Genomic DNA, 212,903 nt, shown 5'->3' with positions numbered 1-212,903 from the left:
GCAGGCCAAAAATCCTAAAGGACATAACTACTGGCCGACAATGTGCTTTTGTGGGGTGGGTGGTGGGAAAGTAGGAGCCGGAATGAGGCGAGGAGGAGAAAAGAGAGACGCGTGCAGCACAGAGGACGCTGGGAAGCAGCTCGCTCTGAGTGATGGAGGTGATAGGCAGAGCTACGGAAGCCAAGAGGTACCATTTCTGAGTGTAAAACAAGGCGGAGAAAATAAATAAAGGAACGTGGGATGCTTGTATGCTGAGATTCCTATTAAGACTGTTCCCATGCTTCGCATGGGTAACAGTCTTAATAGGCTTTGGCCCTCTCCTGCGGCTCCCTGCTGATCCAATCGCGCAATCTGCCTCTCCGCCCCCAAAATGGCACGAGCCTCGATCTGCTTTGCGATTCGCGTCCATCGCAGGCAACTCAGTGTCGGGAAGAGCTCCAGCCCTTTTCTTGTGCTCATCTCTTGCGGTGCACACAAGCAAAATACCCACCTGGGCCAGGATCAAGGCGGAGGAACGACGACTCTCCTCCCGCTGTTGCCACTGCGCAATGAGGTGAGTAACTGAATACACAGCGCAGGAGACTCCTCAGCGCCAGACTCAGGTCAGCGTGAGCCACGGTCCCCTACATGTTGGCTTAGGAAGGAGGGGAATAGGGAGCAGCAGCTGGTTGGGTGCAGGGAGGGAAGAGCTCCAGTTCTCCTGAGCTGCACAGGGCTCTCCTTGCGCAAAGGAAGGAAGAAGGGAAAGGAGAGGAAAAATAGAGAAAAACAGAAATGAGAGGGAAGGGAGAGAAGAGAGAGAGACCCTATTCCCACAGAAAACACTGAGCCATAAACCTTGGTAGGCATGTCTGGGGCGGGGGGGATGTCATGTAACTGGGTGGGAGTGATGTTGAGTTGGTCACACCCACCCAGGTTTTGTGGCTCCCGGTGTTACATAGTAGCAATGAAAATAATTTTATGGTTGGGAGTCACCATAACAGGAGGAACTGTATTAAAGGGTCGCGGCATTAGGAAGGTTGAGAACCACTGTTCTAGGCAGTTCTGTGTGCATAGAAACGACTATGTATCTACACAGGCAATCATTCAAATAGCACCAATTATAGTTAAGCAATTCGACTTTTTTCCTTTTGAAGAAACAGCAATCTTTCATATGTTCCCAGATCTTGTCCTAGGTTCTAACTCTCTTAACCTCTGACTTACTTTAAAAAGAATTTTAAAACTCCTTAGTTAGAAATATACAAAATAGAGATAAGATACTAATAACATAGAAAAATGCAAAGGCAACAGTAATTATCCAATAATTCACTAAAAAAATTTAAAAAATGAAAAAAGGGAAAAACTGAATTTAGTTTCCATTTAATGTACTTCTCAGCAAAATATTTATTTATTAAATGTATTGTGGCTTATTATGGGACAATATATTAACTTATTTCTAAGATATTAACAAATAGATTAATTTTCAGTATTGAAGTTCACTGAAATATCCATAGCATCAGTGAAAACCTATAAAACCCAATTTTGTATGAGTTTACCTTTTTGACTACATTGTCCAAGTCAGTGATCATACGATGAAGGTTCTCTTCTATGCCCTGTATGTGAGGTTTGACTCCAGGTATACGAGATTTCTTGGCATTATCAATTACACCTTTCATTTTTTCTATTTCTTCTCTGAAACCAGAATCCATCAAATATACCAGCATTCATTGTATGTTCAAGCAAAAAAAAAAAGATGAAAATCAAATCTGTCCTGCTATGTGCATTATCTATAAAGCAGGAGTTGTTAACTTTTTTAGGCAGCTGACACAAGTTCACACAATATCATAGATGCTAAGATGTAAAAATGTTTAATAAAATGAACATTACAATATTTACATATGTATATGCACGTTCCTCTAAAGTGAAGTAAGCCTCATCTCTACCAGTCTCTGGAAAGTTCCTTAAAACGTTTTTCCAGCAATCTTAGGGATCCCAAAAAGTCAGTCTGTGAGATGGTTGCAATCTATAGAATATTGCCAATTTTCCTGAAATCTTGTTTTTTAGTTTTTTATTGTTTTTATAGTTATTTATATTTGTTTTTAACTGAATTTGCTGTATACTGCTCATAGTCACATGAGATTGTGAGGAGAAGCCATATAAATTTGCTTCAATTAATAAATAAATGTTTTTAGGCTGAATAAAAGCCTTATAAATAAAATCTCATATGGGAATAAAGATCTTGTCAAATAAGGTAGCATGAACTTTTAAAAAATTAAATAATAAATTCCTTTTAAATGAGGTTCATTGAGCATTATTGACAGGTAGTTCTCAGACCACTCTTTCAGTGACCATTCGATATTATGGTGGTTCTGAATGCATAAGTTCCATTTACAACTGGTCTTTAAAGGACTAGTTATCCATATACCTACGATCACATGATTATGATCTGGGTGCTTGTGCGGTGACAGCTGCAGCATCCCACAGTTATGTGATTGCCATTTGTGACCCACCTTGGTGGCTTCCTATGAGTAAAGTCAAGGGGGAAGTCAACAGGAAACGTAGTAAGTCACTTCAGTAAATCTCCCAAACCCAGCAGCAGTCACACGTAGCCTAGCAAATGCTTGTGTTACACCTCACCAGCCATTGTGCAGCCTTCCAAGACTAGCAGCAGTCATTCCCAGACTGCTGTGCACTTGCAGCACATTAGCAGTCACTGGTCACACCTGATCCAAGAGCAGCCGTTTACCTACTCATCAACCTATTTGCATTGCCTCAAATTTGCAACATCCTGATGGTGTCCCCATGGAATGTACTTTTTGGAAACCAGCAGGAAGTTGCAAAGAGGTCCTCACCTAGCAATCTGCAATTTTCACTTAATGATGGTAACAGACTACTAACATTGCTGTCACTATGGAATGCAATCAAGTGACATCTTGCTTTATAACTGCATTGTTTAGTGACAGAAATTCCAGTCCCAATAATTGTCTTTAAGAGGTATTGCACTCCTAACCCGTATATAATTAAATAATATAATTTCAATGGAAAAACTTAAATTATTGATTCCAGTCACTGATTAGAGTTTACCTGTAACATCATCCCAGAGTTTGCTTAACCGTATTTTTTGTGGAAGCAACACTGCCTGGAGTTATCCTTTAAGCTATAAATAGTTTAGAAATCAAAACAGCTGGGAATTTAACACTCCAACTCCAATCCAAATAAACTTTCGTTCAGTTCATTGTATAAACTCAGTTACTGACTACTGAAACTAAAATCTAACACAAAAGCTCTACAATTGTTATTTTTATAGTACAAACATTTTAAACATTTTTTAAATATAAAAACTAGAAAACTCACTTAGCCTTTAATAGAATATCTGCAGCTTCATCCACAGCTTTTCTACGATCCTTCAATGCTTCCTCCAAAGTTCGCCACTGAACTGCCTTTTTCTCACTTGTAACCTAGCAAAATATTCAAGATACCCAATCATTTTCATTATTATTATCATTTTCATTTATTCATTAATTATCATTTTTATTATTCAGTATTGGACAAATTCCTTGTGTGTCCAATCATACTTGGCCAATAAAGTATTCTATTCTGGTCTGTTCTAACTCTACTCTACTGTACTCTGCTTTACCACATCAGTGGCACATATTATCTAAAGCTTTGTAGATGTTCTTCCTCCTACCTTTTAGTAGGCATACAAATGAGCTAGCTAACTTTGAAAAAGTGGCTTTTCTTTCAAATCAGACAGCCCCTAATCAACAAATTTGCACTGTCTTGGTTCAAAATATATCTTCAGAGCACAACACTGAAAACGATGCATAAGAGTACTTTGATACTGAGCATTTAGTCATGCTAAATGAAAAAAAGCACATCAGTATGTTGCTTTTCCCAGGCACAATTGGGACCAGAATTGCTAAGCAAGGTGATTGTTAAATGAGTTGTGCTCATTTTTAACCTTTTTTTGTAAGAGCTGTTAAGAGATTCACTGAAGTTGTTAAGTAAAACCAACTTCCCCATAGACTCTGTTTGCCGGAAACCAATTCAGAAGGTTGCAAATGGTGATTACACGACTCGGTGATGCTGCAACAGTCATAAATACATTCTAGTTGCCAAGAACCCAAATTTAGATCATATCACCATAGGGATGTGGCAACTGACATATGTAATGACCAGTCATAATTTACTTTTTTCAGTGCCACTTTCACTTTGAATAGGCACTAAACTAATTAAGTGCAAAACCATCTATTAAGTTTTCATCCCTCTAATAGGAAAACACCCTTTCTAAACCAGAACATTACACTTTCAATTAAATATATACAAAATCAAATATTACAAGAATGGAACATTCTAGAGAATCCTAGAGTATGCTGATCTGATTCTGACAGGTGTAGTCCAATCAGAAGTCTGTGATGTTTTACACAAAAGATTCCCTTTTCCTTAGTTACACTTTGCATTGTTGTGAGCAATTATTGAAGTGCCACTGAATAGATTTTATCTAATTGCCTTTTCCTTTTTTTACAATGTTCCCCTAGTATTGTCGTCTGTTCCAACAAAAAGCTATAACATCAACTCAAGTTTCATAAGTGAATAATATTACAGATATTGCGGGATCGTATTCTGCCCCATACATCCCTGCGACCAATTCGCTCGCACAGAGAGGGCCTCCTCCAGGTGCCGTCCACTAGACAGTGTCGGGGGGCGGCGCCTAGGAGTAGAGCCTTCTCTGTGGCGGGCCCAGCCCTGTGGAATGACCTCCCTCCGGATATTAGGAATACCTCTGACCTCCGCTCCTTTCGTATTAAGCTTAAGACCCACCTATTCCAAGCAGCTGGCCTGGCTCAACTTTGAACTTTGATCTAACCATATCGCTCCTGACGGGTTTTTAACTGGGTATTTTAATTATATTTAATTATCTAGGGGTTTTTAAATACTGTATTTTAATTGTTTTTATTTATCAGCCGACCTTCTCCTTGTGTGTGTCTCGGTATATGTCTCTGTTATATGTTTGTTTTGTCCACATATTTATTTCATATGTTTCATTGTACGCCGCCCCGAGTCCTGCGGGAGAGGGTGCGGCTAAGAAATAAATATTTATTATTATTATTATTAGATAATCTTCATTTAATGTCCATGCATTCAGCCACCATTCAAAGTTACAATGGCGCTGAATGAGGGATACTTAAGAGAGGTCACATCATTCCCGTATCTGTGATCACAATTTGAGTGCCTGGCAATCGGCTAGCAATTATAATGGTTGCAATGTCCAATGATTCTGTGATCACTATTGTGACTTTCACTGCCAGCTTCCAACAAATGAATGGCAAAGTCAGCAGGAAGTCAAGTGATATTGTGTCTTATGACTATATTGTTAGCAGTGGAGTTTCTGGTCCCAATTATTGTTTGTGAGGACTACTGTTCGGTTGAATAACTTACATCACACCTCTGTATTGGTTTTGGTCTCTAAAGATGCGTGACACATTTAGCAACCTTTCCTTAGTGATTAAAAACATTGAACAAAACTTACAAAAATGTAATATATAATAAATATAAAATATGTGCACCTCAGAGTTATCCATAGCTTCTTTCAGTTTTTGAGCATGAAGATTGACTGCCTGGACAGCAGCTTCTTGGAGAGTAACTGCTTGCAAAGTGACACGAGCAGTGTTACTCAAAGCGCTTTGCAAGGATGCTGCAAGGGCTAGAAAGGCAAAGGCAAAAAACATTTTATTGATCATTAACCTTACATAGCTAATTTAATCTTCCGGTTTAGTTAATATGTTTTTTCATGGTCCTCTTAAAATTAAAAAAAAAAAAAGATCTGGCCTTTGATTATAATTTTTCATGAAATGCAAAACTGGCAGTGTGGTTAAATATTTGAAGACAAGTGAAGACCAGAAACCAGATTTAGATATTTAAAATTGGCTGTCTGCCATTCTGACTTAATGTATTTTTCGGCGTATAAGACACACCAAGGTTTTGAAGAGGCAATTTTTTCAAAAAGTAGGTAGGTAGATAGAGGGATAGAGAGAGAGAGAGAAATACAGTAGGTAGGTAGGGAGAGTGAGTAGTTAGGTAGTTTGAGAGAGAGAGAGAGAGAGAGAGAGAGAGAGAGAGAGAGAGAGAAATACAGTAGGTAGCTAGGGAGAGAGAGAGTAGGTAGGTAGGTAGAGGGATAGACAGTGAGAAATAAAGAGAGAGAGAGAAATACAGGAGAGAAATACAGTAGATAGGTAGGGGGAGAGAGAGAGTAGTTAGGTAGGTAAGTATGTAGACAGAGGGAGAGAGAGGAAGAGAGAGAGGGAGAGACATACAGTAGGTAGGTAGGGAAAGTACGTAGGTAGGTAGATAGAGAGGGGGGGAAATACAGTAGGTAGATAGGGAGAGAGAGTAGATAGGTAGGGAGATGTTTCCAGGTGTATTTATCCATATGCTGGAGAAGAATATCGCTGACAATCTGCAGCACCTAAGACTTTGTTTCTGCTGGCATAGCACTTGATCAATGTAATTCTCATCAACCACTCTAACTATACAGCTTTCCAAAAAAGGGGGAGAAAAGGTTTTTGCACTCTGCAAACCTCCCAAAAAACGGCCCGTTTTTCATGAAAACGGGCCCGGTTATTTTTTTTAAAAAAGGCATGAATAGCCTTTAGGGGGCTTACAGAATGCTTCTGGGGGAGGGGGGTCAAAAACGAGCAAAAAATTCCAGTTTTTCTTGAAAACGGGCCCATTTTTTGTGAAACAAATTGCATGCATAGCCTTTAAGGAAGCTTATAGAGTGTTGCTGGAGGCTGGGGGAGGGGCAAAAAAATGGGCCATTTTTCACTCATTTCTGCCCCCCCCCAGCCCCCAGGAGCTCTCTAAAAGTCTCCATAAGGCTACGCACGGTCATTTTGGTGAAGGAGCGGGGCTTTGGGAAGCAAAAATGCTGCATTCAGTGTATAAGATGCACCCAGATTTTCATCCTCCTTTTTGAGGCAAAAAGATGCGTCCTATACTCCGAAAAATATGGTACATTAAAGCACTAAAGTTCCAGATTCACTCATCATGGCTTTGTATTTATGGAGTACTCCTACATACTAGTCAATGGTTCCAAATCATGTTTTGGCACACAACTTGCCACCTCATAAGAAGCAATACAAATTAAACCAAATAAAATGTATATTAAAATAATCCATAAATCTATTTTTAATCAGAATATCTTTAAATGTTATTAAATGAATATGAACTACATAAATTAATTATCTTTTCAGGGGGTAAAAATCAACAATTCCATTAAAATTTATTTTAGAGCTACTGAAATTAAAATCATGTTTTTGAAGTTGTATAAAATCATCCATAATATCTACCCACATACCCTTAATTCTATCTTGTTCTTCTTTTTCTTGTTGTGCTAGACGAGCTGCAACCTCTTCAGGTGGCCTTTCTTTTACAACAGTATCACCATGACGATGTCCTTTACCTAGGTATAGATATTTTTAAGCACAAATACTGAAAGGAAAACCAAGATTAAGCACACTTTATTTTTAAGAAAGTGACTTGTGTGTTAGATTTCTATAATGGCCTGTGTGCTTGAAAAGTATTTTGCAAGTATATTAAATGTCCTCCCAATACTTTGTCTTAAACCAATTAGGAATGAGTGTTTGATGACTGAATTATGCCTTCAGTCATTCAAATAGCATTAACAAATACATTAGACATAAATCTTGAAATTATAGCATGAACAACTGAGATCCACATTGCTTTTTTGATGGATCTTCTAGTTCTAAAATAAAATTCAGGCCTGTGTTTTCATAGCAAGGATTGAAATATCTCAATCAATTGATCAGTTTGATCAGCTAGTCACTAGTGCCAAAATGAAACTGTTTGTACCTTCAACTCCAAAACTGATAACACAGATGCACAATTTGAAAGTGGAGATTATGGCTGCCTGAGGGGAAAGCCTTACAAAATGTAAACGTTATCTAAGAAAACATACTAAAAACAGGTAACAGAAAAAAAGCAAAATCCTGATAACCACATATTTTAGATTAGTATGAAAGTTAGTAGTAGCAGCAGATCACAAAAACCTTTATGAATACTACCATAATCTATCAATGTATTCCTTTTTCGAACCTTGGACTAAAAATTTGGTACGGTCAGAGGAAATCGATGAAGTAACCTCAAGTAAAGATCCTACCTACATACTATCTGCAATTGAACAATTGTTTATCTATATAAAATAGTAAATGGTATTCTTTCTAATTGGTATTGAAGCTGATTTTCTTATTATAGTCTATTTTCATAGAAGACATTCATTAAGTTAAGAAAGTACACATCCAAGATGTAGTGGGAGAAATATATCAAAGTACATCTTAAATCTATTCCGTCATGATATCTAAATACTGTGACACAGATACCCTGAATTTTTACCAAATTACATAGAAGAATTTCTTTTTCAATAAGATTTCACTAAAGAGAGATTTAAAAATAGTTACAAAAGGAGAGAGAGAGAGAGAGAGGGAGAATTTCAAGTCACATTCATGTTAAGTTCTTCTAAAGGAGTAAATAAAAAGGATGAGGCAACCATTATCAAGAAAAATAGTCTATCAGAAATAAAAATAAAAAAAAAACTTTATAAGAGCAATATTTATAGTTTTTATTTTCTCAACTTTGTATTTTATTGCTAATGTTTTCCCCCCAAAAACCCTAGGATATTTTATTGAGGTTTTGTTTTCAACCCTTCAACTGTAAACTGAACAATAAACCCAATAGTGAGCTCCTTTCCAAAATGGCTGCTGACCAGTAGACCAGCTATTCCCTGTAAGAGTAGTCAGGAGGTTACTAGTCTTTCAATCGTCTTTTCCTCTGAGCAGACCATTCTTGTAAGCAAGCCTGGGTTTTAACTTTACTTTTGTTTTGCTTTGGTTTTTATCTTTAAAACTGGCTGGTTGAATGCTGCTTTATTTCAACCCCATGCTAAATTTTAATTTGTTCTTTTTGCTTTTTTTCCCTTGATTTATTCGGCTGTTTTCATTAATTCCTGATTTTTTGTAGAAAAATCACAGGGTGTTCCTGGATACTAAAAGCTTTTTTATTTGATTTACATTTTTATTGGACATTCACTGCAGGGATCTTGTATTTTACCAATTTGCATAACGTTTGGAGCTTATCTTTCTCAATCTTTCTTTTAATTTTGGATCAAAATATCCAGAAAATATATTCCTTGCTCCTCTCTCTATTTCCTTATTCTGCTTTGAAGAACTTTCTTATCTCCTATATAGAGCAACAACAGATTTGAAACAAGGGAGTGACATTGACAGTTGAAAAAGACTGTTTAGTAACATGCAATTCCCAGCTGAAAGCTTTTTTAAAAAGTTTGGTTAATTGATAACAATTATGGAAAACATTTAGAGGTAAGTAAATGTAGATACAGTATTTTTCGGACTATAAAATGCTCCGGATTATAAGACGCACCTAACTTTTGGGGAGAAAAAAAAATCTATCTCTGCCTGTCATGAAAATTAATCCTCTTAAACCAATTGATATCTTAGATGTGGGACAAAGTTATTAATCTTCACTTCACTAAGCATCTCAAGAAAGCAAGCACAATCAGTAACAAAACATTAAAAGAGGTTATACAAAACCTTCAGAATATTAAACAAGTCATATATCAACCGAGGAATTCTTGCTCAAAAAGATGGCAAGAATCTTGATAGTTAAAATCCACATATAATGGGTCTAGTTCTGAATTTCCATAGTTATATTTGTTTCAGAATTTTGCAGATAAACAAAAGATACCTAAGTCAGGAGGTTTTTGCTGAACGTGACTTTTGTTGCATTCCTCCTCCTGCTGCATTCCTGGAGCTGGTACTGACAATGCGTCACCTGTTGCTGAGATTATGTGAGCGACTTCTGAGCCTGCTGTAAATATTGATGATACATAGACTTAAAGGATTGGACGCTGAATGACTGAACTATCTTCTCGGGGATGTGATCCAATAGTTAATAGCCAGATCACTATCTTTACAAAACTTTCTTTTAAATAGAACTGATTTTTATCTTAACTTTGTTTTCTTCTCTCTCTCTCTTTCTCTCTCTCTCTCTCTCTCTCTCTCTCTCTCTCTCTCTCCATCCATCCATCCATCCATATCATTTTATAAGTAACTCAAGGAGGTGAACATACATAACACTCTTGCCTCTTCCTAGTTTCTTGACAAGAAAAATCCTATGAGGTGGGTTGGGCTGAGTCTAACCCTAACTTAACCACTACACCAAACTGGTTCTCAAACTTAATTTTTTATACGCTTTTTGGAGTTGTTGATCTTTCTTTTTCTTCTTTTTCTAATTTCATTTTTTTGTACTCTATATCATATTGTTATGACCTGTGATCACAATGAACTAATTGAATGATTGGTGCTGTAAACATGTACAAAAACTCCACTCCTCTCTTTCTTTCCTGCAAGCTGGACTTTGGAAGCAAAATTTGAGGCAGAAAAGAAGTTCTGTCAGTGCGGAAACCTTGAAACAAATTATGAAATGCAAAGGCAGTCTTTTCCTTAATATTCCAATTGCCATTTAAATAGCATATAAATAGAACAAAGAAAGTGCTTTAAAGACCAAGATTTCGCATTTCAGACTTTTTCCATATGGAAGTAAAAAAAACAGGCAAATCTTTACTTTGCGCATAAAGGATTCAAAAGTAATAATCAGATAGATATAGGTAATACTCTTTTTTCAACAGCAATTAAATTTTATAGAGCTATGGTAATCTAATTTTACTCCATTCTGTGTTTATAAAAATATCATGTCCCATGCTTATCAATTCATTTTAATGTTTTATTTTAACTTAAACTAGAGATTCTTCTAATGACCATTTTGTATGTGAGGCTACTACCTGAGAAATTGATTGCGACTAAATTTTGGAAGCAGATCTCTAGTCCTACTTGTTCTTAGAGAAAAATTCAACTCTTCCTGTAAAAAGCAATAGGAAATTATGGCCTACTAGCCTAATTACCAATGACAACTAGTTTGGAAAAAGCTATTTCTAAAATAAAGCAAAATGTTTTAGACCTTGATTAACAAACTGGTTTATCTAATGTTCCAAACTATCTTAAATAACTTTATCTCAATCCTTTTGTTTTACTAATTATTTTAAGAAGCTTTCTCTATCATGCTGAAAAGTACCATATTCAGATTAGCAAGATTTAATGACCTACTAACAAACATGTGGAAGGCCAGTTTAAAAATATTTCCCAATGAGATCACAACTGCATATGCTCAGAAATAGTTAAATCAGTAATTCATGTTGTCTTGTACTTTCCCTTATTTCAATATTGAAAACTGATTCTAATATGCTCTCCCTTTTTTGTTGAGTATAAGGATTACTGCTAGTTTGAGTGCCAAACTATACACTTCATATTAGCAGGTATCTCTACTGATATTTCTAAATTTTCTTTTATGGCAACTGCTGTAAGAATTGCCTAGATATTTGGGAATCCAAAAAGATTCCCAATACTATTTAGTTTCTTATTCTTTGTATATACATATAAAATACTTTATCTTATTTAATTAAATTTATTCAATCTATTACATATATTCCTTAATTTATTTAATTAGTCTAAACAATTTCTAGGTATTTCCCTTTTAATTTGTTCTTTGACTATCTATTCATAAATAATTTTCTGAACATTTGTAATTCTTATATTTGTTACATAATGCTGTTAACATTTTAATAATTTTATACATAAAATATTTCAAAGCGCATTTCAACAGATGTTATCAGCAAGCACTGAATATAAAAGGACACACAGGTGTTTATACTCTCAAAAGAAAAATAGATTAGAGCTAGTTTAAAACAACAGCTAGTTTCAAACATTGAATTTTTCATAAATAGGACACTGCTGCATAGTGGGATTTTAGGGCAATAGTCTGTTTTTACCTTCTTTTTCTTCAGTAGTAGTTGATGTAGTATCCGTTTTGCTCTTTGAAGATCTCATAACTGCTTGTTTAGATTCTTTCTTTACTTCTGCTACAGAAGATATATTTAGTGGAGCTGACTGTATCTGTGGGAAAAATATTTAGTTCTATTAGTTAGTAGGCTAATTTTAATTTTTTAAATTGTGCTTCATTCCTACTGAGAGAAAAAGAAAATTCTTCTTGCTTTCTCAGTTTTTAGTAACATGACATAACTTCATTATGAATTTCATTTTAGCTATGAAATAAAGTTCACAAAGAAAGAATTTCATTTTCGAGGATAAAAACTGAACGCTAAAATTGAGACAAGCTAAAGCTAACAAAGAACAGTATCAAAACTTCAACAGAACTTCATTAAAGGGGATTCTTAAAATCAAATAATCTTTTTGAGATAACCTTTATACATTCTATAAAAGAAGTTATATCCTAAAGAAGCTTCTTGAATTACACACACACACACACACACACACACACACACACACACACACACACCTTACACGGGAAAAGATCCGAATACAACAAAACCAGCATATATATATAATATATAAAATTACATTCCAAATTCTAAAAATTGGGGAAACAAAGCATATATTACTTCAGAAAAAAAACACTTACTGGTTTCTTTGGTGTTGAAATATTAGAAGGAAGAGGACCCAAAACTATTTCAAACAAATCACTGGAATAAGGGATTGTCTTCTCTACATTTTCTCGGAAGCGTGGATCATAATTTGCATATAAAATAGTTCCACCTATTCCTCCACCAACAAACAAAACACTGGCACCAATTATTTTCCCTGCAGAGACACTGTTAAAACAAGAAAAAAAGCCTTTTAGACACGTATTTTTTTAAAAAAAACAGAACATATCAGATATATGTTAGAGAGCCTTACACTCTTCCTAGGCTAACTTCTTGTTAACCATCAAAAAGCCTTAACTAAAAAGCATGTAAGTATCAGCATCATATATCTTTGCATGCAAATGAGAGAAATTTCAAACTCCTATAAATCATGACATAAATGCTATTCTCAATAACATATAAAATATTATCCAATGTATTATAACATTGTATTATAACTAAGGTTAGATTTGAAGAAAAAAATCTGCTTGGGAACATCTGTCAGAAACTTCTCAAAGCAGCTTCTTCTTCAGGACAGCACAATTGCTCTTTGCAACATTAATCAAATTCAAGGTAAAGTAGGATTTTTCCCTTTCTCAACTTTAAACACATAACAGGCAAGCTGTGAACAGAGTTTTCCCAAACATAATTTATGAGTACAACTGGCCCTTGATTTAATAATGGGTTGGTTAGCAACCATTCAAAGTTATGACAGATCCCCTCCCCCAAAAGTACTTAAAACGCAATTTCAAGGTTACAATGGCAGTATTATCCTGTGGTCATGAGATTGCATTTTGGGTACTGGCAACAAGCTGCCTTTTGATGGCTGTTTACAACATTTTTTAGTTATCTTACCATACTTTTCAATATTTTTTGCTGGTTTTCAATGTTTATTTCTAGTTTACGGGAAAAAGTGCTCAATGGGTATATTGGATTCCCCATGACCACAATGTTTGCTTAACAACCACTGCAAAAATGTCATAAAATTGGGCCTGGTCAGAGTGACCCACTTAATGATAACGACTTACAGCTATAATTCTCTGCTCAATTATGGTTATTAGTTGAGAACTACCTGTATTCCTAAAAAATGATTGACTGTTGTTTCACTGGTTCTTCTAAAGTAAGTTCTTGTAACTTTTCTATCAGAAGTTCCTTTGTATTAAAGTATTCAAAGAGCATCAATATGACACTAAATATAAATACCCTTGTATGGGAACACTCACTAGCACCCACCTCCTTTAAGTGAAAATAATCATTAAATGGAAAAATAAGAATATGGCAGAAAACTTGTTATTACAAAAAACATCCATTAGTTTCTAATTTTATTTCTTCTAAATTATATTTCACAAAATTACCTGAAGGTAAATAAATCTTTACGAAAAAGGTAGTAACAAGAACAGAATTATGCTATGTATTAAAATAAAACACTCATTATCTTGTTATCGTAACTTCAAATGGTTATAAAATGACCAGTTCTTAAGCAAGAACTATGCATATATGAAATGTGAAGATTGGTTTTTCCAGAAGATATATAATAATGTTGGAAGGATGATAATATTTATTTTAGTTAGTTTGTCTTATTATTTGTTTTGTAACTGTGTTTTTATTTTTTGCATTCAATAAAGGAAGATACAGAAAAATGTGTATCCAAAGCATTGCTGTATCAAGAAAAATACCCTAGATCTCCCAGCTAGCATAACAATTGTACAGTATACTTAGAGGAAGAACCCTAACCCTAACCCTCATATCATCTCTATTGAGAATTAATTTTAAAAACCCTTTTACGAATCTACATACCCAGGTTCTCTAGATGAGGCATATCCACGAGACAGCCGTGAAGAACGGAGTGAACTTTTACTACAAAGACAATTCTAAAAAAAATACAATATGCTATGAATAATGATACAATTCAAATTCATTTCATTTATCTCATGTTTTACTAATCTTTAATATTGTTATTACAGCAGTCTTTCAAATAACTATCTATTTATTGACTTCTGCCCACCTTAGTTTAACTTCTGTGAAGATTATATATGATAGTTTGATAGTATGACCTGGAAAATGTTGCTAGGGTAGCTATGAGCCGTGGTGGCGCAGTGGTTAGAATGCAGTACTGTGGGCTATTTCTGCTGACTGTCAGCTGCCTGCAATTTGGCTGTTCGAATCTCACCAGGCTCAAGGTTGACTCAGCCTTCCATCCTTCTGAGGTGAGTAAAATGAGGACACAGATTATTGGAGGCAATATGCTGACTCTGCAAACCGCTTAGAGAGGGCTGTAAAGCACCGTGAAGTGGTATATAAATCTAAGTGCTATTTCTATGAGAGCAAGAACTTAATCTGATTAAGACATCAGATCAAGAACTATAATTTCCATCCCAGATTCAGAAATTTCTTTGACAGCTGGTTGTTATTATCTTTTTAATGCCTTGCTTATATTCATTTAAAGTACTACAACACAATCTGTGTTAGTATATTCTAGTTTTCCCAAGCCTGTCCCAAAATACAGCAACTAGGCTACTATCAATTATTATCATGTTTATAACATCATGATATTAAAAATCAAACTAGTTCTCAAATTTTTAAGATCATTTTAAAGCAGAATGATACAATTTAAATAACTGGGATCATTTTTTAATGTTTAAATTTAAGCTATCTTTTAAAAAATGAAAAAAGTTCATTCACTCTTTTGTCATTTTGTATAACAAAGCAGATTTATGTTAGGAAACTCTAGTCCAAGGGTGTCAAACTGATGGCCTGCAGGTCAGATGTGTCACGTGCAGGCCACGCCCATTCTAGCTCTGCAAAGGGAGAAACCATTGCAATGTCACGTGACCACGTGACACTGCAAGTTTGACACCCATGTGTAGTATGATTAAATGTTCAATCAACATTTTTTATTCTTGAAGAAAATTAAATGCTAGAAAAGACTCTCACATGTATACATTGACAATGGCATTAGAAATCTGATGTGAATATTCATTTCTAGAATTCGAACAAAAATCTACTGATAGTGCTTACAATGCTTTAAGGTGGAAACAGAGAATGTTCAGTTAATGAATATCTTTTTAATGCACTCAGTTGTAACATTTCATGTGACAAGTGCCTGTCTGTTTGGATTCTAAGGTCCCAGAACAATTTAGCTTCTTCGTTTTCTATGATCTTCTCTATTTTATGATTCTATCAGTTCTTGCTTGCAGGCAAATGATATTTCTTGCGGATTTTGAAATATCATTGTTGCTACTTTGTCATGCCATTGCTTGACATAAGTCTGTGTGATCTTTTTGCAACAGCTAACCAGGTGGTCTGCTGTTTCTTCACATTCTTTGAAGAGATGGCACTGCTATTTGTTGCTGTCTTCTCAAATGTGGCTTTGTATTGTCCTTAAGGCTTGATTTTGTGCAACTAGAATTAGCCTGTTTCTTTTTCTTCAACTTTCTTGCTCTTAGGCATTGCCAGGTATTTTTATTATCTATTTTCTATGCTATTTTTTATGTATTGGCTATGTAATGTTTTGTCTTCTCAGTCTCCTTTCTATTCTTCATTTGGTCCTTCCTGTAAGGCATTTTGGTCTCTCCAGTATTCAGTAAGACTTCCTTGTACTAGCTTCAGTGAATCATCTTCACTGTCCTTCAAATATTCTTCCAATGCCATTTCTTCTTCTTCAACTACCTGATGGACTTCCAACATTGCATGGCCTCCCATTTTCCTCAGTAAGTAAAGTCTATCAACATTACTCATGATTCATTGCCTTTATTTTCTGGTCTTCATATCTAGGACCCTTAGTTCTGCTTGAGTCCAGTCCACTATTCCAGAGATGTATTTAATGACTGGAATTGCTCAAATCTTGATTGCTTTGATGGTGTTTCCTCCACTGAGCCCCTTGAGTTTTGACTTTAGGATCTTCTTCACTCTCGATGTATTCACTTCTAATCTTTTTCATGACTTCAGTGTGCTAGATGCTGTCAATATTTAAGGACACTCAGGTATTTACAATGACTGTCTTTATTCAGACTCTTAATGATATTTCCATAGTTCATCTTGATTCCTTTAGTTTTCACTATGTTTCCTCATTTGATGATAAGCATGACACATTAGTCCAGTTTAAACTCCATTGCAATATTTAAGCTATGTGTATGGACAGTATTAAATGATGATTCTATTTCTGATGGTGTTTTTCCTAAATAGCTTCAAATTATCTATGTAAATAGCCTGGCAGATGTTTTTGTTTGCTAGCTATGGCCCAAGTTAGTCAGCACTGTTCACAGAGGAATCAGTGCAATGACAAACAAAAGCGAGTCTCCTTGGAAAATTCCTCTCTTGATATTAACCTCTCCCATTCTATCACCACTGAACAGCAACCGTATCTTCCATTGTGCCATCGATCTTTGCACAAAACTTCTGATGTTTGTACTGTTATTTCTAAGCACTTGATTATCCAATCATGTGGCAAGGAGTCATCTATCTCACAATGGGGCTATTCTAGGGGACTAGAGTGTGTTGCATGTTTCTGCTCTCCAAAGATACAATTGATTAGAATTTTAAGATATTCTAAATTTAAAAAGAAAAACAGTAATACCATAAAGGCTTATTTTGCACTAAACAGAATATTAGAATAAACTAAACTAGTGCATTGGATGTTTTTAGTACTAGAATAAAGTTGTGGAATATGCTAAATCGAATTGTTTCTTCAAAAGTATGGGTGGAATGCACTAAAATCACCTGTACCTGTTTCACACCTTTACATGAAGGAACAGATCCTCCACATTACATAGTCTTTCTCTTCCTAAAAAGCAAATACTGAGAGCAATACGTAATTTTAATAAATTACTTTTCAAGCAAGGTCATGTTTTCTATGTTGTCACAAAGACTGGGCCCACAAAGACTGTGACTAGCATGGATGGCTGGATGTGGTTCAGCTGCCTCACGACAACACACGACAATACAGTAGAGGAGGTCCTTGAAATACCGAAGAGCTTCCAGGAGTTACAAGGCCGTGCTCCGAATTAGAGGTGACCCAAGGAGCCTGCCAACCCCGTAGGCCCTGGCCCACCACCTAGCAGGCAACGAAATTTGTGATCGGGTCCGGTCGGCACTTGAGGCTCTCAACTTTCTTATTAAGGCTGTCACAAAAGCAGTAGTAACCGCAAGCCGAGGGAGCAAGAAATGTCAGAGCCGCCTCCCCTGAAAAAAGGGGCGCCAGCCCGCACTGCCTGATGGGAAGCGGAGACTTCATTTAAGCGAACGCCACGCGAACGAGCCGCGCGCGACCCACCGTATTTTCCTGATCGCCCGATCTCCTGCAACAGGGAGGCGACCAAGGAGTTCCCACATTTTCACGCTTTTTCCTCACGGCCGCGGTTAAGCCGCGCTGGAATCAAGAGGCCTCACCCGTTTCTCCGGCCAATTCGTTAATGAGAAGCGGGCGCCCGTGACAAAAAGGCTGAAAACTGGAATCGGAGGAGCGCCGGAGGCAACAGCTCTCTCTCTCTCTCGCATTGCTCACCTGAGCCGCTGTGGTAGCCACGCGCTGGCAGACCCGCAACATGATGATGCCGAAAAACGACCGCCGAAGCTTTAAAAATAAAAAAGCAGAGTCGCGAGCCACCGCCTGCCTGCCCCCGCAGTGACAAGCGCCCAGGGCACGTTAACGAGGAGGGAGGAGTTTGGGTTTACCAATCAAAATGGGCTAAACGGCGAATATGCAAATATGCCTCCCTCTATCTTACAGAGACTGTCATGGCGGTCAATTGGAATACAAAACGTCATCAGCCACGCGTACTAAGAAGCGCAGAATGAGTCGCCTTGGGCTCGGAGAATGGTTTTGGCGCCATGGCTGGTTTTTTGGGGGTGGGGAGGGGGATATGGAAGAAGATTTCGTGTGTTACGTTCTTTCAAATTAAAAAAAAATTATATAAATAAATCAGTTTTAATTTTTCATGTTTAAATTGTTCGAATGAAAGAATGATCTGTCGATGTCAATAGCCTTGCAAAGTGTGCTGTTAATAAAGGAGGGAAGCAAAAAATAAAACGTGGAACAATGTTGTATTGGAATGATGTTTATTCTAAACATACTGTACCACAACATTTTCATGGAAGTCATGGAAGCCTGTACCGCATCATTTTCATGGAAGTTATAAAAAAAATCAAAAATTTAATTATGTTCAGGCTTAACATAAAACACTAGACTGTCAACCTTTGTTAAAAGATAAAAGTATACCACTCCACGTGTTTCAGATAGGAACATGTTTTGTTCAACTTAGTTGTCTGAACCCCTTAAAATGCTATTGCTTTCCCCTTTGCCTATTCTTTTCATGTATTTTATGTATATTTTAAAAAATAGCAGTATCAGGTGGCACTGCGATAATCTTCCTCTAAACTCCAGTCATTTATTCATGTTGCTCTATATTTGTTGATACAGTGTTGTTAGTGTTTCAACTATCCTGTGGTTTTTAATTATTCATAGAATGCAGGATATAAATTAAATAAGAGTAGGTTTGTTATCTGAAGTTTGTTATTTTCCTGTTGTTTCCTTGATTGATTGAAGTATATTGTCTCTTGGATTTCTCTTTCCAGTATAGCTGATTCCTGGCTATAAATGCTTCCTCAAATAATATAATAAACCTGACCTAAATTAAGAACTTTGTGTTGTACAGTAGATGGCAGGGCATAAGAACTCACTAAACAGAGCCAGTTTGGTCTAGTGGGTAAGGCACCAGACTAGAAAGTGGGAGACCATGAGTTCAAGTCAAGTCTTACCTATGAAAGCCAGTTGAGTAATCCTGTGCCAATCATTGTCCCTCAACCGAATCCTCCTTACAAGGTTGTGGGGAAAATAGTAGCAAAATGTATTTAGATATGTTCGCTGCCTTGTTTACTATTATTTGTAAAAATAATAAAAGCATACAAAATAAATAATAATAGAGACTATCACATAGCACATCATGTTAATTGAATGATTTAATGACACTTAAAAATGCCTGATATTTCATTTCATATTGAGAAAACAGCATACTAAGTGTGCATCAGATCTGGATATCCAATAATTTTGAATGGATGGCCATGTAGAAATAGTTCAACATGGTAAATAATTGCTTATACTATGAACCATGTTTTGCTTAATTGAAATTTAGTGAAGAAGCCAGAATAGTGAATAGCATTTATATAATCATTTATTCAACACACTCAGCCAAAATAAAGTATTAGAGATTAGCATGATAACTGTGGACCAATAAATCAGATAACTAAAACTAACAAGTAATATTCTTGGATTAATTTCCAAAAGAAATTTCCTGACACTTGTAGGAAAAACCCAAATCTTATGACATCTTTGGGATTAACAAATTTATTTTCAGATAGTTTTTTGTGGATCATGTCGAATAGTTCTGTATGAGATTTTATATTTAATAAAATTATAGGAGAATTTTACGAGTTGCTGTAAGAATTGTCAGACAAATATATACGCTAAAGAAAATCTTGAGCTACCTCAAAAGGCAGCAAGTCTTACAATCATGAGTCTTTAGTCCTCAGTAGCTTACACTTTATACACGTTATTACATTTGGTATTATTTTACAATGTAATGTGACAAAAACACGCTGCTGATTTTTTTTACAAGCAATGAATGAAAAGCTGCAGAATGTTGCGTAAATTCATTTTCGCTTTTGCTTAGTATTGACTCCCTACAGTTGCCGTAGTGAGGCAGAGAGTGCAGGGAAGGAAGATGGCTGCGTTTGCTGCGGTGCGGCGATTTTCAGGTCAGTGGACGACAGGAGAATCCAAACGGAAATTTCTTGGGTCTGATGGTTCAGGACGAGTAGAGGAACCAAAAGAGATAGTTTACTGCTGCGAAATCTTTGAGCTCATTATAGATGCCTCTAAATCTGTGTAACTATATTTGTATGCAGGGACGATACTACCTGGGATACTGTACAGGGGTGGAGAACTATGACACAATCTTGAAACATAATGCATTACTTATTAGATTTATTACTTAGGAGTAAAACGTGCAAGGGAAATATGGGGAAATGAAATTATTGAAAATGAAGGGAGGGGAGAGAGAGGAAATCCAAGTCTTCGTATCTAGTCTACTCCTAACAATTAATATGCCAAAGTATGTATAAAGAAGGAAATTTATCAAAATGAAGTATAAATTCACATTGGCTTCACACAATGTTCTAGGATATAATTTGATTTGTTTGCTTTCATTTATGGCAGTTGAACCCAGTCAAAATTAAGAAAATCATTGCTTAATATAACGTGAAATCACAGAGTATAGCTAAAGAAAGCTATAGAATAAAATATTGCTGTTAAACAGCCCAAGAGTTTGGCTTAGTGTTATTGGGTAGTTCCAATTAGTATTTATTCTAAAGTCAAAACTATATTTTGAATTATGATGTGAACCAGCTTGATAATACTGTAGGATTTTTTTTTCTTTCATGCATGGCTTTACTAGCCTTAAATACTGAAATGGCTAATTGCTTAATTTGGCTGTTTAAACAGGAAATAACCATTTCCCCTACTAATCTTGTTTTTTTAAAAATAAAAAACAAAAATAAATCCTGTCCTGAAGATAGAATGTGCAGTATCATTACTATATATATATCTAACTGCTGTCTCTTGACAATCCACTCTTTCTTCAAATCTGCTTCACTGTCATAAATTTTTTTGGCTTCTGAATCCCATTCTGATTCTTAATCAAAATAGAATAATTTCTTCATATCACCTCAAAATTCCTAAATGGACAATAGTTATGAATGATAATCAGGAAGAAGTTTCTGCAACTTGTGCTCAGTTCTTTTACCATGTTGCTCATGTTCTGTTTTCATGTTTTGTTTTGTTTTTGTAGGAGTTTTACGATCTTTTTGCTCTTTGGTCCCTTCAGTCTACAGTGGCTCATGCACTGTAACTCCAATTTATCGACTGTCTTCATTTCATATTTCTCAGAGCCAGATATCCACAAGTTCTATCAAAAAACCTTTTTTATCTTTAGGCAGTACTGCATCTGGACTTTCCTTTTCTATAACAAACAGGTAAGTGTTGTTTAACAGAGTTGAAATTTCATAAATATGGATTTAGTTTCTTCCTTTATGATTATGTCTTTATTTTAAAAGTGTATAAGGTTTCTCATCTTATGAAACACAACTCTGGACAACTAATAGCAATAATAAAAACACAGTGATAAAATAATCCAACAAGCAAAAAGGAAAAATGTAGCACTTCCATCCAACTGCAGAGTCCTCTAGGGTTTAACATTTGAATCCCAGTGCCAGATTTCTGGAAAGCTAAGAGGGTGGAGACCTGCTGATCTTAAGGCAGACAGTGTTTTGTAATGTCAGTATGTAGTAATGCAGTATTACATATTCTACCATCTTTTTCTTTTCACTATTTTCACAGTCCGGTTGGTAAAATATTTTTATCAGGAGATAATGATTTATTTATGGTTTAGCTACAAAATGTCTGTTTTAATTTCAAATGAATAGATTTAATAATGGCTACTCATAATGTCTTTTGTTTGGTTTTAGTTTGTATGTTAAGCAAATCCAGCCAATTGTGGCTTATTCCATAAACCACAATTACATAAAATATGGTTAGTACAATGTTTGAATCAATACATTCTTTATTTAATGAAGCAATTCTTGATCACAAAAACAAAAAGCCCACCCCAATATTCTATGGCAGGACTCTGCAGCTCTCAGGCCATGAACTGGTCCTTGGCCTGTTAAGAACTAGGTTGCATAGCTGGAGGTGAGCTGGAGACAAGTGAGAAAAAACAAACACTCCCCCCCCCCACACACACACGTGTCGATGGAAAAATTGTCTTCCCTGAAATCGGTCCCTAGTGCCAAAAAGATTGGGGACACTGTTCTATTATATATTCCATTATCGATTTGCTCCATACTGTATTTAAGGATTGAAAATAGTTTTATTTGGCAAAATATCAAGAACTCTACTTAGATGGTTAAAATAAATATCCCGATAGAGCAGGAGTTTCAAACTCGCAGCCCACGGGCCCTGCGTCACATGCTGAACCCAGCCCTGCCCGGTTTGGTGAAGGGGGTGGTAAGTCCTGATATGTCATGTGACACCGCCATGATGCCACGAGTTTCACAACCCTGCTATAGAGCAAAACAATCTCTAGGCATAGTAGTAGCCCATTATAGTGATGGAAGGCCTACCTGAAAGTTCTATTTCTAAGTGGTATTGACTCCATTTGTCAGGAAGTATTGCAAAAAGAATTTGAGGTATGAAGTTAGGTTCGATCATAAATATGATTCCATTATGAAGAATTACTGTAAGAATTGGTAAAAGCAAAAATAATTATGACATGCAAATGTTGAGGGATTGTTTTTTTCAGGAATTCAATTGTATGCTTTGTCAACTATAAACTAGATTGTTTTTCAGTATCATCTGTATGACAAAAACAATTTTATAAAGACATTTGAGAACAGAAGGAAATGTTTTGAATAGCCGGTGGAATAGCTGATGTACATTTTCTGTGTTACTCGGGCAGGAATTAATTTTATATTATATAAATAGTGAATTGGTTTTATATTTTCCTGATTTGATATAAATATTAGAGTGGCACCTCTGCTTCAGAATATCCTTCATCAGCAAGTAAGGACAGTCATCAGTTTCAGCTTGCGAAAAGGAAAAAGAAAAACTGTGAAACCAGTGATTAAGAGATTTCTCCGATTGCACTGTGGCCTCTGGCTAAGAAGAAGGGTAAGAATGTTTTCTTCAAATACGGGATTTTTTAATGTGCATGAGTCACCTTTACTCTGTTTATAAAGAAATATAAAACAATCAATATGAAGAATATGCCTCTCTTTATAGAGGTCTCAACAATTTGTGTTTTTACATATAGGCTTCTGTTTTTTGAGATTTAAATCTTTTGTTCTTTGATTGATAGGCTGGCTACAAGAAAAAAGTGTGGAAAAAAAAGGCTAACCGGATGAAACGCTTGCGGGAACATGTATTCTGCAACAAAACACAAAGTAAGATGCTTGATAAAATGACTACTTCCTTCTGGAAAAGAAGAACATGGTACGCCAATGATCCCTATCAGAAATATCATGATCGTACAAACTTTCACTTGTGAATTGTCAACTACAATTAATCATTTTATCCTACTTTTTTAGCAATCATGTAGGAAGCTTCTATTAAATTACTTATGTACAATAACAGATTAAATATTTATTGGTGTGTTTTATTTGCACAAACTGATTGATATAGTTTATATGATTTACCATGTCTCAAGCATCACGCTAAGTTCACTATTTTCTCAATTATTAAATATTTAGAGCTCAGAAATATATACAATAATTATCTCCAAAAATAGGGCTTAGTTTTGAGTGACAGAATAATTGATAGAAGGTCACCAACTGAAGTTCAAATTGAAGAGAAACTTGAATTTAACTTTCTATGGTCCTGATTTGAAACTAATCAGAATGCCACTCTGATTCTCTGAGTATTCTTTAGTATCTCTGAGAATTCTTAAGAAGCCTTTCAATGACATCATAGAAAATATTGAGGAGATAGAACATTAAAAGAAAAAGAGCACTACAAAACCATACAATTAAGCATAATTTTTATTTAGTTTTTATTGTTTTAAATGTGTTTTTTATTCTGTAAGCCACCTTGAGTCACCATGGTCAAATAGGCAGCAATATAAATTCAACAAATAAATAAATAAAATAATATTGAACAGAACAGCCATTTCTTTCAGAAAAAAAAGTTTAAGACTTTATTTCAGTGTTTACCAAGCATAGCAAAACATTGACCTTTGGAATACTGTTGTAGTGTCTGATCACACAGTGTATTCTTTAGTGTGCTATGCAATTTGCTATGACTCAAAAGGGGAAAAACACCTTAATTATCCAGATTAATCTCAGATGTTAGACATTAAAGTAACTTTCCAAATACAGATATGTACCAAATATAAAATGTTAGTGCAAAAAAGAAAAATTACTTATGAAACATTTAGCACATGTACACTTTTGTACATTTAATACATTTATCTTGCAGAGCACAGCTTGAAAGTAGTAGACCATATACACTTGGCTAGGGACCATCCAATATTGTATTCAGGATTTGTTTTGTTTTTCTAAATATCTTATTTAATAAGAATTTTATTTCCTCTTTCCATACCGTGTTTCCCCGAAAATAAGACAGGGTCTTATTTTCTTTTGTCCCCCAAAATAAATGCTTGGCCTTATTTTCGGGTAGGTCTTATTATTTTTAAGGTGCATGAGGGCGATGAGTGTGGTCACCTCATAGCTGCTGCTGTGTTGCAATATTTTCAGGGGAGGGCTTATTTTAGCGCATGCGCTCAAAAGCCCAATTAAGCTTATTATCTGGGGAGGGCTTATTTTCAGGGAAACAAGGTATACATTCTGTTTAATTTTTGTTTGCAGATTTTGTTTTAATATGGAGCAGTTTTTCTGCTTATCATTTATATTTATGTCCCACTTTTATTATTTTTATAAGTAACTCAAGGTGGCTAACCTACCTAATGCTCCTTCCTCCTATTTTCTCCATAACAACAAACCTATGAGGTGGATTGGGCTGAGTAAAGAGTGACTGGTCTAGTCACCTAGCTGGCTTTCATATCAGTCAGATTAGAACTCACAGTCTCTCGGTTTCTAGCATGATGCCTTAACCACTAATTGCATAAGAAATTGCCTTTGAGCAGGCAAAAACTATTTCTCCATTTGCCCCCTTTTAAGTTTTCCTAATTGGCAACAGCAATTCAAGTTCTTTGGTAGCCTTTTGAGCATCTCAATCTTCTAATTGGAGATGACAATATATCAGTGATGTCAATGCATTTAATAGGCAAAAAAACATGCTCTCACTGAACATTGCTTCTTGTGTCTCAAGAGTGAAAGTTCAAAGACTAAGACAAATATACCAACTTTAGGGCCTAAGCAACAGATACTGGTCTGATTATTAATTATCAAAAAACCAAAACTTGATGATCTGTTCAAAGAGATCTAAATATAAATATTCATGGCAAATTAATGGGAATGTTATAGAACAGGTTCAGTCTTTTCAATATTTCCGAACAGTTATTGACAGGCACTTCAAGGCCCAAATTCAGTTTTTAAAAGAAGGTAAAAAGGAGTGAGCAGCTATCTTAAGGCTTTTCTGTACGAAAAGAGGTAATCATATACTAGGTTGACTAAAAGTGTTTTTGATCAAAGCAATAATACAGCTAATTTACAAATATGTGTCTAGAATATAGTGCTATTCAATCAGCTATTTTGGGTTCATGATACACTCCAGGCAGTTGGAAGGGTGTGTGTAATTTCCAAATTATGATAATATTTAGCCAAGATTGAAGATGATAGATTGAAGATCAACCTATTAATTAATCAGGAGGCAAATATGTCATCTAGCATAGCCAGATTCAACATACTGGCTATGACAGAAATAAACAACTGCTTCAAAAAGGGTAAATCCAAATATTCTATATATCATATTTAGTTGATACTGAGATACTTATTTTATGGTCTATGACTATAATAATAAACTAATTACAGATTATGGATTTAAACCATGTACTTATTTCTTCATGAAAAGAATCTGGATTGGATATTTGGTAAATGTGAGGTATTGTAATACTGTGCTACGTTTGCATTTACAAAGGGTGACGGCAGGCAGCAACCTTAGCTATTATGCAGCTAAAAAAGAGAGTCGGCTCTAGTTAGTACTTGGATGGGGATTACTGTGCAATTCTAGGATGGTGGCTAGATTGAAAACTGGAAATACAGTTTGGCATGAAGGCAAAGGTGTTCTACTTAAACTGATATTTAAAAAGCAGTAGGGCGATGGCCATGTAGGTCCCTAGACCCAGGGCAAGGAAACCTTTTTCCTTTATGTATTGCAATCTTCTCTTAGTTTCAGTTCATTTTATAATACTAAAACTGCTATAGCAGGAACGCGTTGCTGATGGAATACATCAGATATTCCTGATACAATCCAATGATGCCTCCACATCTGCAGTTCAATTCAGTCATTTCGGACTGAAAAGTGTGGAAATTGGAGTTGTCTTGGATTCACATTTCACTTTTGATATTGATCCAAAAAATACTGGAAAATTGAAATAACTATTCATTAAATGTGAACAGTAAAGCACATCATTATATGGAATTGTGAAAATATAATAGTCCCAGTATTTTGGTAGAAATTATGTTCCTTGAATTTTCAAATCCCAAAAATTAATGGGTTTTGCTATGTATATCTAACAATTTATTATAGCAGCCAGGACCAGTTTGTTTTCAACAATATTGCAGATTAAAAATTCAGTAGAATGTATTATGTAGCCATTCATGATTCTTATTGAGCTATATAGAGGCATACAGTTCAGCTGCAATTAGTACATTTGCTAGATACAATTAATTTTGCAATGAATTCATATGAGAGATAAGGCAATTTCAACAATTTCACTATTTACAAAACAAAGTCCAGAGCAGTCATATTTTTAATAAACAGCTGATCAAAAAGACATTGATTAGCTTTAATTAAAATAAAGTGTCATAGAATTTGAGAAGAAACATCTTTTTCGCATAAATGAACATACATTTATCAACTTTTTCTTTTAAAAAATCAATTACATATAACACAATGGCAAAACTCTTATGTCTGCTATTGTTTCATACAATAATGAAGTAGGGATATATCAGTGGTGGGTTTCAATTTATTTACTCCCACTACCGCCACTACCAGTTCGCCTGATCCAGGGCGAACCAGCAGAAACCCATCTCTGGTATACAGTCAGGTCCAGAAATATTGGGACATCGACACAATTCTAACATCCCAATATTTCTGGACCTGACTGTATATGAGAGAGACAGACAAAATATACCTATAGAATCTTAACAATTATGCAAACTGACACATCAAACATTTTGAGATACCTGTCCTATGACTTAATATTTCTTAATATTGCCATTTAAGTTCTTGATTTACTGATTGAAATGGCAACAGATCCAGATTTGGTTTAAATGGGAGATAATTTTTTTTAAATATTTTCATATAGTACTATAACAATGGGATTTTTTTTTTTTTTTTTTTGCATTTTAAAAGCGATAGGAAGTTTCAACCTAATACTGAAGCATGCTAGGAAAAATCCTATATATTTACTTCAGATATCCACTTTATACAGTAAGGTTGACATGGAGAGTAAAATACAGTCATTTCAGAATCTCGCCTGAAAGAGATTAGATTAGTGCTGTCAGACACAATCTATTTATCTTCAGTGTCAATATGTTTATGTTCTACAGTACTTTTGTTTTTAATGAGATAGCTACAAAGGCAAACACAAATGTTTATAGTATCATCTTCAAGATTTCATGCTTTACACATATAGGAGACATCAATCCAAAGCTAAAATACATCAATCCGAGTATGCTTTCCTTGTTTCAAACTTTTCTATAATTACAAATGTACCATCTAACTACAGACTTGTAATCTATACCAGAAGCTATATCACTGCTGAAATCTGTGAACTTCTCTAAATTAAATGCTAATGTGTCAGCTGGGAGAATGACAAGACTAAAATAATATGGGTAGAGAACTGATTTGCACCTAAAACTAATTATGATTTGCGCCTTAGCATTCATTACTGCAACTGTAAACATGCCTCAGGCATGTCACACAATTGCCCATTAAAATGGTCAACATGTTAGATAATACTGTACCAATGTGTTTTTATGCAATGAATTTCTTAATAGCACAATTCCAGCTCTATTAGTGTGAATGCAATGTCTACCTGATTTCATAGTTAGTAACGACATCAGTCTTAAGAAAGTTTTGGCATCAAACCAAAGATTCATCAGTGGTATAGTCCTATAAATGTTTCTCATCTCTACATTTCTAAGACTCCAGTGTGTCTGCTTTTATACAGATTTAGTGACAGAATAAACAGTAACTAGCCCCATAAATGAATGCACAAAAAAATAATAACATTTAGATTTGTTTTTACATTTTCACTACTTGTACTGTACAGTCAAAACAATTAATCTTAGTACATCATTCACAGTCTGAAAAATCTGTGGCCCCTATTGGTCCACATTATACTTATTATTAAGCCCCAAAATAAATATAATTTTGAAACAGATAAAAATTCATTTTCTAAGTTCATTAACAGAGCTAAAATCATGTAACTTAATGGTTACAAATACTGAACCCCATCACTAACTGGGGAGAGGGGACACTACTCTGCAAAGAAATAGAAGGGGGAGCAAGAAACATTGCTTCTGCAGTAAAAACTACAGTATAACCCAACACAAGTGGCAGCATAGGAAAAGGAGAGCAAGAAAGTTCATTTCTAAAATGCTACAATATCACAAACATCCCTCTCACCACTGTCCCCTCCCCCCTCACATACAATAGTGTACTGTAGATCTTTTAAGGCAGAAGAGAGGCATTCTGTGGATCTTGGTGCTGGATGGTTCATCACACACTCGTGGTTTCAGTGGTAGAAGATGAGGTACTTTTTTTCCTGAAACGAGGTCTAAGGCTCCTAGGCGGTGCCTGCAAAAAGCATAACACGAAAAATGATAATTCCATGCATATAATTTTAACAAAGCAACTTAATGTAAGTATTTAGCAAGTATGAATAATCATCTCTAAAAAGCAACCTGGATTTTCAGGAAAATAGGCTGAGCAAATGTTACTCTTGGTACAAACATAATCCATTGCTTTGATACAATACAATAGGATTTTAAGGTCTATAAATCATTCCAGGCAATTTATTATTCTAACAAATATGGACATTGGAAATTACAATCCTGCGTAGTTGGCAAAAACTAATTAAAGATGTTATGTTCACATAATGTTGCATTGTTTTAATTTACCATGTATTTGTTGATATGCATTTTTTATCCTGCCTTTTCTCCAGGAGTTCTCCAGAACACAACCCTTTATTCCCACATAGCAAACTCAAATATAATTTTAAGTTGAGGATAGGTGACTGGCCCAAACTTACTCCATTAGTGCCCATGGCTGATTTGAACCTGGTCTCCCCAGGATTATGTTAGTTCCTTATCTACTATTCCACAATATTCTCACCGTAGTGCCAATTTAGGTTTTCAGTGATGGCTTAAAACAGTTTGGGACGAAACACACAGTTCAAACTTAATAGGCTGGCAGTTTATAGCTACACAACGAAACATTTCAGTGGAAATAATGCAGTATGCTTTAGTACCAAACTGGATTTTGCCTCTGCCCAAAAGTTCTTAACAACCTGAATCAACATTCCTACATCTGCTCTGCTAGAGGACACAGTCAATTGTAAGTCACATAATGAATATGCCTGTTGCTATGGTTCTGGTACAGTCAAAGCTGTGGAACATATCTTTAGATCTCCACAACTCTATTACAGAATCTTCTCTCTCCATAACTACATTCCTCTGTGACTCAGAAGCCTATTATGTTTCACTCAATATGTCAGGCTGATTACAGCCCATTAAAGAGAAAAAAAAATAGCCATCACTGCTTTCTAATGTTTAACATATTTTATTCTAACGCTAGCCTACAGTTTAAGGTATTAAAAGAGATTTGGTTGTCAGAGTTAAAAAGATGGTATGTAAGAAAACAAGCTGACAAGTGCAGGACTGTCATAATGTCTGAATAGTATTGCTCATTTTAATTTTAAACAGTATTAATAATTCACATGATTCAATGGGCTAGATTAAATATTTTCTGTTTTATAATGATGGTTTTTTAATCATACAGGTTTCATAAATAATACATATATAAATACACCTATTTTCTAAGCCTTTCTCTTCCCTATTTAACCATGAGGACTTGCTACTTTCATAACCAAAGGCAGACATTCCAGCTGTGGAGAGAATTGTCTGCCACTATCCAAAACTAAGAAACAAATCACAGAAGTCCTACAAAAAGAACATATTATTACAAGCAAGTGTGGCTTTAAAGCCTCTTTCCAATGTGGGAGTACCTCAATGATTGGGTCCTTTGGGGGGGAACTTTTAGGCTTGGATGTGCTATCCAATGAGCCATTCTCTTCATTCTCTGACAACACAATGTCAGTTGGTTTAGAGTTTGCTTCAAGTGGCTTTTCATTCTTTGCCTCACCATCTAGTTGAACCACTTATATAGCATCCATTTAACATCTAAATAATGAAGAGAAACACGACATGGAAGGTCACAGAAGGTGGTCAGCAAACTGACTTTCAGCAGCCATTGTCCACGCCATGCTTTCTCCAGAGATAATATGGAGTCAAATTACATAATGTGATTTATCAATCATTTAAGCTGTCTGCTGTTTAGTGGTTAGTTGGTTTAGTTGTTAAAAGGGTTTAGCTTTCCTAGGTTTTGTGTTTAACTCCCTCACATAATCTCCAGGAAAAATTGTTCACTTATTGAATGGCAGGAATTCCCAACTTTTTTTGCCACTTGTTGCCACAAATGTTAGCATACTTGAAAATCAAATATCATGATGATAACTGCCACAATAAGCATGGCCAACAACAAAATATCAATTTAATAGAAAGCAAGTTGATGAGAATGTTCCCTTCTATCCTCTCTAGCCCTCCGTCCAGGCTATCTTTTCTTTTCTGGAAAAGTGTGAACGTTTTTTTTTAAAAAATGGCTGCAGCACACTGAACCATTTCCAGACAATTTGTAGCAGCATCTTCCTTCCTTGCCTCCCTCCCTCCCTTTTTGAGCCCCTACCATTCTGTCTCAACTATGTTTGTTGAAGCCACAAGGCTGGAGAAGCCTGCACACCAGAGGAGTCATCACTCTTCCCTCACTATTTGTACACTTCCCCAAGAACACACTGGAACACATAATGTCCTCCTCTCTACTAATTAAATGTTGTTTTTCTTGCAACATATGATAAACATGATAAAACAAAGTTATAAAAAATATGAACAACTTACAAAGCATTATAAAGAACTTTTCTTTCTTTATAACTATGTAAAGCAAGCCCAATAAAAGTCTCATGTTTTGTTAGTTAATTAAAGTACAATACATCTTGGCAGATTTGGCACATCTCAGTTAGTCAATAGTACGTATTAGATTTTGTCAATGTTTTAATGCATGCCTTATAGAAACAGCATTATAGACATCCTAATTGGAAGAAAAACTAAAGATGTGTATCTATAGTCATTCTACTGCTAATCAAACAAAGACAACAAAGATTATTTATACCACACTCAATAATTGTATATATGTATGCATACTATATATTACAAGTTAAAAGTAAGCATTTCTTAGTTATATAATGCATTCTTATGCATTCCTGTTTGGAAGTTACTCGTGCAATCAGTAGCACTTACATCAGAGTTCCAAAATAGGTATATAGGGAAGGAAAGAAAAACAATAAAAATAATGAGCAAGAAGAAAGCATTTGCTAGCATATGTAGCCATATTCCTTGGCTCAGAAAGGTTTTTGAGTATAACAATGTTTTAATAGTATTAAATATTTAAACATTATTCAATTTATTGATTTAGTTATAGAAAGTATATAATGTAATAATTATACCAAATAACTTTATTTATAAACATTATATATATGTATATATATATATATATATATATATATATATATATATATATATATATATATATATATATATATATATATATATATATATATATATATATATATATATATATATATATATATATATATATGCTGGTTTTGTTGTATTTGGGTCTTTTCCCGTGTAAGGTTGAGATTGTCTTTGCAACGTTTCGGCAGGATCACACCTGCCATCTTCAAGCTGTGGGCTTAAAATGGGAACGGAGCTGCCGTCTTTCTGTAAGTCTTGGTGGGAGGGGATGGGGTGGTGGCTTTGTTTCAGTAAGTGGAATGATTGGTTGTGTGGTTGTATCATGATTGGTAGATTGGTGCTGATTGGTGCAGGTTTTGTGTGCATTGTTGTTTTGTATTTTAACGGCTTGGGTGGTGGGTGGTGTTCGTTTGTTGGCTAGGGCTGGTTTCCAGATGTTTGGTAGGCGGGAGGTATCATCACGTTTGTTCATGCTGTGGGGGTGTTTCTCTATTTCGATGGCTTCCATGATTATTCTCTTGTGGAGGTGTTCTGTTTTGGAGATTAACTCTCCAAAACAGAGGTTAATCTCCAAAACAGAACACCTCCACAAGAGAATAATCATGGAAGCCATCGAAATAGAGAAACACCCCCACAGCATGAACGAACGTGATGATACCTCCCGCCTACCAAACATCTGGAAACCAGCCCTAGCCAACAAACGAACACCACCCACCACCCAAGCCGTTAAAATACAAAACAACAATGCACACACAACCTGCACCAATCAGCACCAATCTACCAATCATGATACAACCACACAACCAATCATTCCACTTACTGAAACAAAGCCACCACCCCATCCCCTCCCACCAAGACTTACAGAAAGACGGCAGCTCCGTTCCCATTTTAAGCCCACAGCTTGAAGATGGCAGGTGTGATCCTGCCGAAACGTTGCAAAGACAATCTCAACCTTACACGGGAAAAGACCCGAATACAACAAAACCAGCATACCTACACCCGTGAAAATCTACGAATATATATATATATATATTTTCACGGGTGTAGGTATGCTGGCAATTCTAAATTGTAAAACCACCATAAGTATTCTGCTGATATTAAATATAAACAGACACATAGTTGAATTTGTCCTTATCAGGCAACACAAGCAGATGCTGAAATGTTAAAGCAGAAGAAGCCTTAGGATATCAATAGATTCATGTTTGCTTTCCTACACACAATGTTGTAAAATAAAGTTCACAAATATAAAGGTATAAAATACAGATGCAGTACAAATATTAAAGGGAATACATTTGTTACAAATTAACATTTTCCCCTTTTTAGTTGATTACAGCATACAAGTTATCTTTAAAATAGGGATGAGGAATCTGTGGCCCTCCAAATCTTACTGGAAATATCCAAGATACTGAGACTATAATTCAACAACTTTTTGAAGGTTGCAAATCCCCAATTTCTACCCCTAAACCCCACAGCTCATTTTTGGCCCTCTATCTCCCTATATGATAGGACCTGTTGTTTGCATAGGGGATTAAGGATAAAAGTCTCACAAAGACTTACAATTCACTGCACTTTTTACAAAACCTGACCACCCCAAATCGAGCTGAATTTCTCCACCCCAAATCGAGCTGAATTAAAGAGCAAATAAAAAGCTTCTGGCAGTTTGATCATTAAAAGTCCCCTCCCCAATTGCATGTCCCTTACCATACTGGACTAAAATGATACATCCTGCCTATTTTACTGATAATAAATATAGAGCACAAGCCTTTTTTTCCAAAGGAAAATAAATCCATGGCACAAACTTGAAGGAAAGTCATTCAAAGAAGCAAACGAAGAGATATAAGCAACTGAAATTTGAACCCCATGCAAAGCAGACTACTCCATGGAAAGACCTAGCATAATCATTTCATAATAGGCATCATTTCCAAATGAATTATACAGCATAAAAATAGAATAAGTGTATTATTTTGCAATTTTACATGTGCTATGTGTTATATATGTACCGGTGCGCACATACATACACACACATACATAGAAACAAGGTTTCATTTGTTAGAATTGGTGCAGCTCCCTACACCACAAGTTGGCATTGACCCCTGCCTGTTGTTTCCGCCTGCATGTGGAGAAGGGACCAAACGGGAGCTAGCCATATGATGAAATATCAATATCAATGCGAATATTTTATGACCAGAAGGTTTCATCTTTTTCTTCACTAAGTAATTCTTCTAATCTTGAATATCAGCTTTAAAAAGCACATGCTGCCAAACTGTAACTATGGACATTCAGTTTTGCCCAGCGATTAAAAGGAGATACCCTTCCTTCATCAGTGTTTTCAGTGGCGTCCAGAACTGTTTATCTCATTTCCATCATATTCAGTTTGGGGCTGACATCATTCCCCCTATTATTTTCAAGTGGAAAGGGTAAAAAAGGAGTCAACTGATTAAAGTGATAGCTCCCTGGAAATAAAAAAGAGGCCTTGAGAAAGGGATTCATACAATCTTATTTTTGTTCCAATGGCTGTCCTAATTTAGCCTATTAGCTAGTCAAGATTTCCTCATTCCTGTCCAAAATGATATTTCCTTAATATAAGTTCTTCAATATGCTGTTTCAGCAATGGCAGCAGCTGGCCAAGATTGTCTGAGCCGATATACTAAGTGGGGTCGCTTATATCTTGCTTTTGGCAAAATCTCACTCATAGCAAACAGTGAGTTCAACTTTACGGTTGCCACATTCATTTACAGAAAAACTGTAAAACTGGGTTGAACATGTGATGGACCCATTTCACAAGCATTGCAAGTTGCGGCTGTAATAGCCAGGCTCCCTTATGATCATAACTCAAGGACTATCGGTATCAAGAGACAGCCTAGTAAGTCATCTTGAGACCCCCAAACTGTTAGTGATGGGGGATTTTAATCTGCCGTCGATGGGAGAAGCGTCTGAGGGGGTTCGGGAGTTCATGGCTTCCATGACAGCCATGGACCTGACCCAGTTAATTCAGGGCCCTACTCACGAGGGAGGCCACATGCTGGACCTTGTCTTTGTCTCTGGCCAGTGGACGAGTGATCTGGGAATAGGGGATTTAGCCATTATTCCCCTGTCATGGTCGGATCACTCACTTCTCCGGCTTGACTTCCCTGGTGCTACCCCCCACCGCGAGGAGGCGGAACCGGAAGGCATTAGATGGTTCCGCCCCAAGCGCCTGATGGAACCAGATAGGTTCCAGACGGAGCTTGGGCCACCTCCTGTGGATCTGACCCGCCCCCGAGTAGAGGACCTGGTGGACGTATGGAATAGTGCGACTACCGGGGCCCTAGACCGGGTGGCGCCTTTGCGGCCTCTCCTGCGGCGACGAACCACCCTGGCCCCTTGGTTTACTGAGGAGCTAAGGGTGATGAAACGCCACAAGAGACGCCTAGAGAGTCGTTGGAGATCCTCCCGTTCCGAATTTGACCGAGCACAGGCACGAGCCTATTTGAGGACGTACCTTGTGGCATTAAGAGCGGCCAAACGTCAACATTGTGCCGCTCTTATTGCGTCCGCAGATAACCGCCCTGCCACCCTGTTTCGGGTGACTCGCTCCCTCTTGTTTGAGAGACCGCGGGAAGCCCCTTTACAGGGCAGAGCAGAGGAGTTTGGGAAATATCTACAGGACAAAGTCGCTCAAATCCGGATGGGATGGGCCCCTTTCAGTGGTCCAGTAGAGACGCCCGTGGCGAGTCTTGAGGGACCGCTTTGGGAGGAGTTTGACTCGGTTGCCATCGAGGATTTGGACAGGTTGCGTGGACGTCTGCGACCCACCACATGTTTATTGGACCCGTGTCCCTCCTGGCTTGTACTGGCATCCTGGAGGTTACGCGCGACTGGCTCCTGGGCCTAGTGAACGCCTCGTTGGGTGAGGGGTCTCTACCGGCTGCCTTGAAAGAGGCGGTGGTGAGGCCCCTGCTCAAGAAGCCTTCCCTGGACCCAACGGACCTAGTCAATTATCGTCCTGTCTCCAACCTTCCTTTTTTAGCGAAGGTTGTAGAGAGTGTGGTGGTACAGCAGTTCCCACGTCACCTGGAGGAAAATGATTATCTAGACCCGCGCCAGTCCGGCTTCCGACCCGGGCACAGCACGGAGACGGCCTTGGTCGCATTGGTTGATGATCTCTGGAGGGCCAGAGATAGGGGTTGTTCCTCTATCCTGGTCCTATTAGATCTCTCGGCGGCGTTCGATACCATCGACCATGGTATCTTGTTGCACCGGCTAGAGGGGCTGGGAGTCAGGGGCACCGTCTTACGGTGGTTTGGCTCCTACCTCTCTGACCGGACGCAACGTGTGTTGGCAGGGGAGCAGAGTTCGACCCGGAGGTCACTCACATGTGGAGTGCCACAGGGATCGGTGCTCTCGCCTCTCCTGTTCAACACATACATGAAACCGCTGGGCGAGATCATCCGTGGTTTTGGGGTGGGATATCATCTGTATGCTGATGATACTCAGCTATACATTTCCACCCCGAACCACCCCAATGAGGCCGTCGAAATGATGTCCCGGTGTTTGGAGGCCGTACGGGTCTGGATGGATGGCAACCGACTAAAACTCAACCCTTCCAAGACGGAGTGGCTGTGGCTTCCGGCCCCCCGGTTCAACCAGGTGCTTCCATCTCTGGCCATTGGGGGCGTGCAACTAGCCCCCATGGAACAGGTGCGCAATTTGGGCGTCCTCCTAGATGCCCGGCTGTCCATGGATGACCATGTAACAGCCGTGGCAAGGGGGGCGTTCCATCAGGTCCGCCTGATGTGCCAATTGCGCCCCTTATTGGACCGGGATGCCCTACGCACAGTCACCCATGCGCTAGTGACGTCTCGCCTGGACTACTGCAATGCTCTCTACATGGGGCTTCCCTTGAGATGCACTCGGAGACTACAGTTGGTCCAGAACGCGGCCGCGCGGGTGATTATGGGGAGGACTAGATACTCCCCTGTAACACCTCTCCTGCGCGAGCTGCACTGGCTTCCTGTGGTCTACCGAGTGCGTTTCAAGGTTTTGATTATGATCTTTAAAGCGCTTCATGGCACAGGACCTAGTTACATGCAGGATCGCATCCTGCCCTACACATCCCTACGACCAATTCGCTCACACAGAGAGGGACTTCTCCGGGTGCCGTCCGCCAAACAGTGTCGGGGGGCGACACCCAGGAGCAGAGCCTTCTCTGTGATGGGCCCAGCCCTGTGGAATGACCTCCCCCGTGACATCAGGATTATTTCCGATCTCCGCTCCTTCCGTGTACAGTTGAAGACCCACCTCTTTCAATTATCTGGCCTAGCTCAACCGTAATTTTTCATATTCCTCCTGACTGTCTTTTTTTAAATTTTAAATTTTTATTGTATATTGGGTTTTTATTATTGGGGTATGTTAATGGTTTTAATTGTCTAAATGTTGTAATCTATTACCTCCTCCGTGCATGTATGTCTTTGTATATATGTATGTTTATATATGTCCTAGTGTACGCCGCCCCGAGTCCTGCCTGGAAAGGGAGCGGCTAATAAATTCAAATTTATTATTATTATTATTATCTTGATTTAGGATTTCTTTGAAAAACATGCTATCGGAGATTACATTTATTAACCAAAGTTACCTATTCTTATTCAGTGAGAATCACATCAAAGCAAATCCTAAATTTCAATTTTATATGTCTAAAGAACCTAACAGCGTTATTCAAAACTTCTGTGCAAAAAAAGCATTTCTCAGCCAGAATTGCAGACTGGTAGTGTAGCTCATAGGTAGCTATCTAAATCACACCAACAACCATTTAAGAATGAATTGTTAATATTAGGATACAACATTAAAAATATTATAATTCAGATATAAACTGCAAGAATTAATGCTTATAAAAGACATACAGACTGCATAAAAATAATCCATACTCACCTTGCACAATTCGACAAACTGAACAACATGTATATTCTGAAAAAAAGAGCCACATATTTAAAAATGCTTTTTTCCCCCATTTGTGGAGTCCTTGGTTCTTTCTGAGCTTTGTTGTTTACTTGCAGACACTTCATTCTCCAACGGTTATACCATCAGTGCAAGTGAATATGGGGTTTTCTCCTATTTATATGCAGTAATTTGCCCTGCTAATTTTAGTGGGACTATAGTTTTGTTCTTGGTAATTTTTTTTATTAGGGTATTGTTTCCTGCTTGATGTTTGTCTGATGTTGATTCCTACTTATTCAGATATTGACTATTGCAGAAGTTGTCTCCCCCCACCCTTTTAGCTTTTTATTGTCTCTTTTGGTTTGTAAATATATGTAATGATATGTGGGAATGACTTTGAGAGACAAGGCAATGAGATACCACCAACAAAACAGTTAACAGGCAATTTAGCATGCAGCAAAAATGTAGATGGGCAAGAGGTTCAGAAGAGACTCTCCCTAATTTTGAGACTGTAAAGGGGATAGAAGGAGAGTACGTAAGATTTTAGTAACTTTGTGTTTCCTACTACAACTCCCTAGTAAGGCTGACATCAATCTTGTAAGTCTCATAATGTCTTTTAAAGACAGGGTTTTTGGAATAGCTGATCCCCAGGGGACTTCACTATCTACCAAACACCTTGCAGCAGCATTGTTGCAACATCAGCAGCAGGTAGATGCATGGTTGACCAATTTTCAAAATGTCATTTTATAATTAACTCAATAGCTGGGGTAGTATTTATTTCAAGCTGCAACAGCACATGCAGAATGCTGAACTTTCCAACTGAATACACGTAAGTAAATTTGCTAAAGGAAGCAGTGGGCAAATGAGCAACACCATTCATTGTGAGCATTCATCCATCCTTCCATTTCACCGGCATTGGCACCAACTTTTTTTTTACCAAGGATGAAACAATATATGCAGCAGCTACACTGGAGGAAAAGAAAGGAGCCCCCTGCATTCTGCTCATGACCTGAACAAAGTGACAGTTAGAGATCATTATCCATTTAAAGGCATTTTCGATATAATAGACCAGGGGTGGCGAACACGCGGCTCGCGAGCCGCATGCGGCTCGTGGCCAAAATAAATGAGGCTCTTTGCCTCTTACCATTATTTAGTATACTGTGGCTCGGATCGCGCGCTAAACCCGGAAGTACGGTCGATGCGACGACGCTTGCCTGCGCTCCACCAGCTCGGCTTCCGTTTCCAGCCGAGCTGGTGGAGCGCAGGCAAGCGTCGTCGCGGCGACCGTACTTCCGGGTTTAGCGCGCGATCTGAGCCACAGTATACTAAATAATGGTAAGAGGCAAAAAGCCTCATTCATTTTGGCCGCGAGCCGCGTATTAAGTTAAGATGAAGTCTTAAGTTAAGATGAAGTGGAAGATGGGTAATAATTAGGGGAATGGAGACTTTGGGTTGTGGAGTCCACTTTTTTAAAAAAATACAAAAAACCCAGCCCTTAGAACTTGAACTTTGCTAATCAGAATAAAATGCTAAGTAGTCAGAGGAAGGTTGTAGCAGTACTGTCAGTCACCTATTGCACCTCATCATGAATCAAGTATTCTATATTTTAAAAAATACAAACTTATATCTTAGTTACTAGAGATCAAAGTGTCCAAGGAAATAGATTAATTCAAATGCAATGAATTAATCATTATACTGAAGTTAAAAGACAAGCAATTATCAGAATGGTGGCTATGGCAGAGATCTTTCTAAATTTTTAACATTTCATTTAACTTAAAATACTGGAAGTTGGAAAAGATTGGTGATCTGCCAATCATTTGTAGATATACCAAACCCATAGAATCACAGGGTTGGAAGGGACCACAGAGGTGATTGTTCAATTTTATCTTTAAATAAGATTAAGACAATTTGCTTTGTAATCCAGTCTAAGATTAAGAAATGCTGCTCCTCTATATCTTTCTTTTGAGTCTTGTATGATTTTGAATCTTGCTCCCCCACCCCACCACCCAGCTTCCAGTTGGTGCCATTTGGAATAAAACATTTATCTTAGATAATATCTAAGTTTCAAGGAATTGTTCATTTCATTCAATAATTTGTTATAATTGTTTTCAAATGTATTATTATTATATCCTATTAAATAAGAGTTCTAGATATTTCACTATATTTTTCTCATATCCCAATCCCCCTTTTCATGTTTTTTTTCATTGGAAATTGAATGCCTTATTATCTTACTTTTCATTTAATTTTTTATCTCTAAAAGGTAGCCAAAAATCTTTGGATTCTGCCATTAGTATCTTATGGAGCTTTGTGTTTGCATAATCGTTACTACTATATCATTTGCATAGCATTTCATCTTGTATCTCTTTCTACCTGAATCTTTAGCTGAAATATTTGTTTAGCTTTTCAGTTCTGGCCCGCCAGGACCTCCTAACCCAGGGGTGTCCAAACTTGGGAACTTTAAGACTTGTGGACTTCAACTCCCAGAATTCCCCAGCCAAGTTTGGACACCCCTGTCCTAACCAATTATAAATAATAAAAGAGAAAATGCCCATCCTTGCCTTTGACTTTCCATATTAAAAGATTGTAGAGATTATTCCATTTACTGTGAATTTTAACTTGTCAAAAGCTTTGTGTCTAAAAATATTTCCGTTGCCTTCCGTTGCAGCTCTAATGGGTTTATAAAAATTTATAACAAAAAACACCTGACTGAGCATGTTATATTATGTGTTTAATATATTATTGTTAAAATTATATGCTTTTGTGTGAGTGTTTGTCTGTTTTGGCAGGTCACTGCGTGGTGTGGCTCTCTGACTCTCACAGTTTAAAATTTTGGCTCTTTTTGTCGAACTTGTTCGCCACCCCTGTAATAGACCAACTGTAAAAGGTACTCCTCTTTACAAAACTAAAATTTAGAAGTGTTTTGAGCCTAATCAGAATGAAAGATGGACATGAATATTTGTACAGCAGTCAATACAAGATATATTAGATTTGAATACACAGTGATGCCTGTCAGACATGTTAATCATGAATGAAATATTTTCAGATGATTTAGACAAATACATTGCAGTTTATTTAGGTGACACTTTGGTTTATTCTGAAGATCCTTCCTTGCATGTCAATCATGTCAGAAATATATTGCAAAAACTATAAGGAAAAATATTTGCCAAGTTAAAAACAAAAATGCATTTGACCTACCTCAATATGACTATTTCAAATACGTAATTTTAAGTAAAGGGATACAGATGGATCCGGCAAAAACATAGAAACACCCATAATGTAAAAATATGCAACATTTTTGGTCTTTGCTACCTTCTACCAAAAATTCATCCCTAATTTGGTTGATCATGCAGAATTGCTGTTTCAATTGTTAAGAAAGAATCAGCATTCTCCTGGTCAACTCAAGAACAAATAGCATTTTAAGAATTAAAAGTACTGTTTTCTTTTCAGACCTTTCTCTGCTACCCCAGCCCCTCTGTGATACAGACAGATGCTACAGAAGTGGTATTAGAAGAAGTCCTGCTCTAACTGGAAAAAGAAGGAGTGGCAGATCTATTGCTATTTACCTTTTAATCCAATTCTGCCCTGATCAGCAGAAAATGACTATGATACTTTTAAATACCACGTTTCCCCGAAAATAAGACTTCTCTGGATAATAAGCCCAATTAGGCTTTTGAGCACATATGCTAAAACAAGTCCTCCCCCAAAATAAGCCCTCTCCTAAAATATTTAACTGTCTACGCAGCCGGTGCCCACCATTTCCTAGGGGAGGGAAATGCCCCACGCGCCCCACATGCACCTGCCATCCATGCAAATGGCCTCACAGAGGCTGCGCCCGCAAACTCTAGCTACAGGGCCCCTTCTCCGAGTGGCGGCCGCAAAAAGAGCTGCAGGTCCAGTGATGCTAATGCTGGCAAGAGCGTGCCAGAAACAGAGACAGAATTTCCAGCCCTCTCTGGATAGCTGATCTGCCGGCTGACGTTAAAGGGCCTCCTGCACTTCAAAAATAATAAGACCTCTCCGAAAATAAGGCCAAGCGCTTATTTCAGGAGTCAAAAGAAAATAAGACCCTGTCTTAAAACACGGAGGTATTTGCTGATGGTAAAAATTCCCTTTCAGCAATGCAGACACTTGCTGGAAAAATTGCCTATACAAATTCCCACAGATCATATGAATTTGATCAAACCTTGGCAAATCAGGCACACTTTTTCTTCCATTTGATTTTTACATCTTCTACATTACAGGCTCCCAAAATAAATTTCTAAACATCTTCTCAAATAAGCTGGAACATAATGTGCCACAGTCACCTACGAACAATGTCCTGGTCATACAACATTTGGTCAAAAAATAAATGAGGCCCACCTGAAACGGTGAACCAGAAAGAGAGATTGTTGATTTATTAGGGATTGGGATTAGTGCATAGCAATGTTGGATGCTTATGCCAGGACCCCAATGGATGGCCTCCAGGAACCAACAATTGTGTGCCTTTCATAGTAATAGGAGGGCAGCTATTGCACAACGAATATCTATACATTCCTCTTCCCCTAGGGCAGGGGTGTCCAAACTTGGGAACTTTAAGAATTCTGGGAGTTGAAGTCCACAAGTCTTAAAGTTCCCAAGTTTGGACACCCCTGCCCTAGGGGGAGTAGTATGACAGCTGTGCCATAACAACAAAACAACAGGATGCTGCTGGAGGGTCTCTCTCTCTCTCTCTCTCTCTCTCTCTCTCCCTCTCTCCCTCTCTCTCTCTCTCTCTCTCTCTTTATTTATTTACCAAAGTGGGTCATTTTATGTCTTGAAAAGGATCCATTTCTCCTAGATTTTATTCACCAATCTTCCCCCAATGCAAAGATATATAAGCATACTGGTAGTAGTGGATTTATTTACCAAAGTGGGTCATTTTATGTCTTGAAAAGGATCTCCTAATGTCCCAGGAAATGGCTCGGCTTCTTTTGGACCACGTCTGAAATTACATGAATTGAAGATTTGGTCAATCGTGTAATTTCAGACCATGGAAGTGCAAATTTCCAAATTTTGGAAGGCCCCCTTACTAAATATTGTTTTTAAATAATTGAGGGATTCTTGGTGATCTCTTGAGCTTGGTAGTTTCCTTGCAGACATTTCACTACCCAAAGTAGGTAACATCATCAGTGCTACTTCTTTTCTTTTCCTTGTATCATCTGGCTCCAACAGAGAATCTGAAATGGTTAATCATGATATAATATTTCATATCAGTAAGATAACTGAACTGATCTTATAGCTCTTCCTTACAACAATTCAGCACACGCCTCTATTGGTATGTCTTTGTTCCAAGCAACTTTCAGATTCCATTCTCAGGTCTTGCCAACAATCAGGCACAAAAGCACCATCCCTTATGAGTCACATTTTCTGCACAAGAGGCAAGCTGCCTAAAGCCTCTTAAAGAACAACTTGAACTGGTAAAGGGCACGTACAAAAAAAGTAGCAGATGCATATAAACAAAGAGAGGCCTAGAATTGCAGAAGGGAATTTGTCATGCCTTTCTACTTTTCTTTTTAATTCCAAAAGGCCTTCCAAGAAATTGGATAAAAATGTTTTGGCTCTTTCCCAGTGATTAAGCAAATAAACCCAGTTACACTCAAGTTGCAATTGGGAATTTTCATCAATGAAAATTCATCCTGTACCATTACTCTTTATTGGTGAAAGAGGCTCCCCCTGAATTCTGCATTCACAGGTAGCACTGCCCTCTTATACTGGTAAATGAGGAGGAAAAATATAAATTGGAAGCAATTCTAGACACAGAGGAAAGTGGGTAGAATACTCCTGGATTCAGAACTGCTGCACATGGTAACCAAGACTAGAAGGGCTTTTGCCCAAATGCATAATATGCTCCAATTGCATTAATTTCTAGATCAGGAGACACTGCTCATTGTCACTCAGTCACTTCCTGATTGCATTAGTGTATGAAGTACATCGATGCATTTTACACGGGGTGGTTCTTGAAGAGCATTTGGAAGTTTCAGCTTGTCTACAATGCAGTGGCACTTGTAGTAATGTGTGCTTCGTGATGTATTTACACAATACCTCTGCTTACAGGTGCAATACAAATGTTAGTTGTTCTGTTTAAAACCCATATGGCATGTGGCTCAATCTCATGTAAGCAGAACAAATCTGCTCCAGGTCCCATTGGTGAAGCAGTGTCAAGTGCTGGACCTAGGGGGCATCAGTTCTTTGTCATGGTGCCTGTCTTGTGGAACAGCCTCCACCCTGAGATACAGACAGACCCAACCTTCCTGCCCTTCTAGAAGACTGTGAAAATCTGAATGGCTATAGCAATAGCGCTTAGACTTATATACCGCTTCACAGTGCTTTACATCCCTCTCTAAGCGGTTTGCAGAGTCAGCATATTGCCCCCAATTTGGGTCCTCATTTTACTGACCTTGGAAGGACGGAAGGCTGAGTCAACCTTGAGCCTAATGAGATTCAAACTGCCAAATTGCAGGCAGCTGGCAGGCAGCAGAAGTAGCTTGCAGTACTGTACTCTAATCACTGCAACACTGTGGCTCATTGCCACTTTTTGTCTGTTTGCCACCTAGAGATCCTTTAATAGAAGGGCAGATTTATTTGTTTAATAAATCAATTAAAATATATACATAACAATCTTTTTTTCTTTTGTTCATTAATTTATGCTTTTTAGATTTTACACTCCATTCTTAAATTTGAAACCATAGTAGCTTTTGTTGGATCATAACAGAGGTGGTATTCAGCAGGTTTTGGCCAGTTCTGGAGAACCAGTAGTGGACATTTTGAGTAATTTGGAGAACTGGTAAATACCACCTCTGACTGGCCCCACCCTCATCTATTCTCTGCCTCCCGAGTCCCAGCTGATCGGGAGGCAACAGGGATTTTATAGTAACCTTCCTCTGGAGTGGGGAGGGAATGGAGATTTTACACTATCCTTCCCCTGCCACACCCACCAAGCCATACCACGCCCACCAAATCATGCCCACAGAACCAGTAGTAAACAAATTTGAATCCCACAACTGGATCATAACTACCTTTCTATAGTGTATGGAAAAAGTGTTCTCGTCTAGCACTTTTATGAAAGAAAATAAAAATTAGCTTTATTTAGGAAATAATAAGTTACATGAGTCTATCTACAGCAAAGGGCCTGTGGACTGATCTCTTCCAGCCTGAACTATCAGAAAGTAGAGAGAACTGAATTGAGAGAGAAATTTAACAGCCTCGGGAATATCCAACAGATGAAATGTTACATAGAAATATATGAAGTATATTTTGTCTTTTACACAAGGAAGCGAGAAAATAGTGCAGTAATTTCCTATGCTAAATATTTTGGAACTATTTCCTTAACAATCAATAGGTTCAAGGGTGAAGAAATGTAGCCCATGCAAAGTTGAATTCCAGCAGCATTAACATATGTGACATTTTCATGCAGTTTTGTTTAATGTAAATAACATCACTGCTCTAGCTTTTTCCAAAGAAGGAAGAATTAACTTTATTACCATATTATCCTGGGAGGGTGTAAAGGAATTATGCAAAAGATGCTTCACCCTCAGGAAGGGTGCTTGGGGGTGTGCAAGAGCTGCCCTACAGATCAGAAAGGTATCAGAGGTTGTAGCATACTGGAGGTCAGATACAATGAGCAGACCTGTGCAGTTCATTGGCAGGATGCAAGCGCAGAGTGTCTGGAGAGACAGCATGAATGTGAGCAACTTGCAACCTTCCCTACTAACTTCCCTCTTGCTCATGCTCCTTGCAAACCTGAAGCATGGGCAATCATGATTAAGTTTGTGCTTCCTGCCAGCTTCCCCATTGAGTTATGGGATGCTATCAGGGGGCATTAGAAATGACAATCATATCACCCTGGCTGACCAAGCAGCATGGTAGTGCTTAATCTGCAGCATAGCAGTGGCTCTAAAGTGGCCACAAGTTTCCCAAATTTCATTCTTCAGGAGCAATGGGTCTCAGCATTGTGTAAGTTAATCTGTTTGAGGTACCTTGGTTCAAAAAATGCTGCCTTGTGACTCGCAGTTTTGCCCAACTGAAGGTTACAAAATCATTCTAAAAATGTCCTTTTAAAGTATGTTTGAAATTGGAACTATAAGGGCTCTGGGGAGTACAAAATCCAATGTTATTGTGTCATCTTGTGTTCATTTTTAATAATTGATGATAGGAGGAAATTTTACCAATTAAGTCTGCAGGCAACTCCTACTAACCTGAACGTCCAATACCGTCTGATGCAATTTTGGAAGTTTTCGACTGACTCTGCTTGCTACTTGCCCGTGCAGAAACTGATGGGGCATGAGACAGTGGAATTGCAGTGCTGCTGGTCTCTCCTCTAATTGTGGTAAGATCTTGCATGCTAAAACTCCGGAGCCTCTCTGACAGCGCTCCTTGACCCTGTGAAAATCAATTGTGACACATCATAACGTTTTGATTCAGAATAATAGGTATTTGTGAAGAAAAAGAGAGAAAGAAAGCACATATTGAAAATCCATTATTTTGAGTGACATATTTGGACATACTTCATCTCCAGTAAAATGCTTTATTTTTTAAATCATCATGTTTTTATGTATATTAGTAAATATGGACATTTTATTCATCCTCATACTCACATAAAATTATTTCTAAAATCCCTTTGGAGGGGCAACTTGCATTGTAAAATTTTAAGAAATTTATAAATGTGAAAGAATATTCCCAAAAGAACTATTTTCTTAACAGAGAAAAAAGCATTCTCTTCCAAAGCCACCAGGACTATGTTTTTTGAGCAATAATGGCATTTCTGGGATTCATCTTTCCTTGCTAGAATTCTTGAGGACATTATAAGCAGGCTGCATTCTTGCTCCCTTCTGATATATTATCACCCATAAACTAGTTGGGAAAGGAATTTTAAAAAGCTCATTAGATCATGGGTTCATTTTGTTCAGAACCTTCTATATCACATTGATTGATGATTTCAAACAGGAAGCTTTTTCAACCCCTCTGGAGATGCTGGGGAATGATGTACAAATGATGTGCTCCACTATTGAAGAATTGCTTTTTCCACTTAAATGGATATAGAATGGTGGCTGCATTTAGTATAGTGGGTTAATCTTTGTTTCAGATTGTCTTAATGCACACTAGAATGTCCATTTCCAAACCAATATTCTTAATTATGCCTCTGTAAATTTTGTAGAAGTATTTTTCTACATAAGATTGAAACTTTGAATATTTGTTATTCCTCCTTAGACCGATTTAAAAGTGTTTATCTTACATTCTTGAGGTTCCCAGTATCAAGCATCAACTCACAAAAGACTTGGTTATTACTATCATTCTTACCCCATTAAAAAAATGGGTTTAGTTGTAGAGGATCATATTATCCATAGTTGATATTTCTCAAGTAGTATCATATACTACTTGAGAGTCCCTTTGGGGAGAGGGGGCGGTCTAGAAATCAAATAAATTGAAATTGAATTGAATAAATACAATATACATAGTTTTATTTTCATATAAAGATCACTCTCTCTTTTTCTCAAGTGGTCATGATCTGAAAATACATATTACAGCTGTGTCTTTCAGCAATAATTTAACATTTTTTGCTATAGAATGGAGATGTAAAAACAATGGTTTTTTTATATTGTATATAAATGATTCTAGATAATTATGGTGTGTCAGAGATTAATTCTTGAATAAAATTTTATTTAAAAAGAGGGGGAGGGAAACATGCAAAAATTCTTTTAGCAAGAGTTAGAAATACAGAGCTATTCAAGACATTGGCAGGATTTGAAAACAATCTATAATAAAACAACAAATAAAAGATTTGTGTGTGTTAAAAATAGGAAAAAATGAACTTGGGATTTATGGGTTTAATGATAAGACATGGTACAAGATGGAAAGAAGGGACCAATAATGTATCCTTAGAGAGAAAGGATAAAATATAAAATATATATCACTTCTGGTTTCCGAGGAGATCACTTCCGGTTTCCGAAATCACTTCTGGTTTCCGAAAGCGATGGACATTGGTCCGCTGTTCGCTTCCCCGGTGGGCTCCTTTTAGGAGCACAGGGGGTCTTGGAGGGACCACCTGCCGTAGGGCGGCTTGCTGGAACCCCCTGGATAGGCGGCAGCCATGGGGGGGTCTCCATTTTCGCCTTAGGAGCCGGGGAGCGTAGGGGGTGCTTAGCAGCACTTTCACTGAATGGATTCCGGAAGGAAAGAGTTAACTACATGCAGCGGCTGAAGTGCTGGAGGTGAGAAATTCGCTCCAATCTCCTTAATTGCTTTTAACTGACGAGTAGCGGCTTTTTTACAAGTTGTGGATTCAATCTGTTTGAAGTAGGAAGATTGGAGGGGCGTTGTTTTTTCTTCTACCCCTCTCAGGCAAAGCGGCATTTGGACTATCTCTCAATCTCGGAATGGAGATAGAGAGCAAAAAATTGAATTAGCCACTTGAACTAACTATGTGAAAAGATTTATATCATAACTGCAAGAGCTGATTGCTGAGTTGTTTTGAAAGTTTTATGGAAGTTTTTAATGTTCTGCTCCTGATCCCAAGGAGGAGCCAAGATGGCCTTCTTCCTTCTTCTTCTTCGCACTTATAAATGAAGTCTGCCTTTTGAAACTACCTTTGAAGAAAGTCTGGCTTTATATTATCCCCCCTGAAGGACTCTTGGAGCCTCTCCTATTACGTGGTCTTTCTGGATTTGGACTATTTGATTTCCTTTTTTTTTTTTTTTGAGTGACTTCTTGGCTTGGAACTGTGACAGAGGGTTAATTTTCACTTTTGGATTTGCCTGTCTTCTCGGACTCGCTTGGCTGTGCCCTTCACAGACGCTTATTCTTTTGCAAAAGATTTTTACTCTTTCTGAATTTAGACAATAGGGCCCAGAAAACCACCTGGCAAAGCAACCTCGGCACCAACTTCTACTGCATCCAGTCCAACAATTCAACAGACAAAAATTTCATCATTTTTACAAGAAAAGACTGGAGAGAGTTCAAAAGATTTATCTGTTACTCAAATGTTTCAAGCTATTATGCAGGGACAAAATGAGTTGAAAAAGGAGGTAGCAGATTTTAGAGATGAGCTTAAAAGTGTGCAGCAACAAATAACAGAAAATAAACAGAGAATTGGTGTGCTAGAGGAGGGCGCGGCTGGGCTGGGAGAGGAGGTTAAGGCAGTCCAGAAGGGGAATATAGAATTGGAAAATTTTATGGCAAAGATAGAACTTGAAAGAATGTCCTTCTTTCTCAGATTCCAGAACCTACCGGAGACAGAAGATGAAGATCTTAAGGATATTATGAGTACAATTTTAGCAGAATATATTAAAAGAGATAAAGAACAGTTGTGGTGGCATATGGATCTGGTTTACAGGATTAATTCAGCATATACCAGAACACATAATGTTCCAAGGGAAGTACATGTTAAATTTCTTAGGAAGACCACGAGGGATGAGATTCTAGGGGCTCAGAGGGGGGACCACTAAAATATAAAGATAAAGAAATTGGTGTTCTTAAGCAAATTCCAAAAAAAATAAGAGATAAGATGAGGAAGTATTCCTCCTTATCAAAGAAATTATATAATAAGGGAATTTGGTTTAGATGGTTATTGCCAGAAGGAATGCTGATCTTCTGGGAGGGAAACAGAATTAGAATTAACACAATCGTGGAGGCAGAGGCCTTCATTAAAAAACATAGTGCCCTCCTAGAGGACGGAAATATAAGAAGTAGTGAAAAGGGCAACAAAACACAAGGCATGAAGGAGGGAGGGACTGCGGCTCCACCTGGGGACAGGGGGGAGGGAACAATAACGGAAAGACTCAGGTCACAAAAATAAATATATCTGGAATATCATTTTAATTGTTGATATATTAGAAAGTGCAAAAGAGATGATTGAACACATGGTTGATACAATGTACAATAAGATGCTGTTTCTGCTTATCTTTTATCTTTTGATTTTTTTTCTGTAAAAAGTTGTGAGAATTGGAGAGATTCCTACCTCTAATCATTGCTATAAAGATCAGAAACCACTCTTAGATTTTCTTTCTTTTTCTCTCTCTCATTTTATTTATCTTATTTATTTAACTCTTTTCTATAACTTTTTTATTTAAATTTGTAGTGCTTTACTTTGCAAATAACTTATTTAAATAATTTTTTTTTAAAAAATACATACAATACTCTTGAGCAGATAGCAAGAGCACTTAGACTTATATACCATTTCTCAGTGCTTTACGGTCCTCTCTAAGCAGTTTACTGAATCAGCATATTGCTCCCAACAATCTGGGTCCTCATTTTACCAACCTCGGAAGGATGAAAGGCTGAGTCAACCTTGAACCACTCAGAATAGAACTCCTGGAGTGAGCAATGGGTTAGTCTGCAATACTGTATTCTAACCACTGAGCCACCACAGCTCATCACAACACGCTATTGATCTGGTAGTAATAAAGATGTAATTGATGTAAACAGGTGTCAATTTAATAAAATACACACAATGACTGAGATTCAATAAAGACAATAATAATAAAAGACAATACATTTGACTTAAATATAACATACTTCTAGCTAACTGATTTTCCCACAAGGATTTTTTTGTGTGCAATAGGTTTTTATCTGACTCAGTTATCCCTGGGCTTCAGTCCCTGAGGATTCCAGTCAGTTAAATTCAGAGTTAAATTCGGAGGCTGCTTGGGACATGGCAGATATACTGATTTTCTTCTTCTCCATTCCCAATCTCTGCTTTAGTTTTCAAAACAACAAATCATTTTTCTCTAGCAAAAAGGGAGGAGTTTAAGTAATCTGATTTTACAGATAAGCCAAAGCATGTTACTATCTCTTTTACAAGACTAGATTTATTGTCTGTGATGAATTAATGTGGATCGAAACAAATGTGTTTACTGTCAGTGGAACTGACTGACTCATTCACCACATGTATTTCTTTTAAAAGATTATGGGTTTAGCTAAATACTGCTCTGTCTGCTAGGATGACCATGCTAAGAGCTGATTCTCTTAACACAGTGGTTCTCAACCTGTGGGTCGGGACCCCTTTGGGGGTCGAACAACCCTTTCACAGTGGTTGGCTAAGACCATCGGAAAACACATATTTTTGATGGTCTTAGGAACCAAGATACCAATTTTATGGTTGGGGGTCACCACAACACAAGGAACTGTATTGAAAGGTCGTGGCATTGGGAAGGTTGAGAACCACTGTCTTAACACAACATACAGGCAATCCTTTGACTTATGACCATAATGGAACCTGCCCATTACAGTTGTAAGTCATTATGGTTATACAGCGGGTCACCAATATGACCAATTCAATGTTATGACTTTTTTTTTGCAATGGTTGTTAAGGCACTGCTGCTGTCATAAAGCAACCACTGTGATCATAAAGCAACCATTTTTCACTATAAGGCATTTTTGCTGAAAACGGAAGACCAGTCATGAATGCAGCCAGCTGTTGACCATTCCACATGTGGTCATGTGATTGGAAGGCATTGCAACTTCAGAATCAGATCATAAGTACCCTTGGGGGAGTCCATCATAACTTCAAATGGTTGCTAAGCAACCAGTTATAAGTCAGGGACTACCTGAATATAGAACATGCAATTAGTTAAGCATATATAGTTATGTCTGTGTGAAATATTTATTCATCAATGGTAATTTCTAAGCTACTGTTGTCCAAAATAGTTCTGTTGGCAATATCTTAATTTTTTTAGATTCACTTCTTGCGTTGCTGTATAATTATTGATCCCTTGAAATAATTATCTGAACAACACATCTGTCATTCTATCTTAAAGCCATATTTCAGCGGGATAAGACTCCAGGACACTAACTTATTATGGTGGGCTTCTCAGAGCTATTCAATCAATTTTTTGTTCAAATCAACATTTCTACAGAGAACAATATAATTTATCATAGATGCATGCCACAATAGAGCCCACTCTGCTGAGAGGAATGGGATTCTCTCATCAACAGTTTCTTAGGAACACCATTGGATGAAGAGTTTGGTGTTAACAATACTTCAATGCCCCTCTCTGAAGATCTGTGATTAATGTGAACAGCTTTTCAAAGTCTAAAGCTTCTAAGACAATACTACAGCTAAGAGCTGCTTTCAGCTGCTAAAACTCATCCTGGCAGTTCTCAATTTACACCTGCACATCTGTTTCTTTCTTCACTAAATCTAACAAAACAAGCTATATTTTGGCTGCACTTGGAACAACTTCAGGAAGTAATTGGCTGGCGCCGAGAACAACTGCACATATTTTTTATTAGTTGAAAGGTAAGTCTTGATGACATATTCTCATTGGCCATCCAGTATATGAAGTAGGCTAAATTATTCAAGCCAATTGAATAGGGATTCCAGCCTTGCTGATGCATTGAAACACCACCTCAGATATTACAGCTGCTCCTCCCAGATGGTCACATTTTTTATTTAGCCTACCTGACAGGGAATGCTCCCAACATCCATAGGTCCTCATTTCTTCTCCTTATGTAATGTTTTTATGATAGCATGTAGCTTCCATACCAATCCACCCAGTTAATTCCCTTTTTTAAAACTAGCTTTTAAATCCTTGTCTACTGGGGGCAAAAATGCAAATGACCACTTGGTGTCAACCAAATATAGAAAAGCCCTAATTAAGTAACTGTTATATTGAATAGTCAATCAGTGGATCCATTGTTTCATGATTTTTTAAAAAAATCAATAGCTAATAGTAAGGACAAAAAAAAAGATTAAAAAAATAGTTCGTGGAGTAACAAAGCAGTGTGCTTGCTAATTAAAGGATAATTTTATTTTCTTATTTATTTGACTGATCCCAGGGAGATCAAGACAGCATGCAGAACATGACATAGACTGCTAATATGGTGAATGATATTGGATGCGAGTAGAGTTTCAGCTAAGTGAACCACAATCACAGCCCTTGGAATGATGCCCTTAAAACTATACAAATAACAATATATACCTATTTTTACATGATAAAGAGTACGCCATGTGGAGAAGGCAGCAAGTTTTTGCCAGCTCCAAAACAGGAAGGGAACATGGCAGCTCCATGGGTGTGGCCAAAGATAATATCTGTAATTATTCAACAATGAACAGAAATGGACCAATAATGTTGATTAAGAATGTAGACAATGAGCAACTAGCTTTGGTGAAAAGTCTTACAAATGACTTATTTTGCACTAGAGATAGTCCTTGATTTAAGACCACAATTGAGTTCTGAATGTTGGATCTAGGTCACTGCAGTCATAAGTCAAAACAGCATGTGATTAGGCTCCATTTTATAGCTGCTCTTATATCAATCGTTTAGCAAATCATGTGGCCAAATCCAACTTATCAAATGGGCATTTCTTGCCAGAAAATGGCAAATAAGTCACAAAATACAATTCTGAAATTCTGAAATGCTGCAACTGGTCATAAATGTGAGGCAGTTACCAAGCACCTGAAATGCAATCAAATGACTGTGGTAGTGGTGTAGCAGTTATAAATTTGAGGATGGACCATAAGCCACTTCTTTTGAGTCTGTTGTATTTTAGGCAACCAGTCCTAAGTTGAGGATTACCTATAGCTGAAACTTTTGAACTCTCTCCTATCATAGCAGCTGCTGATATAATGCACTCCAGCCACTCAATAGGTTACCAATAGAGGGATAACCATGGATACTAAATATTTCAGTCTCAAAATTATATTTTGCTCTTTACATCTTGAAACAAAGATGTATGTATTTTTGCATCCTGTGTTTCTTATTCACTATAAATCTGTATCAATCAACTATGGAACAAAATACATGCAAATACACAAAAACATTATGGACGGAATTAGTAAATGCTATCATCACTGTGATTATTCATAAGAAAGCAAAATGATGCCAGATATTACTTGAAGTTCTTAGGAGCCTATGTTTATCTGGGTATCATCACGGTTGAATGCTCTAGGTAGAATTTGCATTTCAATAAACATGCATAGGATTGTCATTTAAGTTGTTAAATATTACTTAGGAAAAATATTACTTAAATGAAAAATATTTTCATTTAAACCAAACACCAAACTGTTAGTGTTATATTAGAAATAACTTTCAAGAAAATGTATTTTTCTTTGGTATATATAACTAAAAGTACATATTACATGAAATCAATCTTTTTCTACAAGTATTTCATTAAATAAGCACTTGAAGTATCTCAAAATGTATTTATATTATCAGTCTGTATAAATTTCTTGATATACTTTGGATGCATTTTGTCTTCATTTTTATACATTTTTCATTAATGCCTCCTTTTTAGACAATAAAAATAGCTATATCCCAAGGTTTTTAAAACTTTTTTTAAAGTGAACATATTTTAGAAGCTTTTTTTTAGATTTTTGTTTAAAATAGTAAAATGAATATAAATAAAAACAATATGTAAAATATAAAACTTAGTAACTGAATTCCCTGATTAAGCTTTATTTTTTGATCTTAGTGTTATTTGAATTCAACAATTATATTCAAATAACACTAAGATTAAATAATAAACCTTAATCAAAGCTTAATCTGTGAATTCAGTTATTCACAGATTATTATAGTACCTGGTTTACAGGCTACTAAAAATTCATAGCATAGATATGGGTCCCCCAAACCTCTCTGAAGTTTTTCAAGATTGTACCACCAATGCTTAGAACTGAATAGTAAGTAAATTTTGATGATGTGATTTCTACTCCCCCTTTTTTAGAAATAATATAGAAATAAATGCTTTTAACTTCTATACCTAATGGACATATTTTGCTTTGAGCACTTCCCCAAAACATTAAAACGTTCCCCCAGATGTGTTGAACAATGCAAATAAATAAATAATAAAGTTGGTACATTTTTAATCACAGTCTTTACATAGAAGAAATTGTTTCAGGTGATTTTTTTTTTTTCAGTAGGAATTGATCACTAAGTTACGTGGGCTGTGTAGCACAAGGCAAAAATATATTTTAGAGTAAATGGAGGCATATATATAACAACTTTCTACAGCTTCATAAACCAGATGTAAATTTTCTTGGGAGTGCACAGCAGATGCAGAGGGGGACATGATCCCGGAGGAAAAAAAACTGTAGCTGCTTTAAAGAATTGCAGATATGCTGTATTTGCACCTGCATATGCTTCAGAGCGTCTTAGGTGAAGCTCTGCATGAGCCCTGTGTGTTAAAATCTACAGAAGTGAAATCATGTAGCCACTGAATGACTAAATAATCCTGTCATAACTAAGGTGAAATTGATATAAAAGTAGTAAACTACTCCTATGTTAAATGACACCCCTGCAATTTTTATTATTACTGATAAAGTCATAGTTTAAAGCTGAATGGATCAAAGAAAGCAGAATAACAATATTCCACATTTACTCTTGATAGTGTTCGTTTTAGTAAAAAGAAAAAGCATGCTGGTCTTGCTTGATAATACGTAGATTAGTTTAGAAGTTAATAGAAACCTTCACAAGGTTACCTGCCCATCTTTCAGATCCAAATGCAAGAGAAAATGAAGGAGCTGGGTGATCTAGCAGGTAAAAAAAAAATCCCACTGTGGCAACATATAAAACAAATGTTAAGATTGTTCTACAAGTATGAAGTCATAGAAAAGCTATATATACCATATACTGTACCACCTATTCAAGGCCTTGCTGTTGTCATTGCAGAGTGCTATGTGTATATATTGAATAATGACCTCCACTCTAGTTTTGTAGAACAATTAACAGCTAATTTCTCTATACCATGGGTGTCAAACTCACAGCATCATGTTGCCATCACATGATGTTTTCCCCATCCACAGAGCTGGAGTGGGCGTGGCCTGCATGTGACGCATACGGCCCGCAGCCGCCAGTTGGACACCCCTACTCTATATGAAGAGAAACTATGTAATACAATGTATTGCAAATTTCACCACTTCTTCTAAAGGCCACTCAAACACTAAATGGTATACAGTTTAGATGTGAAATAGTCTTATCTTCATAATAATAGGAAAACAAAAACAGCTTAAAAAACATCCTAAAGACTAACTTAGTTTTATATTTCATATCAATCTTATATATCCTCTAATTCCAATTAATACTTTTTAAATAACTATTTATATAAATAACTTAATTAAGCAATTAAACCTCTTCTCCCTTTGAAACCATAGTCTAGCAAACATATTCATTTTGTCCAATGTTTAATGATCAGGATCATCTGACATTTAATTGTTACAAATTATTAAATCAATGCAATAAATCAACTGAAATAAATAATAATAATATTGCTTTACTTGATTTCTTGATTTATCCTTGATTTATTTATGACCATTCATTCAGCAAGTGACTAGAGTGGCTTTGGGTACATGGAGCCTCAAGGATCCAAGATCATTCTTAGTTCAGAAGGAGTTGCATTACCCTATTCAAACCCATTTCACATCTTAGGAGTTCTCCTGGATTCATGTCTGAGAATCACTCAGGACAATTTTAGCACAGCTCCAGTTTGTGCATCAGTGGTGACATTTCCTGGATCATGGCCTCCTGTGCTCAGTCACTCAAGCCCTAGTCATCTCTCATTGGCTCCTCATACATCACCTCTCAGGTTTCCAAATTTTTCTTAAGAGCTGTAACCATTAGAGGAGAATGCTGTAACTTTCCTTAATTAACCTTCTGGTGACTGATTGCTATGATGCTATGATCAATTCTCTTATGTCTCTTTGTAGTACTTGTGTTTTGGTCTGTGGCTGTAAATAAATTTTACTTACTTACTAGTCGTCGCTCATCTGGATTACTGCAGTGCATTCTACACGGGGATAATCTTGAAATCCATTTGGAAGCTTCAGCTGGTGCAAAGTGTGGCAGTGAGAACAGTCTTTGAGGCCCCTAGGATGGCCCATATTATATCTCTGCTCCGCAAACTTCATTGGCTACTTCCTAGTGCAGTTCAAGTGTTGGTTATCACCTTTAAAAACCTTAATGTCATAGGTCCAGCTACCAGATGAACCATCTTGTTGTCCCACTAGCAGAAGCCCACCTACTCATGCTAGCAGAAGGGGCCTACTGTGGATCCTGTTGGTTAAAGAACTCCGACTATCGGGATTCAGAAGAGCCTTCTTTGCTGCAAAACCCACCCTTTGTAACATCTTGCCCTCCAGGGTAAGATCTGCTCCTACCCTCCTATTCTTCTGCAAGAGCCTGAAGACTTGGTTCTGCTGACTGGGCTGGGTTCCACACTGGAGGTGGCTGCTGGATTGATAGCTGACTCCACCTCCCATCCCTTTCTCTCTGACTTCCACCCATTTACTTTTTTGGTTATCATATTGGTGTATTCTGATTGTTTTCTTTTTCATTATTTATTCTATTGTTCTATTATTTTACTTCAGTTTTGTTTACGTTCTTATAATTTCTTCTTTTTTATTGTTGTAAGCCGCTTAGAGTAGTCCCATGGTGAGATAGGTGGAAAATAAATGTAACAACAATCTTGCTGACTGCGCAACAAACCCAGGGGTGGGTTTCAACCGGTACGGACTGGTATGGCTGTATTGGATGGTGAAATTTAGTAGGCCTTCCCATACCCATTGGTCAGGAGGCCCCATACTGGAACGCTCCCTCCCCTCATATGCTTTTTCACTCGCCCTGTCCATCCTCACCATGTTGCCAAAAAGTTCTCAGAAGAAGAACCAGAAGAAGAAAGAACTGGTGAGTGGCTGGTGGGAGGAGGAGGATGTTGGGGAAAAAGGAAGAGGCAGAGGGGATGGAAGATACTATAGGAGCACACTCTCCCAGCATCTCTGCCTCGTCCCTCTTCCTAGATTCACTCACGTTTTTAAAACTCACAGCCTGTGCACACACACACACTTTCAGCCCCTCTGCCTCTTCCCTTTTCTTGGATTCACTCAGACGTTTTTAAAACTCACAGCCTGTGCACAGCACATCCACTTCCAGCCCTTCTGCCTCTTCCCTCTTCCTGGATTCTCTCAGACATTTTTAAAACTCACAGCCTGTGAACAGCACATCCACTTCCAGCCCCTCTGCCTCTTCCCTCTTCCTGGATTCACTCAGACGTTTTTAAAACTCACAGCCTGTGCACAGCACATCAACTTCCAGCCCCTCTGCCTCTTCCCTCTTCCTGGATTCACTCAGACGTTTTTAAAACTCACAGCCCGTGCACACACACACACTTCCACTCTTTTAAAAATGTCTGAGTGAATCAAGAAGAGGGAAGATGCAGAGGGGCTGGAAGTGTGTGTGCTGTGCACAGGCTCTGGGTATTAAAAATGTCTTGTGTGTGCACAGGCTGTGAGTTTTAAAAATGTCTGAGTGAAGAGGGAAGAGGCAGAGGGGCTGGAGGTGTGTGTGTAAGGTGGTCAGTAATGTTGAAGACCGGCAAGGACAGCCATATTTCCTCTGTAAGTAGCTGTTTTATTATTTTGTGTACTTATTTTATTCTTATTTAAGTAGTAAGTGCACAAAATAATAAATTTCCTTTTTTATATCTTCTTTTTGTAGGTCATTTTTGAGAGCAATAATTCAGTTACATCGACTTGGCCACTCCCACCCAATCACATGACTTCCAAGCTACTCCCACCCAGTCACATAACTTCCAAGCCACTCCCACTCAGTCACATGACTGCCAAGCTACTCCCACCTGGTCATATGATCACCAAGCCACTCCCACCCGGTCACATGCCCACCAAGCCACTCCCACAGAACAGGCCACACCTACAGAATAGGTTCTAAAAATTTTTGAAACCCACCACTGAACAAACCAGAACTCTTCAAAATTACAACAGTACTAAACAAAGGGACATACAACTCCCTCCTGAAGTTCCAACTGTCACAGTCCTCTGCTGTCATATGACAAAATTTGGGGTGCTTGGCAGTGTGCCTGCCCTCATGAACACAGGAGCACTGCAATTTCTCCCCATGAGCTGGGAGGAGCTGGGAGGCCTTGACCTGCTAGGCCCACCAGCACATCAGCCTTTCCATTGCCCCACCACTCCCCAAGGCTTAAATCTTTTTTCTGCCCAGCTGCTCGACTGAACTTATCTTCATTTTCTGTACATTTTTTCATTTTCTGTACGTTTTCTTACAAGTACACCCTGCCAATACAAGGTACAGTGACTGCAGAAAGCTAGCCAACACAATGTTTTCAGAGATAGAGGCTCAGAATATTGCAAAGGCTGGTGTTGGCTAGCTTTCTGCAGTAAATGTGCAGCTCATTGGCTGGGGATGCTTGTCAGCAGCTACCTGAAAAGGGAAGGGAAGTTGACCTACACAACTGGATGTTGAGAAGTCCCTTTCAAAAAAGGGGTGTAATGGAGAAAAGGCGCAAAACTTCTAGAAAAAGTGGGGAAAGGTGGGGTGGGTGGATGGCCCATATGCTGGTGAGACTGCTAACCAAGGCTTCCAATCCATAGTAAACTTCCATGTACTGGAAGGCATAGCTGGGCAAGACCTGGATGTGGCAGAATCCCACATACTGGTGAATCTAGCTGGCTGAGGCCTTCTGATCTGCAGCAGGTTTCTGCATGTGCATGGAGGGTACTGGCCTCCCAGAGCCTTTCTCAGCCCAGAGCACTCTGTGCTGTTGTTTAACAATTGCAATAGGGGAAGCTGGGATTGCGGTTGTTGAATGAGATGGTCACATGGGTGCCTACCTTAACAATTGCAATGTCTTATGACCCAAATTGCAGGCACAATTGTTCTTGTAAGACTATTTGTATCAGTTCATTCTCCATTATCACACAGAGATTGTAAACGTACATACAATTATTCCTACCTCTTTAAACAACCTCATTTTTAGCACAAAATGTTCTGTTCAGTTTTTCATATTGTTTGGGAGTTTGTATAAAATCAATTTAGAGTTTCCTTCCTTTAATTCAATAAAAAAGAAATAGGTTAAGTGAAGATTAAACTTTTTTGAAATAGAAATCCCCGAAAAAGAACATGAAATGATTCCAAAATCTCTTAGGTTTATACCTCAAGCCACTATATTTGTGGGTGCATTTTGTTGTAGCTATAAGTTTTGCTAAGTATAACACTACATTTTTTTGTCAATCACCTTGCAAAGAATGTAATTCTTAGGACCTTGTGTCTATGTGTACTGAGACATTTATGGCCTTTCACTATTAATGGCAAATGGCTTTAGAGCTTCTGATACTAAGCATTGCTCATAAGCCATTGTTTGAACATTCTCACAGCCAAAGAAAATTGTAACATTAAAGTAATTCTCATATCCTGAATTGTCCTACTGATTACCTTGGAAGCTGCCATTACAGCAGCTGTGGCTGCAACATTTAGCCCCCGTTTCCCAAAATGCACCAGGGCATCATAGCTGCGATCTTTTGCTTGGACTAAGCAACCATCTATTTCCTGTCAAAAAGAAAAAAAATCCACAATCAAACTCAAAAGAGTTCAAATAAATTTGTCTTTTTCTTACTTATCAAAAGGAAGATGTTTCCATGCCTGCCCTGAATATAGATCAAAACAGTTAAAACAGGGTATGATTTACCAAATCATCCACCTTCCTCATTGATATAACAATTGTATGAGAGGAGTTGTGATTATTTTATAATAAAAGGAATATGCAAATTTGGAAACTGAAGTGTCTTCCACTCCACTTTCAGATGACCTCTAAGCATAATTTGTTAGGTTTGGGCTTAATATGTTTACACGAACCAAACCACTGTAGCTTGGTGATCATACTTTACTGCTTAAAGGCTAAACCAATTTCGTTGTATACATGATGTACAATGACAATAAAGGCTTTGAACTTAATATATCAATCTACTTGAAGAAATAAAATGAATGCATTCAACTCTCCCTATTCACGTGATCTTTTTAATAGAAAATAGGGATATAAACTTACAATGTAGGTCCTAATTAGAGTTATAATATGAATAAAAAAAACAAAAATTATTTTAAATGCTTAGGGAACACTTGACTCCAATACAAATACTCAGGAGATTGCTTAATACTCATTCTGAGGAAGAATAATCCACAAATTATATCCAAGAAACAAGCACTATACAAAAGTGCTATTAGGTAAATTCAATTCCAAAAGGGTTATATAGATCATGGCAAGTCACCACTTGTTTAACTATTGCCTGATAACTAAATCTAATTAACTGAATTCACACAATACTCTAAGCCAAAACAAAATCAACAATTTATTTACCATCAACTTGCTAACTTTTGCAAAATCTATTTGCTGGTGACAAATGGGGAAAGACTATCATTGGTCTGTCAATGTGCAAATTGCTGAATTAAAAGAAATGAAGGATAATGAAGGGGTACATGAGTGCTTGGTAATCTTTTCTATTTTGGTGTCATAGTGTATTGAATTGTAACTCTCATAATTCTGAATAGGAATTAAGAAAGCTGGTAGTCCAATGTAATATAATTGAAAAATACCAGGTTGGAAAAATTTGCATTAAAATTTATTTCTCATATGAGCTGTTCTTCAAGATTTCTGACTGACTGGTCCAATTGCTTTTGAAACACTTGTAAAAAAAATTTCTATAGAGCCAATAGTTTAAATCATTTATTACATTGAGAATCATCCCAGTGGGGAGCTGCATTTTTTCAGTTCTTATCTGTAAAAATAAGTCAATCAAGAAAAAAGAGTAACACCTACTGAAATGAAACTCTTCTTCCTGAAAGGAATGCAAAAAGTGTAAGTAATATTATACAATCAGTAGTGCTATCCTACAACTGATTCAATAGTTGTCACCCAGTTTGATGAGGCTCACTAATGTTTAATGGCATCACAGCCTAAGGATATTCTTATTCATAAGCTTATCTTATGAGAAATAATGCTACTGACCTTTTCTTTTGAAGATAAAGTTGGGTGTACAAATTTCCTATATAGAAGACTGGAGCCCTTTGTGTATGGAGACAATAACCAAGCTACAAAGGCTATTTTGAGTTCATAATAAAATGGGAACCTATAGAAAAAATAATAATATATTTTGGTGTTCTTTTCAAATCAAGTTCCTTGAGAATTTACTAAGAAAGTAAATGTATGAATGTTTGAATATGTGCATTGATGTTGGCATCCAAAAATATTTTCCTTTGCATTTTGGCTTTTGCTAATGTCTTTAAGTGCATCTTCATGAATAACAAAGTCAGGAGTCCATGTTCAATCCCTCCACCAATACAATGAAGAAGACCATAACAGGTATCTATCCCCCCTTTTATTTGAGAATGCCATGTGAAGTTTCACTGTTCATTCATTCCTAAGTACAATAGAACAATTTCCTATCAATGGTTGTTTCCATCCTATACCCCTTGACAACTTGCACAAATATTCAGACCAGACTAATGCACGCAGCCTGTTTCACGGTACCAATATTCAGTTCCACATTTCTTCTAAGTTCTAGGAGAGCAAAAGTGAACAAAGTATCTCATATATCACGATGTTCAGTTAAGCAAAGGTAATTGTGTAAGAATACAATGAGTGGAATCCTTGGCCCTCAAATGACACCCGAGTACTGATAAATGAGCAAGAAATTATAGGTTTGGTTTATTTGGTAGGCAACTAGATGATACACCTTTCTTACAATTCCACGGGTAAATGTACTGTTGTAGTTCTCATAAAGTTTGTTTGTTTGTTTATAAAGTTTATTGGCTACCCATCTTACCTCAGTGTAACTCTGAGTGGCTTAAATATGCAGATTAAAAAATGGCTTGCAAGATATTCCTGCCTGAGAATTTATTTTGGTTTTTTCTCTAAGATCCCTGTTCTTATCTTTCTTCCTATAACCTCATTCTTGTCTTTATATTCTTCCTGTATTTTCTTTTATGCATCTATTTAGGACTTTCCTTGGCCCAATTTTAATATAGGAAATGAGCAGCCATTTCTAAATTCCTGTGAATTTAGAAACATTCTATGTGCTCTAGTTATGTTTTAATATATCGGCATTCAAAGATATATATCTATGTTCTGTTTATCAGCAGGAAAATTCAGGATTCAGCCATTTCGCAAACCCAAACATGCTTAATTTGAACAATGAGCCCGCATCTACCTTCTTCTTCCTTTGGGTCCTTCTCAACCTTTTTCATCTACCTGTCCTTTTAAATTGTGGAATTATTTTTACTATCTCATATGCTTTTTACTATTGCGTATGCTTTCGTCCTTGAGAAGATGTTTCTTCTTTCTTTGCTTGCCTTTTGTAACACAAATATCATTGTTGTCCAACCCCAAATGGTTTTATTGATATCTTCCCCATCTATATGCCAGAACTGCATCTTCATAACATATATCTCCCAAGACTTGTAATTTTTCTCAATAAATGAACTTTGATTCACAAACTGGTGGTAGTTCTATATAAACCACAAGTTTCTCAAGGATGCTAATGATTGTTATGTTTACAATATTCAAAGTGGGATTCCAAAGAGCAACAATCAATAACACTGACATTCACATTTGGCATTCCTGAAAGAAACTGTCAGGCTTCTAGGACAGGTATTCCACCCACCTAATATCATTGGATGCCTAATCCTATCTATAGTGTATGCCTGTGTGTTTCCATGCTCTAGTCTACTTTTCTTCTGAAGAACACATTTCAAAGGATACCAACCAGCAAAGAAAAATGTCTGTGAATGTCTCTGCTGTTGTAAAGAGTGCAAATATGATCCAGTACATCATCCATTTCACCTGAAAAGAAAGCATAATAAAAATTTTATCTCATACATACACATTATACAGGTGCTAGTTCCTTCCTTCTTAGTACTAAGGCCAGACTTACTAACAGACACTTTGAGATGGTACTACTTCAAATAACAGATTCGTATTCAATAGTAAAAGTAGAACCAAATTTACTTATTTATTAAGTTTTCAACCAACATTTGTGTGGAAGATAAAAATGACTTGGAAATTTTCTATTCAGGAAACAAAGGATCATGAAGCAGAAGTAATTCTGATACAACATAAACGCAGTTGTAAAAGTTATTCTGAATCTACTTTCTAGCACTTCTCACTATTTAAAATTAAAATTTTCATTACAAGCTATCTTATTTCATAAAAAAAAACTATAGGTGTTATATCTTTTTATCCTCCTCTTATTTATGTATCTATCCACTTAATAATTTTAATTGTTTAAATTTTAGAGTTATTTATGATGTATTTTGATATGGACTGTACACCGCCCCGAGTCCCTTTCAGGAGAGGGGGCGGTCTATAAGCGCTAAGAAATAATAATAATAATAATCAGGGTTGGTAAATCCCAAGTTACTTTAGGCTGTTTCTCTGTCTTCATTATGAAAACAAATCTGAGATATTATTACAAAATAGTAATCACTATGGATGGAGATATGTACAGTTTCATATAAAATGAGTGCCCATGCTGTGTTCCAGGTACAGTTCTATCTGCTGTGTATGCTTCAATGGCCCAGCATTGTGTCCTTAAATTAATCATAATTACATAATCATAAATACATAATTTTAATTAGCCAGAATATTTATTTTAGAAAAAGGAAGTATCAACCAGTCTTGTTTCTCCTAATGTTGCAGCTAAAGTGGAAGATAACGTTAAATCATCTAAACGTTAGCTAAAAATGAAATTACCAATTAAAATGGAAGGGGCGGGATATAGTAATGATTTGGCATACTAGGTACACAGAAAAAAAATCACATCTGAAGCATGTTCTCCCTTCTAAAGAGTGAAATAACAATTGTTAAAAGGGATACAGGATACTCCCAGAAAGACTACTTACATATTCTTTAATATCCTTTGATTTTACAGCTTTGTAAGAGTAATAGGCAGGATAAAGAGTGCCAAATATTAGCCTAAAAGAAAAATGAAAAACAAAAGTCACGGGAAATACTATGGGCTGGAACCAGAGTATGATGATTACATTTGATTCTATAAAATCGGTAACATTTATATAAAAACACTTGTTCTCTTGATTTTAATAGGATTTATTTCAAATAACTTCAAGTTATTTCGTCATTATTTGTTTAATGTTTCTTTCTGAAAGAAATTCTCAGTTGCTCACACAGAAAAATATAAATTTAAATAACACATTTAAAATCTGCCTTCCCAGTCAAAATACAGATTTACAACAAAATCATGCCTTCCATCTGCCTGAACCACCAGTGCATCTCATTTTTTTCTCATTTTTAAAATGTTATGTTTACAAATTAAAATTTTATTTTTTAACATTTACCAAAAATTTACAAAAAATGCAAAATAGAAAAACAGGAAAAGAAATATATGAAAAACAATAAAAATACAGTTATGCAATTTAGCAATAGCAACAAAAGAACAACAGATATGGTTGGACAACCAGAATGACTTCTCACAACTAAAAACATAAACTGAGAGCCCCCATACTAAATGAATTGAAATCTGATGCCGTACCCAAATGAATGAGTTGCTTATAGATATAGATATTATATTGATGATTACAATAAAATATTGTAGAAAACTTTGGAGGTCTTCTAATCCAACCCCCTCCTTAAGTAGGAAATCCTATACCATTTTGGATAACTGGCTATCCAGTCTCTTCTTAAAAACCTCCAGTGTTGGAGCGCCCACAAAGGCAAAACATTTCGATCGATTAATTGTTGAGTCAGGAAATTTCTCCTTAGTTCTAGGTTGATTCTCTCCTTGATTAATTTCCATCCATTCCTTCTTATCCTGCCTTCTGATGCTTTTGGAGAATAGGTTGACTCTCCTCCCCACTCTGCTTTTTGGCAGACCCTCAAATATTGGAACATTGGTATCACCTCTAGTCCTTCTTTTGATTAAAATAGACATACTCAATTCCTGCAACCGTACTTCATATATTTTAGCATCCAGTTCCCTAGCAATCATCCTTTACATACAGATCTTTATATGTATATAATACATATGTGAGAAGGGTATTATTTTTGCTTTAATAACTGTTTGCTGTTCGTTTGTTTTACAATTCCTTGGTTGGGATATTGTTTACTTCTTTTCCTCCCACATACATCCCTGCGGCCAATATGCTCACACAGGGAGGGGCTTCTCCTGGTGCTGTCCACTAGGCAATGCTAGCGGGCGACACCGAGGAGTAGGGCCTTCTCTGTGATGGGCCCAACCCTCTGGAATGACCTCCCCCCCGACATTAGAACCACTTCTGACCTCCGCTCCTTCCGGCAAAAACTGAAGACCCACCTGTTCCGATTAGCAGGCCTGGCATAATTCAACTGTCCCTCCTGGCAAATGTATTATATCTGGTTATTTTAGGGGTTTTTAATTTACTGTATTTGTTTTTAGGGGTTTGAATTTATCTTATATCTGCTTTGTACAGTTCTTTTAACTGCATTTTAACCTCCTCCATGTCAACTGTCAACTGCACATATTTAATTTTATTGTATCTTGTTATATTTTGTATGAACTGTACACCGCCCCGAGTCCCTTTCGGGAGAGGGGGCGGTCTAGAAGCATTAAATATTATTATTATTATTATTATTATTATTATTATTATTATTATTAATGGAAGCATGGCCCTTTATGCTGGGCGTTGTTGAACTGAGCCACGTGGGAGGTATTGGAACAATGTTTCTAGTTGAGCAATGTTGTTCATCATAAGGCTTAATGTTTTATACTATTGTGGTATTTAATCCGATTTTATCTCAAGGGCCACCATTTTAATGTGCTTGTTGTATTGTTGTCTGTAGTTGTGATTTTATTTTATTTTAAGGACTGTTTTAATGTGCACACTGTCTAAATGTTTATTGTATTGGTGCGTGTTGCTATTATCTGTAGTTGTTGCTGGATTCTATTTTAAGGACCACTATTTTAAAGTGCTTGCTGTGTCACTGTCTATATATTATTGTTTATATATTTATTGCACTGGTGCTTGTTGTTACCTGTAATTGCTGTTTAATTTGATTTTGTCTTAACAGCCATTATTTTAATTAAAGTCCTTAACTGCCTCTGAGATGTGTTGGAGTGCCTAGGCCAAGCAGGCCAGTCATCTGGGGAAAGGGGTAGAAGGGCTCAATTGCTTATAGCCCCTTCAGGGAAGCACTACATTTGTTATGATATTTTCAAGCTACCCCTATTTTACAATTAATGAGGTACAAGTATGGAAAACAGATGGCAGTATATTATGCTAAGTATTAATAAGACAAAGCACGGGTATTAATAAATGTAACAAAGGATATTTTTTCTTAAAATATTGATTTGTCCATGATAGAGAAGATTTATGGTACGGCAGTAAACAATTCAGACTATTAAATCCCAAAGAAACTGGACAATCTGTTTAAAACGTTTGTTTAAAATAACAGACTTTTATGTCAATTAGAATACAGCTGGAAGGGACCTTGGAGGTCTTCTAGCGCAATCCCCTACTCAAGCAGTAGACCCTATACTTGTGATGGCGAACCTGTGGCATGTATGCCCAAAGTGACACATAGAGCCATGTCGCCTGGCATACGTGGTGTCGCCCGTTCCTCTTCTGGGTTTCTGGTGCTCACGCACACACACTGATCAACTGGCTTTTGTGTGTGCGGCAGTGCTGAAAAATGGAAGAGCTGGTCTTCTGTTTTCCAGCATGAGCACTGGCCAGCTGATTGGCACATGTACATGAACAGCAGTAACCGGAAGACTTGCGGAAACAGAAAGTTCATTTTCAGCATGCGCATGCCCCCTGGGCAGCTCCTCTTCCTGGTCACGGCGCAGTCAAGTGCACATGTGCGTGTGAAGTGCTCCCTTTTTGGCACTCAGTGCCACTGAGGTTCGCCATCACTATGTTATAGTATCTCACAGAAGGGAATGCTGTTTTTAAAGATGTGCAGATAAGATGAAACGTAGCCCAATATTTTTTTTTATTATTTAGATCATCTGAGATCATTACAGCAAATGAGAGCCTCAGACATACTTTGGTGCATAACAGTATCAAGTATGACTGGAGAGAATGAATATATTATATTTTTATGAATATAAATATTATGAATTCAAACTGCATGTTATAATACAAGTAAACAAGGCATAAAAGCTTCAGAGGATTTTAAACTGAGGTTATTTTTTCAGCTTTGTTTGGAACTATCCTGAGAATAAAGTTCTAGTGACCAATTTTAGCCAGCAATCTTTTTCAGAATATTATAAATGAAAATGAGGTTTATTTAACTATTAATGCTGACCCTTTGGAGGGACTGGAAAAAAGAAAATCGAGTAAGTAGTTTAGCATAATTTTCCCAATCTAAAGCATTCTACACGTAACTGATTGTACCATCTATTACTATCAGCCAACATAGTCAGTGCTTGAAGTTCCTCCAGGTCTTCCAGTCACACATGCAAAAATAACCTGAATGACAAATTCTGACCAATTTGAGAGAAAAGAGCAGAAACAGAATACATGACCAGTCCAAACAGGAAACAGGGACCAGAAAACAAAGATAATCAGAGAAAAATAATTCAGGACCATGGACAGATCTCAACAAGACAAATGGAATGGAATCTATTTGATCTAACCACACAATATATTCTCTGTTAAAAAAACCAATTTTGTTCAGGTTTTCCTTTCTTTCTTATTGAGGAAGTAATCTAATGGCTTGTAACTTATATGCACATAAATATAACTTCTTTCACTCCTCTGAAACACACACACACACAGAATTTCAGCAGTATCCAACATTATTTTTCACGGAAGCTTAATAAAAAGAAAGCAAGGCTATTGTAATGCTGACAAAAGAGGGAAAGATGGTTTACAGTAAACTCCAAACCCTATGCCATAATAAGAGGTCCATGTTTTTAATTTAGGCCTACACAGCCATAGTAATTAAAGTATAAATTGATTTATTCATTTGAAATTTAACCTCACTTAATGTTTATCCCAAACCATCTGAGTTTAAGTCCTGTGATTACTGCAAGTTAGGGTTAAAGTTAATTATTTTGTGCTTCTGTGAGTATTTGCACATCTGAGACGTGCAAAATCATACAACTAATGATATTATTAAAAATCTTTTACTGGGGGAAAAAGTTAAGGACATTACAGCAGAATCATTATGGAGAACCATGATTAGAAGTTCTTTTATTAAACAATTAGAAATACTGCTAGAGTTTTATCATTTCAATTTATGTTATCCCACTATATTTCCCATTATTATTCCATATTATTGTGCATTTTCTCTTTCTTTGTATTATTTGTAGTATTATAAATACAACTTGCATTCTGGAAGCATATTGTCACCAAGCAACAATAGCTTATTAAATCCTTATCCAACTCAATCATTTTTATGGTTCTAAATGGGAATTAAAAACAGCCTTTTTCCTGCTTGTGCATAATGTTCCTTGCTGTTGCTAAATCAAAGCCATCTTCTTATCTATCTTTAGTGACTAGTTTGCCATCTGCAACTATTCTGTAATAATTAAATTATAGTTTTCTTGCTATCAGGGAGGTATCACAATAAATTGAATAACTCTACAACAAATGTAGTTTGCAAGATCTACTGGAAAGGCATATGCAAACGAGGAAGTCAAGAAAGTGTATATAGATTTTTAATCATCATTCATCACCATTAATATCAAAACTGCCTAAAAGTCCATTCACAGACAATATGATGGAAGAAAGTATTCCTGCTTAGCTTTCCTTTTAAATTATTTAGCATTTCAATGCTAACTTGTTGAATGTGACATCAAAACATACCAGCACATATTAATCTACACTCTTTAGTTTACTGAATGAACTACATTTGTTCACAAAATTCCTCTACTCAGGGGAGAAGCTGAGGGCGATCTCTTTTTACTACATGCTAAGGTAAACATCTACATCAGCTGCCTCCAACCTTTCCAGCTTTGCAAACCAGGGAGGTGAGGGGCTGGGAAAGGGATTGTTTGACCATTTGTGTGGGCAGTTGCACAAATGGAGCTGCACCAGTGGTGCAATTCAGCTGGTTCTATCTGGTTCAGGCAAACCAATAGCGATGGTGGAGAAAGCTCCGTCCACCCACCCAGAACATCATAATGTCCCATTTTTTATGCTCTGCACATGCGCAGAAGGTCACATTTGTGAACCGGTAGTGAAGGTAAGTTGATTTCATCCCTGAGTGGCACATCTGTATGCTCTCGCCCACCATGGCCTGGCTATGAACATGCCACGGCCTGGCAATGGGTCGTGGCCTGAGGTTTGGGGACCCCGATCCATATTCAAGAGGATTTTGATTTAATTTGATCTGACATTTACTGTAGGGCCATTTGCTATAAAAATGCAAGGTTACGGCATGAACTCAAAAGGAAGGGAGGAGATATGTATTTGCAAAGCCTGCATAACAAAGATAAAGGAAGAGGGCGTGTTGACAGGGCAGACCCTTTTCAATGTAGAAAACAAGAGCTGTCCGTCAGGCATATCATACCAGTCATATTGCTAAGATAAGGAATAGAAAACTTGCTAAAAGTCTTCTAGGATGCCCATTAGTTATTCTTTTAGGAATAGGGTTGAAGCAAAGCTTGTTAGATAACTTTTGAAGTGATTGTTAGTTAAGACTTAGAAAGAGGGATGGTGTGGAGCCAATGGAGGACCCATAAGATAACTTTCAAAAAACCTATTAGACAATGTTTCTTTATCCCATCTTGAAAAGCTGTATGGAAGTTTGTTGAATCCTTTGTTCTGGGTCCTGGTATTTTGGTGGCTGGGATCCCTTTTGCTGAGAAGCTTCAATAAAAGAAAATCAATCTGGCATCTAGTGTGTAGAAGTCCATCAGCTTTGGCACCAGGCTAAGACTCAAATTTGAGGACAACAAAAACAAATTCTGAAAATCTGCAATTTACATAGCATGCAGCAATCAGTCTGTAGTAGTATTAAGGGAGGATGACTTTACAAGAGCATTACTTTCATTTTCATTTTTCATTTGGAAGACATAATGCAAGAGCCACAAAAAAAAAATTAGAATAAAAACTGACCTTTTAAATGTAATGACTACCAGTAGTAAAATATGCATATCTTTCTTTGTTATACACAATATGCCAAGTAATTACTCTTAAAACATGGATTATAGACTAGTAAAAATATAAAATAAACCCTTCTAAAGTTATATATACTGTTACTGTAGTAGTATCATTTTGTTATTGGCTGCATTGTAAAAATGATTCAGTCTTGACCTGTTTATAGTTTTCAAGGTAATATCAATTAAAACATAAGTTGACGACACGCAGCTGTACATTTCCACCCCAAACCACCCCAACGAGGCCGTCGAAATGATGTCCCGGTGTCTGGAAGCCGTGCGGGTCTGGATGGGGGACAACAGGCTCAAGCTCAACCCCTCCAAGACAGAGTGGCTGTGGCTCCCGGCTTCCCGGTTCAACCAGTACATCCCATCTCTGGCGATCGGGGATGAGCAATTAGCCCCGGTGGAACGGGCGCGCAATTTGGGCGTCCTCCTAGATGCCCGGCTGGCTATGGATGACCATGTGGCAGCCGTGGCGAGGGGGGCGTTCCACCAGGTTCGCCTGGTGCGCCAATTGCGACCCCTTTTGGACCGGGAGGCCCTGCGCACAGTCACTCACACGCTGGTGACGTCTCGCCCGGACTACTGCAATGCTCTCTACATGGGGCTCCCCTTGAGGTGCGCCCGGAGACTGCAGTTGGTCCAGAATGCAGCCGCGCGGGTAATTATGGGGAGAACGAGGTTCTCCCATGTAACACCTTTCCTGCGCGAGCTGCACTGGCTTCCTGTGGTCTACCGCGTGCGCTTCAAGGTGTTAGTCACCATCTTTAAAGCGCTCCATGGCACAGGGCCTAGTTACCTGCGGGATTGCGTCCCGCCCCACACATCCCTGCGACCTATTCGCTCGCACAGAGAGGGACTTCTCCGGGTGCCGTCCTCCAGAGAGTGTCAGAGGGCAGTGCCCAGGAGTAGGGCCTTCTCTGTGATGGGCCCTACCCTTTGGAATGACCTCCCCCCAGACATTAGGACAACAACTGACCTCCGCTCCTTCCGTATGAAATTGAAGACCCACCTGTTCCGACTAGCCGGCCTGGCTTAAATTTAGAGCTTCTCCACCTCTTGGGCATTTTTAATTGTTAATTTTAATTTTTAAATTTTAACTGTCATTGGGGTTTTAATTGTTTCAAAGTACTGTAATTTATTTATTTATTTTCTACCTCCTCCATATTATATTGTTATGATTGTTGCGATTGTACGTCGCCCCGAGTCCCTGGGGGGAGAGGGGGCGACTAAGAAGTCAAATTAAATAAAATAAAACTAACCTGAAAATAGATAAGAACAATGCAAATTAACTGATATGTCAAAGCAAATTCTGTGCACGATATTCTTTTTTAATGTATATATTTATCATGTTACATCAATAGGAATAAAATACAAAACAGAAAAACAAAACAGAAAAAAACATATTTGGGTCAAATACCAGTGATGCATCATTTTATTTAAAAAAATACATTTTATTTAAAAAACCCTATAATTCAAAGTAAATTTTAGTCCATACATTCTCCCATTTATCTAGCATTCTACACACACAAAATTGCCTATTTTACCCTGCAGTCTTTTATATAAGCATCTTCCAGGTTCATCTTGAATAATATTTTATATACTTTAGCAATCAAATGATCATTTCCAGAACATAAGCTGATATCCAATTCAGTTTTAACTTTAACAAAGCTTTTTTCATCAGATCTAAGTCTTTTAACAATGCTATGATAATTAAACCAGTTCCAAACAAAACAAAATCTTCACTTAATAATTGTACCCTTGTCTTTTTTGTAAGTCCTTCTTTTTCAAATGTCATGTGTCCTGATAGATCATCTATTCATTTACCTTCCAATAGGATCTCTGTTCTATGTAGTGCTTCATGAGATGATAACTAAAGTGGCACTTTTTCAACCAGTCTTATATTTCCACCATACATGCCCATTTGATTGCCTAACAATGGTTCTTAAATCTAAGGTTAGTTTTTACTTTATCCTATCACAAATGGGCATCCTACCCAGTGACGTGCAGTCAGGTGAGTCAGGTGAGGCAAGTGAGGCACAGCCTCCCCACTCTCATCATGAAAAAAAAAAGTAAAAGGAAAAAGCTGAACTAGTTGCTGCCTCACCGTGGATGACTCTGCTCTCCCTCCCCAAGTGTAGTGACTTCCTCCCCAGGCCCCCATTCATTTCTCTCTCATACACACACAGCTGGATAAAACTATATAAAAATCTAGCCCAGCTTCACTGATTACAAGTTTGAAAAGGCAACGTGGCTCCACCTGCAATCAAACTACACTTGGGGAGGGAGAGCACAAGCGAGCACTGAGGAGACCACAGGAGGAGGCAGGAAGCCAGGCAAAGAGTCATGCTGTAGTACACACACTTCCCCCCAGCCTCTTTCTTTTGGAAGGCTCGGCTCGGCTCCCCTCCGGCTTCTCTGCCTCTCCTCTCACCCCAGCCTGCCAGCAGGAGGTGGTGGGTGGGCTTTATTGTGTTCCAGGCATTTCCCACCCAGACAGCAGGCTGCATTTGCAATGGTGGAGATGTTTGGGAAAGGCAGCAGGGGAATGGGGGGGGGGGATGGCAGAGGAGCTGCTTTCAAGCCACTGGAAAAGATATCCAATCCAACTTTTGTGTGTGTGGGGGGTTTGTTTGAGAGTGAGTGAGAGAGGGAAGGGGTAAGAGAGATAGTCCAATCCAACTTCTGTGTGTGTGTGTGTGTGTGTGTGTGTGTGTGTGTGTGTGTGTGTGTTTGAGAGAGGGGGAGGAAGGGAGAGAGGGAGGAAGGAGGGGAAGGAGAAGAAAAAGAAAAAGAAAGAAGGAGCAAAGGAGAAAAACAAATGCTGTCGCTTTAAATTGGAACTGAGCATGCCTGGCTGTGGAATTCTGGGAGTTGAAGTCCACAAGTCTAAAAATATTTGAAACTCAGCACTGTGTCAGTGCCTCACCAGTCATAAACCTCACCGCACGTCACTGATCCTACCCAAATCTCAAATCAGAACCCGTGCACAATGTTCTGTATGTTTTGATAATGCTACAAATTGTTAAATTGCCTTTCCACTGCCACCACAAAGTGCTGTGATCTGAACATGTTAAAAGCAACCTTCTTGACAGCACAAACCAAAAGGGTTCAAACTGAAGTCTGTTTCTAATTTAAGAAGACCTGACCCAATTAAGTCAAGGTCAAGAAAATACCAGTTATCGGACCTTGTAGAAAATGGAGAACAGGTGAAAGGATTGGCCATTGGGAGGTGATAGATAGTGAAGAGACCTTAGATAACCCTGCCTTCTTGGTACATTTGAGAACTAGGGACTCATCTTAACATTTATCCTGTTTCTTCTTTCTATAATGACCGCAGACTTGAATTACACTTACTACAATTGAACCTAATTAGAACTGAGCTGATGAAGATTTTTTTTTGACATTTTAGACCCAAGTCCTCAGCATTGTATACAAAAACAACCAATATGTTTAAAGACTGTATAAACATAAGTTAAATACTTGAGAAACCTACTATCAAAACAAAATAACAATACATGCAGACTTTCCTTTTTGCTTTTTAAAATGCAGAATGTTTTGCTTTCTAAAATGCAGAATTGAATAAATGGTATAGACTACAATTATATTCATCCATGTATCCTAATGAGAAATTTGGAATAATTATTACTTACATGACATAGTTCATGCTGGACTCACATTCATCCTGTTAGTAGCTAGGATTAGTAGCAGTGAGTATGGAATGTTGAGATGAAATAATTAAGTTCAAATATTTTAACATAACATTCTATTTCTTAAAGTCTTGTTGCAGTAAAAGTCATATATATTGTTTAATCGTTTCAAAAGAGGAAAAATAAATTTAAAAAGTAAGATTATACTATTCTTTTTCTCCTATTTCAATTGCAAATAGTAGATGAAAATAAAAGCTAACATATACAAGAATCTGGAAGGGTGGGAAAATGAATACAATGTCTTGGAAGAACTTTAATATTCCTCCAGATTCTGGCTCTTGATTGGCAGGCGAACTACAATGATCTGGCCTTCAAAGAAATCCAGTTTGACACCCCTGATCTAATCTGTGGCCTTCTCAGAACACTGATTTCATCACTGACATGATAGTCACCCCCCAAAAAACAATGCATTGTTTCGGAGCCACCTTTTGAATGAATATGGTGAGGTTATCAATGTTTTGCTGGCCTAAGCAAATGAACTTAACTTATTTGGGAGAATTATATTTAATATAGTAGAGGGACAGATGCTCTTATTCTCGCTTGGTAGAGCTTCTTAAGAGTCTTCTTGGATTTCTTAATAAATGAAAAAATTATTATAAAGCAGATTGAGGAAAACTCTGGGACAGTAGCCTATTAAATGCCTCTGGAGAGTATTCAAGCCAGGATTAAGATAATACTTCACCTAAGAATCAGTACTGTGCTACATGCAAAGAGGATAAAATGCTATAATGAATGATCTTGTGAAGCAACCTGGTTTAAACATTGTCCAGCTATAAATTGGAGGGGTGTTATTTAATTAAATAGATGGAGTAGTGAAGAGTTGGACAATGAGTAAGAACCCAGTTATAGCTATTTGGTTGAAGAGAGCTGGCCACTGCATGAGGCAATCTAAGCTGTGATTGGTTGCTGTGAGTGGAAAGGGGGAGTTTCCTTGTTTCCCACCTTTGTCCTCTGTGTGATTTACCTCATGATGTTCTTGCTGCGTTGGTATATCTGTTGTTGTTTGCCTGACTATTTAGTTTGCTGTATATATAGTGGTAAAAACGTATTTATTTACATAAATTTACAAGTATGTGTCAGCATCCATTTGGACACCAGCTGTGCAATTCTTTGACAGGTTATAGACCCAAAAGCGTCCTGAAGCACCAGTAATAAGTTTCTCTGAGGTAGAAGTTTCTTCATGAGCCTGAGAGAGGTTGAGACTATTGCCCTGTAAAGACTGCACAATGCTGTTTGCTACAGGAATGGAAGGGGGATTTCCTGTAACTCCTCTTAATAAGTCGAATTATCTTTCATGGAGCTTAAAAATGGGGATGTTTCTGCAGAGGAAGGATTTGTGGAAGTTGTAAGCAATCCTCCAGCAGATCTCAATGAAGAACAGAAAAGACAAAATGAAAAAGCAGTAGCCAGCATAATTTTGTGCTTGGAAGATAAGCAGGTAATGCATGTGCATGGGCTTATATCTGACAACTATTTGGATTGTGCTATTTGCGAAGAGGCCAAATCGAAAGTATACCCTGTCAGCAAAAGAAGTGAAAGAAAATCTGAAATAATTGTTCAGTTAGTGTATACCTCTATCACAATCAATGGGAAGGGCCAAATTTGCTTTGATAATTGTTGATGATTACTTAAGATATGGTTTTTGTTATTTATTAAGAAGCATAACAGAAGTATTTAAACAATTTAAGCAGTGGGTAATGTTTGCAGAGAGGAGGAATAATCCTTTAATAAAGTGTATGTCAACTACAAATTGACAGAGGAACAGAGTTCATGTCTAACATACTTCAGCAGTGGCTGAAAAAGAAAAGCATAAAATATAAAAAAGCAAATCCCTACACTCCAGCAGAGAATTGAGTTACTGAATGCAGAAATGATGTATTTCAAAATATGAAAGATGCGTTACTAGCCGACGCAGGAATGAGTAAGCTATATTGGAGTGAGGCAATTTTAACTGCCAATTATTTGATCAATAGACTATACAGTTTAGCATTTAATCAAACTCCATATTACATGTTGTGTAAAAGACAACCAACTTTGGCACATTTAAGAATTTTTGGTAGCAGTGCATGGGTGCACATTCCCAAAGCAATTAGAAGAAAAGGACAGCCAATGGCAAGGAAAGCAGAATATAGAGGTTTTCAATCAGGATCAAAGGATCAAAGGCATATAGATTTATAGGACACAAAAATGTTATTATTTCATATTCTGCAAATTTTTCAGAACATGAGAATTGGAAAAAGGTACAGGACAATACTGAAATTTTAATGCCTGTTAGTTAGAGGTCTCCAGGATTCATACAGGCACATTGAACAAAAATTCGGGATTAGCTCAGGATCTGAGTAGATCTCAGAGAAATGCTTAGAAAGTGAGATCCCAATAAAACAGGGACAGTTTATTCCAAGGAGGTCTGAAAAAGTAAACAAATGTATTCCTCCAGAAAGATTCACAGTTGATATGGTAAAAGTATATATAACATTTTTATGGGCCTCGGTATTACCAAGAAATATTGAATTTGTAGAGTCTATTTAGGAGTAGAAATAAAGAACTATTTAGGAATAGAAATAAGCTACAAGGATGGAATGTTCTAAGTCAAAAGAAGAAAATATGCAATTGTTGAAGAATTTGGACATTGAAGTGAAAGGACCTATACCAGTGTTTGAAGATAGTATGGCATGTACACAGATGGCAACAGGTGAGAAAGTAAAAAAACCAGAAGCAAGCATGTTGACATAAAATATTGTAATGTCAGTGCAGATGAATTGATTACCTGTCCAAGCAGCAGATGGCAGCAGAAATGCGGGGGGGGGGGGAGGCATGCAATTCGGAGGCGCTGCAAGGGCTGTGGGAAAGCCAAGAGTTGGTGAGCCTGAGCAGGAGGCTCATCATCATGTGATGGCACCGCCAGCAGACAGACGCAGAGGCACGGGGAGGCAGGCAATCTGGACACAACATGTGGGCCACAAGCAAGACAAGAGATAGTGGGACAGAAAGGGGGTAGCCGCCCATGGGAGGCTCATCTTGTCTCTTGGCTTGACTGCAGCCTACGCAAAGCATCAGGCTCGCTTGCCTTCCCCCCGTGCCTCTACATGTTTGCTACTGGTACCATTCTGCAAAGTTGAGCCTCCCACAGCCCCCTGCCCACTCTGGACCATCACCTCTCAGCTTTCCCATAGCCCACATGGCTTGTTTGGATTGCCTGCCTCCCCTTCGCCTCTGCCTGCTGCTTGGACAGGTAATGAACTCACCTACGCTATGCAGGCTGTGACTGCTGCCAGACATTGTCAGCCCCTGCCAACTAAAGTGCTGGCCACACTCACCCCTCCCCCGGGCTGATGATCTTCACTAGGGTTTATTTTTGGGTAGGGTTTATATTAGATGCATATTTATAAATCAGGCTATTGTGGGGGATAGGTCTTATTTTCAAGGAAATATGGTAAGCTGGTTGAAAAGAGCTGGGGCAATCTAGATTGCATGAGGCAATCCAAGCTGTGATTGTTTGCTGTGAGTGTAAAGGGGGAGTTTCCTTGTTTCCCACTTTTTCCCCTCTGTGTGCTGGGTGTACTTTACCTCATGAAGTTCCTGCTGTGTTGATTTATCTGATGGTGATCCTGTTTGCCTGACTATTTAATTTGTTGTATATACAGTTGTGAAAATATATTTATTTACATAAAACTGCAAGTACATGTCAGCATCTCTGACTCCATTTGGACACCAGCTGTGCAATTCTCTGGCATACTTCATCTAAGAGTCAGTACATGCAAAGATAAAATGCTATAAATAATTAATCTATTCATTTATTTACAAGGAGTAGAATCCATATTGAACTAAGCAATTTCAACAGGCACCATTCATACAATTGATAAGAGAATTTGATTTAAGTATTACTTTAAAAAGAGATATGCCTCATTTCTGCCCATTTGAGCACAAGGAGATAATGGGATCAACCATCTTACTCTCAACCATGGCAGACTTTTAAAGAACACTAAATTCATAAATCTCACTTTCTAACAACTTTCAGAAATTGCCTATTAACAATTCTAATGCTATTATAAACCTCTAGAATGACAGGTTTTAAAAGTATTATGTGAGTTCAGTCTTCAACAGAACAAAAGAAAAATTAACTATAAGCTTAAGAGTTTAAAAAAATGTGTAATAAACAGCAAAAATGTGTTTATTAAATATGTTTTACAGTATACATTATTAAATAAGTTTTAACCTAAAAAAGTTATAAAAGCATAAGTGTCCAAGTAAGTTTGGAATATTAATTTTTACCATAGGATTTTGAGATGAACTCTAAACATTAAACAACTCATAGGAAACAGGGTTATTTTGGTTATAATGGCAATTGCAATTCATAACAAAAAACAAATGGGACTCTAGAAGGGAAATAAAAATTATAAGCATAACAAAAGAAATACAAGTCTGATGTCAATTAATAATAAGGCAAAATGATACAAAAATTAGAAATATTGGAGGAAATATTTGAGGAATGGAGCCTGAAGATACCAACAACACTGTCAGCATTATTTACTTCTATGGATAGACTGTATCTAAAAGATATTAATGAAGGAATGACAGATGTCAAACAAATTTTATCTGATAACTAAGAATGTTTTTCTTTTCATTTTTCCTGCACTTTTTATTCTTTCTCGTCCTCTATTTTTCTTAGTTTAGTTCATATTAATTTTAACTATTGTAATTAAAATTCTTTTAAAAAATTACATTTTAAAAAGATGAGAGCATCTGGCAATATTGTTCCTCTTTGCATAAACACAAGGTCTTATGTATTTTAACTACCTCGAATTAATAAAATTGCATATGTTCTTGTCTTAAAGTACATATATTTATTTGAACTGCTTTCTTTCAATTTTCCTAATCGCATAGAAGATTTTCCCTTTCCTTTTTCTATAATGCTCATGGTATCTCAAAGTTGGGAAAAAAATCAGCAAAAATTACTCTGTGGAATACTGTGCTGATCCACGTCTACTTAGAATCACCAAGAATAGAACCCATGAGCTTTTGCATACAAAGCTGAAGCTCTTTTAATGAAGCTAAACGTCTGTGGAAATTCTCAGTCATCCAGATGATAGTTGTCTCAAAGGTGCTTTTTTTCTACAAAAGGCAACTGGACTGTTTTTTCCTTGAGGAAGAGGAAGAAAATGTTTTGCTTCTCATCCAAGTAGTTTCATAAGTTCTGATGGCAGGGAACTGATGAAACCACTTGAACGAGAAGTGAAACGTTTTCATTTTCTTCCTCAATGAAACACAGTCCAGTTGGCTTTTGTAGAAAGAGCATCTTTGATATATGAATGAAGCTATTGTCTTTTCCCCAAATATAAAGTTTCTTTCAGAAAGAAGGTAATTGGCTGGATTGACATATTATCCTCATTTTTCCCACTCGTTTCTGTAGCATAGCTCTGATCAGTAGGAGGTACACTGCACATTCAAATGCTTCAGTCAGATAGTATTTGAAATGCCCAATTTGAAGTTGTAGTATTATTTCAAAACAAATAATACCCCCTTTCCATCCCCTCCCCAAATTTAGAGCTATTGATTGGGAGAAAAAATTCCCCAAGCACTTAGCCTTAATTTTGGGCAGGTCCTATTATTTTTGAAGTGCAGGAGGCGGTCAGCATGGACACCTCATGGCTGCTGCTGTGTTACAATATTTTCGGAGAGGGCTTATTTTCAGGGGAGGGCTTATTTTATAGCATGCACTCAAAAGCCATTTGGGCGTATTATCTGGGGAGGTCTTATTTTCGGGAAAACAGGGCACTAGATTTTGAGTGTAAAAGAAAGTTTCAACTTACTTCTTTCTCTTCCCACTATTTTAACCTCCCATTGATCACTGAATGCTGCTGCAGGCAACTACGACACTAAAATGCATAGCCTGAACACATGCATATCAAGAGGAGATCATTTTTAAAAAGACACACTGAGAAAACATCTTTTAAATGTGAAAATATTAGCTAAGTAGAGAATATTCTCTAAATAAAAATGTTTGCTAAACAGAGAACCAGTTCAAACTAGTAGTTAAGGCACCAGGAGACTGTGAGGGAAAGTCCCACCTTTAGCCAACCAGGTGGGTAATGATGGACCAGTCACTACTTCTCAGCCCAACACACCTCACAGGATTGGAGGAGGAAAATATGATAGTTACATTTACTGCCTTGAAATGTTTGTAAAAATAATAAAAGCAGATTACAAATAAGATTACAAAAAAGATAAATTAATGGATCCATAAACAATATATATACTCATTTCCAAGACTATTGGATGTTTAAATAACATTTGATTGAAGTTTGTATTTTTATATAAGTATATTTGGCAGCAATAAATTAATAATCTATTCTAACAATGAAAGTGATATTGCCTCCAAATTCTCCCTAATTTTTATACATTATGAGATATTGAAAATTCTTATGTAAAGAAAATGCAGCAGGGTTCATCTGATATAATCTATAAAGTGTCAAGGGACTTTCTATGTGCCATCTGACAATGCCAAATAGAATATTCCAGCCCTCAAAGAAGAGGATGGGTTCACTCTAGTCTCAAAATGCTCCAAGAAATACAGCCATTACATTTTGGGAGTTGATATCCACATATCTGTAAGATGCTCAGAAGGAGGAAAGTAAATTTATGCAGACGTACATTTGAGCACATGCTATATGCTCCTCCCTATTTGCAGGAATCTGATGGAAGACCTTTGAAGTAAAAAAGGACTGATCTAGATTCCCCTGCATTGTTCTTATCCATTCAAACTATTTTGCATAATCAAGAGAATGCCTTACATTTTTATTCTTCTAAGTCCTGATGTAACATCTCAAAACAAGGATACATTTTCTTTCAGTCACTTGTATCTAACAAAGAATGATAATGCACATATAATGCTCCTTCCTCCCTACACATACAATTTGCAGAAAAGATCTCATGATAATCTTTCTTTGGTTTGCCTTTGTTTCTCAGAACTCCATTATCAACTCACGTGTCTTCACCCAACCTTCTTATAAGGGGGAAAAACAGCCCACCAATGTACATTTTCCAGCTGTTGTAAAGTGAGCCTGAGTTTTTTTTTTTTAAATTAAACCAGAAAGTAGATTAAACTATGGAAAAAGATGAAGGAATATATTTGTAATGTTAAGCATTGGTACTATGTAAAATTTGGGGCAAAGAAAGGAAACTGGGGAAAAACAGCTTTGCGGCAACAACTTAAATGTCATCATATTATTTAAATCTAAGATAAGCAAAACACTCCTATTGTTTAAAAACAGCTTTATTTTTAACATGGTTCACTCTAATAAAATTCACATTCAACCACAGAAAGTAGTAGCTGCAGACATATCAGTAGAACTTGCCAGCTTCTTTCCTGCAGCCTTTGGAATGCTTTGTCACTAAAATGTATGTCCTGTCATTGAAAGGCTCTTGACTTTTTTCAGAGAGGAAGTAAAAAAAATCAATCTCACCATCTTATTGCCTTTGAAACTGCTGGGCAGTGACTGGGTCTATTGGAGAGAGTTAATTCCACTAATCTTCCCCAGGCCCTTTGGGTGAATCAGACTACAACTCCCATCACCCTAGCTAGCATTTATGGCCCAGATACATTGGAAGAATGTCAGGTTGAGGGATATTCAATCAGTCTAGTTCAAACAAACAAACAAAAACCGAAGGCATTGGACCTCCAATATCAAAGAGTCCTCAAAATTTCAGTAAGTCTTCCATTCAAAAAGAAACATCTACTTGGAAAATTGGCTCTAAATGGGTGGGTGGTTGGATGGGTGTTTTGTTGTTGTTGTTGTTGTTTTTACGTTTTAGGAGCACACATTCTTTTCCTTTGTGGTGGGTCATTTTTCCCCCCTGCTGCCTGTCTCTCCTAAGAAAGCCTTAGTTTTAGAGGGTTTTATGGAAATGGTTTCTATTGTTTGTTTCCCAGAGAGAATGTCCAAAATTCCTGTACCACCATGTCTCCCACCTTCCGGGAAATAGCAGCCCCCCCCCCACCCCAACCAAAAGTCGACGCCCTTCAATTTCTCCTCCTACACTTAGGCGTCCCCGAGATCGGTTCTTTTTTGTTGAGAGGGAAAACCTCACGCATTTTGTAAAGTGAGCACTAATTTACAAGAGAAAAATTCAGACTTTTCCCCCACTCCCATCGCTCAAGGGTCGTTCCAGATAGCGCCCTCTGGCAGGTGAGACAGAAATAGTTAATGCTAATAACAAAGCGGCGGTTTTCTCTGCCCTTTTTCAAGACTCGCTTTTTCCTTCTTTCCCCTCTCCCCGGACCCGGTTGCATTTGCCAAAGGGAATACCGAAAAGCCGCATTCTTCTGTTGCGCCTCTACCTCTTTCTACGCATATGGCTAAATCTAAGGTAAGAACAGTCCGTCCTATTTCAGCCCGTCAACCATTATAGTACACATTTCGCTCGAATAAAAAAACCTGCTTTAAGTCTTATGCTGGTCTCGACTGCTACTCAACATAAGAAAAACAGAGACGGGCGACAGTGCACGAACTACTAAATTTAGATAGCTGGTGTGCCTGAACAGATATTATTAGCCGTCGCATTCGATGAAAGCTACATGCGCACACAAATGGGCAGACCCCAACGGCACCACCAAAGCTGTTTTCACTGTGCAAAGACCGCTCTTTGGAGAAACCCGCAGGGCGAGGCCCACCCAAGTTGGTACTCACACCACTAGTTTAGAGATTATCCAAGAAACCATGGCGCTGCAGGACTCCGGTGACAGCAAGACGAAGGTAGGATTTTCCCCGGGTTCGAGTCGGTCCGCCCGCAGTCGCTAAAATGAGCAGAGCAGGCGTCTTAGCCATTCGGCATCCAGCGCGCAGCCTCACTAGGGAGCGGCCGGAAACAGTAGCAGGCACGCGCTGAGATGTGGGATCCTAACCTCGCCTGGAAGGCTGGGGCAGCTTTAGCACCTGTTCTCGGGATCTCTGTCTGTCCCCCTGCTATGCCTCTTCCTTTGAGAAAAGGCGCATCGCTCAAGTGGTCGGTCCTCAGATTACCACCCTTTGCCCGAATTGGAGATGGGCAACGAAAACAAGCAGCCCCTTTGCTTTCATGAGTGCAGCACATGGCCATTCCGAAGCAATTGATATGCCCGACTGAGACAACCATCATTATACAAAGCCATAAGTTGTTTTAAGCTTGGTTTGTTGAACGAAGTTTACCACTTACCACCTACACATTTTTCAGCTATGCCTGGAAGTTGCTATTACATGCTTCTTAGAGATAACTCTGGTACTACAATCTCTAAGGGCACATGTTGGATTTTTATGCTAGGTCATAGTTTACCAAGCCATTGAAAGTATAAGGGACAAATAGCATGAGTTTTGTTATTTGTTAACTAACATAGTTACCTTGTATTTTAATTTGACTGATGGGCTGGCTGCTAAATTGGTGTGTATGCACATGGCAAGAACAAAGTATCCCTATCAATAGGAAATATGTATGTGTAAAGCTTGTAGCAATTATGGGTAGTTAGAAAGTTGATAAAAGTAACAAGGATTAGACAACTTGCAGATCTCAGCCAAAATTTAGCAATGGAGATGGTCTGCAGCAAATGAAATGTCTATTAGATAACTCCTGGAGCATTCATTAGCCAAGGCTTAGGAATGGGATAGCTATAGACCAATAGAACAAATTGTAGAATTATTGCTAAAATGCTTATTAGAGGATATTTCTTATTATTTCACCTTGACCCACCTTTTCCTTTAGTGAAAATGTACAGGGGAAACTCAAAAAATTAGAATATTGTGCAAAAGTTCATTTATTTCAATAATGCAACTTAAAAGATGAAACTAATATATGAGATAGACTCATTACATGCAAAGCAAGATAGTTCAAGCCATAATATGTCATAATTGTGATGTTTATGGCTTACAGCTCATGAAAACCCCAAACCACCATCTCAGAAAATTAGAATATTACATGCAATCAATAAAACAAGGATTGTATATAGAACAATGTCGGACCTCTGAAAAATATAAGCATGCATATGTACTCAGTACTTGGTTTGGGCCCCTTTTGCAGCAATTACTGCCTCAATGCAGCGTGGAATGGAAGCTATTAGCATGTGGCACTGCTGAGGTGTTATGGAAGACCAGGATGCTTCAATAGCGGCCTTCAGCTCTTCTGCATTATTCTGTCTCATATCTCTCATCTTTCTCTTGGCAATGCCCCATAGATTCTCTATGAGGTTCAGGTCAGGTGAGTTTGCTGGCCAATCAAGCACAGTAATCCCACGGTCATTGAACCAGGTTTTGGTGCTTTAGGCAGTGTGGGCAGGTGCCAAGTCCTGCTGGAAAATGAAGTCAGCATCCCCATAAAGCTTGTCTGCAGAAGGAAGCATGAAGTGCTCCAAAATCTCCTGGTAGACAGTTGCATTGACCCTGGACTTAATGAAGAACAGTGGACCAACACCAGCAGATGACATGGCTCCCCGAATCAACACAGACTGTGGAAACTTCACACTGGATTTCAAGCATCTTGCAGTGTGTGCCTCTCCATTCTTCCTCCATATTCTGGCTCCTTGGTTTCCAAATGAGATGCAAAAGTTGCTCTCATCAGAAAAGAGGACTTTTGACCACTGAGCAACAGACCAGGTCTGTTTTTCTTTAGCCAGGTAAGATGCTTCTGACATTTGTTGTTCAGAAGTGGCTTGACAAGAGGAATACGAGATTTGAAGCCCATGTCCAGGATCCGTCTGTATGTGGTGGCTCTTGATGCACTGACTCCAGCCTCAGTCCACTCCTTGTGAAAGTCCCCAACACTTTTGAATGGCCTTTTCCTGACAATCCTCTCCAGGCTGCGGTCATCCTTGCTGCTTGTGCACCTTTTTCTTCCACACTTTCCCCTTCCACATAACTTTCTATTAATGTGCTTTGATACAGCACTTTGGGAACATCCAACTTCTTTTGCAATTACCTTTTGAGGCTTTCCCTCCTTATGGAGGGTGTCAATGATGGTTTTCTGCACAACTGTCAGATCAGCAGTCTTTCCCATGATTTTGATTCCTACTGAACCAGACTGAGAGACCATTTAAAGGCTCAGGAACCCTTTGCAGGTGTTATGACTTAATTAGCTGATTAGAGTGGGTCACTTTGAGCCTAGAATATTAAAATCTTTTCACAATATTCTAATTTTCTGAGATTGTGGATTTGGGGTTTTCATGAGCTGTAAGACACAATCATCACAATTATGACAAATCATGGCTTGAACTATCTTGCTTTGCATGTAATGAGTCTATCTCATATATTAGTTTCATCTTTTAAGTTGCACTGAAATAAATGAACTTTTACACAATATTCTAATTTTTTGAGTTTCACCTGTATAAAGCTTACTTAATCCTTTGTTCTTGGTTCTTGGCTTTTTGACCAGGAACTCTTTTCCTTGGAGTACTCCAATAAAAGCAGTCAGAAAACCTGCACCTCGTGTCTGGCGTCCATCATTGGCTTCGGCACCAGGCTCAGACCCGAATTGGGGACAACAGACTTATTTTCTCTGTTTTAAAATGGTGTTCAGATTTATTAGCTTTTAACATTCCTAAACCGATAAAACAAGCTGGAGACTACCTCCTGATAAGAAAAGTTTGTTAGTACAACTTGGGGGGTCTGGCTTATCTCTTTCCTGAACTCTAAACAACCTTTTCCCTTACAATTACCCCCTTCTGATGTCAGACCTCATTTTAATGAGCATGAGAGATGTGGGATACAAATAAGTAACATGTTTGACTCAGTGGTGGATTGCTCCCGCTCCTGTTCCCATGTGTGCTTTCACACCCAACGCTTCTGCACATGCACAGAAGCATCCAGGCGGGTGGCCCCGCCACCGCTACTGGTTCGGCTGAACCGGGCCAAACCAGGAGCAACCCACCACTGGTTTAACTACATGTAACTGATTTCCTATGCAAAGGGGAGGTTACTTTTATTCTGCCCAATTTAAAGGTATTTTATCAACAAGATCATAGGAGTATGTGGAATCATGCAAAATGAAGGTGAACACTTAGGGTTCTGGTGAGCTGTGGCTTGCACTCACTATGACTTTGATTTCTCTGGCACCTGTGGCAAAAGGCTGATGTCCAGGTGTCTTATCAGATTCCAGGGCTGGAAACAGCCCAAGTCAGTTATGACATTTATTACTTTTTGAAAGTTTTTTTTTAACAGCTAACCTGTCTCCTGTGTTATCACAGGTCATTCAAGCAGTCCCCTTGGGGAGAGGGCGCGGTTTATAAATCGAATAAATGAAATGAAATGAAGCAATGGAAGCTGCGCATCTCACTTAGCCTATCCAAGTGAACCCCCAATGGAAAAGGTTTGCATAACCCAAGTATGGAAGGAAGAACTGTTTTCTTGCTGGTGGACATGACTGAGAGCTATAGCAACGGAACAATAAATGCTCAATAGCATCAATATGGAACCTGAGTGGAAATATTACTAGATGAGTGTTGAGTGCTAATATAACCCTGGCTTCCTGGAAAGAATGGCTAGAGATTGTGTTTTGATTCAGTAGATTTTGATAGCAACCTGTGCAGAGAAACTACAGCCATATTGGGAAGAGTTCTGCACACTACTGAAAACTGTACAACAATGAACTTGGTTATACTTTTCCTGCTGATCACTATAGATGCTGCACAAATGGAATACCATTTCAGTTTGGTGATGGCAGACTGTGTGTATGCATCAACACAGAATGGTGTAAAAACTCTGTCCTCGTTTCCACCTACTGTTCACTGCTTGTGGAAGTTATGTTTGTGAGATTTAGACTCTTTTATCTACCCAGGGAATTCACCACTACTATCATACTCAGAGTGTATATCCCACCTAGCACTAATGCTAAGGAAGCACTCTGTATACTTCACTGGACCATCAACAAACTGCAGAATACACACCCTGATGGATTGTTTATTGTTGCTGGAGATTTCAATCATGCAAATCTCAGGACTGTGCTCCCTAAATTTCATCAGCATGTGGATTTTGCAACCAGGGGGGAAAACATGCTGGATGTTGTTTATACAAACATCCCGGGTGAATATCGGGTGAAGCCCCACCTCCATCTTGGCTACTCAGACCACATCTCTGTTATGCTAATTCCAGCATAGAGACCACTCATCAGGTGTTCAAGACCAGTTTGGAAGCAGGTGAGGACCTGGCCAGCAGGAGCCATCTCTGCTCTTCAGGATTGCTTTGAATGCACTGACTGGGACATCTTCAGGGAGTCTGCAACCAAAGGTGACTCCATTGACTTGGAGCAGTGCACATCATCAATGATCGGCTACAACAATGTCAATGACCAGCACAACAATGATGAGAACTATCTTGAATGCATTTGGGTCAATATTAAAGGTTGTGGGGGAAATGACATTGCCATAGGTCTATACTACAGGCCACCCAACCAAGCAGAGGAAGTAAATGAACTTTTTGCTAGTCAGCTAACTAAGGTATGTAGGAAGCACACCACAATAGTAATGGGAGATTTTAACTACCCTGACATCAACTGGGAAACAAACTCTGCACCAAGTGGAAGATCCAACAGGCTCCTAACAAACCTAGCAGACAACTTTGTTTTCCAAAACGTAAAGAAGGGAACAAGGGGATCAGCCATATTGGACTTAATTCTCACTAACAGAGAGGAAATGATAGAAGGTGTTGAAGCCATAGGAACCCTGGGGGCAAGTGACCATGCAATATCGGAATTCAACATTATGCAAACACAAGTAGTAGAACAAAGTCAAACTAGAGTCTTGGACTTTAAGAAAGCTAATTTCAATAAACTTAGAGAGAGCTTGGGAAAAATTCCATGGATGAGAATCCTCAAGGGGAAAACAACTCAAGAAGCTTGGGAAATTTTGAAAAATGAGATTACAAAAGCCCAGTCTAGCACAATACCAATGAAGAAGAAAAATAACAGCTCCCAAAAGAAACCAGCATGGCTGCATAAAGAACTATCTGACAAACTGAAAGACAAAAAAGGTAAGCATAAAAAGTGGAAGGAGGGAGACATAACTAAGGCAGAATATCAGCAAATAGCCCGAGCCTGTAAAGATGAAGTGAGGAAAGCTAAGGCTCACAATGAAGACAGGCTTGCCACAAAAGTAAAAATTAACAAAAAAAGCTTCTTCCAACATGTTAAAAACAAGAAAAAAGTTAGGAAACAATTGGTCCATTGCTGGGAGAAAGTGGCAAGAAGGTGACAAGCAACAGAGAGAAAGCAGAACTATTTAACTCATGTTTTGCACCTGTCTATATACAAAAGGATAAAACAGTCCAACCTATCAAAAATAGCACCACAAAAATCAGATTAGGAACCCAAATTGAAATAGGGAAGAAAATGGTAAGTGAGCACCTGTCTACCCTAGACGAGTTCAAATCACCAGGACCGGATGGATTACACCCCAGGGTTCTGAAGGAACTAGCAGACGAGATCTCAGAACCACTGAATTATATCTTTCAGAGATCCTGGAACACCGGGGAACTATCAGAGGACTGGAAAAGAGCTGATGTGGTTCCCATCTTCAAAAAAGGGAAAAAAATAGATACAGGAAACTACAGACCTATCAGCCTGACCTCAATACCAGGAAAGATTCTGGAAAAAATAATCAAGCAACGAATTTGCGAACACCTAGAAGCAAACAAAGTAATAGCCAAAAGCCAACATGGATTTGTCAAAAACAGATCATGCCAGACTAATCTTATTGCATTCTTTGATAATGTGACAAAATTAGTGGACCAGGGGAATGCCATCGATATAGTTTACTTGGACTTTAGTAAGGCTTTTGATAAGGTAGACCATAACCTACTACTAGATAAAGTAGAAGAATGTGGGTTAGACAGCATCACCACCAGATGGATTCGTAACTGGCTGACCAACCGCACTCAACGTGTAGTCCTCAATGGAACTGCATCTACATGGCGGGAGGTATGCAGTGGAGTACCCCAAGGCTCTGTTTTAGGCCCAGTACTCTTCAACATCTTCATCAATGATATGGATGAGGGAATAAATGGATAACTCATCAAATTTGCAGATGACACCAAGCTGGCAGGAATAGCCAACACTCCAGAAGATAGGCTTAAGACACAGAAGGATCTTGACAAACTTGAACATTGGGCACTATTTAATAAAATGAAATTCAATGGTGAAAAGAGTAAGGTTCTACATTTAGGCAACAAAAACGGAATGCAAAGGTACAGTATAGATGATACCTTGCTCAGTAGTAGTAACTATGAAAGGGATCTTGGCGTCCTAGTGGACAACCATTTAAACATGAGTGAGCAGTGTGCAGCAGCTGCCAAAAAAGCCAACACAGTTCTAGGCTGCATAAATAGAGGGATAGAATCAAGATCACGTGAAGTGTTAATAACCATTTTATAATGCCTTGGTAAGACCACACTTGGAATGCTGCATTCAGTTCTGGTCGCCACGGTGTAAAAAAGATGTGGAGACTCTAGAAAGAGTGCAGAGAAGAGCAACAAAGATGATTAGGGGACTGGAGACTAAAACATATGAAGAACGGTTGCAGGAACTGGGTATGTTTAGCTTAAGAGAAAGAAGGACTAGGGGAAACATGATAGCATTGTTCCAATATCTCAGGGGTTGCCACAAAGAAGAGGGAGTCAAACTATTTTCCAAGGCACCTGAGGGTAGAACAAGAAGCAATGGGTGGAAACTAATCAAGGAGAGAAGCAACTTAGAACTGAGGAGACATTTCCTGACAGTTAGAACAATTAATCAGTGGAACAGCTTGCCTCCAGAAATTGTGAATGCCCCAGCACTGGAAGTCTTTAAGAAGATGTTGGATAGCCATCTGTCTGAAACGGTATAGGGTTTCCTGCCTAGGCAGGGGGTTGGACTAGAAGACCTCCAAGGTCCCTTCCAACTCTACTATTGTATTGTATTATACATCAGCAACTACACTGATGATGTCACAGTTTCCAAGAAAATTATCTCACACCCCAACCAGAAGCCATGGATAACTGGAAAGATGGGTGCTCTACTAAAAACCTGAGATTCTGCATTGAGAGCAGGTGATAAAGCAGCCCTAAGAACAGTGAGAGTCAATCTGTCCCGGGCCATCAGAGAAGCAAAGCATGCACATACCTAGAGCATCCACCAACACTTCATGAACAGTGGAGACACAGGCCGTATGTGGCAGAGCATCCAAGCCATCACTAATTACAGAACAACAACACCTGCCTGTGAGAGTGATGGCTCACTTCCAGATGTGTTAAACAGCTTCTATGCCCGTTTCGAAGCACAGAACGATGTGACAGGAAGGAAGACCACACCTTCTTCCAATGACCAAATACTTTATCTCTCCACTACTGACGTGAGGAAAGCTCTAAGCAGAGTCAACCCACGGAAAGCTGCAGGACCAGACAATATTTCTGGCAGAGTGCTCAGAGGATGTGCAGACCAACTGGCAAATGTTTTCACTGACATCTTCAACATCTCTCTGAGCACCACTGTTGTCCCAAAGTGCTTCAAGACAACCACCATCATCCCTGCGCCGAAGAAACCATCAGTGTCCTGCCTCAATGACTACTGTCCCGTTGCACATACTCCCATCATCATGAAGTGCTTTGAGAGGCTCGTCATGATGCACATAAAGACCCTGTTGCCTGTAACATTGGATCTTCTGCAGTTTGCATACCGCTCAAATCACTCCACCGATGACGCCATCTCCACTACACTCCATCTAGCCTACACTCACCTAGAAAATAAAGATTCATACGTACGAATGCTGTTCATAGACTTTAGTTTAACATTCAACACTATCATTCCCCAACACTTGATGGGGAAGCTGACCCTGTTGGGCCTGAACACCTTCCTCTGTAACTGGATCCTGGACTTTTTGACTGGAAGACCTCAGACAGTCTGGATCACGAACAATATTTCTAATACCATCATACTGAGCACTGGAGCCCCTCAGGGCTGTGTGCTCAGTCCTCTGCTGTTCACCCTGCTGACACACAATTGTGTAGCAATGCACAGTTCGAATCACATCATAAAGTTCACTGATGACAAGACCCTGGTGGGTCTTATCAGCAAGAATAACGAGACAGCATACAGAGAGGAGGTGGAGAAGTTAACGAACTGGTGTAAAGCCAACAACCTGTCTCTGAATGTAGACAAAACAAAAGATATGGTTGTTGACTTCAGGAGGACACAACACGACCGCTCCCCACTAAACATCAATGGTTCCTCCATGGAGATCATAGAGAGCACCAAATTCCTTGGTGTTCATCTGGTGAAGAATCTCACCTGGTCCCTCAACACCGGTTCCATAACAAGGAAGGCCCAACAGCGTCTTTACTTCCTTAGGAAACTGAGGAAGGCACAGCTTCCACCACACATCCTCACAACCTTCTACAGAGGGACCATCGAGAGCACCCTGAGCAGCTGCATCACCACCTGGTTTGGGAATTGCACCGTTCCGATCGCAAGACCCTACAGCGAATAGTGAGGACGGCAGAGAAGATCATCGGGGTTGCCCTTCCCTCTGTCATGGACATATACACCACACGCTGCATTCATAAAGCCAGAAACGTTGTGTCTGACCACACACACCCTTCACACACACTCTTTACTCTCCTGCCATTTGGAAAAAGGTACAGAAGCATTTGGGCTCGCACAAACACACTGTGTAACAGTTTTTTTCACAAGCCATCAGACTCCTCAACACAAGAAACTGGAACCATAAATACTTGTACTTAGCTTGTGTATTCTTTTTTTGTGTATTTGGCTTGTGTATTTTTTAGTTTGTGTATTTTTCTCTCTCTAAGTTCTTAGATTTAGAGCTATATGTAGTTCTGTGTCCTGAATTTTATTTTTCATCTGTGTTGTCTGATGTAACACCTTGGTCCTGGAGAAACGTTGTTTCATTTTACTGTGTACTGTACTATATATTGTTGGAATGACAAATAAAACCTACTTGACCTACTTGACCTTGAGTTACAACAAGATTGGCATTGCTGGACTGGCATATGATTGATTGACTTTGTCCTGGGACTGATGCTATATTAGCTTAACAGAACATCGGGATGATGTATTGGTTTGTATGCATGTAATTATTTGTATGCCTTAATTTATTATGTGCATTTCTTGTTTATGTTCCATGTATTTGAAATTTATAGGCTAACTACACCTTAGAGAAATGCATCTGGTGAACCTTAGGGGAACATTTGCAGAAGACTGGGTGTAGCAGTTTGTGAGGATAGTAACACATGGGGATAACTGACCTTGTATTTACATTTTCTTTCTACAAAAGGATTTCTTGCTCCATAGAGCAGAGAGACTGTATAGCATGGAATATGCTAAACAAAATGGCCAATGTTACAACTACAGTAGGTCACCTATTTGAAGGCTATTTTCCTCTCTCTCTCTCTTCAAATGCCCTCAACCTTGCTGTATGTTTAGAGCTAGCAGATTTCTGGGTATGTATACCACCTATGGAGGGCATTCATTTTTGTTGGGAGTTCTTTAACTCTTCATGGACCATTTTTTTTCTAGATGTATCTTATTTCTTTAGGATGATACAGGATGATCTATACTTCCTGCATATATTACACATCTCTGAACAGAATGGTAATTGTTGGGAATATGACATACTGAATTTGGACTTTTAATGTCTCTTCTACGTTAGTACAACTTGGGGTCTGGCTTTCCTGAACTCTAAGCAACCTTTTCCTTTACAATTAGGCTTTTTCTGACATCAGACCTCATTTTAATGAACATGTGTGATATTATGGGATACAAATATTTAACATGTTTGACTACATGCAAATGATTTCCTATGCAAAGAGGGGGTTACTCATGGGGATAACTGACCTTCTGTCCAATCAGCTTTCCTCTTGCAATTTATTTGTTATGTTAACTATAAAAAGAAGGGAAACATGGGGCTCAAGGTGTTCTCTCCCTTTTTAATAGGGAGATCCAAATTTATCAGGGTACCCTAATAAACTGCTTTTTAATGATCTTCCGACTCAGTTGCTTATTGGAAAGGTAAACCGAGGCAGAACCTAGAGCCAGATTTGGCTTTCAAATTGCAAATTATTAAAATTGCATTTATACATCACTTTCAAAGCTGCTTATCCATCCCTAGCTTCAGATAGTCGGATTTTCTCCTAGGATTTTCCCTTTCCTGGTGTGTCCATCTTTCTCATAATCAGTCTGTGCATTTTTCTTATTAAAGTTATTTTCATAGTCATTCATAGTTGCTGCAATAAAATGTGCCTGTTTTCTCTCTGCCTTAGTTCAGCATTATGCTAAAAGCTATTTTAATGGCTGCAACCATTACTTCTGAAGCTCCAGCATGTCTAATCTATCTGTAAAAGAAAGAGACAGCAGGTTCATGGTAGAAGTCTACCACCATTTCAGGAGCAAAAAAAAAAAAAAAAGCCACGCGGTCAGTAGGTAGGAAGTTAATCATGTGAGTGACATGAAGTGTTTTATTAAAAATGAAGATTATATGAAATGAAAAGGAACAAGCTCATCATTTTGCCTTCTAACAGATTGTGACTGCCCATACTTTCACTGGCAGCTGCTTAAAAATTGGAAAACACTCATACAGAAAAACACACCTGCACAAGACCAGGTTAGATAATACTGGTAGTGTTTTTCTGAGAGCATTTATAACGATCTCAAAACTCCAAAAAGGAAATTTGGGGGGAAATGAGATGATCCTTTAATAATCATGATCTCCAAACTGCCAGCTAAGCTTCAGTGTTGTTCCTCCAGGCACTGGACAATCATCTGTCAGATGTGATGTTCCTTTTATTTCAGACTTCCATCCTCAGGTTTTGCTTGTGCAATCCTCAGGAGAGAGCTGCAAAGTCTTAGGGATGAGTCTATCCTGTTGTAAATTTTATTAGAAAAATCAGATGGGAGAGCTGTGGGCTGTAAATACTATATATGATGGTTAAAAGTGTTGTTTTTGTCACGAATGTAATTATAATGTATATGAATTGTGTAGTATTTGTTTAGTGTCTGAGATGTCCATCTGAGTCTCTGAAGCTTCCTTATTCCATTTGGGGATGGATGATATTCCAAGGAGCCTAGCTAGATCTTTCAGCATAGCCTCACCAAACCTACACCCGCATCTCCACAACCAACAATGTTTGTGTTAGGGATGTTCCATTGGTTGATTGTTCTCACTATCAGAAAATTCCTCCTTATTTCTAGGTTGAATCTCGCCTTGTTCTTGACATGATTAGGCATGGGAAGGAGTTTTTAAAATGTTAATACAGAGCAGGAGTTTCTTGTCAGAGTTCTTATGTCTTTTTAAATACATGTTCTACTTAGCAGAATTGGTTTTATTAATTTGGAATAGGGTTCTGTTTTGATCGCATTTTCAGCATTTAAGAATTAGTTTGCAGTATTAGACTGTAAAGATTTTGAATTATCTTGTAACTGTGTTGCTTGTGTGTAATGGAGGCAAGCTATTTTATTGGTTGATTAGTCTCACTCTCACCCTTAGGAAATTTCTCCTTAGTCCTAGGTTGCTTCTCTTTTTGGTTAGTTTCCATCCATTGTTTCTTGTCGTGCCTTTTGGTGCTTTGGAAAATAGATTGACCCCCCTCATTTTTGTAGGAGCCCTTCACATTTCCTGACGGAACAATTAATCAATGGAACAACTTGTCTCCAGAAGTTGTGAATGCTCCAACACTGGAAGTTTTTAAGAAGATGTTGGATTTGTCTGAAGTGGTGTAGGGCTTCCTGCCTAAGCAAGGAGGTTGGACTAGATGACCTTCAAGGTCCTTTCCAACTTTGTTATTCTATTCTATTCTAAATATGGAAACAGTGCTATTTTATTGTGCTATTTTATTGTGAGTTGGACTTAGGAGAAATTTCCTAAGGGTGAGACCAATCAAGTTGGCCAAGGCCCACCCAATCACATGACCACCCAGCCAGTCATTAGGGCAGAGAACTGAATGTTACATTATTTTAATCCCACCACTGCCATATCCCAAGAGATGTTCCTTCCAGTCCAGACCCGGTTTCCATAAAATTTCAGCGAAGCAGCTCTGCCGTGGGACGGCTTCTGTCGCTTCTGCTGACTTTAAGGACTTTTTCCTTCGATGCCAGCGCTACTCTTCTGATCTTTTAAGACACAGCACTTCTCTAATGCTGCCTCAGAGACTGCCGTCTATGTTCTTCTGTGGCCCTTCAGTCGGGCAGCTATAAAGCTCGGGGTCAAGCCATTCCCAGACCTGATCAGGGAGACAGTCACTGAGTCATCCAATTTCTTTTCCAATTCCTGTGCACCTCTGTCTCCTGGTGGTAGCAGTGGCAGTGGCAGTTGGAATCCAAAAACAGAAGCCATTGGGCACCATGCACATTACGAAGAAATGTGTGCCAATGCAGAATTTGAAAAGGTGTTTTCCTGGCCTGTCTTGCCAGTGATGGTTTCTCACCTGTGGCACCCGGGGAGGAACAGTAAAACAAGCGTCTAGATAGCCTTTGTCCTGCCGCTGATATCATGCCAAATCTGTTGGCTGGACAGGGATCAGGACATCTCTAAATCACGGGGCTCCATCGGTTAGAATTATCTTTCAATCTCAGCAACTTTTGGGCATCAAGTTTAAGAATTCCCCAGCCACTGAGGTTGAAAAACACTGGATTATGTAACATAACTGTTGGGCAGTGAACATATGAATTTTGCTGGGCGGGAAACGAGCTGGAAGGGCCTTGGCTGATCTTATTTTCCTGGGTCTAATTCCAATTTATTCCTTTACTTTTACTACTTTTTTATTTAGCATTTACTCTTTTATTATATCAGATATGTAACTATAATATTTTCACATGCTTGGGCTTGCATTCTTTGTGTCCAATGATTTAATTAATTGCTTATGAGTTGCCTTTTTTCTTTAAAAAACTTTTAATAGTCTGGGCAGAGTTTGCAAATTTCATAGGAAATCTGAAAGGTGGGTTCTGATCTGCCAATACAGAGCTCCTCCTATCTGCTTAGACCACTCCTCCTAAAATTCATAAATGACTATAGCCACCAAATTCAGAACTACCTCTAATTATGCTATTTTTGTTAGCCAACTAATCTCCCAACTGCCCAATCAAGATGAAGTATGATGATTTAGGAAAAAGCTACATGGAAATAATAACGTCCAGATATTTGTTTTTCTTCTAGCTGTTGATAACAAAACAAATATATTTGATACAAAAAATGTATTTTATTTTGCAATTGTAAATCATAAACATTTAATCACATATACTGCCTTACTAGGAAAATGGTTGAGTAAAGATCCTCTAAATAGAAAGCAACCTAAACTCTTACACTAAAGAATATGCAAATACAATTGCTCAGGGTTTCCATTGTGAAATCATGCTTTCACAAGAAATCAGTTTTTATTACAGGTAGTTTTTGACTTAATGAAATACAACAGAATCTGGAATTTCTGTCATCAGTCATGACTGTCATAAGTCGAGGCATCCAACATGACCAGCTCAATTTCATAAGCTTTTTTTATGATGGACATAAAATGAACAAGGTGGTCATAAATGATCCATGAAGCATGATCATGGTAGGGTCAGGAATACCTGCTACTAAGTGTGCTTGGGTGTATGAGGCATGAGCTTGATGAGCCTGGGTGTTGTTGTTACTAAGCAGGTGAGTGTACAAGTGAATTACTGGAGCAAATTGTGACTTTCCATGCCAGTTTCTCCATTGACTTGCTTGTGGAAAGCCAACAGGAAAGGTGACAAAAGGTCATGTGATACTGGGAGACTGCAACCTTCATAAATCTGAGCCAGTTTCCTTGCACCCAGTTTGCAATCATGTGATCACAAGGGTGCTCTAATGGCCAGGACTTCAAGGACCACGTATAAATCTCCTTTTTTAGTGCTGTCAGAATTTTGAATGGTTGCTGAACGACAAGAGATCTTATAAAATGTAACTCATCCTCCTCAGAATGAATTTATTAAAAACATAGGGATCAGTTAATTCTCATTTATTAACTGATATCTTGAATATAGTTCAAAACAGAATTGACTCTGCTCTATTGTTATCTTTAGATACTGAAAAAAACCTGTTGATATGATTCAAATTAGTTTCTTAAGCAAGTGATGAGTAGATATGGATTCCTATTTTATTTTATTAAATGGGTGGAAATGTAGTGGAAAGAAACAAGACAACAAATTCCAGCCAGCTTGCCTTAAGAGAGTCAAACATCCAAACAGCAAGATAGTAAGTGGTCAAGGATCCTAATTTTAAAAAAGGATCATCAGCCAGTCCAGGTGCAGAATTAGGCTACAACATACAACCATATGTTGTAAATGAATCAGTGTACCACACAAACCAACTAAAGCCTCCCCCCACAAAGCATTCTCAGTAAATCAAAATTATATCTCTCTGCATTACCAGAAAGATAGAATCAAGATCACATGAAGCATTAATATCACTTTATAATGCCTTGGTAGGACCACGCTTGGAATAATGCATGCACTTTTGGTAGCCACAATGTTAAAAAGATGTTCAGACTCTGGGAAGAGTGCAGAGAAAAGCAACAAAGATGATTAAGGGAATGGAAGCTAAAAACATATGAAGAATGGTTGTAGGGATTGGGGTGATATTCATTTTAATAACATTATTATTTCTCCACAAACTTAATGAGGTTTGTGTCAGAATTTGTAGTGATCCAGCCAGCACATAAGCAAATAATTCAGCAGGATTTGTTTGTAGAAGAAACTTCTTTATATACAAGAATATAAAACATGATGCATGTATACAACACCCATGGAGCTCTTGCAGCATGGTAGAGAGAAGAATAAGTAGCAAGTATAAGGAACAGAAGCCAGAACCAAGAACAATCATGCAAGGACAAACAAACTCTTATATACACAGAACAGTTAAGATAAGCCATGCCCAGGCTCCGAGCCATCTCACATGGCTCACAACAAATCCTGTGTCTCAGTCACTAAACAGTTCTCATTGGCTGACTTGTTGTTATGGCTATTCCAGTTCATAATTTTTTATACACTGACAGTTTGAACAGTTTATAGTATTTAAGGCAAAATTCTCCAAAGTTTTTAACATTTTAAATATTATTTGATTCCACATATTTAGAAATATTCCTGGCAGACATCTGGTCTTTTGCATTCTTTTTAAGTATCTTTGATAAACTTGCAGGTTTATCTGTGTCCTCAGTGTCACCTGAGTAAAGCAAATTGGAGCCTTCTTGGCTGCAGGATGTTTTTTTTTCCTGTCCTGTGTCCCTTCACTGTTAAAGACATGTACAGGTTGTTGGGGATGAGTCTGTGTTGTCTGCACCTCAAACTGAAGTGCAAATGGTTCCTGTAGTCTGCCACGGCTCTCTAAAAGAATGCAAATCATTCCATTCCGCATCATCCAGTCAGAGCTGAAGAAACTTCTTGGATGAAAAGTGAAACATCTTCAAAGAAAAACCAAGAAAGTCCAGTTGTCTTCTGAAAAAGCACCTTTGGGGCAACCATGACTTGGATGATTGAACATCTCCATAGACATTTTAAAAGTTAAAAGAAAATTTGAGCAAGGGGAGATGGGGGCTCTATATTCTTTTAGCATATCACTTTAGAATGTGATATATGTAGAAAACTCACTCCCTTTTCTGTCAGAAAGTTGCAGCCTGTACCCTACGGGTATCAAATGTACTTTTCACACACTCTGTATTTCCCAATGTAGTTCTTTCAGCACTGGTGTACTTGTGGACTGCAATCTGGGATAGTTCATTCAAGATAATGCTTATTTAGCATGGCTTAACATAGCCCCATTTTTTCAGTCTGAAGCTACGATCACATTACCAGCTTTTTGAAAGTACATTTTTTTTCCTTTTTGTGGTAATATAACTATGTTTAACATATGAAACACATAAAATTATATGCAATAATTTTAACAATTAATTGCAATAATATATGTAATACATTTTTCCAATTGCTACTTATGGGTGATAAACTTCGACTCTGAAAAAGGGAGATAGAAGAAATGTGGATGCCTTTAAATTATGATGCTGGAGATGACTATTACGCATCCCACAGACTGCAAAAATCACAAAGAAGTCCTAGACCGAATCTCACAAAAATACCAGTAGGAGATAAGATCGCCAAATGCTAGTATTTAGTTTGGCCATGTCATGCAAACTGTTAATCATCCTAGGAGTGATCATAGGAAAAAGGAGAAGGGGTTGCCTAGTATTCGCTGGCTGGACATTATAAAGGATGACACCGGGACGATCTGGATAGATTTGAAGGAGGTGGTGTGAGACAGAGGGGCATGTAGAGTGCTGAATGCTGATCCATAGAATGATTGAAAGTTGAACACAACTAAATGGCTGATGGCAATGAATCCATGTTATGCCTAATGCACTTACTTTCCACTGCACACTTTGAGAAGCTTTACATCAAAATATATATTATTCTTTGTACTGTTTCCATCTTTCCTTAAAATATTAACAGAATCCACAATTGTCTGAGAATCGATGTCTCCTCTAGATAATTTTCAGTCAAGCTGATACTAAATTAATCAAGTAAAAATAGCAAACGGGAGAAAATCTTTTACTGAAACTTCCTCAAAGCCACAAATAGGTTACCCTAATCCACATAGCAAAACATAAGGTCTGTAAATACAAGTAAGAATTAATTCAAAACTCCCAGCAGAACTGCATGTTTACAAGAATAAACATCATAGTCACACAGTTCCCTATAAAAAGTGTCGCTGTATCCCATTTTTCTGCAGCTGCCTCTAAAGGCAAACTCTTTGTTTTTAGGAATAAATTGTTTTCTTTCCTCACAGCTTCAGGATCTCTTTTTTATTTATTCTTGCACAATCCTGGCTTGAATTGGAACCCCAAATTGTTCTTCTGACAAACACCCTTCCTGGAATCATTCAATATTATACTGCCAGAAATGTGCCTCTTGTACACCAGCAACATTATTACCCCACTGACTACTCTCCTACATATCAAAGGCCATTTTAAAAGTGTAGTTTTTGGATATAAAACAGGTCCCTACTGAGTAAATTTATATAATAAGCGCAGAATATGGCAAAGGCAACGTGTCAACTCAGTTAACAAATCTCTTCCCATTGACCTGCTTCAAGTTTTGGTTACTGGTGGAAATTGGGAACATGATGTTGCCACCTTTGCAAAATGGCTGCCTATTAGTTAAATGGTGCCTCTGCTTGTTTTTGTATAATAAATATTGGAAGGTTGATGAATAATCTGAAACTTTATGAAGGGATTGATGTGCTGGACAGTTTGGGGACTTTTGTCATGCAAGACACTCCCAGGAATCACCCATTTTTGTTTAATAGTAAATATCGTCAATAACCAGGAAAGCCACCATTTTTATTTCTAGGAAACTTAAGGATCCACAGGCGTGTTTTGAGATACAGATAACTAAAGTCTGAATCTTGCACTGTTCTACCCTACATTTAAAAAGTGAAACCAAAACATTGATTCCATTCTAATGGCCCGATATAAAAATATAAAATGTTAATTGGACCAAGAACTTTGCCAGATGCAGAGAAAAGTATCAATGGGCATATTGGTGCTTCTAAGTACCATGTTGGGGACTGTAAGCCTAGGCAGTTTCTTCTTTTTAGTAAGGTAATTTCCCTTTTGAAATGCAACCTTTGCACTGTTTATTTGTAATGAACTATTACCAATTTTATTACTCTCAGCTGAGATTGTAATAAAGCATTAAAAGCTGTTTATTGAAATCCAGTTAGTGCTTTAAAAATCTGTATAATGCTACCGTGATATGTGCAATCCAAAAATGCATTTGAGGAAATCATAGGTAAATCATACATATTTTATTTTGTTTGACAATATACTAGATTCTCTTTATTATGCCAGAGATGTTTTGACCTGACATACATTGATGTGGCAAAAAGGGTTAAAAAAAATATTTCTGAACATAAGCGCACAAAAAATAGAATATATACAGGAAAAACTTCTGTAGGAAGATTTACATTATAAAGGCATGACAGAATTGCCTATGGCGAGATGAATCCAGCTGTGCAACTGCTTTTCTTTTAACTACGAAGTGTAGCTAATCTTGACTGCATAGCTTCAATATCTTCCTCTTCATCATCTACAACAGCTGCTGTGGCCCCTTCAGGCTCCTGCTCTGGAAGGGCATCTGTAACCTTACTTGGTGCTTTGCCCAAGGCTCCTGCAGAAATACATCAAAGCAAGCAACTGAGCAACAAAAAGAAACATTGAAATATACAAGAATCATCTTAAAACCAGTTTGGTTTAAAGGTTAAGCCACCAGGCTACAAATCAGGAGACAGTGACTTCTAGTCCTGCCTTTAGACATGGAAAACTGACTGGATGTATTTGGGGCAGTCATTCACTTTCAGTTCAACCCGCCTCATGTGATTGTTGTGGGAAAAGGAGGAAGGAGTATGAGAGGTATGTCCACTACTTTGAGTTATTTATTAAAACAATAAAGGGGGGATCTGAAAAAACCCTTTCTAGTATAGCTCTTGTTTAATATTGTTCAAAGGGTAACATCAACCTCATTCTATTAATGGACCAGTTTCAATGAAGTGTTGCTCTCCACTGCAGAAGATACATTTGGGAGCTATAAGCAACCCAAAGAAAATAGGGGCCTTAGATGTCCAGGCAAAACAACCTAAGGAACTTTAGGATATATAATAGCGAATATTAAACATGTAAACTTGTAAAAATCTTACTGAACTTAATGTTAACTTCACAACCAACAAACTGGCAGAACTATCTGTTTTATTGGAAGCTGTTACACCCACCCACCCCCAATTAATATAATTTGTTCTGAGTACAACTCAATTTACAAATTTTTACCTTTAGAACTATAGCCTGCCATTATCAACAACTTAAAGCTTTGGAAGTTGAGAATAAATTTCAAATTAATTAATTCATTATATGTGGATAGCATTCAGTGGAAGAAGCTTGCTGCCCAATGTGCTTCATTTGAAAGGAACCAATGATGATGATGATGAATTCATTCTAAAAACACTGCCTATAAGTCTTCAAAATCAAAATTTTAAATGTATCTTGGGATGAATCCAACTATCCAAATAACCAAATGGTGTGAACATGAGTATTTGAGCAAAGAAGCTTGAAGAAAATTAGTAGGAAAAACATGTCCACGGTTCCCTAAATAGGCCTTTTATATCCCAACCTGGAAAGGACTTACTATGTATGAACCAAATATTATCAAGACAAGAACATTATGAAGCATGAAAAGAACATCTGAAAACCAGGACAAATTGAAGAGAATATATGTATGTAGCTCAGGGTAAACTGTGGAGTCATTGGTACTCTTTGAGCTTAGTTGTTTTCTTGGCTGATTGTTGTTCTGATAGTTGATTTCAATAATCCTGATGAGCAGGAATTAACATCAGGAATAGTAATAATAGACTAGCAGTCATACAATAAACAATAGCCTAATCAAAGAACTACTAAGAAGAAAACAGCACTCCCACCAACGCAAACAAAGCAAGCCATTGCATATAAACAGAGAGCAAACCCCATTCCTGTCTACTACTGAAGATGTTACGTTGTTGAGTAAAGAAACATCCACAAGAAAACAACCAAACACACAGAGCAAGGAAAATGCTTCATTAGCAAGAAAAATCTAGAAAAATATCTTGCTTAAAAAAAATATTTAGCAACATTAATATTCCTGCATTCAAGATGAAGTGAAAATGATTTCCTATGTACTGAAGATGTTACGTTGTTGAGTAAAGAAATATCCACAAGAAAACAACCAAACACACAGAGAAACAAGGACTCCACAACCAGGACAGATCTAGACCATGACTGAAAGCTAATAAGAAACGAAGAATTTTCACAAGAAAAATGCTTCATTAGCAAGAAAAAACTAGAAAAATATCTTGCTTAAAAATATTTAGCAACATTAATATTTGTGCATTCAAGATGAAGTGAAAATGATTTTCTATGTATTTTGCTTGTATAGATTATATTAACTTTTATGATTGTTATAAAATACTTCTCATAACACAATGTTTAAAGAAGCTTTCTCAACCATGACTATCTTAAGATATGCAAACTTCAGTTCCCAAAATTTTCCAACCAACACAGGAACTGAAGTCTTTAAAAGAGGACTTGAGAAAAGCTAGGGAATGTATGATTCTTACTGAAATGACTTGATTAATTTAAGCAGTTCGTTTTGCCTATTATTATTTTTTACATGGCTTTAATAAAAATGTCTTGTTTGGAATATATTTCCTACTCCTTGTTTTCTTTTTTTCTTTTGTAAAAAGTTTTATTGGTTTTAAAAACATTTATGGGAAAAGGGTAATAGGGTACATAGAAAATTTTAGTAGCTTCCATGTTGGCAGTAGAAATCCCCCCCCAATCTCACACTTTTACAATTTTAAAAATAACATGTAAAGGATAGCATAAACAGAATTCTTACTTTGTGTCAACAACATGTTCAATCAACTCTTTCTTTGTCACTTTCTAGTATATCAACAATTGCAATAATATTTCAGATGTTTTGTGACCTGAGCCTTTTTGATATTGCCTCCTCCTCTCTGCTCCCGGGTGGGGCCGTGCCCCCCCCTCCATATCTTGTGCATTGCTGCTTGTGCAACTACTCCTTGTTTTCTTACTACTAAATATACTACAGCCTATCAATAAAGGGTGTGAAATTTCTGTAGGGGATAAATTCATATTAGAACATAATATTAGGTCGAAATGGAATTGGATATGGACTTCAAAGGAATGCAGTCTGTTTCTAATTTTAAAATCGCAATGTTATGAATTTCTGACACTCTTACCACATCTATTAGAGAAAACACAGCATGATAACTGATAATTGGAGACAGTGAACAATATTGCCCAACTTTTCCCTCACAAAACAAGTTTCTGACATCCATACAATCATCATGATTGTAAGAAATATAATAAATTAATCTAATAAAATATGCTTGTATAATGTAAATGCTGAATGATTAAAATCAATACAAGCAAGAATACTTTAAATCATATATGTATACTAGTATTTAATTTAAATTTAAATTTAGCTAACAAAACCAAAAATAATTTTTTAAATTAATCAAAGTATTGGCATGGCAAAGAAAAAAGAGCTATATATCCATTAATAAAATGTGATTCATAGTAAAGCTGTATGGACATTTATACCCCGACTCACCAGCAGTAATTTCAAACAAAATTTTGTCAATCTCTAGCTCTGCTTCTTCTTCCATTTCTTCTTGGTCTTCCATACTTTCAAAAGTGTCCTCTAGCATTTCTTCTATGATACCTGCCTAAAGGATATGCAGAAATTAGATCATAATGTTATTTATATGTACATGATAAGAAGAAACCAATCCTCCCAATCACACCTTTAAAAGATCTAACTATACCAAACTAAGTTCACCAATTCAATGGACTGGAATGTATGGCAAGCATTTGCTCTGAGCTGATCTTAAATCTACAAAGGAAAAGGGCAGGTGAGACCATGAAATCAGGAGGCACAAATAGAGAATCCATATTCTAAATCCATTTGCATCTCTCTTATAGTTTGTTACATTTTAAATTTGCAAATGATACACCCATTATACTTAAATAAACTTTTAATCTCACCTTCATCATTTCTTTGGATAGATCTCTCATTGTAGCCTGAATTTCAGGGATTTTTACTAGGTTTTGCATAGCTTTCATGACTTCTGTGCTCTTTTGCAGGGAACCAGCTACTCTCAGGACAGCTGCCAAGAGGAAGCATGGAATGTTTTAAATCAAACTGAGATCAATGGAAGAGCATCTTTGGCATCAAGATTGTTATGGCCATCCAGATAAAGCTTCCTATTTAATTCAGAGGGGAGTGAGGATGCTCAAGATTACAAAATAGTAATATTTTTCCTCATAGCTTAATTTTATAAAGATCCATAAGAATGAATATGTCTCTAAAAGTCCAGCCTTTTTCCAATTGTTCTATAATACTTTAAATTGTACAATCAAGGAAAAATAATATTCCATAAATACAATAACGCAAAACAACTGTAAAGTGCTAAACGTGGTTTATTTTGCCCTTTCAGTAATGTTTTCAACAACTAAAATAATAAATGAGCAATGTTAACATTTTTATTACATCAGTGGATCAGCAAATTCTACTTCTTAAGCAAAAAGTAGAAGTAATTTCTAGAAATATTACATGCTATTTTGCAACCTAGAATTACCTTTTTGACAGAAAATACTACATTTCTGACCCCAATTGAATATGGTTTTTTTACACCAACTTTCCTGAGGATGTTAATTGGGCTGCTTCTGAACCTTCCCCCCCCCCCCCCCCCGCACCCTCCATGGAATGTATTAAAATCTCTGGTACACATTTCAACTAAGCACATTGCAAGGCAAGAATGCAGGTGGAAGAAAATCATGAATCCTTGGTGTTCTCTGAGCTTGGTTATTTTTATGCAGATGTTTCATTAACCAAGCTAACTGACAAGAAATCCCACTCCTTGCTAGCATTGATGATGTTACCTAGTTTGGGTAACAAAATGTCTGTATAAAAACAATCAAGCTCAAAGAGCATCAAGGATTAATTTAATTCTGAGCTACAAATATTCTCCTTTTTCAGAGGAAAATCATCTCAAATCTAATAGAATACCAGTACAAATTCATTATTGAGCCTACTTTATGGAAATAAGAAAATCTTTCTTTTTTCCCCTTTATTGCCACATTCTCTCTGTTTCACTCAAAAGAATTTCTCCAAGTGATTTAGAGTCTTTTAATTTGTGATCAAACTAGAAATGATACCAAACCCTTGATAGCTCACAATAACCAAATTCATCATTACTAAGAGCTGCCTATCAAAGGAGAGCAGACAGTTCCCCTCTTATAAGATTAGGGAGTGGGCCTTTCAGTGATAATCCTCTCCCAAAACTAGAATATTCTCATTAATTATATGTTTGGTACCATCATTACTGTCTTTTCAGTGCTAAAGAAATTTCATTCTCCCACGTGTTTCAGTAGTATGTTCACCCTGTTGTTACTTTTAACTTAAAGGCTTGGTTTAAATTTTGTATATTTACTGATATTTATCTTGCTGATTTTATTTTGCATTTTCCAACTGTGGTATAAAATGTATGTATGAATTTTTTAACTTATTCTCTTGAATTGTAAAGCTGATTTTTAATTTTTTTTAAATGGGAAATTTTAGAAGTACTGTGTTTCTTATTGGTGCTAGTCTAATTTACTTCACTTTCCAAATTGTATAATCTATGATGACAAAATGGACATCTCAATTTAGTATAAAATAAACCCCTTCTGAATTCCAGTATGAAAAACTAACATTAAAACTTTTGGAAAAATATCTTTTAAAAAGAGAACATGGATAACTTGCAAATGGAAAAAATACTCAACTTCCATTTGAATAATTTTTAAAATGCTATTCAACTTCCTTCCTGCCCAACCAAAAGAAAAATCAGTGCTCTGAATTTATTAGTCCCTAGAGTTTAACAAATTTTATGTTTTCACATTGTAATCCATGATCTTTATTCTTTGCTTAATTAAGGTCAAAGTCTTCTTTCAGAAGCATTATCCTGATTATATAGACAAAGAGCTACTACGCCATCACACCACTGTATTCTAGCATAGATAACTTGAAACTAATTAGTACCTCTAAATGTGTATGTCCCTTTTCAAAAATCCAGTTAATAATGTGAAACCAGGATAGCTCAAATTGGATCTTTATATGCTGCCCATCTCTCCAATAAGACAACTCTGATGCAGGACAGCACATGTGCACACAGTTTAGAAGGACTATTTTTTATTCAAAACACTATTATTGGTTTTGTGAGTTGGTGTATTAACCTTATTACATTTTAATTAATGTATTTTATTAATACTTCTATTGATATCTATATATGAGGGCCTGGTTATTGATCTCCAAAATAATCTTACCTAGTTGGTTCTTCATCCCCATCAGGACTGAATTCATGTGGGCCCTGGAAGCATACAATTTACTCACAGCCTTGCGTGAACGGATCATTTCCTTGGCTAGGATAATACACACGTCTTTTTGCCCCTTTTTTGCAGCATCTTTAATTGATCTTTTTACCTTTTCTTCTTCTCTCTGAATATCTGAATTAAAGAAAAATAAAAGTAGGGTTTAAAAGGGTTTATTTCAAAATTTTAAAGAGGAATATTTCCTGACATCACATTAACATGGGAAAAACAAGTGATATTTTTTTTGTCACCAAGCTGTACTCCAGCAACAAGATTTACCATTAATACTGAACATCCTTTCTTATATTCTTTTACCTCATCAAAAATGCTCTTTAATCTTTCTAAGAATATGAAGTGGGATTTAGTAGCTATGTTTTCTAGCTTCTTAAGAGACATATTTCATCTTTTTCCAGGAGTTCAAGGTAGCTTACATGGGGATTTCTCTTTATTTCATTCTCTTAATAATGAATTAGTTAAGTACTTAAATAGAATGACTTTATATTGCTAAAGAAGGCTTGAAATTGGAGCTCTCAAGTCTGAGGCCAATTTAGCTACCATTTCTCATGGTCTCTTGGATCTTAATATCCAACTGTGAAGTCTAATCTGAATTTTTCAAAAAATATTTTCCAAGAATATATTGACACATATATTTATTTTGGAAGAACTTAACAGCCACCAATATCTAATATAAGTCTTGAAGAATTTAACAACGGTCGTGGTCAGGGCTATTTTAACTGGATCACCTGAGTGCATGTTGCGCTTGGTTCCAGTTGCCCTTTAATCAGGGAAGTATATACAAAAAGGCAGCTATGTGAAATAATCTAACCACTCTAGTATAAAATATATGGAAGCTGTACTCACAACAGATAACCTAAAGTTAATTACTCATGGCAGAAATGTGAGCAACAATTACCAAATTAGAAAAAGGTTAACGTTACCACTTAACGTTACCACTTTCAGAGAAAAAGTGTGGGAATACAGACCTCTAATTTGTCTATCAATCACCCTCATTTCTTTCCGCATTTTCAGTGACCACTCATTGACCTGAAGATATAAATATTAGAAATAAGTTTAAGAGATTGAGCTCAAAATTATGAACTTTTGTTATTCAGGGAACTTTTTCCACTCAGGTAACCTTCTCCAAACCTAGTCTTTCCCCATGTTTTTATTATAATTATTTGAGGAATGAGGGAAATTATAGGCTAAATGTCTGGCGAGATATTTTTATAGAAAGCAGCAATACAGTTCTGTGAGGCTACTATGATGAAATCCAACAAGTGTCAGAGTCTGACAACAAGACTCTGAGGACCAATTTTTGACTGAGGTCACAAACACTGAAAGGCTGTTCTTTGAGGCATTATCACATAAATAACAAAGCCACTTTATAATGGAGCTCTCTCTCAGTGTAGCTTACACATTTACATTTGTTTATCAAATCAGAAGGATTATTCTTTAGGCATATCCTCCAAATATATACCTGAGGTAGAATAATCACTTGGGATTTACAAATTTTGACGTCAAGTCAGAATTTGTTGGATTCCATGAATCTCAATACACCAAAAAATAACCATAATAAAGGATTCAGCGTTGCACCAGCCTAGCCAATCGCTTGATTTGCACAAAGTCACTTGTCTGTTCCCTTACCAAACAGAGGATATGAGACGTATCGGGTGTTACTGATCCGAGGAAGCATTACGGAAACGAGAAGGTTTTTTTCCCCAGTAAACAATGCAAGCAATCCTGGTTCCAAATTACCTTTCAACAAACGCACAAGAACTACGCTCGCTGTGTGGGAGGATGTACCTGGGCAGTCGCCCCTTCCTGTCCAACTTCACTAAGGCTCACACGGGGAAATGTGGGGAAATGACTCCGCTGCTCTTAATAGAGAAGTGAATTAAAAACAGGTGACGGGTTGGCCCGCCAGCGGCAATCCCAACTAAACACATTCCTTCTCCAGGTCAGGCTGCCTGCCTTTCAGACCTTCCCGCTGTTCATCCTCCACTTTCGGCCCATCCAGTCCCACCTTTGGTCCCCTAAACTTCTCTCCCACCACCATTACCAGATCTTTGGGCGGCTTTTCTGGCGTCTTCCCAAACAAGCCCATCTCCAACAGTTCCTAACTCGGTTTTTTTTCCGGCTTCCGGTCCCGGCAGCTCTTTCTACGGGACAAACAGGAAGTGGAGTAAACTATAGAGAGAGGGAGAGAGAGAAAAGGGTAGAGCGATGGTCCTCGATAACGAGGCTTCGCGCTTCCAATACATTCAGAAGACGCACGCACACCCCACCTAGGGAGGGAGGCGTATTTTAATGTTGACAAACAGCAGGGAAAAAAACCCTACGCTCCCCCCACCCCGGGAGAAAAGGAGAAGTAAGACAATTTTTTACAGAGGGAAAAACTTGTTTGTATTAGTCTTCCAAACTGCAGGCGGTTGAGGATGTTGTAGTCAACGAGATGAATTAAAACAGCAATTTAGTGTTGAGAAGGGCTCGCCTGGCAGGGTTTTCAGTTCCTATGAAATGCTAATCACAACAGTCGGTAGATGACAGTAAAAAAGTTTCCACAGCTCTGAGGTACAAGATGATGATGATGATGATAATAAATAATTAATAATAACAAGCCTTGGCCACAAACTGCATGAAGGCAAAAATTCAACATGTTACCACCAACAGCAAATGTCACTTCTGTAATGAGAAAGATGAGACAGTTGACCATTTGATCAGCGGGTGTAGCAAAATTTCACAAACTGACTACCTACAACCAGTGACATGCGGTGAGGTTTATGGCTGCTGAGGCACTGACACAGTGGTGGGTTTTAAATGTTTTTAGACTTGTGGACTTCAACTCCCAGAATTCCATAGCCAGGCATGCTCAGTTCCGATTTAAAGTGACAGCATTTGTTTTTCTCCTTTGCGAAAGAAGTTTCCTTCTTTCTTTTTCTTCTCCCTTCCCCTCCTTCCTCCCTCTCTCCCTCCCCCCCCCTCAAACACACACACACACACACACACAAGTTGGATTGGACTATCTCTCCTACCCCTTTCCCTCTCTCTCACCCACTCTCTCTCAAACAAACACACATACAAAGTTGGATTGGAGGGAAGAGCACCAGCGAGGAGACCACAGGAAGCAGGAAGCCAGTCAAAGAGCCATACTGGAGCACACACACTTTCCCCCAGACCCGGAAGGATCCAGCCCAGCTTCACTGATTACAGGTTTGAAAAGGCAACGTGACTCTGCCTGCAATCAAACTACACCCCAGGGAGAGCACAAGCGAGCCAGAGTCCTTCCCTCCAGCCTTTGCCCAAAGCCCTGCACCAGGAGGATGAAGTTTGAATTACTCCCCCTCCCTCCGACCCACACGTACCTTTTCCAGCTGTTTCAGAGAGGATTTCAACTCTGCTCTTGCCTCTGGTCCTCTGAAGAAGCTCTGCCCCCACGAGCGCCCTCTACTATGAGGCAGGAGAACTGTGTGCCTCACCTACGTCGGGAATTTTTAGGCTTTTAACTCTTATTTAACTCTGCTTGAGTGATCATAAAACGCCTAAAGTCAGACTAGATGAGACATGAGACGTGCCTCATAGTAGAGGGCACTTTTTTAGAGGCTTTTTTAAACAGTTAAGCAGAATCATCCACGGTGAGGCAGTAACTAGCTCAGCCTTAACTCAGCTCTCACCTTTTTCCTTTTACATTTTCTTTTCTTTTCATGATGACAGTGGTGAGGCTGTGCTCCCCTGCCTGACCTGACTGCACGTCACTGCCTACAACGCCATGACGGCATTGCTAAGATCATTCACTGGAAATTGTGCCAAAAGTTTGGATTTGAGTACGGAAAAAACCACTGGGCCACAATTGAAAAGGAAAAAGTATGGTTCATTGACATTGCAATACCTGGTGATGCACGAATTGAAGATAAACAGCAAGAAAAAAATCATAAAATACCTGGACTTGCAAATTGAAGTTGAGCGACTGTGAAAAAAGAATGTGTTGTCCCAATTGTAATTGGAGCCCTTGGAGCAATACCTAAAGGGCTACCTCACTATTTGAAAATTCTAAATTTACCTGACTTGAACATTCTGACTCTACAAAAAACTACCCTACTTGGAACAACTTATATTCTCCGACGTTACCTTAACAGTTCCTAGGTCCTTGATTAGGACTCGAGCTGTTAGGCTACCAACCAGCCCCAAAGGCTGTGAATCTCACCAAAGATTAACATAATAATAATAATAATAATAATAATAATAATAATAATAATAATAATAATAATAATAATAATAATAATAATAATAATAATAATAATAATAATAATAAAAAATAGAATTCAGACTGACAGGCACTTGGCCCACAACGCACCTGATATAGCAACAGTTGAAAAGAAAAAAGTTTGGTTCATTGACATTGCAATACCCGGTGATGCGCAAATTGAAGATAAGCAGCAAGAAAAAGTCACAAAATACTGGGACTTGCAAATTGAAGCTGAGCGACTATGGAAAAAGAAATAGTGTGTTCTCCTGATTGTAAATGGAGCCTTTGGAGCAATACCTAAAGGGCTACCTCGCTATTTGGAAACTCTAAATTTATTGGACTTGAACATTCTGATTCTACAAAAACCCACCCTACTTGAAACAGCTTATATCCTCCGACGTTACCTTAACAGTTCCTAGGTCCTTGATTAGGACTCGAGCTGTTAGGCTACCAACCAGCCCCAAAGGCTGTGAATCTCACCAAAGATTAACATTAATAATAATAATAATAATAATAATAATAATAATAATAATAATAATAATAATAATAATAATAATAATAATAATAATAATAATGAAGAAAGAAGAAGAAAGAAGAAAGAAGAAAGAAGAAAGAAGAAAAACATGCACTGGCTGATTATTTAAAAGAAAGTCAAGAACATCTATTAATCGAAGTAAAGAACAAAAATCTACTGAAGGCCCAACAGACGAAACAAGAATACAGAAAAGATGTGATAAAATCAAGAATGGAAAGTTGGCAGAACAAAGCATTGCATGGTCAATTTCTGGAAAAAATAAAAGATAGAGTGGACAGTGAAAAAACTTGGTTATGGTTAACAACAGGTACATTAAAGAAAGAAACAGAGTCACTAATCCTGGCTGCGCAAGAACAAGCTATCCGAACAAATGCCATTAAGGCCAAAATCGAAAAATCATCTGATGATGCCAAATGCAGACTCTGCAAAGAAGTTTATTTATTTATTTATTTATTTGATTTGTTAGCCGCTCCCTCTCCACAAGGGACTCGGGGCGGCGTACAATAAATAAAAGCACATATATATATTACATTATACGGAGGAGGTAACAACCATTACAATACATAAAATAATAATAATGAGATTAGGAATTAAAATACCTCAGTTTAAAATTACTTATTTAAAAAGACTGTCAGGAGGAATAAGATGGAATTATGGTTGAGCCAGGCCAGATAATTGAAAAAGGTGGGTCTTGAGTTTTGAACGGAAGGAGCGGAGGTCGGTGGTAATCCTAATGTCGAGGGGGAGGTCATTTCAAAGGGCTGGGCCCATCACAGAGAAGGCCCTACTCCTGGGTGTCGCCCTCTGGCATTGTTTAGTGGACGGCACCCGGAGAAGTCCCTCTCTGTGAGAGCGGATTGGTCGTAGGGATGTATGGGGCAGGATGCGATCCCGCAGGTAGCTAGGTCCTGTGCCATGGAGCGCTTTGAAGATGGTAATCAAAACCTTGAAACGCACCCGATAGGCCACAGGAAGCCAGTGCAGCTCGCGCAGGAGAGGTGTTACATGGGAGTATCTAGTACTCCCCATAATCACCTGCGCGGCCGCATTCTGGACCAACTGTAGTCTTCGAGTGCATCTCAAGGGAAGCCTCATGTAGAGAGCATTGCAGTAGTCTAGGCGGGACGTCACCAGCGCATGGGTGACTGTGCGTAAGGCATCCCGGTCCAATAGGGGGCGCAATTGGCGCACCAGGCGAACCCGGTGGAATGCCCCCCTTGCCACGGCTGTTACATGGTCATCCATGGACAGCTGGGCATCCAGGAGGACGCCCAAATTGCGCGCCCGCTCCATGGGGGCCAGTTGCTCGCCCCCAATGGCCAGAGATGGAAGCAACTGGTTGAACCGGGGGGCCGGAAGCCACAGCCACTCCATCTTGGAGGGGTTGAGTTTGAGTCTGTTGTCACCCATCCAGGACGATAATTGGCTAGCTCCGTTGGGTCCAGGGAAGGCTTCTTGAGTAAGGGTCTCACAACCGCCTCTTTCAAGGTGTCCGGTAAAGACCCCTCGCCCAACGAAGCGTTCACTAGTCCCAGGAGCCAGTCACGTGTAACCTCCCAGGATGCCAGTACAAGCCAGGAGGGACACGGGTCCAATGAACATGTGGTAGGCCGTAGTCGCCCGCGTAACCCGTCCAAATCCTCGATGGCAACCGAGTCAAACTCCTCCCAGAGTGGTCTCTCAAGACTCGCCTCGGGCGTCCCCCCTAGCCCACTGAAAGGGACCCATTCCCTCCGGATTTGAGCGATTTTATCCTGCAGATATTTCCCAAATTCCTCTGCCCTGCCCTGTAAAGGGGCTTCCCGCGGCCTCTGTGACAGAAGGGAGCGGGTCACCCAGAACAGGGCGGCAGGGCAGTTATCTGCGGACGCGATAAGAGCGGCACAATGTCGACGTTTGGCCGCTCTTAACGCCACAAGGTATGTCCTTAAGTAGGTTCGTACCTGTGCTCGATCAAATTCGGAACGGGAGGATCTCCAACGACTCTCTAGGCGTCTCTTGTGGCGTTTCATCACCCTTAGCTCCTCAGTAAACCAAGGGGCCAGGGTGGTTCATTGCCGCAGGAGAGGCCGCAAAGGCGCCACCCGGTCTAGGGCCCCGGCAGCCGCACTGTTCCATGCGGCTACCAGGTTCTCTATCCGGGGGCGGGTCATGTCTACAGGAGGTGGGCCAAGCTCCATCTGGAACTTACCTGGTTCCATCAGGCGCCTGGGGCGGAACCATCTAGGACCTTCCGGTTCCACCTCCCCGCAGCGGGGGGGTAGCGCCAGGGAAGTCAAGTCGGAGAAGTGAGTGGTCTGACCATGACAGGGGAGTGATAACTAAATCCCCTATTCCCAGATCACTCATCCACTGGCCAGAGACAAAAACAAGGTCCAGCGTGTGGCCTCCTTCGTGTGTGGGGCCCTGAATTAATTGAGTCAGGTCCATGGCTGTCATGGAAGCCATGAACTCCCGAACCACCTCGGATGCTTCTCCCATCGACGGCAGGTTGAAGTCCCCCATCACTAAAAGTTTGGGAGTCTCAACCGCCATCGCTGCGATCAGCTCGAGGAGTTCAGGCAGGGCCGCCGATGTACAGCGAGGAGCCTGGTATACTATCAGCAGGCCCAACTGTCTCCCTGGGCCCCATCTCACGACAAGGGACTCACACCTGGATGTCTGCGGCACAGTGAACTCTCTCGGCTCCAAGTCTTCCTGGATAATCACCGCTACCCCACCGCCCCTTCCCTGGGCCCGTGGCTGGTGGAATGCTCGATAACCTGGTGGGCAGATTTCCACGAGGGGTAGACCTCCCTCATGGCCCAACCAGGTCTCTGTTATTCCTGTGAGGTCCGGCTCCCCCTCCAAGATCAAATCATTGATGAGGGGGGCCTTATTAACAACGGACCTCGCATTGCATAACAACAGCCTCAGGCCCTGGCTCTGTAGATCCTGACCACCTAGCATGCGGGGGTTGGTACAAGCGACCGGGTATGACCAATAGCCACGGTCTCTCAACCGACTACGAGTTCTTGATCTGTCCTCGCACCTACCCCTCCCCACGACCGTTGGTATGACGGAGCCCTGTGTTGGAATGCTATCTTCCCTCTCCTCCCCCACTCCGCTCCCTCCCCTCTCGACCACACCTATTCGCCTGGCTCTACTTTCACTCCTGACCTGATTCACCCCAGCCCTGGAACCCCTTAAAACTATTAAAAAACGATTTATTAAAAAACCCCTTAGTTTCCGCTTCCTCCACAGTTGATGAAACTGTTGACCACATGCTCAGCTGCTGTAAAAAAATCGTGCAGGCTGATTATAAATTGTGGCACAATTCAGTAGCACAAATGATCCATTGGAATTTGTGCAAAAATTATAATATTAAAACAACAACAAACTGGTGGGAACATAAGCATGAAAAAGTCACCGAAAATCAGATGGTCAAGATCCTATGGTATTTTCGTATACAAACAGACAAAATACTGGTGCATAACGCACCAGACATCACACTGGTTGAGAAAAATAAGGTTACAATCATAGACCTCGCAATACCAGGTGATAGCAGGGTCAACGAGAAGGAACATGAAAAAATCGTGAAATACCAGAACCTAAAAATGGAAATTCAACAATTATGGCACAAACCAGCAGTGGTAATCGGCACACTGGGTGCTATTCCAAAAGCACTAGAATTCATTTAAAACAGTTAAAACTTGACAAAATCACCATCAGTCTAATGCAATAAGCTGCACTGCTTGGATCTGCACGTATATTATGAAAATACATTATGACGTCCTAGGCCCCTGGGTGGGGTCTGACTAGTAATCAATGCCAAATCCATCGAAACAACTGGCCACTGTGATACAATTGTATAATAATAATAATTCTTTATTGTCAGTGCACAACATATATACAATGAGATTGATTGAATGCTCTCAGTGCACCCATCCAACATAATACAGCTCAGTGAAGGAAAAAAAATTATCCCTAACCCAAATAAATCATATTAACAAACACCCAGTCCATTACACCAGTGTGAACATGTTACATGTTTTGCCAGCCCGGCAAGTCATCGTACTACTTAGTTATGATGTTATTTCACATTCAGGAGTTTGACAGCCCACAGATAAAACTATTCTTCAGCCTGTTTGTGCGGCTGGCTGGGTTTTTGTATCTCCTTCCCGATGGTAGGAGGGTAAAGAAGTGTTGACCAGCATATGAGTCATCCCTGAGGATTTTCCTCACTCTTCTAAGGCAACGAACCCTAGCGATCTCATCTAGTGATGTCAGAGGGCTGTCCACAATGTTTTGTGCTGTGCTCACCATCATCTGTAATGTTTTTCTATCCGTAGATGTCAAACCAGCATGTCATATTGTGATGCAATAAGTGACAAATGGACGAGTATTGCCTCTGATAAACCTGTATAAAGGCGTGTAAAGAGGAGGCTGTGAGTAATAAAGCACATAGGCAGAGAAAGTTTGTAAGCCTTTTCTGAATAGGTATGAGGCAGCTATGTGCCAAATGAGACATTGTGAGATTTGCGGACCACAGAGAATGGAATTAACAAAGCCTCTCCCCTCTACCTCAGAAGGTAATTAATTTACTTTCTACCTCAAGGCAGTCAAACTGGTCAGTCCTAGAGGACGTCAACCCTGACTGCTTTTTAGAAGGTCAGATCCTGAAGATGAAACTGAAATACTTTGGCCACCTAATGAGAAGGAAGGACTCACTGGAGAAGAGCCTAATGCTGGGAAAGATTTGAGGGCAAAAGAAGGGGACAACAGAGAATGAGGTGGCTGGATGGAGTCACAGAAGCAGTTGGCGTGAGCTTAAATGGACTCCAGAGGATGGTAGAGGACAGCAAGGCCTAGAAGAACGTTGTCCATGGGGTCGTGATGGGTTGGACACGACTTCACAACTAACAACAACCTCTTTTGGGAGAGCAACCCTTTGCTGCTGTGCAACAATAAAGGTGCCCAAGTGAAGGAGATTTCTCCCGTCCAGTGATTTATTTGGTCAGTTATTTATTTATGTGTTTCCAGACTAAGTTCAGATACCATGATATGTTATGAAAAACATCAGCTATATATAACGGTATGTAAGTTCACTCAGTAAAACTCCAGTATTTAGTTCTTTAGCTTTGTGCTTCTATAACTTCTATGGATTTTTTAAAAAATTAAAACCAAATATATTTACAATAAGAGCTGAATGAGCAGTCAGCTGTGTATTGATGAAGAGGCTGGCCCCCACACTCCGAAAGTTGAGAGTTCAATTTTAGATACAGAGGATGTTTCCTGGGACCCAGAGGAAAGCATCTGCTGTGAACTCCTCATATGTGTCAGGAAGGGCATCTGGCCATAAACGTTCAGCTCCATCCAATCATCCTAACTCAACCTAAATTGAGTGATTACAGGATCTTAAAATAGGGGTGAAGGAAGAAATCTGAATGGCCAATGTAAATTTAATGATAAAAAACCCATATGATATCTTTGCTGTATTTAAGAATTGTATTTTTATTCTTTAAGTAATTTTATTAAAGATAATGACAGTAATAAAAACTAATACAAAAAAAAGAATAGAAAAGTCAAAGGTACAAAGGAAAAGAAAAAATAGAAAACAAAGAATAAAAATAAAAGAAAAAAGAAAAATATATAAAGAAGTGACTTCCAGATTTCATCACAAGTATAAACAATTGAGTTTTCAGCTCCTTTTAAATTAAAACAAATGATCTCTTCTTTCTGTATCCCATCTCTTATCTATAAATAAATTTACAAAGCATCATTTCAGTCCTAGTTTAACCATCAGACAAACCAATTTTATATTCATTCCTTTTACTTCTAAAAATCTTATATGTTTAGTATTTTGAAATAATGTCATTTCTTTTTTGTCCCTTCTCATAAGATTCTTTAATGTTTTAATAATATAAAAATTATCTGGGTTTTCTTTTGGTTTATTGTCTGCATATCACTTTTAATTATTAAAATATCAGGCAGTTTCTTTATGATGTCCAGTGTACCATTTTTATTCGTTTTTGTATCCTGTCATTGTTAAATCTACTTTCCAGTCAGTGTCTTTCTTATTCTTCTTCCATAACATCATTTAGACAGACTATCTATAAAGGCAATATCATTGTTGACATTATTGATGTCAATTTCTGATTGTTTTTTCTAAAGTATCCTTCAATATGATCAATGTTAGTATATTTTGTGCCATTATGTAGCTGTTGCGTGTTTTGCTTTAATCAAAACCTTTAGTTTCCTTTAGTGACCAATTTTTACATTTTTATTAATTCAAAACCACAGCATTTTCCATCAGAAAGGATTCTTTATAATTGTAAAAACTTATTTCTTAGTCTTACACTTGCTAAAATTGCAATCTTAATCAACTTTTTTTTCAAGTTCTTAAGCTTGTAGTTAATTTTTTTTCCATTAAGAATTGAAAGCAAACTCACCTGGTGTTTTCAGACTTCTTGTTCCAAAGGTTCCTTAATAGCTGAACAATAGTAATAAGCAATTTTTGAATGTGACTAGAAAAAGAAGTATGTAAACATAGTGCCCTTTAAAGGGTGTTGATCAGAATTTGAGGAAGATGATTATTCCCTCATCTCCCAGTGCTGAAAACCTTCCAGAGACTTCTGTTTTGCAAGGAGCAGCTATCTGGAGCATTTATTGCAGATCTCTAGTGCTCTCCTTTATCTGGAAAGCCAATCAACTCACTGGTTCTTCATTCTTCATTGCAGTCGTCAGCTCTGCCTTTTGCAGAACCTTCTTCAGTTCCATTTCTTCTTCTGGAAATATTTTTTTAAATTCTTTACCACCCAGAAACCACATGGAACAGGGCAAAATGTCTGGATCATCAAATTCCCATCCAATCAAATCAACCACACTCAGCTATATAGTATCAGAAGACATTGATACAAACATCCCAATATGTCTGGTACAATAGATAAATACAGTGGTGAACTTATCTTCAGATGACACAGTAAATCATATAGATCTTGGTTAAAATTCATAATACCATGAAAGTGCAGCTTTTCACCTTAGCTCGTCCTTCAACTGCAGCCAGAATCTGAGTTCTCTTTGATTTCCAACATTTTATATTCAAAATAACAAAACACTTACTTCTAACTGTTGCACTTTGCAGGCTGAAGTTTAGGAATAATAGACTGAATTTGTACTAATTGGAAGATTTAGCAAGAGTCTAACAGCTTTAAATCACTGCAAACTGACAATAGGAACAATATTCATGTCATTTTTCCTGGTTGTTTCTGATACTGTGTTTCTTTTGTTGTCCTTTACCTCTGTGTAACTTCAGGGTAGTTCATTTTTCTACTGGAGGAAAATCTTGCATTACTCTGCCCGTTTCTCTACTCCTTTGATTGTCTATTTTATTCCACAAGACTTTCAAAAGAAAAGGTTACTTGTTAGTTTTGCAGATCCTGCTCATAGCAACAACTAACAATCAGATACATTAAGAACATGGATTTTGAGGCAAAACACTAGCACTTTGTTTTCTCTTTTTCATTATGGAGAAGAAAGAGATACTTTTATTTTACTATATCCGGAATAGTTTAGACTTGCGCATGATCACCAAGAAATGACATTTTTTCACTCTCCTTCAGCAATTCAGGGTCAATGGAAATAAAGGGGTTGAAGAATGGAAAGTGTGGTAGGATGAAAGTTATTTTCATCAAAAACAAAATTAACAATGCATCATTAGGCATGTGAATAGAGCAATCAGAGATTTTTCAGAAATCTGCATTGGACTATCCTCCAATCCTTTAGTAAACAGAAAAGTATGCTGGCATAAACTATGCAATCCCTTTGTCAATCCTTACTCTGCCATAATAAAAAGCTACTGTTCTCATGGATTTGAGGGTTTTGTTTTGTTGTCAATGAAGAAAACTACTATAATTCTCACTGTGGGATAGGTTGGATAACAGTTGGAAAGTTTAAGAAATGGTGGGCTTAGGTACCTAAGTAAATTCAAGACTGAATTTACACATAACTAACTATGCAGGGGGATATGAAGTGAAGCAGGAGACCTGTCCTGATGTTTGTATTAGTAGCCCCTGCTCTGCATCTGTGATTTGTTAGGCAATTCTGAACACCCATTTAACACTTTTTCCAAATGAAAACTAAAATGTTTTCAGAATAGTTTGAAAGATCATTAACATTTGTATAGGACACCCGACATACAAGACACGGGAGGGGCCGGAGCTCTGCTGCCGGGGGGAGAAGGGGCAATACCAAGAAAACTCAGATCACAAAAATGAATAAGGAAATCGGCTTTATATAAATTGATTGAAATTTTTATATGAATTTATATGCTGACAAACTATCAATATGTAATATTGAATTATTTGTTTAAATGAATACTATGAGTACGGGGGGTGGGGATACCCTTCACACATTGTAACTGTCAAAATTTGTAACCTACTCCAATACCCTTTTCCTTATTATTTAAAAAAAAAAAACAATAAAACTTTGTTTAAAAAAAAACATTTGTATAGGGAAGAACCAAATTTGGTAGAGGTTTTTAGAGATCTGGGGCTGCCTGGGTCCAACAGTTTTGAAGACCACCAATATCTGCACAGCTTTACTTTGTATACCTGCACCTTAGCCTACCAAGCCCGCAGAGGTGAGTTTCTACCGGTTCTGCCGGGTTTGTCCGAATAGGTAGTAACTCGGCTGTCCATGCATCCAAACTGGTTCTATCTGTGGCGCCTATGGAGGCGCCATCTTGTTTTTTGCTTCTGCGCATGTGTAGAAGCAATTTTTTATTTATTGTGCTTGCGCATGTAATGCATGAGTGAAGTGTGTCTCTGAACGAACCGGCAGTAAAAGAATCCGGAACCCACCCCTGCAAGCCAGCCTATTGTGATTTATTCAGGGATGCTGATCAAAGATTATAATAAAATATCAATTTATTCAGCAAACCATGCTTAAGATAGTTATACCTTCAAATGGCCTGTGAACTCAGTACTTCTTTGCATGATAAAAGCCTCTTGTGACTAATCTCTATACTTTAAATGTACACCACTTTTAAAGACATGTTTTGCTGATTTTCAGCTATAATGGAGAAGAATACAACCTGCCAGTTATTAACAATAAAATACAAACATACAGATGTCAGCATAGGCATAAAGCTTTTATCTGGCAAATAACATGTTAAATTTGATGCTAGGTGACAATGATGGGGAAGAAAATGCTAGAAATGAGACATTAAAAATAGGTGAATTCTGAATAACAATTTCTATCAATTATGGCAAGAGATTTGCTCATCTGGCTTTCTATTTTTCAGGAGTCAACTTCTGATAAAACATTTAAATAAAAATGGTGGAATAAGCTTTATTAGTATACATGAGATGAACACGACAGTTTAAAGAATAATAAGAGACAGATTGGAAATGTCTGGGAGACTGGGAAGGTTTGTCTGGGAAGTGAGTTTGATTTTTGATTTTTTGCAGAAAGGCTAGCATATAAAGATAGCAATTTAACACAAAAATGTTAAAATAATTAATATTGAAAATTATTGCTCTTTTAAATAATTTATTTTCGTGAATTTGTTTTTAAATGCATACTTACAAATAATACATTATTGAACAGAGGTATGCTGAAAAAAAATCTAAAGAAACATAAATAATTATTTCTCGTTGAAATTTCTATGTTCACCCAAATCTTATGTTAAACATTGCAGAAGTATACTTTTGTTGACAAACATCTGGTTTTTCTGCTTGCAAACAAAAAATAATATTAATTTAAATGTTCAAATGTTGTAAAGGAAAGCTATAACTGTACTAATACATATTCATTATTTCAACATACAAGGCAACCAAATGATTCTCTCATAAACATTAGCATCATGTTTATTTTACTTCACTGCACTAACATTTAAACTAAAACTTCAAACCACACGGTCTGTTTGTGACTAACATTTAAATGGCAAGCAGTAATACATAAGAAGTTACAAAGGAACATTATTAGTATACAGTTAAGACAGGCTGTGATTTGATAAAAGCTGATGATGTACATATGGCTTCTTTTTCTTGTAAGATGCCCATCTACAGACAGGGCAGCAATGTCGCCCCCCTACTAGCCACATCACAATGCAATTCTGGTGAAAGACATGGCCACAAGGTAAACCCATTAATAGACACCCATTTATGAAATTCTCTAGACATACAACACATTCGGTACAGCGTAACATACCAGCCGGCCAAGCTGACCAGTCAGGCTCCAAATCATCTCTAGTACTGTATGATTCATATGACTTGGCTTTGGCACATGAACAGGTCTCAGCATTGCAAAAAACTTCTCCTTCGCAAGGATTTAGAAGGGTTCTTCTCTCATCCTCAAATAACTCTTTATCATTATTTGGAATATCTTTACATTCACTATCTGAGTCATTTTCACTTTGGGAGAGTTCCATCATTTCCTCTTCTGAGTGTCCATCAAAACATTTAAATCGCCACATAGGTAAATTTTTGATATAATCAGTTGGTATCAGAGGATGAAGCCACAAATCAGGGAAAGCTAAGCGATCAAGAAAGAGATCTGGGTCTTCATCCCAATCAGATTCAAAGGGGAAATGCTGAAAAGATGTGATTGGATGGAATAGATAACTGGTGTACCAGTCCCAAAGGCTTGACAGCCATTCTAAGTTATTGGCATTTATTTCATCACTGTTATTATGTCGTCTTTTTTTCTCAAAATAATCAATTAATAAACCATGTCCCAGATATGTGCTGAGGAACAAGGCAGGGTGTGATGAGTAGAACATCCAGTCAGCTCTTACCCATGAAGCGAGGGTCGTTGTATTAGAATAACGGAACAGTTTTAAACTATATTCGTAGAAGCTATCTAAATAAGGTAATTGCAAAAAACCCAGAACTGGTAGCCAGGAAATGATTAAGAGAGAATTATAAGTCCCTAGAGTGCTTATAAGAATAACAAAGCGCTTTATAGTAGCACCTTGGGTGATAAATAAGTCCATCCATGCCATCAAATTAACTAAGACTAAACTTAAAACAAATAAATCATTAACTTCAGGTTGTAAAGATCGCAAGAAGGAATCCATAGCATGAAGGGATATAAATTCACCAGTGTTATTTCCATATCTGTAAATACCTTCAGGAGTTCTAAGAATATAAGATGGTGTCTTATAGATGCCCATTTCTGCAATGTGACTCTTGTTGTCCCAGTTTTCTACATTCACAAAAATAAACTCAACTCTGCCAGTAAATTTCACACTTAGTGCAGAAAAGAAAGCTGGAGGCTGGTCTAATTTAGCAAACAAATATATTTTCACTCTATACTGGTAACTTTTATTCCATTCTTCTTTCAAATGTTCTGATTTGAATATTGTTTTGATTCGAGAAGCAGCATGGGCTGTTATCCATTTGAAAATATGTTCCGTTTCAATTTTACGTCCACTATATTCTTTAAGCATTACTTTCCCTTTGGATGTACTTGTTTGTGGAACTGACATAATTAGCGTAGACCTTACCCAACCTCTTCTTCTGCAGTATCTACAAAGAAAACATTCAGTTAAACTAAATAGTAGTTTAAAAACACTTCTTTTAGATTAATGGTATATTAATCTGTATTAATCTGGAGATTTAACATTTCTAATATATGCGGGTCCCCATTAATAGTCTTTTCAACAGAACTGGAGAAAACCCCACAAAGAAATTGAGCTCAGAATTCCTGAATTTACTTAATTTGAGTAGTGAGTAGTTTTGCTATGAAGTGGGAAGGAGTAGAACTGTTGTACACGACAACTTGGCAAATGCCTATTTTAAAAAACAAATTTACTTTATTAGAGCTGTTTAAAAAGTGGAATATATCATAAGAATAGAGACATGGCAACAAGGATTCAAAACAAGGCATTAAGGAAGTATCAGGGAGCTGACAAAGACAATAGGAGGAGGAGGAGAAGAGAAGAAGAAATGAATGGTGCACAGAAAAAATAGGGAAACTAGAAGAAATGATTACAGTGAAGTGCAGCAAAGTGACTACAGAAATGGAGGAAGGGAAGGCAGCAGCAGGCATCAAAACCAAGATGTCTGAATTAAAAAGAATACTTTGATAGGTAGATTCCTGAAAAGAAACTGAAGATGAATATAATCAACCAAACCCAAACATACTCAGCTATAGAAGGATATGAACAGAGACACTGAAGAAATGATGTGAGTCATAACTGGGATGAGAGCAACATTTTGGAACAGCACAGAAAATACATTATGGGGCCTGAATTGGGTCCAAAACTGTTGTACATTCAAAGTTTTTCAAGGGAAAATGAATTGGAAAAAGGGGATTAACTGATCAAAGAAGGTTGAATGAGGGAACAATGGTCCATGAGCCATGAAGTAATCTTATTTTCTCCTAAGAGTTGATTAATGCTGAACTAAATTAGTGGCATGCTGACAGATGAACATTGCTCTTTTTACAATTCAGAATTGCAATTGATAATATCCCCATAACTGAAAAATAACTCTTCCCCTCTCCAAGACCATTCCAAAATCTGGTAACTCTGCATGTTTCCATCCAAAGCATAAAGAAATAGCAAGGATCTCTTCATCCGTTCTTGCTATTTTGGATTTCTTCCACAATCTCTTAGAAGATCATATCTTTAATCCTGGCACATCTTCATGTCTGGAATAATGATGTAATACACAGATAAAGGACAATATGCCAAATAATCCTTATTGTATTTTGCTTTGGAAAAAATTAGAGTCCTTGTTGAAAGCTACGTTACTTAGTCAATATTTTGAAATGGAATAGTTTCAAAGATAAATGGTAGTTTGCTTGATTCGTAATAAAAATTAATAGTGCAACCTAGAGAAATTTAATTTCCAAAATGTGATACCGGTAAAGTGTAGATGCCTATTACTTCTCACCAAACAATCTCTTCCCCATTAATTTTACTTCTAGTTGGCTACAATATTTCAGAGAACATACCTGGGATCACTGGAACAATTAAAAGTGCCTGTACGTATACCAAACCTTGAAACTTTCTTCACCATTTTCTCCCAGTGAACTTTTCCCATTAAAGGGCTCCTGTCATTTGCTATGACCTGTATTAAAAAAATAAATAAAGCTTAAATATATAACTGATCAAAGATTCTACATATTTTGTAATAGTTTATCTTAAAAATGCCTCTGTCTGCTAATGTTGTTGCATAAAGACGAGCCTCCCGCTGCTGGCTGCCACTCTGGCCCACCGCCGCTTGGCTTTCCTGTGGCCCATCCGGATCGCCTGCCTTCCCCCCCGCGCCTGTGCCTCTGTCTGCTGTTTGCACAGATACTCAACTCACCTGTTGTCAGCGTTCCAAATATCATGCAGAATTAAATCAGAGTCCAAGGCAGAGCTATCCTTAAAGTCCTGCAGTTATATTCCTTTTTAGGATCTTTGGCCTGCGCCTGTGCTGCGTGGGCTGTGGCTTCTGCCAGACACCATCAGCCAGCATGCACTCGCCACCTCCTATGCTTGCCATGCCCACCCCTTTCACTAGGGCTTGCTTTGGGGGGGGGGGGGAGTTTATAGGTGAACACATAAAAAAACCCAGACTGGGGCTTATTTTCAGGGTGAGTGATATTTTTGGGGAAACATGGTAAATTAAAAACTATCGATTCCAATTCAAATATATGGAAAAACTCTTCTTTATTTAAGTAGAATAATCTGGGTGTCAATTTAGGGAAGGATGAATGGAAGAGCAGTAACTATCACTGGAATCTTTTATGAATACCACCCTGGAAATTTTTATGAATACCATACTGCTGTTTTTTTCTAAGTTTAAAACACTTTGATTTTTTCTGAACAGAACCTGGGCTGTTGCAGTATCTTTTACCTCTCCATACTTAGAATTTTCTATTAATCCCTCCTTTAAAATCAAGCTTAAGTCATAGTGATTAGATGAACATGTGAATGTTGCTTTATTAGCAATAATTTATAATTGATTTTTCATTCTTATATAATTCTTTTTTCAACTTCCTAGTCTAACTAAGAGGGTTGGGATTTTCTGGCTTGCCACAGTTTTTTTTTTTTGGTTTAATATCACTAAAGATTTATTAAGTAGTATTATGGAATCTTCAATTGTGTTCATATTCCTCACGAGTTGAATGTTTTTAATACTGTCAATGTTTGTGCAAACTAACATCCTTACAAAAAGTACTTGAGTTAAATGGAATAATGGGAAACATCTCAATACCTTGAATCAATGTCAGTTTATAAAACATTGAGATATAATCCTCCATTTTCAGAGCACTATAAACTTACTCAAAATGAACACATGTAATACCTGTACTAGCCAAATGCCATCTTTTGTGTCTTCTACCAATTCATAAAAGTGCATTTCACCACTGAAGTTTGTACTGGAAACAGATTCAGAGGCTTCCTCTTCCTTGAGAGCAGAATAGAGTTCACCTTCCATAAGGTCTCCTGAAAAATGAAACAAAATATACCAGTAGAGTAACTCTAAAGGTCATATTAGTCAAAAGGGTAATGTCACAAAAAAGTAAATCAAGATTATAAATTATATTTTAAAAGAGCTTGGGAAAAGCTAACAAATATATTTGTTCACATCTTATTTGGTGATTATAGTGGATCTAGTGACCTGCAGATACCTGATGATTCTTAATTATTTTATTACTCCATAAAATTAATGTCTTCCAACATAAGGCAGGGCAATGAGATTCAGGTCGGGAAACAGACTTAAACATGTCTCTCCCTCTAATCTGGGTAGGTTGAATTTATTGATTTAGTAAATTTATATAATTGTCCATAGTAGTATGTACTAGCACACTGTACTTCAAAACTTCTTTGGTTAGTTAATCTGGTTTAGACATGAAATTGGAGTCATTTTACTTAAAAATTTCATCCCGGGGAAAGGGATAGTTCCGTTTCATTCATTCAGATTGCAGATGAAGAGAACATACCTATATTTAAGAACACGGGTCTTAATGTGTCTATGTATTCCTGATAGAACCTTCCCCCCTGAAGCAATTACACCTAGATACCTTGAACCTTAGGTAGAAAGGATGGACATTCCAGGAAGGGATTGAGCAAGTTATGGGTTTGTGAGAAATACCTGAAGGAGAAAATAAATAATGAAACAGCTTGGCCTAACAAAATTGCTTAGAGATGCTTAAATGTTTAGCCAAATGCTTGAAGCTACAAAATTCAAGTAGTTTGCTAAGGGCTGAAACTGCAAACCCCTGGACTAAGTATTACTGGAAGGGAGTACTGGCTCCCTCTGTAGGGAAAGGGGGGAGTACTGGCTCCCTCAATAGTACTGGCTAGGCATCAAGCTTGCTGACAAAATAAACCAAAGACTAAAAATATAAGTTTGCTATGAGTCTGTTGTTAAGGAATACTATCTTTTCCCTGTAAAACAAGATCATTATATAAACTTTGCTTCATCCTTCTCTTAATGGACAGAACTTTGTATTATCTCCCATATGCAGCTGAAAAAACGTGGCTCAAAAAGATTGTATGTCTCCACTGGTCAATTGGGTAGGGGGAGATTACCCATGATACCATGCTACAATATGGAAATTCTAGTGAATGAAATTAGTACCTTTCATGATATAATATATGCTATCTCTTTTTATGTTACCCAGATGATAATTACTTCAAACATCAACAATAATTTATATTATTCTATAAAGTAGAATGTTTGTTTAAAACTTTATGGTAAGTAAGGCTAAAATCAATATTCCAGAAAATATTAATCAATGTTTAGCCGTTCACAGAATCAGAGGCCAATTCTCAGGAATATCACCTTAAATAATACATGGTTTAATTCTTCCTATCCGGTGTCCTTTTCTTTGAACTTTTCCTTGCTGAGCAACACTGGAAATGAAATAGGACATGGTCTGGAGGCAGAGATTTCTGTGGTGAACCCCACTGTTAAAGAGTCTTTCCACAAAGTCTATGGCACCATTCCATATAATTGCTGCCTATATTTTTACAGTATTACATTTTTAAAAGTTTTATTGCATTATGATTCTTCATTCTATTCCGTTGTAAATTGTACCAAGTTATTTAAATTTGGCAATGTGTAAGCTAAATAAATAAATAAATTGTAAATTGTACCATGAAATAATCCAAAATCTTATGTGGTAGCATGGTATAGTAGCAAAATATGAGAATTCCACATTCAAATGTCAATCTAGACTTGAATTTTGTGAGTAGCTTAAGATACCTTCTCTTGGGCTTAATCCCATCCATCTCTAGTACAGTATAAAATTAACTTAAACGAAAATATTTTACTGTTATCTATTAATTTGATTTCAACTTACAGAGATTCAAAATATTTATATATAACAAAAATGCTAAAGCAAGTATTCCAAAGAAAGAAAACACTTAAAACACAAACACTTCAGTAGATTTTTAAAGCTTTCCTAAAGGACAAATAACATAAATGAAGCGCATTAGGCAACAGAACATGTGAATATAAATATTAAATTTCAAGTAAGAAAAAGTCTCACAGCAGCTCTTTGCTCATTAAGAAGATTGTCACGCCTTGTCATTCCACTATTTGTTAAATGAACAAATATAGAGTGAACATGTCAGTTACATGATCACTTGAGCCTATACGTTTTTCCAGATAGAGGGCTTCTAATTTCATCTATCACAATGCATTATGCAGCTATTCCATCTTTCTCTGGATAAGAAGTTTATAAATAGAGGACAGTATCTGGAGAAATGGTTCCCAGTTTGCAGTCTATGGACTACTGGTGATCCATGAGAGTACTGCAGATGGTCCATGGCTTGGTAGCACAAGTAATGTAATATTATCATCTCTACTGGGAAGCCTACAACAGATAAATGTATTGTGATGAGTACAATGCATCTGTGAGTGAGCAGATTACAAATGCAATTTCTACTAATTTGAATAAATTTTAAATGTACATTAAACTTCCTATTAGACAGGCTATATTAAAGGTGGTGGTGGTGGTGGGAACAGGTTGTGAATTATATATCTTGACCCTTTATAATTATTTAGATAAATTTAAAATTAAATAAGGCATGGTAATTTTATAGTAAAGCTCTCATCTAGAAGTAATCTATATCCTCTTAGAGTGTGCAAAGTAATAAAATTGTTAAACAAGCCCAAAATTTTTAACATTCTGCATCATTGATGCATCCCCTAAAATCTGCTTCAGCATTTCTGTTTCATCATGTGAAAAATCCTATATTAGCTTGAACTTTATATTGATGGAAATAAAACAATCTACATGGAATTTCTTGGAAGTAATGCAATTGCTGTAGAGCAGAGGTGTCTGAGGGCAGGATCAGCACTGCAGTTCTCTTCCGCAAGCCGGGGGAGGCAGGATGGATGCCTCCTGCAGCACCCTGCTCGTTTTCGCCCTCCATGGCCTCCTGCAGCACACTGCTGGCTGAAAATAGGCCACACAAGCTGTTTTCAACCTGTTTCCCAGTCTGCTTTTGGCCCGTTTTTGGCTGGCAGAGTGCTGCAGAAGGCCATGGAGGGTGAAAACAAGGCATGCAGGGGACGGGAGGAGGGGCAGGCAGCCCATTTCAGCCGCCAGAAACACTGGCAGGCCAGCCCATTGATATTTCCAGGCCAACCTTGCAGGCTGGATTTAACCATCCCACAGGCTGGAGTTTGACACCCCTGCTGTAGAGCAAAAACAGTTAACTGAGCTTTAACACTATGTATTATTTCATGAACACGAGTGCCTACAAACATACTTTCCTTTCTCATTTAAATATAAATGAGGAATTATCTAATACAGGGGTATCAAACTCAAGGCCTGGGGGCCAGATCCGGCCTGCGGAGTGCTTAGATCTGGCCCGTGGGGCTGCCCTGGAAACAGCAAAGGACAGCCCACGGTGCCTCTACCAGCAAAAATGCAGCTCGGGAGGGCCATGCACAATTATTCCATGCTCCATGCGCAACCCTCACAAGCTCTGTTTTCATTGGGAGAGGGTTTTAGGAGGGCATTTCAGTCAAAAACGGAGCTTGGGAGCCTGTTTTCATGGACAGAGCGCTCAGGCCACCACAGGTGCCCCTGACACAAGTGACATTGAGCTGGCCCTGTCCACCCTAGCCACATCCCACATGTATCTCAAATGATCTCAGGAAATCATTATATTTAAGGCTATTCTGGTGTCAGGGAAAAGTTATACTTTCCTTCTGCATAATTAAAAGGTTGAGCAACATACTTGTATTTTCTACAATGTAAGGCTTTTAAACTTTCTTTATAATAGTAAATAGTAACAAAGGACACTGGAAATCAAAAGTTACTCTGTGAACAAATTCTATCCAGTCTGTGCCATTCCTCCTCTCATGTAAGTGCCTCCACAACCTCTGATAATGCTGAGTGTTCATTAGATTGTTTTGGGATTTTCTATTGTGATTTTTTCCCAATGCTTTGTGGAATTTTGTTCTTCTAATAACTTCTTCGTCTGAGTATATACTCAACAATCATACCCACATTCTTAACATCAGAAAGAGGGGTAGTGTAATTAAGAGTTACAATAGGGAATTCTCCTATTTGTGATATTTCCTTTAATTCATCTTTCCTATGGCTTTCATCCCTTCTTACTAATTGATTCAATATGTATGTGACATCTATTTTGGTGCTTTTAAAAATATATTTTTCTATTTATACAGATCTTGAGATTTCCCAAAGCCTAGAAAAAACTTTGTTGTAGACATTACTTACAGAGACTTGAATTCACTATTATTACATATGGCTATAAATTTCATTGGACAACATACGTTAAAGACAGAACTAAGTATACAACAGAAAATTATTCCACATATTCCTATCTATTCCAGCTATTCTAGACTATTTTTAAGAGTAAATAATACTAGAATATGAATGGCAGTAGCAGAAAAATTGAAAAATTGTCTTATTGCAACAAATGGTTCACTTTTATTTTTGCAGGATAGCAAAGTTCAGACTACATAAAATTATCAAACTAGGATCTAAATTAAATTATGCTTATTAGATTGAGAAAATATCTGCAAGATATCTTAACTTCCAATTTTAGAAAAGGTAATAGCTTGTGAAATATAATTTAAAAAGCTTGGTTGAAATATCTGATCTGGCTATTTCATTATTTTTATTTATTCATTCATAAATCATATTTATAAGGCCATCTGACTCCAGATGAATCTGGGTACAATCAACAATAAAACCTAAATATAAAGACTATTAATCATAGGAAACATAATGATTAACATGGAACAATTCATTCCTAACTTTACATATCCAGATTTTCCTTGAATCATTTATTGTTTAAAGGCCAATCTTAGTGTTAATTGCATATGAGCTACCTTCTAGTCTTATTTGTATATAAGGAAATATATTTCAGGTGCATAGCACATTATGGCAATATTCTTATCTAGTCATAGAACCTATTTGTATCTGCTTTCAAATATTAATGTTAATTCGCTCTCTAGGATATCACTTTTACACCTACAAATTATTTAAAGCATCTATTTTTGAATACTATCCTAACCAATATCTTAACAATTCTAGCAAAGGTGTTTTAATTTTCAAATTATAAACTTGATTCAATTTCCAAATTTCTCTATAAACTTTTATCAGTTTCATGCAGCTGTGCATTGATTTGTATTGCTTTTCATTTTCAAGCAGATACATTACTATCATGCTGCATTCAAAAGTCTCATTAAATTTAACAAATCTTATTTTAAAGTAAAGGTGTTATGAGTTGCAGCCCAACTCTTTGCTAATCTTAAGAGTATCTATATAGTAGGTTAATTCTCTTCAAAGCATTCTGTCTTTGCATGTTCAGAGATCAGAATGGAGAGGATGGTAGCAAGTCACTATTTTGCAGAGAAATACAGACAACAAGGAAGTAGTGAGCTAAAGGAATAAAGATGAGAAATGAGGTTTTCTTTCTTCTTAATTTTTTTCAAACAAACATAACTACAGTCTTAATAGGAACCTTTGACTATTGCTTCTAAGTTAGAAGCTACTAAATTTGAAGTCAGCTTCTACCTAGAATTAATCCAGGTGACCTAACTGTATATCACAGAAATCTGAATGAACAAAGGAAATTGACTTTGTACACCAAGTATGATATGCTACAATCTATTGGAACTTTATTTCACTTCCCAATGGTTCTTCAGTTTGAAGCTATGTATCAGATTATCGACTCTTGAAATAACAGAATATACATGGTAAATAACACAACATTTAGTCTGTAGTCTATACAATTCTTCTTGCTGATTTTGGGTCTGGGTCCTAAATTCTACTGTCCTACAAAGGAGTCAATCTATCTTTGCCAAATTGTTTTTATGTTTTATGTTTTCATGACAACCATCAAAAGCCAATGATATCTAGACTTTCACATTTGATATGATTTTGTGCTGCGTAAGAATATGGTAATAGTGTATAGGTATGCATTTAAGCCAATTTTATTTTCATGTATACGTAAGTATCAGACACAGAAACATAAATTCAGCTTCCCCTTTTAGGAGATTTAGGTGGGAAACTGGACAGAATGAACTGATTAGTGATGTGTATTGGACTGTAAGCCGACCAAATGAATTTCACTATAGCCAAGCTGGAGAAACTGGTACTCAATTGACAGGAAAATGATCTCTGACTTGTGATCACTGGTGCATTATTGCATTTTCAAGTGTTTTTCTTTAGACTTCCATTATACTATTCATGTACCATTACTTAAAATGTCCTTTTATCTGCTTTGCCTGTTTTAGCCCACAAGGTCATAGTCATATAAAATACATTTGACAGTAAGTAGGCTGATTATAAAGCTTTTTGTTCCTTAATAATATACATCTAACCTGAACTCCAATTATATTATATAGCTGAAAAGCATATAATACATGTACATATAATAAATAAAAATATTTCAAGCACATTGTATAAATGTGTTACCATTAAAATACCATTCTGTAACATATATGTTTACTTAGAACTGGTTATGTAGTCCTAACATATTTATGAATACGAACTCTAGAAGTATACGATAAATATAATCAGAATTATTTATATTAATATAATAAATAATTAAGAGCCATGGTGGCGCAGTGGTTAGAATGCAGTATTGCAGGCTAATTCTGACGACTGCCAATTGCCAGCAGTTTGGCAGTTCAAATCTCACCGGCTTAAGGTTGACTCAGCCTTCCATCCGTCCGAGGTTGGTAAAATGAGGACCCAGATTGTTGGGGGCAATATAACTGATTCTGTAAACTGCTTAGAGAGGGCTGTAAAACACTGTGAAGTGGTATAAAAGTCTAAGTGCTATCGCTATTGCTATAACCAGAATTAAAATATAAAACATGGATTGAAAACATATCTCAATAAAGTGACAGAATACATAGAAGAGGGCCAAAGTTCAACCATGCATATTTTCAAGTAAGAATCTGACAGAAATCTTTTCCCTCAGTGTGTTATTATTTCATCACTGACAACTCACTGTGGCTCTTGATTACATGCCAAAATATACATTAATAAAAATATATGCTCCCCAGATATAAATAGTTGCTCAACTCTGAGCTCGATGGGACAATGGCTGTTCCTCATAATTGTGTTCTTGTAAATTATTTTCTTCTAGTTCTAAGGAAATAAATCCTAATCTTATTCTTAGTTAGAGAGTGGTACTGTCCTCATAGTTTTAATGTGAACAAGTTAAAGAAAGCAACTAAAGGATTTCCATGAAGGATTCACGTGCCCTGCTATCAATCATCAGGAGCCCGCAAGAAAAATATGCACATTCTCACATTCTTTAACAAGGAATGAAACTGGAGAGGAAATGGCTTAGTGGCAGATGGCTAAATGCCCATCCGTCAAAGTTTAGTCTGCTTTTGTACAAACATTTTTGCCCAAGTTTATTAACAGAAAATTTTGACTTTTTGTGTATGTTTCCAGCAGCTCAAATAAAAAGGGACATGATTCCAGGCAAGCCTATGGGTGTTGAGAGCTTTTCTGACTATCCTCCTCTGGGTCGTTTTTGCTGTGAGTGACATGAGATAGACCGTGGCTGTTGATGTCATCAAGGCTGTTGATAAAAAAGCAGGTGGTGCTGGCAAGGTCACAAAGTCTGCCCAGAAGGCTCAGAAGGCTAAATGAAAATTCTGTACAACTGCCACCTCAGTCTTAATCAGTGGTGGAAGCGTTGGTGGAAGAGGGAAATGATGTACTTGCTACAGCCTAAATGGTCCGTCAGTGTGTGAACGGGGAAGATGCCATCCCCAACTGTATCATCTCCAGCATCATGAATGAAGTGTTGCACACCATTTATACAACAAGACTTGTGAGAAGGGGAAAAACATTGCTTTAGATCTAGAGCTAAATATAAATTTGGCTGCCTCCAGAAAAGACTGGGTATAAAACCAATGCCTTTAACAATAGTTAGTAACCACTTTGTGCTGCTGTTGGTGGGACATGAAGAGCTTTATTATAAGGAGGAAACTTGTAATATTGTTGAATGAAACACTAAATACCAGGCAGTCAAAATAGTAATCTATGCAACTTGAAGAGAGATATATGTAACTTCTGTGAAAACATCTCATAAGATTTCCTGGTCTATTGAAATGGTGCATAAGGTTATGTTACCCACAAAATATTAACTAATTTATGCTATTATATTTACAGCTGCATAACAAATGTGAAGCTTGAAAGTATGCTTGGAAGGAGAAGATATTTGCTTTGAAGTGTTTACTGGCAGTCCTCAACTTAATGACCACAATTGAGTCCAAAATTTCTGTTGCTAAGTCAGATAGCTATTAAGTGAATTTACCCCATTTATGACCTTTGTTTGTGTGTTAAATGAATAATTGTAGTTGTTACATTAGTCACATGGTTGTTAAGTGAATCTGGCTTACACAATGACTTTGCTTGGCAGAAGGTTGCAAAAGGTGATCACATAACCCTGAGACACTGCAACTGTTGTCAATATGAATCAGTTACTAAGCGTCTGAATTTTAATCATGTGACCATGTGGATGCTGCAATGGTCATAAATCACTTTTTTCAATGCTATTGTAACTTCGAACGGTCATTAAAAGAACTGTTGTTAAGTCGAAGACTACCTGTACATCTTCAACACATTTCTCACTGCTCAAAAGTATTCAAGCAAACTAATGTACACTTTTTAAAGTTTTGCATTTAATAACAGATAGTCCTCAACTTATAACCACGATTGAGCCCAAAATTTCTGTTGTTAATTGTGACATTTGTTAACTGAGTTTTGCCCCATTTTACAACCTTTCTTGTTAAGTAATTGATAAGTTACTAATATGGCTGTTAAGTGAATCTGGTTTCTCCATTTACTTTGCTTGCCAGAAGATTGCAAAATGGGATCACACGACCTTGGGACACTGCAACCATCATAAATATGAATCAGTTGCCAAGCATCTGAATTTTGATCACATGATTATGGGAATCATGTTATGTATGCAAAGGGTACAACTGAAAAACAGTCCTAAGTAACTTTTTTCAGTGTTGCTGTATCTTTGAATGGTCACTGTTGTAACTCAAGAACTACTTGTACTTTACAATAGTTTTTTTTTTTAGAAAAGCCATGTAATTTAATTAATTACAGAACTCAGTAATACATTTAAACACATTTCTGAATATCAGTTAACTTAAATTTGAACAGTTTGTTTGCAGTGAGAACTTGAGCATTTATTTGGAAGGGATTGTAGTAGTATCTATTGAGTATTTTCACCTACATTCAGAAAGCATTTTTGTCCTTTATACTTCTGGCAGTATATGTTTTCCCATCCTGCTTCTCCCTTGCACTCAGAGATACACTTAAATAATTCCTATTGGGTGACAATGCATTTCAAGCCTGAGGTCATTACTAATTTTATTGAATGCCTTCTATTCTCTTAAGGCACTTGTCACATCATAAAAGTCTGCAAATATATTTAATGAAGGAAAAAATGTTTGGGAGTGGGAGAAGAGACAGCAATATTGAAAGATAAACCTTCATGAAGATACTCCTTACCTGATTTCTCAACCAGCTCTCTGACATCTTTTTTTTCCAGAAGCCCTGAGTACCCAAGTCCCCTGCATTCCAAAATGGTCTTCAGTTTTTTAAAACTCAGTGCCACAGGGTCCACCAATTGGGTGGCAAAGAAGCCAGTTTCATACCACACAATGGCTTCAAAAAACCTGGCCAGAATAAACAAGACCAAAAAATAAAGAAGCAAGAAAAACAGTTTCAGCCACATTTTTCTTGTGTGTGGATTTTCGACTCTCGGAAGAGAGTCCCTCAGTCCTACAAGAGAGAGAGAGAGAAAGAGAAACGTCCTGATGATAGGAAGCAAAGGGAGCCAGGCATTCTAAGCACTTTGGGTCTTGTCCCTAATGTCAGGATCTTTCCCTTTTTCTCCCGTTTTGGAACAGAATATGAACCGGTCGGATGGATAGTGAATAGAAGACCTTGTCTGGAGGCACCTAGCAGGAAGCACTGGCACTGGCTTAAGGCAGCCAGGGAGTCATCTCTCCTTTCAGACCAGTTGATGATAAGGCAGAAATACAAACGGGTGGTGGTGCAATAGAACTTTACCGTGAAAAGGTGCTTGAAGAGGAGAAAGGGCTGGAAAGCTTTTCAGGGATGAAAAAGGACGCCCGCTTAAAGGGGGAGGGAATTCTGGACGGCGGCAGCGAAAGGGGTGATTTTGCGTTAGAGGTGTCAACTGGGTTATTGGGGGAGGGGGCCCCTCTAAAGGGAAGAGAAGACCCGAAAGTGGGATGGGGGACACTTCTCGGTGGGGGTAGGGAGCAGAGCCGAGGAGAAGGGCAGCCGGACTGGGCAGCGCTAGGCGCCTCGCTTATTACCCCTTCACGGGCAGACGGCGGTCCTACTTCTGCGGGGACCGCTGGCGGTGACTTGGCTGGGCTTCCGCGTGCCCCGTCGTCGTCGTCGCCTCCCCGCGGCGGAGCAGAGCCCGAGCCGGAGGAGACATAACAAGTGACGTCTACAGCCGCGGACGGCCGCAAAGGGAGGGGGAAGGGGAGGGATGTGGATCCAGAAAGCCGGAAAGGAAGAAGAGATCTAAGCCAGCCGAGCAATTCTTCCTTCCTGGGCGACCAACTACGGCGCTCACCCCCGTGACTAACCTGGGCGTTGCTCCCGCGGGTTTGTTTACCTAGAAAATCTGCCGGTCGGTCAAGTTGAAATGCCTTACCGCTGTGCGTTTAGCGCAGGCCAGGAAGCTGGCCGCTTCCTTTTTAACCTGCCCGCGGCGATTGCTAGAGACAAGCGATTGTCTCTTTTCCACCCACTTTTTGTACTGGTAGAGAAAACAGCGGGAGCAAAAAGGGCCAATGGAGCAGTCGGTCCTCTCTTTCGGTTCTGCAGTCCCTATTCGAAAGTCGGTTTAGTCGTAAATGGTACTTACTAAATCCGCTTCATTCCGAGCTCTAGTTCATTTTCAAACGAAAATCTGCAGGACAATGTCGGGGCTAATGTTAACTAACATTAAAATCATGTTTCCTAAGAAGAAACATAGAACTGTGTAATATACTAATCTTTTCCCCCCTCCCCGGAAATCTAAAAAAATATTCTTGTAAGCCAATCATGCTGTACAACATAGGATTATAGTATAACAGTATTCAGTATTAAAATTATATATCACAATCTCATTGAACTATTTTAAACATAGCATTAATCATGGATTTATTAAATAAACCGTAATTGAATTCACAACTTCCTAAGCCAGTAATCAGATATATATTGCATACATTTTTCAATGACTGCCTTCTAAATAAGCCACAATCACATAAAGCCATACCACATCTTAGCAGTGGTTGACAGAGTCATACTCTGACATTTCCCCACCATGTTTCTATGACATCAAATACAGAAAATTGTAATTTTTAAAACATTAAGAACAATGTATAGTCTTTTTATAATGTGGAGTGAATGCAAGATGAAGACAACACTTGCAGACATAGCAAAAAACAAACAAAACACTGTCAAGGCAGAATTATGCTCTGACCAGTTGTAAATAGGGAAAGGCCTTAATTCTTTGGTGAGTGCTATGTTTAAACTAGTTCAGTGTCTTACTGGGGCATTTGCTCCAGTGCAGATTCAAGATATATAAAATCTGTTACCGTGTTTCCCTGAAAATATGACATGTCCTCAAAATACAGCCTTGCCACATTTTTCTGGTGGCAAAAATATAAGCCCCCCCTCCACATATAAGCCCCCTGGACAACTCCCCACCTCTTGGCTGGCAGAGCGCCGCTTACCAACCTAGGAGTATCCCGAAGGTGCCAAGCCGCGGGAACCTGGGGGGGAGACAGGTGATTGCGTTGCTTAGCACCTTCGGGATACCGCTAGGTTGGTGAGCAGCGCTGTGCCCAGCAGAAGAGGGGGGTTGCCGGGTGGCTGCTCTCTTGTGAGCGGGCTCCCAAAGAGCCAGGCACAGCCTCATGGGTGAATGGCTGTATGGTGCTGTCGCAGCAGCGCAATACAACAGCCATGAAGCTACCATGCTCACAAGCAGCCACCCGGCAAACCCCCTTTGCAGCCAGGCACAGCACCATTCACTGACCTAGGGGTATCGCCAAGCTGCGTGAGCGCCTGTTCGCTGCTGCCCAGCTCCCGCGGCTTGCCGCCTTCCAAATGCCAGTGAATGGCACTCTGCACAGCTGGAGAGGGGGGTTGCGCCAGCGGCTGTTCCACTTTCGCTCACCCACCTCCCAATGCATGGCCCAGCTCTCATTACAGAGCCAGGGCACCTCCGCCGCCACTGCCATCCCAGCCTGGCTTTTTCCGTGGCTTCCAACCCGAGTCTGACGGCAGTGGCCGCTTTGGGCGCACGGTCTATGGTTGTACGCTCTGCAGGCAGCTGGCCCACAACCATAGAGTGTAGGCCCAGAGCAGCCACTGCTGAAAGACTCAGGTTGGAAGCCGCAGAAAAAGCCAGGCTGGGATGGCGGTGGCAGCGGAGTTGCCCTGGCTCCGTAATGAGAGCTGGGCCATGCAACCTGAGACTGGGAGGTGAGTGAGTGCAGCTGTGCAGAGCGTCATTCACTGGCATTTGGAAGGCGCCAAGCCGCGGGAGCTGGGCGGCGGTGAACAGGTGCTCATGTGGCTTGGCGATACCCCTAGGTTAGTGAATGGTGCTGTGCCCGGCTGCAAAGGGGGGTTGCTGGGTGGCTGCTTGTGAGCGTGGTCGCTTCATGGCTGTTGTGTTGTGCTGCTGCGACAGCGCAACACAGCCATTCACCCTTGAGGGCCATGAGGCTGTGCACGGCTCTTTGGGAGCCCACTCGCAAGAGAGCAGCCACCTGGCCACCCCAAAACAATAAATCCTCCCCCCATAATAAAGCCCAAGCCATATTTTGTAGATAAAAAGAAAATAAGACCCTGTCGTATTTTTGGGGAAACACGGTAGGTATTGTCACCTATTACTACAAAGAAAAGCCAGATGATAGGCAACTGAACTGAATTGAAATATCTGTGGTCATGTAACTGTGATTAAAATTTTCTCTGCTAGCTTCCCACAAAGTCAGTGATATGTGAGGTCCTTGTTTAACAACCCACACTGTTAACTAAATATAGACTGCTAAGTAGATATTTGGATAAGATCATACTACAAAGTTGCAATTCTATGGACTACCTTATGCTGAAGTAAACAAAACTTTAGAAAAACAATTGTAGTCCTAAATTAATAGCACTCTAGTAAGACATGAGCTTTATATAAAAAAGGCAGGATACAAATAAATATATCAGCTTGCCTTCAGAAATTGTGGGTGCTTCATTACTGGAGGTTTTTAAAAAACTGGAGTCACTTGTCTGAAATGTTATAGGAGGCTGAACTAGAAGACCTTCAAGGTCCATTCAGCTCTATTCTGGTTGAATAATGAATCATTGCATAATATACGCATTCATTTCAACTTTTCAGCAATGATGTGCTCCCATTCATTTTATCAAATAATATTATATATCTGGGGAGTCCCTTTTCGGTAGTAGTAACTGCCTTCTAAGACCTGGACCTACTATTATTCAGAAGGGCAATGAAAACCTGGCTCTTCACCCAAGGCCACATTGGAATCTGACCCACACTTCCTCGGCTCTGATATGCTTGCCATCTTCTATCCATTATATAGTAATTTGATTGTTGTGGTATTGCTAGCAGTTGAGCAACATACAAATTTAATGAATAGTAATACTGCAGGCCAAGGTCACACATTGCAGTAAAGCACACTGCAATTTGACTAATAGTAGCTACGAACTCAGCCATTAGAGTTTGTAAATGGTAGTTTACTACTCAGCATGTAAACCTGACCAGCTGGGAGTTAAAAACAGGGTTAAAGACAAAATTTTATTTCAATGTGCACTTATGTGGTTTGAGGGTCCCTAGGGAGGACTTTCTTCTCATTTTGTAAAACTGCAGCATATGGCCTGCACTAAAGTATGGTCAAAGATTTTTTTTTTTTTTTTACAAAAGTGAATTAAGTAACAGCCATTACAAACATTAATGCTTGGTGGAAAAGCAAAGATAATGTTACTAAATACAGTTTAAAAAATGCAACAAAGAGGATGAGAAGAACATGATTCCCTGAATCCAGTCTATGAATCGCTTAGATTTTTATTTTTAAAAGGGGGACTCCCTATAGCTCAGTTCGACGTATCCACTATTGAAGGTTTCATATACACAGCTCAGATCAGGAGAAAAACAAACACAGTCCCGCCGTGTAGCCTGAAGCTGACCTAATCCTCTCGCGACGGAAGTTTAAACGAGGGGAGAAAGACCTAAAATAATCGCTTCCGTTTTGTTAGGGGCCTCTCGTAAACGGATCCAACTCCCGTTAAAGAGCCCCATTGAGGGAAAACCCCTTCACAAGCAGCCCGTCAAAACCACGAGATCCTGTAGAAACAGCCGCGTCTCGGAGAGCCCTTCGGGCGCTCTCAAATGCTGCTTGAGTGAGATCAGTCTTAGCTGTTTAAACTGTTGCCTGGCTTGAATGCGGAGCAGCCGCGTGAAAAAATAGAGTCGACATCTTAGATAGACACAAGACCTTCACTTAATTTTAAATTTTAAATTAATTTTAATTTTAAAAAAATCAAACAACATTTTGGGTGGGGAAAAAACCCTGTCATTTTACTTAGGACTGGTATTACTTTGTTGGTAGCTATTATTTATTCAGACCGGCAGCATTTCTTGTAAGATTTTCCAAGTATCTCATGAGCAAGATGCCTTGGGGTTGAGCGTGACACAAGGAGTATCTAAAGGTCCTGCAACGGTCATCTTGCAGCCCCTTCAAGGGTGTTCGAAGAGTTGTTCGGATCATTTTCTATTTTTAGTCGTAAACTCCCAGGTTCCCCTCGAAGGACCTCCAAGCTGTTTACAGCGCTGCCTGTGACGCATCTCCAGTATTTAGCTGGTGGACCTCAGCTGTCCTCCGCGCTGCCTGCAAAAACAACAACTCGCCAACCTGCTTCGCTCCGCTCCTTGGTTCTCTTCCGCGGAGCTCCTCCGTTGAGCGTCCTCTGGCCGAGCCGTACTGCCTTGCTTGGTCGGCGAGGGGACAAGCGGGCGCCGGAGGGAAAGACAATGGACCAATGCGTGACGGTGGAGCGCGAGCTAGAGAAGGTGCTCCAGAAGTTCTCCGGCTACGGGCAGCTGTGCGAGCGGAGTTTAGAGGAGCTGATCCAGTACGTGGCAGGACTGCGTCGCGAGATCCTCCAGAGCGAAAGTATGTGTTGCTCGCCCCCTTTTCTCTTCAGAACCAGCGGTTCCGAAGTGCTCTTTCCTCCCGAGAGTTGTGCGGGTAGAAATTCAGCGGTGAAGCTTGCCTTAAAAAGTCGGCTGTTTCACAAACCGCACCACCAGCGTTATCTACTAGAATTGCCATTGAGCCTGTGCTCAGCAGGGAATTGTAACTAATCCCAGCTTTTTAATGAATGTGTCTATAAAGTGTTCGTAAGATATTGGCGGTGGAGAGGTATACCTTATTAGAAGTACTCTTTGAAAAAGCTCGAAAGAAAGAAAAACCCTTATCCCCAATGTTTCATAATTTTTCCTTTATCGGGACTGCTGTTAAAGAAATAGGATCAGGGTTCATTAGGCAAGATGGCAAATCCCTATACAAGTCCTATTCTGGCTGCTTTAATTGTTTTGTCCCAGTCGTCTTGTGTGTATTATTGTATTTCCTCATCTTCTCAAGGTTTATGAATGTGTCATCTCTTCCTTTAAATTTGCTTTTAGTCATGTGATCTGCTGGGCTTTCAGTGTAACAATTCTGTCCATTTCTTTTTCATTTGGTTTGATCAGATTTATTCTCGGAATATTCTGTAAAAACAAACCCTCTTTTGCTTTAGTTATACTTCCTTATAGTTGGCTTTAATTTTGTATAAGATCCCTCTTTCAAGTCCACTGCAGTCTGCCCCTCCCAATGTTGGTCCTTTACTTTTCCATTAGTTAGAACTATCTGAAATATGTTACAAACATTCAGTACTAAAAGAATACAATTGTATCTTTAATTTCTCCCCATCCCCAAAAAGCAGGAAAAATTCTCAAAATACATATGACTGATTATGTAAAATTATTTGGGCAGGATATGATTCATATATCTTCTGACAAATTCAACATTCCTACACAAATTTTCCTGAAAGGCCATTTTGAGAACGAGGAAGATGGTAGTGGGGTCAGCATTTATTCATTCTTAACATTGTTAATACACAATAAGAGTTTGTTATTCCTTCAAGTGTGTGTGATTGTGTGTGGCCTTCATACTATCAGAGGGTTATTTCATATTTCTCACTAGCAGCATTGGGTCTAGGAGCACCTAATTGCTAATTACCAGGTCTACTCCATAAATCTATTGATTAGGATAAATTTGGAATAGCTTTAAGAAAGCTTTTTCCTTAGGCCACTAGAACACCATTTAAAGAGACAGTATGGAGAAAACAAAAACTCAACTTGTGTATTTGTGGATATGAAGCACTGGCATGCAATGTTGAATACTTTCTGGCAAAACAGGCAAGACGCCTGTTACATATTTGAGGTTATTGAATTAACTGACAACCTAAACCAAAATTGCAAATGGTTAACTCTTAGAAAAAAATATCTGCATTGATTATAAGAACGTATAGAGAAAACTAAAATAACATGGTTTTTGTTCCTTTAGCTGCTGTTCTAATAGAACAAAGATAAATAGTTCTTTTCAGGATTGATCCACAGCAACCCATTCTAGTTGATAATTCTGATTAATAATTTGAAGTGAATTTAGGAAAAGTGAGGTCTGCTTAAACAAGGTTGTTGTTTCTTAAGACTAAGATGTTGAATAGATTCTTAACATAGTTTGTAAATAATTTGTAGTAGTAATGGCTAATATACTTAATATATACCGGTATTAGATACAGTACATTTAATCTCAGATTATAGGTTTGACCCGTTTGCTTCAAAAGCTAACTACAATACTTCTATAGCAATACAATGTCTTTGTATTCATATTCTGTAATCCATTGTTGTGTTGTATAGGTCTTTGAAATTAAGATATAAGTTTGGGGTTTTGAGATGGTTCTCCTAATGCAATTAATTTTTAATTTTTCTCTCTTCTATTTAGATCCAGATGAAGATCTATCAGGTACAATATCACTTGTTATGACTCAATGTTGTAAACGAATAAAGGACACAGTTCAAAAATTGGCTTCGGATCATAAGGATATCCACAGTAGTGTTTCTCGTGTTGGGAAAGCAATTGATAAGGTATTAGTATTAATTTTAAGCATCAATTTTGATTCAATTTTCATTTGAATTTATTGTAGTCCTAAAACCGTACAGATAATAAAATAAAAAATAAGATAGAATTAAAGTATGTATTTAAAACTACCTAACATCTATAAGTGGGATCCAGAATATAACCTATATAAAATTATAATATGAATACTAAAATTATATTAAATATGACCATGTGTAAAATTACAACAAATAAACATATCAAGTTATTAATATCCACAAAGTAATATCTAAACTTTAAATGAATTATAGTTAAAATGCATTTCAAGATATTGTTCCATCAGAATTCAACAGATATTCTGTGTTGCAGCATAAAACCTAGGTATATGTGCTGTAATCAGGGCTACTTTGTCTTTGAGCAACATCTGGGTGTAGGCCAAATCTGGGCCTGGGTTCAGATGTCTCAATAAGAGAAGCAATGAAGGAGAACATAGAATATTTGTAGCTCTAGTTGAACTGTGAGGCCCTTGATGCTCTCTGAGCTTGATTGTTTTATTGCAGATGTTTCATTGCCCAACTAAGTGATATCATCAGTGCTAGTGTGAGCGGGGCTTGCTCTGGGTTTATATCGAAGTGGCTTGCCTGCTAGTGTGTGTGGGAATGTTCTTGGTGGGTCCTGGATTAGACTTTGTTTATTGTTACTGTCTTTATTTGGTAGTTCTTTCATTGCTTGATTGTTGGTCTAGTAGTATTAAGCTTGGGGTTAATCTTTGCTTATCTGAGTATTGACTACTGCCAAGGAGGTGTTATGGTCTTCTAGCTTTTCGATTGTCCCTTTTGAATGGTATGTAGATGTTTATCTCTATATGCCTGTTGATGGCTGATTGGTCTGAATGCCAGGCTTCTAGGAATTTGCTAACATTTTTGAACTTAGCTTGGTCTCGGATGCTGAGTTTTCCAAATGAAACCATAGTGGAGTCTGCTCATGTATTGTGCAATTGAGGAGTTTTCATCATATTTTCTGATTGCTAGTTGATGTTCACGGATGCTAGTCTTCCACTTGTTTGTTCTATATGGTGCTCTTACAGTCCTTCTATATGCTATAAATCAGGGATGTCAAACCTGCGGCCCGGATGCATCACGTACTGGCCATGCCCACGGTTGACTTAACGAAGGGAAAAAAGTCACGATACATTACATGATGACAATGTGATGCCATGAGTTTGACACCACTGTATAAATGATTCTGTTTTTTTTCTTTTCTTTTGGTGCTACTGGGTTTTTTGGTTTACTTAAGATGTTTTAAATTGCTTTAGTTGGTTTGTGTGTTAAGTTGATGCTATGTAGTTATAACTGTTGATTGTTTCTGAAATGTTTTTGATGTATGGCAATGTTATCCTTTCAACAGCTTGCTTTGGTTGTAGTGTAGTGAATTAATGGTCAGGTGCTTTTTGGAAAATTCTGTGGATATCCATTCTCCCTCCAATAATTTAATTGTTATATTTTAGGGTTTGATTGAAATTAATAAGAATATTAAAAATACCATGTCAGCCACGGCTCACATAACCTCTGCCCCCATTCCAAATCTTCAAATGCTTTAGTTTTGTTCCTGTTTTATTTAATATTGCCAGAATGTAACAAATTTTAACCAATTTCAACTGAAAAATTGAAGAGGGGAGATTATACACAGGTCTACTATTATTCATACCCATCATGGTAAATGATTATTTGTCTCTGTGTGATATTTGAATATGAATGCCGTAGCTGGGCTGGTACTCTCCATATTGGTTCACCCGCACAATGGAGCGTAAGCAATACAGTAATATAATACAGTAAGCAATAGCTAACAGCATTTTGCCTCTCTTACTGCCAGTAGCTGTTATCAAGGGCTGTTTGGGAGTGATTTTGTCAAGAGCTCAGTTTACCTTGCATTTCCTATGGTCAACTAGGATTTATTTTGATGAGTTTGCCTACTAAATTTTTGGAAAACTACTCAACTCATCTTGGAAACTATTGGCTCCATAATATGCTGGGGCACACCAATTGAATAGTATAATCTCATTTGTGATCTGACCAAGTCAAAGAAGTGGTAGAAATTCCTTCTACGCAAATTCTATAATCAGATCACAAGACACATGCTGTAAGATAAATAGCAGTAATATATTGTCTTACAAGATTAAGTAAAAAAAGTACAATGATCCAAAAAGCATTTTTATATACGAGAGAATATTTGTAAGCAAGTTCAACTATGTCCTGTGATGAAAACTAGTATCCCCGGTTGCAGTTCGACCTCTTCCACAATGCCTTACATAAATTAAATGTGAATATAGGAATTCTTCAACTCCTATATTTGTGGGGATAGGGAAAATGAGTTTGGAGTCTCTTGTCTTTCTGCAGTTTTAAAATATGGTTTGAATGTAGGAGATACAGTAGTTTGGTAATGGATGAAATAGTTTGAAAGTTGGATAGTTTGAATATTAGCATTTGAATAAAATCAGAAAAAAATGTTTCTTCTAGACTTAATTATCATTTTTTAATTCACAGAATTTTGACTCTGACATTAGCAGTGTTGGAATAGATGGATGTTGGCAGGCTGATAGCCAGAGGATTCTGAATGAAGTTATGGTTGAACACTTTTTCCGGCAAGGAATGTTAGACGTAGCTGAGGAGCTTTGTCAGGTAATTGCACCCAGAATGTGGAGGCATAATAAATTATTTATTTAATAATCATAGATGATATTAATGTGAAAAATACTCTGATAACTAATAGATATGGACTATAACTTTTTTTTTTCAGGAGTCTGGACTTTCTATAGACCAAAGTCAAAAGCAACCATTTGTGGAGCTGAACCGAATATTGGAAGCACTTAAAGTTAGAGTTTTGAGACCTGCATTGGAGTGAGTTATTCAGCTGTTTGAAAACTCTTTAGATAAAATCTAAGAGATCCTGAAATATTTTCCTTTAATAAATTTGTGTATGTTGGGGTTTAGAACTAAATAAATGTGTACAAAATCTTATATATCCTGCCTCAACTGAAAGATAGCTTGGATAATTCTAATAAGTAGCAGGAACTGTCTTTCTTCCATAGAATATGGCATTTTCTGAGTAAGTAATCAGTATCAGCCAAATAGTACAGTACACTCATGCAATATTAAGCTGCAACTGAGAACTGACTAACTAAAGATAAAACGATAGCATGCCCTTCAAGGTTGTGCTCTTTTGGTATTCTGAGTGCCATATATGGTTTTCCCATTGACTTTGCTTGTTGGAAGCCAGCAGGAAATTATGAGGAGGTCCATGCTTAGTGACTCACAATCCTTGCTTAACAACAGCAAGGGGGACTGTCAGGATTGCCAGGTTACTGAGCAAGCAGCCACATGATATATTGCTTAGCAATGAAAATTCTAAGTTCAATTATCATCTTTGGGTAAGGACCACCAGTTACATCTGTTCTTAAATTTTTTTTAAAAGTTGGTCCCCATGGAAGCCTGATATTAGGCTACTCTTTACTGCAGATTATTATTTTTCATATTGTTCCCTAAGTTGTGAATTCCAAATTACTTTTTATATTGTGTGGTATAATAAGCAGATATATACAGAAAGAAAAGAGAAGTGTTTTTGTCTTTTTCTGTTTTTCAAATTTTTCTCTGCTTTGAAAAACGGCCAAGTCACTTTTTTCAGTGCTATGGTAACTGTGAACAGTCACTAAATGAACTGTTGAGGACTACCCTATTTTTCGGAGTATAAGACGGACCGGAGTATAAGACACACCAAGATTTTGAAGAGGCAAATTAAAAAAAAAAGTTTTTGCACTCTGCAAACCTCCCAAAAATATTTTTTTGCGAAAACGGGCCCGTTTTTTTTAAAAAAGGCACACGAATAGCCTTTAGGGGGCTTGCAGAGTGCTAGTGGGGGGGTGCCCCCCCAAAATGAGCAAAAAACGGTCCATTTTTCACGAAAACGGGCCCATTTTTTGTCAAAAAAATTGCATGCATAGCCTTTAGGAGGCCTATAGAGTACTCTGGGGTCTGGGGGGCAAAATTGAGCGAAAAACGGCCTGTTTTTCACTCATTTCTGCCTTCCCCAGCCCCCAGGAGCCATTTTGGTGAAGGGGCGGGGTTTCGGGAGGCAAAAAATGCTGTATTCAGTGTATAAAACGCACCCAGATTTTCAGCCTCTTTTTTGAGGGAAAAGGTGCGTCTTATACTCCGAAAAATACAATACCTATAAATGCCATTACTTCACATATAACTCTATTTTCTAAGAAAACATTCTAACATTCCTTATGATATAGTAATTATTTAGCATCTCCCCTATATTTCATGTGCCTGAGAGAGTAAAAAAAAAAATCACACGTGAGCAAATGTTTAGGAAAACATGAGAATTATCCAGCTTCCTTCTCTCTTTATTTGATATTATTAATATACATTTGGAGCCTTGTAACTTATTTTATGCTACTCTCAGTTTTTTACAAGGCTCCTTACTAACTTTAAGAATTCCAAGGATTTCTTAAGTTCTACTACACTAAATCAACTCTTCTGCTCTGGAATGGCAAGAATTGTGCAAATGTTGCTTAGAAATAAATAAATAAATAAATGGTATGGGCAAAGAAATTCATGTTCCTCTCAGCCTTGGAGAAAGAGTTGCACTAGTTACTCTGCTTCTGAATTGCTAGTACAATTCTTCCATAGGGACAAGATGAAGCAATTCCCTGATCTCCAAACTTGTTTTTTTAATGCATTCTCCAGACTTTCCAAGAGAGAGGGTTTCAATATGCGTGGAAAAGAAACTTTTGTTTTGATATGCTCAGGACTCCTGTGAGAAGATATCCAGTAGAACTTCAGCAACTTTCATTTAAGCTGAGATGTATCAAACCACAACTGATTCTTCTTTTAATTACAGTTTTAGAATTGATGATCAAGGTTGTAATGAGATTAGGACAACAGATAAATAGAAAGGAAGGCCTCTGAAATTGATAATGATTACCTGTCATTATCTGTCTTGGAACCAGTCCTGCAGGACTCCTGCATTTAAGCATTGCTCCAAATAACAGTGTTTTTTGGAAGTCTGCTGTAGAAGCTTAATGTTTACTTATACATTATCTGAGCCAAGATACAAATAGTTTGATAATGCATATTAATAAATGAAAATGATAAAAGATTTTTTAACAACCTTGCAGATAAAACAGCTATTTGTTTAGAAAGTATTTGTCAACTCCTTGCTCATGTGGAGGTCAGCTTGGTACATTATGACCCAGTGGGGGAAATGTCAGCTTCTTGCTGTTAATAAAATACCTCTATACAGTTTCCTAGAGACCATTCATATTTGGCAGAGAACTGTAAGTACGTAGTTTTTTTTTTACAAAACAGAGAAATTTCTCTGGAACTCTGACCTGGCTCTAACTGGATGGCAGCTATCGGGAACTGTTAATCAGTTTCTATGAAATGCTTTTTGAATTGCAAGCTGCATTGCAAAATATTGGACATTAATTTGAAATTTCATTTTGCAGTCTAAATCCAAGATACCTACATTTGTAGAAAGCAGTATTGCTTATTGCCTGCTGGAGGTATACTAGTGATATAAGAAACATAGTAAATAACTTTAGTTTAGTTTTTAGTGACCTCAGGCAAATGTAAATTAGGTAAACCATTATCCTAATTACTAATTTTCCTGTTTTTCTTTTCTTAAAATTAATTATCCCATTATTTCTTAGGTGGGCTGTTTCAAACAGAGAAATGCTTATGACACAGAATAGTTCCTTAGAGTTTAAGCTGCATAGATTATATTTTATTAGTTTATTAATGGGTGGAACTGCAAATCAGAGAGAAGCATTGCAGTATGCAAAAAACTTTCAACCATTTGCTCTCAATCACCAGAAAGGTAAGCAATATGAAATACTATATGTTAGGTACCAAACATTATTTCAAGTTAAAAGCTGCATGTATTGAATTCTCTACAAATATTTTACTGCCCTAAATAATTTTGTTGCTTGTTTACAGTTTTTTTTAAATTTTTTAATTTATTGACAAATGTTAGTGCTTTTGTATAAAACTTTAGAGGCAGAACACATCTAATTCCGAAAACTTTTTTTAGAATGCTTTCTTGCAAGGATATTTTTTTTGTTCCTGAATCTGAGAGCTGGTTTAGCCAAACAAAGGTTCAAATAGTGGTGGTTGAATGGCCCATTCATGTTCTTTTTGGAATAAATCTTTTCTCACTGCCAAATTATAATACTATTTTTTGATTCCCGCCCATTCTTGAAAATATTTTCTTTTCGAGGAAAAAAGAGGGGCTACTCTTGATTAAATAAATGCAAAACTACACTTGTGAATCACTTAGGTTCATTTAAGAATTAAACAACTATTCATATATATCACTAAATAGAACTGCTTGTTTTTAAAGTGACTGTTTTTTATGTAACTAAAAACTTCTGTGCCCGGTGTTTTTGAACAGCCCAGACCCTGTCTTTGAGAAATTTTGTTGCACTTGTTCACTTTCAGATTGTGCATCAGAACTGAAAAATAATAATGCTAAAAAATAATAGAGCTTCTTGAAATGTTCTAATTGTCTGCCCAATGTCTGGTATAGGTAAAAGAGAAAACAGAGTCCAATAACATTTGGGCTACCTAGAGAATTCTAAAGCTACAAATCTTGATTGTAATTATAAAAATTAAGCTACATAAAAGAACACTTCTGTTTTTTTCTTTATAAAGTGCCATGTGGGGGAGATTTAAAAAATAACTTAAGAACTTTGAGGGCAAATTAAAAAGAATACACATCCAAAAATCATTATCAATAATTGAAAGAGTCAAATAATGAGATATTGCTAGTGAATTATCAATTTTTACGTGTTCAATATATATTAAAGTTTTTAGAATAAAGACTATATAATTGTACGTGTCCGCTATAAAATAATTAAATTACATTTTTTAACCTTTTGCAGATATTCAAATTTTGATGGGAAGTCTTGTATACCTGAGGCAAGGAATTGAAAATTCTCCATATGTCCATTTACTAGATGCAAATCAATGGGCAGACATCTGTGACATTTTTACAAGGGATGCTTGTGCATTATTGGGACTCTCAATTGAATCACCTCTTAGCGTTAGGTATGGCTTTTCATGTTACATGCATTTTTAGGTTGAATTACCTGCTTATTTCTCTTTTTAACAAAATTCTATGACATCCAATTCCAAATATATTACCAAAAATAAAATCCAATCCTCTACTACAAATTAGCATAAACCGTATAAAAATCTTAAAGTCCTAACTAAAAAAAACCTATTTTGAACCCTTTCTAAATTGAGTAAAAGGTAGTATTAACCTCATATTCAAGTACAAATAATTCCATATCAGAATTAAAGCTAGTAGACAATTGTATTTTTGACAGAACCTGAAAAAACATGTCATGCTATGTGGATGCTGAGTATGACAATCCTTTAAGGTTTATTTGATTCTAATTACCTCTGCCATTTCTAACAATAGGGAATATGTGGCTTTCTAACAGGTAAATGCTAGGTTGATCAAAAATTGTGAAATCAGTTGATATATGTATTTTTAAAATCAATTTTAATCAAGTGGTTACTTTTCTACCTGCTGCTTCAAAGAGCTGTTTATGGTTTGAAATAGTTGCAAGTCGTTTGTTCCAGAAACTGCCTGGAAAAGACCATATTTTGCTTGGATTTGTGAGGTTTCATAAACAGGCTGCATTTTGTGAAACTGAAAGAGTCAAAGAGTTGGGTACTGTTGCCATCAAGTGTTGTTTTGATATCCTTCTGTCCTGTCCTAGAGTACTGTGGTATGATGTGCATTAAGCAAATTTCACAACGTGAGAAAGTTTGACTATGTATTAGGCTGTATTCTAAGTTATACTTTGCTATTTTATTTTCTGTTTTGACTTAATTTTGGCCAATCATGAAAATGAAGTTGTATAGTATTTAGACTAGCTATTTGTACATTTTCCAAATGTATTTCCATAAAATGCATTCTGCTTTTAAAGTAAAGTTGATTTTGCATTACATTTGAGTATTGTTGTTCTACAATGGTAACTTTATACTCAAATGATAGCATGATGAATGCATGATATTATTTTAATTCTGTTTTAAATTGGTATCTGAAAAAAAACCTTTGTTATAGTAAGGTTCTTATGTTATTTGGCAATGCTGATAACATTCTTAATATAATTTAGAATATATTATCATACTTACTCAAAAAGAAGTTTATTGCGAATGTAGGATTATTCTCACTAAAAAAGGGAAAATACACTGAAAAAAAAAAGTACAGGTAGTCCTCAACGTACAACAGTCTGTTTAGTGACTGATCAAAGTTACAATGGCACTGGAAAAAGTTAGTTATTACCATTTTTTGCACTTATGACCATTGTAGTATCCCCATGGTCCTGTGATTTCACATTTGGATCAGTGGTGGGATTCAAAAAATTTTACTACTGGTTTTGTGGGCATGGCTTGGTGGGTGTGGTATGGTATGGTGGGCGTGGCAGGGGAAGGTTACTGCAAAATCCCCATTCCCTCCCGATCACCTGGGACTCGGGAGGCAGAGAATAGATGGGGGTGGGGCCAGTCAGAGGTGGTATTTACCGGTTCTCCGAACTACTCAAAATTTCCACTACTGGTTCTCCAGAACCGGTCAGAACCTGCTGAATGCCATCTCTGATTTGGATGTTTGACAATTGACTCATATTTTTTATGGTTGCAGTGTCCTGAGGTCATGTGATCCCCTTTTTTGACCTTCTGACAAGGAAAGTCAATGGGAAAACCAGTTTCACTTAACAATCATGTTACTAATTTAACAACTGTAGTTAACTTAACTGTGTTTAACTTAACAAGAGTGGCAAGAAAAGTTGTAAAATGGGGCAAAACTCACTTAACAAATTTTTCACTTAACCACATAAATTTTGGGCTCAATTGTGGTCATATGTTGAGGACTACCTGTACAGATAATGGTGTACTGCTAAATGGTTCTATTCTATTTTTATTAAGTCAGACTTGCCAAATCCACATGAAAATAAGCTTGAAGATTATCTTCCCCCCAAGCAATAAATGCATGCATATCATATATTTATTTTAATACTTATCAGTAGTCACACTCCTGAAGCAAGGAAGGGGCCAGATAGTGATGATAATAAAACAACAATAATATAATTAAAATTATTTGCCTATATGAAGATACACCAAAATCCATTGGACCACAACCATTTTCTACCAACAATTGCCTCTCACACAGACTGTTTTTCACATTATACTCAAAAATACATAAGCACAGATTCCCTTCCCTTCTTTTATAGAAATAAAAAAATGAAAGTTTGGAAAAGAGATAAGAGGAAAAAATAGTTGTCCTAATAGGAGAAGAAGGAAAAGGAGGGCAGGCAGACTGAATGGAACTGAAGTAAAGTACCTGTACAGAAAAGAAAGAAAAATAAAACAAAAATGCATGTTGTAAAATAATTAAATTCATCTTGCAAACCACCCCTTTCAAGCAACTGCTTATCTTCAGCTTAATCTCAAACTCATTCAAATTCCTTAACACTAATGTCTGCATAATTTATTCTTCCATTCATTGTGTCAGTATCTTTCTCAACAAATGTAAGATAACACCCAGTTGATGGCTAATAATGGGGGGACAGTGTGAGATGGGGAGAAGGGAATCTTTCTTTTGGGCAAATACATGTTTTAGTAAATGTACTATTTAAGGGAAGTTTCACGGTATTAAACTTCAATATTTTGCTTTCTTCAGCTTTTCAGCAGGTTGTGTAGCATTGCCAGCTCTAATTAATATAAAAGCTGTGATAGAACAAAGACAGTGCACTGGTGTTTGGAATCAGAAAGATGAATTACCAGTGAGTAATTTTTTGTATCCCAATGGATATTTTTTTTACCTGAAGTAGGGGTTATTACCATAATGTAAATATTTGGATTAGAGCTTTGCACAAATCACATTGTAACTTTAATTTTATTTCTCTTAAGAATGCCCCAAACCAAGATATTTTAGCAAAATACACGTTTAGAATAATGAATGTTCTTTATTTTATTTTCATTATGTAATGTGATCAATTTAATTTACTGGCAAGCAACATCTGTAGTTGTTTGATGATAGTGATAACATATTGGCACTGTTGGAAGAAATGTCCATCTGGTTCAGTTCCAAGTGGGGAGAAAGACACTGGAAACATGGAAGCTGATTGGAAAGATAGTTTAATGAAGCAGAACCATCAAGCACATGGTCCTGATGCAGTTGACCACATGGAGTGGACAGTGGGGGTTATTTATACCCTCTCTGAGCTTTGAACTTGAGCTTCCTGTTCCTGTGGCAAGAGCATGTATTTTATTGGTTGCTGTCAGACTCCTATGGGCCTATGCAGGGATCACAGCTGAGGTTGTGTAAGTTTGGTTGAAACTTGGAGGTTGATGATGTGTTCTGTGGGCAATTCCTATTGTGTCTTAATGGCTTTGTTCTGGTTTGGATCTTGAGTGAGGGCTAATCCCATCACCCTGAGTCTGAAGGTCTTTTGTCTTGTAGATAGGTTGGCACAGTCCTTCTTAATGAGCACCAAATATCTGCTGGGGGCAGGGAGCTGGGGCTGAGTTTCTGTCTCGCTTAAGATTTCCATTTTTCTTTTAGGGGAAATATAATATTCTGTCTTTTAAAATATTTTTCAAAATATGTCATTCTTCTAGAAGGGGTGGGTGCTAACTTTCTACAGTACAATTATCTTTATAATAAAACACACATGGGAGAAGATCGCAGATACCTGTCATTTAATAGCAAGATCCATATTGCTGGAAAACCTTATTTAAAAGGCATCTTAATCAGTTATTTAAAGAAGTTCAGTGAATAAGAATTAAATATTTTATAGCCCCAAAATTATGTTTGATATTTATTTTATGGATATTAAAATAAATGAAAGTATTTGTTTTGTTAGTGTTTTGTCTAGATTTTGTTTTATTATTTAACATTATTAATAAGTCTTGTGAATGTCAGTTTAGAGTATAGTTAAGGCATCAGACTGGAACAAGGAGACTATGAGTTATATTTCTACATTAGATATGAAACCAGTTAGGTGACTTTGAACCAATCGTTTTCTCTCAACCATGAGAAGAAGGAAATGGCAAACCATATCCCAAAAATGTTGCCAATAAAAAAGGTTTGCACTTACTCATGTAGTCATCAGGAATCCAGTCTGACTCAAAAGTGCATGTGTACAAACAAAAGTATACCAGGCTTCTGGTGGAATTGGCTCATCCTAAATTGTAAGCAATAGTTCACATTTTTGATGATTTTAAATAATAGAGGAAAGACGAAAAGAGGAATCCAGGTAAACCAAGTAGATATGTGCAGTTGCTTCCACTGCTCAATTAAGGTATGGAGATAGTCTCTGTTTACAGCCATTGTCATCTATTGAGGTGTTGGGTTATAGAAGTGAGGTGACAGAAAGTCAAAGTGTCTTTCCTTATATTAATCTCGTGAAGAGACAACTAATACAGTCATTGCCTTTTTTCAAGCAGTTATACATCTATCCTTACTTTACATTACTTGGAAAGTGCCATTTTGTGGCAAGGAGAAAACATATCATATCATAACATGTTATACATATCAATCATCATGAGGCCTTTTAACTTTCCTATAAATTGCCTGAAACACCTGCGGGAAGTGGAAAGCAGTTGAAGCATTTCCAGTCAATTATGATCCTTTCCAATCAGTTATGATGCTTTCCAATCAATATGCCTGGGGGGGGGGGTATTATATAAATCATTGATCTGAAACAGTTAGTGATTGCTTCTTTGTTTTGTACAGATTGAAGTGGACCTTGGCAAAAAGTGCTGGTATCATTCAATATTTGCTTGCCCCATCCTTCGTCAACAAACAACAGATAACAACCCACCCATGAAGCTAGTTTGTGGTCATATTATATCAAGAGATGCTCTGAATAAAATGTTTAATGGTAGCAAGTAAGTCAACATTCAATTCATAGAAAAAATTGAATTAGTTTTTCATTTAATATCTATTTGGAAATGAGTGTGAATTATAACAAATATTGGTAAGGAAACAAAAAGAAATCTTTTGAAACCACCTATTATAGCAGCATGTCAGAAGATTGCGTTGCTATTTGATTTTATAGGAACTTGCCTAGTGTTCTGTAAACAACTGATGTTTTAAATCAATCTTCCCCAGTCTAGTCTTCTCCTTCATATTAATTACCGTATTTTTCGGAGTATAAGACACACCTTTTCCCTTAAGAAAGAGGCTGAAAATCTGGGTGCATCTTATACACTGAATACAGCATTTTTTGCCTCCTGAAACCACACTCCTTCACCAAAATGGCCTTGCATAGCCTTTAGGAGCCTTGCAGAGTGCTCCTGGGGGCTGGGAATGCCAGAAATGAGCGAATAATGGGCCATTTTTTGCTCAATTTCCCTCCCCAGCCCCCAGGAGCACTCTATAAGCCACCTAAAGGCTATGCATGCCCTTTTTTTAAAAAAATGGGCCTGTTTTCATGAAAAACGGGCAGTTTTGGGGAGGTCTACAGAGTGCAAAAACTTTTTTTAATTTTAATTTGCCTCTGGTGCGTCTTATACTCTGGTGCATCTTGTACACCAAAAATACTGTATAGCATCTGATATGATACAACTCTTATATTGTCCAGCTAACATTTCAACATCTAAAAGATTCCTAGTTGGAAATGATGTTCCAAGTGACATGAAATAGAGTACAAAGTATCCAAGTAAATTATGATTTCTCTCCTTAAATGTAGGGAGAATGTTTGACACAAAGCAAACGTTGGCTTCTAACCAGAAGTGGAGTTGCTTGCAGCACATTCTCAGAGTGCAAAGAAGCAGTAAATAAAATCCATTGTACTTAGAGGGATTCAGCCATCTAGATATTCTTTACTAAATAGTTGGATTGGCAATATTAATGACAGGGATAGAATAGCAACTGTGGTAAATGAAGAGAGAAATGGAGGCTCTTCTTTTTTGGACTCCTGTTTCTTTTTTTAGTCACATCTTGTTTATATTGTAGTGCAGAAAAGGTAGCTGGAGTGTTCTTTTTTTTAAGTTGAGATTTTTGAAAAAGTGTATTTCCCTTTAAGGAATCATACCATTTGCCCATTGAGCCTAATATTATCTATATCCCAGGTGTCAAACTCATGATGTCACATGACTTTTTCTCCCTTCACTAAACCGGGGGTGGCCATGGCCAGCGTGTGATACATCTGGCCTCCAGGGCGCAAGTTTAACACCCCTCATCTATATTGACTGATAAGTCTGGAATGGTTTAGGATAGATATATAAAATAACAGGGCACTTTATTTTTATAAGCTCTTAAGGCAACCCAATATAAAAATCTCACTTCCACATCCTTCTTTCACATAATGGGTTAAATGGCTTCCTCATCACTGCAGCAGGAAATGAAAACAAAATCATTTTTAAAATTACTTTGATACTTTCTAGGGCATAATTGTTTTCATAGAGGAGAGTGGCTTAGTCTTTCATTACTTACAATAGTAAAGACTAGTAATATCATGAAACTGATTTAAAGGAAGAATAACTCTTCCCTTCAAAAAAATCAGGAACCCAAAGTTTAAAAGTGTTTTAAAATGTGCTAAAGATGATAGCTTGTATTTGAAATGGTCCAGGAAATGTATTAAGTGAAGATGTTGTACCAATAGGTGTCACATGATCCTGACAGTTGATTCTAATCAAGATTTTAGTGCTGCTTTTTGGCCAGCAGATGTCTCTGTATACTTCTCAAAGTCTCATTTTGTCATTTTTTACAGCAATCCTAAATTCTTCATTCTACCTAATTATTGGTTTGGGTATAAGGTTTTCCATCTACTTAAGAGATCTACTTAAAATCTATTAAATAGACATGGTAAAAGTTGTATATGATGGTTTCCTTCTTTCTCAGTTTTAACCCTGATTTTATATTGTAAATCTTAGTTTCTAGTTGTTCTTTGACTTTTTGTTTCAATATTGTTGAATCACAAACCAAATATTGAAGTGAGATAAGAAATGTCAAGTATTAGTTATTTAAATGTGTTATCTTCAAGTGTGGCTATTTACATGCCATTTTGCGGCTAACTTTAATATTTTCTTTATTCTTAGATTAAAATGCCCTTATTGTCCTATGGAGCAGAGCCCTGGGGATGCCAAACAAATATTCTTCTGAAGACACAAATTATGATATGTGTGTGATCTGGAAAACTAAAACAGGCAAATGTTCCATTTTATGCTGTACATACAAAGGAGAATTCTTGTGTTTTATATGAGTCTGATGCTCCAGAAATTTTTGCCAACATTTATTGCAGATGTACAGATTGGAAAAGCTCCAGATGTAATATCTGTTATAGGGCTTTTACTGTAATCTTGGTCATCATATCTGATCAAGATACTACACCAGCAGTCATTCAATGCAGATTTTTTTGTACTTAATTCTATGGTGACTTTGCTTTATAAAGTAGATACCAGTCACCATATAATTCTAATATTTGTCCTGCTGTTATCATTCTGATTGATTATTGTCACCATAAAGAATGTGAAGGATTTTTTTTCATTAGCATGTAAATAATTAAGAGAGGATTTCAGGAAAAAAGTTTAAAAATTGAATAGTGGATATACTTGTATTTCTCTTACTATTTTTCCAAGTCAGAACTCTGACATTTTCAGAGAGTTTTTTTCTTCCTGTTGGAACATTTTTTCCAGCTTTTAAATTCCACCGGAGTTCTTCCTAAATGTGCTTATGTATAAATTGCATAATATTCACATAAGCACAACAGATTTCCAATCATTTCTGATTTAGAAAAATAGCAAGCGAATAAGGTTTCCTACACTTTATGAATTCATTTCAGTTGTTTTCATAACCAAGAGTTCTTTGGGTATCTGAGAGGATTCAATACCACAGAGCTCTAGAATGGAAAGTTTTTCCAGCTAATACTTGTTCTTCAGGTTTTTTTTTTTTTAGTTATACTGTAATTTAAAGTTTGATTTCAAGATTAGTGTCTTGTTGCTGTACAGTTTACTAGACATGATTGTTACATTATTTATAAAGTTATCAGAACCAAATACACTGTTGCTAATATTCATTGTTAAGAAGAGGAATAGAAGATGTTTCACTAGTCTTTTTATCCAAGTTTGGACCTCCATCTTAATAGAAATAAATATATCTTCTGTTGTTAAGAGCGTTGTGCCAGTGACCATCCATGTCCCCTTTAATATCATGATAATATCATTTTATTCTTAAATTTATTATACTGGTGACAAAGCAAATATCTAGATTAGAAACTTTAAACTGGATTTGATCACCATTCTCTCTACCTGGAGAATCTTGAGTATCATAGTCAGGAAGAAGAAACATTAGTTTCTTCTTCCAATCTTGCCAATTTGCAGTGGCCTGGATTCTCTGGGAAAAGCTAGGATAGGTAAAGGATTATGCATTTGTACTATAAATAATATCCAAAGTGAATATATACTTATAAATTTGATGCGCGTTATAGCAAATGTCATATGTGCATTCATTGCATTGTCCTACAATAAAGCAGAGGAGCTATTTGATATTTATTGCTACCAAGATTGCATTTTTCTGTGGCTGGATACTAAAATAATTAAATCTACTGGCCCAGCGCATTACACAAAAATGTTTATAAAAGTTTTACATGTTCTGATAATTTGTCATAATCCCAAAGAATATACCAATGCAACCTGACACTATTGTTCAAATAGAAAAAAAGAAGTAAAACTGTACACTGTATTCTCTGAGTTACTTCTATAACGTGCTTCTATAGAAATTTAATAAAGATAATGAGAAACAAGTAAAAGTGTTTTCTGTTCAGGTTCAAATCTCAGTGAAGTTGTTTTTATCATAATAAGGGAACTGCACATATGTGAGTCAAATATATTCTTCTACTCAGTGACGTAAGAAAATGTTGAAAATGTAGCAGTGTAATACACAATTGTATTCAAGGGGCACATTTATATTGTAAGGTAGTTTGCAGACATATAAATAATTTCATGTATGCGGGCTATCAATCTCAATAAGTTTTGGGATTTTGTAAATGTTTGATAGAAAACTCTGTTTTCTTTTTTAATCCAAGAAACTATGCTAGTTTGCCTATCTTATATGTAAGGATTGATATCTTCATACCAAAATATAAGGACTGATAGAATTTTAGAGGACTCCAAAACAAAAGTGGAGTTTATCTTTCCTCAGATCACTGGGGAATGTATTAGTTCCTAGCCATTTCATTCTGGGAGGGATGGCTGCACTATTTTTAAATCCAGGATTGGAGTTATACCCCATCAGTTGTATGGTGGAATGGCATGGTAAATATGAACTATGATGTTCTACCCTTTTTTAGAATTCATGATTATGTATGAATTATTTTTGAGCCTTTTTATTAATCTTACAGTTTGAAAATCCTTTGCTTTTGTTTTTCTTGGAAACACTACACTATAAACAGATATAGTTTATTTTAGCAAACATTTCCAAATTGAACAGCCCATTTTGCCCTTGAGACCATCACTGATATGATTGACATGTGAAGAAACTACTGTCACTCTGGGGAGTGGCAATAAAAACAATGCATACAAACATATTTCATGGTTATAACATGTTTGTGAGTTGTGTGCTAGATCAGTATTTCTCAACCTCAACAAGTTGTGAGGACTTCAACGTCCAGAATTCTATAGCTAGTATGTTGGTTGGTGAATTCTAGTAGTTGATGTCCATACATCTTAACATTGTTGAGGTTGAAAAACACTGTGCTAGGTTATCATATTGCAAATACATTTATTCTCTTTGCAGTACATATGAACTGAGGCTGTTTTGATAGCTTTCTGCTGATACAAAAAAGATACAATGCACATTTGAATCAATGAATGGGAATAGTCAATAGGTAGAGCTCTACTGGGCTTATTATGCTGACAAATAATGTATTATGTTACATGGTTACTGTAATGAGTATAAAATGTTTGCTAAATGTATTTTGCTTGATTTTATTGCCTCAATAAAATTTCTATGAAAACAACAGTAGATGCTTGGAACTGATAGCATCTTGACTTGGAAAGTACAGTCCTTATATTTTAGGTATCAAATATTTTCATGTGAACTACTGAAGTTGATTAGCAAAATGAGCTTTCAATATGAAAATTGGCCTGATACCTTGCTTCTGTGTGTGCGTGCCTACTTTTCGTTTCTGGCTTGTTCTTTTGGGTAATTGAGCATACAAACATCAGATTTGTTTTTGTTTTTTTTCATTAAACATGTACCTACTTTCATAGGTTTCTTCCACATTGTTTAATCGGGAATTACTTTGCTATTTTCACTTTTCGAGAGTATTATCTAAACCAGTGTTTTTCAACCTTGCCAACTTTAAGATGTGTGGATTTCGTATGCTGGCTGGGGAATTCTGGGAGTTGAAGTTCACATATCTTAAACTCGCCAAGGTTGAGAAACATTGATTTAAACTATATTCTCATCCAATAATATATATTCTCCATTTTCCTTGCGGTTCTGGGGTTTTATTTGTTTTTTGGGGGGGTGGGGGGTTGGTAGATTACAATAAATTTGTTGGAGTCATCACTGCAGGGTGGCAGTGACAATCTGAGCTCTTGTCAATCAAGCAAATCTGTAAGAGCTCAATGCACATTCTGTAAATCCTTGCAGAATTTTTTATTCCATTGTTTTTTAATTAATGATTTGACTTTTTGATTCTATTGTCATGGAATGGAATATTAAGATTAATAAAATATACTTTTATAATACGAACATTGCATAATGTTAATTTTAAAATAGTATTTAACAACATTTTTTAAAAAAACTTTCACTACTGAACAGGTTTTTCACTTGGTTTCCAAAATAAATTTTCATATCACATGTAGGAATGAATATTCAACTACTATTTTAAAAGCTTTTTTCGTATATAGACCTATTTGCACAAATAGCAGGAATGTTATATTTCTCCTCTTGCAACATTTCTTGCATACAAGATAATAATGTTGTGCTGTGGAGGAAAATGGATGCCATTCCCAAAAGATGGAAGAGACAGTCATTTGTGATGGAGACCGTACAGCAATCTTCCTTCTCTATGATTTGGAACTTCATGTTATGCTAAAGAAATTATCGTTTCAAAGCCTTCCACATACAGAATTTCTCATTTACAGAATTAGCAATAACAACAGAGAAGTACAAAAGGAAGTAAAAAAGATGGGTAGCCTCTATGATTATTGTCGTTTCTAAGAAATCTTCCCCTGGCACATATTTATTACTTGGCAACAAACAAGATAATTGAGCTCAGTCTATATTGATTTTTTGGATTTAAATACATAATTCAGCTACCTTTGTTTCTTCCTTGCCTTTCAGTTTAAGTGATATTTATTTAAATGTTTATTTTCAAATTAATTAGAACATATTCTCTGTCTTTGTAAGTTGGTTATAAATCTTGTGAGTGATTTTGGTGGGAATAGGAGCTCCTGGAAGGATCACCTTTTCCTGTAAGGGTGAAAGGGCTTTTTAAATATGGGAAAGTAAATGCTTTAATAACTGTATGGAATTCATAGTAATGACTATAGTCCTACTAAGAACCATTTGAATGTTTTACTTAGCTTATTTTAATGGGTTTTTGTTTTAGTTTAACTATAGATCAGATAGTCGTGGCTAGAAATTTTAATCAAATGTTAAATCCTCTGTTAGACTATTTTTCTAGCTACATCTATCTCATGTAAAGTCTTACAGCCATATGTGTTGGAATTTAATTTGGTAATTTAAGGTGATATAATTGCTTCACAGTAGGACTGCACAATGCATTTGTTCCTTAGTTTTTTATTATCTTGATTTTTATTAAATAGAAAAATGAAATATCAGTTTTATTATAATAGGCAATCATGCTCCAGTAACATCATTATTACTATTTTTTAAAAAGATGTTTGAATATATTACTATTAAAAGATTGAACTGTACAAAAAAATGAAAAAAGAATTTTAAGATTTTTTAAAACCTTAACCTTTGAAATTAAAGATTGCTTAGCATGTACTGATTTTTTTTCTCATCTGATTATGTCTGGAAGTTTCTAAAAATCCTTTTTGGGATAATTTTTTTCCCTAACATCGTTTAAATACCATGATTAGAGTATGAACCCTTGTAAAAGTTCAGCTGATTGTGTCAGGAATTATCTGATTTTCTTGTTAAATGTCAATGTAACATTTTGACAGTCTCAGGTTCATGCATTGTAAATGATACCACCTTCAGTGGTCTGTCCTGTGCCATTTCCTTTTATAATATAGAACAGAGTCACCCGTAGGTTATACTCTCAACAGATAATGTAGTTATTCATTCAGAAAACTGGAATTGATGATAGTTTCATTGGATATTGAAAAGGCTGGTAATCGGTGTAGTTCCAATTTTACAACAAGTTTTGGCCAGATGTAAATTTCTTTTTCCTATTACCTGGATTACAGTGTTTGTTATATGTTGATTATTGTAAAAATATTTTGTGAACCGTCAAGGATGCCTTTTGTCTTTTACATTTCTTACTACTCAGGCATTCTGGCTTGAACTAAACTGAGTTATGTCGTGATATAAGTTTGATTGATAATTATGTGTTAATGAAACACATTAACACAGTAAATACTTTGATAAATTATCATATTACTGAATTAATTGAAATGAATAAGTAGCCTTAAATGTATCTAGGGAAATTTGTCATAACTGGGGATTTAGTTGGCATTTGCGGAAGAAAGATGGTGATAAGGAAACACCTCCCCTAAGGAACTCTCTCTTAGAGAGGCTGCTTCTGTTGTCCTTTATCCCCTTATACCAGTGATGGGATTCAAATTTTTTTACTACCAGTTCTGTGGGCATGGCTTGGTGGGTGTGGAAGAGGAAGGATACTGTAAAATCTCCATCCCCTTCCCACTCCAGGGGAAGCTTACTGCAAAATCCCCATTTCTTTCCAATCAGCTGGGACTCGGGAGGCAGAGACTAGATGGGGGCAGAGCCAATGAGAGGTGCTATTTACCAGTTCTCTGATTTACTCAAAATTTCTGCTACTGGTTCTCCAGAACTGGTGAGAACCTGCTGGATACCACCTCTGCCTTATACCTTTTCTATTTTCTGTTATGTTTTGTTCTTAGTACTTTTATTCTGCTCCTATATACATTTTTAATCTTAAAAACTACCTACTTCAACCTTCTGAAACACAGAGCAATGAAATCAGAAAAGAGGAATGGTTGTCATCAGTGGAAGGAGGGAGAAAAGACAGGCCTTACATTCTGCAACACAGGCTTCATCCAAACCCCTGCAAAAGATGACACTTGCTAGATATATTGCAGCCAAGCAGATTTGATCAGTATATAATATAAGCCCTCTGCTTGATACTTTAGAATGGGATCTCTAGCAAGAGATTGAAAGCCAATAAGGTCTCTCATCATCTCTAAGAGGACATTCCCTCCCCACAGACTCATGCCATCTGTTCAGCAGCAGCGGCAGCATGGCTTACTTCAAGTGGACCTAAGATTCTAGATCTAAAATATTTAAAAAATGGCAGTCTAGCAGATTTTGTAGGCAGACATAGCGAAGGAAGAAAGCAGGATTCAGCTTCCGTCAACTGTCCTAACTTGATCAATTAGAAAAGAAAGACCCTTAAGGCCCATGGCTAGCCAAAAGCAGAGGTGGTATTCTGCCAGTTTGCACCAGTTCAGGCGAACTGGTAGTAGTGGCAGCGCAAAGCTCAGCCCACTCACCCAGACATCACAGAGCATCTGCACATGTGCAGAAGATTCTCTGCATGCCCAGATTTGTGCACCCTCCCGCTACCAAATCGTTAGTGAAAACAAGAGGATACCATTATTGAACCAAAGGTAAACTTTGCTAAACCCAAGTGGTTATACACAAAATGAGGTTTTCCTGTCCAAAGCATATGGTTAACTTTGTCATGTCTCCTTGCCCCCTCTGATTATTAAGAAGCATCCAATTTGGTGCTAACAAATTCTTTTGGGGACAATCCCTGTCTTGGCAGTTGGCATTCCTTTCTTGACCTTGAAGTACTCGGTTTTTCTCACAGGATGGTACGAGGTTTTGTTTCATTTCCTCATGATATCCTCTGGCAACCCTCTCACTCATTCCACCGCAGTTTTCTCCCCCCTCTTTTCTGTGGCAGGCTGCCAGTGGCAAACAGGTTGCAGCGTACCTTAACAGCAGCCCTGACAGCTTCTTTTTAAAAAACTTGATTGAAATTTTTCTTCAGAAATTTGGTCTTAGTTTTCTAAATAGCCCGTTTCCCCCTACTACAAAATACCTAACTAATTCCATATAACAAATTATATAGAGGAACTCTCTTAGGCAGAGCCATTTTTCCTTCTTTTAACATTCATTACTTAAAACAGACCATATGCTACCCACTAACTTTCCATCAGCCTACATGCTTCTTAAAATTCATTCATTTCCCTATCTTTAGCAATTATTCTCCCCCAAATACTCACATTTAATTGCTTACTTATCTTTTCCCATTTACACATAACTGGCACTTGTTCATCCATTGTCTCTGTAAAATACAACCACATTGGTTTTGACACAATTATGTTCATTGTATAAAACAGGTAGTCCTCAAGTTGCAACCATAATGGAGCCTGCCAATTAGTCATAAGTCATAATAGTTATAAAATGAGTTGTTCATGTAACCAACACAATTTTATAAACATTTTTTTGCAGGGAATGAGTGCAGTTAAATGAACACGAGCCCCCAAGCAAACCCATTGTTTACTATGGTGTGGTTTAGCCGAAAACCAAGAGTGCTGATTTTTTTGGCAAAACTGTAGTAAAATGTGGTCATGTTACTCTGGGATGCAGCAAACGGCAGCAAAAGGGCTGTATTACTGAGTACCCGAGTGTAATCATGTGACCACGGAGGAGGTGACCATTGAAATTTAGGATCCAGGTCATAAGTCCCTTTTTTTCAGGTAAGTCACTAAATGATTGATTGTTTTTTTTTTAAAAAAAGTTGTTATTAAATGTTCATTAAAAACATTGGACACAGAGCGATCTTCCTGGCTTTGTGATTTCCATACATATTTTGGCATAACCACAAATACAATTCATTCTTTTTGTACACTGCTACTTTGATCTTGCAAATATATCCCTTGTTCCCATTTGTCTATTTGTCTAAATATAGTCCGATTTCAGTTCTGCAACTCTTTATTATTTTCTGTTTTGATTCCTTTTCCTCATTTCCAATCATTGGTACATTTTGTTCCAACTTTCATAATATTCTGACTCACCCTTATTTTTAAGTTCTAGTGTCAGCCTGTCCATTTCTGCACAGGCCAAAATTTTCCTTATTATTTCTTCTTCAGTGGGGATATCATTGCTTTTTCAATTTTGTGCAAAGACCAATCTTGCTGAGGTTGTAACATGCAGTTTTAAATATATTGATCCTTTACTATATTTCTCTTTTGTAATTCCTAATAGGAATAGTTCTGGTTTTAAGTCTATTTTTTGGTCTAGCATCTCTTCCAACCATGTCTTTATCTGATGCCAACATTCCTTAGCTTTTGTACATAACCACCACATATGGTAAAACGCTGAATTGCATTTCCAACACTGTGGTGATTGATTCTTATTCATTTTTGTTAACCTTGTGGGCGGGAGGTGCCACTGCCACCTATAAAACATTTTGTATAGGTCTTCTTTGTACATGGTGGCTCATGTTAATTTCCTTTTCCTCTCCCATAATTCCTGCCATTTATCCAGTTTTATGTTGTAACCAAAGTTCTTGGCCCACGTTACCATGGTTTCCTTCACTTGGTCTTCTGCCATTCTATATTCCAGTAGATACTGGTAAGTTTTCTTTTATCACCTTTTGATCCGTTCCTGATAAAAATTTCTCCTAATTTTCGCTAATTCTTTCTTGATACCCCATTCTTTTCTATCTTTCATATAGCTCGGTTGAATTTGCAGGCATGCCCACTATTCCAATTCTACTTCTTGTAGTTCTTTTCTAGATTTTAATTCCCCTCTTTCGTTTAAGATATCCTTATATGTAACTACTTTCCCCGATTTAATGAAGTTTGGATGTACAAACACCTCCAATGTAGAGAGCCAAGCTGGGATTTCCATATTATTCTGTTGTTAACTTTTATCCAAACCTCAAGAAGGGCTCGACTAACATGGTGCCTTTGGAAGTACCTTGTCATATCAGCCCATTCCAACTGGACAGATATAAAGATACATTGTGGATCCCATTAGATGGGGTGCAGAAGGAGAACCTTTCCTGCTTCCCTGCTCTCCCCCGCCTCCCACTTTAGAACATTCTTTCACCAGAGAAGAATGGACAGGAGAATGGGCCTCCATTCTCCTGGCCTTTGTGTCTCTCCAGTCTCACTTGGAGCCATTGAGCTGATAACTGCTCTGGAAGCCTACTATTCTTTTAATTATCTTTTAATGTCAAATTTTAACATTGTCTCCACCTCAATTTTTTATGTTCAATTTTTATTTTTTTAATATTTTATTGGTACACCACTCAGGATCTCTCTCTGAAGAAGATGGGCAGTTCCCAGATTAATAAATAAATAAAAACATGTGTCCACAAATATTGTTAATATCATCATGGAAGCAGTGGATAATTTGCAAAATCTTTTGCAGATAACAGAGAAACATGTAGAAAGCTGTATAACATCACGTATTTCTGCTTCAGAATTGCAGGAGACCCCACTCAAGCAGGAGACCCTACATCATTTCTGGCAGAGGGCAGTCCAATCTTTCTTGAAAGCCTCCAGTGATGAAGCTCCCACAACCTCTGAAGGCAAGCTTCTCCATTGGTTGATGGTTCGCACTGTCAGAAAAATTCTCCTTATTTCTAGGTTGAATCTCTCCTTGGTCAGTTTCCATCCATTATTCCTTGTCTGGCCTTCAGGTGCTTTGGAAAATAGCTTGACTCCCTCCTCTCTGTGGCAGCCCCTCAAATATAGGAACACAGTTATCATGTCTTGGTTGCTCTTCTCTGAACTAAAAAAAAGTGCAGAGAAGAGCAACCAAGACATGATAGCTGTGCCTCAACATCTTTTTTATAGTGTGGGGACCAAAACTGGATGCAGTATTCTAAGTGTGGTCTTACTATGGCTTTATAGAGTGGTATTAGTACCTCATTGATCTTGATTGTATCCTCTGTTAATGCAACTTAAGATTGAATTGGTTTTTTGGTTGCCATTGCACACTGTTGGCTCATATTTAATCGGTTGTCCACTAAGATTCCAAGATCCCTCTCACAGTTACTGCTATTAAGCCTAGTTTCATCCAGTCTATATTTGTACTTTTGGTTTTTCTTGCCTAAGTGTAAGACTTTACTTTTCTGTACATGGAATTTCATTTTGTTAGAGAAGGCCCAGTGTGTTCAAGTCTGTCAAGTTCCATTTGGATCTTGACTTATCATCTAGGGCAGAGGTGTCAAATTCAAGGCCTGGGGGCTGGATCTGGCCTGCGAGGTACTTAGATCTGGCCCGCAGGGCCATCCTGGAAACAGCGGAGGACCAGCAACAGTGCTTCTGCCAGTGAAACAGGCTCCCAGGTTCCATGAGTGACGTTGAGGTGGTCACGCCCATCCCAGATCCCAGAAGTCAAACACAAACCTGATGCAGCCCTCAATGAAATCGAGATTGACACTCCTGATCTAGGGTATCGGCTATTCCTGCCAACTTAGTATCATTCACAAATTTGTTAAGTTCCCCTTCTATTCCCTCATCTAAGTCATTTATGAAGATGTTGAAGAATACTTGGCCTAAGATGGAACCTTGTGGTACCCCACTGCTTTTGTTCTGCCATGTAAACATGGAACCATTAAAGACTACTCATTGAGTATGGTTTGTCAGCCAATTACAAAACCATCTGATAGTGATGCTATTTATCCCACTTTTTTCTAACTTGAAGTAGGTTGTGGTTTCTGCTTTCTCTCTGCTGCCTGTTACTTCTTGCCATATTTTCTCTTTAGTGGACTAACTGTTTCTTTGATTTTTTCTTGTTATTTATATGTTGGAAGAAACTTTTTTAAAAATTATCTTTGACTTTTGTTGCAAGTCTTTGTTCATTCTGAGCCTTTGCTTTCCTGATTTTGTCTTTGCAGCTTCTGGCTGTCTGCTGATATTCTGCTTTAGTTATGTGTCCCTCTTTCCATTTTTTGTCCTTTTTGTCTTTCAATTTGCCAGAGAGATCTTTATGCAGCCATGCTAGTTTCTTCTTGGATTTCTTGTTTTTCTTTTTCAGTGGTATTGTACTGGACTGGGCTTTTATGATCATATTTTTCAGAGTTTCCCAAGCTTCTTGAGTTGTTTTCCCCTTTAGGATTTTCATCCAAGGAATCTTTCTCAAGTTCTTTCTGAGTTTGTTCAAATCAGTTCTTTTAAAATCTAAGACTCTGGTATCATTATGTTCTATTGCTTGTGTTTGCATTATTTCGAATTTTAGTATGACATGGTCACTCTCACCCAGTTTCAATTCCCTCTATCACTTCTTGTCTGTTTGTAAGGATTAAGTCCAGTATGGCTGTCCCTCTAGTTCTCTCCTCTACCATTTGGACAACAAAAGTTGTCAGCTAGGTCGGTCAGAAACCTATTCAGTTTCTCACTTGGTGCAGAATTAGTCTTCCAATTGATGTCAGGGTAATTAAAGTCTCCCCTTATTATTGTAGTGTGTCTCTTACATATATTTGTTAGTTGGTTAGCAAAATAACATCTATTTTTTTCTGCTTGATTGGTTGGTCTGTAGTATACACTTATGGCAATGTCATTCTTTTCCCCACCTTTATAGTGACCCATATGTGTTCTAGGAGATTTTCATCTTTTGTTTCTTGCATTTCTGTAGTAATATAGTGATCCTTTATGTATAGTGCAACTTTACCTCCTTGTTCTGAACTAGGCTTCTTGGTACAGTAAAAAGCACACGTTTAGTCCCCAAAAGCCCTCCTTTTATTTCAAATGAATGAATTATGTTCATTCACAGCCTGTAATGAGTCCCAAATAGTTGCAAGGAGTCCTACAGTAGGCTGCAAAAGTCCTTCGGGATAAGGCTGATAAGGACCCATCTTTATCTTTCTTGAAACGCTGCCAGAGACTTAATTGACAATTAGCTTGGCAAGCCATAAGGAACAAAAAATCAAAACGGAGCTTCAGAAGGTAAACTGACCAGCATGAACCAAGTTGCTTCCTGCAAAGGGTCATCTGCCTTTGCTCCTCCTTATCCTATGGGAGGGGTCAATCACCTCCAAGCCTTATTCCTTCTGTCTTAACTGTTCTTGCCTCCTGGCAGCACTGGGAAGAGGGGGAGCCTGTTCCTCTGCCTTGCTGCTGTCCGACTCTGGAGGCTCCAGAGGCAGCACATAATAACCAGATGGCCCTAGCCCCCTCTCTGCCTCCAATGCAGAGCCCTTGTCAGAGCCTTTCCCAAACTCCAGGACTGGCCCATGTTCCTCCCCAACCCCCTCGCTATCCGACTCTGCTGCCAGCTCCACTGGCCGCCGGCGGACGACCACTTTTATGGGGTCTGGGGTTTTTTAACACTTTGTATCCTTCTATTAGTATGTTCCAGTAGATTTCATCCCACCAAGTCTCTGTAATTCCAACTATATTGTATCTACCTTCATGTATTAATAGTTCAAGTTCACCCAATTTGATCCCCAAACCTTGTGCATTTCTTTATGCTCTGTAATAGTGTTATTTTCCACAGTGAATAAAGAAAAGCTGAAACTGTGGCTCAAACAAAAAAAAAAAAATCAAAGGATTTTAGTGAGTTCAAAATGATATTGGCAAACTCTTTGAAACATTTGGGTTCAACTTTACTTACAGAATTGACGGTTGGGAAATATAATAAGTCAAACAACCAGCAACCAGCTGTTTCCTTCCACAAGGTAAGCTTTGCTTTGAATAATTTAACACGTACACATCTGGGTTATCCTGTTTTCTTCACTGAAGTTTTAGTGAGCCCTTACATCTGTTCACAAGATGACAGTTAAATGTTGAATCACAAGCTGAAGAACCTCATTGTTTTCTGTGTTCATAAATAAATAATATCCTCTGTGCTCTCTCTCTCTATGTGTGCCTGTTTGTCTGTCTCTGTCTCTCTCCCTCTGTCTCTGTCTCTCTCTGTTTCTGTCTCTATCTCTCTGTCTCTCTGTCTGTTTCTCTCTCACACAAACGCACACCCCACACCTTTGGTGTGTGTTAGCCATTCTGACTGTTTATATATGCTAAAAAGTAATTGCTTATGATTCAGCCCTCTTGCTTGTTTTAATCCACAACTTCCTTAATTTAATTTGTTTATTACATAGACTTCTTCATAAAAATATAACATTTATCAATGACATTGATTCCTATTACAGTGATGGTGTGCAGTTTTTTTCCCAGAGTACCAAACAAGCAATGTTTACAGAACAGAATTAAAATGTACTTTTTGAAGCCATAGATACGTTTTTTCCCATGTCAAAGCAGTTTATTTGTTCTGGCCTTTGAAATAAATCTTGACGTGATATCTTTCAGTGTAATTTTTAATTATTTTCAAATTGCAATCCATACCTCAACTGAATGCTACATATGGTGGAGTACTTCAAACATCTGTAAAAGACAATTGTCTTTTGCTGTTGAAATAAATTGTTTCTTTATATTATACCCTAAATTATAGAGGCAATTGTATTAGCTGACAAGCTTTTTGCCTTCAGAAATTTATCAAGAGATAAAATTCTGTTGGCCTTTATATGATTTATCTATGATTTCATTTATCTCAGAAATTATTTTTAATGAATCCTCTCTAGATATGTTAGTATTTTGGGTCACAGGGTTTGGAACCTGTCTCAGAAATTTTTATTCATGTCATTTTCTACTCAGGACTCATGATATATTGATCTTATGTACATGATGAAGGCGTTATATTCCATGGGAACCAGAAATAAGGCACTGAACTTTGCCTTTTATTTTTATGAAAAAATATGCATACATTTTCCTATTTGTCTTGGAAAAACATTTTTCCTTCCACAATTCTTAATGTAAACATACTGTATCTGCTGATGTTTTCAAATATCAGTGGTACAATACATAAGAACAAATTGCCCAAATAGGCTTTAACAATTGCTTCATACCTGTTGGTGATATGCATCAAAAAGAATAATGTATACAACTGCACAACTATTATTCTTTCTATGTTGTACTCTTTTGTTACTGCTAACAAATGCAGCCTTCATATGTATTAAAAACAAGTAGCACAATTGCATCATTAGCAAATCCCATCCATAGTTTAATATTTCTCCACGTAGACAACAGACAATAGTTCTTCAGAGCAGAGTGTGGCAAGCACCTTTACAGGTATCCTCATACTGATCTGAGCCATACTGATCTATCGCTAACTTAGTTCATAAATTTTATAAATTTCTTAAATTAGGCTTTTAACTGCACAATAAATGTATTTAATCAGAAATGAATTGTAGAATCAATATTTTGAGGAAGAGTGAGTGTTTCAAGAGGAAGGGAAGATTAATAAAATTATGATTGGATGGAGTTGATGAGAGCGCGGGAGGGGAGGAATTTAAAGAACAAAAGGCAAAGGCATTGTGTGAATTGGTGCCTAGATAAGATTGAAGCAAGGATAAAAAGCTGTAGCGGGGACATAATAAGTAATATTGGTGTAAAGTACATTACATTTCCATTTACCTCTACTCTCCATTCTTCTTTATATATAACTTCATATATATTTTGTTTACTTTTGTCATGTTGATTAACCAGAAAAAGATTAATATGATGAATATGATTAAAAATATGCAAAGGCCATTCAATGTATTGTTGGTATTCTTCACAAATTTCAACTAATTCAGAGCCTTTGCTTTCCTGACATAAGCTCAGTAGTTCCAGGCTACATGTGCATATTCTTCTTTGTAGTGTATATGATGTGCAGGTATATATACAATCTTAGTAATGTACTTTTGAGGATCATTACCGTTCTTTTGTTTTGAACGGTCTCATAATCAAATTCATTTTCATCTTGTCCATCTAAGTTCACAAAACATCTAACTGAGAATGTTTCGCTTCTGCTCTTAATAATTCCAGATTCCTTTCTACTCTTCTTACACTCTAAGTTCCCACTGTACATATTCTGTAAAATGAAGAAGTTCTTTTCGAATATTCAAAAAATAAGTAATCAAAATTTCATATGGTTTGGTCTGGCTGTTATCTTCTCAAGACCTTCTTGTGAAACTTCAGTTTCTTTTCCAATCACTAGAAGAGGCTCTTATGGTCTCAAAATAAGGCATTGTTTTTTTTCCCTAAATGCAGCAATATCAATATGGTTTTCTTGGCATTAGACTGTGTATTTCCTTATCTCGATTTAATTCTGGGGGTTTTTATTTACTAGCTGGATCAATTTCTCTCATGATTTAAAAACCTACCTGTCCTCATCCCTCTTGTGAATTACTCTTATGCATAATCTATCCCGAATTAACTTTAGAAGCCAGGATAATAATAATAGGAGTTTCTTTTCTGACCAGTACCACATTCTGGATCACTGATACTATGGGATGAACTGCTTTTTAAAAAAAAAAAAAAATTGACGATATTAATACATTTTTAAAGTGAAAGTAATTAAATGTGCATTAGGCTGGCTTTCCTTAGAAACATACAATAAAAATAAAGCAAAGATACTGAGTTGCGCTGCATCAGAACTGGTGGACTGCTGTCTCCTACACCAATCTAAGGGTAATATTTTCTACTTTCCATTTTCTCTATTGAAGAAAGCAAGATAATTCTAGAAAATGAAATGCTAAAAGGCATGCAATGCCTTTCATTTTCTTGAAAAATGATCAAACAATATTTTTACAATACATATAAAATTGCTGTAAAACTTTGACAAGGCTAATACTATTTTCCCCCAGTCCCATTATGATTAGATCTTAGAAGAGGGAATAGAAGGGGAACTTATCAAATTTGTGGATGATACTAAGCTGGCAGAAATAGTCAACACCCTAGATCAGGAGTGTCAAACTCGATTTCATTGAGGGCCACATCAGGGTTGTGTTTGACTTCTGAGGTCCGGGTTGGACATGACCAGCTCAATGTCACTCACGTTGGGGATGCCTGTAGTGGGCCGAGTGCTCTAACAGCAAAAACGGGCTCCCGAGTTCTGTTTTCAGCTGCTACTGCCTCCTGCAATCCTCTACCAGTGAAAATGGAGCATGGTAGAACGCACTGTTGCTGATCCTCCGCTGTTTCCAGGATGGCCCTATGGGCCAGATCTAAATACCCCACAGGCCAGATCCAGTCCCCAGGCTTTAAATTTGACACCCCTGCCCTATATCGTAGGTCAAGAATCATATAATCTATAAACCAAAATAGCAATAATACATTCTGGATTAGTGCTCTTGAGATTGAGATTTTATTTTATTTCAAAATGTCCGGCTTAGTTCAATGTAATAGCTGTTTTGCACCTGTCTTTAGCAGTATTCTTTTCAAATTTAGATACTGTCCCCTTTGTAAACAAATTACTAATCTACATAGACAGATTACCCATCTAGAATCTCTAATCTGTGCTTTCCAAGCAGAAATTAGGTGCCCAATTCGGCCATTCCACACTAGCGAGATGCCACATTATTAGCCTCCTCTACCGCAAAGATCCTGCAGGAGAAGAGCAGTCTGGACAACCGTGGGATCTGGCAGGGTGAGAGCTGAGAACCATAAACACAAAGATTTTGCTGTGACCTAGCATAACAGATATAGCGCCCTTGCTGACCTTAATGGGGACACTAAAGAGACAGGTCAAGGTAGTTGTGATAATGATGACTCAAATAAACAAGGGATCGTGGTCCAAATGAAGAACTTTCTTTGGAAAGGCGAAATGGGGACACAGGTATCACACATCAGTCGCACAAGAAGATCAAGGTATGTAAAAAGAGAAGTCACCTTCTGGTTGGTGATTCAATCGTAAGGGATGTAAATTTAGGAAAGGATATGGAAGTTTTAAAAGAGATCAGGTGTCTGCCAGGTGCTACTGCCAGCAGAGACAAGAGGTGTATTCTCAAGATAGTCAGAATGCAAATAAGGACTGTGATGTTGATGCTATTATACATCTTGGCACAAATGATCTGTCCCCAAAAGATGTACTTTCTGTGAAGAATGATTTCCAGAGCTTGGGGTATGAACTTAGTAGTGTAGGTTGTAGGCTTATCTTTTCAGAGGTTTAACCAGTATATAAGGAACAAAAAGGGAAGGGCCAGAGTGTAGCAGAGTTTAATGTGTGGCTAAAGGATTGGTGTAAAAGGTGCTTTGGTTTTGTTAGTCATGATGCCTGCAGCTGGTCCAATGAAAACCTGTACAAAAGAGATTGTTTGCACCCATCCAAGAAAGGGATTGAGTTACTTGGCATTACATTCACAGATTTACTATTTAACTCATTTTTTGCATCTGTCTTTACACAAAAGGATAAAATAGTCCAACCTATCAAAAACAACACTACAAAAATCAGATTAGGAACACAAATTGAAATAGGGAAGAAAATGGTAAGTGAGCACCTGTCTACCCTAGACGAATTTAAATCACCAGGACTGGATGGATTACACTCTAGGATTCTGAAGGAACTGGCAGATGAGATCTCAGAACCACTGAATTATATCTTTCAGAGATCCTGGAGCACCAGGGAACTGCCAGAGGACTGGAAAAGAGCTGATGTGGTTCTCATCTTCAAAAAAGGGGAAAAAATAGATCCAGGAAACTATAGACCTATCAGCCTGACCTCAATACCAGGAAAGATTCTGGAAAAGATAATCAAGCAACGAATTAGCAAACACCTGGAAATAAACAAAACAATAGCCAAAAGCCAACATGGGTTTGTCCAAAACAGATCATGTCAGACTAATCTTATTGCATTCTTTGACAAAGTGACAAAATTAATGGACCAGAGGAATGCCGTCGTTATAGTTTACTTGGACTTCAGTAAGGCATTTGATAAGGTAGACCATAACCTACTACTAGATAAAGTAGAAGAATGTGGGTTGGACAGCATCACCACCAGATGGATTCGTAACTGGTTGACCAACCGCACTCAACATGTAGTCCAAGTAAACTGCATCTGCATGGAGGGAAGTATGCAGTGAAGTACCCCAAGGCTCTGTTTTAGGCTTCAACATCTTTATCAATGATTTGGATGAGGGAATAAATGGGGGACTCATCAAATTTGCAGATGACACCAAGTTGGCAGGAACAGCCAACACTCCAGAAGACAGGCTTAAGACACACAAGGATCTTGACAAATTTGAACATTGGGCACTATCTAATAAATGAAATTCAATGGTGAAAAGAGTAAGGTTATACATTTAGGCAAGAAAAATGAAATGTACAGATACAGTATAGGTGGTACCCTCCTCAATAGTAGTAATTCTGAGAAGGATCTTGGAGTCCTAGTGGACAACCATTTAAATATGAGCCAGCAGTATGCAGCAGCTTCCAAAAAAGCCAACACAGTTCTAGGCTACATAAACAGAGGGATAGAATCAAGATCATGTGAAGGGTTAATACCACTTTATAGTGTCTTGGTAAGGCCACACTTGGAATACTGCATTCAGTTTTGGTCGCCATGATGTAGAAAAGATGTGGAGACTCTAGAAAGAGTGCAGAGAAGAGCAACAAAGATGATTAGGGAACTGGAGACTAAAACATATGAAGAACGGTTGCAGGAACTGGGTATGTCTAGTTTAATGAAAAGAAAGACTAGGGGAGACATGATAGCAGTGCTCCAATATCTCAGGGGTTGCCACAAAGAAGAGGGAGTCAAACTATTCTCCAAGGCACCTGAGGGCAGAACAAGAAGCAATGGGTGGAAACTAATCAAGGAGAGAAGCAACTTAGAACTGAGGAGAAATTTCCTGACAGTTAGAACAATTAATCAGTGGAACAGCTTGCCTCCAGAAGTTGTGAATGCCCCAACACTGGAAGTCTTTAAGAAGATGTTGGATAGCCATTTGTCTGGAACAGTATAGGGTTTCCTGCCTAGGTAGGGGGTTGGACTAGAAGACCTCCAAGGTCCCTTCCAACTCTGCTATTGTGTTGTATTGTAAGATCCAGACGGATCTTGACAGACTTGAACACACTGGGCCTTATCTAACAAAATGAAATTCAATGTAGAGAAAAGTAAAGTCTTACACTTAGGCAAGAAAAACCAAAAATACATATATAGACTGGGTGAAACCAGGCTTAAAAGCAGTAACCGTGAGAGGGATCTTGGAGTTTTACTGGATAACCAATGAAATATGAAACACCAGTGTGTGGCAGCAGCCAAAAAAACCAATGCAATCTTAAGTTGCATTAACAGAGGGATACAATCAAGATCAAGTGAGGCACTAATACCACTCTATAAATCCTTAGCTTCATCACTGGAAGCTTTCAAGAAGAGATTGGTCTGCCATTTGTCAGAAATGGTGTAGAGTCTCTTGCTTGGGTGGGGGAAATATACTGGAAGACCTTCAAGGTACTGTTAATCTGTTAACTAATTTCTATAATGAAAAAAACATCCAAAATTACATCATAGCTTAATATCTTTATTTGAACAATTTAAGATGTTACATGGACATGTCCATAAAAGCATGCATGAGCCAAAGAAGAAACATGCCAAGCCTAAGTTTAAATGTAATGCATGTGCATTTAGTCTGTTATATATGAGAAGTTACTAATAGATCTTTTTCATTTTCAACTGTGATATATATGGAGAATGAAATGTAAGTAATCTTTCATTTTTAATAAGCAAACCATCCTGTTGGTAGTCTGATGAAATGCTTTTCTAGCATTGTGGTAAGTCACCTTGTAAAGTGGGCAACTGAGATGTATTTTATCTTCTTTCTCTTTCTTTCTGTGAGCTCTATCCACAGAAGGGTACCGTTTGCTATGTCCTAGAACCTAGATGGATTTCATTTGGGTTATTTAATAAGGTCTGCTTCCGTTTTTGCTATTGGGCATGGAAGATGAAATGGGAGTATTGAGTGCTTAACATTATCTTGACTTAGCTTATTGGATATCTTGAGTTGAACAAAGAAAAACAATAGTTAACATACTCTGTTCTCTGCAGTATACAGACAATATCATTTTGAAAGTATTACAGATCTATGGAATTGTGAAAAATGGTAGGTTGGTTTTCAAGTGTAGCCAAAACTGTTTCTCTTTCCTGCCACTATACATAGAATGATTGCGATTACATCAGATTTTTAAAAGCTGCTCTTTGCTGAGTCAAATCACTACTCTATCTGACTTTGAAGTTTCAGATAAGGTATTCCCCAGTTCTACCTTGAAGTGCTATGAAATTGCATTTAGAGAAGATCTTCTGTATACTCTAATCCTTATTAAAAGAGGATAAATTATATTCTTGCATCGATTAGTGGTAAAACATCATCTCTCTTCACTTCTTCTATAGGGTAATTCAGAGATTTGGGGATGTACTGTAACTTTTTCTTGGTGTATACATGTTTACATCCCTTCATTCATCCCCCCATGTTACTGAACATTAATACTCCCAAGGTGGAAAAAGAGAAGGCAACTGCAACAAGAATGATACACAAATCTGTATGAGGAAAGACAAGATAATGCTTCCCTTTCCTTACATCTGGTTACCCAGAGAACAAATGTTATTGAACATTCCTTGAATTTTTAGTTTTTCCATCATAATTATATCCATAAGTATCACATATTTTTGAACTATTGTTTTATGGCTAAACTACAATATTTTGACTTTATTTTCATATCATGACAATATGTTCAACTGCAGGAGTAAATTCATAACCTGCTAACTTACAGAGAAACTGGTTTCTGAGTAAATGATAAAATATAACAACGTAGCATATGATTTCAAAGATATGATCTAAGACATTAATTCTTAATATATGAACAGATAACTATTAGAAGAACATCAGTCTCTGTTGATCCTGCTGGATTTATACAACACAGCATGTTCTACTTATTGTTCTGGAATGGTTTCATGTGAGTTCCATTGGTTCCATTTGTTGGCCTAAAAAGAAGAGACAGAGTTTGAAAAACATGCCACACAAAGTGGCCAATCCTTTTGGATCAATCGGCAAGTTTTAATTTTCAAAGTTCTCTTAAAAGGAATAATCTTTAGTTGACTGCCTGTTCACTGTGATTATAGTAAATCACAAAAATGTATTAATTAGTGATAGTACATTTTGGCCAGGGGTGGGTTTCACTTTTCTTTACTACCTATTTTGTGGGTGTGGCCTATTTTGTGGGTGTGGGTTGGCAGTCATGTGACTGGGTGGGTGTGGCCAACTTAATGTTACTCACCAGGAGATATCATGGATTGGGTAAAATGTGGTGAAACTCACTTAACAGCGCTCTTGCTCAGCAACCAAAATTTTGGGCTTAATTGTAGACATAAGTCAAGGACTATCTCTGCCTTCCTCTGCATGGCAACCTTGTTCTAGTAAACTCCTTCTCCTTTCTGGCAATTTTCCTCTCTGTTAGAGGCACCAAAATAATCCAGACAATGTAAGGTTTCCTACTGCAGTAGGGGGTTGGACTAGATGACCTCTGAGTAGCCTTCTAGCCCTAAATGCTGTTTTCTTTCTTTCTTTCTTTCTTTCTTTCTTTCTTTCTTTCTTTCTTTCTTTCTTTCTTTCTTTCTTTCCTCTGTGGGAAGCAACCAACACCCCCCCCCCAAATAAAATATTACTCCCAGAAAGGCTCATTCCACATACCTGCCAGAGAGAGATAATGAGATAATGAACCTTTAAAAATGTTGGCCTCATTTACAAGCAGGTAATGATCCAAATCCTTTTAGAAACACAAAGCCCATATTGCACAAACCCCGAAACTTCAAAAACAGAACCATATAAGAATCCTACCTTTTATTCAGTTTGTTGTTCAGTTGACCCAGAAACAATCTGCTGAATGTCACTTTGCAAACTTCCTTTTGAGCAGCTTTTCAATTTAAAGCAGGTTTCAATTTAAAGTTCGCAGCATTAAGACCTGTGGACTTCAAGTCCCAGAATTCCACAGCCAGGTATGTTCAGTTCCGATTTAAAGCGACAGCATTTGTTTTTCTCCTTGCTGAGTTCCAGCTGAAAAGTGATTTTTTTTCCTTCCTCCCTCTCACCCCATGCCCATCCCCCCCTCTTAGTTTTTAAAACCTCTTTTCCCTTGCTTGAACTGGCAGACAAAAAGGGATTTAAAAAAAAAGCTTCTGACCAAGGTTTGGGGGCGTGGCCAAGTCACCATTACTATCGGTCCAGTCCGGTACACCAGATTTTCACTACCTCTTCTGGTGTACCATACCGTACTGGGAGGAACCCATTTCTGATATCCGCTACAAAAATCTGGAGAGTCTCTAGAAAGCAGCAAATGGGACACAGTCATCTGGATTTTTGCAGCCCAGACCTGGTAAACCTATTTAGGCCAGAAAGCCAGCTATACAGTTTGCATTCTGCCATACTCATAACATTTTTTTATCACATGGTGTCAATCTCTGGACTACTCATGTCCATCAAATATCATCCTATTTCTGCAATTAAATATTGAAGTTTAAAAATCAGCCTGGAGATTGATAGAATGTTTCAATCCTATTGCAGTACAACTTAAGTGTATGAAAAGGGCAGTATAATGGAAAACTCACCGTATACATTTGCATTTTCTTCTGCTTCGCCTTGAACCTTTGGCAGGAAAAAAAGTATGTATATTTATTTGAAGAAATAATGTTTTGCATTATTTTGCTATTCTTCATATCTTAATATACTGTATTACCCAAATTCATAATGATGATAAATAGCTATAGTAGATGGAGACATCTGTGGAGCTTCTCAGCCATCCAGGTCATGGTTGTCCCAAAGATGCTTTTCAAAAAGCAACTGGAGTTTATAATTTTTTTCTAGAAAATGTTTCACTTCTCACTCAAGTAGCTCCTTCCGGTCTGATTGAACGATGGGCAATGGAAGAATTTATATTCTTTGCAATCATCTGGTTATTAGCACTCTGAAGATCAGTCATTAGCTCTCTAAGAATCATTGATACCACTTGGTGTTTTATCTGTATCCTCAGGTCACATGAATCAGAAAGCAAGTGGACGTGGAAGCTTCTTGAGACTGCTGAAAGGACTTTGTTGTAGACAAGAAATAGGTATTGCTGTATCCTTCCCCCTCTGTTGAGAGAGGGCTGCTCAATTTTAATGTAGATGGCTTCTTTGACCCCTCTTTCAAACCAATGGTCCTACTGAATCCACCAGATGGATTGCTAATCTTGTCCTGATGAGTTTGTCCTCCTATGTTGTGCTATGCATTTGTGAAGTGGTTGTTTTCTTTCTCCAATCTACAGATCTGCACATGCCTCACTCTATTGTACTGCATATATCACATTGCTAAGTTTGTGTCTGGGTGATTTATCCTTGGGATGGACAAGCTTCTGCCTTAGTGTATTCTTGGAGTTAAATGTACACCTATGCTGTATTGGTTGAAAATCCTCCTCAGTTTTTCAGATATTTCTGCAACGTATGCAATGGCAATGTTGCTTCATTTGTTGTTCTCTTTTTTCTCTGTTCTTTTCTTTGACTTCTTTATTCTTTTTCAGACATGCACATGCTGCCACATAGGAGGAGAAACCCATCAGGACAAGATTCAGCAGTCCATCTGCATTTGAAAGGCAAAGGTCACTCTTTTGAGGCCAGCAAAGGCCACATTCTGGATAGAGAGGAAAGAGGGGTAAAAAGAACCATCTCTGTTAAAACTGAGCAGCCCTCACTTGACTGAGGGGGAGAGATACAATATCCCCTATATCTCCTGTCTACTACACAGTCCTTTCAACAGTCCCAAGAAGGTTCCACACCCATTTGCACCCTGATTCAGGTGACCCAGATAAAGCCCCCAAAGGCCTCAATAACTTTCAGACTCTCAGAGAGCTAGCAGCAGATCTTCAGAGTGCTAATGACCATATGATTGCAAAGAATATAAATCCTTCCATTCTTCACCATTCAGTCAGAACTGAAAAAAATTTCTTGAATACTATTATGGAGCAATCATCAGCTTCTCCTCTCATTTTTCTCTTGCATGTGGACACGTGGATTGCAGAGTGGTTTTAAACTTGCATCAGAAATGTTTCATAGCTTTAGAATGGTTTACGTAAACTAGTTCTTTATGTGAATAAGTATTCATAATCACTCCAAAAACAAGAAGCAAGATGCTAGAAGGGGCTTCATCTTTACGTGGGTAGATATACGTATAATTTTAAACTAATCTCTCAGTAACTGCCAACAGTTGAACATCAAACATAGTTTAAAGGAAATCTTCTTACCACAGCAGAGTGATATGATGATTATCAGGGTGATCAGCAGAAGGAGAGAAACACCAGCTAAGGGAACCCATATATAAAGTTCACAGGAGAACATTGTACTTTTTGTATTTGTTGTTACTGAAATATAAAGCAAAAGAAGAGCAATGCTTTCAAAAATGTTATCCCTCCAGTTTTTGATAATGTTTTATTATTTGAAAAAAAAATGGTTCTGCTAGGATGAGTTTCATGTTTGTGTTGTACAACTTGCTTTAGAAGAGTAACATTGTTAATTGCCAACCTAGAAACACATCCCATGCTCACAAGGCCTTATCAATAACTATCCTGCAGATCGCTGAATTCCAATATCTTCCTACTATGCTTCATCTCCTTCATGCTTAAAAAGGGAGGTTAATAATTTGACCCTGTTGTGAAGTTGTACCCAATTATAGTTGTATATCAAAGACTATCTGTAGTTTTCTTCCTTCCAATTAAAACCTTTACACCCACTTCATGTGGACTGCCCCATCCCCTTGGCTTTTGTTTGCATTGCTAATTGACTTGCATTATTCCTCTCTGGCTCAAAGAGCCCTTCCAGCTCTTTGCTCCATTGGAGAAAAAGAGATCCATCGGAGGAAGAAAGACAGAGAAACCCATCAGGATGCTCTGCTCAGCTAATGTTCAGCCATAACCAGACATAGTTCTCTCAACAACTAGGAACGACTCTTGAACTTGCATTTGGATGGATGTATAAAACACACATGTGAAAAATATGGCCTTTACTGTGGAAAAATAAGAGGATACCTAGAGGTACCACAGTAAAACATCCTTTGTAATCCATTGCAGGGGAATATTACATGAGCACATCTTTACTTGTTGAACAATTCAATTTAATTCAAATCCATTCAACTCCTTGTTGAATTGACTTCCCTTATTTTCTCCTGATGGAAATCAAAACTGTGTGTTGTTTTCAACATGGAATGTTTTTTGTGTTAAACCCAGAGCTTAAAGTGATATGGCATCTAATTTGGAAGTAGACTAAGGAAACATACCTTTGACTGTAGAATTGGGACATTTCATAGCTTCTTCTTTTATCAGTTCTTTGGTGGTGATTGAAATTTTCTGTGTTCTGGTAGGAAGCATAGGAGTAGTTGTCACTGTAAACAAGATAGATATGAAAGTGTTCAGTTTTCATGGTTAATGGCTGGATAGTTTATAACAATGTTTCTTCTCCATAGTTTTAAATGGTTCCAAAATCATTATAGATATAAGTGAAAAAGAAGAAAAAAGGAAAAGAAAAAAAATGCAGAAAAGCCAAGCAATTCTCTCCTGATTCATATTATCCCTAACCACAAGATAGAGCAGAAGATTTAAATGGGAAATTTAAAGGTTATGATGAAACATACCTGGCAATAATACTGGGATGCCTCTACTAAAAAGCAGCTTCTGATTGCGATGGCGCACACAAAAATAGGTACCTTCGTGGTTCTCCTGAAAGTTGGCAATAGTTAACTGGTAGTAGCTGCCAGCTTTTGTAGCCTTGTAACCTTCAAGAGTACCTGTTACCTCTTTAGATCTTGATGTAACATGTGTAATGAAGTGGAGTACGCCATTCGATTTCTGAAGAACCCAGAATACGCCAGCATCTATGTAGTCAGTGTCACATTTGAATTCCACTTTGGTTCCAAAAGTTTCAGGACGATTGCTCATCATAGTGATTTCTATTCGGTCTGTTTGGGATCCACAGCAGCCTAGAGAGAGGGGAAAAGTTCAGTTGCAGCCCAAGAATTTTAAACACGTTCTGATTGTCTGGATTGTCTGTGAAGTCAAGAAAAAAGTATTAAACAATTCTGAAATGAGTGCTGACCTAGGACTGTGGAAACCCACTTTCTAGTCTGTTCCCAGCCACGGCCACTGAGTGAGTGGCTTTGATCAGTCATGGAATAACAAATCCAGCCCACCCTACAACACGGTGGTGGAAAAAAGAGAAGGAAGAAATGTAAGATGTTGTCTTTTGCTTTTAAAGGAAAGGCAGGATATAAATCTGCTTTTTTAAAGAAATAAACAACATAGACTAAAGAAAACAAGATGCAGATAAAAAGGTGTAGGGCAATAAAGCACATTAGAAGGATGTTTAATTTAGTCTTGGAATTGTTAGTAATAGATAGGTTTTTGATATAAATGGGATAATGGTCAATTCTTTTGACTACAAGACTTTTTAGAAATGCATTTATACTTCATCATTACCAGCTCCTAATAAGTAACCAAATAACAGAATAACAGAGTTGGAAGGGACGTTGGAGGTCTTCTAGTCTACCTCTCTGCTCAAGCAGAAAATCCTATACCATTTTAGACAAATCACTATCCAATCACGTCTTAAAAACCTCCAGTGATGGAGCACCCACACCTTCTGAAGGTAAGTTGTTCCACTGATTAATTGCCACAAAATGTCTCATTATTTCTAGGTTGGAACTCTCCTTGATTAGTTTCCATCCAATTCTTCTTGTCATGCCTCCAGGTGCATTGGAGAATACTTTAACCCCCTCTTCTTTGTGCCAGACCTTCAAATATTGAAACACTGCTATCATGTTGCCCCCATAATTTTAACCTAAGACTATCTACTGTTGACTTCACGCTATTCCTAAGATGTCTGTAAGGGGCATGCATAAGCGCACCAGCATGCCTACCATCCCTGTCCTACTTTCTCCATTTATTTGTACCCATTTACTGTGTTCATACCTATGTTTAAACGTATACCTGTTATCTTTTACATGTTTGACAGACTAAATAAATAAACAAACTAGTTTTTCTTTTCATTAAATGAGACATATCTAATTCCTGCAAGAGTTCTTAGCCTCCAATTCCCTAATCATCTTTGTTGCTCTTCTCTGCACACTTTCTAGAATCTTAACATCTTTTTTTATATTGTGGTGATTAAAACTGGATGCAGTATTCCAGTGTTCTTACCAAAGCCTTGTAAAATGGAACTAATGCTTCACATGATCTTAATTCTATCCCCCTGTTAATGTGCCTCAGTCAGCATTGGCTTTTTGCAGCAGCACACTGTTGGGTCATATTTAAGTGATTGCCCACTAGGACTCCTGGAACCCTCTCATAGTTATTGCTGTTGAACCACGTATTACCTATTCTATACCTGTGCATTTTGTTTCTCTTGCCCAAGTGTAAAATCTTATTTTTCTCATAACTAGATTTCATTTTGTTAGATAGAGCCCAGCATTCAAGTCTATCAAAATCTTTCTGGATCTCGAGCCTATCTTGTGAAGGAATATTCTTGCCAGCTTGGTGTAATCTGAAAAATTGATAAGTTCCCTCATCTAAATCATTTTTGAAGATGTTGAAACTATTGGGCTTAAGACAGAATCTTGAGGTATCTCACTGCATACCTCTTTTCATGTAGTTCTATTAAGGATACATATTGAGAGTGGCTGGTCAGACAGTTACAAATTCATCTGATTGTGATGTTGTCAAACATATATTTTTTTATCTTCACAAGTAATAGGATGCAGTCTACTTCAGTGCCTTACTGAAGTACAAATTATGTCCACATCATTTTGCTGGTCCGCTAATTTAGTCACTTTGTTTAAAAACGCAATACGTTTTGTCTAGCATGATCTGTTTTTGACAAACCCATTTTGGCTTCTGATTATAACTCTGTTTGCCTCTAGATGTTCATAGTTTCATTGCTTCATTACCTTTTTACCAAGTTTTGATATTAGGCTGATCGGTCTTTAGTTTCCTGAAGCCATACTCCCCCCACTTTTTTTTTTGAAGATGGAAACTACATCAGGTTTTTTTTTTTCTACTCACATGATTTATAATCCAGATATAAGATTAATTGGAGTAAATCTAATTTTCTTCCTTTAGGGTTAGATATCTCATTAGAATGGTGGACATAGATGGGACTTCTAGTATCTATCAATTTTATTAAATATTTATGGACTTATATTCCTAAATTTCCAAATCTGCCCTAGTTAGTACGTCTACTCTGCTGGAACATACTGCATTAGTTTTTTATATATGTTATATGATACCTTTGACTGAGTGGCGCAAAATAAATGTGATTAAAATGAATGTAACTCCCAGTCCTTCTTTAAGAGCAATAACTACATTTAAGCTTAAAAATATTTTGATCAAAGCGATAGGTTTTTTAAAAAAAGCAGTTGGGAAACTAAAACATCTACAATCTTTCTTTCTAAATTAAATTTGTTTATGACAGACAGCAGTTTTAATCTGGATTTTCAGAACAGTTACTGGTCTTGCATTTTAGTATCAATTTTTTTAGGAATGATTTTTGGGAAGACAGAATGCCACTATAATTTAAATTGGAATGTTATTGTACTTACTCATTTAAGCCTTGGCAGTTGCTAGATACAACATTTATTAGCACTAATTAAGTATTTCCAACTTTGATAGTGATAAAATATATTTGGGCCCTGTTTTGATATGAACTCACATGAATACTTGACTCTTTGGCTTAACTTTATTCTTAAAATCAATGGAAAAAATAGTCACAAAAAGGTACTATTTTTTTTAGCAACTGCAAACATAATTTTCTTTCCATCAATTTAAAAGTGGATAAATATCCAGTTAAAGCATATCTTGACAGTTCTATATGGATTCGATGCTTTAGCAGCTCCCAAAATATCTATGTTATTAATATTGAAGAAATTCAGTGTCAGAATTCAGACTTATTTTTTTCTGGTCAAAAGCTAAAGAAATAGTTTTTAAAAACTATAACAAATATACCAGAAGCTTGGGATCAAGAATGGGAAACTCCATTCGTTAAAACCAATTGGCAACCAAGTTTTGAAGAACTGTTTATATCATGTGATTTAAGTTTGAAATTAATGTATCATTTTTTAAGATCAAATGGATAGAATTTCTCTGAAGAACAGATTAATGATTATTAACCAAGTTTCTGACCACTTCAAAAAGGGAAACATGAAAATAGAAATTGATGGTGAAAAGCAGTTTCCTAAGATTGCAGGAAGTTGAAAGCGGTCAATGCAGCACAGAAATAAAATATTGGATTGCAGTGGATTCCACAGTAGTGATGCATATGAGCCAAATATGGAAAAAGCAAGGACATTAGCCTGGCAATCAAATGCAGGTTAGTTCGCACTATTGTGTTCCATGTAGCTATTTATGGTTGTGAAACTTGGTCCTGATAAAATCAAAACAGAAAGAAAATTGACTAGTTTGAGCTGTGGTGCTGGAGAAGTTTCCTGTGTATATCTTGGGCAGCAAAGATGATTAACAATTAAGTGGAACGCATAACACGAGTTATGTCACGAGAAGGCAAAATCACAAGACTGTCTTATTTATTTTGGCCATGTCATGCAGGGAAATTCACTGTAGGAAAACAATTAAGTTTGGAAGAGTTAGCAGTAACAGGCAACCAGACCAGCCAGAACATAGGAAAAATAAATGATGCAAGATTGGAAGATGTGGAGAGATCTAGCCCATAGAATTGCCAAGAGTCAGACACAATGAATGGATAAAATCATCACCATCATGCAAGAAATTTGAAGGCATTTAACTCAAATGTTTTAATTATACTTCTGTTTACATCTCTTTTGGAATAATGGCATATAATACATTGACAGAATTATTAAAGAAGACTCTGGTTTTAAAAACATGTAGATTGTGCAGAGTAAAATACAACTTGGAATTAATATGCTCAGAACAAATATGGTTTTTTTTTGTGCTCCTATAATAGCCAAAAGATAAAAAAGATTGGATTTCAGAGATGTGTGCTTTAACAATTGTTGAGAAAATTATATATTTGGTTAATCAGTCAATGTCAAATTATCTTTTCTTTTGTAAAAATTCTTGGCCAACTCGGTCAGTATTGAAAGCTTAAATTTATTTTAAAAAAACTTGAAAGATTACATGAATTTGGAATACAGCGCTAATAGAGTTTTTAAACATATTTTCCAGTTTTTCTTTTCTTTTGTATTTGTCTATTGCTTCTTTTGTTCATTTTTATTTTACATTACTTTATCTCTGTTGAAAATCGATTTATCAACTCTCAAAGGTAAAAAAGACACAATGGGAAGTCTTGCACACTGGGGTGAACCTGGCTCAAGTTGGAAAAATAAATATTGAAGATTTATTGTTGTTACCAAGGGGTTTGTTGTTGTTTTAATTGTTTTTATATTGGATTTTTATCCTTGTAAAGTGAGAAGTATCACTGAGAGTGAGTTGAGTGGCCATATAAATTTTCTTAAACAAATAAATACAGGTAGTCCTTGACTTACAACAGTTCATTTAGTGACCGTTCAAAATTACAACGGAACTGAAAAAAGGAACTTATGACCATTTTCACACTTATGACTGTAGCATCATCCCCATGGTCACATGATTTACATTCAGATGCTTGACAATTGGTTCATATTTATGACGGTTATTGTGTCCGGGGGGTCATGTGATCCCCTTTTACAACCTTCTGACAAGAAAAGTTAATGGGGAAGCCAGTTTCACTTAACAACTATGTTATTAATTTAAGAACTGCAGTGATTCATTTAACAAATGTAGCAAGAAAAGTTTATTTATTTATTTATTTATTTATTTATTTATTTATTTATTTATTTATTTATTTATTTATTTATTTATTTATTTATTTAAACTTATTAGTCGCCCCCTCTCCCCACAGGGACTCGGGGCGACGTACACAAGCAACAGTTAGCACAGTGTCAGAGGAGGTAAAAAATAAATAAATAATTACAATAAATAACATTAATAGTTTAAAAACTAAAATTGACAATTAAAAATGACCTAGGGGTGGAAAAGTTGTCGAATTATGCCAGGCCGGCTAGCCGAAACAGGTGGGTCTTCAGTTTACTGCGGAAGGAGCGGAGATCGGTTGTTGTTCTAATGTCTGGGGGGAGGTCGTTCCAAAGGGTAGGGCCTGCCACAGAGAAGGACCTACTCCTGGGCACCGCCCTCTGACAATCTCTAGAGGACGGCACCCGGAGGAGACCCTCTCTGTGTGAGCGAATGGGTTGCAGGGATGTATGGGGCAGGACACGATCCCGCAGGTAACTAGGACCTATGCCATGGAGCGCTTTGAAGATGGTAACTAACACCTTGAAGCGCACCCGGTAGGCCACAGGAAGCCAGTGCAGCTTGCGCAGGAGCGGTGTTATATGGGAGAACCTCGATCTCCCCATAATTACCCGCGCGGCTGCATTCTGGACCAACTGCAGTCTCCGGGTGCACCTCAAGGGGAGCCCCATGTAGAGAGCATTACAGTAGTCCAGGCGAGACGTCACCAGCGCGTGAGTGACTGTGTGCAGGGCCTCCCGGTCCAAAAGGGGTCGCAATTGGCGCACCAGGCGAACCTGGTGGAATGTCCCCCTCGCCACGGCTGCCACATGATCTTCCATAGCCAGCCGGGCATCAAGGAGGACGCCCAAATTGCGTGCCCGTTCCACCGGGGCTAATTGTTCATCCCCGATGGCCAGCGATGGAATGTGCTGGTTGTACCGGGGTGCCGGAAGCCACAGCCACTCTGTCTTGGAGGGGTTGAGCTTGAGCCTGTTGTCACCCATCCAGACCCGCACGGCTTCCAGACAACGGGACATCACTTCAACAGCCTCGTTGGGGTGGTTTGGGGTGGAAAAATACAGCTGAGTGTCATCAGCGTACAGATGATATCTCACCCCAAAACCACGGATGATCTCGCCCAGCGGTTTCATATATGTGTTGAACAGGAGAGGCGAGAGGATCGACCCCTGTGGGACCCCACAAGTGAGGGGCCTCGGGGTCGACCTCTGCTCCCCTGTCAACACACATTGCGTCCGGCCAGAGAGGTAGGAGCGGAACCACCGCAATACGGTGCCCCCGATCCCCAACCCCTCCAGACGGCGCAATAGGATACCATGGTCGATGGTATCGAAAGCCGCCGAGAGGTCTAATAGGACAAGGATGGAGGAACAACCCCCATCCTTTGCCCTCCAGAGATCATCCACCAACGCGACCAAGGTCGTCTCCGTGCTGTGACCGGGTCGGAAGCCGGACTGGCGCGGGTCTAGATAATCATCTTCCTCCAGGTGACGCGGGAACTGCTGAGCCACCACACTCTCAACAACCTTCGCTAAAAAAGGAAGGTTGGAGACAGGACGATAATTTGCTAGCTCCATTGGGTCCAGAGAAGGCTTCTTGAGCAGGGGTCTCACCACCGCCTCTTTCAAGGCGGTTGGTAAAAGGCCCTCACCCAACGAAGCGTTCACCAGTCCCAGTAGCCAGCCACGTGAACCCTCCCAGGAAGCCAGTACCAACCAGGAGGGGCACGGGTCCAATAAACATGTGGTGGCTAGTTGTAAAAGTTGTAAAATGGGGCAGAGCTCACCTACCAAATTTCTCACTTGCCAACTTAAATTCTGGGCTCAGTTGTGGTCATAAGTCAAGGATGCACTTTATTTAATTCTTCAATCATTTAACAATGCTGAAATACTTTGCTGTTGGTTCAATGCTCCTATTGCTTTTATTGCAGATTAGTGCAACTTGCATAGCATTCTTGGGAGAATGAAGGTATGGGATATTGTTTACATAAATAAGAAAGCTTAAGATTCCATCTTGATAGTTACAGCTTATCAATGTACTGCAAAGTATTTTATCAGTTAAAACAGAATTCAAGATATGAAAAATGTCTTCGTTGTTTGAGTTATTAAGAGAATGCATATTTACAAAAGGCGAAAGCATTGCATCTGTGCATATCTTTAAGTCACTGTTGACTCCTGGCAACTGTCTAGACAAGTTCCTGCAATTTTCTTGGCAAGATTTCCCACAAATGATTTGCAATTGCCTTCTTCCCAGATTTGAGAGAGGACTAGACCAACTGTCTTTGAGCCTAAGGTGGAGCTAGGACTCCCAGTCCCCTGATTTCTAGCCTAGTACCTTAGCCACCAAACTGGTCCTACAAATATGTCTCTCAAAATTTGTCAAAATTGACAAAATAGTTAGATAGTGTTGTATGGGGTTATGGTTTACCCTCTGTATGTAAGGTTGATGTATAACCTTATAATGGAAGGCTGTGGGAAGCAGTCACAATAGCACCTACAGTGAAGGTGGTTATATGTTTTCACACTTTTCCACTGCAGGATGAAGTCAGGAGCTCTTCCCCCCCCCCCACATTGCAGAGGAGTATGTGAGAATTTAGATACTCACGGTCACTAGAGATGGGGAGAAATAGATTTCATTCATACCTGAATGAAAAAAAGAATTGAAACCAAATTCCTTTAATAGTACTGAAATGTTCAAAGTACTTTGCCAATTGAAAGTTTCTGTGTGACAGAGAATGTGAGACAATCTGTGTGAAAGAAAGTGGGTGGGAGAGAGCCGACCTGCATCAAAGTGTAGTTATTGGAAACAATTCCTTCACATTTAAAGGAATAAAAAAATATTTATTTAAGAAAAATAAGAGAACGTGCTCATCGGAAAAATTCTAAATAAAAACGCATATGAGTGGGAAAGTGTGCAGCAAAAAACATCTAAATTTTAATGTTTTTTTAAAAAAATCTCAATGGAGGACTTAGAAATGCAAAACAAGAAATCATGAGAAAGTGACATATTCAATGGTCATTGGAAGTCACATTGGATTTCCTAGACAAATCAATCAAGCAGTCAGGCAATAGGTGTTTATTTTATTTGTTGTGACAAATAAAGAAGATTGCTTCTGGATTAGATCAAAGGCCATTCCTTCATCAATTTTTATTTCCAGAGGAGCCAAGCAGATGATTCTGGGCAGTCTACAAATGGGGCACAATGAGAAATTTTCTTTCTCATTTTGCTGACAAACAGATATTTGGAAACACGTCATTTCTAGTTTTGAAATATATATTGCCATCCACAATAGTGGCCATTGGTTGTGACTAATTATTTACCTACTTTTTTCTTGCTTTTTCAAGCTGTCTCGTTTTTCTGACTAATATCATGATTTACAGCTGGAAATGTCATAGTTAATGATGAGTAGAAAATTTCTCTTTTGTCCGTCCTCATTCCAATCATTTAACTTTATATCAATCTATTTTTCATTATAGTACAGCCTTTAAACAATTTAATTAAATATGATAGTACTTAAGCACTTAAATTATTCTATTTTAATACTTTCCCTCTTTTCTAGTAAAATAAGTAGACAAACAATTTTTAATTTGGAAGTTTACCTTGAGTTTACTAACCACAATTATGCACTTTCAAGTTCAAATGTGATGAAATTCTCCAATCTTCTTATATACTAAATGTTGCACTTGATTATGTGCCATCATTTTTGACTACTAGTGATTATACAGATATATTTTCTCCATGAGAATTCTGTGTCACAATGTTAATTTTATTTGAAGATTTTTGAATCTTCAAATAAATTCCTCTTTTTGAGAAGAGCAACTAAGATGATTAGGACCCTCGAGACTAAAACATATGAACAATGGTTGCAGAAATTGGGTATGATCAGTCTAGACAAAGAAGGACTAAGAGGGACATGATAGCATTATTTCAGTATTTGAGAGGCTGCCACAAAGAAGAAGGGGTCAACTTATTTTTCAAAGCACCAAAAGGCAAGACAAGACACAATGGATGGAAACAAATCAAGAAGAGAAGCAACCTGGAATCAAAGCGAAATTTCGTAACAGAACAATTAACCGGTGGAACTGCTTGCATTCAGAAGTTGTGGGTGCTTCATCACTAGAGGTTTCTAAGAAGAAACTGGACAGTCACTTATCTAAAATGGTAGAGGGTCTCCTGCTTGACCAGGGGGTTGGACTAGAAAATCCCCAAGGTCTCTTCCAGCTCTACTCTGAATTGAATTGAAAAATTGAATTGAAAAAAACCTAAAATTATGTCAGAACCAGTACTGAATATTTTTTTATCTAGAGAGATAACTCTTTTTAAGCAAAATTCCAGATTTCCATATATTAGTGCTGAAATTCTTACATTGACTATATTTTCTTACACGCTTCCAATATATTTAATACTCCCACGTAACACCTCTCCTGCGCGAGCTGCACTGGCTACCTGTGGTTTTTCGGGTGCGTTTCAAGGTGCTGATTACCATCTTTAAAGCGCTCCATGGCACGGGACCTAGTTACTTGCGGGATCGCATCCTCCCACATACATCCCTGCGGCCAATTCGCTCACACAGAGAGGGACTTCTCCTGGTGCCGTCCACTAGGCAATGCCAACGGGCGACACCAAGGAGTAGGGCCTTCTCTGTGATGGGCCCAACCCTCTGGAATGACCTCCCCCCCGACATTAGAACCACTACTGACCTCCGCTCCTTCCGGCAAAAATTGAAGACTCACCTGTTCCGATTAGCAGGCCTGGCATAATTACAACTGTCCCTCCTGGCAAATGTATTAACTGGTTATTTTAGGGGTATTGTTTTTAACTTATTGTGTGTGTTTTAGGGGTTCAAAATCCTATATTTATATATATTGCTTTGTACAGTTCTTTTAATTCCATTTTTAACCTCCTCCATTCCAACTGTACATATTCAATTTTTATTGTATTTTGATATATTTTGCATGGACTGTACACTGCCCCGAGTCCCTTTTGGGAGAGGGGGCGGTCTAGAAGCATGAATAATAAATAATAATAAATAAATATCAGTAATATAATAGTTAAATTTTCAATGATTCCTTAAAAACTATTGTCTTTCCTTAATAATCTGTTCATATGGCATAGATGAAGATATTTATCTCAAAATTTTGAATTTTCAGAAGAATAAGCTTGTTGCAAAAAACAAACAAACCCCTCTTGATAGTTTAATGCATTTAAGGAAAAATGTGGTGACACATTTTGCTGATTATGGATACATACTTTTTTGTATGCAGAGAATTATAGCAAAGATTAGCTTGTATGAGATATATGGATCAGAAAATTAATGTATCAAATATAAAAGTATTTGTGTTGGATCATGAATTTTATATATACAAATGGCAAAATGTTAGCAAATAAATTAATTTGTGATCTTAAAAACATTAATTTGCTTAATGTGGCAGACACTTTACTTGGTAAAAAAAGTAACGATAGTACATGTTCTGTTGGAAGAAATTATTATTTGCTCAAGTGAAAAAGTTAATGAGACTAAATTGCAAAACAATATTGGAAGGAAGAAAAAAGGAAGGAACAGTAAAGAAATGAGTTAGGAAATGTGAGAAAGGGAAAGACCACGAAAGGTGCAGTTGAATGAAACTCATGAACATCTGGAAAACAAATTCATCAAAATTTTAAAGAACAACAGGCAATATTTTAAGTAGTATGTGGACATCATAAAAGCAAAAGTGGTCTTCCAGAAACAGATAGATATGGTGAGGAACAGTAAGTAGTTTTGTGAAAACTATAGTTGTGCTTCCTTTCCTTTGTGTTATCTTACGCTTTTAATTTTTTAAACGTATCTTTTCTATTTCTCAAAATTGCTTACTTTGAAAAAGAATAGTGTGATAGGTATAAAGATATGTGCAAATGTATACTATTTTTTCCTCAGATATTAATTCTGTTTTCTTCTTCAATTATCTATCTTTTTTTCCTCAGTTGTAGATCCCTCATCTTTACCCAATCAGCCCACCTAGTATATTTTTTAAAAAAAAATAGATTTATGGATATAATAACAAAAGAAATAACAAATTAGATTTAGATCTAATTTTTTACTTTTCTATGGATTCCTTCTTTACTTTTAACTCACAGCTACAATAGTACAAGACAGACTAGAAACAATTTTGTCATGCAGTCTTGGATTCTGCCTTTCAAATAAAAGAAATTTACGTGCCTTCAGAAATCCACTGGACCCATGTATCGTATTCAAAATACTTTTAAAAAGTTTTTCAATTATTATTTCTTTAAGAATTTTCCCCATACCATTCCACTACACCCAAAGTAGTAGCATCATACTCACATAAAATCAGAGCAAGGAACCACAGAAGACAGAAAATTCTGACCATTTTTTTTCCTTTTGGCAATCTTTCTTTTAAAAAGGCAGAGGAGAATTATAATTAATTTGATGGAAGAAATAGGTTCCCGTTAGTGGAAGAGGATGTGATGTCAGCTACTTCCCCTCCCTCTCAAAACAGTTTGAGCTTTCCAATGAGCAAATTGAATCTCCTGAAGGGGCAGCTGGTGGGTTTTTATGCAAAACTGAAGGCAATCAGCTACTTTGATTACAGGCCATGAACAATTTGGGAAACAGTTAAAAAAGGAGCAGGTATGCAAAAATAATTGTTCATAATTTTAGCTTAGCTTCCTGCAATTGTCTTAGAAATTCCCAAATGCCATTTGTATATCTATATGCACAATTTATATAGATTCAGCTGGGATAATGAGGTTAAAGCAACATTACGATCATCATAGACTAACAGTATTCTGTCAGCTCTCAAAACATCCAACTTTGATCTCCATTATTCAGCAGAAATCCTCAAAATGCATAGGGTCACCAAGGGCAGTGTTTTTGGTATCTGAACAAATGTTGATAATTGGAAATCAGGTGGCAGTATGAGCTAACCTGTCATGTATTTCTTCAGATGATCATCATTTTAGCCATTTTCTGTCCACTGTAGGATGAAGCTCTCTACTGCATGTTTCCAACCAATACTGAGCTTTCTTTTGCCAATTGGAACCACAATACTTGCTGATATTGTCGATCCATCTTGTTTTAGGTCTCTTTCATGGGTGCTTTTTATCAAGTGGGATCCACTCTGTGACTGCCTTGATCCACCTGCCATCAGTTCTTCTTGCTATGTGACCAGTCCATTTCCATTTCAATTCTTTCACTCTCCTGATGATATCATATATTTTTGTTCATTCTCTCATCCATATGCAGGTCTATCTATCTTGTCTTCTAATGCCGAGCATATATCTTTCCATAGCGTCACTTGTATTGATTGTGAGGTTAGTATCCATGTTTCATCATCATATGTAAGAACAACAGGGGTGGGTTTCAGCCGGTACAAACTGGTATGGGCGTACCGGTTGGTGAAATTTAGCACGGCTTCCCATACCTGTTCCGGCCCTGTACCGGAATCCTCCCTCCCCTGCAATCAGCAAGCTGCGGAAAAGGAAGAGAGTGCCAGCCAACATCCCCACCTCCTTCCTTTGCACTTCCCCCTCGCCGCTTTCCTAGCCAGCCATCTAGCCAGGCAGGGCTGCAGCCGGCGGGCCAGCATCCCTGCCTCCTTCCTTTGCGAGCCGCAAGCTGAGAAACAGAGGCAACAAACGAAACAGAGGCAACAAACAAAGGAAGGAGGCGGGGATGCTGGCTGGCGCTCTCTTCATTTACCACGGCCCGTCAGCTGCAGCCCTGCCTGGCTGGGTGGCTGGCTGGGAAAGCGGCGAGGGGAGAGCGCCGGACCACCATCCCCACCTTCTTTGCAAGCCGCCACAGAGAGAGAAAGAAAGAGAAAGAGAAAGAAGAAAAGAGAAAGAAAGTAAGAAAAAAACGAAAAAAAGAAAAAAGAAAGTGGGAGAGAGATGAAAGAAAGAAAGAAAGAAAGAGAACTTATGACCACAATTGAGCCCAAAGTTTTGGTTGCTAAGCAAGAGCATTGTTAAGTGAGTTTCACCACATTTTCCAAGTTGGCCATGCCCACCCAGTCACGTGACTGCTGGGCCACTCCTACAAAACAGGCCACACCTACAGAATACGTTCTAAAAAATTTTGAAACCCACCAATGAAGAATAGGTAGCGACACAAAACTTTTGTCTTCAGGTATAGGAGGAGGTTGTTCTTTAAAATTATGCTTAGCTTGCATATATATCCAGTGTCAATGCGTAAGGCATTCATAGCACACAAAAAATACATTACAGAAAAAGAGCAAATTTCTGTAATTTCAAAATATTGTGAGAAATATTTTAGAGGATGAAATAATGATTTTATGTTTTTATCCCATGATCCCTTAGCTTTGCTGTTTTACCTTTTTTCACACACAAAATAATCTTCCAATATTAGTTTTCTTGATTTTCTCTGTATGATATTATTTTGAAGGAATCCTGGTAGGTTTGTTGGTTTCTATGATTATAATTCCAATTGAGATTAAGTTGGAAAGAAGAAGAAAGAAGAAAGTAGGAAGACGAAGATGACAATTCTTTAGCTTTTTTATGTGCAAGCATTTCATTTTAATAGATCATTAAACCTCTTATTGCTTATGCTTCACTGATCCTAGAAGATTTCTTAGGATGTGTTGAAAAAACTGGGAAATGTTTTTATTAGCTGCTGGAAGGAACAAGAAAAGCAGGAGATGGAAGACTCCTACAGTAACAAACACGGATACCATTCCTGGAGGACCAAAGAAAGAGCTGAAGTGTAATCGGGAAGAATAGTATTTAGTCTCAGGGAAAAGTAAACTCCTGAAAATGAGAAGATAGTGGGGGATCCAAAAATAAAATACTACAGAGTATTACATGAATAACTTTCCATGCTAAAGAAGTCATATAGTAATTAGAGAGAAGTAAATGTTCTGATGATGATGAAACTGATTGAAACTGATTTCCTAGAATATAGTACAGAACTACATATTTGGTAACTAATATCACTTTTAACTGGCAAAGTTTTGCAACAATACAATTTACTTTCAATTTGACAGGGAATTAAGTTAGACATTTTAAAATATTTTTCTTTGTGAGTCCATTGTCACCCAAAATATTTATTTTTTATTTTATTTAGTTTGTCACTCATGTACAAGATAACAGGAGTAAGAATAAACATGCATAAGAACACAAGAAATGGGTACAAATAAATGAAGACATTAAGACAGGGACGTTAGGCAAACTCGTGCACTAATCCACATCCCCACTGACCTCTTAGGAATGGGGTGAAATCAACAGTAGACAGTTTAAGGTTAAACTTATGTGGGTTTGAGGATGTAACAACAGAGTCAAGTAGTGCATTCCAGACATTGACAACTCTGTTGCTGAAGACATATTTTATGCAATCGAGTTTGGTGTGGTTTACCTTGAGTTTGTATCTATTGTGTGCTCGTGTATTATTGCGGTTGAAGCTGAAGTAGTCGTTGACAGTTAGGATGTTGTAGCAGATAATTTTGTGTACTACGCTCAGGTCAGACTGTAGGCAACCTAGTTCTAGGTTGTCCAAGCCCAAAATTTCAAGCCTGGTGGCATCAGGTATTCTGTTGTGAATAGAGGAGTGGAGTACTCTTTTCGTGAAGTACCTCTGGACTCACTCAATTGTGTTAATGTCCAATATACAGTGCGGATCCTAGACAGATGAGCTGTATTCTAGAATTAGTCTAGCAAAGGTTTTGTATTCCCTAGTTTGCAGTACAATATTACTGGAGAAGAAGCTTTGCAAGATTAGGTTAACAACTCGTAATGCCTTTTTGGCAATGCTGTTACAGTGAGCTATGGCACTTAGATCATTTGATATGAGTACTCCAATGTCTTTGACAGAGTGGGGGTCGTCTACGAGGTTGTATCCATCTAGTTTGTATTTGGTGTTTGGAGTTGCCAATTGTTTGATCACTCAGACACATAGTAAAGATCGCTTTGAAGGGCAACAGCATTGTCAGTGGTGTTTAATAGTTTTACGTCATCAGCAAAGAGGACGCAGCTGCTTTTGAGATGATCGTAAAGGTCATTTATGTAAAGTAAAAAGAGTGTAGGTCCTAAGACACTGCCTTAGGGGACACCGCTGTTAACTGGTGCACCGCTGTTAACTGGTGCAGGGTTTGACTATTTGTTGCCTGTTTGATAGGAACACTATCCACTTATGTAGGGATCTGAAAATGCCATAAGATTTTAGTTTTAACAGTAGTTTGTCATGTATCACATAATCAAAGGCTTTGCAGAAGTCTATGTAAATTGCATCTATTGCTTTACCCTGGTTGAGTTGTGTAGTCCATATGTTTTTGCAATGAAGAAGTTGCAGATTACAGGACAAATTTTTCCTGAAACCAAACTGCTTGTTAGAGAGTAGGTTGTTTCTCTCTAAGTGGTGGGTAATGGATTGGTTAATGATTGATTCCATGACTTTGCAGGTGACCCAATATAGTGAGATTGGTCTAGGCTGGAGTCTCCTTTTTTGAAAATGAGGATAACTGTGGCTAAAGACCATAGGTTGAGCATAGAGCTGGTTCTGAAAGATATCTCATAGATTATGCTTAGAGGTTCTCCTATGGCAGTGGAAAGCTTTTTTAAGAAGTAGGCACATAATCCGTCAGGGCCAATAGATAGAAATGGTTTTAGGTTGCATAGTGCCTTTTCAACTTTATCTTCTGTAAAGTTGATATGTATCAGATCATTGCAGTTGGTTGTGATATGACTAGGAAAAGTGGGGCATGAGCCATTGCTGTTCACAAAGACTGAACTGAAGAACGTGTTGAAGAGATTGGCCTTAACGGTTTCATTAATACAGTCTTTCCCGTTAGGACTTTTTAGGGGTAGGATGGTTCTTGAGTCTTTAAGTTTGGTGTTTACAAAATTATAGAAGGTGCAGGTGGATTTTGTGTGTAAGAGGTTTTCTTCTTGTTTTCAGTGATAATTTGCGCATTCTGCCTTTATTTGGCGGCATAAGGTACTGTAGCAGCTTTTAAAATTAGCTACATGGCAAGTGTTGTTTTTTTCGCTAAAGAGATTTTTTTTTTTGATTGAAGATTCCTTATTGTTGTGGATAATTTGTTTTTTCTGGTTGTGGGGATTATTAATGGTACATATAGTTTGATTACTCTTTTGACTTCAAGCAAGAAAGTCTTATAATGGTCTTCAGTAGTATTACAGCCAGAGAACTTGCCAATCAAGAGGTGATAGGTTGGCAGCTATGAGATCATAGTTGGCTTTTTAAAAAAACCTCTTTTTTAAAAAAAAAAACTTTTTTATAAACTCCTGAAAATGAGAAGATAGTGGGGGATCCAAAGATAAAATACTACAGAGTATTAAATAGATATTTTTCCATGCCAAAGACATCATATATAAATATAATAACCAGTGAGAATTTATTGTTCTGATGATGATGAAACTGATGATTTCCTAGAATATAGTACAGAACTACATATTTGGTAACTAAAAATCACTTTTAATTCCCCTTGCAAAGTTTTGCAACAACACAATTTATTTTCAGTTTCACAGGGAATTAAGTCAGGCATTTTAAAATATTTTTCTTTGTGATTCCGTTGTCACCCAAAATAACCAGGGAAATTTCCATGTCAGCAATTAAGACTCAGTAAAATAGCAGATTGTCAACTGATGCAGAACTGGGGTGAAGTAAATACTTTTGGAAAAATGAGAAACCATTTGTCACTCAAATTTCTTCTCTCTTATCAACATTAATAATGATAGTGATTCCTAATTCCAAGTGAATGGAAGCCTTATTCAACACAACTTCTGTTGTACCTCTCTGATGTTTCAGTTTGCTTTCTTGAATTAATGATCTTGAACATTAGTGTCTCCTAAAATGAAGATGGAGGGCGAAGATGGAGCAATAGCTGGGAGGAATAAAGTTTCATTCTAAATGTTTGGGTCTCCTCAAGTTTAATAACACAAGATATATTGCTTGAGAGAAGAATCTTTATATTTAAACAGCTTTAGAATTGTTTTGCTTTGAAATTATGCAAAGACAGAAGAACATATTTCTTCTCTAATTTATTTTGGAAGGGGAATCTTGTTATTTTTCTCATGTTTTGTTATTATGTGAACTTGTGTAATTTTTTAAATATCTGACTCTTAATGATACACTTGATTTTTTATATTTATATGCCCTTGGCTATTGGGAACATGTACATATTTCAGTTTGTTTTATGGCTGGTTCAGTTTTTTTCTTTTCTTCTCCTTCTTTCTCTCTATGCCTCTCCCTTTGCTTTTTCTTTTTTATATTCCTGAAAGTCAACATTCATTTTAATTTAATGTATTAGCTTAATCTGAAAAAGATTCTTCCTTTCTCTTATAATGGTTCAGGTTACATAACAATAATTTGATTGATTGATTGATTACTTTAAAAAACATTTTAAAACATTTTATTTTTTCTCATTGTTTTGATTGAGCTATAGCATGGATTAGTCTGGGAAATGTCTTCTTCTTGTCACTTTTTAAAAATACCCAACAGTAATTTCCTTTTTACCATGGAATATTAAAAGGATCGGAGTCTCCAGACAAATGTAGCTGAGTTAAAAGCTTGGAACTAAAAATCCCAGCATTTTTTTTGCAGGAGATTCTCATGCTGCATGAACAGCTTTTATAGGATAAGGTAAGGTGGCAATTCAAAAGAAGAAGCCTGTGCAAGAGTAAGCAAAGCAAAGGCCTCCCCGCGAGGAAGCTTGCCGCCCGCCGCCCCCGCCAGCCACCGCTTCAGCGAGGGAAGGCCCAAAGGCCACCCCGCGAGGAAGCTTGCCGCCCCCGCCAGCTCGTGCTTCAGTGAGGGAAGGCCCAAAGACCTCCCCGCGAGGAAGCTTGCCGCCCGCCGCCCACACCTCCCCGTCAGCCCGTACTTCAGCGAGGGAAGGCCCGAAGGCCTCCCCGTGAGGAAGCTTGCTGCCTGCTGCCCGCGCCGCCCCTGCCAGCCCGCGCTTCAGCGAGGGAAGGCCTGAAGACCTCCCTGCGAGGAAGCTTGCCACCCGCCGCCCCCGCCAGCCCGCCGCTTCAGCGAGGGAAGGCCCGAAGGCCTCCCCACGAGAAAGCTTGCCGCTCGCCACCCGCGCCACCCCCACCAGCCCACTGCTTCAGCGAGGGAAGGCCTGAAGGCCTTCCGTCATGGAAGCTAGCTTCCCGCCGCCCCCCTCGCGCTTAGTTGCTTACCTGAGGGAAGCAGCAAGCTCCTGGAAGGCGAAGGGAAGGGAGTTTTAAAATGGAGGACCCGCTTTTAAACGGGTCGCCTCCAGCCCGCTCACTGATTGCCTGGACTCCAGCCAATCAGTGAGCGGTGGGCTGAGCTAGCCTAGTTTAGTGCGGACGGGTGGGGGAGCGAGTGAGCTGCGTCGGAATGGCAAGGGTGATCAAGCAACAGGGCCGGTGCCAGTTCTCAGAAGTTACTTCCAGGTCCGGTTACTTCCGGATCTGTTCAGGATCTGGTTCGCCCGAACCGGTGCGAACCGGCAGAAACCCACCACTGCCATGGAGGGTTGGTCATTAGGCATTTTTCTCCTTGACTATGTCATCAGTGACACAGTTCAGAAGCAAATGGGCACCACACCAACATCAGAGAACATGCAGGAGAAATGCCTACAGTGGGTACAGCCATATTTTACAAGCAGCATCCTACAGTTCATTGCTTCCACTCTAATATGGACGACAAGCAGCCAGGTGGAAGGTCAAAACAAAGATGACAAGATACAATAAATGTGGACATGAAATATGCCCAATTGCACCCAGATGCTGTGTTTGATTGCACAAAATGATCTGAAAAGTAGACACTGCATTTTCAAGAAAAAGACTAGGATGATAATGATGATGTAAGGTGGCAATTCAAAATGTGCTAAATGTGATCAATTATTGAAGAATAAGTATCATATTGACAAGGTTACTTTTTAATATTGTCACAATCATTGCTAACATTTAGTACTTATGAATATATGCAGTCTAACATCAACAAAAGCACAATTGTCAATATCTGAATATAGATAGTCCTCAACTTACAACAGTTCATTTAGTGACTGTTCAAAGTTACAAAGACACTGAAAAAAGTGATTTATGCCAATTTTTCACAGTTATGATTTTTGCACAATCCCCATGGTCATTATCAAAATTCAGATGCTTGGCAATTGACTCATATTTATGATAGTTGCATGTTCTGGGATCATGTGGCCACTTTTTGTGACCTTCTGACAAGCAAAATGAATGAGGAAGCCAGATTCATTTAGCAACCATGTCACTAACTTAACAACTGCACTGATTCACTTAACAACTATGGCAAGAAAGGTTATAAAGTGAGGCAAAACTCACTTAACAAAACAAATTTTGGTCTACCAAAGTATAGGGAGAAAATCTGATTCAACTCTTGATTCTTTTCAGATTCCACCACCAAATTAAATTCTCAGATTTTAAATATTTTACAAAATCATATATATGAATGTAATTTAATATATATTTGGTATTTCTTAATCATTCTGAACTGGAATTATATTTTTCCCCTCAAAATTGAAAATTACTTTTTGCTAGCATATTTACCAATATGTCAATTTTTGATATCTTAAGGATATCCTTAAAACGTGTCAAGGATTACTACATGATACTTCACTTAGTGACTGTAGTGACAACCAAGTTGGAAGTGAGGTCAAAGGTCTGTCACAGATATGTGATTTTTTGTATACTTTCTGCAGTGCTTAGCAATGGAATTGCAAGTCTCCACTGTGGTTGCTAAGCAAACTTCCTGTCCTTTTTCTATTTTACTTTGTCAAAGTCTTTCCCTTTCATTGAGAATCCTAAGGAAAAATACTGGTGGCATCTGAATATCTTTTCTAAGGCCTCCATTGTACCCTGTAAATGCTAATCTATAGCATATTTCTCGATTGCCATTATCTTCTTTAATAAAATAAAAAGCTATTCACCACTTAAATATCTTTGTTGTCAATTTTAAGAGTGACTGCTATCCATGCTGTAGTTTGGAAGCAAGAGATCATCCCTCCTAACATCTATTATATGGGGTGCTGCAGGGGTCTGTACTCTCTCTGCTCCTAATTGACATATTCGTGAAGTTCCTGGATGAGCCCATCTGTAGCCCTGGGGTAGGATATCATGTGTATGTTGATTACCAGATATATATTTCAGCCTCTGGTGAGGCATTGCTCCTAATGTTCCGACTCAAAAACTGGAAGCTTTGAGGTTTTAGATAGGGAGCAACAAGCTTCAGCTGAATCCTGGTAAGATTTAAATATATTTGGGTTTGGGGACCTTCTGAATCTTGAACTTTACCATCTTGGCTGCTGGATGGATAATTACTGCTTGAAACAGGCCAGTGCATAATCTGGGGGCTCATAACTCCTACTCAAGATACAGGTACTGTCATGGGCCTCGTATAACTTTGAGCTGGCAGTTATGTGTGCTTCCAGAACTATGTTTATTGCACCTGTGCTCTGCAAACTGCATAGTTTGCTAGTTGGCATCCAAGTCCAATTCAAGGTTCTGGGCTAGATTTTAAATTCCTAAATAGCATCGGTCCAGGTAATCTGAGGGAACTCTGTCCCTGTCTGTCAATAAAGGAGCTTCGTTTGGTGGAACCCACTCAAAGGGAGACCTTTTCCTGTAGTAGTACACATTTTTTGGAATATCACTCCTCCAAGGTGAGATTGGCCCCAATTCTATTGTTCTTCTGGGGAGCTCTTAAAACTTGGTTCAGCTATCAGGCCTTGTGGTCCCATGGGAGGCAGGAGCCTATTAAATGTTTTAGGTTTTAGAATGCATTTCCCCAGTTTTTTATTATTATATGTTTATTTTAACTGTTATTAACAATAATCTTTTTATCTCCATGGCCCTTGATTTTCATTAGTAGAGCTTGCAGATCATTTGCATTTTCACTTTTGGAGTAATAAACATAGTTATTGATGCTTCTTTCTCCAATTTTAAATTTTGTTCATGTTCATCTAGTCCAGAGTAAGTATCCAGCAGGTTCTGACCAGTTCTGGAGAACTGGTAGTGGAAATTTTGAGTAGTTTGGAGAACTGGTAAATACCACCTCTCACTGGCCTCCCGAGTCCTAGCTGATTGGGGGTGGGTGGGTTGCAGTAACCTTCCCTGGAGTGGGGAGGGAATGGAGATTTTACAGTATCCTTCCCTGTCACGCCCACCAAGTCATGCTCACCAAGTCACACTCACAGAACTGGTAGTAATTTTTTTTGAATCCTAGCACTGATCTAGTCCAACTTCCCCCAATAAAGGCAGGTAGGTTGAATAAATAAGGAGAGTGTACAGTCTTGTCTCTTTCTTTAGCCAACTTAGTGCCTGACTATTATGATCTGCCCAGACAGTATCTTCCTGTCTTGTATATAAGTTTCTTGTGTGATCAATGAAAAATTCTGGGATTCTCGTTTTTTGTATTATATGTCACGTTACAAACAACACTTCAACATTTTTTGAAATGTGACATCAGCAGCAAAACAGTTGTGTGTGAATATATATATTGTGGTTATGTTGTGGGTGCTTCTGAGAAAAGCAAAATGGAACATCTGAGAAATATGTAGAAAATCTTAAGAACGGAACCATCTAACAGTAGACTCAATCTCTATTGTGGGTCTAAAATCAACATAGCTTTCAGTCTATCGGAAAGATGGTGGGATTATGGGCATCAAAATCCAAAATAATGGAGAGTTTCATGTTGGGAAAGTCTGCTGTGGATCAATAAGTTGTCCATCTGGGAAAAAATGCATTGAAAGGCAGAGTCTTAAAGCACTTAGAGATAATTCATTACAATATTAATTACCCTGAAAGCTTGAAGAATTCTTAGGAATGATATTTGAAGGAATATTGAATGGAAATATTTGTTTGATATACCGGTATCAGATAAAAAAGCATCCAGTTCAGAATTCTGGTCTCCATAAGTATTGCTGGTTTCCAACACTAGAAATATAGCTATCACTTACTTTCACATTATTCTATTTAGTCATTGTAGGCAATTGTTTTGATAGGCCTTAAATTAAGATTATTTGATATAATCTGAGACTTGGCTACAATGGGTGACTTAGTAAAAATTGCAGTACAGCAATATATTTTTCATAATTCAGTGCTCCCATCTTTACATGGACACAGCCTTTCAGTATAGACAATTTTGTGATATTTATTTCCTGCTTTATTATCTTTGTAAGAAACTAATGGCAGTGAATATACCCATTATTCCTTCCTCCTCCTATTTCCCCCTTAATAACCCTGGGTGGTGGGTTGGGCTGAGAGAGAGTCACACCGTAACCCTGTCAGGTGGGTTGGGCTGAGATTAGCCTAAAGTTACCCAACCTACTTTTATGTCAAAGATGGGACTAGAAATCAGATGCCCGTGTTGACCCCTCATTGGAGCCTTTTGTAGAAAACGGTACAATTCCAGATGGTTATTTACACAACCAACAATCATGGGACTCCCAAGATAGGAAAAAGAATAAAGATGGGGGAAAATTTCTAATGGTATACAATTGTAACTTTCAAATTGTAGGCCAGTACTCAGAGGTTAAAAAGTGCCCCATAACCTTTTTTGATCCCAAGGCATGTAGCTCTATCGATTACTTTTGTGTTTCTCACAGCTTAGTCTCAGGAGCTACTTCGGTCTCGACGTTACCAAGGCCTGAAAGTGATCATCTTCCAATTGAGATGTCCCTGGTATTTCCTTCTGATTTAAGGAAAAGGAACCAAATAATTCAACAGTATAAAACAGTATAGGGTTTCCTGCCTAGGCAGGGGGTTGGACTAGAAGACCTCCAAGGTCCCTTCCAACTCTACTATTGTATTGTATTGTATTAACAAATAGGCCACAACTTGGAAATAGCCCAGGAGAGAAAGCTAACATAGAAAAGGGTTGACGGGAAAGTAGTGACAGAATTTTTGAATTCACCATGTATGGAAACCCTAGCGCTTATATGCTCAAACAGTACAGGTGAACAAGAGCTTTTAGTATATTTTGCAGCAATATGCCATAAATTGAAGCATTTTTTCATGACTACTAAGCCAAAGGGCCAGTCTGATCATAGTCACTCAACATGGTTTGATAATGAATGCAAAGATAGGAGAAAACAGCTCAGGAAATCGCTTAGGAAATACTTAAACAGCCCAAACATGGAATTACAGAAGGAGTATATCACCATGAGGCAGAAATATAAGCAGCTAATGAAGAAAAAAAAAGCCTCTTTTACTGATAATTTTTGGGTTGGCTTAGAACAGGCAGCAAAGCTGGCCTCACCTACACTCTTCTGGTTGGAGGGTCTCAAAAATTATTAAAGATAGAAAATCAACAAATGACCCAAATATTACTGCAGTAAGTTGGGAGAGGCATCTGGCCACTCCAGCAGTAGCGGAAAGTTCTGATGACGTGATATCTTCTCTTAGCCTGAAACAGGGATATGAAGCCTTACCCCAGTGGGCAGAAGTGTCAATCATGGAGGTGAGGTGTTTAATTTCTTCCCTGAAGTCAAACAAAGCTCCAGGACAGGATGCATTCCCGGCATCGTTATTTAAAGAAAACATAACCTTTTGGGCCCCTGTCCTGGCGGGTCTCTTTACTTTTATTAATAGAACAGGGCAAATTCCTGCTAGTTGGTGCACATCAATAATTATTCCAGTACATTAAAAAGGCTCTAGACATAACTCAGATAATTTCTGGTTAATTAATTTAATCGGTATTTCAGCAAAAATTTATGCTAAGTATTTACTGCATAAATTAGAAGATTGAATAAAGAGATATAACATTCTAGCTGAAAAATAGACAGGCTTCAGGAGCGGAAGATCTGCTATGAACAATTGTTTTGTATTGGACCATCTAATAATAAGTTCTAGTTTTGGAAAAAACCACTGTATGTGGCATTTATAGACCTAAAGGCTGCCTTCGATACAATTAATAGACAAATATTATGGGATAAATTAAAGGCCATGGGAATAGAAAAGAAATTGCTATATTTAATTAGATTGTTATAAATGGAAACCCAGGTTAGAGTTCGAGTGAACAGGACAGGATCGGTAACAAATACAATCCCAATAAATAAGGACTTAAGACAAGGTTGCATTTTAGCTCCAACACTTTTCAATTTATACTTAAACGACTTGCCAAAATGTTTGGAAGACGTATCACTTTATGGGCCTAGTATAGGAACAAGACAGGTAAATTGCTTGTTATATGCTGATGATATAATTTTGATGTCGGCCTCACAGGTGGGGCTACGAAGGTTACTCGGGAGGTTGGCAGCATATTGCATAAAGAATCTCTTGATAATTAACATAGAGAAATCAAAGGTAATGATATTTAGCAGGCAACAAAAGATGAGGAGATGGATTTTAAATGGCAGAAGAATAGAACAAGTTCAGTCATTTACCTACTTAGGGATAGTATTCCAGACAAATGGTAAATGGAATAAACATGTAAAAGCTGGAGCTCAGAAGAATCTGCCTCAGACGGCCCAATTAAATAAACTTATCTTAGAGAAAACTCCATCTTCATTAACCCCAGTGTTAAAGGTCTTTCAGGTGAAAATTGAACCAATACTTATCCATGGGGCAGAAATATGGGGGTTAGTTAAGTTGCCTGTATTGGAAATCCCTCAAAATAAGTTCTTGAGGAGAATCTTGGTTGTGTCCCCTGGAACCCCAGCATGCGCAGTGAGGGCAGAATTGGGAGTACATGCGATTGGCACAAGGGCCATGTTGAAGACTATTTATTACTGGCTAAGAATAATCGAGCTGGAGGAAGGGAGATTAATAAAGATAGCGCTAATGGAGCATATTAGCGCAAGTAATAAAAATAATTGGTTATCAAGAATTTTGAAGCAGGTATCAAGTTTTGGTATTCCTTTAAACTGGCAGCAGCACGATCTTAGGCAGATCTTGGATTGCACAGAGATTTATGGACATAAGTGCATAATCAGACATTGCACAAGTGACAGCAGCAAATGTTTGCCCCTGGCTATCAGTAAACAAACAAATTTTTAAAATAGAAAAATACTTAACTTCGCCTTTATCTCCCGTCATAAGGAGATTTCTTTCCAAATTGAGATTGGACCAACTTCAAATAAACATTCTTTGGGGCAGGTATAAGGGAATCCCTGCAAGTGAAAGAGTCTGTTTATGTGGGACGGGGGAAGTCAAAACAATATCCCACGTAATTTTTGATTGCCCCCTGTACTCAGATTTGAGGGAACACCAGATGGGTAGGATCTTTTATACCAGCACTCCTAAGTCCAAAGAGCGCTTTTTGCAACATTGTTTGTTAGGTACTAATTTGCAGTTGGTGAAATGGATTGCCAAATTTACTCTAAAATTGATGGAAACAAGGTCAAAATTGGTGCAGCAGAACGCGGTAGATTGTAGGAAAGACTACTTGATGGGGTAGACGTAGGGGTGACATTGTAATATAATTTTAAGCATATTTAATTTGTAATTTAAATTATTGCACTCTATTCTGATTATATTTTAAATTGTATTTTATTTCATTTATATTTTAAATTGTGGTTTATTTCAATCTCATTTTAAACTGTAGTTTTTGTCTCTGGAACTTAGTACTTTGATATGGCCCAAGGACTAATCAATAAAGATTGATTGAGTGAATTGAATTGGCTAGAAATCAGACCCTCCAACATTGTTAATGAAAAGGTATTACATTGCAGTAGTGTAAAGGCCTCTCTAGAGTTTGTTATTGTGACATGAACCAGATGTAATGCTGATTTAAAATGAAATTGACTATGCCCCCAATCGAGCTCCAAGTGATATATTGATATATTCTGTTTCCAATTTTATGTCAAGAAATCTTTAATTAAAGCTACCAATGCCTAATCATGCATTGCAATGCCAGATGCATCAGCATTCCACTGGAGAACTCCAATTTATGTAATTTGTTATTTATATGGGATTTCCAAAAAGAATAATTATCCAGCAGCTAAGCAGTACCAGATCTTAGGACAGGATAGCAGTATGACAATCCTAAAAATTGAAATGTTCAGACATCTTTGATGTTAGCTTGTTTATACTATTCCTTTTGAAAAAAATTCAATGACAATTCTGGATTTCATTTTTTTTTTAAAAATTATTTAAAGCAGCATGAACTGAGATCCCATGAATATTTAACCTGAATGTTCAACTCTGAATTCATAAAGGAATATAACAATTCTTTTATTCCTATTGATGGAACAATATTTGATGAGTAAAAATACATGTACAACATGAATCTGGCAGACAGAATCTGGCAATCTTGTTTGACAAATCTTGCCTAGAAAAATCTTCAGCCCATAATCCTTGTAAAAAGATGAAGTTCTGACATCTGGATAAATTTGCTGGTATAGCTTTGGCAGAATATATTATAGACTGGTTCTGCATGTGGATTGGAATTCTTGAGTGTGAAGTCAAATAAACTTTTCATATTTTTTTATCCTAAATGTGTAAACTTTTGAGTTTGAAAATTCAAAGGCATTTTATTTTTGTTTTGAGGTGGTATACTGTGGTATTAACACAATAAAGATCCTTAAAACTGAAATTATTCTTATTTGTAAGGATGTGCCATATAATTCCTGAATCTGATATTACATTTTGATTCACAATTTTTTAGCATCTTTATCAATAAATTTATTAGGGAGCTTTATTTACATTTGCCTTTGAATATTTTTTTTAAAAAAATGAGAATAATGGCCAGCAAAGGATACCTTTCAGAATTACCTTTATGCAGAAATACATGCTTTTAATTAGCAACTGTGGTTATTGTTGTTATACTTATTAATAGTAGTATTCTTATTAAACCTTCCTCAAAGCTATTGAAGCTATGACTGGGAGTAGAATTCTTTTTCAGTGCCCCCAAATCATTCTTTATAATATAGATGACAAAAGGCTGTAAAATAAAGACAGGAAGTTTGCAGAATAACAGGAAACCTCAAGCTTGGTTAGTGGGACTATGAAACCCCACCAAGGTTGAGAAAAGCAGCAATGCCCCATCTAACATTACCCAGGTGGTGCTAGGCTGGATTTCATGCCTTCCCACCACAACTTTGTAAACTGTCAGTGGAAAAAGCTCTTGTTCTTTGTTTTTGAATAAGAGGATCTATCATCTAATCTATCTAGTTTGTAGATTAAGAAATATTATGGTCACTTCAAATTTAGGCACAAAGCAGTAAGCCAATTGGCTAGTCAAATACTGTTATAGGATTCTTTCCATTATGCTGAGAAAGGAGAATCACTTTTGCTTTGCTTGTTTTCTGTTTTGATATTTTATCTCAGTGGACACTTTGCAGTCTCCATCAAGGGTTGTTTTATGGTATGTCTGATCATTACTGCTTTTAATCTATTAGTCCTCCTGGGGCAGATGATTCTCTTGTTCAGGTACACAGTGGTGTAACTGGGAATGCATGTTTCTTTAGTAAAACCATTTTATTGTGGGACAGAATACATCTTGGAAACTCTTGGGATCAACAAAACAAAAATCTTACAGAAATTATCTCTGCAAGCTCACTCTTCATTTTATAAATAGAACAATTTTATTTGGGGCAATATTTAACTCATCTAATCAGTAATTGACATATATGTCTGCCAAGTTATAAACGTAATAAATGATGTAGATGAAGAAATTAAGGGGCACTCATCAAATTTGTGGATGACACTAAGGTAGGGGGAATTGCTGAGACTTTGGAAGATAGATTCTAAGGGTCTTGGCAGATGTAAGCATTGGGCCCTATCCAGCAAGGTGCAATTCAGTGGTTGAAAAAGAAGTTACAGTAGCCTGCACTTAGGCAGAAAAAATAATGCACAGGTACAGAATAGGTAGTACTTGGCTCAACAGTAGAACCCGTGAGAAGGCTCTAGGTGTCCTAGTGGATCACTACTTAACTATGACCCACCTGCGGCTGCCAAAAAAAAAAAGCCAACACAGTCCAAGTTTGCATCAACAGAGGGATAGCATCAAGATCACAAGAAGTGATAGTGCTGCTCCAAATTGTGCACTAATAAGATAACACTTGGAACACTGCACCCACCATGATACAAAAAAGATTCTGAGGCCCTAGAAAGAGTGCAGAGAAAAGCAACAATGATGACAATGGGTTTTAATGGAGGTTTTCAAGAAAATATTGGACAATCATTTTGATGTGATAGACTTCTGCTTTGGGCAGTGAGTAGACTAGAAGACCTCCAAGGTCAATTCTGTCTTATGATGCTATGATTCTAAGACCAGGCAGATGATTTTTCCTAGCCACAGAGGTAGGATCTAGAATCCTGGTGGGAGGAGCACATTTCTGTAGCCTCAATCAGTCTATAGGAGCTCCGCAGATACAAGTTTTGCCTATTTTATTATCAAGATGTATGATGGACAATATGCACATTAAAACAACTTGAGAGAACATGGAAAAATGAATAAATAATAACAGAATAAATAATAACCAATGTGGTCTACCTCTATCATGGACTGGAAGGTAACAAAGTATCATGAGAATGTGTCCAAGAACATATCCAAGCTGTAATGGCAATCATACAATATTTTTGTATATACGTCATCAGATCCACATATGTTGGAGTGGACAGTCCAACAGCCACATTTACATCAATTGCAACTTCTGCACATTTTTCAAGTGTTCCTGACAGAGTGCATTGCAATACTCAAAACAGAAGGTAGCCAAAATATCGAACATCCTCACAAAATCTGGCAATCTTGGGTTAATTATTTTCTCAAAAATCGTAATTTCTGCTGAATACATGACAGGGAGGATTTGCCTCAGGATGCTTTAAAATTAGTTCTACAATTTTCCAGCTATCTCTTATTTATTAATTAAATGTATTTATTAATTAAATTTTATGTATCTCCAATCTCAATGTTGGAGCAACTCTGAGTGGCTCTGGGTTTAGACTACAACACCAAGAATTATACAGGTGTTACTGTTAAATCAATTTGAGAAAAGTGTCATCCTTAGATATTTCATTTCCTTTTTCTTTTGTAGAATCATCAGTTCATTGAAGTTATCAATTTGATACTAAATACAGTAAAATCATGCATGGGATTTAGTAATAACAAAGCTTGCTTTTGATAAAAGTCAATGAGCCCACCTGAACTT

General features: G+C 37.7%; 6 protein-coding genes across 15 annotated transcripts in view; 2 read left to right on the top strand and 4 right to left on the bottom strand.

Annotated features, from left to right (window-relative positions):
* The window catches only part of IMMT (inner membrane mitochondrial protein), a 43,447-nt gene extending 25,233 nt beyond the window's left edge, over positions 1-18,214 (bottom strand). Inside the window, exons 1-9 of one of the 2 annotated variants that reach the window (XM_081971598.1) lie at positions 18,057-18,214; positions 14,351-14,424; positions 12,553-12,742; positions 11,903-12,026; positions 9,763-9,885; positions 7,340-7,444; positions 5,547-5,683; positions 3,334-3,437; positions 1,536-1,671 (exon numbers count right to left, since the gene is read on the bottom strand). In XM_081971598.1, coding sequence (XP_081827724.1) covers positions 1,536-1,671; positions 3,334-3,437; positions 5,547-5,683; positions 7,340-7,444; positions 9,763-9,885; positions 11,903-12,026; positions 12,553-12,742; positions 14,351-14,424; positions 18,057-18,098 — 1,035 coding nt within the window. In that variant the 5' untranslated portion in view covers positions 18,099-18,214. The remainder of the gene's footprint in view (positions 1-1,535; positions 1,672-3,333; positions 3,438-5,546; positions 5,684-7,339; positions 7,445-9,762; positions 9,886-11,902; positions 12,027-12,552; positions 12,743-14,350; positions 14,425-18,056) is intronic. The other variant, XM_081971599.1, reaches the window with a different exon arrangement.
* Positions 18,215-20,214: 2,000 nt separating this feature from the next.
* MRPL35 (mitochondrial ribosomal protein L35) lies at positions 20,215-26,103 on the top strand. The gene is made up of 4 exons (XM_081932165.1): positions 20,215-20,305; positions 21,397-21,580; positions 23,129-23,273; positions 23,461-26,103. The coding sequence occupies exons 1-4, from the start codon at positions 20,272-20,274 to the stop codon at positions 23,647-23,649; spliced, it is 552 nt and encodes a 183-aa protein (XP_081788291.1). The 5' UTR covers positions 20,215-20,271; the 3' UTR covers positions 23,650-26,103.
* A 1,293-nt stretch (positions 26,104-27,396) lies between these two features.
* Positions 27,397-83,530, bottom strand: LOC309381309 (receptor expression-enhancing protein 1-like). 3 transcript variants are annotated; one of them, XM_081932162.1, is made up of 9 exons: positions 83,257-83,530; positions 64,657-64,729; positions 63,522-63,598; positions 61,766-61,886; positions 60,199-60,312; positions 46,222-46,405; positions 38,003-38,038; positions 30,514-30,665; positions 27,397-29,084 (listed from the first exon to the last, which is right to left on the bottom strand). In XM_081932162.1, exons 1-9 carry the CDS (start codon positions 83,286-83,288, stop codon positions 29,007-29,009), a joined length of 867 nt encoding a protein of 288 aa, XP_081788288.1. In that variant the 5' UTR covers positions 83,289-83,530; the 3' UTR covers positions 27,397-29,006. The 3 variants fall into 3 exon arrangements, with proteins under 3 accessions (XP_081788288.1, XP_081788290.1, XP_081788289.1); XM_081932163.1 differs by lacking the exon at positions 27,397-29,084 and having other exon boundaries at positions 30,639-30,688; positions 83,257-83,523; XM_081932164.1 differs by lacking the exons at positions 30,514-30,665; positions 38,003-38,038 and having other exon boundaries at positions 83,257-83,509.
* A 17,728-nt stretch (positions 83,531-101,258) lies between these two features.
* On the bottom strand, positions 101,259-137,544 carry LOC309381977 (charged multivesicular body protein 3). Of its 7 annotated transcripts, XM_081933377.1 has the most exons (8): positions 137,105-137,338; positions 136,269-136,541; positions 126,590-126,729; positions 108,513-108,573; positions 107,485-107,664; positions 105,166-105,287; positions 104,732-104,846; positions 101,259-101,740 (listed from the first exon to the last, which is right to left on the bottom strand). In XM_081933377.1, the coding sequence occupies exons 2-8, from the start codon at positions 136,492-136,494 to the stop codon at positions 101,601-101,603; spliced, it is 984 nt and encodes a 327-aa protein (XP_081789503.1). In that variant the 5' UTR covers positions 136,495-136,541; positions 137,105-137,338; the 3' UTR covers positions 101,259-101,600. The 7 variants fall into 7 exon arrangements, with proteins under 7 accessions (XP_081789503.1, XP_081789502.1, XP_081789501.1 ...); XM_081933376.1 differs by lacking the exons at positions 126,590-126,729; positions 136,269-136,541; positions 137,105-137,338 and adding exons at positions 109,285-109,406; positions 109,589-109,642; XM_081933375.1 differs by lacking the exons at positions 126,590-126,729; positions 136,269-136,541; positions 137,105-137,338 and adding an exon at positions 109,589-109,728.
* A 3,589-nt stretch (positions 137,545-141,133) lies between these two features.
* RMND5A (required for meiotic nuclear division 5 homolog A) lies at positions 141,134-159,153 on the top strand. Its single transcript, XM_081933701.1, has 9 exons — positions 141,134-141,976; positions 143,849-143,991; positions 146,506-146,640; positions 146,759-146,859; positions 149,676-149,842; positions 150,906-151,071; positions 153,716-153,818; positions 155,774-155,928; positions 158,083-159,153. Exons 1-9 carry the CDS (start codon positions 141,835-141,837, stop codon positions 158,144-158,146), a joined length of 1,176 nt encoding a protein of 391 aa, XP_081789827.1. The 5' UTR covers positions 141,134-141,834; the 3' UTR covers positions 158,147-159,153.
* An 18,375-nt stretch (positions 159,154-177,528) lies between these two features.
* Positions 177,529-195,282, bottom strand: CD8A (CD8 subunit alpha). Its single transcript, XM_081933233.1, has 6 exons — positions 195,155-195,282; positions 183,648-183,992; positions 183,294-183,398; positions 182,266-182,382; positions 180,599-180,635; positions 177,529-178,978 (listed from the first exon to the last, which is right to left on the bottom strand). The coding sequence occupies exons 1-6, from the start codon at positions 195,198-195,200 to the stop codon at positions 178,924-178,926; spliced, it is 705 nt and encodes a 234-aa protein (XP_081789359.1). The 5' UTR covers positions 195,201-195,282; the 3' UTR covers positions 177,529-178,923.
* Between the last annotated feature and the right edge of the window lie 17,621 nt (positions 195,283-212,903).

The sequence above is a fragment of the Natrix helvetica genome, assembly GCF_964273705.1.
Source record: "Natrix helvetica genome assembly, chromosome: Z".
Lineage (NCBI taxonomy): Eukaryota > Metazoa > Chordata > Lepidosauria > Squamata > Natricidae > Natrix > Natrix helvetica.
The sequence above is the reverse complement of the archived record's forward strand: the minus strand, read 5'-3'. Positions and strand labels throughout refer to the sequence as shown.

What these genes read in the sequence shown, in the direction of transcription:
- MRPL35 (XM_081932165.1), top strand. Translation starts at nt 20,272, where the DNA reads ATGGCTGCGTTTGCTGCGGTGCGGCGATTTTCAG. An exon ending in TCCTTTTCTATAACAAACAG is followed by an intron (nt 21,581 to 23,128) that starts GTAAGTGTTGTT and finishes TATAAATATTAG; the next exon opens with AGTGGCACCTCTGCTTCAGA. An exon ending in GCCTCTGGCTAAGAAGAAGG is followed by an intron (nt 23,274 to 23,460) that starts GTAAGAATGTTT and finishes TTTGATTGATAG; the next exon opens with GCTGGCTACAAGAAAAAAGT.
- LOC309381309 (XM_081932162.1), bottom strand. Translation starts at nt 83,288, where the DNA reads ATGGTTTCTTGGATAATCTCTAAACTAGTGGT. An exon ending in ATAATCTCTAAACTAGTGGT is followed by an intron (nt 64,730 to 83,256) that starts GTGAGTACCAAC and finishes TTTTTCTTTTAG; the next exon opens with GCTAATATTTGGCACTCTTT. An exon ending in AGACGGTATTGGACGTTCAG is followed by an intron (nt 38,039 to 46,221) that starts GTTAGTAGGAGT and finishes TCTTTTTTTCAG; the next exon opens with AATATACATGTTGTTCAGTT.
- LOC309381977 (XM_081933373.1), bottom strand. Translation starts at nt 136,494, where the DNA reads ATGTGGCTGAAACTGTTTTTCTTGCTTCTTTATTTTTTGGTCTTGTTT. An exon ending in AGAGCTGGTTGAGAAATCAG is followed by an intron (nt 126,730 to 136,268) that starts GTAAGGAGTATC and finishes TTCATTTTTCAG; the next exon opens with GAGACCTTATGGAAGGTGAA. An exon ending in AATTGTTCCAGTGATCCCAG is followed by an intron (nt 123,818 to 125,249) that starts GTATGTTCTCTG and finishes TTTTCTTTGTAG; the next exon opens with ATACTGCAGAAGAAGAGGTT.
- RMND5A (XM_081933701.1), top strand. Translation starts at nt 141,835, where the DNA reads ATGGACCAATGCGTGACGGTGGAGCGCGAGCTAGAGAAGGTGCTCCAG. An exon ending in CGAGATCCTCCAGAGCGAAA is followed by an intron (nt 141,977 to 143,848) that starts GTATGTGTTGCT and finishes TCTTCTATTTAG; the next exon opens with ATCCAGATGAAGATCTATCA. An exon ending in ATCAGAAAGATGAATTACCA is followed by an intron (nt 153,819 to 155,773) that starts GTGAGTAATTTT and finishes TGTTTTGTACAG; the next exon opens with ATTGAAGTGGACCTTGGCAA.
- CD8A (XM_081933233.1), bottom strand. Translation starts at nt 195,200, where the DNA reads ATGGTCAGAATTTTCTGTCTTCTGTGGTTCCTTGCTCTGATTTTAT. An exon ending in GTTCCTTGCTCTGATTTTAT is followed by an intron (nt 183,993 to 195,154) that starts GTGAGTATGATG and finishes CCCTCTCTCTAG; the next exon opens with GCTGCTGTGGATCCCAAACA. An exon ending in AGAAAATGCAAATGTATACG is followed by an intron (nt 178,979 to 180,598) that starts GTGAGTTTTCCA and finishes TCTTCTTTTTAG; the next exon opens with GCCAACAAATGGAACCAATG.